The sequence below is a fragment of the Phocoena sinus genome, chromosome 1 (genome assembly GCF_008692025.1).
Source record: "Phocoena sinus isolate mPhoSin1 chromosome 1, mPhoSin1.pri, whole genome shotgun sequence".
In the NCBI taxonomy this organism is placed as follows: Eukaryota; Metazoa; Chordata; class Mammalia; order Artiodactyla; family Phocoenidae; genus Phocoena; species Phocoena sinus.
In genome coordinates this window covers 46,020,932-46,275,635 of record NC_045763.1, presented here as the reverse complement: position 1 = coordinate 46,275,635, position 254,704 = coordinate 46,020,932, and the positions used below count along the sequence as shown (strand labels likewise).

At 49.4% G+C, this 254,704-nt stretch overlaps 5 protein-coding genes and 1 non-coding gene across 10 annotated transcripts; 3 read left to right on the top strand and 3 right to left on the bottom strand.

The window, feature by feature from the left end:
• Positions 1-9,739: 9,739 nt before the first annotated feature.
• Positions 9,740-16,883, top strand: PARS2 (prolyl-tRNA synthetase 2, mitochondrial). Of its 2 annotated transcripts, none has more exons than XM_032613685.1 (2): positions 9,740-9,842; positions 13,214-16,883. In XM_032613685.1, the coding sequence occupies exon 2, from the start codon at positions 13,243-13,245 to the stop codon at positions 14,668-14,670; it is 1,428 nt and encodes a 475-aa protein (XP_032469576.1). In that variant the 5' UTR covers positions 9,740-9,842; positions 13,214-13,242; the 3' UTR covers positions 14,671-16,883. The 2 variants fall into 2 exon arrangements, with proteins under 2 accessions (XP_032469576.1, XP_032469586.1); XM_032613695.1 differs by having other exon boundaries at positions 9,781-9,842; positions 12,966-16,883.
• Positions 16,884-23,016: 6,133 nt separating this feature from the next.
• Positions 23,017-62,626, bottom strand: TTC4 (tetratricopeptide repeat domain 4). Of its 3 annotated transcripts, XM_032603417.1 has the most exons (11): positions 62,453-62,610; positions 61,699-61,816; positions 60,124-60,285; positions 56,510-56,587; positions 54,947-55,071; positions 38,739-38,825; positions 36,789-37,006; positions 36,127-36,208; positions 26,260-26,342; positions 24,106-24,199; positions 23,017-23,331 (listed from the first exon to the last, which is right to left on the bottom strand). In XM_032603417.1, the coding sequence occupies exons 1-11, from the start codon at positions 62,561-62,563 to the stop codon at positions 23,146-23,148; spliced, it is 1,344 nt and encodes a 447-aa protein (XP_032459308.1). In that variant the 5' UTR covers positions 62,564-62,610; the 3' UTR covers positions 23,017-23,145. The 3 variants fall into 3 exon arrangements, with proteins under 3 accessions (XP_032459308.1, XP_032459319.1, XP_032459328.1); XM_032603428.1 differs by having other exon boundaries at positions 23,017-24,199; positions 62,453-62,626; XM_032603437.1 differs by lacking the exons at positions 36,127-36,208; positions 36,789-37,006; positions 38,739-38,825 and having other exon boundaries at positions 62,453-62,603.
• A 4,142-nt stretch (positions 62,627-66,768) lies between these two features.
• MROH7 (maestro heat like repeat family member 7) lies at positions 66,769-116,972 on the bottom strand. Of its 2 annotated transcripts, none has more exons than XM_032649111.1 (22): positions 116,751-116,972; positions 99,972-100,045; positions 98,600-98,670; positions 97,583-97,662; positions 97,136-97,265; positions 94,830-94,925; positions 94,220-94,324; positions 93,872-94,007; positions 91,208-91,320; positions 90,624-90,800; positions 90,084-90,238; positions 87,790-87,928; positions 85,386-85,576; positions 83,223-83,360; positions 80,991-81,105; positions 75,719-75,859; positions 74,772-74,951; positions 74,021-74,176; positions 73,643-73,765; positions 69,782-69,884; positions 67,629-67,691; positions 66,769-67,095 (listed from the first exon to the last, which is right to left on the bottom strand). In XM_032649111.1, exons 2-22 carry the CDS (start codon positions 100,021-100,023, stop codon positions 66,851-66,853), a joined length of 2,709 nt encoding a protein of 902 aa, XP_032505002.1. In that variant the 5' UTR covers positions 100,024-100,045; positions 116,751-116,972; the 3' UTR covers positions 66,769-66,850. The 2 variants fall into 2 exon arrangements, with proteins under 2 accessions (XP_032505002.1, XP_032504994.1); XM_032649103.1 differs by lacking the exon at positions 116,751-116,972 and adding an exon at positions 109,339-110,569 and having other exon boundaries at positions 66,851-67,095; positions 98,584-98,670.
• A 16,059-nt stretch (positions 116,973-133,031) lies between these two features.
• On the top strand, positions 133,032-147,209 carry FAM151A (family with sequence similarity 151 member A). The gene is made up of 9 exons (XM_032603588.1): positions 133,032-133,066; positions 134,051-134,227; positions 135,714-135,860; positions 141,353-141,505; positions 142,494-142,653; positions 144,092-144,316; positions 145,063-145,202; positions 145,961-146,104; positions 146,465-147,209. Exons 2-9 carry the CDS (start codon positions 134,113-134,115, stop codon positions 147,136-147,138), a joined length of 1,758 nt encoding a protein of 585 aa, XP_032459479.1. The 5' UTR covers positions 133,032-133,066; positions 134,051-134,112; the 3' UTR covers positions 147,139-147,209.
• ACOT11 (acyl-CoA thioesterase 11) lies at positions 146,137-254,483 on the bottom strand. The gene is made up of 18 exons (XM_032638745.1): positions 254,404-254,483; positions 254,087-254,174; positions 198,854-198,970; positions 167,978-168,179; positions 166,931-167,000; positions 161,001-161,061; positions 160,135-160,233; positions 159,532-159,667; positions 157,948-158,104; positions 156,637-156,756; positions 155,072-155,216; positions 153,549-153,608; positions 152,662-152,724; positions 152,245-152,328; positions 151,087-151,220; positions 149,034-149,165; positions 148,308-148,434; positions 146,137-147,433 (listed from the first exon to the last, which is right to left on the bottom strand). The coding sequence occupies exons 1-18, from the start codon at positions 254,481-254,483 to the stop codon at positions 147,278-147,280; spliced, it is 2,031 nt and encodes a 676-aa protein (XP_032494636.1). The 3' UTR covers positions 146,137-147,277.
• Positions 182,567-182,673, top strand: LOC116745133. Its single transcript, XR_004347284.1, has one exon. It is a non-coding gene; the product is annotated as a U6 spliceosomal RNA (small nuclear RNA).
• Positions 254,484-254,704: the final 221 nt, after the last annotated feature.

Sequence of the window (254,704 nt, the reverse complement as noted above, 5' to 3'; positions counted from 1 at the left end):
TTATAGGTTTTTAAAATCTCAGTATTGAAAAGAACCTTAATCATCACTTCCAACCTCTCCATCTAAATCAGAACTCCTCTCAACAGTGAGTGTTCTGAAAGGAGTATCTAAACCACTTGCATGCCTCTGGCAGACAGGCAGCTCACTACCTATTGATGGAATCAATCCATTTCTTAACAGTCTAAGTTTTCTGAGTTTGTCCTTTTATTGAGCCGAAACCTTCTTTTATGTAATTTCTATGTCTTGATTCAAGTTCACCTTTGCCACATAGAACACAGACCCTAATAAGCAAGGTGACCTTGATCAAGTCACTTTGCTCTGGCTCCCATTCTCACTTTATGTTGTGGCACCTATTACAGTGTCTGAATTGTTCAGAAGGTGGCTGGCTACTCTGCCCACAGCCTGGCTGAGCTGTGGCCTGGCCTCTAGCTGCCAGTGCCCACCCTGGAGCCTGCACAGAGCGGGTGCCAGCAGCTGAAAGCAGAACAGAACAGGTCTTCTCCCGTCTCTAATCAGGCCCCAAGGGAGCACCCTGTGTAGATGGTGGTGGCTGGATGCCAAATGAAGTGAAATATCTCCTTTTCTCAGGCTGTTAACGTTTTTTCTTGTTTAAGGAAGGGGAGGATAATGACATTTAGCACTTTACAACTCAGCAGTAAAATGAGCAGATGGAAACAGATCCCCAGCATCATGGGCATGGTTCCAGCAAGAAACCCTCCCCGGCTCTGGCTCTGGCGCCGCGGGGCTGAAGCTACTGGCAAGGTTTGCTGAGGGGGTGAGGGACACCACCTGCTTGCTGTTGCCCCGGCTCCTCCCCCAGGCAGCCTCTCCAGGCTGCACACTGGTGGTACCGACCCCCACGTGCTGCTTCCCGCCTCTGCTCACCCTGTTCCACTTACCTGAAGGACCTTTCCTACCCCCGGGTCTGTTTGGACTCTGACCTCTCTAGTTTGGAGATGAGGACGAGAAGCAGAGGGGGTGTTCTTGGAGAGAGTGGTGAGCAGAAACTCCTGTGGAGCTGTGGAAAAGCTCCAGCTGGCCTCTAGACGACCACAGAAGAACAATTTGAGCAGTGAATATTCCCACAGGGAGGTTAAAAAAAAAAATCATCATCATCATCAAAACTATTTACTGAGAACTTGCCATGGACCAGTCCCTGTGGCCCATGTTTCACACGCCTCACCTCACTTAACCTTCACAAGCCCAGGAGCTATGTATCAGCATTGGCTCCATTTTACAGATGAGGAAACTGAGGCTCAGAGAGGTTCAATAACTTTCCTGAGTTCCTCCCACACTGCCTTGATTTTTAAAAAATATTTAATTTATTTTTGGCTGCGTCGGGTCTTAGTTGTGCAGGCTCTTTTTTGTGGCGTGCAGGTTTCTCTCTAATTGTGGCGCGCGGGCTCTCTAGTTGTGGCACGCAGTCTTAGTTGCCCCGAGGCATGTGGGATCTTAGTTCCCTGACCGGGGATCGAACCCACGTCCCCTGCATTGGAAAGTGGATTCTTAACCACTGGACCACCAGGGAAGTCCCCCCCACACACACCCAACACACTGCCTTGAATGGCAGACAAGCTAAAGAGTACTAACGAATGGCTTTTTAACTATTTGGGGTTTAGATTAGTTTCTCTCCTACCCCATATGTTGCTCTATAAACTGCACACTTAAAAAATCTGAATGCACTTTTCATATTTATGTTCCCAAACCAGTCTATAGCTCTATGCTGGGGCTTGTTCTATTTTGGCATGTAAATTTTTTCATTAAATTGCAGCTCCTCTGTGAGTTTTATTTGTCATCCACAAAGTAAAAGAAACAAACCTAAGAACCCCTACTGTGGTGGAGAGCTACTGCTTCCATCTGCCCAGTGCCCCTCCCTGCTGGGAATAGAACCTCTCCTTCCTGGGCTACTAAGCACTCCTTCCCCTCTCTGAGTGGTGGCAGAGGGCTGCCAATCATAATACCCCACCCCCTGACTGCAAATGCAGACATGTGATCCAGGTTGGGCCAATCAGAGTCCTTCACAGAAAGTTTTCCAACTGGGTGCAAGGGACAGAAGATGCTTTCTGGGGACTTCCCTGGTGGCTCAGGTTAAGAATCCGCCTGCCAAAGCAGGGGACATGGGTTCGAGCTCTGGTCCGGGAAGATCCCACATGCCGCGGAGCAACTAAGCCTGTGCACCACAACTACTGAGTCTGAGCTCTAGAGCCTGTGAGCTACAACTACTGAGCCTGAGCGCCACAACTACTGAAGCCCACGCACCTAGAGCCGGTGCTCCGCAACAAGAGAAGCCACCGCAATGAGAAGACTGCGCACCTCAACCAAGAGTAGTCCCCGCTCGCTGCAACTAGAGAAAGCCTGCGTGCAGCAGCAAAGACCCAATGCAGCCAAAGAAAGAAGGAAGGGAAGGAAGAAAGAAGATGCTCTCTGTCTGTCTGTCTACTGGAACAGCTATTAGCGACTGTCCCTGTTAGGATTAGGCTTAGCTGTGGGCATCAAAGACCTGAAAACAGTATCTTAAACAAGATGGTGTGTGTTTATCTTGCAAGGCCAGCTCAAGTATCACCTCAGTGCCCGCCACGCCCCCTCTCTGCTCACCAACCTGGTACCCACTAATGTCATCCTACTGCAAGTTCCTGACACTCTCCACCTGGCTGGAAGCACTGGGTAGCAGACACCCCTGGGAGCAGCCTTCAACCAATGGGGAATGGAAACTGGATAAATACCTGAACCTTATAAACAGGGGTGGGTGGGGGGATAAGATAATTTGGAGGAATGTGGGATTGAGACCCAGTGGTCCATAGCTGCAAGCTGCCCGTTCATTATCACACACTATTCATTTCTGGCCCTTCTTTCTCTCATTTCCCTACTCTCCTACCAGTGTTTCCTGAGATCACCTCCCAGAGAAACTGCCTGCCCTCGAATCCTTGACTCGGGGCCTGCTTCTAGGGGAGCCCAGCTTTAGACACCCTTGCAGTCCTCCCTCATCCCAAGAGAAGGACTCTGCCACCTCCCAGTACTTGCATGGCACCTTGTTTGTACCTCTAATACAGTGCATCATGACCTACCTTGTTGTATTTATTAAGTATAAAACAGGAAGGAATAAGCATTTATTGAGTACCAGTCCCTGTACCAGGTGTCTTGTGCTCATTCATTCACTTATTCACCAATTCATTCATTCACCAAATCTTTATTGAGCATTTATAATGTGCCAGACAATGATTTAGGCCAGGCGTTGGCAAACTGTGGCCCACAAGCCAAATTAGGCCCACTGCCTGTTTTTGTAAATAAAGTTTTCTTAAAACACAGCTGCGCTCATTGTTTACATATTTTTATGGCTGCTTTCATGTTATAACAACAGAGTTGAGTAGTTGTGACAGAGATGACATGGCCTGCAAAGCATAAAATATTTCCTGTCTGGCCCTTTGCAGAAAAAGTTTGGTGCCCCTTGGACTAGGCGCTGGGGCTCCTGCAGTGAACAAAACAAACAAAAATCCTGCCCTCCTGGATGGAGCTTACATTCTAATTGGGGTGGAGTCAGGTGGTAGAGGGGGAATGTAACACAGTAAACCAAAACCTAGATATTTAGTATGTTAAATGATGATAAATGCTACGGAGAAAAAAAGTAGGGAGAGAGAGAGTATCAGGAGTGCTGGGGAGCAGGGATGGGGATTGTGGTGAAAATTAGGGTGTCAGGAAGTCCTGGCTGTGAATGTGACATTGGAGCAAAGACCTGAAGGAGGTGAAGGAGTGAGCCATGTGGACATGGTGGGGAAGAGCCGTCAGGTAGTGGAGCAGCAGACAGGAGGGCCGTACTGGAGTATTAACAATAGTTCATCCAATATTGAGCGCTCTGTACCAGGTGCCCTTCAAGTGCTTTACATACATAATCTCATTTAATTACTTAAAAGTCATCATCTCATTACACACTTAATCTTACAAAAGAATGATCTGAATATATTTCTATTATTAATATTAATACAGAGCTTTCAGTTTACAAAGTTCTGTAATGTTTTTCACTTGCTCTTCATAGTATTTCAAGGAGGTCACTGACCCCATTGTAGTGCAGCCAAAGACCAGAAAGGTCAAGTCCTTTGCCCCAGGTCACACAGCCAGTAAATGCTGGCTCTGGAAAGCAAACCCCTCTCTGTTTGGATCCAGAGGCTGCCTTCTTCTCTCTAAGCCACCAGCCTTGGAGGGCGTCAACTCTACCTGGTCCACTCACACCTAACTCAACTCTGCACCAAAGAGAAAAGGCAAAGGCTTGTTGGAAAGAACTCAATTCCCATCATCCTTCCAGATGAGGGTGACCAGGTAAACTGCTGGAGTAACTGCTGGAGGTAAACTGCTGAGTTACACTCAGAACTCACAGACGTGATTATTCCCTCTGTCCTGGGGCATCTACATTGCGCCCCAGACTTCTTCTGGCTCTGCCAGTGCTCTGCAGCACTAACCCAAAGCAGGGGCTCAAAAGGGAGTTGTTGGTTGACAGATTAACTGTTGCTGAGAGTTTTGTTTCATTGCATTTTTAGCAAGCCTTTCTTATGAATTGAGGGAACTATTTAGAAAGACATTAATTCAGCAAATATGTACTGAGACTTACTATGTACAAAACCTTTCTACATAGTAAACAGATTTACTATGGCAGGGCTAGAGATGAACAGGACATGGGCCCTCCCCTCTGGGAGCTCGCAGTCTATGGGGGTGAGGAGATAACTGTTTTGCATGTGCTACATGCCCAACTCTGTGCCTGGCATTGTGCCAGCCAGGGCACTTTCACCATCAAAAATAATTGTAATAAGGGCTTCCCTAGTGGCACAGTGGTTAAGAATCCTCCTGCCAATGCAGGGGACACGGGTTCGAGCCCTGGTCCAGGAAGATCCCACATGCCGCAGAGGAGCTAAGCCCGTGCGCCACAACTACTGAAGTCCATGCGCCTAGAGCCTGTGCTCCACAACAAGAGAAGCCACCACAATGAGAAGCCCGCGCACAGCAACAAAGACCCAAAACAGCCAAAAATAAAATAAATAAATTTATTTAAAAAAATAATTGTAATAATAGCAAACATTATTGAACCCTGGCTATGTGCCAGGCACTGTGCTAAGCCCTGTACCTGGGCTAACTCCTTGTACCTCACCACAACTCCATGGGGGAGATGTCACTACTGTCTTCAGGATGAGGCATCTGAGCCTCAGGGAGGCTGAGTATCTCACCCACAGGCACACGGTGAGTGGGTGACAAAGTGAGGATTTGCACTCAGGTCTGTTTGCCCCACCGCATGTACACACTCATGTGACACACCTGAGACAGAGAATGGGCCAGAGGAGAGACTCAGACAAAATGTCGAGGGGTCTCAAGAGAGGGGGAGGCCCTGCCAGAGGGGACTTCAAGGGAGGGTTCCTCAAGAGGATGCCATTGTGGTGGTCGCCAAAGAGTGGGCCTCCAGCAGAGGGATCCAGTCAGACAGAAAGAGTCTGTCTGGGTGACTGCTCCCACAACTTTGGATGTATGTTTGATACAAATAACATTGGAGGATCTGAGTGGGGAGATCAGGCTGTGCGTGAAACAGACCTGGAGATGAATCCTTTCTCTCCCTGTTACTAGTTGTCTTGACCATGCACAAGCTAACCAACCTTCCCAAGCCTTGGTTGCCTGATCTGTAAAATGGACACAACAGCGATATTTGTACTGCATGGGGTTTTATTGTAAGGACTTAATCAGACATGGGTGTAAGGTGTTTAATACAGCCCATGGTACATAGCAAGGGCTCTACAAATGTGAACAACGATGATGATGATGACGTTTGGTGCTACACTCTTCAATTCTGAAGAATCTTGATTTAAAAAATGAGGCCCCCTCCCCAGCCCGCTTCTGGCCTCTAATCATCCTAGACTTGGACAGCGAATAAATGAACGAGGGGAATTCTGGGCCCAGAGGGAAGAGGCCCCCTGGAGAGAGAAGGGCATTGGCATCCCGCACTGTAGCCAGAGAGGGGAGTCTGAAGGAAACCGAGGTGGCAGCAGAAGGATGGCTGTCTCCTTATGGTGGCTGAGGGCAGCCATAGGGTCCCGGGAGTTGGAATGGGCTGGAAGAATGAGCCAGTTGCTTTCAGTTACATCTCTCATGAACCCTTCACAACAGCCTTACGTGGTGTTCTGTGTCACTGATGAAGAAACAAGGAAGCAAGAGGCCCAGGGTTGCACAGCTGGGAACTGGCTGGGCAGGATTCCCAGGCAAGGCCACCCTCCCACCTCCAGTCCAGTCTGTCTGGGCCAGGCTGGGCTAACAGGATAGGGGGTGGGCTCAGGAGTCCAACAGGTGGACTGTCCCAGTGGTTCTCTGGAGTCTGTCCCCTCCTCTCCCCCACCGCCCCAGTCTGGGCCATTACGGGAGTCTCCCATCCAGCCTCTCTCCCCATCCTCTTCCTCCAGCCTCAGTTCACACCTCACTCAGGCAAAGAAACACAACTGACCACGCCCTTCCCTGGTGTAAAACCTTTCCATTGCCCACAGAACTCCCTCTCACACTGGCCAGCGCCCTAGGCAGAGGAGGCAACCATCTTCCTGGAGTGACAATTACACTTGTTTCCCAAATATATGTTGTAGAGTGGAATGCAAAATACCCAGGAATTTTTCTCAGAAGAGGAGCTGTTTTGGGTTAAGCCTCAAAACAGATGTGTGTATGTTGGCGGGGGTGGGGCAGGAGAAGTATCATTCTTCATAGAAAAAGTTTCACTGGCCTCAAAGATGAGAAACTGGCAGTCTGGTCCAGCAGGCCCTGGCACAGTGGCGCCCACTGCCTTTCCGGTTGTGCTTCCCTGATGCCTGGGTGTGCTCTGTGCTCCAGCCAGAACTATCTTGAAGCCTTTTTCCTTACTTACTGTCCCTCTGACTAGAATGTCTTCCTATTCTTTTTAGCCTGGAAAGTTCGTAGTTATCATTTAAGGTCCAATTTCACGCCCCCTCCTCCAAGAAGCCCTCCCTGATCCCACCCCCTTTTTGCAACGCTGCTCCCTCAGCATCTTGCTCTCCCCTCTTCATAACGTCTTACCACAGGCTGCCGTGACCACCGCTTTGAGAGACAGCCTCTTCGGGAGGTTATGAGCAAGTTGAGGTCAGGGAGTTCACCGTGAACTCGGCCTTTGTCGTTCATTCAGCACACACTTAGAACCTCTCTGTGCCAGGCCATGGGTTTGGTATGCAGGGACGACCCAACCTGTCCTCGGAGGAGCTCCGATCAGAGAGATACAAACCATCCATTCATTTATTGATTGACATATTAAAACAAGCAAAAAGCAAAACCTTTTGCTGAGCCCTGACCGGGCCAGGCCCTGTGCTCAGGGCTGTGCCTGCCCCCAAGAGACTCCCAGTCTGGCCAGCAGCCGGTGGAAACCACTAAGAGCATGGTGAGGCCCCAGGGCTGTGGGGCACCAAGGCAAGTGTGCGGTCCTTTGCTTTTGCTTTGTCGTAGATGACAACGAGTGAATGAATGAATTTTTCTTTTTCTTTTTTTCTGTTTTAGGGAACTTGTGAGGTTTTAACCATGAATGGACTCTCTAAATCAAGGCACCCAATTAATGACTGATCAATTAATTGATTGAAACGTCACCCAGGAAGTTGCTAGCAGAGAAAGGGCTATATTCTGGTCTCCAGCACCATGGACTTTCTCAATGGGGAGCAAATCTACTCTGACCAGGGCTGGCTGGAGTGGACCCTGCAGCTCCTGGCTGCAGAGCCTCCTATAAACTCCCGGTAAAAGGCAGCAGTTCTGGCCTGCCTCCCAAGAGGGTCATGAGCATTAATTAGTTATCATTGGTAAAGTGCTCTGAAGATGTGGGGATGTTTAAACACGGCGAGTCATTAGGCCTCTCCACACCACTATGCTCTACAGCCGGCAACTGCTAATTGAGAAATAATTAACACCTCAGGGTGCAGAGGATGGATGCCTGGCTTTTTCAGGGTTGGAAAGGATGTAATAAAGTACAGGAGCAGCAGGAAGAAATATAAGGCTACTTTGGATCCTGAAATATACTGGAGATTATTCAACTTCTGCCCCCAGAGAAGCATGGGGACTGTTGCCCCAGTAAAACCTTTGGGACTGCATTCCTTGGGAAAGCCCCGAGCACAGTGCTGGGCTGCAGAGGCTGTGATGCTCTTAGAGAAAAAGAGCTCAGGTCCAGCCCAGGTCTGCCCGGCCTTCTAGCTGGTGAGCAGATGCCAGTTGTGGAACTCACCAAGCTGTATTTTCCTCAGCTGTTAAGACTGGGATGATGCATATGTCTACCATCCCCCCACCTGGCACCGGGTTGTCTGATGCCCTTCCTCTAGGTCAGCAGATCTAGCCCAGGCTTCACGTTAGGATCACTGGGGACTATAAAGTACCAGCATTGTGGGGCTGGGACTGGGGGCACAGGGTGATTCCCAGTTCAGTCAAAGTTGAGAACCACTGGTTTGGTTTGTGTATCAGGCACTGCATTGGGAGCTGTGGGAAATAAAGTTGTAAACCCTACCACACCCCATGTTTCCCTCACACCAGCTCAGTATTTCCTGATTCTGTGCCTGTGAGTTGTCCTGGACATTTCACTCCACTCCCATTGCCATTCTTGTGCTGCTAAACCCCACTCATCCTTCAGGCTCAGCTTGAAGCTCACCTCCTCAGGGAAGCCATCCTTCCCTGTGCTGCCACAGGACTGTTCTCAGTCCCCATTACACCACTGATCGCACAGTGTTTTTCCTGGCAGATCCTGGCAGGCTGAGAGCTTCTTGGGGCCAATAGCAGAATCACCAGTGTCTTGCACTGGGTCTGGTAGATTTTAGGTGCTGAATAAACTATAGGTGTTATCAGTTAGGTAGAGTTGTATGATATGCAGCTCTCACTCAGGACATTTGCACTTCTTCCTTGTGTCTGAAACATACTTCCCCCAGATATCTGCAAGGTTCTCTCAACTCCTTCAGGTCTTTGCTAAAATGTCACCTTCTCCACCAGGCTTTCCCTGATCCTTCTATTTTAAATGGCAACCAGTCGACCTCCAACCCTTTCCCTTCCCTAATTAATTTTTCTCCATAGCATTTAACATCTGACTAACGGATCCTGTCATTATGTAAAATTTTGATAACTTGTTCACGATGTCAGTTTTTGGTTTTTTAAAAAATTTTAATTGCATTAAAATACCACTTATCTTGAGTTCTTTGGCCTTCCCTTAAATTTCATTGTATTGGATTATTGACTAGAATGTAAGCTATACTGAATGCCGGGAACTTTGTCTATTTTGTTCACTATTCCCAGCTCCTACAAGCGGTTGGTACGTGGTAGCTGCTCAAAAAATATTTTGTGAAAGTTTGATTTAGTGTCTTAAAGATTAAATAAAGGTGTCTTATTCCAATTGTTTAAATTTTTAAAAATTTATTTAAATTGATAGCCTGTAAAATCATAGGGTAGATTCGAAACCGCATGGCCTACTGTTGTCATGGTTACACTATAGCCGGCGGTTCTCCTATTCAGAGAGTGGGGCGGGCCCTGGCAGTGGGCGGGAACACCAGGCTCAAAACCTAGACCCGAGGCCTTGATCATAGAGTTACACCTCCCTCAATCCTAGAGAGCACTTCCGGGACGGTGATTTACTTATTGCTGCGTAGGCCAACCTATGAGCCCATTCTCTCTCCTTGCCTAAGTTTCCGGCGAGCAATTCACTGGTGTCTAGAGTGGGGTGGGGCCAGTCCCCGTGAGCGCGGTTTTGTGATTGGCGGGAAGGACAGGAGGCGGGGCTTCGTGCAGGAACGCCCCTGGCGCAGGCGCGGTGGCCCGGCGCGGCGGTCCCTGCGGGGTCGGCGTTCGCTGGGACTACGGTTGGTGATCGTGGGTGACAGTGAGGGCCGGGGGCTGAGGGACGGGCTGAGGGAGGGGCTGCGGAATGAAGAGAGGGCTTGGTTCTGGGCGCGGAGACCGAAGACCGTGGTGTCCGTTTTCCCACGTGCATCTCGTCATTGGATTGGGGCGGGTCACCATCACAAACTCTTGAATAATACTCGTCTCCTAGTCTGTTTCCTCCGTTGTGAAATCGCAGGACTTCCTTGTCTGCCTCGGGTCGTGACTGGGAACTTGTTAGAAATACAGGTTCTCTGCCCACACCCCAGACTTACTGAATCAGAAACTCAGGGGATGAGGCCCCACCATCAGTGTTTTAACAAGCCCTCCAGGTGGTTCTGATGCTTGCTTAAATTTCAGAACCACTGGGCTACCGTAATGTAGCAAGCTGCACTGAGGGCCTTCTCAACCCAAGCTGAGAAAGAAAGGAGGGGGTGGACTTGAGAGAAATCTTGGAGACAGACTCAGTTGCTTGAGGAGGAGTCAGGGGTGAAAGAGTTTCTGGCTTGGGTCACGGGCCTGAGGTGGGACCTTAAGTGATGGCTCCAGGTGTCAGCCACGTGTGCCCTGCCTCCAGGCCTGCACTTTTCCGCGCAGTCACACTAGGGCTCTGTGGCCGTGCCTTCCAGCCGTTTTCAGGTCATAGGCCACATAGGAAATGATAATATTTGTACGGTGCCCAGGGGAAATGGATGAAGCTGCTTGAGGTTGGAGGAGACCGGCTGGAGGATTGAGGCTGCTGGAAGCTGGAGGGAACCACCTGGGGGGATTTGAGCTTCCCAGAGCTGAGGGAAATTAGTAACCTGTTCTCAGCATACTGCAGAAGAGCTTTGTCCCATGGGATTTGCTGAAGCTTAGGGGTGCTCACTAAATTTGGCAACATAAATCAAGAACCTTGAAAGAGTTTATACCCTTTGACTCAATAATTCCGTTCCTGAAGATCTCTCCCAAATATATAACAAAAGAAAAGAAAGCCTTCTGTTGTAGATTACATACAACAGAGGAAATTAACAACTCTCTGGAGAATCATTTTTGATCTAGTCAGTCAATGAAGTGTTGTACTGCCCTTAGGAATGTGTGAATATTTTGTAAAATCATAAAGAAACCTACGTGCTCATTCATTAGACAATCGTCTAGTAAGCCCCTGCTCTGTGCTGAGTGGTGAGCCAGTCAGCTCCACAGAGCTGACTGCCTCGGGGAAGACCCAGCCGAAGGAGCAGTAACTCCAAAGAGTGATTGGTGTTTGATAGGGGATCAGGGGCTGCTGCAGGAGAAGCTGGTCTTTGGGGTATGGGGAGTGGGTCAGGAAAGGCATCCTAGAAGACAAGGTGGCACTCCTAAGGCCTGGAGGATGAGTAGATGTTGGTACGCAAAGGGGAGAGGAACATTCTACGCAAAGGGAACTGTGTTTTAATAATGAGTGTGCTGAAGCTGGAGCACAGAGAGGGCACTGGTGAGAGGAGGCCAGAGGGGACCGGCGGCTAGCTCACATGGGGCCATGTGCACTGTGAAGGTGAGAAGGTTAGACCTGATTCTAAGGGTAACAGGAAGCTGTTGGAGGATTTTAAGCAAGAAAAGCTGTTGCTGTATGTGTCTTGGAAGTATCCCCTGTGGCTACAGCGTGGAGAATGGATTGGAGGAAGGTGGGCCTGGAAGCTGGGAGCCCAAGTGAAGAGGCTGTTGCAATAGCCCAGGTGGCCTGGGCCTGGGTGGAGGCTGTGGAGGTGGAGAGAAGGAACAGAATCAAAAGCAAGTGAAGCAGTAGGAATCACAGGGCCAGAGGGGTTGGTGAAGGTGGGGCACAGAGGGAGCTCAGAGTGGATGAACCTGCGTTTCTGTTTTGGACAAAGGGTGGCTTGCACTACCATTCAGAGTGACAGGCAGCGCTGGACGGGGAGCAGGCTTAGGGGGAAGATGCCAAGCTCCCTGTGGGGTGCTGAGTGTGAAGTACTCATGCAGTGTGTTCTCTAGGAGGCAGTGGGATGGGTAGATGTGAAGCTTAAGAGGCACAATGTACAGGATGGGGATGTTGACTCAGAGCCATGACCATGTGGCCTGACCAGGGACTGTGTGCTGTGAGGGGGGAAGAGACATTAAGGACATTGAAGGCATGGGTGGGGTAGGGGCTCGTGGGCAAAGACGGCTCGCAAAATAGACAAGGGATTGTCAGTAGCGGTTGTCTCTGGGCTGAGAGATTATAGTTGATTTCCTTTCTTTTTTGTTTCTGTTTTTCTTAGCAAACTTAGATTCGGTTCATAGAATATACCAGATACTGTTCTAATAACTTCTTATAACTCTTCTCTAAATTCCCACAATAAACCTATATGGTGGGTCCCTTCATTTTACAGGTGAAGAAACTGAGCACAGAGGAGTTGAGTCACATGTCCCAAGCTACACAGGGTACAGTTATTGGGAAGCTGGACTGGGATCCAAGCTGCCTGATTCCAGAGCCAGTGTAGACACCACGCATTGGTGTCTACACAGTATGCTGTTGTATTTTTATAAACGGGAAAAAATATATATATATATATATTTCTTTTTTTCGGTACACGGGCCTCTCACTGTTGTGGCCTCTCCCGTTGCGGAGCACAGGCTCCGGACGCGCAGGCTCAGCGGCCATGGCTCACGGGCCCAGCCACTCCCTCCGCGGCATGTGGGATCCTCCCGGACCGGGGCATGAACCCGTGTCCCCTGCATCGGCAGGCGGACTCTCAACCACTGCGCCACCAGGGAAGCCCCAATATATATTTTTTAAATTTAATTTATTTTTTTAATTTTTGGCTGCGTTGGGTCTTCGTTGCTGCACGCGGGCTTTCTCTAGTTGCGACGAGCGGGGGCTAGTATTCGTTGTGGTGCACTGGCTTCTCATTGTGGTGGCTTCTCTTGTTGTGGAGCACGGGCTCTAGGCGCACGGGCTTCAGTAGTTGCAACACGTGGGCTCAGTAGTTGCGGCACACAGGCCCTAGAGCGCATGGGCTTCAGTAGTTGTGGCTCATGGGCTCTAGAGCATGGGCTCAGTAGTTGTGGCACATGGGCTTAGTTGCTCTGTGGCATGTGGGGTCTTCCCAGACCTGGGCTCGAACCTGTGTCTCCTGTATTGGCAGGCGGATCCTTAACCACTGCGCCACGAGGGAAGTCCCGTAAACAGGAAAATATTGATTTTTTTTTAAACGGCAGTAAATGGCGAGAGAAGTACAATAGTACTTTGATCTGCAAGGGTATTAGAAAAGAAAGGATTTGCATCCACAAGATCGGTGATGGTTGCAGAAGTCTGTTGGAGAGCAGCCTGCGTTGACTGCTGCAGGGTGTTGGATCACAGTTAACACCTTCTGCTCGGCTCGTTTTTCTTCAGGCGCAGGTGCCCCCTTACGCTGGGCTGTGATGGAAGGGCTGCTGACAAGATGCAGAGCGCTGCCTGCCTTGGCCACCTGCAGTCACCAGCTCTCGGGGTACGTTCCTCACAGGTTTCACCACCGTGCCCCCGGGAGAGGGAAGCGCTTGGTGCTGTCCCGCATGTTCCAGCCCCAGAACCTTCGGGAAGACCAGGTGCTCTCTCTAGAGGGCAGAACTGGCGAGCTGACCTGTAAGAGCCAGCGGCTGATGCTGCAGGTGGGCCTGATTCACCCAGCAAGCTCCGGCTGTTACCACCTCCTGCCTTATACTGTCCGTGCCATGGAGAAGCTTGTGCGGGTGATAGACCAGGAGATGCAGGCCATCGGGGGACAGAAGGTCAACATGCCCAGCCTCAGCCCAGCAGAGCTCTGGCGAGCCACCAGCCGGTGGGACTCTATGGGCAAGGAGCTGCTAAAACTTAGAGACAGACACGGCAAGGAGTACTGCTTAGGACCAACTCACGAGGAAGCCATTACAGCCCTGATTGCCTCCCAGCAGACACTGTCCTACAAGCAGCTCCCGCTCCTGCTCTACCAGGTGACGAGGAAGTTTCGGGATGAGCCCAGGCCCCGCTTTGGTCTTCTCCGAGGCCGAGAGTTCTACATGAAGGACATGTACACCTTCGACTCCTCCCCTGAGGCTGCCCAGCAGACCTACAGCCTGGTGTGTGATGCCTACAGCAGCCTGTTTGACAGGCTGGGGCTGCAGTGCGTCAAGGTCCAGGCAGACGTGGGCAGCATCGGGGGCACGATGTCTCACGAGTTCCAGCTGCCGGTGGACGTCGGAGAGGACCGGCTTGCAGTCTGTTCCAGCTGCGGCTTTTCGGCCAACATGGAGACTCTGGACTTGTCACCAACAAACTGCCCTGCTTGCCAGGGGCCACTGACCAAAACCAAAGGCATCGAGGTCGGGCACACGTTTTACCTGGGCACCAAGTACTCCTCCATTTTCAGTGCCCAGTTCACCAATGTCCACGGCAAGCCATCCCTGGCTGAAATGGGGTGCTATGGCTTGGGTGTGACACGGATCTTGGCCGCTGTCATTGAAGCTCTCGCTACAGAAGACTGCATCCGCTGGCCCGGCCTCCTGGCCCCTTACCAAGTCTGCCTCATTTCCCCCAAGAAGGGCAGTAAGGAGGAGGCGGCCTCAGAGCTCACGGGGCACCTGTATGACCACATCACAGAGGCAGTGCCGCAGCTCCAAGGGGAGGTCCTGCTGGATGACAGGACCCATCTGACCATTGGATACAGACTGAAAGACGCCAACAAGTTCGGCTACCCCTTTGTGATCATCGCGGGCAAGAGGGCCCTGGACGACCCTGCACATTTTGAGGTTTGGTGCCAGAACACCGGAGAGGTGGTCTTCCTCACCAGAGAGGGAGTCCTGGAATTACTGAGCCAAGTGCAGGTTGTCTAAACGCCCCCTGGACCCCTCCCACTGCATCTCACAGTCTCCGTGTTCATTCTAATGCTGCCTTTCTATACTGCTTTCCAGAGCTGGTCTCCCCAGAAAGAGGGCAGCTCATGGAAGGTGAGACCATGTTAGGAAAACCAGTTGTTATCCAGTCATCTGTTCGGACTATTTGTATTTAAAGTCATTATCTTGATCCCTTTGTCTGGCTGGCCCTGCTGCCACATATCATTCCTTTTATATTCTATTCGGAGGTAGTGGCTAGGAGGAGCCAAGTTGTCATCTTGGCCCTCAGGAGAGTCACTTCCCTTCTCTCAGTGGAGTTTCCCATGTGTAGGATGGGGCCTCCCCAGTGGCCGAGGTCCTTCCAGCTCCAGCAGTCCAACCACGGGCCTCTTGCTGCATTCGGTCCAGAGAGGCAGCCCGCCTGTCTTCCTCCATTGAGAAGTTGGCCTGATGGTCTGGGGAGAAGAATCAGGACACCTGACTGCCACTGACTCACTGGAGACTTGGACACGACCCCTCCCCTGCTGGTGCCTCAGTTTCCCCATCTGTGATGTGAGAAAATGGAACTAGATCTGTAAGGTCCTTACAGCTGTGACTGGCTGGTTCCCCGAGAGGCTCATGACAGGCAGATCAGATCTGATCTGTTCCTCTGATCCTCCATCGTCTAAGCTACCCAGAAGGTAAATACAATTAGCTAATTGCCCCCAAACCACCTCCAGAGACCTGGCCCTTCCTCTTGAGGCGGCTTAGCACTGAGGTCGTGTTACATTGATTGAATAAAGTCAAACTATTGGGACGAGCCTTGCATGTTAATTGGAAACAGTGCTAACACCTGCCACGTTAACGGTGCAGCAGCTTCCTGCCTGGAAACGTTCCTTTTTCTACTCTTTCTCCACTCAAAAAAGAAAACTGGGTGGCTGGGAAGATGTGTGTTAAACCATTGCTTCCCACAGGTGTGAGGGGCAGCAGGCTTCGAGTGCCGCGGCGACTTCGTCCTGCGCGCAGAGTTGCATCCTAGTGCCACGCACGACAGCGGTGAATATTAAGGTCTCTGCCTGAGCCCTGGGGAGAACTGGCAGCTGGCTGGAGCTTTCATTGCTCCTGCTTCCAGGAGCAGAATCAGGTTCTCCATCCTCGGCCCCCAGGGTCATGGCTTGTCCAAACCTAACAAGAATCTCTCGGGGCCAAGCTCAAAGCCACCACCTCCTGAAACATGCTCGGCAGCTCCTGGCAGTGGTTCTGTCTTTGGCTCCCCCTATGCTCACCTGCTCAGCACCGACGCCCTTCTTTTTCACTTGGCGGGCACAGCTCATTGTATGGCGGCCAGCCTCTTGTCGATGGTCAGCTCCCTGAGGCTGGAGTCCTAGGCTGATTCCTAGTGCACTGAAGTTCTTGTCTCGGCCTGTTGTTCTTCTTGCCAAACAGCTTCCCTGCAGCTTGTGACCACTGTTCCTGCCAGAGTAACCTCACCCCCAGCACACACCATCAGGTTTCCTAATGACTCCCAGGCCTACCGCTGGGCTCTGCGCCAGCATTCAGGCCAGGAGACAGGGATTCTGAGAGCAAACCCAGAAAGGCTGGATTGTAAGGCAGGAATCTTACCCTTGGCTGCACAGTGGAATCCCCTGTGTCCCACCCCGAGGTTCTGTTCTGGGGTGTGGCCTGGGCATTGGCGGTTTTAAAACTCCCCAGTTGATTCTAATTCGTAAAGTCGGTGGAGTGCCTTCTGAGGCTACGTTGCAAGGTGGAGTATTTGAGTCATTTCGGTTGTGCGTTGTCAGATTGATGTGAGCTCTCTGCTTTCAGTGGTCTGCTCATTCATTTGTCGAGGGCCTGCACGTGCCACTGTGCTGTGAGGCCCTTTTATATGCCGTGTTCACAACTTAAAACTGTGCGAGGTAGGTCCTGTGAAATCCTCATTTTACAGATGAGGAAACCTGAAACTCCATTTAAGCAACTTAATCAAGGATGCACAGCTATTACGTATCAGAGCTAGAATCTGAGTACTGACCAACACCTGTGCCTGTCCCACTATACCGCATGGCCTCTGCCTGGGCAAAATGATTCCAATAAGTAAAAGATTATTTATGTCTGTCTGATCAAGTTAGCCTGAAGTAGAGAAATTAGAATTCGTGCAAATGGGTGCTTTATTGTTCTGAATCTTTTTTTTTTTTTTGCGGTATGCGGGCCTCTCACTGTGGTGGCCTCTCCCATTGCGGAGCACAGGCTCCAGACGCGCAGGCTCAGCGGGCATGGCTCACGGGCCCAGCCGCTCCGTGGCATGTGGGATCTTCCCGGACTGGGGCACGAACCCGTGTCCCCTGCATCAGCAGGCAGACTCTCAACCACTGCGCCACCAGGGAAGCCCAAGAATAAGCACTTTTAAAAATCAGATTCAGACTTCCCTGGTGGTCCAGTGGTTAAGACTCCACCCTTCCACTGCAGGGGGCACGGGTTCAGTCCCTCAGGGAACTAAGATCCCACATGCTGTGGGGTGCAACCAAAAATAAATAAATAAATATGCATTTGCCTCCTTATTAAAAAAAATCAGACTCGGAATAGAGAACCAATTAATTTAAAACGCTCATAAATGTGTATGACACAGAACGATTTGAGGGTGATGTAGAATCATGGACCTTTAGAATGGGAGAACTTGGAGCGTGCCTGTCCAGCCCTCGTTTCACAGATGGGAGACAGGCCTGCAGTGGGAATTAACTTGCCACAACCCATCTTACTGGCAAACCGCCTGATTGCAAGCCAGGTGCTACGTCTCCTAAGTTAGGCTACCTTGGGTCCATCTTGTTGCAGGGAGTGATGTCTGGCTGAGTCAGCCTTTGAGCTACAGAAGTGCTGTAGGTTTGAAACAGGTACCCATGCTCTGTTTTCCAAGGGAGACGCGTACAAGGAGCACAGTGATTTGCTCAAGGTCAAGCTGAACTGAAACCCAGGTCTCCTGATTACTTAGCCAGTGTCCTGTAGCCAGGGGCAGTATAATTTGGTGGAAAGATCAGAACCTTGAACAGACAGTCCTAAATCCACCACTTAGCAGGGATGTTATCTTAGACAAATAACTTGTCCTTTGTGCATCTGTGTATCTTAGATTCTTCATCTGTAAGATGTGCTCATGATAATGGTACCTACCTCCCTGGGTTGTCTAAGGGTTGGCTGAGCTGACATATGAAAAGCTTAACCCTTAGTGTGCTCTCAGGAAATGCTTCCTTTACATGGGATGACTTAGGAAATACCCCCATTGGGAGCTCAGGTTCTGCTGTTAACATTATCTCGAGACCTGGGTTTTGTTTTTTTGATATGTTGCTTCACAACCTTCCTGGGGGGTGCCACGAGCAAGAATTAAGTAACCTTAACCTTAAGATGGAACCTGCAGAATGGTTCCATCTCCTTAGAGGAAAGACAGACATTTTCAAACCGTGTACCTTCTTCTCTCCTTTCTGAACTTGCCAGTGTTACCTCTTGCCATAAATTGATGAAATGGGGTTGCTGGCAAAATAACAGGTACAGGCTGTATTATCATTGCTCATTCCTTGGGGAGATGGAGAAGCAACTGGCTGAGAAATGTTTAGCAGAAATAATACTTGAGGACAAAGGCTGGTGCATAACAAAACCGTCGTGTAAATCAAGTTTAGAATGTAAATCAAGCGCTCCATTAATATTCAGTGTTTTAATGGAAGAAACACCTGCTGGGCTATCAATAAAGGAGCTTTGCAGAAATCTCGAAATTGTCACTTCCTTAACTACTTGAGTGCCAGGCCTCTTCACAGAGTTCCCACTGTCCATTTCTACACCTAGACGCCAGAATGCATTTTAGAATTGTTACGCATCAAGGGCACACACGGCTTTGTTTTAGGGTTAGGAAGAGGATTTTTTTTTAAGTTTTCTATAATGTGGAAAATGGGAAAATAAAGATTTTTATGATGTTACTGTGAACTTTGGGGAAAAGAAGTCAAGGTACTTCACTTAATTTAAAATAATGACTTACATCGTAGTGACCCAGACTAGAGACTCTGGTGTCAGGCTGCCTGGGCCATTTAGTAGCTATGTGGCCTGGTACAAGATACTTATACCCCTGTGCTTCCTCATAGGTAGAACGGGGACAGCAGTGCCTGTTCACAGCAGGTGCTTGGGAAGTGGCAGTTGCCCTTATGGAAGGTCAGTTAGTCCTCTGTGCTCAGTAGGTGGGTGGACAGTGCACATGGCCCACCACAATGGGGTGGCAACTTTAGGCTCCCACGTTCAGGCCCCTCCTCCGTGCAGGGATGGTGTCCACTCCTATTAAGCCAGCAGCTCTCAAGGCTGCTCATAAGCTTGTGGTTAAAACCGTGTAGGGCCGGGAGAGTGAGGTGGAGGCACTTACCGGTGAGGACACCCCATGTACAAGGAGAGAACCTGTTGCCCAGCTCACCCAGAAAGCGCGTGGTCTGACGGAAATGCCATGGGCAGGATGTTGGGTGCTGGCAGGGGTTTCTGCAGGCTGGATTCTTCTACGCAGGTAGACACGTCGGGGACGTTGCAGGTCACAGTGAGCACCAAGACTTTACCATGACCTTGGAGTGAGCAGGCAAGGGCCTCTGGGTTTGTCGCCAACTCCTGGAGGCAGAGGCCCAGTCTTGCTACTGTTAGTATCTCCTGAGGGGCTTAGGGGAGTCCTGAATTCAAGTTCTGGTCCACTCTTCACTAGCTGGCTCTGTAAGCTGCTTCTCCTCTCTGTGCCACTTTTCTTCTCAGCAAAATGTTGCTGAGCTACTGGCCTCCCATAGGTGTTGCAAGGATTGAGCCCATCCACGTGAAGCACTCTAGGACGATGTCTGGCATATCCTAAGTGCCCAATAGATGGCAGCCGTTACCACCAAGCCCAGCCAGCCCACACGCTACCCCTGGAATATGTCCTTTCAAGGCTCCTTGCCTTTGCTTGAAGACCCTCCCACCTCTCCCAACCCCACCAATCCCTTCTTCAACTGAACGGCCCACATCCGTCATGTGTGGTGGCTCCCCACACTCCATCTGTTCAGAAGTCATCACTCCTGCCTGTGTCATCAGTCAGTAATTATTTGTTGTGCACCTGCTGTGTGCTGAGCAGGTGCTGTGCTAGGTCCTGGGAGTACACGCACAGTTCAGGGTCCCTGACTCAGTTTCCAGAGAAGTGGGAGCAACTAACCAGTAATCAGACAATTACTGTGTAGTGTAAGTGTAGGGATGGTGCAGGTATCATGGGACATGTGATAAGCCAGGAGGGCTTCCTGGAAGAGGCACCTGGGCCTAATGGAAGACTAGGTGTTAAATAGTAAAGGGGGGAACAGTGGGAATGGAGGGAGGGGAAGAAGTGGAAGAAAGAGTCTTCCAGACAAAGGAAACAATGTGCAAAGTCCAAAGCTAAGTGCATGGCAAGACTGGAGAATAAAGTTAAGTTCCATAGATTAAACAAATACTTGGTATGCGGCAAGCTGTGTTCCATGTGCTACACACAGATGAATTCATTTAATTCTCACAGCATCTGCATGAGGTAGATGCTGTTACCCTCATCTTGCAGACGAGGAAACTGAGGACCGGTACCCGAGGCCACTCAGCTAGTGGGTCATGGGGCTGGAATTAGAAGGCAGGCAGTGTGGTTCCAGAGCTGATACTCTAGCCAGTGCACCCTCCTGCCCTATAGCTGAACCGAGGCCAGGATGGCTGGGCTAAGGAGGCTGGAGACAGAGGGAGCTGCAGAGGTAAAGGGCCAGACCCTGAAGGGCCTTGAATGCCACACCAGGAGTGTTGATGGGGGAACAGGGAGCAGGGGCATGGACAGACTTGCTTGTAGTGGCTGCATTTCTCTTCACTGGGGCAGTTCTCAGCCCAGGGTTAGGTTTATGACACCCACTCAACAGCATGACCCTGAAGGCAGAGGCTGGCTGATGCCCTGCCCTTGGCTGGTGCCCATTAAATGTCTGTAAAGCAAATGGAATGAAAGGAACATGGCAAAGGAGGCAGGTGGGCTCTGGAGTGAGATGCTGGGGTTCAGATCCTGGCTCTGACACTCACTGGTGAGACTGCGTGCCCCCATCTCCTTATTCATGAAATTGGGATCACAGACCTGAGAGCATGGCTGTTAGGATGAGAGAATTCAGGTACATGGTTTGCAGTGCTTGCACTCCGTATTGATGGCCATCATGTCTCTGCCTGCCCTTGGGCAACTGCCAGCAGTGTGTTTCATCAGGGTTGGCTTAAGAGGGCTTTGTTCCTCCACCCAGTGCTCCAGCTTCCACCCTAATTCCACAGAGGTAACCAGACAGGGTGTGGGGGGTCTCACCTCCATCCCTGACCCCTGGCCCTGGGAAGGGCCACACTCTAGTCTTGTGGGAAGGAGGGGCCCTGGGATGGTGGGAAAGGCTCTGCCTCAAGTCGGGGATGCCAAGGATGCTGGTTCCTTGTCCCTCCTCTGGGCCTAAGTTTCCTCATCTGTAAAATGAGGTGGCGAGGGGTTAAGAACTTGTGGGGAGCTCTGATTAGGCTCTGCTGGAATCCCAGGCATAGGCAGGTGGCCGGGGAGGCAGCAGGTGAAGGCCAGGCCCACAGGTCCCACTGCACGCATCCGCTTCACATGAGGGCCACCTGTCCCCCAACCCCCGCAGGCTCCGCCGCTGAGGAAGGGGCGTGCCTAGGGCCCTTCCCCCACACTCCTGGCTGTGCTCAGCTGGGCTGCGCTGCCCACCATCATAGCCACTGCAGTGGGGCAAGGCTGGGTGAGGCCTTGTGCTCTGGAAGGGGGTGTGGGCACACACGCCAGGCAGGTGGGGCTCAAGGGGCCCCCTGCTCCTCACGCCAGCCAGGTTCTCATCCTAACTTCTGTAGGTCACTCCTAAGTCCGAACTGGGTTCACTCACCTGGCGACCCTTAGAGGATGGCAGAAGTCAGAGGAGGCACAGCCATGGACTGGGAGGCCAGGAGCCTTCCTGGAAGAGGTGTAAGGTGGCCACATTGGGTGTGAGCTTGGGAATGCCTTTACTAGTGCTTGTGTGTATGCAAGTGGGGCCTTGGGACAGGACTCTGGCTAATTTCTTTTCATTCATTAGTTCCTTCATTCTTCCATCCACTCATCGGCACACACTCACTGAGTTCCCACTGTATGTCAGGCCTGGGCAGTCAGACCAGCCCCTCATCTGGCCCCTGCCCACTGAGAGCTTACCTTCTGGAAGGTTTAGTGCAGCATTTCTCTAAGTGCAGCCTCTCTAAGTGCAGCCTTTCTCATTAAGCACTAGTGACAATTTGGGCCAGATATCTTTGCTGAGGGCTGTCCTGTGCACTGCAGGATGTTTAGCAGCGTCCCTGGCCTCCACCCACTAGCATTCCACCAAGTTGTGACAACCAAAAATGTCTCTAGATATTGGCAAATGTCCCCCCAGGATGCAAAGCTGCTCTGGTTGAGAATCACTGGTCTAAGTGCTACAGGTGTGCATGGATGTGCCCCTGCGTATAGTTTCACTGAGTTAAGAGTTGGTTATTAGTAATTATGTGCCAGGCACTGCACTGAGCACTTTGCACATGGTATCTGCACAGCAGGGCCTCAGACATGCCTGTGAGGGGGGAACAGGGACCATTCTCCACGTGGCCGTCCCTCACTCACAGTCACAGCAAGTCAGCAGCACCAGGATCCTACCTCTGGTCTCACAGCTCGCCATCCTAAGTCCCTTTTCTCCCCTTTCTGCCTGTGTCCCACCCCAGCTGGAGCTGCGGCAGGGACTGAAGAGAAGGTGGAGCAGAAACGACTGAGGACTTGACTGCCGGGAGTCTTACGAAAGGGCTGGGTGACGGGGACGATGGTCACATAGGCATCGTTCTCAAGGTGTGTATACTTGTGACCGTACAATTTGCTCTCATCTGGCATCTCACCCCAGCCTCAGTGTCCAGAGGGGGCACGGTAACCAGTCTGTGTCACAGGTGAGTAAGGCGGCACCCTGGAACCTGCTCTGCCCCATGAGAGTGTGGTGGCTCCTGCAGGGAACCCTGCAATGCCTGCTGGGGTTGCTGCTAGCTGAATGTTAGCCTCTTACACAAAGCATGGAGTCCTGCTGGAAAGTGAGAGAGGATGGCCTCAGTGTGGCCTAAGCCAGGCTTAGGATGGAGGCTGGACTTCAGCTCTCTGGCCACAAGCCACAGGCAGGGACCTGCACCTGGAAGAAAGCTGCCTGGTCCTTTGTAAATATTCCACAGCAAAATGAGCTTCAAAGACAAAGGCAGGCACAGCACAAAACCCCAAATTAGTCGATCTTAAGTACAGCAGCTGGTTTCAGTTTAATGATGTATTAGTTAGCTTTGCTATAGTAACAAACAACCCCCAAATCTCAGTGCTTATTACTACAACAAACATTTATTTCTCATTCATGTTACAGTCAATGGCTGCAGGCCAGCTGCTTCAGCTCTGCTCCATGTGTCTTAGCATCTGACACCCAGGCTAAAGGAACAGCCCCTCTCTGGGAACTATGTTCCCACAGCAGAGGGAAAAGAGCAAAAGCCTACCACGTGATGCTCTGTAAGCTCGGTCTGGACATGTCCACTCACATCCCTTTGCATCAGGAGCAGGGAAGTACACTCTTCGCTGGGGGACGGGGTGGGCAACGCAAGGTAAGGGCACATAAAATCCTCTAGGGAGGAGGAAGCGAAAAGCTGCAGACAAAAATACAACGTATGACAGTGACTCAACATACAAAAAGATTTCCCAGTTTAAAAGGCATAAAATTCTGAAATGTAAAAACTGTGACATACTGTCCAAGTATGTCACAGTTCTCCATACTGCCAAGATCAGGAAAAGTGACAAACATTTTAGTGGTTCTGGAGGACCCCAGTTTGTAGGTCTTTATAGATACAGAAACAGGACCTGGCTTTCCTGGCCCCATCTCACCCCAAGGGATCTACAGCGTCTCCACAGAGCAGCCGTCTGTGCTCGTGAAGTCACGGGAGGCCCGAGTCTCTCAGCTCCGATACCTTACAATTACACGCATGGTTTGTGTATGTCTGCAGTGTGAGCCACAGCTTCTCTAAGGCCTGACTCCACAAAGGTTCAGAACCACGTCACTGGATTGTGAGTCAGCGTCCACAGACCAGTGAGTTCCTCAGGTCAGAGATGGAGGCTGGTGGGTAACACAGCTCACAGTGAGTCCAAGGATGTCATGACCAAGGCACGGAGTTTTGTACCAAGAGAGATGAGTGAAGACCAGCTGGAGCTCAGTACTCTGACCAGAGAGGCTGCAGTTCAGGAAGTCGGCAGCTCCTTCCCAACCACAATGCAGGGAATGCCTGTCCCCAGAGTGACAGAAATAAACCGCTGGATTCTAGGAGTAGGTCCTGCTGATTCAAGTGTGCTAGACCCCAGGCTGAGGAGCAGGAGGGAGGAGGAGGTCCAGGGGGCCTGGCTCTCACAGCATGGCCCAGTCACTTTACCTGGCGCACCTTTCTCCCCCGGAGATAATTCCTGCAAAAAGCAGAGGATCCTACACAGACCAAAAATGCTGGTGTCAGGGCTTTTACAAAGTACCTGCAGTGAACACAATAAAAGAGAGGGGTTAATTGAATTGCAATCTTAATCATCCATGGACCTTCCCAACAAGTCAAGGTGAACCTTTAGATATGAGTCAACATTAAAATGCAAGTTCAGCATATTTATTTGTCTGGTTGTTTATAAGTCTGCAAATTAGCATGACCCTCTCTCCCTTAGAACCTAGCGAGAACCTTTGGGCAAGTCCTATAGCATCATGTATGTCTATGGCTAAACGTGAAATAAAACAAGAACACGCTTTCAGTCCTTCATTCAACAGTGAGTGCCCAGGGTAAGCCAGGCCCCTTGCTGAAAACACACATTAAACAAAAAACAAAATTCACCGTCCCTCTCTGGGGGGAGGGAGATAAATAATGACAGCAAGGCACAACTGTAGAAGCATCTGTGAGGTATGGTGTTAGCCCAAGGGACGTGATTCCCTCTATGGGAAAGGGGAATCAGGAAAGGCTTCCGGGAAGCTGCCATGTCTCAGCTTGCGTTAACTGAAAAAGGGGTAGAGACGGGGCATGGGGGAGCAAAAGCCAGGAGGTGCGGGTCACTAGAGCGTTTGCAGCTGTTGGGCATAAAGCAATGGAGTGGGCAGGCTAGGCAAGGCCTTAGCCTCCCGGGTCCAGGGGTGTTAGTAGCACCCCATGGAGTTGGGTATGGGCACAGGAGCCTGTAGCTTGGCCCAGCACCCAGTTCAGGGTCTGAAGTTGCCAGTCACCCGTGCTAAGCCTCCTGCCTATGTTAGTCATTTAAAAAATAATCATTTCCAATGCATTTACACTTTCTGAGAAGCATGAAACTGGTTTTCCTCCACAAATCAGTCTGCTTTCTGTTTAGATTTCTCCCCCATTTTCTGGAAGACGGGGTAGAGTAGACCTTGGGCCTTTAAAGAATTCTGGGTAATCTAACAACTGAGAAAATGAACAGCTAAAAATTTGTCTCTAAACTAGAAGGGAGACTTAGGGCCAGAAAAAAGTGCTTCCAAGAGAAGTCATGGATCATATCTGAAGAAACCCTCACCGCCTGCCTGCCAGGCTGAAGCAGAAGCATCAAGGCCAGCTGGACACCCACACCAAGTCAGTCAGCACATCACCAACTCCCATCCCAACGTGCCTCCTACACTTCTCTCCAATCAACCCTCTATTCAGCCTTCACCACCGAAGAGTACACAAGCTCTGTACATTCCTTGGTAAATTTCACCTGAACACCCCCTGGGGCACCATACACCACCATCAGGACAGAGTTCGTGCTCCTCAGGGCATCCAAGGCTGTTGCACACGGCCCTAACCTGGTCCTCCAGCCTCATTTCCTACCACGCCCAACCACCCTCGTTGCCCTAGCTCTTTTAGCGTAGATGCAAGACATTTGCTTCGCTCACAGCTTAGGGAAAAGTAGCCCAAGAGTCACCTTACAAAGCTACTGAGGGCATTCCCTTATAGTCCAGGAACATCCCAAAGCTGAAGAGACAACTGCCAAATCCAGCTGGCTGCCGCTGCGACTAACAAAGGTGCCCTCGCACAGCAAGACTGCCCCTTAGTCCATCAGAGCTGTGACTCCTACTCTCTCAAATACCTGAGAAACATGTAGGCAACAGCTATTATCCCCATTTTAGAGATGAGGAAACAGCCCCAGGGAGGCAGTACGTGCTCAGAGCCAAAGAGCCACTAAATGACGGTGTCTGACTTCAAGAGCCAATGCTCTTTCCATGTGGCGATGTCAGGGGACACAGGCACAATCAGGAATAGGAGGGCCATTCCAGCTGTTTTTGGTACAAAAGCCAGGCAGCTGCTTCTTTCTCAAGCAGCCCCACTGACCTCTCCCTGAGGACGTCATGGCTGCAGTGCAATGGGTTGAATCATCACACTGCAGCCTGTTTGGCCGATGGTCCAGGACAGTCTCTGTGGTCGCTGTCTCACACAGTTTTGTATCCAGGGCAGAAGGGAGAGGAGCACAAGGCAAACACTCGGTGGTGGAACGAAAACCTGGCTGTATCCCGTGGATGGTACCTGAGCATCCTTCTGGGTCTGCGCAGCCCCGTGACGGTGACTCACCTGGGGTGCTGCAGCACCTGCAGCAGGGTGCTGTTGGGAGGCACCCGGTACAGTTCTGACCTGTCGCCATCCTCAAAGTAGACCTGCAGGATGAACGGGAGCAGGAGTCAGATACAAATAAAGGGCTTCAGCAGCACTAGGCATGCTGAGGCCAAGTCTGGGGAAACGTTAAAGACATGCAACTGTTATTAGCTGAGTGCCTCCCTTAGAGAGTCGTGGAGTATAAAGCACTCAGTCCTCTCCCACGACACTAAGGAAGATATTACTGGCTCCATTTCCCAAAGACAGGACCAAGGCTCACAGAGGGGAAATAACTTACTGACTAAACCCAGCTAGTAAACAGAGGAGCCAAGACTGAAAGTCCAGGCCTATGAGCCTTCCCTTCCCTAACAATTCTGTGCAACAGCCATTAGTTGTGGGAAAAGAAAGCACTAGTGGCCCAGAGCAGGGGAAGAGAGATGTCCACACAGGGGATAGCCCTGTGCAGGTGTCAAAGCCCAAGTAGGTTGAGGAAGACATCTGCATAGGAGGGATGCTGGGGGGTGAGGGGTATCAGAGACCGGCCAGTGGAGATAGGCATCCTCATTGCGGACTGGCCAGCTAAGCAGGGTGAGAAGGGCAGCCACTCATGGCAGGAGGTGGCCTGCTGAGGGGAGTGAGGACCCACGCAGGATGAGGAAGAGATTCATGCAGGCTGGTTAAGCAGCGTGGGGTGACAGAGTGCATGTAGGATGAGGAGGGCACTGTGCTGGGGCAGCAGCCTGATGGGGGGGAGTCAGGAATCCAAGTGAGGTGAGGAAGGTTCCCCAAGGGAGAGGGGAGACTGGTGGTGACAGGAGGGGGATTAAATACAAATAAATAATATATTAAGAATAATAGAAGTTACTGTTAAAAATATAGAAAGAGATATAGAAAGAGATAGTGTTGGATTAGAACTGGAGATACCAGTGAGAGCTCATACACACACATACACAGCATTGAAGCAGTGAGCACCCTCCTTCCCCTCACCCCTGTACTTATGAATACACCTACTACTTGACTTCTAATATCATTTTCCACCAAAAAGAGCCAGGCCCTCCTTGGGAAAAATGGCTGATTCTAGAGCTAAGGCAAGGAAAGCACAATTTGAGCCTTGAACATCTTGTGACAGAAAGCAAGAAGTGCTCTAAAAATGGAGACAAGTCAAAAGGACACAGAAGCAAATTTGAAGGCATTCCCACTGACTAAATCTGAGAAAATTTGAGCATAACATAACCACAGTCATAGATTATAACTCAATGAATAAAGTAAGAAACCATAAATCCACTGATATAAATGATTATGTTGATGGTTTGATGAATAAGATATCTGTATCATTTCAAAGTACCTCCCTATAAAATACTAATTACAAAGGGGAAAAGAGTAACTTTACAGCAGAGAAGATTGGCAAACCCCTACCTCAATCAGGGGACTAAGGTGAACACCATCAGTAATGGGACATTTGAAATTATGTGCACCTGATGGGATGCAACAAGAATACAGCATTGCTTCTGTGATATTCCAGTCAAATATACATAATCCAGGTCATGGTCACAAGGAAACACACTGATGGACTTTCCACAAAATAACTAGTTTGTAATCTTCAAAAGTGGTAAGATCGGGCTTCCCTGGTGGCACAGTGGTTGAGAGTCTGCCTGCCGATGCAGGGGACATGGGTTCGTGCCCCGGTCCAGGAAGATCCCACATGCCGCGGAGCGGCTGGGCCCGTGAGCCATGGCCGCTGAGCCTGCGCGTCCGGAGTCTGTGCTCCGCGACGGGAGTGGCCACAGCAGTGAGAGGCCTGCGTACCGCAAAAAAAAAAAAAAGTGGTAAGATCAAGGAAGCTGACGGAAGACTGAGAAAGTCTTCCATAGGGTGAAGGAGACTAAAGGGACATGAGCACTAGATACAATACAATGTGGGATTCCTTTTGCTATAAAGAACATAGCTGGGGATAGGCAGAGGGGGATCAAGACGGCGCAACAGGAGGACGTGGAGCTCACCTCCCCCCACAAACATCAAAAATACATCTACATGTGGAACAATTCTCACAGAAAACTAACTGGAAACTGGCAGAAGATTTCCTATACAACCAAAGCAGCAAGAAAGATCTCCATGTGATTAGATAGGACAGAGGAAAAAAAAGCATCAGGTTGGGACTGGCACCCCTGGGAGTGCTCTGTAAGGAAGAGAAGGTCCACATGGATGGATCCTCACCCTGGGAAGCCCCCTTGACTGCTGGGAAATCCGCTGACACAGATAGAGGGGCTGGAGAAGCCTAGACTCTACTCGAGAGGAATGCGCGTGTGCTGGCTCGCTAACAATCAGGGTGGAGAGAGACCTGCACTTGAGGCTGCTGCCTCGCTGCACTTCCCAATCCAAAGGGGCCAGTGCCTCAGCCACACTCACTCCACACCACAGCCTGGTGTGAGATCACGGCAAAGATTCGGTCTAGCTGCGCAGAGACAGACCAGGGTGCTTGGGGTGTGATCTGAGCACAACAATGGAGACCACTGTCTGTACGCACCAGGGTGGCGGGCCAAACCAAGCAGACACCGTCAGTGCACACACCAAGCGGCACCACAAGAACACACAGCGGCTAAGCACTGAATCTCAGGCAGGCAGATCCTGGGAGAGGACTCAATCTAGCTACAGAGACAGCCTGGAAGGCCTGAGATGTGATTTGGGGTAGCTGCAAAACCCAATGTCAGCATCCGAACAGCGGCAGCAAGTCTAGCTGCAGCAGACATTGTCAGTGCGCACACCGGGCAGTGCCACAAGAACACACAGTGGCTAGGCGCTGAATCTTGGGCAGTCAGGCAGGCCCTGGGTGGGAGTATGCAGTGATGGTTTCCCGGTGGGAGCACCCTAGTTCTGCCCACTCCACACTGCACCTTAGCATCAGATCTGGAGTGGCCAGGTGCCGGGAGAGCTCTGCCACAGAGGCAACCCCAGGTCCCAGGTGGCAGCACGGCCACCTCAATTCCTGCAACCACAATGCCCTGACCCCCACTCCAGCCTACTCCACACCACAGCCTTGCACTAGATCTGGGACGAACAAAGTGGAGAAAGGGACGTGACCTTGGGCTGCTTCTGAGTGAATCACGGATGCTTACACAGGTAGTGCACAAGTCCTCTGTGAGTACACGGGCCTCACCTGCTTCAGCAACCACCTCCCTTGGGGCAGGGCACACACTCAAGGGCAACAAAGCCTGAACCTGACCGTCATGGCTTCTACTCCAACAACGGAGGAGCAGACCCCGCCCCTGACAGGCCATGGAGCAAAGAGGAGGCCCCACCTCACATCCAACACAGGCTCTGGACACCGCAACACCAATCACACTCCCTATCAAGGGGATAACAGCCAGCACACTCTGATGAAAGACGTGGCCGGCATCCATACCAAAACCAGCCCTCACACCAAAAATATTGGACACACAGCCTACACAGGGACACTCCTACATAAAAACGCCCTTTTAAGACCACAACAGATAACTGTTTTCCTAAATTCATAGAAACAGTGAAAGTTAAGTAAAATGAAAAACCAGAGGAACCACTCCCAATTAAAAGAACAGGAGAAATCCCCTGAAAGAACAAATAATGAAACAGACCTCACCAGTCTATAAGACCCCAAGTTCAAAAAGGAAGTAATAAAAATGCTGAAGGAGGGGCTTCCCTGGTGGCGCAGTGGTTTGAGAGTCCGCCTGCCGATGCAGGGGACACGGGTTCGTGGCCCGGTCCGGGAAGATCCCACATGCCACGGGGCAGCTGGGCCCATGAGCCATGGCTGCTGAGCCTGCGGGTCCGGAGCCTGTGCTCCGCAACGGGAGAGGCCACAACAGTGAGAAGCCTGCATACCGCAAAAAAAAAAAATGCTAAAGGAATTAAGAAAGATTATCGATAGAAATGCAGATCACTGTAAAAAGGAACTAGAAACTATAAAGACGAACCAATCAAAATTAGACAATTCAATTGCCGAGATAAAAACCGATCTAGAAGTAATGGATAACAGACTAAATGACACAGAAGAACAAATAAGTGATCTGGAAGAGAGAATAATGGAAACTACCCAATCAGAACAGCAGATAGAAAGACAAACAAGAAAAAAAAAAATGAAAGCAACATATGAGATCTATGGGCTAATATAAAGCGTGCCAACCTACACATAATAGAAGTTCCAGAAGGAGGAGAGAGAGAAAAGAGGATCAAAAATGTATTTGGGGGCTTCCCTGGTGGCACAGTGGTTGAGAGAGTCTGCCTGCCGATGCAGGGGACGCGGGTTTGTGCCCCGGTCCGGGAGGATCCCACATGCCGCGGAGCGGCTGGGCCGTGAGCCATGGCTGCTGAGCCTGCGCGTCTGCAGCCTGTGCTCCACAATGGGAGAGGCCACAACAGTGAGAGGCCCGCGTACCGTAAAAAAAAAAAAAAAAAAAAAAAAAAAAAACAATAGAAAAGAGCAATAAAAGCAAGAGCTGGCTTTTGAAAAGATAAACAAAATCAGCATACTTCTAGCCAGGCTCAACAAGAAAAGAAAGGACCTAATTAAACAAAATGAGAAATGAAAGAGGAGAAATAACAACTGATACCACAGAACTAGAAAAAATCATAAGAGTTTACTATGAACAGTTATATGCCAACAAATCGGACAACCTAGATGAAATGAACAAGTTCCTAGAAACATACAGCCTGCCAAAACTGAGTCAAGAAGAAACATAATTTGAACAGACCAATCACTAGAAATGAAATAGAATGTTAATTAAAAAATCTCCCTGCAAACACAAGTCTAGGACCAGACAGCTTCATTAGCAAATTCTACCAAACAAACAAAGAACTTACACCTATCCTTCTCAAACTATTTCAAAAACTTGAAGAGGAGGGAAAACTCCCAAATTCATTCTATGAAGCCACCATCACCATGATACCAAAACCAGACAAAGACTGCAAGAAAATTACAGTCCAGTATCTTTGATGAATACAGATGCAAAAATCCTCTACAAAATATTAGCAAACCAAATCCAACAACATAAAAAGGATCATACACCATGATCAAGTTGGATTCATTCCAGGGCCACAAGGATGATTCAACGTATGCAAATCAATGTGATACAGCACACTAACAAAAGGAAGACAAAAACCATGTGATCATCTCAATAGACACCAGAAAAGCATTTAACAAAATTCAACATCCATTCATGATAATGTTCCCTCTATACCTACTCATCAAAGTAGGTACATATCTCAACATGATAAAAGCCATTTATGACAAACTCACAGCCAATGTAATACTCAATGGTGAAAAGCTGAAAGCCTTCCCACTAAATTTTGGAATAAGACAAGGATGCCCACTCTCACCACTTCTATTCAACATAGTATTGGAAGTCTTAGCCACAGCAATCAGATAAGAAAAAGAAAGAAAAGGTATCCAAATTGGAAGGGAAGAGGTAAAACTACTTGCAAATGACATGATACTCTATATAGAGAACCCTAAAGTCTCCACACAAAAACTATTAGAATTAATAAATGAATTCAGCAATGTAGCAGGATACAAGATTAATATACAAAAATCTGTTGCATTTCTTTACACTAACAATGAAATATAAGTTTAAAAAATCCCATTTAAAATCACATCAAAAAATAAAATAGAACACCTAGGAATAAACATAAGCAAGGAGGTGAAAGACCAATATGCTGAAAACTATAAAACACTGATAAAGGAAATTGAAGATTCAAAGAAATGGAAATATATTCCATGCTCTTGGATTGAAAGAATATTGTTAAAATGTCCATGCTACCAAAAGCAATCTACTCATTTAATGCAATCCCTATCAAAATACCCATGACTGGGACTTCCCTGGTGGCTCAGTGGTTAAGACTCTGCGCTCTCAATGCAGGGAACCCAGGTTCAAACCCTGGTCAGGGAACTAGATCCCACATGCTTAGTGCAACTAACAGTTCGCGTGCCACAACTAAGAAGCCCGCAAGCTGCAACTAAGGAGCCAGTGAGCCACAACTAAGGAGCCTGCCTGCTGCAACTAAGACCTGGTGCAACCAAATATATATATATATATATATATATACACGTATATACATATATATATATACACATATATATATATACGTGTATATATATATATATATATATATATGTGTGTGTGTGTATATATATATATATATATGTAAAGTGCTAAAAAAAGGACCCATGACATTTTTCACAGAACCAGAATAATCCTAAAATTTATATGGAATCACAAAAGACTAAGAATTACCAAAGCAATTCTGAGGAAAAAGAAGAAAGCTGGAGGAGTAACCCTTCCAGATTTCAGTCTATGCCACAGAGCCACAGTAATCAAAACAGCATGCTGGACTTCCCTGGTGGTGCAGTGGTTAAGAATCTGCCTGTTTGGGACTTCCCTGGTGGCACAGAGGTTAAGAATCCACCTGCCAATGCAAGGGACACAGGTTCGAGCCCTGGTCCAGGAAGATCCCACATGCCATGGAGCAACTAAGCCCATGTGCCACAACTACTGAAGCCTGCATGCCTAGAGCCTGATCTCTGCAAGAAGAGAAGCCACTGCAATGAGAAGCCCATGTACTGCAACAAAGAATAGCCTCGCTCGCCACAACTAGAGAAACCCCACGTGCAGCAACAAAGACCCAATGCAGCCAAAAATAAATAAATAAATAATTTTAAAAATTTAAAAAAAAAAGGGCTTCCCTGGTGGCGCAGTGGTTGAGAGTCCGCCTGCCGATGCAGGGGACACGGGTTCGTGTCCCGGTCCGGGAAGATCCCACATGCTCAGAGCGGCTCGGCCCGTGAGCCGTGGCCGCTGAGCCTGCGCCTCCGGAGCCTGTGCTCGGCAACGGGAGAGGCCGCAACGGTGAGAGGCCCGCATACCGCAAAAAAAAAAAAAAAAAAATTAAAAAAAAAAAAGAATCCGCCTGCCAATGCAGGGGACAAGGGTTCAAGCCCTGGTCCGGGAAGATCCCACATGCCGCAGAGCAACTAAGCCCGTGCACCACAACTACTGAGCCTGCGCTCTAGAGCCTGTGAGCCACACTACTGAGCCCGTGCCACAACTACTGAAGGCTGTGCACCTAGAGCCCGTGTTCCGCAACAAGAGAAGCCACTGCAATGAGAAGCCCACGCACTGCAAGGAAGAGTAGCCCCCGCTCAACACACCTAGAGAATGCCTGTGCGCAGCAATGAAGACCCAACACAGCCAAAAATAAAACAAAACAACACAAAAAACAGCATTGTGGGCTTCCCTGGTGGCGCAGTGGTTGAGAGTCTCCCTGCCAATGCAGGGGACACGGGTTCGTGCCCCGGTCCGGGAGGATCCCACATGCCGCGGAGCGGCTGGGCCCGTGAGCCATGGCCGCTGAGCCTGCACGTCCGGAGCCTGTGCTCCGCAATGGGAGAGGCCACAACAGTGAGAGGCCCGCGTACCGCAAAATAAATAAATAAATAAAAACAGCATTGTACTGGCACAAAAACAGACATAGAGCTTAATGGAACAGAACAGAGAGTCCAGAAATAAACCCACACACCTACAGTCAATTAATCTACAACAAAGGATGCAAGAATATACAATGGAGAAGACAGTTTCTTCAGCAAATAGTGTCGAGGAAAGCTACATGTAAACCAATGAAATTAGAACATTCCCTCACATCATATACAAAAATAAACCCAAAATGGTTTTCAGATCTAAATATAAAACATGACACCATAAAACTCCTAGAAGAGAACACAGGCAAAACATTATCTGACACAAATCGTAGCAATATTTTCTTGTCTCCCAAGGCCAAAATATAAAACCAAAAATAAACAAATGGGACCTAATCAAACTTAAAAGCTTTTTCACAGCAAAGGAAACCATCAACAAAATGAAAAGACAACCTATAGAATGGGAGAAAATATCTGCAAATGATACAACTGACAAGGGGTTAATATCCAAAATATACAAACAGCTCATACAACTCAGTATCAAACCCAATCAAAAACAGGCAGAAGACCCAAATAGACATTTCTCCAAAGAAGACATACAGATGGTCAACAGGGACATGAAAAGATGCTCAACATCGTTAAGTATTAAAGAAATGCAAATCAAAAACCACAATGAGGTATCACCACACCTCAGTCAGAATGCCCATCATTAAAAAGTCTACAAATAGGGCTTCCCTGGTGGTGCGGTGGTTGAGAGTCTGCCTGCCGATGCAGGGGACGCAGGTTCGTGCCCCGGTCCAGGAAGATCTCACATGCAGCGGAGCGGCTGGGCCCGTGATCCATGGCCGCTGATCCTGCGCGTCCGGAGCCTGTGCTCCGCAGCGGGAGATGCCACAACAGTGGGAGGCCCGTGTACCACCAAAAAAAAAAAAGTCTACAAATAATAAATGCTGGAAAGGGTGTGGAGAAAAGGGAACCCTTCTACACTGTTGGTGGGAATGTAAATTGGTGCAGCCACTATGGAAAACAGCATGGAGGTTCCTTAAAAAACTAAACATAGAGTTACCATATGGTCCAACAATCCCACTCCTGGGCGTATGTTCAGAGAAAACTCTAACTCGAAAAGATACATGCACACCAATGTTCACAGCAGCACTATTTATAATAGCCAAGACTGGAAACAACCCAAGTGCCCATTAACAGATGACTGGCTTAAGAAGATGTGGTATAGTTACACAATGGAGTATTACTCAGCCATTAAAAAGAATAAAATATTGCCTTTTGCAGTAACATGGATGGACCTAGAGAATACTATACTTAATGAAGTAAGTCAGACAAAGGCAAATAGTATATGATATCATTATGTGTATCTAAAATTAATACAAATAAATCTACATACAAAATAGAAAGAGACTCACAGACACAGAAAACAGTCTTATGGTTACCAAAGTGGGGGGTGGGGAGGATAAATTCGGAGTATGGGATTAACAGATACAAACTACTATACATAAAATAGATAAGCAACAAAGATTTACTGTACAGCACATGGAACTATATTCAATATCTTAAAATAACCTATAATGGAAAATAATCTGAAGAAATATAACTGAATCACTGCTGTACACCTGAAGCTAACACAATACTGTAAATCAACTATACTTCAATTAAAAGAGTTTTTTTTTTAATTAGTAGTGTGTGCCAAAAAAAAAACATTACTGGGGGAAAATTTGTGAAAACTGATGGAGTCTGAGGATTAGCTGGTAAGAGTGTGTTAAAGATAATTTCCTGATTTTGATGATTGACTGGAATCATGAAAGAAAATGTACTTTATGCAGGAAATAGACACTTAAGTATTCAGGAGTGATGGGGCATCAGTTGGCATCTTACTCTCAAATAGTTAGAAGATAAATTCTTTGTTCTGTAAAGTTGTGATTATTTTTTTTTAAGTTGCAACAACGGAATGTTATTCAGCCTTGAAAAAGAATAAGATCCTGACCCATGCTCAACATGATGAATCCTAAAGACATTACACCAAGTGAAATAAGCCAGATACAAAAGGATAAATACTGTCTGATTCCACTTATATGAGAGAGAAATTCAGAGACAGAAAGTAGCAGGGTAGATGCTATGGGCTGAGGGGAAGGGAAAATAGGGAGTTATTGATTAAGGGGCACGGAGTTTCAGTTTAAGATGATGAAAACGGAGACAGATGGTGGTGATGGTTGTACAACAATGTGAATGTACTTAGCGCTATTGAACTGTGCACTTAAAATGGTTAAAATGGTAAATTTTATGTTTTTTATATTTTACCACGATTTTTTTTAAAAAGGCAGTGAAACCTCACTGCACTCCCTGTTCCTCCCCACCCCAATTCCCATAGAGGAACAAAATAAAACTTCTCTTACCTCTAAATTATCAGGGCAGTATTTTTGCTCTAAATCCCAAGAGGGCGTTTCACCAAACATCACCATTAGATGATCAATAAATCTAAGGAGATATAACATGTATTTCTGGGTATCAATAACTCATAATATGTTTTCCTACATCCCATGCCCTGGACACCAATTCACAGAGATATCAAAAATGTATATAAATCATGAAATGCAGGCCTAATCCATTTTGACAGCAGTGCCCAAAATGTGTGTATCACTTGTCCTATTATGACATAGTAATTCTCTTTAAACTGACTCAGGATTAACAACATTCTTATATTCAGCCACATTCTAAGCATCAACCCTATGAAATCACATGTTAAAATCGCCAGACATACGTTTTCTAATAAATATACCCTTCAGTTCTATGCAGGTACTACCTCCAATGATTTCATCTCTCACGAGACAAGTACCAGCGCTTGACAAACACTGTACACAGTGCAGTCTGTCACTGCAAAGCTACTTAGTAAAAGGAGAAATCAGCTATGGAATAGAGAGGTTATACCAACCAGACTGTGTAAAACCCTCTAAAACTATTCTCTTTCCTCCACAACTAAAAATCCACCTGTCCATCCTGCGGAGACAGCAGGGAAGAGCGTGCAAGCATAGCAAAGGGCTCCTGGGGAAGGAAGTACCTGGAGTCCTCGTGAAAAGCAGAGATGAAGTCTGACTGGGCATACTCTGGGTACAGAAAGAGCACAGGCCAGCTCAGTCTTCCCCCATCATCTACACTCAGCCTGGCTCCGTAGAGGTTCTCAGAAGTGAGCCCGTTCAGGATGAGCTCACCGAGACCTTCTGAGGCTGAATCTTCATCCTCTCCAGCAGCTTCAGACACTAGCCTGATGTTCCTAGCCTGGGTTAAAAAAAGAAAACACACACCTTATGTGTGGAAGGATGCAAACTCATTTCACTAAAACAAGGAAACCATAACACTGCGAGCTCCCTGAGAGCCAGCTCTACACATGATTCGTCTTTATTATTCCTGAGACTTGTTTAACTCACCTTTACTGGGCATCTACCACATGCTAGCCTCTGTCTAGCACGCTAGACATGAGCTAGACATGGTAATAAGTACAACATAAGGTAAGAAGTAAAACTGTGGAACTGCAGACCATGAATAATTAATTCAGCCTGGGGTCTGGAGGGGACTGGGGGATGCTAGGCCTTGAACAATGACTTTGAAAAGCAGAAAAGTCGGGGGGCAGGGGAGTGGGAAGGGCATTCTACCCCAAGTAACAGCCAAGGAACAGCATGTGCAAAGGTACAGAAAAGATGCAGAGAGGCATGTACGAACATGGCAAACGTTTCCATTTAGCTAGGACATGGGATAATAAAAATAATGCACACATTGACTTAATCTTGATTGTCTCATAGAAACAAGGATAAATCAAAGGTCTGAATAGTAGAGTCACCTCCTATGTACGTTGTGTGGAGTCTCCTAAGGCTAGCACACAAGAGGAAAATGATATGTAATCAAAATTACCTTGATGGTATCTCCTAAATCAGGGGTTGGCAAACTTTCCCTTAAAGGGGCGGATAAGAAATATTTTAGGTTTTGCGGGCCAAATGGTCTCTGTTGATATTACTCAACCCTGCCACTGTAGTGTGAAAACAGCCATTGGTAAGACATACACAAACAGGCAGGGCTGTAAGCCACTGGCTGCAGCTTGCTGACCTCTGCTTTAAACCACTAAAATGTAGTATATACGGCTTTGTTTATATTACTCTTGAGATTAATTCTTAAGTACACTGAAGTCTGAGATGCACAGTTAGAGGAGAGAACCAAAATAGGTCTGTATGCAAATGTCTGGGCATTGCAATATTCTACATTTTAGAAAATGACCAAATCCCTCTGGAGTATTCCCTTCTGTTTAATCTGTTAATGTGTTAACAGATTCTTTGTTGTGCGGAGGAACTAGTGGAGTGCATCTTAGAACTGTGATGTTCTCAAAGTCAACAAGTAATTTAAATAGGCACATAATTTAACTCGGCAAAGAATGAAACCAAGAACCTAACCAAGAACCTACCCTGCAATCTCATAGCCAGTATTACCTCCCCTGAGCAGCCAAGGCTCAAAGTGACTTGTGAAAGCAAGATTTGGATCAGACGACATTCATTTAAAATGCAGTAAAGAGAGGGAAGGGGAGATAGAATTTTGTGTTGTTGTTATAGTTAGAAGAGCTACATCCTAAAAATTCACTTTCTCAGGATGCAGTATAACACGGGCTGAGAGCAAGGACCTGGCTCTGATACATATCAGCTGTGTGAGGTTTCTTCCTATCCCTGAGACTATGTGCTCATCTAGCAAAAACAGGAGCAAGAAGACCTACCCCAGAAGGCTACTGTGAAGATTAGAAAATGCTTAACCAAAAGCTACTAAATTCAGTATATGTTACCTGAAACCAATACATGCATGCAAGTGAGAGAGCTGACTGAACTCAGGTCTGACTTGTCACACTGCTTCACCAAAAGCAGAAAGAAAATGTACAATTAATTCAGGTAAAGCATTCCCAGACACGTTCCCAACAGGCTTCAGGATTAGTGGATTTCACAAGACCAGAAGGGCCTAGAGTTTGAGAACTCACCATGATGGCCTGGAGTAAAGCCTCATTCTGATTCTGCTCCTTCTTTTCTTTCAACTTTGCTTTCCTTATATCCCTCTGTTCAGTTCGCTGAAAATGAAATTCAGATACATCAGCTCTAGAGAACTTGCCTCCACTTGTTACCCCAGCCTGATCCTAAATAGCTATCTCTGGTCTCTATTCAACTCAGGCTCCTGTATATCAAGGGATACCAGTGGCTGGATTCAGTTCAATAAACATTTAAGGAGCACATATCTGGATGCCAGGACCAGTGGCAGCAAAAATGTTAAAATCTACCCAAGGATCTCATAGTCCAGAGGGGGACAGACATGTAAAAAGGTCTACGTGTTAGCCTGGTGGTATGAACTGAGTGCTATGATACACAGAGAAGGGAGTGACTGATTCTGCCCCATCGAGGAGGTGGGTTTAGACAGAAACCAGATGAAAGAGAGAGGGCATTCTTGGTAGAGGGACTGACATCAGGGCCAATGGGGCATTTAAACTTCTCTGTTATGGCTGGGGTTTAGGAAAACACAATGGAAAAACCCAGGCCAACAACTTATCAGAGGCTCTGCCTTTTGCACAATTACAGTCCATGAGAGAAAAATACCACCAGTCTACTTCATCTGGCAGAAATATAATTTAGATTTCCTTTTCCTGCTAATCTACCCAAAGCCAGGTGATCGTACTCCTACCTACCCTCAGGATTGTGATTAGTAGGGGCCAACTTTTTCTGTAAACGGCAGTAAATATTTTAGGCTTTGCAGACCATGTATGGTCTCTGTCGAACATTATCTAGCGTTGTTTGTTGCTTTGTTTGTTGTTCATAACCCTCTAAAAGTATGAAAAACATTCTTGGTTCATAGAATGTACAAAAACAGAACAAAGGCTGGATTTGGCCTGTGGGTCAGTTTGCTGAGCCCTGCTCTAAAATATAGCACCAACCATCCCTTATCCTCCCCACAAGGGCTAACACAGATCTTTTTCTTATGAACAAAGTCTACCCTTCCAGGAGACAACGGCTGATAATTCTTGGCCATCCTTCTCCAATCCAGTCTGCCAAGAGCTACAAAAATCCTTTCTGCTGTTAGGAAGTTTGATTGTACTACCAAGAGTAATCAAACCCATGGATACCACTACAACTATGTCCAATTCTGCCTTCACAGTTGAGCTACACTGGACCACAGTGTCTGGTCCACATTAGAGAATGATTAAGATGGATGATTAAGGATGACTTGTATTCTGTCCCATGTTGTTTTTCCTCTTGACTTACAAATGCAAGTGCGAGGATGTGGTTTCCCTGCTGTCTCACCTGAAGTTTGGGGTCTTGCAGCCCGCATAAAGCCCACATAACCCCTAGGTCAGAGGAGTCCTGAACTATGAAGTTTGCTGCCCCTTTATATACGTAAAAAAAGTCAACTCTGTTGAGAATTTAAGTGTATAGTTAGATGAGTTTTGACAAATGTATACCCTGAGTACCCAACACTCCAATCAAGATAGAGAACATTCTAGAAAGTTCCCTCATACCTCTTTGCAGTCCATCACCCTCCCATCCCATCACTGATAGGTCTGTTTCTTTTCATTACCAAGTCATATTCCATTGTTTGAATATACCACACTTTGCTTATCTATTCTCCTGTTGATGGACACAAGGGCTGTTTCTGGATTATTATGAATAAAATTGGCCACCAACATTCTTATACAAGTCTTGTTATGAACATGTTTTCATTTCTCTTAGCTAAATACCTAGGAGTAAAATTGCTGAGTCATAGGATAGGAATATAAAACTGACAAACTGATTTCCAAAGTGGTTTATATCCCACTGACAATTTATGAGAGTTCCAGCTCCCTCACATCTCTGCCAATATTGGGTATTGTCAGTCTTGTGAACTGGGATCCCACTGATGTTTAAGTTGCATTCTCCCCCCACATGACTAATGATACTATGTATATTTTTATGTGCTACTGTAAATCTTTTGAGAAGTGTCTGTTTCTTTGCAAAATTAAAAAATTTTTTCATATTGAATAGATTTCTTTATGTATTCTGGATACAAATCCTTTGTTAGATATACAGTTGACCCTTGAACAACACCAGGGTTAATCCATGTATAACTCATAGTCGGCCCTCTGTATCCTCTATTTCTCCACATCCTCAGGTTCAACCAACCATGAACCACCCACATAGTTCTGTGGTATTTACTATTGAAAAATATCCGCATATAAGTGGACGTGTGCAACTCAAACCCCTGTGGTTCAAGGATCTCCCATTCCATGGCTTGCCTTTTAATCTTCTTATTGATGTCTTTTATAGAATAGAAAATTTTCAGTTTTGACCAAGTCCAATTTATCAATAATTTTTTATTTCATGGTTAGTATATATTTAAAAAAATTTTTTTAATTGAGGTGAAATTCACATGACATAAAATTAACCATTTTGAAGTATAGAATCCAGTGGCATTTAGTACATTCACTTTATTGTGCAACCATCACCTCTATCTAGTTCCAAGACTTTTCAACACCCTAAAAAGAAATCTCAAGCCCATTAAGCAGTCACTCAACATTTCCCCCTTCCCCCGAACCCTGGCAACCACTAATGTGCTTTCTCTATCTACAGATTTATGTATTTTGGATGTTTCATATACATGGAATCATACAATATGTGTTCTTTTGTATCTGCCTTCTTTCCCTCAGCATGGTATTTTTGAGGTTCGTCTACACTGTAGCATGTATTGGTACTTCATTCCTTTTTACAGTACTTTATTCCTTTTTTTCTACCATCTCTCTACCATGATGGACATTTAGATTGTTTCCATGTTTTGGCCATTATGAATATTGTTGCTATGTTCATTCACGTACAAGTATTTGTTTGAATATTTGGTTTCAATCCTTTTGGGTATATACCTAGGAGTGGAAGTGCTGGGTCATATGGTAATTTTATGGTTAATTTTTTTAGGAACTGTCAAACTGTTTTCCATAGTGGCTGTACCATTTTACATACCCACCAGCAACTTATGAGGGTTTCAATTTCTCCACATCTTCATCATTTGTTATCTTCCTTTAAAAACAAATTAGGGCCATCCTAGTGGGTATGAAATAGTATCTCACTGTGGTTTTGACTTACATTTCCTTAATGACTAATGATGTTGAGCATCTTTCATGTGTTTGTCGGCCATTTTTGTATTATATTTAGTGACATCTAGTCAGATCCTTTGCCCACTTAAATAATTGGGTTGTCTTTTTAATTATTGACATGTTAAGAGTCCGTCTCTTACAGATATATGATACAAATATTATCTCCCATTCTGTGGGTTGTCTTTTCACTTTCTCAATGGTGTCTTTTGAAGAACAAAAGTTTTTAACCTTTGATGAAGTCCAATTTACCTATTTTTCCTTTTGTTGCTTACGCGTTTTGTGTCATATCTAAAACAACTGCCTAACCCAAGGTCATGAAGATTTACGCTGATGTTTTCCTCTGAGAGTTTTACAGTTTTAGTTCTTTGAACCATTTCGAGGTAATGTGTGTGTGTGTGTGTGTGTGTGTGTGTGTGTGTGAGGTAGGGTCCAAGTTCATCCTTTTGCACGTGGATATCCATTTGTCCCAGAATCATTTGTTGAAAAGACTATTCCTTCCCCATTAAATGGTCTAGGTACCCTTGTCACAAATCATCTATATATAAATGTGAATTTCTGAGCTCTCAATTCTATTATATTGACCTATATGTCTATCTTTACACCAGTACCACAATGTCTTTATTACTATAGCTTTATAGTAAGATTTGAAATTGGGAATTTTGAGTTCTCTAACTTTATTTTTGTTTTTCAGGATTGTTTTGGCTATTCTGGGTCCCTTGAATTTCCACGTGAATATTACAATCAGCTTGTCAATATTCTTCAAATAAACTAAATGAAATTTTGAGGAAGATTACATTGAATTTGTACACCAATTTAGGGAGTACTGTCATCTTAACAATATTAAGATCTGATCCATGAGGGACTTCCCTGGTGGTCCAGTGGTTAAGAATCCACCTTCCAATGCAGGGGATGTGGGTTTGATCCCTGGTCAGAGAACTAAGTTCCCACATGCTGTGGGGCAACTAAGCCCGCGTGCTGCAACTACTGAGCACAAGGGCCACCACTAGAGACCCCACACGCCACAACTAGAGAGAAGCCCACATGCCACAAGGAGCCCATGCACCGCAGCAGAGGATCCCGCATGCTGCAGTGACGATCCCAACAAAGATCCTGCATGCTGCAACTAAGACCTAACGCAGCCAAAAATAAAATAATAAATGTGTTTTTAAAAAGATCTGATCCAAGAATATGGGATGTCTTCCCATTTATTTAGGTTTAATTTCTTTCAACAATGTTTTGTATTTTCAAAGTATAAATTTTATGCTACTTTTGTTAAATTTATTCCTGAATATTTTATTCTTTTTGATGCTATTGTAAATGGAATTTTCTTAATTCCACATTTGGAATGTTCATTAAAAGTGTATAGAATACAGCTGATGGGTGTATTCTGACATATCCTACCAGCTTGGTGAACTAATTTACTAGTTCCAATAGTTTAGTGGATTCTTTAGGATTTTCTATATATAAGCTCATATCATTTACAAATAGAGTTTTACTTCTTCCTCTCCATCATTTCTGAAGGATAAGTTTGCTGGATATAGAATTCTTGGTTGACAGTCTTTTTCTTTCAGCACTTTTCATGTCATCCCACTGCCCTTTGGCTAACATGGTTTCTGATGAGCAATCAGCTATTAATTTTATTGAGGATCTCTTATATATGAAGAGTCACTTCTCTCTTGATGCTTTTAAGATTCTCTTGTCTTTGACTTTTAACAGTTTGATTATGATGTGTCTGGATACAGATTTCTTTAAGTATATCCTACTTGGTGTTTGTTAAGCTTCTTGGGAGAGTAGCTTACTATTTTCCATCAATCTGGGAAGTTTTCAGCTGTTACTTCTTCAAATATTCTTTTGCCCCTTTCTCTCTCTATCCTGGGACTCTCATTATGCCTAGGATATGCTTGATGGCATCCCATAAGTCTCTCATCATCTTTCTTTGTTCTTTTTTCTTTCTATTCCTCAGACTGAGTAATCACAATTGACCTATCTTCAAAGTTCTATTCTTGAACCCCTTAGTGAATTTCTCATTTCAGTTGTTAATTTTTCTTTAATGATATTCCCTATTTGGTGAGTGTTGCCATGTATTTTTTAAAGTTCTTTAAACATTGTTTCCTTTCATTTTGTGGACAAAGAATGTCAACTGCCATTTCAGTAAACAAAAGATGTTGTAGTCATAAAGCCATCAGCCACTGTAGCCACCCCTGAGAGCACACCCTGAGGGAATTCAGGATGGAAAAAAGAGAATACTGGCCCTAGATATTTATGGTGCATAGCAAAGGAATAATTTCAATGAGCCCAGACTTTTACATCTTCCCATACATAGAAAAGTGCTAAATTCTTTAACTTGAAATGTGTGTTTCTTTAATTAGCAGTAATCTTTTCATGTTCCACTACATGTGGAACAGTCCCTCAGAGCTATATGAGAGTCTGTATCCCAGGCTTAAGTCCTCAGTAACTCTGCTGAATAAAACATAATTCTCAACTTCTACATTGTGCTTTTTTCTTTTCAGTTGACAGTTTTGGTGACCACAAAGGGACTCAGGGCAGACTTCTCTGCTTCACCTGATCTCTACAAGGAGCTGCAGTCTTGGTACCAGCAGAGGCCTCTTGTGCCCATCTGCCTCAGAGTCCAAACAAATTTGGGTGAGTCTCTCTTGGTTCTCAGATCTCCCAATTATTGGCTGTGAGTTTTATTCGGTTGTATATAACCAGTATCTGGCTCCCCAGCTGAAAGATACTGGGGGAGCCCAGTTGAAAGATAACAGGAAAAAGTACATCTTGGTTCGAAGACACTGCAAGTTGCTCAGTCAAGAGATACTGAGTGATCTGGACTGTGTGATTGGGTGAGAGGCTGGCCTAATATCTTTTCTAAATGAGGGGCATCAGAAAGCCAGCCTCCAACTTACACCCCAGCCAGGTTTTTGTACATACAAAACTTGTACTTACTTAATTGGTAATTAAAGGAAATCTCACCCTGAAAATGGCCAAGATGAGGTTCTTTTATTGTGTTTGCAGTTAAGTTAGAGAAAGACAGCTTGATAAAACATCTTTGCAGAATTCTGACCTTAAAGAAACAAAAGCCCTTCTAGAGGGAACTTGCATTTCTCTCCCTGTGCCTTTGAGATGAAAACGTTCTACCTGATCTTCTTCAATGTGGTGTGTGTGTGTGTGTGTGTGCGTGTGTGTGTGTGTTTTAATAGCCTGTTCTCTGACATCTGGAAGGTACACATATGGTGTACATTTCACAACCAATCGAACAGACTGGGATTCTGAGCAGTCTTTTGTCTGACTGTGCCAATTCTCAGGGGCTTTTGTCATCTGAACCTTATTTGCGTCAGCCTGTACAACAAAGGCCTTTACTTTCTTATGCTTTTTTGGGAGTACACTTTCTAGATCTTGTATAGGCAGCATCCTTCGCACTCTCCTGTGGGGACGCCTCTTGCATCTTATTGGCTTGAGTCACTATTAGGATATATCTAGTTAATGGCCAGACAATGGATCTTTTAAATTGGAGAAAATTCTAAATTGGTATATTTTTTAGAGAGCTCTCATTATAAACAGCTATTTTATTGGTACCTATGATAAAGCCAAATTAGAAGGTGGAAAATATATATATGTAAAATGGTTAACCTAAGAACTCCTTAGTTTGTTTATTTAATTTATTTAATTTTGGCCACATGGCTTGCAGGATCTTACTTCGCACCCGCGCCCTAGGCAGTGAAAGCGTGGAGTCCTAACCATTGGATCTCCAGGGAATTCCCAGAACTCCTTAGTTTAAAACAAACAAACAAAAAAAACAGTTTGGGAAGCCTTATTTGTGGTCTCTGCTTCCCCTCAGTGGGTCTTACAGATGCCAATAAAAACATTAGGATAATTAATGTTAATTAGGTTGATTAACAGGGAAGTAAGAAAAAAACTGAAAGAAAGTCTAGAGACTTCTTCCCAACAAGGTGGAAATTTTAAAGGGTCTCATCCCAAATGTATAAAGAAATCTTTAGACGGTTATTAAGAAATGGGATAAATAAAATGAACATTAATAGGATTAAAAAGGTTCTGATACAACACTACCTAAGGCTGGATGGGCCAAAGGGACCCTCTATTGGTCCCCAACATTAAAGGGCCCCAAACAAGTCTGTTCTATTTACCCCAGTTTAAAAACTATGTGTCATGTGTGTGTGTATGTGTATGTATATATATATATATATATATATATATATATATTTATTTATTTATTTATTTAAAAGGCTAGAAAAAAAACTACACTGAGATACCTGACCAACTATTACTTGGGGCAACAATTAGGCCAATTAATCAAGCTAAAAGATTGACAAAAAGGCCTGAGTGCCTTGGCTCAATCTCTCACTGGGGACCCCAGAGCCTTTTATACAAAAATAGATTAAATGATTGAGGGATAAAAAGAAAAGAAAGCTTCTGGGACTGTTGTTAAGACCAAGGCTTGTTGATCAGATCCTGATGGAAACTAGTTAAAGGTATAAAAGATGACAGAATAGGGCTTCCCTGGTGGCGTAGTGCTTAAGAATCTGCCTGCCAATGCAGGGGACAAAGGCTCGAGCCCTGGTCCAGGAAGATCCCACATGCCGTGGAGCAACTAAGCCCGTGCGCCACAACTACTGAGCCTGTGCCCGAGAGCCTCAACTACTGAAGCCCGCATGCCTAGAGCCCGTGCTCTGCAACAGGAGAAGACACAGCAATGAGAAGCCAGCGCACCACAACGAAGAGTAGTCCCTGCTCGCTGCAACTAGAGAAAACCCACACGCAGCAACGAAGACCCAACGCAGCCAAAAATAATTAATTTTTTTTAAAAAGTTGACAGAATGGAGATGAAAGTTTATATAAATTGGTATATATTTAAATGGGTTTTATGTAAGATGGTTATATCCCTTTTGCCTAATTATATTGTAGGATAGACATTATGTCTCACTGGGGAATGCTTCCCCTGCCTATTTTAAGACAGTGTATATAAATCTGCCCCTCAGACAATATTAATTAAACATACTAAAAGAAACCAACAACGTTACCTGAGCCCACACTATATGAAATAAAACCTGGGAGTTAATATTCAGGGGCCAATAAAAATAATAATGGAGATTTTTGCTCTGCGTTTACCCTATACACTCAGAAAGAGAGCCTTGGTTGAATGCCTTGTGCAAACTTTTGAAGGCATGATAAATTGAACCCTAAAGTTCTAGAACACAGAACTCTTCATTTTCAGATAGTTGGAAATTTTCTCACTGATATAAAAATGCAAATTAAAGAAAACATAGTTGGGCCAATCAATCTTTTAATATCATTTAGGCAGCAGACTAGTTCTTTAGAGAATTTAAAGCAACTGTCTTTGTGTTGCAAACCTCTACAAATCAGAAATGTAAATACAGCCCACAAACACCTGAGACTGAGCCTAGTTAGCTCAATCAGGTAAAACCTGAAACCAAATGAGACAAAAAGGCTCTTTTAAACTCAATCTGCTGGAAAGGCTCCCTCACTCAAAATCTAACTTATAGCCTCCTTAAGGGATTTATCAAGGACAAATCCACATTTCCACACATAGTATAAGCCTTAATTAACTGAGCAAATAAATTTAACTTATTCCAACTGCTATTTATAAACTAGTAAGTTTATAATACCTGATTCATAACTACAAGTTAAAGCTATGAGATCTCTAGTTTTGTCTGTTCATATGTCTGTGTGTACATTATATATACAGGATGTCTCTACCTCTGGAAAATATTATCAAAATTAAGTTTATAAAAGAGCTCATTTAATTGACTTAAAAGTAAGCACTTACAAATTAAATTTTTCTAAATATAATGGAAACTGGCCAGAATGAGTTTCAGGTTCACATGACCTAGGAAATATTCAATATTAAATTGTATCTGGTAATAGAGCTAGCTTAAGCTTGTTGGTTTAATCAATATAGACATAGACGTACCTTAATTTTATTGTACCTAGGTTAACTAAGTTCATGTTATTTCTGTTGCAGAGTTTATCAGCAAGAAAAAATAACTTGGTATCGTTGACTGAAAAAAATGCACAACCTAAAAGTTGAGAATTATGTTTTATTTGGAGGACTTGCTGAGGACTTAAGCCTGGGAGGCAGCCTCTTAAGTCCCGGCTGAGGACTTAAGCCTGGGAGGCAGACAGCTCTAGGAACTGCTCTGAAGAGGTAAGGGAGGAGCCAGGATATATAGTTTCTACATAAAACCAGGTAGTCGGAACATCGAAAGATTACTGTTAAATAAAAACAGACATCTCAAGTTAACGAATTTAACACTTTTCTATGTATGGGAAGAGGCAAGAGTCTGGGCTCACTGAAATCATTCCTTTGATATATATGCTATATCTTAACTATCTAGGGCCAGTATCCTGTTTTTTCCTCCATCCTGAATCCCCTCAGGGTACACAGTCAGGGGCAGCTGCAGTGGCTGATGGCTTGATGGCTGCAACTTCCTCTGTTTACTGATAATGGCAGGTGACATTCTTCACCCGCAGTATGATGATATCTTCATAAGTTATAAAGTAAAGGTAAATGAGACAAGAGTTTACAGGTGAACTCTTAAGAATAATTATGTTTTGGGTATGTCTATCTATAGTTTCTCCTGATTTTTGGTAACTTGAGTTTTGCTAAGTTAAATTAAATGATGAGAATTCACTGACTATCCAAGTCATTTCAAATAAAATACTGGAACATTAATTGCTAAACAGGTCTAAACTTACCTACTTTTGTCTCCTTACAAGAGGGAAACTAAAGATGTCTGGGTTTATTAGACACGTCTTGTACCACATTGAGGAAAGAAATTATGCTATAAGATATATGTTTCTAGAGGTTCTAGAATATTCCCAAATTTGCCAATCAGGAAATGCTAGTATAACAAACAGTTCACAATTACTTGCTGCTTGTCAGTTTTGCTAGAGATTAAGATTTTTAAAGGTTAAAACTGTAATATGTAATTAAAGGCACTAAAAACAACAAGGGAAATGTTTCAGTATGCAAGTAAAGTACGATGTGCGTTTTCAGCAAAAGAAGGTATGAGGAATGGAAATACATTTTAAGGGGAACAAGTGATTTTTTCCTAGAGCTGGTTGTTTCTAGATGGAAAAATAAGGAACAAACTAATATGGATACAGAAAGTTGTGGAAGGTTTGTAGAAAGGAAGCCCTGAAAAAGAAGTTTTGCACATGGTCAGGCTGGGATTAAATTAATGAGGTAAATGGATTTTGTTATTAAAAGTAGGTTGGGGGGCTTCCCTGGTGGCGCAGTGGTTGAGAGTCCGCCTGCCGATGCAGGGGACACGTGTTCGTGCCCCAGTCGGGAAGATCCCACATGCCACAGAGCGGCTGGACCTGTGAGCCATGGCCGCTGAGCCTGTGCATCCAGAGCGTGTGCTCCGCAACAGGAGAGGCCACCAACGGTGAGACGCTCGCGTACCGCAAAAAAAAAAAAAAGTAGGTTGGTGCAGGACTAGATTTGGTTCCTTTCTTTATTAAGAGAAAAAAATTTTCTTGGAATACTGTTTTTAATAACAGATTATACGGGTTTCTTTGCCTTTAGGTGATGTGTATTTCCTTTTGAAATCTTTTTTTTTTTGTCTGCACTGGGTCTTCGTTGCTGCACGCAGGCTTTCTCTAGTTGCGGCGAGCGGGGCTACTCTTGGTTGCGGTGTGCGGGCTTCTCACTGTGGTGGCTTCTCTTGTTGTGGAGCATGGGCTCTAGGTGCACGGGCTTCATTAGTTGCAACACATGGGCTCAGCGGTTGTGGCAAGTGGGCCCTAGAGCACGCGGGCTTCAGTAGTTGTGGCATGTGGGCTCTAGAGCACGCAGGCTTCAGTAGTTGTGGCACTCAGCCTCAGTAGTTGTGTCTTGCAGGCTCAGTAGTTGTGGCGCATGGGCTTAGTTGCTCCACAGTATGTGGGATCTTCCTGGACCAGGGATCGAACCCATGTCCCGTACACTGGCAGGCGGATTCTTAACCACTGCACCACCAGGGAAGTCCCTGTTTTTGAAATCTTTTGTCACTTTGGTTAAGTGAATAAGTATTATTTCACAATGACCTATGATCTTATTTGACCAAGTCAGACCTTTTAAAATCTTTTTGATATTCTTGACACACTTCCCAAATATCTAATTCTAACTGAAGTTCTTTTGACCTCCAGCTAACTCTGGGAAGCTTCAAAGGAACCCTGAGGCATCTCAGAGGAATATTAAACTAATTAGGTTTATTTGGTATGTTAAATTACTTGAAAAATATTGTCAAGTGATTGGAAATAAACCTTAGATTATGCTGTGTGGGTAAATGTTAATATAGATATTCCAAATTTTATATGGAATTCCTAAAAATCTTATTGTCCTGGTATGTTATCAGTCATAATTCTAATTATTATCTTAGAATGTTGTATGTCACAGAAATAACCAAGTTTCTTGTCAATTACATTGTAATCAGATCTTTAACCATGCCATTTTAAGTCTTTTGTCATTTACAGACAATCACTATTTTACTTTGATGCTTTTATAAAATGAAAATCTTCAAGAAGATTCACAAGGACTTTGAAAAATATTAATTTCTGATAACTTTTAGATCATACCACTGAAATGGGTAAGAAATTACAAAAGGGGCTTCCCTAGTGGCGCAGTGGTTTAGAATCTGCCTGCCAACGCAGGGGACACGGGTTCGAGCCCTGGTCTGGGAAGATCCCACATGCTGTGGAGCAACTAAGCCCATGCTCCACAGGTACTGAGCCTGCGCTCTAGAGCCCGTGAGCCACAACTACTGAAGCCCACGCACCTAAAGCCCGTGCTCTACAACAAGAGAAGCCAACACAATGAGAAGCCCTCTCACCACAGCGAAGAGTAGCCCGCGCACCACAGCAAAGAGCAGCCCCTGCTCACCGCAGCTAGAGAAAGCCTGTGCACAGCAACGAAGACCCAATGCAGCCAAAAATAAATAAAATAAAATAAATACATTTATTTTAAAAAAAAAAGAAATTACAAAACTCTAATGGAAAACCCAATGCCTCCACCTAGATCAACAGGACATATTACATGGGACTGAATGAACTGATAAATATGATTTATAATTTTATGACTTTTTCTGAAATATACCAGCTTTTAATCTTGGCTTTCCAGAAAAGCTTTCCTCTTATGGCAACCATGACCTACAACAAATTGAGAAAGTATACCTTTGTAAACAAAGATGAAACATTAATTTTTTTCTCTCTACCTGATCCCTCCTGCATTTGGCTTCTCCAGCTGGCTCCCCTGTGGACCTGATGGCTTACTGTGACAACATTACAACTAGCTATACTAACCATTATTTTAACTTGCTCTCTTGTTGTTTTCAAATTATTTACACCTTGTGCCTCTCTTTGCTGCACTACAACTTTATTAATTTACTAGCTATATTACTTATATCCTGTCTGTTTTATAAGATTGTTGTCTCTTGCATTACCCAATGTGTAACCAGGCCTCCAACAAAATTAATGATGGTTAAACATCTTGAGGCAGTTGATCATATATACAACTCCACACAGAATAATTGTAATAGTGCAACTCTAGATATGGGAAGAAGCAACAAGGGAAAACATTTCCTGAATAACAGACTAGTAAGACAGGCGATCCAAAGAATTTAAGATTATCAGTAGGACCTGATCCAAAATTAGCACATTGAGTAGCCTACCAACAGGCTCTTTGCCTGATCTAGGAATGAGCCTTCCCAGCTCAGTGGGAAAAAATTGGTCATGAAATGCCTCCCAAACATTGGTCGAATTTATGATCAAGAGGAGGCACTGTGGACAAAGAATGTAACCTGCCATTTCAGTAAACAAAGAATTTTGTGGCCATCAAGCCATCAGCCACTGCAGCCACCCTGATGGTGCATCCTAAGGGATGCTCAGCTCAGCACGGAAAAAAACAGAATACTGGTCCTATAGTTAACGTGCATATCAAAGGAATAATTTCAATAAGCCCATCTCCCCACAGAGAAAAGCACTAAATTCATTAACTTGAAATGTCTGTTTCTTTAACTAGCAGTAGTCTTTTGATGTTCGACCACATGTTGTTGTTTTTTTTCCTGTATCTTTGCTTCTCCCCTACCTGCTCAGAACAGTCCTTCAAAGCTGTCTGAGAGGCTGTATCCCAGGCTTAAGTCCTCAGCAAGTCTGCTGAATAAAACTTAATTCTCAACTTCTAGATGGTGCATTGTTTTTCAGGCAGCAGTTCTTAGAACATATTTTAAATAGCTGGTTGAAAGTTTTTTACCTTTTAAGTCTCATGTCTGGGCTTCCTCAGGGACCGTTTCTGTTGATTTCTCTTCCTGGATGTGGACCACACTTTGATCCTTTGCATGTCTTGTAATTTTTTGTTGAAAACTGGACATTTAAAATAATATAATGTGGCAACTCTGGAAAGCATATGCTCTCTCTCCCCTCCCCAGTGTTTGTTGTTGCTGTCGCTATTGTTTGTTTAGTGACTTTTCTGAACTAATTCTGTAAAGCCTGTATTCTCTGTTATATGTGACTACCGAAGTCTCCAGTTAGCTTAATGGTGAGATAATGACTGGACAGATTTCCCTAAACGCCTGGAGCCAAAAAGTCTCCCAGTCTTTGCCAAGGGGCTCTGCAGGCATGTTTGGACAAGGCTTCAACAATCACCCCAGTAGTTAACAATTCAGCCTTAGCCTTCATTTCCTGCTGGCACAAAGGTTCCAAATCAGCCAGAGGTTAGAGCTTAGGACATTCTTAGATCTTTCCTGAGCACATGCATAGCAAGAGCACATATGTGACCTTCTAGATTTCCAGGAATATGTTGGAGCTTTTCAAAGCCCCTACAGAATCTCATTCCCCAGCTTCCCCTTTTAAGTTTTCTGGTAAGCCTATTATTTGCCTCAGGGGTTTTCCACTGCCTCAGGCAGGTGCAATCTTAAATAACTGCCTTAAATTGTTTTTAACAAATGCCTCCTACATCAACACTGTGAAAAAGCTTTTCCTACTGGGATAGCTTCAAGATGTGTCAAATAAAAACAACTTGTAAGTGGGATCTTCTAGATGGTCAAATAATGACAATCCTCTGGGAATGGGGCTTTGAAGGAGCTCTAATCCTGTTCTGCTTCTGGTGGCCGCCAGGCTGCTCATTTTCACCATGATTGTGGGCTGTTTGCTTTCAAGGCTACTATGCAACTAGCGAGGGAGGAGATGGGGATAGGGCAAGTTAAAAATGCCACAAAGCTTGCTGTTCTTATGGAGGTTCAGCCATTTTTCTTGAACCAACACTACCCAGATTGCTGCAAGCCTTCCATTCATTTCAGAGTTATGAAAAAGTTGATTGAGCATTTTTGTCCATTTTCCATGGACTTTATGGAGAAAATTTTTCCGGGTCTTTAGCTGGCTATTTTTGCTGACATCACTTCTCTTTACTGATTTCTTTATCTACTTAAGTCTATCAGTTACTCTGAGAGAGGGATGTTGACATTTCTACCTATTTATACATTTGTCTCTTCCTTCTGTGAGTTGTCAATTTTTGCTTCATACATTTTGAAGTTCTATTATTAGGTACATACACATTTAGAATTGTTAAATATGCTTGATAAGCTGACCCTTTCATCATTAAAAAAAAAAATGCCTTGCTTTATCTCTGGTAACAGTCATTGCCTTGAAGTCTATTTTGTCTGATCTTAACATAACCATATGGGTCTATTGCTCACATATACCAAGCACATGGGAATCCAAAATCAATTTATACTCAGATAAAAGGGTATACTCCTGATACTCTGCAAGCAATGTCACCTATACCTAATGTCAGGCTTTTGGGCCCTGAAATCTCCCTTTAATTATGCTGCAGGACCTAAAAGCTTTCATTTAGGTCGAACAAGGGTTTTTCTGCAGATAAGCTCGGCGATGGCCTTCCACAGTAGCCCTCTAGATCTTCTCTCCTGTATATACCACTTCTAGAAATTCTGGCCCTCCCCTAGTTGCCTAGGCTCAGAATTCTGTTATTGAGCCACGTGGGTCCACACATATCTACTTTTGTAGATACGACCAAAATGACCTCTGACTAAAAACTTATCCCTGTTCAGGGCCAGCTCTAGGCTCCCTTGGCACTGAAAATTCCCATTCCATAGTATAAGCAGTGAACCTATACCAGGAATCAAGAGAACTCAAGTCTGGATTTGTACTGAACAGACTTGTGAGGCAATAATGCACAGGACTAAGAATGTGGACTCTGGAGCCAAACAGCCTGACTTTGAAGCCCAGCTTCACCAGTTGTGTGACTTGGGCAACTTTCTCTGCTTTAGCTACCTCACTAGTGGAAGGTAAATTACAATAGCGCCTCTCTTATAGGACTGTGTGTGGTTCAGATGGATTCATATAAGTAAAAATTTTTAAATAGCACTTGGAACATACATACAGTAAGTGCTATCTAAATGTTGGATTTTTTTTTTGGTAGTGTTGGCAGTCTGTTATTACAGACTACAGAGTTAATTTTATCATCACTGTTGCTGTTATGTGCCAGAAATGTAGCATTTCATGAGCAAGTTATAGGTGTCTTAATGCTGGGAGTTACACAGTATTATAGAAGCTTAAGATTTTGCTTAAATGTTTAACTGTCCTTTCCCCTCCTCTCTTTCAATAGCTATACTCAGTGTGCAGACTAGACTATGGCACTAATCTATTTATTCAAATCGTAATAGTTATAAATTTATCAAGTACTATGTATTCTTCCTTGCCTCTATCATATTATAATATTTATGCACTTGCTTGTTTACTTATCTGTATCCTCCAGAGTGCCAAGGGTAGGGACTCATTTTGGGTTTTGTTTGTTGTTGTTGTTTGGCTGGCTGTTGTTGTTTTGGCTGATCCCACACATGGCCTGTGGGATCTTAGCTCCTGACCAGGGATTGAACCGTGGCCCTCGGCGCCGAGTCCTAACCGCTGGATCGCCAGGGAATTCCCTGGGTTTTGTTTTAAAGAAGAAAAAGTTTACAATGACCCAAGATACAATCTGGGAAATGCTAATTAATTAATTAATGCTAATTAGCAAATGCCAATTGGCTGATTTTGCCACCAACCTTCAACTTGTCTGCTTTAGCCCTCATTTCCAGAAGCTTCTTCTCTGTGGCATCTATCTGCAGCCCCTCATCGCACCAGTTCACAGCCTCGACATAGTTTTTCAGTTCCAGATGGCATAAGGCACCTGTAGAACCCAGCACCCTTAGTATCTGTGGACAACAGGCATGGGAAGAGCCATCCTTGAAAGGGACCCCCAACCTTAACCAGCTACCAGCCAGTACCCTGAAGGGAAAATGGATGATAAAGACCCTTGTAGTACATTCCCCAGACAAGGAAGACTATTTCTTGTATCTTAGATCAGAAAGATTTCTAGGGCCCATTCAGCTCAAAACTCCTGTAAGCCTTTCTGGTATCAAGGACTCTTAAAGTAGGGAAGGCTACAGCTTAGTGGCAAAGAACACAGTCTTTGGAATCAGACAGATCTGGACTGGAAATCTGGCTGTCATTTACCAACTAAACATTAGACAAAGGACTGAGCATCCCTGAGCTTCAGGTTCCTCATCTATAAATGAGAAAAATAAAGTTCATCTGAGATGATTTTCTTTAAATGCAGAGAGAAGCAGAATTTGTCTCAGTCATTCACAAAAGCAATGGCAAGACCAAAGACATTAGGTCTCTCCTAAAATTGTTCTTGATGGCTACCAGTTTAAGCTGCCTCTCCTTTAATCATGTTTTGTCTCCAGTTAGCCTCTTTGGGCTTTCCACAGAATTTAAAAATATCGGAACTGTAAGGGCTTAAATGTCAATAGAATCCAACCTGATCTTCCAGAGATGGGCATACTGATACTCAGAGTGGGTGTCTCGCCATGGTCACATGGTAAGGTAAAAGTGACAATTCAATCAAAGTACAGACTTCCAGCCTGTGGCAAATTCCACAGGACTATACTCAATTTACTTGCCCATCTTTGTTTAGTACCTCCTTTCCCTACAGCTGAAAGACCTAGATCTACTTAAACCCCCTAACCATGATTAATTAAGCAATAACTTTGATAAAGCATTTTAAGTTGGTCATGAGGATACAGAGATTAATATGTAATGAATAAATTAAAGTTTACAAATCACCTTTGAGCTTCTCAAAGAAAAGGTGAAGTATAAAAGTAATAAAAGCACTATTATTACACACAAAGGTCAGACTACAAGAGAAAAAATAATCTGGGAACATCTCAGCATTAGAGTTAGCAGCCAAAGTCCCATAACTTATCTTTTAATTAACATTAACATGGCATTTGAAGATCTTGCCTTTCAATCAGCTAGTTTGGAAAAAAAATTAGAATGTGGCTTTTAAAACTGCTTTATTTTAATTCATTTTATCTTTATTAATTTAAAATGAGAAGTTTCAATTTCTCTACAAATTCTTAAAACACAGAGGGTTGGATTATTCTCTGGAGAATTCTTTTAAAAATGGCATGTTGCTGTTGACAAGGACTTAATATCAAGATGGCAAAAATAAGATGACTTCATTAGTATCTTAGCACCTTCATATCAAAGCTTAAAATACTTCTGGTGCAGTGCATGCCAGCTTTTCCGCGATGACAATCATACTACAGCTCTACAAGACTTACCTCTTACTATGGCTTTCAGGTGGCAGGGTTTTAGCTTTCTGGCAGCTGTCACATCATTGAGAGCAGAACGAAAATTGCCTAACAAAACACCATTCAGTAAAAGAGAAAACACGTTTTGAGATCAGATTACTTCCAAAATTTTGTGTGTAGAAACAAAAACACTCTTGGACAATCTTGGAGAGATAAAAATCAGAGCAACTGTTTATATTGGGTTGGCCAAAAGGTTCGTTCGGGTTTTTCATAACATCTTACAGAAAAAGCCGAACGAACTTTTTGGCCAACCCAATAGAAAAAAATATAGTTGTGCTCATCAAGCACCTTAGAAATGTTTACAGCATCAGGCAACCCACCGAACAACTATAAATGGCTAGTAAGCATATGGAGAGATACTCAACATCACTAATGATCAGAGAAATTAAAATTAACATGAAATTGGTAAAAACTAAAAACAGATAATATCCAATATTGGTGAAGATATGGAAAAAGGACACTCTAAGAGTAAATTAGAAAGCAAATTGGCATGCACTTTGTACACACACTTTGACCCAACAATACTCTTCTAAGAACTGATCCTTAAAAATGCTTGCAAAACAATAAAGATGTTAAAAAAAAAAAAATGCTCGCAAAAAAACAAAACAAAAAAAATGCTTGCAAAAATGTAAAAGGATAAATCTAAAAGCATGTTAACTGCTGCATTACTTTTAATTATGAAAAGCTGGAGATAACCTAAATACCCTCCATTTAGTAATGATGAAATAAATTATGGTAAATCCATACTACTAAATACTATACAGCTATTTAAAAGAGTGAGACAGTTCTGCATGTAGAAGCATGATAGGATGTCTGTGCTATATTATTTTAAGTGGTGGGTCAATGTGTATAGAAGCCCATCTTTATAAAACACACCAATCTAAATATACAGACACAGGTACACACACATACATATTTGTAAGTGCATTTAAAAAAGGTGTGCAATCATACACACTGGTTATCCAAACTAGGAGGCATGAGATAGACTTTCACTTTCTAGTTTATACTGTAAGTATTACTTAACACCTTGGTATTTACCTATTAATTTCACTTCTAAAACTCTAGCCTGGGGGTCTGCAAAATTTTTCTCTAAAGGGCCATATAGTAAATATTTCAGACTTTCCAGGCTACATATGGTCTGTTATACATTCTTCTTTGTTTTACAATCCTTTAAAAATGTAAAAAACACGTTTAGCTCACAAGAGGTCAGGGATCCAGATGTGGCCTGTGAGTCATAGCTTTTTGCCAAATCCTAAAGAAAAACCAGAATTACTGGAAAAACTTTATCGCTAACTTTGTTCATTTTTGCATTACTTAAAAAAACCTAGGGCTTCCCTGGTGGCGCAGTGGTTGAGAATCTGCCTGCCGATGCAGGGGACAAGGGTTCGTGCCCTGGTCCGGGAAGATCCCACATGCCGCGGAGCGGCTGGGCCCGTGAACCATGGCCGCTGAGCCTGCGCATCCGGAGCCTGTGCTCCGCAACAGGAGAGGCCACAACAGTGAGAGGCCCGCGTACCGCAAAAAACAAAACAAAACAAAACAAACCTAAAAGCAGCTATATACTCAACAACAGCAGAATAGTAAAGCAAATAGTGTAAACCCTGGTATGTCCATATGATGCAACTTTATGTAGCTATTAAAATAGTATTCACAAATAATTTAATGACAGGTGAAACTGTTTATGTTATAAAATTAAGTGAAAAGAACTGAATACAAAATTGGAAGAACAGCATGATCCTAACTATGGAAAAAATACATATAAGAGAAATCCAAAAACTTCTGGTAAAAGGCAGTAGACTGAACACATGCAGTTCAACCCCTACCACTTCCCCTCTGCCACAAAAAAGCCATAAATCCACAGAGACAACAAGAATGAGAACAACAGAGAACACATTTTAAAGCTGGAGAACAAAGAGACACAGGCTAAATGCCTAATTCGGCTTGAGAAAACTGACTTCTAAGCCAGCAGGGGGAAAACTCAAAGCTACCAAGCTATACTGTAGAACCTACAAAGTACTCAGGACTGAAGAATCAACAGCACCAGGTACCTCCGGAAGCGTGGGTAAAGGGGTCTTCCATTTAGTGTATTCTGAATCAAACTCAATTCCACATCCTAACGCTAGCACTGTGTACCCTTCAACAATTCATTTTACTACATTTATTACTACAGTTTCTTACTCTGCTAACTAGGGATAAAGCTGTTAACCTCATTTATCTTACATAGCTGCTATGAGGTCAAGAGGGATAAAAAAAAATGTGAAAGTGCTCTGTAAGCCATACCAGTGACATCGTTTAAGGAGTGTCTCTGAATATTACACATTTGCTCCTCTGGTTATCACATTACATGCGGTTTTTTTCTTTCAAGGTGTTTTTGGTCTTATTAGCCCTATACATGACATTCTTTAGTTCCCCAAGGAAAGGAACTATGTAGCTCTTATTCACAGTGCAGTGCCTACACACAGTAAATGCTTTCTATTTACTGACTGAATAGGTAAATGAATTAAGCTCCTTTAGGGAAAGGTCAGGTCTTAACTCACTTCTATGATGCCAGTGCCTAGCACAGTTCCTAGCACGGAACAAGAACTCAGTTTGCTCAATGAAGAAAATGTATTCCTCCAGAAGTTAGAAGAGTGGGTTTCTAGTCAAGGTTCTGGCACTAACCAAAGGGGTCGCTCTCTGGGCCTATGTAAAATGACGGGGCTGGTTGGCTCAAATAATCTCTAAAGTTCTAAAAGAGAAGACAGCTGGAGTGGCCTATGATTAGAAAGAAACTCTGCTCCAATGGTGACGAGTCCCAACAGACTTATCCCAGCTAGACTGCAAGGCTTATTGTCTACCAGCCCCTCAGAAAAGGCTGAGGTCGTTCCCAGGTCCTCTCTAAAACTCTGTGATAAGTAACATGGGTCTAATACGACCAAGACTATAGTCACCAACAATAATGCCACCCAAACAATTAATCAGTGTTTCCCAAAGTCATGTCTGCAGAACAGTCCTGCATGTTAATAAATGTTACTTGAAAAGGAGGCTTATAAAACCTGAGAATCACAGGGTAAGGTTCTTTGCTGTAGGTTTTCTCAGCTTTAACATACTAATGTGCACTGTGGATCTCCCGTGAAGCAGGAGCACTGTCCAAATTTACTTGTTCAAAGAATGTTTTACTTCAAAGGTCCCAAAGAATACTCTGAGAAATTCTCCCTTGTATTAATACAGTTTCTCTCACACAAAGAACTCTATTGCCTTAACCCTTCTAGCATCCTTGAGAAGAGGCCAGAAAAAAACTTTCTTTTGTGAGAGAGAGAGTAGAAGCATTTGGGCTCAAAAATTCCAGATCATACCAACTCATGTATTAAGGTATTTGATGTTACTCATTTGGTTCAGACAGTAAGAATTATACAACGTACCTGGTTTCCCTTTTCACCAAGTCTATCTAGAAAAGCAGAGCTCAGTTAGAGTAAGCTATCCTAGGCTTCTGGGATGAGCAGCTCCTCTTCCGCCGACATTCTCAAACCCTCCACTAGCCATCACACAGTTGTCTTTATCATAAGTTAATTTTTTAGAAAGTACTAAATAATGGAATAAATTACCCAGATAGTACTGTGCTGCTGCCCGGTTGGAGTAAAGAACAGCATTCAAATCAGGGTCTGCACATTTCTTCTTTAATCCTTCAGTGTACGAAATCACAGCTTTCTTATAGTCTTTTTCTTTAAAGTAATCATTGCCCTCGTCTTTAAAGGTCCTGGCCTGTTCTGCAAAAAAGAGAAAAAATGATCACCATTTCCTATTTTTTAAAGGGCTCATTAAAAATAATTCTAAATCATGCAATAATGTAACATATGACAAACAAAAACAAGAAACCAATAGGGAAAGAAAACTCAAAAACGAATGCTGTAAAACTGGGTATCACCACAGAGAAATAAAGTCACACATACTTAACTACAATCAATTCCAAATATTTTACAAGGTAGATTATTAAGTGTTTACCAAAAAAAAAAAAAAAAAAAGCATAAAGGAAAAAAGTATACTTATCCTGGGCTTCCCTGGTGGCGCAGTGGTTGAGAGTCCGCCTGCTGATGCAGGGGACACGGATTCGTGCCCCTGTCCGGGAAGATCCCACATGCCGCAGAGCTGCTGGGCCCGTGAGCCATGGCCACTGAGCCTGCGCGTCCGGAGCCTGTGCTCCGCAACGGGAGAGGCCACAACAGTGAGAGGCCCGCGTACAGCAAAAAAAAAAAAAAAAAAAAAAAAAAAAAATATATATATATATATATATATATATATATACTTATCCTAGCTCTTGAAGAGAGGACTCTTTTTTTCAAATATTATTTTGCTTTCTTCTTATTTATTTATTTATTTATTTATTTTTGGCTGAGTTGGGTGTTCGTTGCTGCACGCAGGCTTTCTCTAGTTGCAGTTAGCGGAGGCTACTCTTCATTACGGTGCGCGGGCTTCTCATTGCGGTGGCTTCTCTTGTTGAGGAGCACGGGCTCTAGGAGCGCAGGCTTCAGTACTTGTGGCACATGGGCTCAGTAGTTGTGGCTCACGGGCTCTAGAGCGCAGGCTCAGTAGTTGTGGCACATGGGCTTAGCTGTTCCGTGGCATGTGGGATCTTCCCCAATCAGGGCTCAAACCCATGTCCCCTGCATTGGCAGGCAGATTCTTAACCGCTATACCACCAGGGAAGTCTGAGAGGACTTTTTTTTAAGTACAGAAGAAACGGGGGGAAATTACACTTGTTTTTGCGCCTGTTGTTTGAGTACCTGGAATGCAAATTACCCTCCTCAACTTGGCAAAAGCCTACAAAATTGTTATAATTCAGTTCAAATTTCCCACCCAGTGAAAGCCCACTCCTACCTCCCCCACCTTTAGTATTCCAACAGCACCTATAGTTACACGTTGGCACTTATCACACAGGTTTGTCCTGATTCTTTAGGGCAGTTTGGCTATCCACTGGAATGTAACTTTTGAGGGCAGTCTCATTCATTCCTGTATCCCCAATGCCTAGCATTTAGTAGGTATCCAAAGAAGTATATTTGGAATAAATAGTGACAAGTTAGCTTGGGCTAACTACTTCTTGTTATCCATCAGAAGCTTTCTGACTCACACTTTATCTCAATTCAATGGAGAAGCAAAACAAATGTTAGAGTCATTGAAGATACCTTCTGGAGATCGCTCTTCATCAAAAATAATTGACTGGAGGCAAGCCAAGTCAGGATTCTCCTGGGGATCAATTTCTGATGGCGCTTTCTTCATAAATAAGGGGATCTTTTCAAATTCCTGGAGATTGTTAAGAGAAGAATGAACTACATAAATAGGATTTTCCACTGAGTACATCCAATTCCATGTCTCTACATCAAAGTTTTCTTACTCATCATAATTTGCAAATCTTCATGATTGCCTTTCTCTCTCCCTATCCAGGCCCCAGTTTCCCATCTGTAAAACAGAGTGTAGAATAATCCCTAAAGATCTTTCAGTTCTCACATTCTTATAAGAGTGGTAGTAATCACCATCAATTGAGCGCTCGTATGTTCCTGGCACTTTACCCACCCTCTCACTTCAGCTTTGCCACAATCCCACGAGATTGGTGTTACAGTTCGAGGAATCTTACAAATGAGGGGACGGGCTCAGATAGATGAAATAACTGACCCAGTATTACAGCCAGTATGTGGTGGAGTCACAGGTTTCTGACTCCAAAACCTGTACACCTAAACGTACTGGCAGCTTAAGAGGACCCTCAAAACTTCGGGGCCGATTTTTAACACTCAAGTAGAAACCACGTTTCCGCTGGCAGCGGCAGGGCTCGGAGGTGAGGGAGGCGCCTCGGCGCCCTGGAGGCCCCAGGAGTTCGGACGACGCGCGCGCACACACACACACACACACACACACACTTGCGGAGACCCCGGGCCCGCTCACCTCCTCCCACTGGTCCTCGTGGAACCCGCCGCGATAAGGCTGGCTCTGGAACTTTTCCAGGAACGAGTCCATGGCGTCGTCAGAGCCCGCGTCCTGCTCCTGCCGCTCCATGTCAGCTCCCTAGCTCTCCTGCCACGGTCCAGATGCTGAGAATCACTCGACAACTTCCGGCGGCGTGGGTGCCCTTCCTTCAATCTTCCGGGCTGCGCCGGCCCTTGTGCCTCTGGTTCCGCCTTTCTGGGGGCGTGGCCGACCCGACTCCACCCCTACCCCGGGAAGCACCGGCCCCGCCGCCCCCTCCCGAGTACTTTTGGGGTCGTGGGTTCAGTCAACCCATAGTTCCTAAGCTCCTTCCGTGTTCCAGGCCTGTTCTAATCGCTGGGTATACAGCGCTAGGCAAAGCAGGTAAAATCCCTGCCCTCTAGGAGTTGATTAGGTAGAGGAGAGAGACAGACAAACAAATAAGATGTGAGAGCTTGTCAGGTGGTAGCAAGGACTATGGAAGAAAAGTTTTAAACAGGGTGGGCAGGCATTCAAGCAAAGGAAGAGGCTGGGGGTTGTCTGCGCAAGAGGATTACCCATGGAGGGAACAGGGAGGGCCGGGCTCGGGCGGTGCAGCAAGGAGTGTGAGTAGAAGGTAGGTGGGAGGGATAATGGGCTGTGAGTCTGAGCGTTTGGGTTTTCCTCAGCGTGCAGTGGGACCTTCTGGAGAGTTCTGAGGAAAGGAGTGATGTACTCACACTCTGTTTCTGAGGTTAACCATCTCTACCCTCAGTCCCCACAGCTCAGATGGGAACAAGGCCTCCGGGCCAGGTAAGCCTTCCTGCAACCCCGGGGTTACCCAGCAACTGGCTGCTGGGCCCTGCATCGGGTGCTACAGTCTTGGCAGCTCACAGCCTAGTCTAGAAGGAAAGACAGGCAGGTGGCAGACCAATCTAAACCCCAGCTGGTCACAAGCCTGTGCGGTGGAGGCGCAGAGGAGTGGGTGTTCCCTCAGGGGTTCAGGGAGGTTTCACAGAGGAGGTGACACAGACCTGGGAGCAGAGATGAGGACTATCTCTGCAGATGGATGGGGGCTGAAGGGAAGTTGGGCATTTTAGGCAGTGGGAGCCCATGTGCAGAGACACGCGTGTGGGCAACAGCCTGCATGCTGGCTACCGCAAGAGTTAAGAGGAAGGCCAGCAAGGTGGGTGGGGGCCAGAGGGCCTGACTGCCCTGTAGCCCTTTATCCTGCAGAGGACAGTGAGCCACTGACAGACCTATGGGCAAATTTGTCTTAGGAAGGCCTGGGTTGCCAGGTGAAGGATTGATGGGGGAGTCTGGATTAAGAGATTGACAAGGAGAATGCTGGTGAGAGGCCAAGGGAGAAAAGAGATCTGAAGCCCAGAAGCAGAGCTGGCAGGCTTGCTCATTATTTGACACGAGGATGAGACAGACAGCAGGGCTAAGGATGACACGTGGAGCTTTCCAGGGCCAGGACTGTGTGTCTTTTCCTTTCTATCTCACCCACACCCAGCAGAACACCTGGTCCAAATGCTCCCTTTCCTCTAAATCCAAACCTCCTTTTCCACACTTCCTCCTCTAGCCGGCTCCCTAAGGATTCCCTTTTATTCTCTTTATTTATTTTCCCTTCCTGAATACAGAGCCTACAAAGTCTTTTTCTTCCTTTTTTAAATGTGATTCCTATAAAATCCTGTAAGATTTTAGGTGATGGTAGGGAAGGTTCAGAGAAGGGATGTGCTCTTTGACCCTTCCAACTCGAGACTACTTGGGGGCCTTGGCCAATAATTGAGCCTATCAGACTCCTTTGTGCTTCAAGACCACCCAGACCCAGAATAGGTGGCTGTTATTTGTCAAGGCCACCAAGACCAGGATGCGGGCCAATGAAAACGGCAGTGTCTCTAGGTGGAAAGGGCTCAAGCATGGGAGTTGGGAGGCCTTTGGGATCCACACTTCTGTTGCTTCCTGGCATGACGTTGGACAACACCCACCGTCTTTGAGCCCTGTCCTCATTTGGAGAATGTGGGCAATGAAGCCAACCTGCCTTCCCCTTAATTCCATATGGCTACTGTGAGATTCAAATGAGGCAATGCTCGTGAACATTCTTGGCAATGGACAAGGTTATGCAAAATGACCACCCCATTTCCTACTCTCTCAGGCCCAGAATCCTGATGGCCTTGGCCTACATTTATTGGAAGATGACTGTGTGGTCAACTTCGTGGGTTCCTCATCCCCAGCAGGAGCTTAAATGTAGGTGCCCCTCAGGCTTACGTCTCTTCCTGCTCTGCACACTCACCCAGGGAATCTCAGCTCACACCTGTGCACAGATGAATCCCAAATCTGTTTCCATCTCAGATCCCTCCCGCATGCAGCCAGCACCTGGGGGCGGTCTCCACTAGCATGGCAGACAAGCCCCTCAAGTTCACCATGTCCAGACTGAACTCACCCCTCCCCCAACCTGCTCCTGGTCCTGAGGGACGCTCAGTGGGGGACACCATTGGCCTAGTCATCCACCCAGAAACCTGGGCACCATCCTGACGTCTTGCTCTCCCTCCTGTCATCCACCAGATTCTGAAAATTGTCCTTCCTCAATCTCCCACAGGTCCAGTCACCCTCTCGATCCTGCACTGCAGCTCAGGCCCCTGCCAGGCCCCGAAAGCCTCTAGCCGGGTCTCCCTGTCTGTGCTCTTGTCCACTCCCCCGACCCAGCACTTTCCCTCCATTCCTGCATGAGCTTTCTTCCTCTCTGTTTTCTGATTTATTCCCTTTTATGCTCCAGAGCCCTCCTCCTTTCCCACTCCTATCACTCTAATGTGTTTTAATGGACATTTTCAGTTTGTAAGTGTCCTTGCAAGATGCAACTTCTTTTGTGCATATGTTTTATATAGTTTTTTCCCTCGGCACTAGGTTTTAGGTCCCATCCATGGTGCTACATGTACCCCTACTGCCCCTAACTGCTGCGTGGGACTCCAGAGTGCCCATTCACTTCCCGAAGATGGGTCCTCAGGCTGCCTCCTCTGCCTTGAACCACAGATAACACTAAGACTTCCTCATACGTCTCCCCTTATGGACCTATGGGAATATTTCCCTGACACGTGTGCCCACGAGTGGAATTGCTGAGTTACGGGCATGCATAAACCTAATATGACTGAAGAGTGACAGATTCCTGTCCAGAATGGTTACCATCTGCCCTCCTATCAGCAGTGCCTGTATGCACACGAGGAGGGAGCTTTCCAAAGCAGACACCTGCCCACATCTCCTCACTGCTTGCCTCTCCCCTTCCCACCATGCCTTCCCAGACTCTGAAGTCTTCCTCCTTACCACAGCCTCCAAGGCCATACTGACCCAGCTCTTGTCCTCCTCTTCCTTCCCGCTCTGGGCTCCAGGGCACCTGTGTATCTGTAGTTGGTTGGTTCTTGGTCCCATGTGCCCTGCTCTTCTCCATACACGCCTGTCGTATGGTCATCTTTCCGACCCCCCTGGAGGGGACGTCTCTTCTCTGGGAAGCCTTCCCTGACACTCTGACCCCCAGCTGGCTGATGTACGTCCTCTGGACTTCACAGCCCCTATGCTGCCGCTCAGCACAGCATTGACCTGCTGGGCTGTTCGTGTCTTTATATGTCTCTGATACTTCCACTAGGCCAAAGTTTCTCAACCTGAGCACTTCTGACAATTTGAGATGGACGAGTCTTTGCTGTAGGGCTGCCCTGTTCACTGTAGGATGTTTCGCAGCATCCCTGGCCTCTACCCGCTAATGACAATAATATTCCCACCCCAAGTTGTAACAACCAAAAATGTCGTCAGACCTGGCCAAAATCACCCCCAGTTGAGAACCACTGCATCAGACTATGAACTGCCCAGGGCCTGGGGCTGGGACTCATTCACATCTGTATCTCTGGCACCCAGAGCAGGCCTGGCCCAGGTTAGGTGCTCAGTAAATATTGCCCGAATTGCAATATTTACTGAGTGGTGGCTAATTGCTGGGCAAAGACTTTGCTGGGCAAAGACTGGAGGGTGAGACTCAGAGATCAGGATTCTGGGATATGCATGATATCATGGGGTGGAGGGGGTTCTCTTTTCCTCCTCCAAAGGCTACCCAAATCATCATCTCCTTTTGTTCTTATTCTCTCCCTGCGAGGGAGGGGAACCTGAGACATCTAGCAGACTTACTGTGTGGCCTTGAGCAAGCCATACCACCTCTCTGAGCCTCAGCCTCCCCACTTATAATATGTGGACAGGACAGACTATGTCCATCTGTAAATGTTGACTGACTCAATGATTAAGGCCATGCTCATCTCATAGGAAACATTCCGTGAGGAGAGGCAAAACACGTGGCATTTATAGTGAGCATGGCTGGGGCCATGGCCACCTCCGAGGAGGGCTGGGGGCTCAGGGACATCACTGCTTCAAGGACATCTTCAAGGAACCCAGCGCCTGCGTGATCCAGGAGCGCCGCTGGTGGGAAGTGGGCAGGTTCTCACAGCTAGGGCTCCAGCGGTGCATGGTAGCCAGGTCACACGCCCGAGAGTCCCCATGTAGCAGTGGCCAAGAGTCCCGCCAGCAGCTGGCCAGGATGCTGTCCTGGGCCTGAGCCGCGTAGATGCACACTGATGCTTCTGGGTCGTGTCTCAAGTTTTCCAGAGCTGAGTTATGGGGAGGAGAGAAGTCGCTTGTTAAGACCAGGTCCATCCATGAGACTCACACCTCAGCCTTCTCCCTTCATGCCTTGGCTTTAGCACTCTGCTCAGCATACCCTCATCTCCCAGCTCTGCAAATTGTTCATGCCTTTTGAAGCCTGAATCAAAACGTGCGTTCTCCGGGAAGCCTTCTTGGACGACCCCAGCCTACCTTCATGCTCCCATCAGCTTCCCCAGTTACAAAATTTACGTGCTCCCTTAAGAGTCTGAACTACTTGCTCTACACTAAATGGTTTTTGGTCTTACTTTCTGAGCCTCGTTTCCTGGACCATAGGCTCCCCTAGGGTGGGGTTGTGTGTCTGTGTCTTGGTGACTCCACAGTACTTAACATGTACTTGCCTGGGTCAATACCAGCACAGTTGGACTGAGCTAAAACCCCTGGCCTTGGGACACAACCCTTCCCTTTCCCATTACCCACTGTGAGCCTACTCGTTCCCTCACTGGCCCCTGAAATCTCACCAACGCAGGGCAGGACTTACCGGCTTTAACTTCATTCAGATGATCTTCCGTCATGATGCTTTCCATGCAGGGGACCAGGGACCCTTGAGCATAATCTGAGAGGTGAGTGCCTCCACCTCCTGACTCCGACCCCCACCTTTGGACCAGACCCCCTCAGAAAAGCTCTCCCTACCCTCTTCCAGCCCCACAAGTAAGGACACAAAAAGAGAACTTTGTCTTGACCTGGGACAGATTCCCTACGACACAGGTTCCTAGGAGAGGTGGCAGGTCCAGCAGGCAGGGGTGGCACCAGGACAGGAGCAGGAGCTGGGCGGCAGCTGACTCTGAGAGGTGGCCCTAGGTGGTCTCTTCCCCAGGCTGGTCCTTAGTGTCCTTAGACTCAGGGAGGTGCTGCCTCAGCACCCCGTCCTCCAGGGAGTTTGAGCCACAGTAACAGGAAGAGTACCAAGTGCCTCGCATACCTTCCGGGCAGGTGGTTGGTGGGGCCCCGGGAGGGGCTGAGACTCAGCTCCTCGGCCACACTGCTCAGCCCTACCCTGCTCCCAGCCTGCATGCCCAGCTCCTAAAGTACCTGTGGATCCGTGAATGAGCCGGACCTCTCAAGAGGCCCTTCCCACATTTCTGTGCCTGGCTAATTCCTATTTGTCCTTGAATATTCAGTTTAACACAGTCGCTCCTCCAGGAAATTTTTCCTGACCCTGCCCCCAAGCTAGTTAAACGCCTCTCTGGGTTCCCAGACTCTCTGAGTTTCTCTCTACTTGTATATACTGTGTTGTATTTTACTTGTGATTCGTGAACATCTCCCACCACACCAGGGGTTTCTTCAGCTTAGATCCACTGGGGACGGGGGAGTAGAAAGGATGGTCTCTGAGTGTATGCTTATATGCATTTTTCTAGGGAAAGTGCTCATAACTTTCTTCAGGGTCTCACAAAAGATCCATAACCCGCAAGAGGTTAGGAATCAAAACACCACGCTAGGAGCTGTTTGCGGGCAGATGCAGGTGCTACCCAGCTTTCTTTTCCCAGCACAGGCCCTGACACAGAGAAGACTCCCAGGGTGTTAAACACCAACATTTTTAGAAGTGATTAATTTGGAGTGAGATTTTAGAGAAGTCAAAATTTAAGAAATAATGTCACTCTGTGTGAGAAGATGTCCCTGAGCCGGTCCCCACAGCCTGAGGGATTGCCCGCCCTGCCCCCTGTCCTGGGCATCACTCATATGTCCCGGAGCTGATCACGTTAAGAGCCACCCCTACACCTCCCCACCCCCAAACATCAGCATCACCTCCTGAAAAGTTCTGTGTTTCTCTAGGCTAAGCGCAGTGCCTGAGACAGAGAAGAGGATCAATCAATGTTTGCGGCATAAGTCAATGAATGCATGCATGGACGACAGGATGGATGAAAAACTGCAAGTGAATTGGGCGAAGGTACTAAAAGAAACATCGCTTTACAAGGTGGAGGGCTGGGAACATCATCCTCTCCAAGCCTCTCTGCAGTAGGGTCTCCTGATCCTTGAAGGGTGTGTGGATATTTCAGGGAGCGGAGGGGAGGGGGGTAGCTGAGAGAAGAAAGCATGCCATCAGAAGGGTCTTATGGGGGGACCCTGAGTGAGGGGAATCTATGGTTTTTCCCCCAGAAAGGCAGAGGTCGGGACTGTGGAAAGAAGACTGTGGATGAAGGTGACTAACACTGAGGGAGCACCTTTATCTGCCAGTGTTCACACACGCAAAAAATATTCTCATCCGGTCCGTGAAGTAGGAGTTGATCCCCATCTTACCGATGATCTTACAGATCTTACAGAGGAGCCTCAGTGGGAGTAAATGACTCAGTTGGGGTCACACAGAAAGGGGATCATGGAGATGAGATCCTAGCTCACTTTTCCACTGTGCAGCTTGGCGCCTCCTGCCGAGGTCAACAGCAAGCTCCTGCTGGGCCTGGACCCCACCGTACTCAGGGGGGACGCAGCACTTCTGCGTACAGATGCCAAGGTTGTGACCTTGGCTCACTTCCCAAGCAGTGATCTCAGAGGAGGGGACACCTTTCTAATTTATACCAAGGCCGTCTGCTGGCCAAGGCTTGCACCCAAGGGGAGGCATCCACCCAGTGCCAGAAGGGCCGCAGCTTCCTTCCAAGGGGAGGAAGCAGTAGGACTAGTTCTGCTAGGGCAGGTTACCTATGAACATGACCGAGGACTTCCGGAGGGAGGCCCTGGAACTCTTGGTGTACTCCAGGCTCTGGCTGAGGAACGTGAAGGCACTGTCTCGATGAGTGTCCACCTGGGACAAAGAGAGACCTGAGAGTGCTGGGCCCTCAGAGGGACTACCCATCCACCCCTCCCAAAGCTAGGAACGGGGACCATGTCAGGCAGTCGGGTCCTGGCTCCTTGCCTCCTAAACATCTCTGCTACCCATTCTGGACTCTCCCAGAGGCCAGGCCTCATGTTCTCTTAGCTGATTGCAACAGTCATATCACTGGTCCTCCTGCCTTGGTTGTCTCTTCTTCCAATCCACCCACCTGCTACAGCCGGAAGGTAAGTTCTAAAATGCAAGTCCAGGGACTTCCCTGGTGGCACAGTGGTTAAGAATCTGCCTGCCAATGCAGGGGACATGGGTTCAAGCCCTGGTCTGGGAAGATCCCACATGCTGCAGAGCAACTAAGCCCATGCACCACAACTACTGAGCCTGTGGTCTAGAGCCCTCGAGCCACAACTACTGAGCCCACGTGCCACAACTACTAAAGCCCGTGTGCCTAGAGCCCATGCTCCGCAGCAAGAGAAGCCACCACAAAGAGAAGCCCGCACACCGCAATGAAGAGTAGCCCCCGCTCGCCGCAACTAGAGAAAGCCCGCACACAGCAATGAAGACCCAACACAGCCAAAAATAAATTAAAAATAAATAAATATATATATTTTAAAAAATAAAATAAATGCAAGTCCAGCCAGAGCTGAGAATGGACATGGCATGCGAGGGACATGACTAAGGAGACAGGTTTGACCAAGGTAAAGGATTCAAGTTACAGAGCAGTGGGGAATAAACTAGAGACTTAGGAGGGTCTTAAAAGTCCTTAAAATCCAGATAGGAATAGGGCTTCCTTATGCATTAGAAAATACGAAGCCAGCACTCATTCTTAATAGGGCAGTGACAAAACAATGTTTTGGGCAAAATAGTCTGACAGTGATGTTCAGGTTGGGTGTGATCAAGTAGAAACTAGGGGGCAGGCAATCTGCTAAGAGACTGTTGAGGGAGATGAAGAGAAATCTTATCTGATCACCCTCCTGTTGACAATCTGCATGTCAGGGAGTAAACTCCTGGGCCTGGTGGGCAAATCAGTGTCGACTTCCATCACCACCTCCATGCACACCATGCTCCGGTCCCAGTCATGGCCCAGCTCTCCCCAGATCTGTACCTGGTACAAGCCATTGCTCCTGACTGGAGTGCCTTTCCCTCTTTCCTTCCTGATGAGTTCCCTCTCATTCTTTGGTGCTCAGCTCAGAAACCAGCTCCTCCCCAAAGCTTTCCACAAGCCTCAGGCAAAGCTGATCCCACCACTCTTGACATTTCCATAGCATGTTGCACAGCCTTTGTCATGGCATCTATGACATTGGCCTATAATTATTTATACCTATCTCCCCCACTGAATCTGGTGTTCCCCCAAAAGAAGGGGCCAGCTCACTCAGCTCAGAGTCCTCAGTACCCTGGACAGAGCTTGGCATGGCACAGGTGCCCAGAAAGTGTTGGATGAATGAATGACTAGGTTACGGACCCCTTCTTAAAGCTAAGGCTAGATAGAGGTTGACCTTCATATGAGCAGAGCTGCTGATGCCTGGAGAGCAAAGAAGAGACTGAGAATCCGGAAGGGTTTAATGCAGAGGTCACAAGCTGGCAGCCCACAGGCCACAAGTGCCTGGCAGGGCAGCGGCCAGCACAGTGTTTTAAATAAGCTAAATTGATTGTTAATTAATATCTTATAAAAATCTAGATTTTCTTGTGAAACTGAAGGCCCTGGTGAGAGTGGGCTGCATGGTGAGCTGGAGCTCTCCACTTGTGCTTTCAACAGAGCCTGGGGGGACTTCCCTGGTGGTCCAGTGGGTAAGACTCTGCACTCCCAATGCAGGGGGCCCTGGTTCAATCCCTGGTTGGGGAACTAGATTCCGCATGCATGCCACAACTAAGAGTTTGCATGCCGCAACTAAGAAGCCCGCATAACACAACTATGAGCCCGCATGCCGCAACTAAAAGATCCTGCATACCACAACGAAGATTTCGCATGCTGCAACTAACACTTTGCGTGCCGCAACTAAGACCTGGCACAGCCTAAATAAATAAATATTTTTTTAAAAAAGGAAAAAAAATAAAACCAATGCTTAAAAAAAAACCAAAAAACAGAGCCTGGGCGCTCCAGGTTGTCACAGCCCTACCACCTCCACATCACTTATAATCATAATCTGCGCAGTCACAGATCATGGTAAGTATTTGAATTAGCGACCCTGGTCAAACACTTCCTCCAGGCCTTTTTCCCGCTGTAAAATGAGGTAAAATATTAGGCACTGGATTGCAGAGGTTTTGAGCATTGTTGATAACGGTTATGGTTGCAAAGTAACAATCTGTTACTTTGTATATTTTTGTTAGGTTGGTGGGAGAATGGGGATGCTGTAGGCCCCAGCCAGATGTCCCTTAGGGTGTAAAGGATTTATTCCCCCAGGTACAGATTGCTTTGGCGGAAGAGAACTGCTGGCCCAAAGTCATGTCTCTTCCCAAGTGGGCTGGCATCCAATGACAAGGCAATCCACAACCTCAAGACCTTCTTCAAGGGACAGAACCGGAAACTGACAGACGGCTCAGTCTATGTGGAAACCTGACCCCTAGTTCCAGTGTGAGGAATCTCAGCATAGTGTTGGCTGAGACTTCCCCTGAAACTACACTGCAGCTTGACTCTTCCCTCTGCCACTCCTGCTCTCTGCCCTTCCTTCCACAGGGACTGATCCCAAGGGCACTCCCTAATAAACCTCCTGCATGCCAATCTCTGCCTCAGAGTCTGCATCCTGGGGGACGCGGCCCATAACAACAGGGAAGGTAGATGGGACTAGATGGCAAAGCTTCCCAAATTGTATGTGGAGGAACCAGGCTGCATCCTGCAGTGCAGGAGTTCACTGTATATATGGCTCTCTCCTACTGCAGGATGTTCTCAGGTGTTATCTCGAAAGGGAGTTCTGTGGTTAAATAACTTTGGGAAACCATGAATTAACCATGAAACATTTCCTCAGCACAGAACATCTCAGAGCTTTAATGTACCGATGGCACTGCAAATCCCCAAGAGGAAGATGACGATGCAGTATTTCCCAAACTTATTTGTCTTGGAACTTCTTTTCTCCCCTGTGGGGCATATCTTGTAGGACTGGTGTTGCAAAGAATACACACTGGGAATTACTGTTGTAGAAAAGGGAGCCAATGGAGCCCTTCAAGCAGGGATATAATATAGACAGACTGTGTTTTAACCACACCATTTTGGTGGCCTGAATGGGGAGTGGACTGGAGGGAATGAGATTCAAGGCTTGGGGACCCACTGGATGGCTGGACCAATGGCCCTGCTGAGAGACATCCATGACCTGAGCTAAGGGTAATGATAGTGGGGAGGGGGGAGGGAAAGACAGACTCAGAGGTATTAAGGATATTTAAGATTGATCAAAGGTGAAGGTGAGGGAGAGGAATAAGCTTCAGTTAGTTTTAGGTTTCAGCTTTTGGGGATCTAGAGGAACAGAGCAGAACTGACATGGGATAGGCATAAGTTCAGAAGAGATGCTGAGCTTAAGGTGTGTGCGGTTCATTGGGGGAGATGTCGGTAAGCCATGGAGAGGGAACACCAGAAGTGGAGAGAGGAGTGAGAGACAAAGATGAACTTCCAGGAGCCAACGACTTGTAGGTGGTCATGGAATTGTCAGTAAGGATGCTCAGGTAAAAAGAAAAAAGAGGCAAGGAAAGAACCTGCCACCTCCAACACACTCATAGGGACCCACTGTAGTCTTGGAAGCACTCACAAGGTACTTGCAAATTTTGGCCACCATCTGCTGCTGGTTGTCCCAGGGCTTCCGACTGTAAGCTCTTTTTGGCAATTCCCAAGCCATGAAGCAAGAACAGTGGAACAGGGTCTTCACACATTTCTGGGGGCCAACAGGAAGAGAACACCAGAGCTGTGGAATTCCAGGACAGCCGGAACGTGTTCCCCCCAAAAAACTGTATGAAACTGGATTTTGGAAAAGCAATTCCTATTTGAAACATGCAAGTGAAGTTGGCTGTTTTGAAGAGAAATACTGACATGGGTACCTTTGGTAAACAGATTCGGCCAGACATAAATAAACTGTCCGGTGATGGACCACCTGTGATTCTAGGTTGGGTTCAGGGCCATGCACACTCACCTGGCTCACCCTGGCATTGCTCTCTTGCATGGTCAGCAGCAGGGGCACCAAGGTGCTGATCATCTGCTCCTCCATGGCTGGGGTGCGGGGCGACCGCAGCTTCTGGACCACCTTGCCGTACAGGTTGATGCAGGAGGAGCGCACGTCCTCTCGTGACTGGGGCAGATCCAGAGGCTCAGGCATGCTCCGTCTTCCAGGAGGCTGCCTGGGCCTCTGTGCCCCACATGGAGGCACATGGCCTTCCTTCCACTCATTCTGAGGGCCCCTCCAGGCGCCCTCCTCCCCCACAGAGACGGAAAACAGTGAAGGCCACCTGGTGGGCTGATCTGGGGCTGGCGTCTCCCTCAGCAAAGCCTAGGTCTGGAGCTCTGCCCACTCTTCCCAGCCAGGGCCCCCACTAGCCTAAAATGTGCCTTCGTGCCAAGTGGGAAAACGCCCCCCTCTGCTGCGACCAATCATAAAACACTGACCCCTCTAGGTGGACCAATCACACTGAGGCAAGTCTCTGGGGAAACTTGATGACGCAAAAAGACCTCCCTCTGTGAGAACTAATTAGAAAAGGAACGTTCTCTGTGCAAACCAGTTACAAAGAGACCAGGACCAGTCGGGACTAGTGCCCCTTCCCCTGGGCTGACTCGGCCTCGCACAGGTCCCAACAGGCTGTGGGAGCTACTGCAACTCCCAGAGCAGTAAAGAACTGCCCTCCGGGTGCCACCCCACCCCATCCTCCCACCCCCATGGGATTCCTTACGTCACTGAAGTGTGGCAGCAGGATCTGCAGCATCTCCACATAGACCGAGCTGTCCATCAGCTTCCGGTCCTGCCCCTTGAATATGATCTTGATGTTGTGGACCGCCTCCACCACCAGCAGCCCATCCACACTCTTCAGACCCTTCACCATGGAGGGCAGGAGGGCCTGCACCTTGGTGGTCTGTGGAGAAGGAGCATTTGGGATGGGGGCTCCTATCTGTGCTAACAGGTGGGAGACCCAGCCTCTGATTCACTGAGATGAACTTGGTCAAGCAAGTCCCACCTCCAGGCCTTTGCTTACATTGTCCCACCTGCCTGGCATGCCCTCACTCAAGCTCCTGCTGTCCCCAAAGCCTTCTTTGGCCTCACTGACTCCTTCCTCGCCTGGATACCTGAGGCCCTTTGTTGTCTCCCCGCTTCTTGGCACTATATAGATGATACCATGCATTGTTAGCTAGCTTTCTGAGTCTATATCCTGTCCCTTTGTCCCTCTAAATCCTAAGATGCAAGAACAGTGCCTGGTAGAGAAAAACACAGCACTTTTAATAACACTAATGGGGCTTCCCTGGTGGCGCAGTGGTTGACAGTCCGCCTGCCGATGCAGGGGACACGGGTTCGTGCCCCGGTCCGGGAGGGTCCCACATGCCACGGAGTGGCTGGGCCCGTGAGCCATGGCCACTGAGCCTGCACGTCCGGAGCCTTTGCTCCACAACAGGAGAGGCTACAACGGTGAGAAGCCCGTGTACCACAAAAAAAAAAAAAAAAAAAAGAATAAAGTATATAGGGAATTATTAAGTGATATCCATTTTACAGATGGGATAACTGAGGCAGAGACAGAAATGAGCTCTGATTCCAGCCACCGGTATTGGAGAGTCAAGGATGGCCAAGCTCCATCCTTCCTCCTGTCAGGGGTCTAACTGGGTGGGCTCTCCCCTACCCTCCATTTACCTTTTCAGTCCTTCGGGCCAGGATGACCAGGCCTCGGATGGACAGCACCTTCATGATTGGGTCCTGGTGGCTCAGGCCTTCTGCCATCCGCCCCAGAGAGTATTCCTCAGGGATCCGTCGCACCTCCTCCATCTGGAGGAGCTGAGGAAGTAAGGGTAATTACTCCCTGGCTCAAGGGGTACCTCAGGCCCTGTTTGCCTCTGGGGCCTCATTCACACCTGCCTACCCTCTAGCCCACATTCTTACCACCAGCCAGCTTCTAACCAAGCTGCCCATCATTCACCGAATGACTCAGGCTGTTTTGTCCCCTCTGTGCGGGCAGAATTCCCTTCTGCCGGGGCTCTCACCTCCACTCTAGCCCCAGCTCACCACGCACAGCTCCATCCAAAACTCAGCCCCCCCTGAAGGCATGTTTGACAGTGTCCCCAGGCCTCGTCTAGGCTGACTGCCCCCTTCTCTGGGGCCCTGGGAGCCCTGAACATGGAAACCTTAGTGCCCCCATGTGCTTATGCATCTGCCTCCCGTATCCTATCCCACTGGCAGCTTCCTTAAGGACACAAACTGAGCCTTTCTCCTTGGGCGCCTGTTACCTGATACAAGCTCTGGGGTGAAGTGTGTACTCAGGTAACACTTGTTGCCTGAGTTCACATCCAAAAAGAAATGGTTCCTTTCCTCCTTAGAATTGCCCTCCAGGACTTCCCTGGTGGTCCAGTGGTAAAGAATCCGCCTTACAATGCAGGGGACGTGGGTTCGATCCCTGGTCAGGGAACTAAGATCCCACATGCCACGGGGCAACTAAGCCCGTGCGCCACAAATACTGAGCTTGCACACCTCAACTAGAGAGCCCGTGTGCCACAAACTACAGAGCCCACGCGCCCTGGAGCCTGCGCACCACAAAAGAACGGCCCTCCTCCAGTGCCCCCAATTGCGGGATTAGCACAACCAGCTCCCCATTGTCCCAGCCCCAAACCAGGCATCACTCTCATCTCCTTCCTCTCCCTTGCCCCCCACCTCCAGCACCCAACCCGTCTTCAGTTCCTGCCTAGTCATCCTCATAAGCACTTCTCCCATCTGTTCCCTTGTCCTCCATCCACTGTGACTATTGAGACCCTGCGTCTTTGAAGAGAAGAGAGAGCTGGAGAGAGCGGGCAGGACAGTTGATGGGGTGGGGAGTGGGGGAGGCAGGAAAAGTGGGGCTCCACCTACCACCCACCCTCCACCCATCATACAGCACTGCTGCTCTGCACCAGTGTGCTGGCACTGTTCTAAGTGCTTTATGTGAACTCACCTAATCCCCATCAAAACCCTATGAGAGGTCAGAATGGGCATCATCAGAAAATCTGCAAACAATAAATGCTGGAGAGGGTATGGAGGAAAGGGAACCCTCCTGCACTGTTGGTGGGAATGTAAATTGATACAGCCACTATGGAGAAGCTGGGACGAAGTGAGAGAGTGGCATGGACATATATACACTACCAAATGTAAAATAGATAGCTAGTGGGAAGCAGCCACATGGCACAGGGAGATCAGCTCGGTGCTTTGTGACCACCTAGAGGGGTGGGATAGGGAGGGTGGGAGGGAGGCTCAAGAGGGAGGGGATATGGGGATATATGTATACGTATAGCTGATTCACTTTGTTATGAAGCAGAAACTAACACACCATTGTAAAGCAATTATACTCCAATACAGATGTTAAAAATAAATAAATAAAGGGTTTCCCTGGTGGCGCAGTGGTTGAGAGTCCGCCTGCCGATGCAGGGGACACGGGTTCGTGCCCCAGTCCGGGAAGATCCCACATGCCTCGGAGTGGCTGGGCCCGTGGGCCATGGCCGCTGGGCCTGTGCGCCCGGAGCCCGTGCTCCGCAACGGGAGAGGCCACGGCGGTGAGAGGCCCGCGTAGCGCAAAAAAAAAAAAAAAAAAAAAAAAAAGGATAGTATTGGATTATAACCCAAAGAATCAAGTAAATATCCACAAGTCTTGTATTGCTATAAAAAAAATGACCAAATGAATACGTGAAAGTAGAAGGAACAACTCGTACAGAAGAATTCCAACTAATAATTGTAGGCTGAATGAAGGAAGTAGAAAAATCACCATTAGAAAACCACAGGAATAATGGCTCAAGGCAGGATCCATTGATGAATGCTAAAATTAGGGGGTAAAAGTTTAAGTTGCCTAGTTTCAAATATATTTCACATATATTTCTTACTTACAAAAGGATAGTGTTACCCTCACAGTCCCAACCGCCTTCACCAACTGATGAAAGTTAACATCATCAATAATAAGAAGTTAAAATAGAGGTCATGGGGCCCCTGACATGATGCCCTGAGAGGTCACATCACCTATACACGTTCTTCTCCTAAATGCGTAACCTCAGTCTAATCATGGGAACACATGAGACAAAGCCAAATGGAAGGACATTCTACAAAATACCTAGAGTTAGTCTTTCAGTGTGCCGAGGCCATGACAGACAAGATTAGAGGAGATGAAGGAGGCCCCATTAAGTCAACTAATGTGCAAGGTGGGATCTGGAATGGATCCTGGAACAGAGAAAGGACATCAGTGGAAAACTGTGAAATCTGAGCAGTCTGTAGTTTATAGTATTGTACCCATGTCTTAGTTTTGATTATTGTACTATTTTTATGTAAGTTGTTATCGTCGGGGGTAGCTGGCTGTGGGATATATAGGAACTTTCTCATTATTTTTACAGCTCCTCTGTTACATCTAAAATTATTTCAAAATAAGAGTGAAACAATAAAAGATTTAAAATTTTTGCTTAAAAAAAAAAACACCTATGAGATGGGCAATTCATTATCCCTGTATTATAAGAAAGCAAGGCACAGACAGGTTCAGCAACTTGCCGAAGGTCACAGCTCCCTTGAGGACTTCACCCGCCATTGGAAGAAGCAAGCACACACACAGTCACAGCATGGGGGGCTGGGGGAGTCGGGGAGGGACATCTGAGCGCCATCAAAGCACCACTGTGAACATGGTGGGCCTGGCTCTGGCCAGGAGTGGGCCACCTCTTCTGGGGACCAGGAGAAGGACTGAAGCTGGGTGAGGACCCCTGCCACAGGGAGGGAGGGCCACTGCTCAGGGCTCCAGGGGAATGCTGGGAAAGGTTAAGCCTACTGTCCCTGACCTTGTGGACACGGGAGGTCCAACCTCCACCCCCCTCCCCAAGAGCCCCTGTGGCAGCCACTAACAGACAGAGAGAGGACCGCCTCTCCCACGAGGCTGACCAGGATAGAGGAGCCAGGCGGGCAGACCTGGTCTGAATCTCTCTGGACAACTTGAGCTGTGTGACCTTGAAAACTGCCTCTTACCTCGCCGACACATGAGCTTCACAATTCCTGGTTTTCAGGGCTGCTGTGCTGATGAGTGGGGTAGCAGATAAAAGAGGTCAGCGTGGTGTTTGGCATGTGGCAGCCCCTCAAGAAATGGCACTTTCCCTTTCCTCACCAGGGTCATGGGGGAAATTAGAAGTAGACCCAGCAGAGCTAAGGCTGTAACCCCGACTCCTGGCTCCAAGACACATTCTTGTCCTCCTGGAGGTGACATATTCTGCTGGTGCCTGCAGAGCCAGGCAAAGTGTTCACTTGGGTGCTCACTCATCCATCCTATCCCCACTTCTTGGGGGCCCTCTTGGGGCTGGGTTTAGGGATGCAACATAAACACAATGTAGTCCCTACTCCCTAAACTCACAGTCCACTGGAGAGGCAGAAAGGTGCAAGAAGTGCCGGGATTGCCATGCTGCCTTGTGTCCACCTGGCAATCTTTACTCAAGGCCCAGCTCAAATGGCACCTCTTCCAGGAAGCCTTCCTTAACCTTCCACTGTCTGAGCAGACAGTGAGCCTCTGAGCCCCACTGTACAGACCCTGGTGATAGCCCAGACCCACTGTGTGGCAGCCAGCAGGTCACAAGAGGAAGATGGGATGGCGGTTAAGAGAATGGGTTTTCCAAATGTCCATCGACCAATGAATGGAGAAACAACATGTGGTATGTACATACAATGGAATATTATTCAGACTTAAAAAAGAATGAAATTCTGACCTGCTTTACAACATGGATGAGCCTTGAAGACATTATATTAAGTGAAATAAGCAAAACAGACAAATATTGATGAATCCACTTATATGAAACCTAGAATAGGCAAATTCATAGAGACAGAAAGTAGAATGGTGGTTACAGGGGCTGAGGAAACGAGGGAGGGAGAGTTAGTGCTTAATGGGTACAGAGTTTCAGTTCGGGAAGGAAAATGAAAATCTTCTGAAGATGGATGGTGGTGATGGTTGCACAAAAGTGTGAATGCACTTAATGCCACTGAGCTGTACTCTTAAAAATGGTTAAAATGGTAACTTTCATGAAATATATATTTTTTTACCACATACACAACCACAAGCACACACACAAAATGAAAGAGAGAGTGTACTTTAGAGCCCAGGTGTCTGGCTTTGAATCTTGGATCAGCCACTTGACGAGCTGTGTGGCCTTGGGAAAGTTACTTAAATCTGTGCCTTGGTTCCCTCCTCTAAACTAGGGGATGGAATAGTATATGCATCATGGGATTATTGTGAGGATTAAATGGATCGATATGTGTAAAGCTCTTAGAATGTGCCTAGAAGGTAGTAAGTGCTCAATAAACATTGGCTATTGTTATGGGCAAGTCTTCCCTTCTGGGGTCAACCCTACCAACCTTCTCCTGACTCATCTCTCCCCAGTACCCACTCTAGTACCCCCATACACTCACTCAGCTTAGTTGTCACTTCCTCCAGGAAGGCCTCCCTGATGTTCCCCCACCCAACACATCCAAGACTTTTGTTCTCCCACCACAGCCTGAATTGCCCCCATCAGCACAGTACTACAGCACAAGTCACTCTGTAGTACCCTGTGTTATAATTGGGATGTACTCTGTCTCCACTCCCATACCAAGAACTCCTTGAGAGCAAGGCAGAGTCAAATTCATATTTGTGTCTCCAATCTGGTACCTGGCACACAGAGGTGCCCAGCAAATGTTGGTGGTTGCCTGGGGCAAGGGGGAGTCTGGGAAGAATGGAATGGGGTGGAGGGGGTAGAAAGAAGAGGAGAGATGGGAGGGAAAAGGGAGAGAGAGCTACAAAGCCTTTGTACTCAAAAGAAATCATGTTCAGGAAAGACTCTAAAGTGTTAAGTACTTATTGCACAGAAGAAATGACCAGCAATGGGAACTGAGGCCTATGCTTAGGGGAAGGCCCGGGGGGACCCCTGCCCCACGCCCAGTGCCCAGTCTCTACCTCCACGAAGAAGGCAGTGGCGGTGATCTTGTGCTTCTCGTCGCCTCGCTCCAGGAGCGGGATGAGCAGATAGAGGATGCGGCACAGCTCCTGGCAGGAGTACTGCACCATGGCCCTGGGGGTGGGGGAACAGTGCCCTTAGGCTCTCCAGCCCCAGGGGCATGTGCTGGGTGGGGGCCTAGTCCCAACACTCAAAACTCTGGGAAAGCCCAAGTCACCTGTGTTCCTGCATCCCCAAGGTTTCCCGCCTGGACAGGATCTCAGAGACCATTTGATCTAACTGCTTCATTTTACAGATGGGAAAACTGAAGCCCAGAGTGGGAAAGTGACTTGCCTGAGAGCACAGAGCAAATCAGTAAGAAAGACAGGCTTAAGACCCCTGAGTGCACAGGACCACTCCAGCAGGAAGAGACAGGAAGGAAAGGGTGTGAGGACCCACTCACTAAGCACCAGGCAGCAGCCAGACACTTTCAAGTAGTTATTGCATTTGATCCTCACCATTACCCTTTGAGGTAGGTTACTGTTGTTAACCTGCTTCATAGATGAGGAAACAGAGGCTTTGAGTGTGAAATGCCCAAGGTCATAGAGCTGGAAAATGGCAGAGCTGGAGCCCCAACCCAGGGCTCCCCAGTCCAGCTGCCTCGTTCATTCTACTAAGCCAGTGGTTTTCAAAGTGCAGCCCCTGGGCTGCCCTGGTGGCGCGGTGGTTGAGAGTCCACCTGCCAATGCAGGGGACGTGGGTTCGTGCCCTGGTCCGGGAAGATCCCACATGCTGTGGAGCGGCTGGGCCCGTGAGCCATGGCCACTGAGCCTGCGCGTCTGGAGCCTCTGCTCTGCAACGGGAGAGGCCGCAACAGTGAGAGACCCACGTACCGCAAAAAAAAAAAAAAAACAAAACAAACAAACAAAAAAAACCCGCAAAGTGTGGCCCCTGGACTAGCAGTATCAGCATCACCTGGGAACTTGTTAGAAATGCACATCCTCAGGCTCCCATCCCAGGCTAACTGAATCAGAAACTTTAGAGGTGGGGCCCAGCAATCAGTGTTCTAACGAGTCCCATAGATGATTCTGATGCACCCTCAAGTCTGCACTATGCTTCATTAATCAATGAGTCCAGGAAAGTGTGTCAGCCTAGAGTAGAGTCTGGAGTAAGACAGCCTGGGTTCAAATTCTGGCCCTACCACTAGCTGTGTGACTTTGGGCAAGTCACTTAACTTCTCTGGGTCTCAGCTTCCTCATGGGTAACACTGGGAAAATAATAGTGCTATTTCAACGGTCATGGTGAGGGTTAAATCGAAGTCCATGAATGTATGGCTGTTTGCATGGTGCCTAGAGCATAGTAAGTGCTCAATAAATGCGGTTGTATCCTGAGACCCCTGGGGAGAGCACCATCCTGGACACTCAGCGTGCAGTGCTAAGAAGCAGACTCTTCCTGCAGGAGCCACATTAGTGAAATCAAGGTGCCGCCCCACCCTTCTCCTGACCCCAAGGGAGGCTGTGTGTGGTTGGGGGGAAAAGCCCTGATCTGGGTCAGCAGGTCAATTCCAAGCCTTGCCACTTCCTGGTTGTGTGACCTTTGGTATATAACTGTCCCTCTCTGAACCTTGGCACCCTCCCCTGCAAAATGTGCATTAATAATCCCTGCCACCACCACCCCCAAAAAAATCCCTGCCCCACCAGTCAGCATGACGATAATAAAAGCTAACCTGTGTTGGACTCTTACTATAGTCAGGGGCTGTTCAAAGTACTTTAATCCTCACCCTAAATCTTGGAGGTGGGCCCTGTTATTATTTCCATACTACTGATGGGAAAACTGAGACACAGAGAAGGAAACGAACTTGCCCTGGGTCACACAGCTGGGAAGTGGTAAGCTGGGATTCAGACGCAGGTAGACCTGCTCCAAGGCCACACTATAAACTGCTCGGCTAGACCATAATTTCTGTATTAGCGTGGGAACTAAATTCATAATGTGGTGAGAAATGTGCTTTATAAATAACCTAAGTGCTCTGCAATGCCAGGTACTGCTATAACGACAGTTTGTAGAGTGTGTGCTATCTTTCACATCTGAATTGTCTACCCACTGAAGTAGATGATACTCTGCCAGTCTCAGAGGAGAGACGATGGAGTGAGGGAAGGGTCTTGTCCAGAGAGAAATGCAAACCCAGGCCTTTCCAAAGACCCTGAGGTCTCTCCCCTCCCTCCAACCCCTACCCTGGGGGTCGCCGGCCTCACCTGGCCAGCAGGGACACTCCACGGTGGTGGTTCTCCGCCTGCCCCATGAGCTCCCAGCCGCCCTGGTCCTCCAGAAAGGTAGCCTCATATGAGCAGCCCATCTTCAGCAGAAGGATTTTCACCACTTTGACCACCCAGCTGCCAAAACAAGGGGGCTGAGACCTCATATCACCCTGCCCTCAACAGGCCAGACCTCCCTCCACCCAAGTCTCTCCCACCGTCAGTTCCATCTGCCAGACAAATTTCCCTCCACAGCCTCAGCACATGGTATCGTCCTGTGACGAGATCCTATCTTGTCCTTACAACACACCTGTCAGGGTAGGAACTGCTTACCTCATTTCATTGGCAAGGAACCAAGTTGCCAGGAGGTTAAATTGGTTTAACCCAAAGTGCAAAGCACTGTTACAGGCCAGGACTCAAACCCAAAGTGTCCTGACTTCAAGCCCAGCTACACAACTGCTTGCCCTCTATCCCTCAAAGCACACTTTTCTGAGCATAACACGCAATAGAAACCAAAAAGGAAAAGACTGAGGAACTGGACTGCATAAAAATTTTAAAGTTCTGAATAGCAAACGACCATCAAATTGTTGCAGGTTAAGTGATAAACTGGAATACAAATGACAAAGAGTTAATGTCCTTAATATATAAAGAGCTCTTACAAACCAATAAGAAAAATTCCCAACAGTTCTATATAAAATTAGGCAAAGAACAAGAACAGGTTGCTGACAGAAAAGGAAACAGAAATGGCATTTAAACCTCAACCACATTCATAATAAGAGAAATACAAACTAAAATTACAGCAAAATACCATTTTTTTCAACTTTCAGATTGGCAAAGATGAGAATGTGCTGGCAAGCCTGTGGAGAAATAAATAGTGTCATATACTACTGGCGGTGGTGTCCTCTGTGGGAGGCAATTTGGCAAACTGGGTGCTTTAGGAGGTCCTTCATTTTCCCTTCACTCACTGGTCAAGAACTTTTTCCACCACATATTCCTATTCCACCATAATATTTAAATACAGAAACCTTCTGATGCACCCATTCTACTTTCAGGAACTCATCCTACATATACAATCACATGTAAGTATTAAGACATAAACAGCCTCACTTACTGCAGCATTGTTTCTAATTGCAAAATGCTGTGAAGCACCTAAATCGAGAGGATCCTTGTTAAGTAAATGATGGTATATTGGAATCTACACAGAGGGATATTATGCGGCTGTTAAAAATAATGAGGCAGCTCTATATGTAATGATCTCCGAGATATGGTATACAATAAAAGCAAAAATATATAACTGTGTAAGGTCCACTACCATTGGTATAAAAGTAGAGAATGAAAACACGTGGGCTTAGCCCTACATCAACCCCCTCTGAAGGGCAAGAAAGAACCTGGGGTTCTTAGTCATCTTAGGGCAGATGACTGGGGTAAAGAGAGGAACAGAGACTCCCTTTTAATGCCTTTTGAGATTTTTACCTGTGTGCCTATATTACCTGTTCCAATTAGTAAATAAAAATCAAAATGGTTCGGCCTCGGGTACAAATCTAATACAAATAATATCTCTAGGGAGGGAGGAGGAAAACCGAAATGGCGAGCTCCTTGGGGGAAGCTGATTCTTCCCTGCCATTCAGCACTAAGCAGAGGACATGCCCTGCAGGTGCTCACAAACAGTTGTTGAACACATGCTTGGCTCTCTCATAAAAATGTGCACCTGAGGACTTCCCTGGTGGTGCAGCGGTTAAGAATCCGCCTGCCAATGCAGGGGACATGGGATCAAGCCCTGATCCAGGAAGATCCCACATGCCACGGAGCAACTAAGCCCGGAGGCCACAACTACTGAGCCCGCGCTCTAGAGCCCGCAAGCCAGGACTACTGAAGCCCATGCACCTACAGCCCGTGCACCACAAGAGAAGCCAATGCAATGAGAAGCCCGTGCACCACAACAAAGAGTAGCCCCCGGTCACCACAACTAGAGAAAGCCCACACACAGCAACAAAGACCCATCGCAGCCAAAAATAAATAATAAATTAAAAAAGAAAAAAAAGTGCACGTCTGTTTTCTCTTCTAGTCCCAAAGCTAATTTCTACTGATCAATTGCCCTAAAGACTTTCGGAAAGGCCCTTGCTGGTGGCCCTCCCCCTACTGCCGGGGACAGTAGGCACATACCATACAGGCATGAAACCAGAGGGCTGTCCGTCTTTCTTGGCGTCCTTGCAGGAAACCACGTGGCCAGGCAGGTTGAGGCCGATGTGGTAATGGACTTGAATGAGCAGGGCCAGGAGCAGCTGGGGGTAGATGCGCCTCACGTGGCCCATGCAGCTGTTGACGGACAGGAGCTCACAGAGGCCGCTGGCTGCCTGGTGGGGCAGGGGGCGGGGTCTGTTAGATGTCCCAGCACTCCTGGCAGGGCCTGGACTGCTTCTCTAGGAGGCTGGCTCTGGATCTTTGCTCTTCTCTGGCCCAACTTGGGCAAGCCCAGATTCCCCCCCAACTACCACACCCCGACTCCTAGCTCTCTGGGTGAGCCCTGCCCCAGGAAAATCACAGTGACCCTTTGCCTTTGACACACCCCTGGAAGAATCATGGTGGGAGGATCTCTTCCCACATTTGTGAGGTAGAGTCTTCATCCCACTGTGCAGGGGAGGAGACAAGCTCAGAGGGGTGAAGAGACTTGCCCAAGGTCACCCAGCCTCCCGGGGGCAGAGCTGGGACTTGAAGCCAGGTTTTCAGATTATGCGCTGTAGCGAGCCCCGCCTCTTTCTGGTTCATAACACAGGCACACAGACGGTGAGGGGGACACCAGTTGCCTCTTGGTTGAGGGCCGTTAAACTAGGCTGCCCTCACTGCCTCCTCTGAATGACATGAGAATACACCAACACACAGTGTTCAGAGGAGGAGTGCATGAATGCCCAAACCAGGGAAGGAATGGGTGCTGGTGCCCTAGTCATGGAACTCAGTGCTGGGAGAGAGAGGCAGAGAGATCCAGTGGTAAGGCACGGGATTCCGGGGCAGGAGATCTGAGTCCTGGCACCACCACTCACTAGCTGTGTGACCTTACATGAGACGTGGAATGTCTCTGAGCATCAGTGTCTTCCTCCGTAAAGGGATAACACCACTCGCTCCTCTTTATTTGTTTCCCTCCACCAGCTTGTCTTGCTCTCTGCTGAATCCCCAGAACTTATGAGTATGCCTGGCACATAGTAGGTGCTCAAAACCTGTTAAATAAATTGATCAATCCAACAAAAAATTTTTGAGTCTATTGTGTGCCAGGTGTGTGTTGGACTTGGAGGATATCAGGCTCAGGCACTGAGTTCATGCATCTCACTGATTACCCAAATGACACCCCCCCCACACACACACAGTATTGTTAAATCACAGCTGGGGTAAACTCTCCCAAGATAAAGTATGTGAAGCAAAGTATAATATGCACCAATTTGATCTGGTCAGAGAAATCAGGGAGGGCTTCCCTGAGGAGGTGGTAAGAGCTAAGGGTTGAGCAGAAGTTAACTTGGTGGATAGCAGTCTAGGCAGAGGAAACAGCATGTGCAAAGGCCCTGTGACAGAAGATAGCAGTGTTTAAGAAGATCTGACAGGGAACTTCCCTGGTGGCACAGTGAATAAGACTCCACGCTCCCAATGCAGGGGGTCCAGCTTCCATCCCTGGTCAGGGAACTAGATCCCACATGTATGCCACACTAAGATGCCCGCCTGCTGCAACTAAGACCCGGCGCAACCAAATAAATAAATATTTAAAAAAAGAAGAAGACGAAGATCTGACAAAGAACAACGAGGTTGGACCCATGCAAGCAAGAGGATCACGGTGAGGGGTGAGGGCACGAGGCCGGTGAGGGGTGCAGGGCCTTGTAGCACACAGGTAGGAGCGCTGTGTTACTCTCAAGGGCAATGGGAAGCCATTGAGAGGGTTGAGAAGAGCAGATGTGCATTTCTCAAAGATTTTTTTAGCTGTAGTACAGATTGGAGGGGCTGGAGTGGAAGCAAGGAGATGAGTGGGGGTATTATCCAGCTGGCTAGGACCAGGGGGTTGGTGACAGAAGCAGAGAGAAATCTGTCTCTCCACTCAGCCCTGTTCCTGCAGTCAGAGCCCTTTCCCTCCGTGTTCCCAGGGCCGACCTCTGAGACTGGCAGCAGAAGCACTTAAACATTTTATGTTGCTAAATGAGTGAACGAGTTACCTCGTTTAATTTTCCCAACTGCCATACGAGGTGGATACTATTATTTCCATTTACAGAGGCAGAGAGTGAGCCTCAGGGAGGTGAAGTGACTTGCTCAGGTTACAAAACCTGAGCAAAGCCAGGCCTCAGACTAAGGTCTGCGAGTCCCAGGTCATTCTGTGTCCACTATTCCAGGCTGCTGCCGTCACTGTAAGTAACAGTACTATTGTCGTCCAGTGGATCACAAACAAGAGCCCAGAGACAGACTTGCTGTTAGTTCCTGGAAGGCCACACAGTTAGTTCCTGGAAGAGCAGGGAACTAGAAGATGGGTGTGCAGAACTCAGGGGGAGGGGAGGAGGGGATGGGGCAGTGATGGAGCGGGGTGGGGTGCCCTCACCGCTAGGGGCACGATGGAGGCCCGGCCCTTCTTGGTAACAGGCTTTTCCTTCAGGCTGGTCAGGAGCAGATCCAGGAGATCTCGGATGTCACAGCTGGGCTTGCGGAGTATCAGCTGCCTCCACATCTCTGCTCCATTGCTGGGGGGTCAAGGGTGGGGATGGTTAGTGGGGACCAGGGCAGTGGGGCACACCCTGCCACCCAATTGTTTGGGGAGGGTGAAGGGAAGGTGCCTTTAAAATGGCATCCATGGATGTACCAGAAAATTTCTGGAATGGACAAGAAAACGCTCCCTAAGAGGCGGGGGGCTAACAATTATCGAAAACCCTATGACTCAGGTACTTACTTTACCAGGTGCTTTGCATACAATTTATTACTTCAGCAAATCTTGAGCATCTGCTGTCTGCCAGCAGACGTGAGCAAGATAGTCAAGGTACTCAAGGTCACTGGATTCTTACACTGACCCTCAAGGTGGGCTATTATTCTAATTTTACAGATGTGGAGTTAAGGCTCAGAGAGGTGAAATCACCGGTCCAAGACTACACAGCTAATGAGCTACGGAGACCAGAAGTGACCAGGCCTGATAACTCCAAAGCCTGTGTCTGTTCTTCTATGCCAAGGAGCCCTTTGGGGCCTAGATCTTGCATTTGTCACATAATGTCAAGGAGGGCCCACTCCTGTCCCTTAGAAGGCAGTATACCAAGCAGGGGATAGCATCTGGGCCAGCAGGCACCAGCCTGTAGGCACTCCTATCATGGGGAGGTGAAAATGCTGACAGGGCCAGTGCACTAAAGGGTTAACAAAACCCTTTCCCCCTTCTGCTTAAGATTTGAACCTTCCATTAACTTTCCAGCTCCGTTCCCCTGGAAACCTGATAAAGATAGTATGTCAACTATGTTGCTAGGCAACATTGCTTACGGTAAAAATGACCCAATTGGTAAATTGCGTCTGGGCTGGAGGAAATATAAATTAACTAGAAGGACCATTGGGGACGCTGTGGCATTGGGCTTCTCAGGGTGCAGTGACTCTTGTGACTGGGCTTGTCCCTGTGGGGATCCTGGAAGCAAAGTCTAGACAGTTATTGTAAGAGACACTAGTTCTTTTGAAGCCTGAGCCACTTAAGCCAGGGCAGCACCTACACCTTTCACCTGGGAGGACCAGGGCCAATACTAGATTGAGGAAAGTGAGGCATCCAGGGCACAACATTTAAGGAGGTCCTCCAATCAGGCAAGCACAGGAGTGGCAATTGAGAGCGAGGCCTCCTTAAATTTTGTCTCAGCTCTGTCTGGCCTGCTACACAGGCTGCTGTAAGGACTCTGCCCTGTCCTATGTCCTGAGTAACTGAGGTCAGGTATGGCCCTGGCAGTCTCGAGTCTGAATGTTTAGTGGCTCCAAGAAGAAAACTCCCTGGTTTCCAGTGAAGCCAGAAAGGGTTAAATTCTTCCAGGTGGGAGATGGGAGTGTGTCACCCCTGCACTGATCTTGGTTTCTATGAATGACACCAGCTCTCCTGGTTAGAAGCGCACCTCACTTGCACAGTTCTGCATCATTCTTTTCCATTCACTCTCAACCAACTCCCTTAAGATGTGGATCACACGCTTCTGCCTTGTTTTCATTCAAAGGTGTGGGAGCGTTTCCTGAGCTGGGAGACCGGAGCAGCCAGATTTGTCTCCCCTGCTCACGAGCTCGTCACCATCTGGCCACTGGCCCCTCTGCCCATCAGACCAGAGGTCCCTGAAGGCTGACAGCATGGAGCACAGGGCAGGCACTCAGCACGACCAGCTGCATTACTTGTCACGACCACCCATTTGGGGTGAGAATGGGGGGATTATTTCTTCCTTTTGCATTTGGGGGAAAACTCAAGCCCAGAGAGGGCAAGCAGCCTACTCAAGACCACAGAGCAACTGGAGGCAGAATCAGGACCAACACTCAGTCCTACTTTCATGGCATCATTGAAGCGCTCTGGGCTTGGAGTTGGTCAGATACGAGTTTAGGTCCTCATTCTGTTGCCTGTTCAGTAGGTGCCTAGGGCTAGAAAGCTTCCCATGAGCCTCAGTTTCCTTATCTATAGAATTGGGTTGTTACACTTGTGAGAAAACATACAAGTGTGCAGCACAGACACCTGGCAGTGCTCAGGAAGGACTTAACGGTTGTCACGAGCATCATAGATCATAGAAGAGGGACCACCTGGGAGGGCGAAGGGCTCCTCTGGTAGAAGAAGGGATTCCTAGCCCAGGAACAGGGCTATATCAACCCTCTGAAGTGTAGTGGCTGGAAGCCCCCCTCACTTGGTACCTGTCCAGTGGGAGGGGACACATGAGCAGGGCCACGACGACCTCGGTCATGAAGGAGCTGGCCAGGAGAGGGACGGGCAGCAGGGCCACCTCTCGGGCCCGTGGCTTCTGAATGTGGCTCAGGTGCACATAGATACCCTGCATGATTTCTGGAATCTGGGGTACAGCCAGGGTGGCCAGGAGCAGGCAGAGGGCCAAGTGGAGAAGCCAAGGGGGTGATGGGGGAGCAGGGAGACAGGAGGAGGAAGGAAGGGGGTGACAGGGTGTGGGGAGAGAGAGGGGAGAGGAGGGCGCAGAGGGAAGAAAAGGGGAGACGGGCAGACAGAGCAGCTGCCCCTTCCCTGGGAGACAGCTTGTCTTTGCTGCCCTCCCCCACCCCACACTTGATAGTTGAGCTGTCTTGGGGGCTGATAAGCGAGTTCTTTCTCACCTGCAAGTTGGGAGCATCTGGAACTCAGCCACCACCAGCCCTGCCCTGCCTGAGGGATGAGTGGGCCCTGTGGGGTTTCCCAGCCCAGCCCCTACCCCCAGAGGGCCTTACCACCTCCAGTGCCCTGTGTCGGTACCGCTCCAGCACCGAGCTGAGTGTGACCTCCGAGGCCAGCTGCATCATTTCCCCCGAGTCCTTGCCCCAAGCCTCTGAGCCACATTTCAGCCCTTCCAGGGCCGCTAGCAGCAGGTCCTTTACCTGTTGGGGCCCCAGGAAGTCTCCAAATTCCTGAAACAAAGGCATGGAGATGCTGACACACATGGGCAGACCCAGAGCGAGCCGTACATGGACGCCCTAACACCACCAGACATATGTAGAGGACAGCAGGGGGCCATATACTCAGTGAATCCGTGAGTGTCAAACACTTTGAGGAGGAGCTCCAAAAGAAGGGGTGACATGGCCCCTGCCCCCAGAGCTGGTGACACAGCCCACGCACTGTGGCGCAGACCAGAGGGGTTGGGAGCCCACAGGATGGGCCTGTGTGGTCAAGGAAAGCATGTAAAGGAACGTAAAGGGAATTGAGCCTGGAAGGATAGAAAGGGAGGAGGAAGCACTGGGGCAGGCTGGTACTGCCCCTCCTCCCTTGTCCCCATCGCCCCAGGAAGGCCCAGGGCTGTTGGGGAGTAGGTGGTCACCGTGATAACATGCAGAATGTTCTGGCACGGGCTGACAGGGTTGTAGGGGCCCAGGAAATGCTTGTTGTTCTCATACAGCTCCTTCTTATCGGTCTCTTCCTTATCTCTGGCTCCTGCAAGCAAAGAACCTTTTCAGTGAGGCCTGACCACCTATTTTGTCTTTTAACTTTTTGTTAAACGTAGATGTAGCATGTGCCTAAATCATAGGTGACCAGCGGGGTCATTTTTCACGGTGAGCATGTCCTTGTAGTGGGCACCCAGGTCAAGAAACAGAACACGGTCAGCACCCCAGAAGACCCTCCGGTGCCCCCATTTCAGTCCACTATCCTCCTCCCCTACTCAGGGTAACCACTATTCTGACTCCTAAACCCGCAGATTCAATCTCCTTGCTTTTGGACTTTATATAAATGGACTCATACTGTATGTTATCCTTCATGTCTGGCTTTCACTCAACCTTATGTGGGTGAGATTCATCCACACTGCTGCAAGTTGCATGGGTTCACTCACTCCCAGTGCTGCATAATTTTCCATGGTATGAATATACTACAGGTTATTGATCTGTCCTACTTCTGATGGACATTTGGGTTGTTTCCAGCTATTATGCATAGCGCTGATCTGAATGTTCTAACACGTCTAGTCCATGCCTTTCGGTGACTATAGGTACACATTTGTAGGCACATAGCTGGGATTGGAATTGTGTCCTAAGGTGGGTACGTGTTCAGCTTCAGGGGATATTGCCAAACAGTTTTCCACAGTGGGGACCAATTATGCCCCCACCAGCAGTGTGTGAGAGTTCCGTGGCTTCACATCTCACCAGTGAATTTTTCTGTTCCATTTTTGCCTTCCTGGTGTGTGTGTGGCAACACCTCTATTAAATTGCAATTCCCTTACCCCCGGTGTTCCCAATCCCCCTTTTCTGTTTTCTTCTTTTTTCTGTGATACTAATCATCGCTTGACTTACTATAGGTGTTACTCGTTTTTTTGTTCATTGTCTCCTGACAACAAGATAAGCTCAACTGGAGGATTATTGAATTCATCTTTTTTCTTCCGTGTCCCGAGTGCCTAGAATAGTACCTACATGTGTGGGCTCCTTATTTTCTGCTGAAGGAAACACGTTTCAGGAACATTTCCTGAGCCTAACTGTGGTCTGGAGTGGGTCCTACCTGGATGCCCCAGGGTGTGCGAGACACAGGCATAAGAAAGAGCCATTGAGGCAGAATAACATATGGACTAAGTATGCAGGTTGTTTGTAAAAGGAAGGAGATTGAGACCTGGAATCAGGCAGACCCAGATTCAAATCCTAGCTTTGCCGCTTCCTACAGTCAGGGGCCCTGGATAAACCATTCCACTCCTTGAGAATCTAACAGGGTGGGTTTGTCTTAGGGTCACCAGACAAAATACAAGATACCCAGTAAATGTGAATTTCAGATAAACAATTTTTAGTGAAAGTATGTTTTAAATATACCAAAAGGTATTTACCTTTTATCTGAAATTCAGATTTAACTGGGTTTCCTATATTTTTATTTGCTAAATCTGGCAATACTAATTTGGTGTATACTATTCCTGTCCTTAAGACTGATCATTAACGTGGCTTATATCACCTTCATCTATCACTCAGGAGGTCTGAGTGGTTCCTGGGCAGCAGGGGAAATCTCCTAGGGGCTAAATCTTTGCCCCAAATGCTAAAGAACAAGAAGAGCAGGGACACCAGCCATATCCCCAAAGGTTGAAACTAATAAGATGATCCTTGTAGGGATGGGGAGAAAGGAAACTCTATTTGGCAAGTCCCTATAATATGTGGAATGAGCTGGTCTTTTTACATATATGATCTCATTTAATCTTCCAAAAAGCTTGTGAGTTATATCCTATTGTGTCCTTTTTTACAAATGAGGAAATCTAGGCCTTGACAAGAAAAATACTTGCCTAAGGGCACACAGCTAGGAAGGGCCAGAGCTAGGTCTTGTACCCAGGTCACTCTGCCTGCAGAGCCAGGGAAGTTTGAACAATGTGCCAAGGTTCCTTGGTTTGGAGCAGAGTTGGGACTCTGGAGAAAGGAAGGAGGCAAGTAACAGTTGATACTGCACACCTCTAGGTGCAGTCCCAGCTGGGTTTCTGTGGCAGCCCATACCATATCGCGAGCTCCCTGCAGCTGAATCCAGAGATGTACTCCCACCTACAGGTTTTAGCCACTCCAGATTCCAAGATAGGATCTGCTCTTTGTTCATTCATCCAATAAATATTCACTGAGCACCCACCATGTGCCAGGCCCAGGGCTAGATCTTGGGAATACAGTGGTGAACAAGACACAGACTCAAATGAACTTATAGTCTAGTGGGGGAAGACAGAGCAAAACCCAGGACACTGGGGCTATTATGCGTGGGTGTACATGGTGGCATGGGAATGTGAAAACGAGTCACAAATTAAACTTGGAAGAATAAGGAGAAGCATACATAGAAGCATTGCTTAAGTCAAAACGGCTTTGTTTGTCACCTCTGTCTCCTAATTCTGTGGGGACTAAGTCTTCACACTGATTTCCAAACCCCATTGGACTCTGTGTGGGTCTCTTCCATATCCCCCCAGTGCCTTGTTGCCATGGCTCCATTCAATTCCTAGGCTGAGTACCTGCTCAAAAGCCTTGTATTAGAGGCACTCCAAAGGGCTTACGTTTTTGAAGCTCCAAGATGGTGTAGAGGATGGTGATGCCGTCCAGAGCCTCCCGGCCAATCTCCTCATCAGGATCCCCAACGCGAATGATGAGCCTCCCCAGCAGAAGCCCCAGTGCCGGGAACCCCGAGGACATCTGTTTGTGTCATAATCTTAGGGATTGAGACTTATAGGTTTAATAAGGCTATACCGTAAATGGTGAACTGAGCTAGATGATCTGGCCCTGAGAGCTGAGGCCTCTGAGGATAGTGGGGACCACCTGGGAATCTCTGGATGGATGCACAGGCTCCCTCAGAGCTGGGAAGATTCTCCCTAGGAGTGCCCCTCCCCCCTCCCAGGGCCACTCACAAAGAAAGGCAGGGTCAGAAGCGTGTGGTTCAACACAGAGACATTGCTTTTCACAGCCCGTGCTCTCTCATGGGCCTTCCCAGAGTTCATCCAGGGCCCCAGAGGCTGTGGGGAAAAGGGCAAGACTCAGAGCTACAAGCTGGATGCCAGCGTCTACTGCCTGGACGGGCAGGCCAGCCTTCACCAATCATCAGGAAGCTTCTAGGGAGACAGCATAAAGACAACCCACTGTAGCCCTCCTCCTTTTCTTAGAGCATGGGGAGACATGGGGTCCAGAAGCTGAGGACAGGACTGGGAGACCAGAGGGAGGACAAAGGTCAGTGAGGAGAGAGATGAAAGGTGGAGAGTCTCGAGAATAGGAGAGAGACAGGAACAAGAATTTGGAAAGCAAGGATATGGGGACAGCTGTAGCAGGAGTATGGGGGATAGGGAGAGAGTGAAGGGGCAGGAGTTTGGGACGTAGCCTGTGAGAGGGGCAGGGAAGCAGAGACCTGGTACAAGATGACGTCCTGAAGTAAAATCACTCTTTCTGGGCCCAGCCCCCACCCCCAGATCTCCCGAGTCAATTCTCTATTGTCCTCCGCCTTTGCTCTCCTCCCGGCCTCTGTACCTCCAAGATGCTCTTCAGCCCAGCAGGAGTGGGGTCCTCAACAAAGAGGGCATTGAGAAGTGTCTGCAGGGCATCCAAGGTCTGACGGTAAAGTGTCTGTGGACAGGAGGAGGACCAAGCCACTAGGGAACCTCTGGAGCAGACCCCAGCCCTAGGCGACCCCTGGTGTGGGTCAGGGGAAGAAGGGGTACTCGGACCCAGGAGAGCTGCTTTCTTGTCCCGCCTCTGAGACTAACCTTGGTGTGTGATATTGGACAGATTACTTTCCCTCCATGGGTTACAGTTTCCTTATCGACAAATTGGTAATTATTATCTCTGCCCTTCTTGGCTTACAAGGGGAGGAATCAGACGCCCCGCATTCACTGAAAATCTACCACGGGCCAGGTGCGTGCCTCGTGATTTGCACAACCATATCATTTTGTCCTCAAAGTGTTTTTCTCATTCTACCAATAAGGAGACACCTGTCCAAGGTCACAGAACAAGGAAGTTTCGGTTTGTGAGGGGCATGAGAAGATGGGTAGGAAAAAGCTCTGGAACCGTGAGAGCTAGGTCAACGGACGACCAGCGTGACTTATATTACTGTCTCTGGGGAAGTGTTCTGATTCTTTTTTCAATTACTACTCCTAGATCCAAATAGATTTTCTAAGTTGCCCCTTCCAGGAGCCATCTCTCTTCTGCCCGGTTGTTTCTTCCTTCCTCAGCCACACCACAGTCCTGAAATTATCTCAGGAGTGTGCCAGCATTACACACACACAAGGCTGAGCAGTGCTCTGAGACCCGCCCTCCCCTGCCTCCCCTCTTCCCACTGCTCTCCACATCTACCTTCCAGGTTGTCTCTGTCCAGGCTTCCTGAGTCTGTGCACACCAGGCTTACACCACCACCACCAAGCAAGCCTCGTTCACCGACCACCTCCTCCTTCCCTCCCGTCTGGGGCCCATCACTGTGAAGCACTGCTCGCTTCACACCCAGCAGGGGGTCCCCCCTCTCCTTTGGGTCTTCTCTCAAGTGCACCACCTCCGGGACTCAGAACCTTCATGCTGGGGCTGGTCCGGCCCCCAGGGCTCTCTCACCTCACCCTCTGGGCTCCAGCCACACTGCCTCCTTATTGTCCTTGGTCACCATGTTCTCTCCGTCCTCGGGCTGCTCCCTCTGCCTGGCACACCCTTCCTTCTGCCATCCCCTTCAACTAGTTAGCTCTTCTGTAACCTCTCACCTCCAGCACCACGAGCCCTGACCCCCAACACACTCAGGCTCCGCCAATTCCAGGCTCTTCATAGTTTTCATAGCATCAAGTACTTCTCGCTTGCAACACGTACCACTGTTGTAATTTTGCATTTATTTGTGTGATACTTTGATAATCTGCCCTCAGCCCTACTGTATCCTTCCCTTGTACTTCTGGATTAGGCATCAGTTAATATTTGCTGAATGAAAGGATGCGTACAAGTGCCTCACCCAGAGCTGAAATCCCTCTCCCTAACCTCCCCCACTGACCCCATCCTACATGAAGGGTCGCCTCTGATCACTCCTCCTGGGACTATCTTGCAGGGGTTTGAAGATGCTCACGGGAGCCCCTTGAGGTTCCACTTCCAGGCCTCAGCCCCAACTCGCCCTGTCCTCAGGCCTTTTCCTCTCACTTCTGGCCATCTCCTGAGGCCATGCCAACGTCTCCCACATCCTCCTCATGGGGCAGAGCCCAAAGTGGACAGTGCTTCAGATGAGGGATTCTTTATTCTGCAGATTCATACATTCACCAAATGTTTATCGAGTGCCTACTCAGGCCAGGAGAGGGGAGGTGAACTGCCCAAGCTACTTGAGGAGCAGTGTGAACATCAAATCTACCTCCCAGGGGACTTCCCTGGTGGCACAGTGGTTAAGAATCCGCCTGCCAAAGCAGGGGACACGGGTTCGAGCACTGGTCCGGGAAGATCCCACATGCCGCGGATCAGCTCAGTCGGTGCACCACAACTACCGAGCCTGAGCTCTAGAGCCTGTGAGCCACAACTACTGAGCCCACGTGCCACAACTACGGAAGCCCGCACACCTACAGCCCGTGCTCCGCAACAAGAGAAGCCACTGCAATGAGAAGCCCATGCACTGCTACGAAGAGTAGCCCCTGCTCGCTGCCTCTAGAGAAAGCCCGCGCGCAGCAACGAAGACCCAATGCAACCCAAAATAAATAAATAAAAAAAATTTTAAAATCTACCTCCCAGAACACCTTCCTTTCCCTGCTGGGAGTCCAGGAACGTGCCTCGTTCTGAGGACACCAGGCAGCCCCGAGACCCCACTGGGGAGGGCCCTGCCTCACCTGTATGGCCTCAGCCCTGTCTTCGTCTCTCTCCTGCATGGCCTGCACGGAGGGCAGGGAGAACACACTCTTCATGCACGTGTTCACCAGCTCCGACCGTTCCTGCACGCCCAGGACAAGCTGGGAATGACTGAGGAAGAGACAGAAAGCAAGGGCATGGAGCAAGGCGGGGTGCGGGGGGGTGGGCCTGGGGCTGGAGGCAGGAAGCGAAGGATTCAGGGCTGGCGTGAGGGCTGAGATTCAGATCCACAAAAGCGCGAGATTAGGAGGGTAGGAGGAGGGAAGTGGGGTGCAGGGCAGACAGCCCCAGCAGGCGCTGGGCAAAGAGAAGAGAAAAGGCTCGGGATTGGGCTGGGGCCCCACACAGCAGAGTGGCCCCAGAAGATACAGGTGGAGCCTGTGGGTAGAGGGAATGGGGAGGGGGTTCGGGGAAGGGGCCGTGGTCACCTCAGCTGGGTCAGGGTCTCCATGACTTGCTGGCGGACAGAGCTCAAGAGAGAATCCAGCGGCTCCTCCTGGATCTGCTTCTGGACAGGGGACCACGGAGGTGTCAATGAGGGCACAGGCCACCACAGACCACCAGGGCTGAGGCCATTCCTCCTCACGGAGCAGGCCGTGGCAGCCCCTCGGCGTGGGCAGCCTCCACAGCCTGCCTGGCCTCTAGTGGGGGGAGCCAGCTGACTGCTCAAGCCCTGTCCAGAGCCCTCAGGTCAAGGCCACCAAAAACGTGACAAGCCCTACCCTGCTGCACGCCCCCCATGTAGGGCTCCGGAAGAACTGTTTCAACAGCCCCACGGTGGGGAAGTATACCTAAACCGTGGACCGACCCAATGCAGAAAACACCACGCATGGCCCTCGAAAGTGGTCCGGTTGAATTCCTTTAAAATGTCCTTCTAATTCCTCACTTTTGATCTAGCACCAACGACGTGTAGGTGCCCAATTAACATTAATTAAATGGAAGTATCAAAGGCAAGGATTTTTTCTCTCTTTATAGCTAAATATAATTCTGGAAACTTCAGTGGTTATCCCAGCACAAACATTCTGGTGGTTAACTGAGAAGTGACTGTATTTAGCAAAGAGAAAAGGAACGTTCCTTCAGAGGTTCCCCATCAGAAGGAATTTTGGGGGAAATAATGTATAAAATAATAACGACTGCTCCCAGGTGCCTAAGGCTTTACAGTGAACTAACCTTTGGGTTCTGTCCTCCCAACAAACCAAGGACACAGGTTTTATCACAGTCATTTGTGAGGTATTAAGAGCGAGGCTCCGAGAGGGGAAGTGACTTGGCTGAGCTCCTCCAGGGTAGGTGGGGGGCAATTAGAGGTGGAGCCGAGACTCAAGCCCAAGTGTCTGTGCCTCGACTGTGCTCTGCCCATCGCACCCCACTCCAGCCTCATCAGTGGGTGGACTCAGGACGTCCGCCCCCTCCCCACCCGGATGTCACAGACCTCAAGTTGCTCACACACCGTCATCTTCTTCTCTTCTTCCACGTCCAGCACATCCTGGCTCTTCTGGAGGCTGAGGGCATTCTCGACCTCGGGGGCAGCAGAGGGCAAAGCCGCAGGGTGAGAGCCACACTGAACCCAGCCCTCAGGGGCTGTCCCTACACCCCCCCTTAGCCACCTGCCACCTGCAGGCAAGCCGGCCTGCTACTCCCCAGCTGCCAGCCCCCAGTGTCAGCTCAACACAAGTGAGAAACCACAGGGGAACTTGAGGGGGCTGAAGACTTGAGAAGATCGTGGTGGCAGCGGGGAGGTTGGGGATAATCCCTGTAGGCTAGCATTTGGGGGAGGACCAGATAACAGGGACTGCAAAGCATTCTCTCCTCTCCAAGCAAGGGAGAAGAGGCAGGAGCCAATGGGACAGAAAGGGTCCCAGCACCTCAAGCTGAAATGCCATCGTAAGTGATAAGAGCCTTCTAATATCTACCCTTCTTAAGGGCACACACTAGACGGATTAAGGTATTCTGCAACCTGAGAGAGGGAAAACATTAACCAACATCTAATTAACCTATTAGTTCTCATTATCGTAAGGCAGAAGAAGAAAGAAACATGAAACAGATAAAATATATAGTAAAGGAAGCAAAACAAGAAAATCTAATGGACAGTGTGGTGGGTCAAAGATGCCACAAGCTCTTTCCCACCCCTCCCATCAAGAGAACAGGTTGCACGGCCTGGCCTGGGTGGGCCCCCTGCCTCCAGACTCTGTCCACCAACCAGGCTCACCCACACTCCGTGTGTCACACTCACAACCACCAGCCTGTCCAGTCTGCCCCCACTGGCCCTCACCAAGATCTGTAGATGCTGGCTTTCTCTGGCCTCCCGAGGCCTGCTGCATGGCTAAGACCTGGGTTGGGCTTGTGTCCTGAAAAAGGTCATATCTAGCTTTTCTCCCCACCCCACCCCCTTTTTTTTAATTTGGCCATGCCACACAGCTTGCAGGATCTTACTCCTCCGACCAGGGATCGAACCCTAGTCCTAACCACTGGACCACCAGGGAATTCCCTTTTCTTCCGCTTTTAGAAACCCTCTCACAATTCATTCCATGGTTTAAAAAACTGTTATCGAGCACCTAGGATATGCCAGGCACTGCTCTAGGTGCTAGGAATGCAGCTGGGAATAAGACAAACAAAAATCCCTGATTTATGGAGGATGCATCCCAGTGCGAGAGAATAACAAGAAACAAGATAAACTTATAAAGCCTGTTGTGTTCCAGATGATGAGTACCAAGGAGGAGAGAAGAGCCAGGCAGAGAAACAAGGAATGCTGGGGGTGGGGTGGGCGCGGGGGGAGAGGGCATCCCAGAAAAGTCAGGTGGGTGTTAGCAGGAAGCATACCAGAGCCACTTTGTTGCCATCCTCTCTCTGCCCTGGCACCTTCACCAGACATGAGGCTACTTCATCGAAGGCTCCTGCGGGTCATAGTTCCATTGAGGAGAGGAGAGGGAGGGTAAAGATATGGTGTAGCAGAGTCCCTTCCCACCTCCCCCACTGGGCCCCTCCAATCCTTACTCCGCCAGCAGCCAGACTGAGCTCCCATCCCTAAAAGCCTTCAGGGGCCCCATTTCACCCAGCATAAAGCAAGCATCCTCGTTAGTGCCTTCAAGGCCCTGCCAGGTCAGTCTCCCCTGCCCACCTCCCCAGCCTCACCTCCCCCTGCTCTCCCCTCGCTCACCATGCGCCCACCACACTGGCCTCCTTCCAGGCCCAGCAAGCTTCCCCCTCAGGGCCTTTGCACAGGTAGTTTCTTCTACCTGGGCCGCTCCACTGCCACACCCCCTTGCCCAGGTAGAGCCCCATCCTTCAGGTCTTTGCTTGCCTGCCACTCCTCAAAGAGGCCTCCCCTGACCTTCAGGCTAATGAAAGGCCCACTGTGACCCTCTTGTGCATCATCCTATTCTCTTCTTTCAGTTGTTATCACAATTTCTAGTTAAACTCTTATTTGTTATAGTAGATACATGTTATTTTGTCAGCCCCAAAGTTCCTCATCTTTCTTCTGGTGAAAAAGCCTCTGTCTTCTATGTAGGCTACTCATTCCATACAGCTAGGTGAAGCTGCAAATCACACCCATCATCCCTCTTCAAATAAGGGTGGGCTTTACACCTGAAACCAATATAATATTGTCAATAAACAAACAAATGAATAAAGGTGGACCTGGAACCCACGCTTGGCCAGTAAGAGAGTCCTGTGCCCCCAGACACAGTGATTGGTCCAGCTATGGGCTCTATTGGCTGAGCAGGGTCAATAGAGCCCTTGACTTAAGGGGGGCTGAGGGGAAGCCCAAGGAGAGAGACCCTGGAACTTCAGGGGTAACTTGGCCACCAGAGGCTACCAGAGGATGGAGTCAATAGTGAGAAGCAGAGACACCTCAGTAGTAGTGAATAGAGCTAGCACCAAATCTTGGCTTCTAAGTACTAAAGGAACAAGTCTCCTTGGAGAAATGGCTGATTCTAGGACTTGGGCAGAGAAAGTGCAGGATGAGCCTGAGACATCTTGTATCAGAAAACAAGGAAGAGAGCCCAAGGAAGTATGGAAACACGTCAAAGAGATACAAAGCTTGCTCAAAACGGATTCCTTGGTTAAACTCGGGAAAGTTTGAGTATCACAATAAATGATGGTAGCAACAGATTATGGTCCATCGAGTAAACTAGGAAAACGTAAGTCCATACTAATATAAATAAGTAAATAACTAAATTGAAAGTTTGATGAGGAATGGTATATTTACATAGTTTCAAAGTACCTCCTTAACATTTTTACATAATATTTATACATAATATTTACTAAAAAGGGGTAAATAATGACTTTACAGTGGAAAACCTTGGCAGCAACCGTTGTACTCAAGTGATCAAAGTGAACATCGCCAGTAATGGAGCAAATCAGAATCATACACCACCAGATAGGATGCAGTGAGGAAAACCAAGCATCACGTCTGTGCTATTCCTGCCAAAGATGTATGACATGAATCTGATCATGAAGACACATCAGATAAACCCAAAATGAGGCACGTCTTATAAAATAGCGGGCCTGTAATCTTCCAGTGTATCAGGCACATGACAGCCAAGAAAAGTCTGAGGGCTGGGGGAAACAAAACAGATGAGACAAAAAAGAGCAATGAATGATTCTGACCTGTATCGTTTTTTAATAAAGAACATTACTGGGACAATTGGTGACATTTGAATGGGGCGTGATGATTAGATGGTAGCAGTGTATCAGTATTAATTTCCTGATTCTGATGGTTAACTTTTATCTTTTATTGTAAGAAACACATATTAAAATTCAAGATGGGTAGGATATCATTTGGCAACTTATTATCAAATTATTCAGAAAAAATTTTTATACTGTAAGTTCAACTTTTCTGCAAGTTTTTATTGTTTTAATTTTTTTTAAAGAATGAGGGATAAATAGAGGCATTTTCAGACAAAAATGGAAAGAGTCGGCCATCAGCAGAATTCACTAAAGCAAATTCTAAAGGATGCATTTTAGGCAAAAGGGAATTAATCCCAGATGGAAGGTCTGAGATGCAACAAGCAAGTAAGAAAAAGAGGTTAATATTTTGGTAAATATAAGAACATTAACTACATAAAATAATAATAATGTTTACAGGGTTAAGAAAAAGACAGAATTAATATACATTACCAGGAGAGCATATAAATTGATGGTGAGGGGGAGATTAAGTGGGGTTAACATGTTTCTAAGTCTTAAACTGTCTGGGAGGAAGATAAATGCATTGATTAGTTGGACTTTGTCATAAATTAAATACGCACATTGTAACTTCTAGAGAATCACTAAAAGACTTAAAACAGTAACTTCCCCACAAGTAACAGAGAAAAGAGGGAGGAAGAAACACCCCCAAAACCAAAAAAGGAGTAAAAAAGAAATATAGAGCAAGCAGAACAAAGAATACAAACATAAGATGATAGCTATCAAGCTACCCATAATTGTAAATCAACTACACTTCAGTTTAAAATTAAAAAAAAAATTTTTAACTCTCCATAATTACATTAAATATAAATGGACTATGGGTTGGAAAACACAGTTTATAAAGAAGACAATGCTACATAAATTGATTTACAAATTCAATGAAATTCCAATGAAAATCTAACAGATTTTTATTATATTTTATGGAAATAGACAAGCTGTTTTTAGAATCTGTATGGAAAAGTAAATCACCTAGAATAGACAATCTTGAGAAAGGACAAAGTCGGAGGACTTACAGTAATAAATATCAAGACTTACTCTAAAACACAGTAACTACAGCAATGGTTAAGGATAGACAAACAAAGGGACAGAAAGAGTCCAGAAATAAACCTACGCATATACAGTCACTTGACTTACCTCAAAGGTGACACTGCAGTTCAGTGGAGAAAGTAGGTCTTTTCAATAAATGGTCTGGAGCAATTAGATATCCACATGGGGGGAAAATGAGCCTTAAGTCCCTCTCTCACACTGTTTTCCAAAATTAATACATGATGCATTATAAATTTCATGTGAACAAAAAAACAATAAGACTTCTTGCGGAAAATATGAGACTATTTTCACAACCTTTGGGTACACATATCTGGATTAGATCAATATAAAGAACTTCCACAAATCTATAAGAAAAAGACAACCCAAATTTTTTAAATGAGCAAAAGACTTGAACAGGCACTTCATAAAAAAGGATATACAGAGACTTCCCTGGTGGTCCAGGGGTTAAGAATCTGCCTTCCAATGCAACAGACGCAGGTTCGATCCCTGGTCAGGGAACAAAGATCCCACATGCTGCAGGGCAACTAAGCCTGAACACCATAACTACTGAGGCTGCAGGCCATAGCTAGAGAGCCTGTGCACCACAACTAGAGAGCCCGTATGCCACAACTAGAGAGCCTGCACACTCAGGAGCCCACGTGCTACAGCTAGAGAGAAGCCTGCACGCTGCAACAAACAGCCTGTGCGCAGCAACTAAGACCCAACACAGCCAAAAATAAATAAATATATTCTTAAAAAGGATATACAAATTGACAATAATCATATTAAAAGATGCTTAACATCAGTAGTCATCAAAAAATGCAAATTAAAATCACACCAAAATATAATTAGACACCAAACAGAATGGCTAAAATTTTGAAAACTAACAATACCAAACGTTTGTGAGGATATGGAGTAGTTGGAACTCTCACAGGTGAGACGGTAAATTAATTCAACCACTTTTGAAAAATTGGCAATATCTACTAAAGCTAAACATATGCTTATGCTATGACCCAGAAATTCCTCTTCTAGATAAATAAATGTATCTGTGTACCAAAAGACATGCACGAAAATGTTCAAAGTAACTTTATTTATAATATCCAAAATGTAGAAAAAATCCTAATCTCCATCAGCAAAGAATGGATAAACAAATTGTGGTATGTTCATAAGATGGAATACTGCAAAACAATCAAAAGAATCGACTATGATACACGCAACAATGTGGATGAATCTAAATGACCTCATGGTGGGCTAAAGAAGCCAGAGTCAAAACAGTATATACTGTAGTATCCTATTGATAAGAAGTTCAGAAACAGGCAAAACTAGTCTATGGTGATACAAATCAGAATTGTTCCCTCTATGGCTGTTGTTAGCTGAGGGCAACTTGTGAGGGGGGATGTTACTAATAGCATCTACTGGGCAGAGACCAGGGGTGCATCTTACAATGCATAGAACAGCTCCCCACGCACCCACACTCACACAACAAAGATCTATCTAACACAAAATGTCAATAGTGCCAAGACTGAGAAACCCTGCCCCAGAAGAAGGGGTATTGATTGGAAAGGATCACAAGGGAAGGTTCTGGGATGCTGGAAAAGATCTGTGTCTTGATCTGGGTGGTAGTTACCAGTGTGTATAGGTATGTAAATATTCATCAAGCTGTACACTTAAGGTTAGTAGTGCACTTTACGTATTTTACTGATATATGTTATATACCTTGAAAAAGTTTTTAAAAGACAAATACAGTTTGAAAATACATTGTTTTTAAAAATCCAAATGGACAAAATGCTCCTATTAAAAAAGAAAAATTGACCCTAAATAGCCAAAACAATCTTGAAAAAGAACAAAGTTGGTAGACTCATATTTTCTGATTCCAAACTTACTACAAATCTATAGAAATCAAAACAGTGTGGTACTGGCATAGGACAGACATAAAGACCAATGGAATAAAATAGACATAAAGCCTCATATATATGGTCAATTGATTTTTGACAAAGGTCTCAAGACCATTCAGTGGAAAAAGGATGCTCTTTTCAACACATGATGCTAGAAAAACTGGATATCCACATGCAAAAGAATGAAGTTGGACCCCTACCTCATACTACATACAAAAATTAACTTAAAGACTAAACTTAAAAGCTAAAACTATGAAACTCTTAGAAGAGAACATAGGGGGAAATCTTCATGACATTGGATATGGCAACAATTCCTTGAACATAACACCAAAATAACAGATAATAAACAAGTAGACAAATTGGTTCTCATCAAAATTAAACACTTTTATGCATCAAAGGACAATGTCAAAAGAATGAAAAGACAACTCACAGAATGGGTGCCAATATTTACAAATTGTACATCTGATAAGGAATTAATATCCAGAATGTGTAAAGAGCTCCTAAAACTCAACAACAAAAAACAACCAAATTTGAAAATGGGTAAAGGATTGAATAATTATTTCTCCATAAAAAGATATACAAATGGCAAATAAGCATGTTAAAATGCTCAACATCATCAGTCATTAGGGAAATGCAAATTAAAATCACAATAAAATACTACTTCACACTCTTTAAGATGGCTATTATAAAAATGTTCTCTAAAAAATGGAAAATAACAAGTGTTGGCAAGGAGAGATTAGTAGTGCAGAAATTGGAACCCTTGTACTTTAGAATCCTTGTACATTTCTGGAGGGAATGCAAAATTGTACAGCTGATATGGGAAATAATTTGGCTGTTCCTCAAAAAGCTAAACATAGAATTACCATATGATCCAGCAATTCCACTCCTAGGTATATACCTAAAGGAATTGAAAGCAAGCGTTCAAACAGATACTTGTGTGCTGATGTGTATAGCGGCATTATTCATAAGAGCCAAAAAGTGGAAACAACCCAAATATTTGTCCATGGACAAATAAAATGTGGTACATACATTGGAATATTATCCAACCATAAAAAGGAATGAAGTACTGATGCATGTTACAACATGGATGAACATTATGCTAAGTGAAATAAACCAGGTACAAAAGGACAAATGTATGATTCCATTTCATGAGTTACCTAGAGTAGGCAAATTCATAGAGACAGAAAGTAGATTAGAGCTTACGAGGGACTGGGGAGAGAGGAATGGGGAGTTATTGCCTATGGTGAGACCTTCTATTTGGGATGATGAAAAAGTTTTGGAAATAGATAGTGGTAATGGTTACACAATATTGTGAGTGCGACTAATGCCACTGAATGTTTAAGGGCTTCCCTGGTGGCACGGTGGTTAAGAATCTGCCTGCCAATGCAGGGGACACAGGTTCAAGCCCTGGTCCGGGAAGATCTCACATGCCACGGAGCAAAAAAGCCCATGCGCCACAACTACTGAGCCTGTGCTCTAGAGCCCACATGCCACAACTACTGAAGCCCACGCTCCTAGAGCCCGTGCTCCACAACAAGAGAAGCCACCGCAATGAGACGCCCACACACCGCAACGAAGAGTAGCTCCCGCTCGCCACGACTAGAGAAAAGCCCACGCTCGGCAACAAACACCCAGCACAGTCAAAAATAAAATAAACAAATTTATTTTAAAAAATGTTTAAAATGGCATATGTATGTTATATATATTTTACTACAATTTTTAAAAGATTAATAATATACCAAAAGCCATTGAATTGTTCACTTTAAATGGGTAAATTGTATAATATGTGAATTGTATCACAATAGTAACTGGACTCCACATGCAAAGGAATGAAGTTGGACCCTAATTTCACACCATATACAAAAGTTAACTCAAAATGGATCAAAGACCTGAATTTCAGAACTAAAATTATAAAACTCTTAGAAGAAAACATAGGCATAAATTTTCATGATCTTGGATTAGGTAATAATTTCTTACATATGACACCAAAAGCACAAACAATGAAAGAAAAAATAAACTGGACATGATTGAAATTTAAAACTTTTGTGTTTCAAAGGACACCACGAAAAAAACAAAAAGACAACCCATAGTTTAAAAAATATTGGCAAATTATATATCTGATAAGGTATGTATCTTATCTGGGGATAAGGGATATAACTTATATTTAGAATATATAAAGATCACTTACAACTCAATAATAAAAAGACATGCCCAATTTTTTAAGTGGGCAAAGGATTTGAATTGACATTTATCCAAATAAGATATAGAAGTGGCTGAGAGCATATGAAAAGTCGTTCAATATTACTACCCTTCAGGGAAATGCAAATCAAAACCACAATGAGATACTTCACACCCACTAAGATGGTTATAATCAAAAAGACAGACAAGTGGGAGGTATAAACTATTGGGTGTAAAATAGGCTACAAGGATGTATTGTGCAACATGGGGAATATAGCCAATAGTTTGTAATAACTGTAAATGGAGTGTAACATTTAAAATTGTATAAAAATAAAAGATAAAAATGATTTTAAGAAATTCAAAAGGATTCCTAGCTTTTTGTTAAAAAAAAAAAGACAGACAAGCAATAACAAGTGTCATATACTGCTGGTGGGAATGTAAAATAGTTCAGCCACTTTGGAAAATGTTCTAAAATTGATTGTGGTGGTGATGGTTGCATAATTCTATGTATATTTTAAAACCATTAAATTGTACACTTTGAGTGACTTTTATGATATGTAAGTTTTATCTCAATAAAGCTGTTTAAACAAAAAGACCAACTTGTGTAAACAAAGTTCCTCTACATCATCAGCATCATCAGTACAAAATAAGAATTGTATTAGAAAATAAGGCATGATTCATGGTAGCAATAAGAACTGTAAAGTACCTAAGAATTAACCTATCCAAAAATGCACTAGTCTTTTATGGAGAATTTTTTAAATTCTAGTAAAGGATATATCCCATATAAAGTAAAACTTGGGACTTCCCTGGTAGCACAGTGGTTAAGAATCCACCTGCCAATGCAGGGGACACGGGTTCGAGCCCTGGTCCGGGAAGATCCCACATGCCGCAGAGCAACTAAGCCCATGCGCCACAACTACTGAGCCTGTGCTCTAGAGCCCGCGAGCCACAACTACTGAGCCTGTGCACCTAGAGCCCGTGCTCCGCAACAAGAGAAGCCACCGCAATGAGAAGCCCACAGACCGCAATGAAGAGTAGCCCCCACTCGCCACAACTAGAGAAAGCCCACGTGCAGCAACAGAGACCCAGCGCCGTCAAAAATTAATTTAAAAAATTTTTGCTTAAAAAATAAAAAAGTAAAGTAAAACTCCAATAGATGGATAGATTAATAACATTCCAATAAAAATGCCAGAAAGATTTTTTGAGGACCTAGACAAATGCATTTTAAAATGTATATAGAAGAATGGGGGTGTTCAAATAGCCTCCAGGGCATGGTGTGGATGCTGTTGTCCTCAGAATAGTTTTGAGAACTTTAAAGAGGGGTTTTCACCCTATCAGATATGAATGCATACTTGCAAAGCCATGGTAAATTTTTTTTTTTTTTTTGCAGTACACGGGCCTCTCACTGCTGTGGCCTCTCCCGTTGCGGAGCACAGGCTCCAGACACACAGACTCAGCGGCCATGGCTCACGGGCCCAGCCACTCCGCGGCACGTGGGATCTTCCCAGACCGGGGCACAAACCTGTGTCCCCTGCATCAGCAGGCAGACTCTCAACCACTGCGCCACCAGGGAAACCCATGGTAAATTTTTTTTAATTGCAATACGGTATTGGTGCATGAACAAACAAAAATATTTGGAGGGCTTCCCTGGTGGCGCAGTGGTTGAGAGTCCGCCTGCCGATGCAGGGGGCGCGGGTTCGTGCCCCGGTCTGGGAGGATCCCGCGTGCCGCGGAGCGGCTGGGCCCGTGAGCCGTGGCCGCTGGGCCTGCGCGTCCGGAGCCTGTCCTCCGCAGCGGGAGAGGCCACAGCAGTGAGAGGCCCGCGTAACGCATAAAAAAAAAAAAAATATATTTGGAGATATAAATAATAGGGAGAAGATCTTCACAACATCAAAAACTGGTGGGGGATTCCTTTACAGAACGCTTGCACATCAGAAGTGAGCCACAGGTTCCAGATTGGACCCCAAGGCTTCACTTAGGTGGGGACCTCAAAAACTCAAGCCTGCCTGCTCCACTGTTCAAACTGTGACTTGAGAAGACAGACCTGAAATTTCTCAATAAGGAAAGGAAGGTATAGTTAGTTAGTTGACTTGTAATTTGGACAGAATGAAAGTATGATTATATGGAGATATTATATTACAGTTAAGAAAATTGAAACTCAGAGAGATTAAGTAACTTGTCCCAAATCACACAGCAAGCACTAGATCTCTCATGTATAATTAATATATTGCATGTCATTCATTGCATGCTGTCCCCTTCTCACATATAGTTAATATATTACATGTTATCCGTTGCATACTCTTCCCTTCCTTTCCCCTCTCCTCTCCCCTCCCTGCCCTACAAGTCTGAATAGGGTTCTTCCAGGTCAGTGTCCTCTCTGGGGCTGGCGCTCTGGCCTTACTCACCCTGAGGGATGCTCTGGAAGGCTGTGGAGTCCTTGTTCATGGCGTCACTGGTGGGGAACCCCAGTGGGAACTGGCCCACCTCGACACTAGTCATCTTGCTCCAGCTCCCCGGATTCCCCTCTATGGGCGCTGTGTGGATGCCCTTGTCCTCGGAACAGTCCTGCTGGCTGCTCAGTGTCAGGCTGGAGGTGTCACTGGAGATGAGGCTGGAGACCAGGCTCAGAGTCTCATTGGAGTCCAGGATCGGGGTCATGCATGAGGGTGGAGAAGGGGTGGAGTTGGGTCCCCGGGTGCTGGAGTGCAGGCTGATAGCCCCGCTGGGACCAGGAAACCGGGTCAAGCATGAGGCCCGAGTGATGGTCATGTTCAAATCAGACTTGGGATTGTCATTTGAAGCCATGTTGATGGTTCCCTTGGAACTCGTGTTCCAGGCTGCACCAAAGGTTCTTTTTGAAACAGATCCAGAGATGTTATGTGAAACCAAAGTGATGGTCTCGTTCATGTCTGGCATTAGGGACCCAGGAGAACTTGGAGCTGCATTCAGGTCCAGCTTGGAGATGTTTCCTGAGCCCACACTGAGCAGCTTATTGGAATCAGGATCCAGAGAAGAGTTTGGGGCTGGAATAAGGAGAGTTTTTGAGCCTGGCCTGGAGGTGCTTTGGCCCAGAACAAGGGTTTCTTTTGAATAAGACCTTTTAAATGGGTTTGATTCAGGCCTGGAAGGATTGGAGTTACTCTGACCCAAAACAAAACTCTTGCTTGGGAGGGAGCTGAAGGCCTCCTCAGAATCTGGCCCAGAGTGGTTCCCCAAACTCAGACCCTGGGCTTCCGTAGAGCCAGGGCTCAGAACGAGGTTTGAGGCTGGACTTAGGGCCCTCTGTGAGTCAGCTGTCGAGATGTGATTGGAATCCAAACCCAAAGCTTCACCAGAGTGGGCAGTGGTGATCTGGAGGGAGGCTGGAGCTGCGGCCCTGCTGTCATCAGGTCTGGGGGTGTTATCAGATGCCAGGCCAGGGGCCTCCTCTGAGACAGGACTCAGAGTTGGATTAAGGTCTGGAACAAGAACCAAGCCAGGACCCAGGGGTGGATTCAAGACAGGAACAAGGTCTGTATCTAGGTTGGGCCCAGAGATGGTGTCAGAGCCTAAACCAGGGGCCTCAGTGGAGTTGAGAGTGGGTATCATCTTTGTGTCTTCACGGAGGACCAGACTAGCCCCTGGATTCATGGCCATGCCTGGTCTGGAGTTCTCTCAATGCCACTGCTCCCTTCTGTCCAATAGCCTACTGTTGAGCTCCTGAGAGAGAGAAAGGCAAATTGAGCCTCACCTGTTGAAACCCTTCCATGGCTCCCCACCATCCTTAGCATGAAGTCCCTGGGGTGACTTACGAGGTTCTTCATGACCACGTCCAGCCCACCTGTCCAGTCCTGTCCTGCACGGCTCTCCCCTGGCTCTCTCAGCTCCAGCCCCATCCCCTGTGTTCCCTTCTTTGACCACACCCTGCTCCCTTGCAGCTCACGGCCCTTACATGCAATTGCCTTGTCCTGGAACCTCCTCCTACTATCCTTGCCGATCCCACTCTTCTGAGCAAATGATTCATGGCACTTTATTCCAATGACTTGTTTAGTGGTCCAGCCCCTGCTAGAGATGAGCTCCCCACTGGAGAGAACTATGCACATCTTAGTGCCAGGGGCATCCCCAGCACCTAACACAATGCCAGGTCCACAGTAAGAAGTCCACAAATACTAGACCAATGAGGATCCCCCTTAAGGCAGAAAAAGGGAAGGGGGAGCCTCCTTACTTACCCTACTTCCAGCCAACCCCTAAGTTTCTAGAACTATTCTGTGAATGACTGTGGTTCTAGATTCCCAAAGCAGCCTTGACAGAGCTGCCCACGGCCCTTAGCAGTTTGCTCTGGGTGTGGCAGGCACCTGAGCAATCAACCAAAACAGAGCCTGTCTCAGCCCAGCAATCTGACTGCTGGGTGAACTCCCCAATCCTCCCACTCTATCCTACCCCCATACCTGGGCCACCCTTCCTACGGGAATTGTAGGGACAGCTCACCTGCGTGCATGGTGTTCTTAAGCAGGAGTTGGTCCCTGGGAGGAGATGCAGAAGGAGAGCAAGTCAGGCAAGAGTGGCTTTTCCAACATGTACTGAGCAAAGTCTAAAGGCCAGGCATGCACATCTGCTAACAAAATCTCCCTGCACACACACACAGTCCCAGAAGTTAGGTATGACTACTGCATTATATACTTAAGGAAGTGGAGGTCAAAGGGAGGAAGATGACCCACCCCACTGGCCCTCAGGGCAGCCAAGACCACCTCTTTATGCCACCTGACTTCCTACCCTCAGTGGCTTCCCGTTGTCTTCAGGACAGCATCCCCAATCCTTAGCAGGACCTCAAAGGCCCTTCTGTGTCTGGCCCCAACTCCCTTTTCTCCTTTCTTGCCCCTCCATACTCCCTCTATACCCCACCCCTTCATTCCAACATCCCTCAACTCCTTTGAGTTTCTCCAAAGAGCCAAGCTCCCAGGTTAATTCTGGCCCTCCATAGGTTGGGCACCCCCTTCTCCAGCTGCATTCCCTGACTAACACCCACAGTTTCACCCCTTCAGATTTCAGCTTATATGTTATGAGCCTTCCAGGTCCCCCAGACAGGTGAGGTCCACTTATAAGTTCCCAGGGCATCTTATCCACTTCCCCTTTCTTGGCACACAATATCTGGTTTCCTCACTAGACAAGAAGATCCCTAAGAATCTAGCACAGCACCTGGCACACAGTAAATTTTCAATAAGTGAGCTTGTTATTTCATCTTTTTATCTCTTCATTCATCCATTCTGTCACTAGTTCATTTCAACACGTATTCATTTATTATTCATTTATGCACTAACTCATTCACTAAGTCATTTACTCATCCCATAAATTTTGCTGTGCATGTTTATGGCTTGGCTTTGGAAACACATAGATCTGGAGTCATGTAGTCCTGGGTTCAAATCTCAGCTCATCCTCTCAGTAGTGTTAGTAAATCTGGGAAAGAGACACTCCTGCTCTGGCTCTCACCCTGCTCATCTCTAATATGGGGAGCATAAAACCTGCCACCCAAGAGTAGTTGAAGTCTCAGTGTCTGGCACGCAGCCCACGTGGCCCACTGAAGGTCTTCTCTAAATGTAAGTACTTGTTCTGCTACTCTCTGCGAGGCACTGTGGGCAGAGAACAGTAAGGTGCTCAGAGCCCAGCAGGACCTGCCGTCACCCCCAAGCACGCAGTTCAAGCAGAGCCTTGCAATCTGCCTCAGAGGAAGGAAGCGTTCACCTACCATCAGCACCAGAGGTGATTTTAACCTGAAGCTAATGAAATTGAAAATATCAAGCCTCCTTTCTCGTATAGTTCTTTTCCAAAGGGACTGTCCTTAAGTTTGTGTTCACATTTTGTCTTCTTCTACTTAAAGAGGAGCCTCCAAATTATAAAAAGCCTCAGGCTCCAAAAGACCCTGGATCACCCCACCCGAATTCTCCTCTTGTGAAACACACACACACACACACACACACACACACACACACACACAGGCTATAGTTAACAAAGGGAGGCATTTTCAACCTGGAAAAAAATATGAGTCAGGTACAGCCTATGAGGCAGTCAGCAGGGTTTTGTAAGGCCTCACCGGTTTAGCCTGTGAAAGAGAATAATTTCTACCCCTCTGACCCAGCAGATGCATGATACTGGTCACTGGGCAGAAAGGCACATGTCCCAGCTCTGGCTGACCCTCCTTCATCCATGAGAAAAGAGCGATCTCCCCCACTTTCTCCTGTTCCCTCAGTCTTCCTCCTCCACCCTGCAGCAGACAGGCAAGGCTTCAGAGCTGCCTGACAGTGGGGGGTAGCCCACATCTTACCCTCCACCAAAGGGAAGTTGTACACTGGGAAGAGTGATGGTTGCTGAGGGGCTTGGGTGGGACCCAAGAGAGCTAAAGGAGGTCACTGCACAGCTACCTATTGGCCTTTGCCCCCAGGCTCTGGGGCCCCAAATAAGGAGAGTAGAGGGAGGCCATAAAACACCTAGTCCAGTCAGAGACCGACAGAACCATGGACCGATTCCCATCCTCTCTCCTCCACTTCTGTGAACCTTTCCAGGCCTTTAACAGGGGTTTCTGGAGCTCTCCGGAGGAGGAACTATCAGTGGGTCTTCCAGTTCCTCTTTGAGAACATGTTTATCAGTCGTATAGGCCGGGAATGTGTTAGGCGCTCATGTGAGTATGTGTGCACACACACATGACACTGAGGTCCCTCAGACCTAGAGAATCCGAAACAGAACATGCCAGCTTTCCTCCATATCAGACCCTCTTATTCTCCTACGTTGCAAGAAACTGGCACCATTACCCAAACCAGAAAAAATATTATCCTTGACTACTCTCTTCTTCACTTGCTGAATCCAAATTGGGCCAAGTTCTGCTAATTCTGGCTCCAGAAAATCTCCCAAATATCTCCCCATATCTCCATCACAACCGCTAAACCCAAGTACAGCTCCCATTGCTTTGGGGCTCTGTCTTCGAATTGCCCTCTCAACAAGGGTCTCTGTGTGTAAGGGCAGCTCCCAATAAACCATTTTCCAAATTAAGCCACAAAGATCTTCCTTTAAAATTACATTCAATAGTGTGGTACTGGCAAAAGGATAGACATATAGGCCAATGGAATAGAACTGAGAGTCCAGAAATAAATCCATGCATCTATGGTCAATTGATTTTTGACAAGGATGCCAACTCCCTTCAGTGGGGAAAGAATAGTCTCTTCAACAAATGGTGGTGGGACAACTGGAAATCAATATCTAAAAGAATAAATTGGACCCTTTTCACACTAGATACAAAAGTTAACTCAAAATGGATTAAAGACCTAAATATAAGAGGCATAAATACATAGGCAAAAACATAGGCATAAATCTTCATGACCTTGAATTTGGCAATGATTTCTTAGATATGACACCAATAGCATAAGAAACAGAAGAAAAAATAGGTAAACAGAACATCAGCAAAATTAAAAACTTGTGCATCAAAAGATATATTAGGAAGTGAAAACACAACTTACAGGATGTGAGAAAATATTTGTAAATCATGTATCTGATTAGAGTCAAATATCTAGAACATATAAAGAACTCTTACAAATTAACAACAAAAAGACAAACAACCCAATTTAAAAACGGGCAAACAGGCCTTCACTGGTGGTGCAGCGGTTAAGAATCCACCTGCCAATGCAGGGGACACGGGTTCGAGCCCTGTTCCAGGAAGATCCCACATGCCACGGAGCAACTAAGGCCGCGAGCCACAACTACTGAGCCCGTGTGCCACAACTACTGAAGCCCACACACCTAGAGCCCATGCTCTGCAACAAAAGAAGCCACGACAATGAGAAGCCCACGCACCACAACGAAGCATAGCCCGCACTCACCACAACTAAAGAAAGACCGTGTGTAGCAACGAAGACCCAACACAGCCATAAATAAAATTAATTAATTAATTTAATTAAAAGAAAAAAAAGAAATCCATACCAAAATACATCATGAGTAAACTTCTGAAAACTAAAGGCAATGAAAAAAAAAATCTTAAAAGCAACCAGAGAGAATTACCTATGGAGAACACCAATTCAAATCACAGCAATTTTCTCATCTGAAGCCATGGAGGCCAGAAAGAAGTGGTACACATTTTTTAAGTGCCAAAAAAAAAGAACTGTCAACCACAAATTCTATAACTGGCAAAGTTATTCTTCAGGGGTGAAGGAAAAATAAAGAAACTCTTAGAAGGGACTTCCCTGGTGGTCCAGTGTTTAGGACTCCATGCTTCCACTGCAGGGGGCATGGGTTCAATCCCTGGTCAGGGAACTAAGATCCCACATATGCCGCACAGTGTGGTGCCCCCTACCAAAAAAAAGATACTCTTAGATGAAGGAAAAATGCATGCAAATTCAACCATGCCAATCCCCTCTTAGAACCTCTCTGTGACTTCTTATGGCTTTTTAGACTGTGGCGTGTGGGTTATATTATATGTCCTAAAAGACAGATTTCCAGGCCTCACTCTTAGAAATTCCACTTTGCAGCCCTGAGGAGGCTCTGAGGGGGCCTTTTATCAAGCTCTCCCCCTCCAACCCTCCCCAAAGTGATCATCACATAGCTGGTGGACAGGCCACAAGGGGAGACCCTCTAATCTTCAGTCTGATGTCTGTTTCTTTTGCCAGGACCCTCAGCCCACAGGCCTTGCCCCTGCATCTCTCCAGCTACATCCATCCCCTTCCCCAGCCCTATGCTTGAGCCACTTCCAACTTCTCCTAGTGCTTCAAATGGGGCCTTTGCAAATACTCTTTCCTCTTCTTGTAAACTTCCCCAAGACTACTCACCTAAACCTCCATCACTTTCCCTGGTTAACATCTAGTCACTTTCCAGACGCCAGCTTAGGTGTTTTTCCTCCTGGAAGTCTTCCTGGGACCCTCAAATGTGGGTAAGGTGCCCACGTCATGTGATCACTCTGTACCAGAGGATTGCTCTGTTTACTTGTATGTCTCCACTTTAGAAAATGAGCTTGGTGAGTGTCTATTACCCCTGTTTCCCCAGGACATGGCATAGTGCCTAGCACACAGAGAAGGTTCAGAACACTTTAACGGAATAAGGGGATAAATGGATGATTGACAACTCTTCAAGACAGGTATCATTAACCTCATTTACTGGCGTGTTAATTCAGACTGATCAGGGACATAAATAGATTTTTGCAAAGTCTCCAGAAAGTGGCAGAGGAAGGATTCCAACCCAGGTATTCTTAGCTCACAGTTTTCCCTACAAGATCCCAGAGATTCCCAAGGTACGAATCACTCAGCGAAGCCGCGTCTTCCCGTTTCCCCCATTCCCTCTGCCACTCTTAGGCCTCTACCCTAGAGGAAAAGTCCAGTGAAAACAACGCGCCTCTCCTGATGCCCAGTTATAATGCACAAATCCAGGGCTTTGGAGTCAGCTGGACTTGAATTTGAAACCTGCTCTGTCTCTCACCAACGGTATGAACCTGGGAAGGTTAGCCTCACCACACTGCATGTCTATATTAATACTCAATCCACAAGGTAAGGTAGGGAATAAAATGCGATAATGCACATAGGGATGATCGTAGCGTCTGGCCCCCAGCAGTTCCCCACATAAACGTCCATCCTCACCGTCCCTTCCTCCCCCTGGGTGATGGCTGGGTGGGGGCCGTGAGAAAAGGCTCAAGTCTGGCTTTTAGCTTCTCAGCCTCCTCTTCCCCCCAGGCTGTGGTAGTCCCTCCTGAGTCTTCTGACTCTCCCTCTCCTCCCCCAGACTCCCATCCACCGCATTCTCAGAACTTGATAGCCTAAACTCTTTGTCCACGAGACTTAAGTGCTGATGTAAAAGTTCAATGTGTTACCTCCACCTGGGGCATCCACATGGTAACAGAAATTCAGCCGTTAGTCAAAGATATGAAGTTCTAACTGTGGAATTACAGCCAGAGCGGGAAGACTTTTACCCAGGGAGGGGGTGTCAAGGTGGTAACTGCCTTGTGGAGGCTGCCTCCACCCCTGGGACTTTCCCAGGGCCACACTGAAGCTTACCTAGGCTCCCCCCAACTCCAGGCAGTGTCGTGGTCTTTGTGAGGTCACCATGACTCAGAGTTTCCAGCCAATGAGGCCCCTTCTCATGCCTACACAGTGAGAAGAAGCAGGAAGATGTCCTTTCAGAGAAGGAGCTATCGGGCTTCCCTGGTGGCGCAGTGGTTGAGAGTCTGCCTGCTGATGCGGGGGGTGCGGGTTCGTGCCCCGGTCCGGGAAGATCCCACATGCCGTGGAGTGGCTGGGCTGGTGAGCCATGGCCGCTGAGCCTGCATGTCTGGAGCCTGTGCCCCACAACGGGAGAGGCCACAACAGTGAGAGGCCCGCTTACCACAAAAAAAAAAAAAAAAAAGGAGCTATCTTCTGACCCTCTACCACTGCCTGGAAATAACCTACCTCAGGGACTTCCCTGGTGGCACAGTGGTTAAGAATCTGCTTGCCAATGCAGGGGGCACGGGTTCTAGCCCTGGTCTGGGAAGATCTCACATGCCGTGGAGCAACTAAAGCCCGTGTGCCACAACTACTGAGCCCACGTGCCACAACTACTGAAGCCCACACGCCTAGAGCCCGTGCCCTGCAACAAGAGAAGCCACTGCAATGAGAAGCCCGCGCACTGCAACGATGAGTAGCCCCCGCTCGCTGCAACTAGTAAAAGCCCGCGCACAGCAAAGAAGACCCAACGCAGCCAAAAATAAATAAAATAAAATAAATGAATTTTTTTAAAAAATGAAATGAGCTAGCTCAAACGAAGTCTGACTTCCTTGCCTGGCGTTCAAGCCTCCCCATAAAAGCCCCTCACACTGTGACCTTATGCCTCCATTTATTTTCGGTGACAGACTGGTTCCAAGGAACAGGGCAGGTTTGGGGCACAGCAGACCTGAGATGGAATCTCATGGGTAGTGCTGTGTGTGCAAAGCGCTTGTAATCAGACAACCTGTAACGAGGAAACCGAGACCCACAGAGGGAAAAGATTAGCCCAAGGTCATGAGCTAGGACGCTGCATGTGTCCTTTGTCTCTCTCGGGCTCCACCCTGTTTCCGCAGGCACAGATAACAGTGTGGAGCTGGGGCAGGCCAGGAGACCCAGAATGTGAAACCTGGATCCTGTGATAAAGAAATGAAGGCAATGCTATTATCTTCCTAAAGACAAGCTGCTTAATGATGAGCAATAACTAAGCTAACTAAGACAACTAGTGACTGCAAACTTCAAAACAGTAGTGGTTCCCACTTACCCAGATCATTAGACCCTAGGAGCGTCTGTGTATGTCATGTGATGTTCTGAGTTCTACGGCCCGGAAACCTGCCTCCTCACACGTAGTCCCCACCCCCAGGTGTGGCAGCTCTGGAGAGTGGGTTCCCTTCTGTCTACCTAGGATCTCGCCTTTGCGGCCCCCTCCCCCACCCTCTGCTTCCCCACTCCTGGCCCTGCACCTCCCACCCCCCGCCCCTGCTTAGCTGCTCCTCCACCTGTTTGTTTCCGTGGCCTCCCAACATGGCCTCTCAGAAAAAATCCTCCAGCAAACTTGCTTCTTTCCCCGCAGCCCCTCACTCACTCTTTACCTGCAGTGACAAGAACCCTTTCTGACTCCTCCGTCTCCTCCCCTGGCCTCAAGCACCCAATTAATCACCAAGTCCTTCTGCTTCCAAATCTGTCCTGTCCCTCCAACTCCATACCCTCCGTCCTGGCTGAGGTCCTCATCATCATCGGAAACCCAGATTCTGGCCAGTCTTCTCAATAAAATCCAGCTCCATCCTGCAGCTAGGGAGCATCCCTGACACCTCATTTCCCCTTAAGCCCTCCCACTTCCCACAAGGTCACATCCACACTCCTTGGTCTGGAATTGAGGCCCCTTCACAGTCTGCCTTTGCCTACCTACTTGCCTTGTTTCTGCTCCCTTTTCAATTTTTTAAGTGTGTACTGAAGCACCATATACATACAGAAAATTGCACATACCATGTCAATTTTGATGAATCTTCACTGAGTGGGCGCACCCACGTAACCGGCACCCAGATCTAGAAATGGAACCCACCAGGGTCCCAGAAACCCTCCAGTCACTATCCCCGCCCCGCGGAGGCTAAGTGCTATCCTGACTTCTAACAGTACTGTTTAGATTTGCCTGTTTCTGTACTTTATACAAATGGAATTCTCCAGCATAGACTCTTGCTTCTGGCTTCTTTGGTTCAATATTAAATTTGTGAGATTTTACATATTTTTGCATGTGTTGGCTGTTCCTTCTTCTAAATGTTGGCTCCCCTCTAGTCTCTTCCTGATCTTGATCTCTTTCCAGAGCCTTCAGGAAGTTAGTTGTTCTTCATATTTTGTCCAGAGTTCATAATTGCTATCTCTAGGAGGGTTGGTCTGATAGGAGCTATCTTGCCATTACCAGAAGTAGAATCTCTCCTTTTTAATTTTTATCTTATTTTTCTTCCTTTTTCCTTTCTTTAGGATTACTGAATTTGCCTTTCTTCTCTCACTCCTTTTTTCCCCTTTTCTATCCGTATGGAATTTACATATTCTGTATCTATTCCTTAGGGTTACTCTAGCCATTTTAATGTGCATGCTTTACATAGAAAAATCTAAAATTAAGTAATACTGTTATCCTCCTCCAGAAAAATCAAAAAACAAAAGACATAAGGACCTGAGAAGAGTTTAACCCTAATCAGCCAACTTATATACCATTGTTTTCCTTTATTTTAGTCCTGTTCTGATTTTTAAATCCTACCAATTAGACATCATTGTTTTATGCAATCAATGTTTGTTTAGATTTAACCAATATCTCACCAATATTTCGTCTGATCATGTAACCGAGCAGGACTCTATGGGGCCCTCCTAGACAGAACACCCCTCCTTTTCCTCCACCTGTCTCTTGTTTGTAGAAAAACTTTAGCCTCCTAGGCCTTCCCCAAGTTCTAAAGAATAAATTTAATCAGAGGAGTGAGAAAATGCAGAAGCAAAGGAAAAGAGTCAGAGTTAAGCAAGACAAAATAATAAGTGTAACCATTAAACAAAGTCAAGAACCTTTAGCTCCTCCTCAAGGGCCGTAGATAATATCCTGAGTCACGTCCTTTGAGCTATTTTTCAGATACCGAAAGCCCCACCAGGTGGAAGATGTTAACGGTATACCACCCACAGCACTTAGACCTCAGACCTCTTGGAACCAGAAGGTTGATGATGTTGACTCCCTATTACCTCACCACCAACCAATCAGAAGAATGTCCACCAGCTGATCACACACCCCACAACCTCCCTCCCTCACACTGTCCTTAAAAACCTTTCCTTAAAGCCATCAGGGAGTTCAGATCTTTTAAGCATTAGCTGTGTAAACTCCTTGCTTGGCACCCAGCAATAAACGCTGCATTTTCCTTTATCACAGCCCGGTGTCGGTAGATTGGCTTTACTTCACACGGGCGAGCAGGTGGACCGATGTTTGGTTCGGTAGCAATCATTTTTTAAATTCACTCTCAGACCTTCCATCTGGGATCCATTTCCTTCTGCCTAAAGAATAGCCTTAAAAAAAAAAAAAAAGAATAGCCTTGATAAATTCCTTAATAAGAGTTTACTAGTGATAAGCTCTTTTAGTTTTTGTTTACAAAAAAAATTTTGTCCTCATTCTTGAAAATATTGTCACTGCATGTAGAATTCTAGGGTGTCTGTTATTCTATTTTAGCACATCAAAGTGAATATCCCACTGCTTTCTGGCCCCCATTGACGTTTCTAGTTCATTATTCCACTGGAATCATTCCCCAGTCTCATCTCCTACCATTTCCTCCTACACAATTTCTGCTTTAGCAACACAGTGGTTTCCCAGAACTCACAGTGATGTTTCTTGCCTCTGTGCCTTTTCTCATGCTGTTCCTTCCATGCAGAATGCTGTTTCCCTCCCATTCCTCCCCATTTCATCTGCATAACTCCTACTCATCTGTCAAAACCCAGTGGTATCTTCTCTAGGAAGTCTGTCATCCCACAGCTGTTTTAGGACTTTCTCCTCTGCTCTTGCAGCATTATTACACCTTATTACAGTGTGCTATAAATTTCTTGTAACTTGATTATTTCCCCCATTAATCTGAGAATGCTTTAAGAACAGAGATGTTGTCTTATTCATCTTTGCATGCCTGGTACCCAAGGCCTGATCCACACCTGGTACCAAGTATACTTGGGTCAGAATTTCAATACTTCAGTAAGTATTTCCTGAAGAAATGTCTTATTCTCACTTTGGCCTCCTCCACCTCACTCCCTGCCCTGTTCTTAAACATTTAATCTCTGCCACCTCCTCTCCACTGAGGTTCTGCCTCTGAGGCCACGGCTGACTTGAAAGGTTTGTCCTTCAACTTCATTCTCTGCCTTCTCTGGAACATGTACTTTACGATGATCCAAACTTAAGACTTTCTCCTTCCTTGGCCCCTGGGGCACTTCACTCTGCTGGTTCTCTCCCTGCCCCAGATTCTTTTTCTCCTGTGTCCTTTTCAGAGTCCCCCCCCCCCACTCCCTACATCTGTGTCCCCCAGGATTCTGGCTTTGGGTCTCCTCTCTCTCACTTGGGACCTCTTCCACACTCCTTGCTTTCATTATGGCATCCACGCAGTTGGCTCCTAGATCAGTCAGGGTCCAACCAGGAAAGCAAGAAACCATACTGAGTATTTAAAACAGAGGGAATTTATTCCAGGGACATGGCTCCACAGTGAAAGCTGAGAAGTCAAATGGGCAGTAGGAAGGGATACAGGACCCCAGGTTCCTGGGTCACCTGGCCGAAGTGGGTGCCATAGTGAGACAGAGCAATTCATTGCTGGACACGTTCTCTGAAGCAGAGGGAGAGAGATGACAAAATACACTGCCTCTCCCCTTCCACCCGCCATGCTCCTGCCAGTGCCTCCCATTGGCTGAAGCAGCTGGAAGGCAGTGAGAAGGGAGGCAGGGGTTAACGCAGTGCAGGGCAAGGGAAGAGCCAGGAGTGGATCTGAGATTAACACAGCCCCCTACCTATACTTCCTACCCCAGCTTGGTCACAATCTGCATGCCCCACCACTTACGGGACACCTGTAACTCAGCATGTCTCAGCTGAATCTCCTTCCCACAAAACATGTTCCTCCACCCAGCGTCCTTCTATCAGTTGTCCCTGATTCTCCTAGAGGCAGGCTGAAAGCTTTCAGCAGGGACTCTGACTCCTCCCTCCGTCTCCCCCCTCCTCCATGTGATGTCAGTTTCCAGGTGCAAAAGGTTCTTTGAAGAAAATGCCCATACCCTCCCCCCTTTCCATCTTACCACCCCCATTTAATTCAGATCTCCTCTTCTCTTGCTTGGCTTCTAACAAGAGCCTCTTCATTGGGTTCCCCGCTTCCATTAACATTTCCCTGAATCATCCTACACCACGACCTGCCCATCACTGGTGAATCAAACATGACTCTTTCCGCCCTGCAGCCTTATGCCCTACCACTGCTCACTCAGACCTCATGACCAGTCAGTCTTTTTTCCGGTTCCCCTAGGGCGTCCTGTGCTCTCTCACTCTGAGCCTTGGGTCGTCCTGCCCGTTATCTGGAATGGCACTTTCTCTTTGCATCTCCTCCAGTGGAAACCCCACCCAGCCCTGCAGCTCCACATTGACGTAAATCTTTTGGAATGAAATTTTCTTTTTTTTTTTGGCCGCACCATTCGGTGTGTGGGATCTTAGTTCCCTGACCAGGGATCGAACCTGCGCCCCATGCAGTGGAAGAGTGGAGTCTTGACCACTGGACCACCAGGGAAGTCCCTGGAATGAAATTTTAACAGCAGATTCCAAAAGCCTTCAAAATGTGCTTACTCTCTGACCAAGCAATTCCACTTCTGAGGATCTGGCCTAAGAACATAATCAGGAATGTGGCCAGAGATCCTCACTGGAGCATTTGCCTGTTAGTAAAAGATTGTAAACAATCCAGGTATCCAACATGGAAGGCAATAGCTCCATAAACTATGGAAACAGCCACTGAATGAGATTTTATGCATCTATTAAAAATGAAAGTGACAGGGACTTTCCTGGCAGTCCAGCAGTTAAGACTCTGCACTTCCAGTGCATGGGTTGCTGGTTCGACCCCTGGTCGGGGAAATAAGACCCCGCATGCCGCATAGCCCAGCCTAAATAAATAAAATAAAATTTAAAAATAAAATAAAATAAAAATGGAGAAGGCTGACTGACACTCAGGTTCAGCTCCTGAGCCCAAAATACAACACTGGATTGCATATTAGACAACACTAGTAATTAAAAAAAAAAAAAAGTCTGGCCAATAGACCAAAGGGGGGACAAAATGAAAATGAAAATTACAATCATATAGGGAAAGGCTCATATTATATATGAGAAAAAAAGCAGAATACAAACTCATATTTTTTAAATTGTATATACACGTGCAACAGCACATCATCTTTATCAAGCATTTGGTTTGTACTGGGTACTGTCCCGAGTAATTTACGTGGATTTACTCATTTAAGCTTCACAACAGTCCTACAAGCTAATAAATGGAGAAACTGAGGCACAGAAAGCCCTAGATCACACGGCTGGTGGGTGTCAGTGCTGGAAGGGAGTGCAGGCAGCCCAGGGCCTGTGCACTTAGCCATGCTGCCCCCCACAAGGAGTGGAACCCCAAAGACTGAAAGGGCAGTAACAGCCAAACCTTGCCATGGTAGGTAGAATAATGGCCTCCCAAAGACGGTCACATCCTAAGCTCCGGACCTGTGACCGTGTTACTTTATATGCAAAAGGAATTACGATTGCAGATGGAATTAACGTTAATAACTAGCCGACCTTAAAATGGGGAGATTATTCTGGATTATCTGGGTAGGTCCAATGTAATCATAGGGTTCCTTACAAGTGGAAGAGGGAGGCAAAAGAAATTGAGACCGAGAGATGATAATATGCCCAACCTCGCTGGCTATGGAGATGGAGGAATGAGGCCAGGAGCCACGGGATGCAGGCCAACTCTAGAAGCTGGAAAAGGCCGGGAAACAGATTCTCCCCTAGAGCCTCCAGCCTCCAGCCATACCAACATGTTGATTTTGGCCCAGAGAAACGTATCTCAGACTTCTGACCTCCAGAACTGTAAGATTAAAGATATGTTGTTTAAGCCACTAAATTTGCGGTAATTTGTTACAGCAGCAATAGAAAACACGCCCACCAAAAAAGCAAAAGTTCCAGTAATAAATGTGCATTGAAAAAGATTGGACAGGTCTTCAATAGAATAAAAACAATCAGTTATATCGGGTTGGTGAATCTCTTTGTTTATTTTTAAAGAATAATAATTTCTTTTTCCATATTTCCAAATTTTCCAATATCTTTTTTGTACCATTTTTATAAGGGGAAAACTCTCCCTAAGCAATCATACCCATACTTCAAGGTCCAGGTCAAATGCCGCCTCCCCCGGAAGCCTCCCAGACACTTTACCCGTGGTTAGGGGTGGCATCTCTTCTCCCATGGCCTTAACACTACATCTGGATTCTAAATGCCTCAGGTGGGATTCTCCCCCGAGCTCAGGGGCCCTGGATAGTGCTAGGGGGGCCCTGGATTCAGGAACAATCAATCATTTTTCCTGACTGAGGTACTCAAGGCTGTATTTCCCGACACTCTGATGGGATTCTGGGTGGGGAGGGTGGGGTTGTGTGGGGCGACACGACCCCACAGAAGCTCTTAGGGCGCAGTGGGCAGAACTTCCTGCAGCACCAGCTGTAAAGATTCTAAAGACCGCTGCTCCATATCTGAAATGTGGGTGCTTCCTAATAACCTCTATTTTTTCTCCCTATCATATAGGTGGAGGATATAAGCAGATAGGTGAGGGCAGCCCCAGAGAAACAGAACCAGGCATGGCTTTCTTTTTCTTTTTCTTTTTTTTCTGTACGCGGGCCTCTCATGGTTGTGCCCTCTCCCACTGCGGAGCAGAGGCTCCGGACGCGCAGGCTCAGCGGCCATGGCTCACGGGCCCAGCCGCTCCGCGGCATGTGGGATCCTCCCGGACCGGGGCACGAACCTGCGTCCCCTGCATCGGCAGGCGGACTCTCAGCCACTGCGCCACCAGGGAAGCCCAGGCACGGCTTTCTTGACATAAGAGAAGCCATTTTGGCCTAAGTCATTTTGTGATCTAAGCCTGGCCACAATGCTTGCCCTTGAACAGGTCTCAGTAATCAACAATCTTAAGGGAAGTAAGGGAATGCAGGAACAAAGGAAAAGCAGTCAGGAAACAGGCTGGGTCGCTTTGCTGCGTACCTGAAACTATCACAGCGTTGTTAATCGGCTATACTCCAATGTAAAATAAAAAGTTAAAAAAAAAAAAAGAAACTAGTTCAGATAAAACAGAGTCCTAGTTCCTCCTCAAGGGATACAGTAACAATCTTTGAGTTTTGCAGGAACTAAGGCCCCCACCCAGGTGGAGGATGGGATGATGTTGACCTTTCCTGACCTTCATGACTTCAAACAGTTTAAGCTTGGACTCTTTTGACCTTTGCCCCAGTTCAATGCTGAATTCTCCTCTGCTCAAGCCCCTCATGAATATGCATGTACCCTTGGCTTAACACTCCTCTGGGAAAGCAAGTGTTCTCCTTGCTGCAAGTAATAAATCCTTCCTTCTCCAGATGTTTGGCTTGGTTGTGTCTTTTGACTTAACACCGACAAGAGGTGAACCCAGTTTTCAGGTAAGGGCAGGGGGATTGAAGTAATCAGATAACAGAGGCTGGGCCTCTGTGGGCCTGTGGCTGTTCTGAGGAGAATGGCATGGGAAGTCTTGTGGCTCCATGGAGGGAATGGAGGGATGGGGAAGTATAGGGGGTGCTAAAACTGGATGTCCCCGGTGCTAGGGACAGTCAGGCCTTCTTCAGCCATATCTCAATACCAACTTCCAGAATCATTCTCCAAAATCAAAGCTGAGCGTGTCTCTCTCATGCTTGTCCCACAGGTGCCCTCCAGGTGCCAAGCTCTTTATCAGTGACCCAGCCCTGCTCGCCTCCCCAGCCTCCCCTCCCGAGCACCCCTGTCTCCCACCTGGCGGGATCCAGTCCCACTGCACTACTGCCCTCCCAAGCAAGCCCCTCTCCCACATGGCTTGCTCGCTCCGCACACGCTACCCCCTTGTCTAGAACATCCTTCCCTAGCCCCAGTCCCGCATGGCTCTCCAAGTTCTCCACGCCTCCCCTGAAAACCACCTGGCCCACCCAGGAGGTCGGGGCTCCTCTGCTGTGCTCCCAATCCCCTTGTGTCTCCTGATCCATCATGCCCCACCTTGGAGGCCCTGCTATTAATAGCACATCTTTATAGACTGTGAGCACGCTCCTGCAGCGCCAGCTGTAGAACAGCGGCTCCACCTCTCAGATGCTGGAGTCCCTGACAACCCCCGGGTTCTCCTCTCTTACTATATGTCATGGGGGGCCAGGGGGGTCCCCAGAGCTAGCACAGTGCCGGGCACAGAGTGGGGCATCCTTTATCTGTCTTATGAGAAGTGTCATGGGCAGTAAAGTCCTTTGCAGCCTGGAGTCCATCCCAGAGCTCTTCCTCCTGCCAAAAGCCAGAGCTGGATAAAGTTCCTCTTCTTCCAACGCAGCCTGCAGAGGCCTCAGAGCCGAGAGAGGCAGCAAAGCTCAATGCCTCAGAACTCACCAGCATCCTTCCCAGGGGCAGGCAACACACAGCCTGCTGGACGGAAAGACCCAGGCTCATATCCCCCAGCTCTGCTGCTGACCCACTCCCGCTCCCTTATCTGAGAAGTGGGGGTGATGCTTCCCCCATAAGAGTGTCACAAAGACTAAATAAGCACACAATTCTAAAACGAGGGCTGTTTGTATGTGGAGAGCCCTGGTCAATTGTAAGAGCTAAGTTCTGGATTTTTCTTTCAAAAAAGAGATTTGTCCAGCATTGGCATTAGTTACTATAATCAAAAAGAGTGACGATCCCGTTGTAAATGGAGTCCGTGGACACTGCCCTCTCCAATATCACCGTTACTCTTCTTATTGTTGAATCTGGCAGCACCTTGCTGTCCTTATGGACCTCCATCTCCAGGCACAGATGACCACCCCTTTCTTCTCAAAGTGACCTTTCCATTGGCTCCTGGGACCCCTCCCCAACCTCTCGCTGGTTCTGTCCCACTATGCTTGACTGATTTCTCTTCCCCCATCATCCCTAAAGTCAGTGGTCTCCAAGGGTCTACCTCCACCCCGTTCTCTCTTTGCCTTGGGCAGGAAATGGTGCTCACACCTTCATGTTTTGTCCAGAGCCCCAGACCTCTCTATATCTAGTTCCTTCCTGGACAGCTCTTCAGGGATGACACAGAGCCCCCAGGACTCCAGGAGGCCTGAACCAAACTCCCTCCTGAGCTGCTGCTTGCTTCCCAGATTCCCTCCATCTGCCCATCTGGGCATCCTTCCAGTCACTCCTACACACATACACTCGAGTCAGTCACCAGGGACCCTGCTGGATTTCTCTGTGCACCTCTCTAAGCCCAAGTCCCTGTGTACATTACAGGTGATTCTTGGACTCATTTAAACTCCAGGGTCCCTGAAATAGGGACAGTCTCTAACTGCCTTCCCACACTGGGGCCCACAGGACACCCTCTGTGCCAGGTGGTGACTCAGTCCCTTCCCTGTGGACTCAGGAGTGGCCTGCGGCAACCCAGGCCAGCATGCCAGGCCTATCCCTTTCTTTTCATTTTATTCCTACCAACTTCCCCTGCCTTTTTTCTTTTTTCTTTTTTTTTGAATTTTTGAATTTTATTTAATTTATTTTTTTATACAGCAGGTTCTTATTAGTTGTCTATTTTATACATATTAGTGTATACATGTCAATACCAATCTCCCAATTCATCACACCACCCCCCTTACCACCACTTTCCCCCCTTGGTGTCCATACGTTTGTTCTCTACATCTGTGTCTCAACTTCTGCCCTGCAAACCAGTTCATCTGTACCATTTTTCTAGGTTCCACATACATGCGTTAATATACAATATTTGTTTTTCTCTTTCTGACTTACTTCACTCTGTATGGCAGACTCTAGCTCCATCCACATCTCTACAAATGACCCAATTTCGTTCCTTTTTATGGCTGAGTAATACCCCATTGTATATATGTACCACATTTTCTTTATCCATTCGTCTGTCAATGCACATTCAAGTTGCTTCTATGACCTGGCTATTTATTGTAAACAGTGCTGCAGTGAACATTGGGATGCATGCGTCTTTTTGAATTATGGTTTTCTCTGGGTATATGCCCAGAAGTGGGGTTGCTGTGTCATATGGTAATTCTATTTTTAGCTTTTTAAGGAACCTCCATACTGTTCTCCATAGTGGCTGTATCAATTTGCATTCCCACCACCAGTGCAAGAGGGTACCTTTTTCTCCACACCCTCTCCAGCATTTGTTGTTTGTAGATTTTCTGATGATGGCCATTCTAACTGGTGTGAGGTGATACCTCATTGTAGTTTTGATTTGCATTTCTCTAATGATTAGTGATGTTGAGCAGCTTTTCATGTGCTTCTTGGCCATGTGTATGTCTTCTTTGCAGAAATGTCTATTTAGGTCTTCTGCCCATTTTGGGCTTGGGTTGTTTGTTTTTTTCATATTGAGCTGCATGAGCTGTTTATATATTTTGGAGATTAATCCTTTGTCCGTTGATTCGTTTTCAAATATTTTCCCCCATTCTGAGGGCTGTCTTTTCGTCTTCTTTGTAGCTTCCTTTGCTGTGCAAAAGCTTTGAAGTTTCATTAGGTCCCATTTGTTTATTTTTGTTTCTATTTCCATTACTCTAGGAGGTGGATCAAAAAAGATCTTGCTGTGATTTATGTCAGAGTGTTCTTGCTATATTTTCCTTTAACAGTTTTATAGTGTCTGGTCTTACATTTAGGTCTCAAATCCATTTTGAGTTTATTTTTGTGTATGGTGTTAGGGAGTGTTCTAATTTCATTCTTTTACATGTAGCTGTCCAGTTTTCCCAGCACCATTTATTGAAAAGACTGTCTTTTCTCCATTGTATATCCTTGCCTCCTTTGTCATAGATTAGTTGACCATAGGTGCATGGGTTTATCTCTGGGCTTTCTATCCTGTTCCATTGATCTGTATTTCTGTTTTTGTGCCAGTACCATATTATCTTGATTACTGTAGCTTTGTAGTATAGTCTGAAGTCAGGGAGCCTGATTCCTCCAGCTCTGTTTTTTTCCCTCAAGACTGCTTTGGCTATTCGGGGTCTTTTGTGTCTCCATACAAATTTTAAGACTTTTTGTTCTAGTTCTGTAAAAAATGCCATTGGTAATTTGATAGGGAGTGCATTGATTCTGTAGATTGCTTTGGGTAGTATAGTCATTTTCACAATGTTGACTCTTCCAATCCAAGAACATGGTATATCTCTCCATCTGTTTGGATCATCTTTAATTTCTTTCATCAGTGTCTTATACTTTTCTGCATACAGGTCTCTTGTCTCCCTAGGTAGGTTTATTCCTAGGTATTTTAGTCTTTTTGTTGCAATGGTAAATGGGAGTGTTTCCTTAATTTCTCTTTCAGATTTTTCATCATTAGTGTATTGAAATGCAAGAGATCTCTGTGCATTAATTTTGTATCCTGCAACTTTGCCAAATTCATTGATTAGCTGTAGTAGTTTACTGGTGGCATCTTTAAGATTCTCTATGTATAGTATCATGTCATCTACAAACAGTGACAGTTTTACTTCTTCTTTTCCAATTTGTATTCCTTTTATTTCTTTTTCTTCTCTGATTGCCGTGGCTAGGACTTCCAACACTATGTTGAATAATAGTGGTGAGAGTGGACATCCTTGTCTTGTTCCTGATCTTAGAGGAAATGCTTTCTTTTTTTCATCATTGAGAATGATGTTTGCTGTGGGTTTGTCATATATGGCCTTTATTATGTTGAGGTAGGTTCCCTCTATGCCCAATTTCTGGAGAGTTTTTATCATAAATGTATGTTGAATTCTGTCAAAAGCTTTTTCTGCATCTACTGAGATGATCATATGGTTTTTATTCTTCAAGTTGTTAATATGGTGTATCACATTGATTGATTTGTGTATATTGAAGAATCCTTGCATCCTATGGATAAATCCACCTTGATCATGGTGTATGATCCATTTAATGTGTTGCTGGATTCTGTTTGCTAGTATTTTGTTGAGGATTTTTGCATCTATGTTCATCAGTGATACTGCTCTGTAATTTTCTTTTTTTGTAGTATCTTTGTCTGGTTTTGGAATCAGGGTAATGGTGGCCTCAAAGAATGAGTTTCAGAGTGTTCCTTCCTCTGCAATTTTTTGGAAGAGTTTGAGAAGGACAGGTGTTAGCTCTTCTCTAAATGTTTGATAGAATTCACCTGCGAAGCCATCTGGTCCTGGACTTTTGTTTGTTGAAAGATTTTTAATCACAGTTTCAATTTCATTACTTGTGAGTGGTCTGTCCATATTTTCTATTTCTTCCTGGTTCAGTCTTGGAAGGTTATACCTTTCTAAGAATTTGTCCATTTCTTCCAGGTTGTCTATTTTATTGGCATAGAGTTGCTTGTAGTAGTCTCTTAGGACGCTTTGTAGTTCTGTGGTGTCTGTCATAACTTCTTCTTTTACATTTCTAATTTTATTGATTTGAGTCCTCTCCCTCTTTTTCTTGATGAGTCTGGATAATGGTTTATCAATTTTGTTTATCTTCTCGAAGTATCAGCTTTTAGTTTTATTGATCTTTGCTATTGTTTTCTTTGTTTCTATTTCATTTATTTCTGCTCTGATCTTTATGATTTCTTTCCTTCTACTAACTTTGGGTTTTGTTTGTTCTTCTTTCTCTAGTTCCTTTAGGTGTAAAGTTAGATTGTTTATTTGAGATTTTTCTTGTTTCTTGAGGTAGGCTTGTATTGCTATAAACTACCCTCTTAGAGCTGCTTTTGCTGCATCCCATAGGTTTTGGATTGTTGTGTTTTCGTTGTAATTTGCCTCTAGGTATTTTGTGATTTCCTCTTTGTTTTCTTCAGTGATCTTCTGGTTATTTAGTAACATACTGTTTAGCCTCCATGTGTTTGTGATTTTACGTTTTTTTCCCTGTAATTGATTTCTAATCTCATACCATTGTGGTCAGAAAAGATGCTTGATATGATTTCAATTTTCTTAAATTTACTGAGGCTTGACTTTGTGACCCAAGATGTGATCTATCCCAGAGAATGTTCCATGTGCACTTGAGAAGAAAGTGTAATCTGCTGGTTTTGGATGGCATGTCCTATAGATATCTATTAAATCTATCTGGTCTATTGTGTCATTTAAAGCTTGTGTTTCCTTAGTAATTTTCTGTTTGGATGATCTGTCCATTGGTGTAAGTGAGGTGTTAAAATTCCCCCACTATTACTGTGTTGCTGTCGATTTCCTCTTTTATAGCTGTTAGCAGTTGCCTTATGTATTGAGGTGCTCCTATGTTGGGTGCATATATATTTGTAATTGTTATATCTTCTTCTTGGATTGATCCCTTGATCATTACGTAGTATCCTTCCTTGTCTCTTGTAACATTCTTTATTTTAAAGTCTATTTTATCTGATATGAGTATTGCTACTCCAGCTTTCTTTTGATTTCCATTTGCATGGAATATCTTTTTCTGTCCCATCACTTTCAGTCTGTATGTGTCCCTAGGTCTGAAGTGGGTCTCTTGTAGACAGCATATAGATGGATCTTGTTTTTATATCCATTCAGCGAGCCTGGGTCTTTTGGTTGAAACATTTAATCCATTCACATTTAAGGTAATTATCTACATGTATGTTCCTATTACCATTTTCTTAATTGTTATGGCTTTGTTTTTGCAGGTCCTTTTCTTCTCTTGTGTTTCCCACTTAGAGAAGTTCCTTTAGCATTTGTTGTAGAGCAGGTTTGGTGGTGTTGAATTCCCTTAGCTTTTGCTTCTCTGTAAAGCTTTTGATTTCTCCATCTTATCTGAATGAGAGATCCTTGCCAGGTAGAGTAATCTTGGTTGTAATTTCTTCCCCTTCATCACTTTAAATATATCATGCCACTCCCTTCTGGCTTGTAGAGTTTCTGCTGAGAAATCAGCGGTTAACCTTATGGGAGTTCCCTTGTATGTTATTTGTCATTTTTCCCTTGCTGCTTTTAATAATTTTTCTTTGTCTTTAATTTTTGTCAATTTGATTACTATGTGTCTCAGTTTGTTTCTCCTTGGGTTTATCCTGCCTGGGACTCTCTGCACTTCCTGGACTTGGGTGGCTATTTCCTTTCCCATGTTAGGGAAGTTTTCAACTATAATCTCTTCAAATATTTTCTCAGGTCCTTTCTCTCTCTCTTCTCCTTCTGGGACCTCTATAATGCGAATGTTGGTGCATTTAATGTTGTCCCAGAGGCCTCTTAGGATGTCTTCATTTTTTTTCATTCTTTTTTCTTTATTTTGTTCCATGACAGTGAATTCCACCATTCTGTCTTCCAGGTCACTTATCCGTTCTACTGCCTCAGTTATTCTGCTATTGATTCCTTCCAGTGTATTTTTCATTTCAGTTATTGTATTGTTCACCACTGTTTGTTTGTTCTTTAATTCTTCTAGGTGTTTATTCTTTAATTCTTCTAGGTCTTTGTTAAACATTTCTTGCATCTTCTCAATCTATGCCTCCATTCTTTTTCCAAGGTCCTGGATCATCTTCACTAACATTATTCTGAATTCTCTTTCTGGAAGGTTGCCTATCTACACTTCATTTAGTTGTTTTTCTGGGGCTTTATCTTGTTCTTTCATCTGGTACAAAGTCCTCTGCCTTTTCATTTTGTCTATCTTTCTGTGAATGTGGTTTTTGTTCCATAGGCTGCAGGATTGTAGTTCTTGCTTCTGCTTTCTGCCCTCTGGTGGATGAGGCTACCTAAGAGGCTTGTGCAAATTTCCTAATGGGAGGGGCTGGTGGTGGGTAGAGCTGGGTGTTGCTCTGGTGGGCAGAGCTCAGTAAAACTTTAATCCACTTTTCTGCTGATGGGTGGGGCTAGGTTCCCTCCCTGTTGGTTGTTTGGCCTGAGGCAACCCAACACTGGAGCCTACCTGGCTCTTTGGTGGGGCTAATGGTGGACTCCAGGAGGGCTCACGCCAAGGAGTACTTCCCAGAACTTCTGCTGCCAGTGTCCTTGTCCCCACTGTGAGCCACAGCCACACCTGCCTCAGCAGGAGACCCTCCAACAGTAGCAGGTAGGTCTGGTTCAGTCTCCTATGGAGTCACTGCTCCTTCCCCTGGGTCCCAGTGTGCACACTACTTTGTGTGTGCCCTCCAAGAGTGGAGTCTCTGTTTCCCCCCGTCCTGTTGATTTGCAATCAAATCCTGCTAGCCTTCATAGTCTGATTCTCTAGGAATTCCTCCTCCCGTTGCTGGACCCCCAGGTTGGGAAGCCTGATGTGGGGCTCAGAACCTTCACTCCAGTGGGTGGACTTCTGTGGTATCAGTGTTCTCCAGTTTGTGAGTCAGACACACAGCGGTTATGGGATTTGATTTTATTGTGATTGTGCCCCTCCTACCATCTCATTGTGGCTTCTCCTTTGTCTTTGGATGTGGGGTATCTTTTTTGGTGAGTTCCAGGGTCTTCCTGTTGATGATTGTTCAGCAGTTAGTTGTGATTCCGGTGCTCTCATAAGAGGGAGTGAGCGCTTGTCCTTCTACTCTGTCACCTTCCCCCCTGCCCTCCAGGCCTACCACTCTCAATCTCAGGTAGATAATCTACTGGGATAGAAGGAAAATTCATATTCCTCAGGCAGATCTAATCTGTCCTTGTCTCCCACCCTTTCCTGACCTTTGTGACTCCCTGGGGCAGGGCAGAAAGAGGGAAGAACCATCTAGGTGTCTCCTTTTATGCAGGGGCAGAAAACCTCCAGGTCTTCAGGAAAGCAAAGTCAAGCTGGATCTAGATACCTGGTCCCCCAACTCCCAGGCAGGGGCAGACAGGCAGCAGGTGGGGCTCAGTCTAACATCTTCTGCTGACTCTTAATGTGCTCAAAGGTCATTTTGAAGGTGGCAGGATTTTCTGCTTGACCCGTTAAGATCCTGGGAGAGAGAGAGGAGGAGGAGGAGGAGGGCGGGAAGGTAGGAGGGACTTTGGGAACTGTCTTCTAGGACATTTTCCTGGCCCGCCAGGGGACAACTAGGTGCTACTAAGGCTCCTGCCTCCCATCCGATCCTAGCTCTGAGAGCCTCAGGAGACTGCACCGCGAGGAGTGTGGGGCATTTCCCAGAGAGGGTCATCATGGCCTACAAGAAGGGGTGCTCGAAGTGGGCCCTTGTCAGCAGTGCCAGTGTGGCTCTGGTGTTCACCATCGGGATGATCCTGTGCTTCTTGCTGCAGCAGGGCATCCTGCCAGGTAGGAGCTTCCCAGTCATGCCATCTGGTCGGCTTCCCCCATCCCTCACTCCTTGCCCCCAGAAGGTTCTGTCCCCATTGACAGCCCTGATGGCCTCTTCTCCCCTCCCTACCAAGACTCTCCTCCATCCACAGCTCTACCTGCCCCTCCCATCACCAACCCCACCAAGACTTGATTCCCAACAGACAGTCCCATTAACTTTCCCTTCCTTCTTTACCAGGCTTCAGTTACCTGAGGACCAATGAACCTTGGTCTTCAGTCCAGACCTCCTTCTGTGCCCCCAGATGAACATTCCTTCTTGGAGGGTCACGCAGGCATCTCATATTCAGCTGACTGAGCTAAACTTTCCCTCTCCCTTCTGTGCCATCTCCTGGTGAAGGGTCCTCCATCCACATGGGGACCTGGGAGCAGCCTCCTCTCTTCCTCCTGCCTCATGCCTGTATCTTCAGTTCTGTGCCTCGAGGCTCTTCCTTCCCATCCTCTACCCTCCATCCCTGCCCACCATGACCTCTCAAGCCTCTGTCTCCTGCTGGACCCCTGCAGCAGCCCTCCCCCTCCCACACAGTCTCCACTGCCAGCCTGCTCACACCAGCCCATGCTCGGTCTGCCACCAAGGAGATCTTTCCTTTTCTTTTTTTAATTTTTATTTATTTATTTATTTTTGACTGTGTTGGGTCTAAATTGCTACGCATGGGCTGTCTCTAGTGGCGAACAGGGGTTACTCTTCATTGCAGTGTATGGGCTTTTCATTGCAGTGTATGGGCTTCTCATTGCAGTGGCTTCTCTTGCTGCGGAGCACAGGCTCTAGGCACACAGGCTTCAGTAGTTGCAGCACGTGGGCTCAGCAGTTGCGGCACGTGGCTCAGCAGTTGTGGCACGCGGGCTTTGTTGCTCCATGGCATGTTGGATCTTCCTGGATCAGGGCTCGAACCCGTGTCCCCTGCATTGGCAGGCAGATTCTTAACCACTGTGTAAGGAGATCTTTCTAAACATAAACCTAGTTTGCTGTCTCCAGCACACACCCAACTCCTTTGCTGGCGCCCAAAGCCATTTACAACTGGATCACAGCCCTCTTCCAATCTTGCCCTATTCCATTTCTCTGCATTCTGTACCAGGCCAATGGCCATTCCTTTAGGCAACCATATATATCCTACGGTCAAACCTTTGCTTATACTGTTCTCTCTGTCTGAAATAACCTAGTCCCCTATTTTGGTCAAAGTTACACACCCATCCTTCTAGGTCTCCCTTAAATGTTCCCTTATCAGTGAACTTCCCAACATCTGCAGGCTGGTTCAGAGCATCATTGTGCCCAGGACCCCATGTATTTCTCCCTCTCCCAGCTCTGATGAATCTGGGGTCCACTGTCTCTGCTAGATGGTGTGCTAGATACTCCCTGGGGCCCAAGGAGGGTTAGTAGGATGTACGGATGAGAGTCTTGGTCTGAGGCAAGAACTGATGTTGACAGTTCCCTTCGCCTTGATTGCAGGCTGTGAGCAGGATGCGGTCTGCCGCTCCGACGCGGACATGCTGGACTACCTGCTGAGCCTGGGTCAGATCAGCCAACACGACGGCCTTCTGGTCACCTGGTACCATGCTGCCAACAGCCAGAAGGAGATGAGGGCTGCCCTCAGCAGTAAGTCCAGTTGCCAGAACTGGGGCAGGCCGGGGCAGAGGTGGAGGCAATGGAGGGAGAGCAGAGGTGGGGCTAAGACAGCACTACCTATGAGGTGGCATTAGGATGGGTATCGCCACATTCTTGCCATCCTCCACTTGAGAAAGTGGGGGCTCAGGGGTTAAGTGACTGGCTCAGGTTGTGCAGAGATGTCTGGTTCCAAGGTCACATCCTGCCCTTCCTCCCAGGCCTTGTCAGGAGACAGCTTCCCTGCTAAGGAGGCCTTTGTCCTCAAAGTCTAAAGAGCCAGAAGATGTTTGAGTGCCAGCGCTACCAAAAACGAGCTGTGGAAGCCTGAGCAAGTTGTATAACTCCTGAGCCTCTGATTCAGAATGATTACGGCAGCCAGTGGGCAACCACTCCCTGTGGGGACACACACTCACATTCCACGTGGGTCTCCTGGGACTACCAGCAGCCTGTTTTGTGGGTGCCATTCGACAGGAGAAAAATGGAGGCTCAGAAAAGTTAGGTAACTTACCTAACTTCACTAAGGTCACACTGTTTGAAAGTGGCTAAGCCAGCATTGGAGCACCCAGTGGTCAGCTCCCACGCTCTAAACCACTGCATTACGCCTGGCCCTCTTCAAAAGGGAAGATCTCACTCTTCCAGGGCTATGGGGAAGCTCGTTAGATCGTGTTCATGTATGTGCTTGTAAACTCTAAGGCAGTGACTATTCCAGATGAAAGGAAGGGTCCCCAGATTCGAGCGTGCTTCAGAAAACACATTGCTAGCCCCACCCCTGGAATTTCAGATTCAGTGGTTCTGGGGTGGGGCCTGAGAATTTGCATTTCTGTTAAGTTCCCAGGTGACATTGATGTTGCTGGCCCCAGGATCACACTTTGAGAACCACTGCTCAACCAAAATCCCTCAAGTTTAGGAAAGTGAGATCCAGAGGGTCTTGTCCAAGGTCACACAGTAGGTCTGAAGCAGAGCAAGACCTAGGCGCCAGGCCTCTGGCTCTTACTCCAGCAGAGTCACCAGCAGAGAGCCTGGGAATGAGCATCTGGGAAAGGTTTGCTGAATGAATGAATGAGTCCTTAGGGAGACTTCCTGGAGGAGGCAGGCTTGGTGGTCAGCAGAGGAGAGGCCACCACAGGCTGGGTGGAGCCAGTTTGCTGCTGCTTCAGGATCGGGAGGCTAATGGCCAGACTTGGGTGATAAGAGGCCAGAGAACTCCCTGGCAAGAGGGAGGGCTCTTATCTGGCAGATAAGGCCTGAGGGAAAGCAAAGAGGATCTGCCAGCCCCAGGCTCATCCCAGGTCAGCCCTGGGGCAGCAGGTAAGGGATCAGGCCCCACCAAGTTGGGACCTTGGCCAAGAAGAAAGCTAAGGGCCCCAACCAGGCAGTGCCCAACAGCATGGAGCGTGCAGAGGCACCCCTTAGCATAGCTGCAGGGGTGCAGAGGACCCCAGGCCCAGTCTTCTCCCTGAGGGTCCTGCTAGGTCCCTGGGGTAGGTCTCTGGGAGGAGGGTGGCTCCACAACTGAGGTGGGGACCCTCGGGGGGAGCCAATGGTAGGCCAGGGTTAGGCCGGTGAAGTCACCTTGAACGTGACTGGACACCCATGTGGAGGGGAGGGGCCACAGCAAAGGCCTAGAAGGCAGACAGACTGGGTTCAAATTCTACCTTTTATCATTTACCAGAGGAGTGATTTGGGGCAGGTGACTTCACCCATCTGCAGCTCAGTTTTTCCCTCTGCAAAACGTGGGCTGGTAGGGTGACCATATCATTTATCATCCAAACCAGGGCACTTTTGATAGTGAAAGAGGTCATTATTAATAATTATGCTGAAACAACAGGAATACACCAGACTATCCCTGGCAAATGGGGACATGTGCTCACCCTAGTTAAGTGAGCTACTCCACGTAAATGATAATTAATACTTAGTGAATGCCTAACAAAGGATATTTTATTATTTACTTCTAGTAAACAAGGGGACAGGGAGCACAGAGAGGTCCATCAACCTGCCCAAGATCACACAGCTTGCAGGTGTTAGAGCTGGGACTGGAAGCTAGCAGCCTTGGGTTCAGGATCTGTACGCTCAGCCACAGCGCTCTCCTGCCGGACGTGATGCATAGAGCTCCTGGCATGTGGGGGAGGGGAAGGAGGGTCTGGTAAGTTCCTGTGGGTTCCCTCTGGAGAGCATCACTCCTTCCCACCTGACTGCACCCCTGAGGACCAGGACTCTTACTGTGGCTGCAGAAACCTGATCCTTTCCTCATCTCCTGTTACTTCACACCCCCAACCAAGCGAGTTGGCCCCCCAGATTCAGCATCTGGAAGGCACACAACAGGTGTAAATGACAAGGGAGAAGACTTCGGGAGGAAGCTGGATCCAGGTGGCGATCGCAAGGAGGCAAGTTAGGTCCATCAGTCTTTAGTCCACTTCACTGAGCGTTTGCTGGGCGCCTACTCTGCACCCAGCTCAGGAGGAGGTTTAGAAATGAGTGAGATGTGGCCCTGTGTTCAAGGGGCTCACAGTGTCTCAAGGAAGGCAGCTGGTGAAAGTCAAGCAAGGCAGCAGCATCGGAGGTTCACCGGGCCTCAGAGACCTGGGTTCCAGCCCTGGATCCCGCCCAGCGTGCCCCCACCCTCCCCAGACCGGAACTGGCTCCCGTTAGATGGGGAAGAAGACCCCTCAGTATCCATTCTCTTTTTTTTAAGCAGTTTTTTTTTTCTTTTTTTTTTTTTGCGGTACGCTGGCCTCTCACTGTTGTGGCCTCTCCCGTTGCGGAGCACAGGCTCCAGACGCGCAGGCTCAGCGGCCATGGCTCACGGGCCCAGCCGCTCCGCGGCATGTGGGATCTTCCCGGACCGGGGCACGAACCCGTGTCCCCTGCATCGGCAGGCGGACTCTCAACCACTGCGCCACCAGGGAAGGCCAGTATTTTTTTCTTGAACTACCCTCTTATCTGCCCAGCTGCCCCCTCGGGCCTGGCTTCTCTGGGCCTTGATGGGCCCCAAACTCTTTGGACCCCTCTCTCTGCATTCCCAGGTAACCGAAAGTTAAGAAAAGAAAGTGCTTTGTGTTCAAGCCATAAAAATAAAGGCTACCTTCATATAGCCCTTCACAGTTTACAACATGCCTTTATGTCCATGTCCTGTAGTCACGGTCCAGGGAGGCTCATCCCCATCTTGCCAGTGAGGACTCCAGGAAGTCCAGAGCTCTGGGCAGGAGGTATAATATGAGGATGAAGTGGGACAATGCAAAGTGCCTGGCTCAGTGCTGGGGACAGCCTGGCACTCAGCTTCCTCCCCCTCCTGGAAATCCAAACACCTAGATTTTAAAGAAATCTGCAAAAATTCTCTGCAACTTTGGGCAAGCGCTATCACCTTTCTGAGCCTGTGCTGGTTGACCTTAACTTTTCTATCACCCATTCATTCAGTCTTTTATCATCCAACAAACATTTTTGAAGCTCCTTTTTTAGGCCTATTATTGTCTTGGCACTGGAAATCCAAGTGATGGGCAACACAGACCCGGACCCTGCTCCCTGACACTTAACACTCAGGAAAGCTTGTGCTAAATGAGTGATTACATGGGGGCTGAGCACTCAGAGGAGAAGCTGGCAACCTAACTTAGACTGGATGTGTGGTTTAGGGATGGCCTCCTTGATATTTTAAGCCAACACCCACGGATGAGCTGGAGGTGGCCTAGTAAAGCTGCGGAGGGAAGTGTTGCCAAGACAACAGCCATGTGTAAGAGCCCAGAGAAGGGAAGACAAGATATTTGAGCATCGATACTCAAAGTGTGGGCCACGGACCGGCAGCATGGGCATCACGGGGGAGATTGTTAGACATCTTGGGCCCCACCCCAGACCTACTGAGCAGAACTTGCATTTTAACAGTTCCTGGGTGATTTGTGTACACATTAATGTTGGAGAAACAGGAGTGGCTGGAAGCTAGAGATTGAGGGAGAGAGGGACTCGAGATGAGATGGGAAAGGCCTGGTCATGCAGGACCTCACAGACTATGGTAAGGCATTTAGCTTGGACTCTTAGGACAACGGGCAGGGACGTTTTGATTTTTTAACAGGAGTGACACGATCAGGTACGTGTTTGGAATACTCACTCTAGTGGCCGTGTGCAGAATGGACTTGGAGGGGAGCAGAGCTCAAGTCACGAGGCTGCGAGTGTCAAACACAAGAGGCCCTCTGATGCCAACTGTCTGTGATGGGGCAGGAGCTGAGAGCGACCCGCCTGCCCTCCACTCCATTCCTTAGACAGAGACCCTGGCCGGCTATTCTGGCCTACTTCTCACTGAAAGGCCTCAGCTCCCTCCTGGACTGAACTCTCGGAGCAGGCGTCACACAGCCGCCTGATGGAGTTAACTGTGTGCATTTAAAAGATAAAAATAACGATGCTGGGCTTCCCTGGTGGCGCAGTGGTTGAGAGTCTGCCTGCCGATGCAGGGGACACGGGTTCGAGCCCTGGTCTGGGAGGATCCCACATGCCGCGGAGCAACTAAGCCCCGTGAGCCATAATTACTGAGCTTGCGCGTCTGGAGCCTGTGCTCTGCAACAAGAGAGCCCACGATAGTAAGAGGCCCACGCACCGCGATGAAGAGTGGCCCCCGCTTGCCACAACTAGAGAAAGCCCTCGCACAGAAATGAAGACCCAACACAGCCATAAATAAATAAAATTAAAAAAAAAAAATAAAAAAAAATAAACGATGCTCAGTGCTGTAAGTGTGCCGGAGATGGGCCAGCTTACGTATTTCTGGCAGGAACATGAGTCAGAAGAATTCTTCTAGACAGTAATTTGTTAGTATGGGCCTTAAAAACACCCTGCATGGCCCTGACTCAAATTCCTTGTCAGGATAAAAAATAATCAGAAAATCAGAATAAAACATGCATCATTATTTGTTAGTAGCAAAAATTTAGAAACTACTAGGATGTCTCAGGAATGGGAGAGTGGCTAACTAAAGCAGGGTGAGTGCCCTCAATCGGGTTTTTGCAGCTTTTTTTTTTTTAATGAAACATAGAAAAGATTGTAAAAAATGTGTCACTATTGAAAGAAAAAGATTAAAATTATAAATGCAGAGTATTCCCAACTGTGTAAAAACTATAAATAGATAAAAGTGGAAGAAAATACATCAAAAAATGAACTATGATGGAAATGCTTTCCTCAAGTCAGGATAAAAAATAATCAGAAAATCAGAATAAAATATGCATCATTATTTGTTAGTAGCAAAAATTTAGAAATGTCGGCGAATATTTCTTTCTGCTTTTCTGTACTTTCCAAATGTTCTATAATAAATGTGTAATACTTTGATGATGAGAAAAATTGCTTTAAAAAAGGAAATGATCTGGGAATTCCCTGGCGGTCCAGTGGTTAGGACACGGCCTTCTCACTGCCGGGGCCCAGGTTCTATCCCTGGTCGGGGAACTAGGATCCCACAAGTTGTGCAGCAAAAAAAAAAAGGAACCAATCAAGATGGAGTTTGTCCTCTTGCACAGGTGACGCTGTGGCCCTGGAGGCAGATGTCACGGTAGAAGGGCTCGGCACAGTCAATGAGACAGGGGTCCCCATCATGGCGCACCCCCCAGCCATCTACAGTGACAACACCCTACAGCAGTGGCTGGAGGCCGTGCTGGCTTCTTCCCAGAAGGGTAAGGACCTCTCTCAGCCCCTCCCCAGCTGCCCAGCCCTCTGGTCCTCAGGCCGCATGTGCAGAGGTCCTTCCACTAGGAAGCTAGTCCAGTGCTCGTCAGGAGTTGCTCGTTGCCTTGGCTTTCCAGCCCACCGCTCTAGAGGCCTGGGCTCGGGGAAGATCAGTGAGACGAGGGATAAAAAAGTGCAGGGTAAGCTGCAAAGGACCAAACATGTTTGGGCCCTGAATCCATGGAACTGGATATAACATGCTCAAAAGCCAAATTCCACCTTCCCCTCCCATGTCTCTTTGCCAGTTATAGTCAGAATCCAGCATCACCCTAATGTCTCTCCCTCATCCTCCACGTCCGCTCAGCTGCTGCACCTGCCAATTCTAACCCTGAAGCCCACCCCCTGATCTAGTCCCAGTCACATCGTCTTTCTCCTGGACCTCCTTCCTCACTGGCTTCCTGCTTCCAAACTCAGCCCCTACCTGAGTGAGCTTTCCAAAATGCCAGTTGTCGCGTCACTCCCCTGCTTTAACCCTCCATGGCTCCCCATTGTCCTCAGGACAAAGTGTGATCTCCTTGGCCTGTCTTGCAACATCCTGCTCTAACTTCTCAGCCTCATCTCCTGCTGTTCAGGCTCAGGTGGCTTAGGACCCTCTGAGCCTGCCTGTCCAAGAATCACAGTCCCTTTTCATCCGACGCTTGACAACCCCTGAACCTGCCCCAAGTCCCAAGCCCTTACCCGTCATCTGCTTCCTCCCCTTGGTGATGGGGGACGGGAGCTCATTCCTACAGAGGCAAGTCCTTTCTCTCCAGGTTAGCTCTGCCTGTTTGAAAACCCTTCTTCACACCCAGCGAGAATCTGGTCCCTGTCTTCCCTCCCTGCCCCCAACACACATACCATACCTGCTCTCTCTGTCCCAGGAAGTCATGTCTTCTGTTTCCTTCTTCCTTGAGCACGAGGGACCAGTTCCCCAAGCCCTTGGCCCTCTCCCCACAGGCATCAAACTAGACTTCAAGAGCATCAAGGCCGTGGGCCCCTCCCTGGACCTCCTGCGGCGGCTGACCGAGGAGGGGAGAGTTCGGAGGCCTGTGTGGATCAATGCCGACATCCTGAGGGGCCCCAACATGGCCATCCCGATAGAAGTCAATGCTACACAGTGAGTGTTCGCTTCTCTGCCCCAGCTGTGTCCAATCCTCTTCCGTCAACATCTGGCACAGTAGGTGCTCAGGGGACCTTTGCTGAGTTTGCTTCCAGCCACACCATGCAGTCTGACCTCTGAGCCTTCACACGTGCTATTCCCTCTGCCTTGAATGCCTTTCCCCCATTTCCTGATGAACCTTTGCCCAGTCATTACCTGTCCCAGAAACTTCCCTGACATCCAAGGCCACTGAGGGCCTTCACTCACACTTTCTCCTAACAGTCCTGATTTCGTTGGACTATCACCGTTGGATTACAGGTTTGTCACCCTTACTACAGTGATTATTCCTGGAGGGCAAACAGGGCCTGGTCCAGTGACAAGGGCAACACTTGGCCTGCTAGAAAAGTCTAAAGCACTGACTCCTTCCTTAGCCCCCCATGAAATCCCAGCACTGCCACCAACCGCCCTCATGTAACACCAGCTTCGTGGTGTGCTCCAGTTTACAAAGGGCCACTTAAAAGGAGAGCATACATCTGAGTTGATCTTCACGTAGCAATGCCAGGTGAGGAGCCTTTTTTCTCACCATTTTGCAGATGAGAAAGCTGACAATAATTGAGGCACAATCTGTTGCATGTTTATTATGTGTCACAGGCACTGTTTTAAGTACTCTAGTTGTAGAATACCACTTAACTCTTACTTGAGAATGAGGTAGGTAATATTATTTTCATTTTATTAATAAAGGAAATATCTCACTGAAGTTAAATGACTTGCCTAAATCTAGTAATTGGCAGAGGAAAGATTCAAAACCAGGCCTATCTGACTCTAACCTCCATGCTCTTTACCGTTCATCCATCCATCCATCCATCTTTCCAGGCAGTCAGCCAACAATCCATCCGTCCAATATTTATCACGATTCTCAAACTGAGGTGCATTTGGAAAGCAGCAGTTTGAAAATGTAGTCAGTGGCCCAAGATAAATAATGGTTCACCTTCTTGGAGTGAAGAAAATTACTCAATAATTTGGGGAGAGGGAGAGGGTAACATTATTTGCCTATTAAAATTTGCATCAAGGCAAAATCTGAATGAAATTTTTAAATAAAATATGAAAGTTCAGAGACTCTCACAGCTGGGAGAACTCACATCCCACACCTGGGGCTTTAGATCCCCCCGTCCATGTGGGTATGTTTACGAAGGCCTGTCCTGCCTGAAAGGATGCCATCTTTGAGAATCAAAGGGGCTGGGTGAGCTGCCCAAGATCACAGAATCAGGACCCAAACCCAGACCTCCCCAACACCAAAGTCCATGCCCTACTGTGGGACTTTGAGCAAGCCATTTCTGTTCTTTAGGACTGTGCCCTTATATCATAGATGCAAGATATCCTGCCTCTTAGCACTGTGATGGGAACCTGGGAGATGAGGAAGGGGCTCTAAAAGACCAGCATCTCTGATTCTCTGCAGGTTCCTGGCCTTGGTCCAGGAGAAGTATTCTAAGGCAACCCTGTCTCCAGGCTGGACCACCCTCTACCTGCCCCTGTTCCCAAACGGGACATATACCCGAGCCATGGTAGAGAAGATGCAGGGGCTGGTGGAAGGACTGCCACAGAAGGTCACCTTCCCTGTGCGGGCTGTCATGGTACGGGCTGCCTGGCCCCACTTCAGCTGGCTGCTGGGCCAATCTGAGAGGTGAGGACTCCCAGGCCCCTGCCACAGCTCCCACTCCCTCCAAACCCGCTCCCAGGCACTGATGCCCCTAGAAGATCCCAGAGGCTCATGGCTAGAAGGGTCTTATTGATCACCTGGTCCAACCTCTGCGGGTGCTCACATGCTCTACAATGTCCCTGCTTTCTGCTTGTATGCCTCCAGTAATGGGGAGCTCACTATCATCTGAGGCAGCCCGTCCATTGACAGACAACTCTCTGCCCGTTGGAAAGTGTCTACACTGAGACACAATTTGCCTCCCACAGCTTCCTCCCATGGAAGCCAGCTGTTCCCTGGGGCTACACAGATTGCACCTACAGCCTCTGCCCCAAGATAGCTCTGTAGGGATTGAGGAAGCCCCATCCCCACCCCTGCACTCTGTCCCCAGCTGCCCCACCTTCCTCAGCCTTTCCCCACTGGAGGCCGCCCCCTTCCCCTCTTCATACCTGACCTCTAGCCCCACCCCCTGAGCCCGTCTCTTCTGTCCTTGTCTCCTTCCTAAGACAGGACCCAGAAATAGACACTCCAAGTGAGGAGGCAGGGCAGTCCATCACCCCGCTTCTCAGCCTCTACTCTCAGTCATCGTTCCCGAGGCCTCTGTGGCTTCTTCTGCCCCCAGGAAGCAGGGTAGTGTTCCCCCCCTGCCCAGCTCGGGTCCAACTCTGAGCACAGGAGTGGGGCTGAGGGCTGCTGGGCCCAGGCAGGCACTGAGCTGGCTCTCTGGACCCCAGGTACAGCCTGACGCTGTGGCAGGCCACCTCAGACCCCGTGTCAGTGGACGATCTCCTCTACGTCCGGGACAACACCGCCACCCACCAAGTCTACTATGACCTCTTCGAGCCTCTCCTGTCCCAGTTCAAGCAGCTCGCCAGTAGGGAGGGGTCTGGGCAGTGTGGGAAAGGGCAGTGGGGCTGGATTCTGCACAGGGCAGCACTTGGTAGACACGGCAGCAGAGTTAGGTGGGATGGGGCACTGGAAGGGGAAAATCCTAGGAGGGATGGGGGAAGGGATCGTTTTAAGCGTCAGTTGTATGCCAGACCCCAGCACAGTATGCTAAGCTTTATAGATCTGTGAAGCAGGGATTCCATTTTACAGATAGGGAAACTGAGATCCAGAACAGTTAGGTAATTTATACAAAGTCATTCAGCTTGAACGTGGCACAGCTCCTACTGGAACCAGCACATTCCAAACCCCATATGCTTCCCCTTGTAATACAGTTCCTCTAAGGTTTCCTCTAGCATTTCAGAGAATGGCCCCTCCACTGTACCTGCTGATCAGTGATGCAGACACTACCTTGTCCAAACATCCACGCCCCTGACTCCAAACCTAGGACAGCCTGCAGTTAGGCCATCTCAAAGGGGACCCATCAGACCCAACACTCCTGCCTTGGGAGCCATCTTGGTGAGGGGGAGGAATACCAGCTTTGGGGCCAGATGGACCTGGCTCCATCAGGTTCCAATCCCAGCAACCCTGCCTACTGGCTGTAGGACCTTGGGCAAATCACCTGTAATCTAGAAAACAGGGAATTACAGCTCCCAGGAAGCTTGCTGTGAGGCTTAGAGAGGATGCGCGGTGCACAGAAGGGCTCTGTGACCAGCGGCCTCTTCATCCTGGCAATTTGCCCCACAGTGAACGCCTCACGGAAGCAAAGCTATTACACGGGAGGCAGCCTGATCCCCTTTCTCCAACTCCCTGGGGATGAGGGGCTGAGCGTGGAGTGGCTGGTTCCTGACATCCAGGGCAACAGGAGCACAGCGACAATGCGACTCCCAGGTAAGGTCCACCTGCAGCCCCTGTGCTCCTAGTTCAACCACAAGTTTCCTACACTTGGGGAAGCTGCCTCAGATCTCCGTTACCATAGCAACACAGCTGCAAGGTAGGGAGTACAGCGCTGTCAAAAGTGCAGGGCTCCGGGCCTTCAGCACCTGTGAGCCCTCAGTCACATCACGCTGCAAGAGAGGCGGGCATGGGCCCCAGGGCTGAGCCACAGGCAAGGGCCCAGAGCCGAGCTAGCAACTCATTGTATCATTCTGATGAGCCCCGGGCACATTCATAAGGCAGCCCTTCCACCTGGAACCCAGCTCTGATCGACAGATCCCATTGCCCCGCTGCTGCCTCCATTGCCTCTTCCAGACAGAGAAGGCATGATCCTGCTGGAAGCTGGCCTCCTGGAGCCTGCAGCTGGGGACCCCGTGCCCATCGTACGTGCCCCAGATGGCCGTGTCCTGACACTGGAGTTCTGCCTGCTGCAGCTGGCCACGCGCACCGGACGCTGGGGCATCCATGTGCACATAGCAGAGCCCACGGCCCTCCGGCCATCCCTGGCCACACTGGCCACCCTCTCCACCCTTGGCCACCTGCCTAGGCCTGTGTGGGTCGGGGCCACAATCTCCCACGGGAGTTTTGTGGTCCCTGGCTACGTGACTGGCAGGGAGTTGCTTACAGCTGTGGCCGAGGTTTTCCCCCATGTGACAGTGGCACCAGGCTGGCCCGAGGAAGTGCTGAGCAGTGGCTACAGGGAACAGCTGCTCACAGATATGCTGGAGCTGTGCTGGGGCCTCTGGCAACCCGTGTCCTTCCAGCTTCAGGCTGGGCCGCTGGGCCAGAGCACGGCTGGAGTCGTGGCCCGGCTGTTGGCAGCCTCCCCCCGGGCCACTGTCACAGTGGAACACAGCCCTGGCTGGGGCAGCTATGCATCTGTGCGGGCAGTGCTGCTGGCAGCCAGGGCCGTGGAGAGGACCCGAGTCTACTACAGGCTACCCCAGAGTTCCTACCAAGACTTGCTGGCGGATGTTGGCAGAAAGTGACCACCCAGGGGTGCTGGGCTGGTGGAGCCACGGGGGTGGCAGGAAGGAATAAATGTCTCTGCCTCCCTCGGTGCCCTGCGTGTGTGTCCTCAGGGCAGCATGGAGCGGGAGCTGGGCGTGAGGTGGCCACTGAAGATGCCTAGAGGGTCTGGAGGCTGGGGGCCAGATCGTGCCGGTTGTCCAAGAGGAACTGCTCACAAGCCTTGAAGGTGGTGTAGAACTCAGACGAGAGGCCAGTCACATTGGTGGTCACGTACTTGAGAAAGCCTGGGGTGGCCTGGTTATAGTAGGACACCTGCAGGATGGGAAGCCACACTCAGGGAGGCTGGGCAGTGGGAGGGGTGGGAGCTGAGTGGACATGAGGCGGGCGGGAGGCAGCCTTGTCGCCTGCTAGGAAGGCAGCAAATACCAGTCAGCACTTGCGGCCTTAGAAGACTGCGTGACTGGCGGGTGTGACCTCCTCCACCCCTCACCCCCACCCCGGGTGCTGACAACCCTGGCTTCCCTCTGTCACCACACACTACTGTCATCACATGTCTCCCCTGTCAGCTGGGGGGCCCTGGAGGACGAGGGCTGGGTCTCCAGAGCCCAGCTCGGAATCCCTTTTAAATGAAGGTGCTCTAGGGCCATCCGCAAGTTAGAATAAGCCCAAGGATTGCCCTGAGGAGCTTGTCAGTTTAGATGTGTTAAGTTAGCTAGCACTGTCCAAGTCCCTACCTGGTGGGGAGCCTCAGAGCCACTGTGAGCTGAGGAAGGGGCAGTGGGCATCCCCAGCCCAGCCACTCTCAGCCTTCTCCCCTACGCTTTAGTTCACACCGACTGCCCTGCTGAGTTTTATGGGCGCTGAGAGCCATATAAAGCCTTCTTAGACAATAAGTAAATGAGGAGATAGGATTTTAGATCGGAACCCAGGGCCTCTGCCCTCTGTGTCCAGTGCTTTTTCCAAGACCCTGCAGTGGCCTCGGGCTTAGCACAGATTAGGTCTTAATGAAGGCTCATTTTCAGCCCCTGACACTCCTAGGCTCCCCTGAGCTGGAAGAGAGAGACTGCTGCCAGGCAGGGGAGCCTGAGTCGGGAACTGTCTGAGCTGGACAGTGCTGAGTTCTGGACACAAGGGTGGCTTTGGGGTGAATCTGGGTGGGAGGGGGAAAGGAGACACCCAGCCTCACCTTGGTCAACTGGTCCCCCTCGTTCCAGAAGCAGAAGCCTGAGCAGATGGTCTCCCCACGCCTGTACTCCGAGGTCTCGAGGTGCGTGGGCAGGGTAACTGACCTCATCGCAATGACATAGGGGTCCCTGGAATGGAGGAAGGGTGTGGAGGGGACACAGGAGAGGGTGAGGGCCTGGTTCCAGAGTCTGAGGCACACAGAGCCTGGCTCTGGGCCAAGCTGCAAAGAGGAGATGCCTGTGGGATAGCAGGTCTGAGCTCACCAGGAGCCAGCGTCACTGCACTGTGGACTTTCTGGAAAAGCCCCTCCACTGCAGACACTCAGGAAGCAGTGTCGCTCTTTGGGATTTTTGTGCTTCATCTTTTTGCCTGTCTCTAGCAGAAGTGATGCCGTCTCTCTGGCATCCCCACCATGGCACAGCTGACAGCCTCACCACCCTTCAGCCAACACAGGGCCTTCAGAGGCTGGAGGCCAAGGAGTCAGCCATGTGAGAACTGGCCTGTCTGTGGCCTGGGACAAGGCGCCCTCACTACCCCAGGGACAGAGACCACCCCGCTTTAGAGCATGAGTGACTAGAGGGGCCAGGCATCCCCGTGTCCTCCATTCTACCCACAGTAAGACCACTGCGGCCAGTAGGAAGCAGAGGACTGACTCTAGGCTGATGTCCCCTCCCTGGGGAGGAAGATGAGCCCTGCCCACCTCCCACCCCAGAAGGCAGGCACGCACCTGTTGTCACAAGGCTTCCGCCGAGAGGCCAGGATCACAAAATCCTGGGGCTTGGGGTCACCACCGAGGGCGGGGCTGATGATGTGGTAGATGGCATCATCCTCGTCCACCTGCTGCACTAGCTCCACGCTCCTGTACAAAACGCACGGGCGTCACACCAGCTCCTCGTGTGAGAGCAGATCTGACCCAGGCCCTCCCGTGCTTCGGCTGCCCTGAGCAGATGCTAGGGGGGTATTTCACCCCTAACACTGCTCAGCAGGGACCACAGGAGGGCAGAAAAGGCTGTCAAGATAAACACACACACGGGCACACAGACACATACACAAGCAAATGAACACACACACCCGTGGGCACACACGTGCACAGACGCATAGATAGACACCCACCAATGCACACGCAAAACTATGGGTGTCTGTCTATGTGCGGGTGCACATACCCTACACAGATGTGTGATGAGTTAGGAGTCGTACTGAATATTTAGTGAGCGCCCACTGTGTGCCAGACACTGCTCTAAGAGCGTTATGGGTACTATCTCAACCCCACATCAGCCCATGCAGTTGGTACTCTTAGTATCCCCATTTTATAGATGAGGGGGCCGAGACTCAGAGAAATAACTCACCTCCGGCCACAGAGCTAATAAGGAAGCAGGTGTGGGACGTGCTTGGGCTGTTGGGCGCCAGAGCTATGCCCCTCAGGCCCAGGCACACTGCACGCATGTGCCCAGGTAGACACACGTAGGCTTACACCAACACGCGCACACACACAAGGACATCCACGCAGAGACACACACAACCACATCCAGACCCGCCACCTTTTCCTTGCTCTCCCGCCCACCCTGGAAGCTGCCTCAGGAATGGGGCAGCTGTGGGCAGGGTGGAGGAAAGCTGCTAGGGCCTCCCTTCCCCTCAGGACACACCCCCCCAATCCCATCAAGCCTCAAGCTCTGATCGGGCCTTCAAGGCCCACACCAGCCCGCCTCCTCCAAGAAGCCTTCCTACCACATGCCCAACCCCTTCTCCCCAACATCCACCACCAAATCGCCTCTCAGGCTTCCAGGATGGCATGGCCAGCAGGCCTGAGGCAAACCTAGACCAGGGCTTTTTAAAGCAACTCAGCCCTTCTTGCAAAGAAACCTTATGCAGAAAGCCTGTGTGTGAACAGCTACAAGCAGGCCTGCTTTGGTGAAGAGAGATGGGGAAAGGTAGGGGAAGGCCAATTTGTCAAATATCAACTCACCAAATGACCTGCTTACTGAATTTCCAAATGCACAGATCCTTCTTATGGATACCCTGAGGAATATAGGCTCCTCTTAATAAGCCATTGGAGAAATGATCAAAGAACCCCCAAAGGAGGGTGTTGGCATAACAGAAAGTGACTTGAAAGGGATTTGAAAAAATACCAGTTTCAACTTTAACATTCCCATATTAAACACTGAAATTTTGGCTATTTTCCTAAGCAAAAACTTACATGGAGAGTCAATAAATTTGGGGAACAAGTGCATTTATAGGAACAACATTTATATTCAGGAACTCACTACATTGAAAAACAACATTCCTGTACACTCATCTACATATCCACATGAAGAACTGGCAAACTTGGTAAATTCAGCAAATTGGCCGTTCTCTGAGTTACCATGAGTCTGGGAGGGGTTCCCACCCACCCCTTCCACTTCCAGCTACCTCCCCAAGCAGTCCCTGAGCCCCCTCTGGGAAGGCAGAACTCCACAGAACACGCTTTGAAAATCACTGATCTATCCCTGGGTGCAAATCTACAACCCACACCTCAAGTACCCATTTCAAGAGGAGGGAAACTGAGGCCCAGAAAAGACATGACTTGCCAAGACTTAAACCCAGGCCCCCGACTCCAATTCCAGGCTCACGCTCTTCCCTGAGGGCTCAGACTACCCTTGACTCTGATGCTCACCTAACACATAACCAAGTGCCCCACCCCCATCCTCCCTGCTAAAGGCCGGCAGGCGCTGAGCACAGTGGGGGGACGGCTCAGGAGGAGACACCTGAGGGCCCACCTCCGCACCCCACCCCGCTGCCCTCACCGGTAGTGCTTGTCCCATTCGGGCCTCCGACGGAGGTCTGAGAGCAGCAGGAAGGCCTGGGCGGCATCCACGTGCACCAGCATCTCCATGTGGAAGGAGAGGAACTTGTCCTCCTCTAGAGTGTACAGGCGGACCTGCGTGGGCCAGAGGGCAGCCTCGTTCCCGTGCCTCCGCCTCAGCCTATGCTGGGGACCGGGGCTGGAAGCTCAGGGTTGCCACTGATTGCTGTGTGACTGTGAACAAGTGACTCAACCTCTCTGAGCCTTGGTCGCATTCCCATGAAAATGGGGAGATTGAGCACAAGTGGATAGGAAGGTGTCTGAAGGAGCAGTGACTGCATGCATAAGCACAGGATGGAATGGTACTCACTACGAGATGGAACAAACTCAAACAGGCACTCAACACGAGTGAACGACTTGTGCCAAGAGAAAGAAGTCAGATTGAAAGCTTGTATATTGTATGACTCTCCGTATTGGACATTCCCAAAATAGACAAAACTAAAGGGACAGAAAACTGATCCGTGGTTTCCTGGGGCTGGGGGTGGGAAGAGGCTTGACCACAATGGGGAATGAGAGAGACTGAGGGGATTATGGAAATGTTCTGTATCTTGATTATGGTAGTGATTCTGTAACTTTATGTGTTTTCCAAACTAGTAGAATTATACAGTAAAAATTTACTACATGTAAATTATACCTCAATTTTTTTAATGTGGAAAAATTTTGTTAAAAGGAGATAAAGAAGCAGGGGCCAACACAACAACAGAATGAATCCTCAGAGCCAGGTGCCATCCAGCCCCCTAAAGTCACAGGCAAAAGTGGCAGAGCTCAAGTCCTCCCTCAGCCCGTGCTTGCCCCAGGCCCCCATCCCAGCAGCGTGTCACTGTAGAAGGAGCAGAGAGAGGGAGGACGCAGTGAGGGAGGACGAAATGGGAGGCAAGAAGGTGGGTGGGCAGGAGAGGATCCGGAGGGGGGACCCCCACTCCAGGCCCTGGCGGGGCAGGTTTGCTTCTATAACTGGGCTGGTTTCATGACCTCATCCAGCTCCTTTTAAGGAATCTCCCTTTGACTGGAGTGCTTTGAGAAGGTTTTTGTGTCTCACAGTCAGCCACCTCTGGTGGCTCCGAGGAGGAAGGAAAGCTGGGAGGGTGGGGTAAGCTACCTGGCTGATCTCTGAGGACAGCACCCAGTTGTCCCTGGCCACGAGCATCTTCAGGGAGGAGACGTTGTTGTAGCTCAGGTACACCTGGACAGAGCACACAGAGAAGCCTCAACTTCCGCCTTTCTCGGGGGCTCCGTGCCGGGCTGCGCTGGGGTGGGGAGAGGAAACTGGACGTGAAGGAAGGAGCCCTTGGCTTTGGGAAAGGAGGCCGGGGCTTGGCAGACTCCTCCTCCTCTTGGGGCCCCAGCTCCCTCCTGCCAAGCAAAGGGACACAGGAAAGCCCTGGGCTACCTGTGCCAGTCTTGCGGCAGCAGTATCCTGTCCCCTCCGGGCCTACCTCCAAACCCGCTCACAAGAGGGGAGGATCAGGGATCCCAACAGGCCTGAGAACGGGCCGCTCAGAGCAGAAGGCCTTACCTGGTTGCTAGGGTCCCAGGGGACAGAGAGGGGCATCTCCGCCTGCTTACAGGACACGATGTACTTCCTGGGAGAGAGGGAAAACAACAACCTTGTTCCCTTGGGAGCCCATCTCTTTCCACAGACTTTACTGCTGGCTTACTGTGTGCCAGGCCCTGTGCTCAGCCCAGCGGCGTGGGAGAGACTCCTGTCTGGCCAGGGAGACTGGATGGGCACACAGAAAACAGCAGCTGAGGACATACACACTCAGAGGCGGGGGCGGGCTCGGGAAAGGTGCGGACCCCCAACACCCGTGCTGAGCGACTTCACTCTGGCTAAAGCGACTTCACCCTATGCCTCAGTGTCCTCAGCTGTAAAATGGGATCAGTGGTCACACCTGCCTCCTCATGGGGTCGTCACAGGGAGAACAGTGCTTGGCACATGGTAAACCCTCCATATATGCACACTTTTCTTATTAACATCGGATGGTGAATCCTGGTGCGTTGACAGCCCTTTCAAGTTTGTGAAGTGCTTTCACAGCAGTCATTCACACCTGGATTTGCTTCTTAAGCAATTGCATCTCCTCTCAGAGCCTTTCTTTCTTCATCTGCCAAACGGGCATCAGAGTCAATGGGAGGAACACAAGAAGTAAATTTGGTCACACCTGGCCAGGTTCAAATTCTCATTCTGCCCATCATTCCTATCTGAGTGCCCGTGGCCACCTAATCCCTCTGTCCTCGCCTGTACAAGGGGCCAGTAAGACCACTGGGTCATGAGGCCAAGACCAGAGGCTGCCTGGATGTAAAGGCGCAGCCCAGGGGAAGCACCGAAGAAACACAAGTTCCCAGGGCCAGGGAGCAGACAGGGAAGCCCTAGAGTCGTGTCCACTCGCACCGCCCGGCCCCCACTTTCCTGTCCAGGCGAATCTTCTTCCTGGCACTGGCCTCTCGGTACCGCCGCTCACCATCCTGGGGAGAGGAGCAGAGACAGACTGTGGTGCAGGAGGGACAAACAGCTTGCCCCCGCCCCCATTACTGCCTGCCCCCTTCCCCAAAGGGCCCAAGGAGACCCTCCCTGCAGCCCTAAAGTGAAGTTCAGATCTCACCGGGGCAGCCTGCCCAGGACAGTGCCCCGTCGCTGAGCTCCAGCCCCAGCTTCCCCTGAGGCTCCCTGAGTGACTTTGGGAACACCACCTGCCCTCATCGTACCTGCTTCCTCCTCCGTAAAAGGGGATCCCCAAAGGGCACTTACAATGCTAAGAACCCACATTTACTGAGTACTTGCTATGGGCAGACATGCTTCTGAAGTGTTTTCCATGCAAAACTGCATCTAAGCATTATGATAACCCTCTGAGGTTGGCACTAGTACTATCCCCAATTATTTTATTTCATTTCATTTCATTTTATTATTTTAATTGCCTGCACTGTGCGGCTTGCGGGATCTCAGTTCCCCCACCAGGGACTGAACCCGGGCCACGGCAGTGAAAGCCCAGAATCCTAACCACTAGGCCACCAGGGAACTCCCAGTTCTATCCCCATTTTACAGAGGCGGAAACTGAGTCACAGAAAGGCTAAGTGGCTCAGCCAAGGTCACAGGGCTAAGGAGTGGGGACAGGAACAGCACCCAGATGGCCTGAACCCAGAGCCCACCCTCTGAACCACTACTTCTAACGTCTCCTGATTCGTGAACATTAAGTGGCAAAAGCCTGAAAGGGCCTCGTGGACTGTCTAGAGTCCCACCGCCTGCCAGGCTCCCTGCTCCTCCGGCCACCACCCATCCTGACTGCCCAACGCCCAGCTCTGGAGCGGGGGTCTTCACAGCCCATGCTCAGTCTTGTAAGGTGGGTGGGCTGGGTGGGTGACCTTCCTGGAGAGAAGGGAAAACCTCTCCAAGGTCACTCCCTGGCCCCCCCAGAAGCAAGCCCGAGCTGGGCCCAAAGGAGGCACAAGGGAACATCGTTTGGAGCCAGCCTTGAACCCAGGTCCCTGACTCTCATTTCTACGCTTTTTGCTCCCCTGTCACCATGGTCAGAGCAGTCGCCCCATACTCAGCCCGGAGCAAGGTCAGTATCTCCCCAACAGCCCTGCGAGGCAGGAGCTGCAGATACACCCTCTTTACAGATGGGGAGTGAAAGCTCGCAGAGGGCACCTGCTAGAACGTGGCCAAGGTGGGGTTCCAACCCACCTCTGACCCCAAAGCCAGTGCTCTTACAGCTCTGCAGGCTCATGAGTGCCTGTTAACACCCAGCACGTGGTCTGAGTTCTTCCAGGAAGCACAGGGTGCCTTCCTTGCTCGAGGAGCATCCCCGGGGGCGGGTTATACCGGGGCACTCAGGGCTGGCTGTGCCCCAGCAGAAGGGCAGAGCTGGGTCCACTCCCCAGTCCTATCACCCTGGGCAGAGAGGGAGGGGGGCTGGTAGTGGGGCACTCACCCCAGGCTGGGGTCGAATCCAGGGCAGCATCTGAGGCTGGTTATCTGCATCGAGGACCACAAAGGTCATGAAGGCGCTGTTGATGTGCCGCCGCTGGGTCTCGGCCTCCTGGCGGTAGGCCTCCACACACACGCCCACCTCCATGCTGAGGGGAAAGGAGGGCTGGTCTCAGCTGGAAAGACCTCCCCGAGGCCACCCCCTCCCCAACACGCACGCACACATGCAGAGGCACACACGTACTCCTGCAGTTCCTCCCACAGCCCAGATCAGAGTCCGATGGGCAGGAAACCCACAACTGTTCCCTTTCAACAATGTTTACAGAGTGCCCACTGCACCCCTGGCCCCATGCTTGCCACTGGGGTCACAGAAATGAATAGACCAGTCCAGTCCAGGTCCTCACGGGCTAACAGATAGGGGATGGGGCAACAAACGTCTATATAAAATACGTCACGTAAGCTGCAAAGGGTGATGGAAAGACATAAGAAAGGAGGTGGAGGGGCAGAGGCTAATCTGAGAAAATGTTCATATGCCTATTCTAATAGCCGTAGCCATGCCCCTGACAGCTCGGTCGCTGCTGTTTCTGTATCTCCGACTGTCTTTATGAATAATAAAAGAGCAGCCACCTCCATTCCCCCTCACTTAGGAAGGTCTGTGATCCCAGAATGTAGACATTATGCAGATGGGGAAATCAAGACCTAGAACAGGGCGCTAACTTGCCCAAGGTCACACAACAGTCAGGAAGGAAGAGAACCTGCACTAGGAACCAGGCCTCACAGCTCCTACCTAGTTCAGGGATTTCCCCCTGCATGACAGTAGAATGTGTGATAGTCAGACTGTGAATAGTAAAATAATAATAATTATTTTAATAATAAGCAGCAGGAATGGCTGACCTTCACTGAACGTTTTCTCTGGCATTCTACCAGTAACCCCTCATTGAATCCTCACAGCTACGAGGTTGTTGTGGTGAGCCCCATTTTCCAAGTGAAAGAAATGAGACTCAGAGGGGTTAAGGAACTTGCCCAAAGTCACACAGCTGATAAGCCATGAACCAAATTTGAACCCAGGCAACCTGGCTCCAGATCCCTCACTTTTAACAACTACGCTATCATTGAAAATGACCAAATCTTTGAAATCACCAAGAAGCTTTCATGGGGGTATCAGAATTCATTCCAAAGGTAAGTGCTCTGGGAACTAACTGCTGTTTTAGGAAAAGGGTAGGAAAGGGTTTGATAAACAAGGGAACACTGGCAAGAGGTGGCCCTGTGACCTGAGCATCCACAGTGTGGCAGGACCAGAGACAGGAGCCAGGGAGAGAGACAGAGACACACCAAGCACATGGTGTGACCTGTGACAGCGGCAGGCACAGGGCTCGGGAGACCAGAGAAGGAACATCAGAGCTGAATCTTGGTGATGGTAAAGGGACCCAGCAGCCAGGCAGAGTTCAGATCTCATAGACCTCATCTACAGGGGAAACAGTTCCTGCAGTTTTGCAGTAAGGTTCCTTCTTATGTCAGGAAGAGCCCTCAACCCCAAGAGGCCCCATCTCACCCATCCCAGCCGCATACCTGTTCTTAAAAGCGTTGTTCACGATGGCCTTCAGCACCAGACGGTCCCCAACCTGGGACGGGCCCCGGAAGTGGAACATCTCAATGGCCTTCAGCGTAGGGTGGGCATGGCACAGCCGGCTGGAAGAGGCGGGGGTCAGGGGGACAGGACAAATGCCTCCAGTGCTTCAGCCACTGGCTTCAGCCAGCCTTCTCCTGCTGCCCCCATCCCCAGACCCAGCCCAGAACCACACGTACCACCCTCTGGCCCACCCAACCCAGTGACAGCTCTGCCCAGAGGAAGAGAACTAAAGTCCAATATCACAGCTTAGAATACTGAGGTCTACGTGCGTAACTGGAAAAAAGCTGAATTTGAGGTGACATAGGAAAGGTAACCTCAGGTAACATAGGCTCGCGGTAAACCTTTTCCTTCTAACTTTTACACCCTAGCACCTGCTTTTCCTACTATCTGGAAGCCCTCCCCTTACCCAAAGCTACTCGTCATTCAAGGCCCAGATGAAGTACTCCTCCTCCAGAAAGCCTTCCCTGACTATCCACACTCTGACCCTCCTCTGAGATCTTATTACTCTCATAGCCTGGTCTGCCCAAAATAGCATTGCTTATGTACTGTGTCCACAGGTTAAACACAGAGGAGGGGCCACTGGAGCTGGTCTCTAAAGGGTGAGGAAGAATTTGCCTGGCTGAGGAGAACGTGGGTTGGGGAGGGCACTCATGGCAGAGCGAACAGCAAGTACAAAGTCATGGAGGTATGAGAGTGTCAGTTAGTGAATGTCAGTTATCATAACTATAAAAACAAGCCCCGATACTTGGAGCAGAACCAGACCTGGACTGGCACAGAGGTTATAGGAAAAGGAAGTAATTATTTCCACCTCTAGGGAGAAGGAAACAGGGAAAGAAGCTTCATGGAGGAGATGGATTTTAGCAGACAAAGAATACTGGAGTTGGCATGATGGGAAGCCAGCCAGGAGTGACGGCGGGGGATGGGAGCATGGAGGATTGGAAGGAGAAAGGCAAATGGCTTGATTTGCAAGAAGTGTTAAGATCCAGGAAGCAAGCGAGAAGGGCCAGGGCAAGGGGAGGCCCTGGTGCCAGCCGGGGGGCTTGGCATTTCCCATGCCATGATGGGAACCACGGAAGGAATGGTGAGCTCACAGAAAATCATTCCTCTCTGGTTCTCTGGGTCTGAAAGAAGAGCCAAGCTTCTGAAGCCTTGAATGCCAGTACCAAGCTGGGGTTTCTCCCGCAGAGACAGCTGGCCAAGGGAAGGAGGAAGAGAAAGGAGGGGAGGCACAGGCAGGGCACTTCCCTCACCTGGCTGCAATGGTGGCCACGTTCTCCATCCAGGCCATGATCTGGCCCCCGAAAGTATTGCCCTGGTGATTGGCGTGTGGGGGCAGGACCAGCTCCACACTCTCCACTCGGGTCTTCTCGGCTGGCACCATGCGACTACAGTCTCTGCTCTCCAGATCTGACCAGAGAGGCGCAGAGGGAGGGAGGCGGGGAGGTGAGAAAATTCCCAAGGGCAGACCCTCCCCGTGCGCAGCCCAGGACCCCCATGCCCACCAGTCCACCCCACACAGATTCTTTTATTTATTCAGCACCAAGGAGGTGCCGTGCATCTCCCATCTCCTGGGGTGGGGAGAGCTCATCAGGGAAGGCCTGTGAAAGAGGTAGCCTTTCACCTGGCTTGCAGGCTGCTCAGAGATGCCACAGGCAGGGAGGAGGGGAGGTTGAAGGCCTGAGCCAAGTTCTGGAGACCAGACAGGCAGGACAGTCACAGGGAGCAACGAGGCCTTGGCTTAGCTGGAGCTGAGGGCAAGTAAAGGGACAGCACCAGATGAGACTGAGTGGTCAGCCAAGGGCCTGGATGCCAGGCTCAGGCATTTGGACTGACGCTTGGGGAGAAGGGCTGTCAAGACAGGAGGGATCTACAGGGGCTGCAGTGGGATGGATGGTTCCCATGGGCCTTGACAACTGTAGAAAGAGCTGGGCCTGCCCAGCCATGGCCTCCGGGCCCAGCATAAATAACAGCACACGGAATTCAGAGCACAGCTCACTGCCTTCACTGGTGTTTGCTACTTCCGCCTGCTCTCTCTCCACTCTGGGCAGCTGAACTACCCTTGGCTGGTCCTAAAATTGCCTCCTTTAGGTTTCAAGGATGACTTTGCATTCTAGTGTTCTGGACATCAGTGAACAAATCCGAGGTCACCCCTCTAGGCTTTTGCCCAGCCTGTGCCCTCTGTCAGAAAACCCTGCCTCACCTCTCCACCTGTCAAAATCCTCCCAGTCCAAAGTGGACCTTTGTGTGCTGGTACAGGATCCTCTCCAAGATATGCTTTAAGGGGAGAGAAGCAAGATACAGAACAGTATGTACTGTATGTTTACTTTTGGGTAAAAAGAGAGGGCAAACTGGTAGGTAGTGTGCTTAAATATGCAGAGAATACTTCCGGAAAGATGCCCCCAAATGACGAACAGTAGCTGCCTCTGGAGGGAGCCTTGGTTCTGGGGTAGAAGAGAGTCTTGCTTTTTACTCTATCTCTATCTACCTACCTACCTAGCTACCTATCTGTTTTTTGAAAAGTCCTAGGGTTTCAAGGCCAAGCTCAAAACTACCTTCCCAAATACCTTGACTCCTAGAGACCCAAATGCATTTAGCGGATTAAAAGGGTTTTCTGTATGTCCCGGCTCCATCTTCATGGCTCCTGGGAGCTGGGTGAGATGTCCAAACGCTCCCTTTTCCCCAAAGGAACCTTGAGGCAGGAGGGCCATCCAGGCCTGAGGCCACCCATGGGTGGACATCCCAAGGAGATTCCCTTCCTCCCTCTGCTCAGTAAGGGCCCAGGACAGAGGGGCCCATGCAGGACATGGGCTACCTTCCCTACGCACGGTGCTCACCATCCTGAATGACGCAGTTGGCCAGGAGGTCCTTGATGGTGTCTGTATAGACCAGCCGCATGCGCCGGCGCTCGGCTGCCACGCTGTGCTCTGTCTTCTCCTCCTCGGTCCGCAGTGTGATCTGCTTCAGCTTCACCTGTGGCAGGGGGTGAGGTGGGGGGTGCTCAGGACAAGTTTCCTGGAATAGCATGAGAGTCTGTCCCCCAAACGGCCATCTCACGCCTGGGGCTGCTGGATGGTTACAAGTCTTGCCCCCTCTTTGTCCCCATCTTCCATCTCCCTGTTGACTGATACATCACTTTCATCCTCCAGTGTCCCTGTCCCCATTCTTGGGCAAAGGCACTGTGGATGGGGGGTGTTGATGCAGGACATGGGAGGCAATGTAGAGAACTGGAGGATCCTGGGGTGCGAGGTGCACAGGGAGAGGTAGGGAAAAGCAGAGCGGGGAGGCGCCTGGGGTTCAACCACAGCACGGGGTGGGCCTTCTTCTGGGGATTCCCTGCTGTGCCTCCACCTCTACCCCTCCACCAACCCCCAGAATCACCACGTAGACAGGCACCCAGGTGGTCCGGCACCATCGGGTGGTCAGGTGTAGCCACCTACCTTGGAGACCTCCCGGTGGGCCACAAAGGTGGCCAAGGCCTTGCACACGCTCCACTGCTTGTCAGAGCACAGGTCCTCGGAGGCCACCTGGATGCCCACCTGGAGAGGAAGAGCAAGGTGGACGACTGAGGAGGGAGGAAACAGAGCTCACCAACCCGAGGGCCCGCAGGTAGAGACAGCAAGTCCCATCCCAGGCCTGGCCTCTGATGCTTCTGTGTCACCTACCAAGTCCAGGGGGCTAGAGACCTGGGGGGGGGGGGTCTGATTCTGCCCCTGGCTCCCTGGGACACCTTGAGCAAGTCACTTCCTTTCTCTGGGCCTCAGTTTCCTCATCTGTAAAATGGGAATGATGGGGCCCTCTTCCAGAGCTCACAGAGCCCCGTGCATCCCCAGAGAGTCCTCCCATTAAACCTTCAACAGCCCTGCTGCATAGGGATCACGTTCCCGTTCTACAATGTGCAGACAGGCTGTGGGAGGTGAGCTAATGGGCAGAAGTCCAGCGCCCTCCTCCAGACCACTGCCTTCAGGGTCAGGCACAGCGGCTATCTTCCCTGTATTCCTGAGACCACCTGGCTGCTGAAGAGAGGGTCTGAGACTAGGTGTGAAGACTCAGAAGGCTGGAAGTCAAGGCTCACATTGGAATCTACATGGCTTGGTGACCTGGGGCAAATCCCTTCACCTCCCTAGCCTCAGTTTTCCCTTCTGTATTATGGATATTGGACATTGCCCTAGGATCCCCCCAACCCTGTCAGCTGTTTCAGAACTCTGCTGCCTCAATCGGGGCACTGTGAGCGTGAATGTGAGTGTGCCCGAGCTGGCGGCTGAGAATGAAGAGGAGGTAGAAACCCACCCACCCACCTGCTCACCTCCATACTGGAGTTGAAGGCCCGGTTCACCCTGGCCTTGATATTCACCACTTGTCCAACACTGAGGAGAGAAAAGCAGGAGGTAAGCTTTCCAAGAGGGGACAGAGGGAGAGAACAGGTGTCTCTGCTGAGAGGCACTGGCAGGAGAACATCATGGCATATGGAGCATATTCACATCTACCATGTCACTGAGTCCTCAAAGCAAACCGGCAAGACAGTGTTAGCACCTTATTCTACAGGCGGGGAAGCTGGGGCAAGAGAAGTGGCATGATGTCATTCATCTCCCCCTTTCTCCCGCTTCCCCTTGTCCAATGAATGCTCAAGCTTCTCTTTGCTCTCAGCTTAACAGTCCTTCCTAAGGAAAGCTCTCCCTACCCTCCCGGAGCCCCATAAGGTTCACCCGCCTAACACTTCTTCCAACAGATTGACCTCTGTCTGCCCCACAGTCCTTAAGCTCTGATGGGGAAAGGATCATGTCTGTTTTGCTCACCACTGAATCTTCAAGTCCTTGCACATGGCACAAGGTAAGCCATGAATAGTGGCCTACTGAATTAATGAATTCCACAATTATTGAATGCCTACTAAGCACAAGATAACTATAAACACAGGGTAGGAAGGGAAAGAATACCTACTATGTGCCAGGTACTTTGCACGACCTCATTTGAACCTCAGAACAAGTTTGGCAGGTAGGTTTAGGGGGGACTGAGTATCAGAGAGGGTAAGCCATTTGCCTAAGGTCACCCAGCTAAAGATGGACAGAGCCAGGGTTCTAGACTGATTCTACCGAGCACCCTAGCCCTGCTCTTCCCAGCTGCAGCTGTCCCTCTGGAATGACTCCCAGGTCCAGATGAACATCAGAATCCCTGAGCGAGCCACTTTGCTGCCCTGTGCTGACTTTTTTTTTTTTAACTATTTATTTATTTATTTTTGGCTGCGTTGGGTCTTCATTGCAGCGCGCAGGCTTCCTCTAGTTGCGTCCAGCGGGGCTACTACTCTTCGTTGCGGTACACGGGCTTCTCCTTGTGGTGGCTTCTCTTTGTTGTGGAGCATGGGCTCTAGGCACGTGGGCTTCAGTAGTTGTGGTGCACGGGCTTAGTTGCTCCGTGGCATGTGGGATCTTCCTGGACCAGGGCTCAAACCCGTGTCCCCTGCATTGGCAGGCGGATTCTTAACCACTGCACCACCAGGGAAGTCCTGACTTGTTCATTTCTGTTATTATTATTATTTTTTTAGTAGTTCTAATAGTCAGGTAGGGGACTATCATTTTTAGGAGATGCATGCTGACATATGGAGGGATGAAGTGTCATGATGTCTGCAACTTACTTTCAAATAGTTCACACAACAGTGATACTGTAGATTCCATTCCAGACCATGGCAGTAAAGCAAATATCGCAATAAAGCGAGTCACACAATTTTTTTGGTTTCCTGGTGTATATAAAAGATATGTTTGCACTATACTGTAGTGTATTAAGTATGCAATTGAAATATGTCTAAAAAGCAATATACATACCTTAATTTAAAAGTACCTTCTTGGGACTTCTCTGGTAGCGCAGTGGTTAAGAATCTGCCTGCCAACTGAGGGGACACAGGTTCGAGCCCTGTTCTGGGAAGATCCCACATGCCACGTAGCAACTAAGCCTGTGCGTCACAACTATTGAGCCTGTGCCCTAGAGCCCGTGAGCCACAACTACTGAGCCCGCGTGCCACAACTACTGAAGCCCGTGTGCCTAGAGCCCGTGCTCCGCAACAAGAGAAGCCACCGCAATGAGAAGCCCATGCACCGCAACAAAGAGTAGCCCCCGCTCGTGCAACTAGAGAAAGCCCGCGTGCAGCAATGAAGCCCCAATGCAGCCAAAAATAAATAATAAATAAATAAACTTAGTTAAAAAAAAAAAAACTTTCTTGCTAAAAAATGCTAACCATCATCTGAGCCTTCAGCGAGTTGTAATCTTTTTGCAACAGTAACATCAAAGATCACTGATCACAGATCACCATAAAAAATATAATAATAATGAAAAAGTCTGAAATATTGCAAAAATTACCAAAATGTGACACAGAGACACTAAATGAGCCAATGTCGTTGGAAAAATGAGGTCAATAGATTTGCTTGATGCAAGGTTGCCACAAACCTTCAATTTGTAAAAAAATGCGATATCTGCAAAGGGCAATAAAATGAGGTCTGCTTGTGTTTATCCACATACAGATAAAGCAAATTCAGCAAAGTGTTCATTATTAACTCTCAGTAGGGATGATCACAGCACTATTCAACTTTCTATAATTTTGAAAGTTTTCATAATAAAAAAGTAGAAAAAAAAAACTTCCCTCATCCCCCAAGTAAAAGTAAGTCTATTTTTTGCAGTGCTAAAAAAAGAGAAAGAAGTTTATGACCCTTCCCCTTCCTCCTCCTCCCCTCTCCCTCTCTAGCCCTTCCGCAAAGCCAAGCAGTAACCCATTTGGATTCCCAAGCTTCTCTTCCTTCCTGACTGTCCTCCATCTCACAGCTCAGGCCAAAACTGGCTCCATCCCCAGGGTCATTGCCCAGCCTCCTTGGGCCCCCTTCAAGCTGCTAATTTCCCAACACCCCTCCAGAGGCAGCTCCAACAAACAAACATGACCCCTGTTCAAGCCCTTCCCCAAGACCAATTTACTAGCAGGGGACAGAGGAACATGTTAAATGACACCACAGTGATGCTAACAGCAAAACCCAGATGATGAAGAACTCTAGATAATCAGGTTTCTTCAACAAATAAACTTTGGGTTTCCCTGGTGGCGCAGTGGTTAAGAATCCGCCTGCCAGTGCAGGGGACACGGATTTGAGCCCTGGTCCGGGAAGATCCCACATGCCACGGAGCAACTAAGCCCGTGGGCCACAACTACTGAGCCTGTGCTCTAGAGCCCATAAACTACAACTACTGAAGCCCACACACCTGGAGCCCGTGCTCAGCAACAAAGGGAAGCCACCACAATGAGAAGCCCGTGCACCGCAGCAAAGAGTAGCCTCCACTTGCCGCAACTAGAGAAAGCCCGCGCACAGCAACGAAGAGCTAACGCAGCCAAAAATAAATCTATTTATTTAAACAAACAACAAACAAACTTCAAGAGAAGACAGATAGAGAAGGAGAGGGAGCGGGGAGGAGAGGGTAGTTGGAGAGGGTGTTGTGGGGAGATGTAGGACCTAAGGGTTAAAAAAAGACTTAAGAGGGGGCTTCCCTGGTGGTGCAGTGGCTGAGGGTCCGCCTGCTGATGCAGGGGACACGGGTTCCTGCCCCGGTCCGGGAAGATCCCATATGCCGCGGGGCGGCTAGGCCTCTGAGCCTGCGCGTCGGGAGCCTGTGCTCCACAGCGGGAGCGGCCACAACAGTGAGAGGCCCGCGTACTGCAAAAAAAAAAAAAAAAAAGACAAGAGGGAAGTCCCTGGTGGTCCAGTGGTTAGGACTCGGCACTTTCATTGCCAGGGCCTGGGTTCAATCCCTGGGCGGGGAACTAAGATCCTGCAAGGCATGGCCAAAAAAAAAAAACATTTAAGAGACCTAGCAACCAATTGCAACCTGATTTGCATCCTGACTTGAGCAACAAAAATAACTGTAAAGCAAAACAAAATTAAAAAACAAATTCATGAGACATTGTGGGCAACTGAATGCTGACTGGATATTTGATGTTAGTGAGAAACTGTTCATTTTCTTTAGGTGTGGTAGTGGTATTGATATTATGTTTTAAAAAGTTCTTATCCATTAGAGATACATTTTGTGATATTTTAAATTTTTTTTAGAATTTTAATTAAATTAAATTAATTTATTTGTTATGTTTTGGCTACGTTGGGTCTTCGTTGTGGCGTGTGGGCTTTCTCTAGTTGCGGTGAACAGGGGTTACTCTTGGTTGTGGCACACAGGCTTCTCACTGCAGTGGTTCCTCTTGTTGCGGAGCGCAGGCTCTAGGTGTGCAGGCTTCAATAGTTGTGGCACGCAGGCTCAGTAGTTGTGGCACACAGGTTCTAGAGCGCAGGCTCAGTAGTTGTGGTGCACGGGCTTAGTTGCTCCGTGGCATGTGGGATTTTCTCAGACCAGGGCTCAAACGCGTGTCCCCTGCATTGGCAGGAGGATTCTTAACCACTGCGCCACAAGGGAAGTCCTTTGAGATATTTTTAAATGGCAAAAGCAAAAACAAACAAAAAAACCTTCCCCAGCTTTCCTCAGGTATGGCCAGGCCTTTCCTGGCCACCAATCATGCTCCAGGCCTCTCCCCAGCTTACCCTCCTTCCCAGGATCCTCTACAGCTTTTCCCCCCACCCACACCCTTCTCTTCCCAGACTCACCTCCACTCCACTGGGTCCCGCAGCGTGTCCATCCATCATGTACACACCCCACCCCAGCCTTCTCTATCCCTTGCTCCTCCAAGTGCCAGATCTCGTGTTGGCAACGGAGACCCAGAGCTGGTCCGGACACGGCTCCACTGGCCTACAAATTGTCACTACACACAGTACTGGAGCCAGCTCAAACACCTCCTCCAGGAAGCCACCCTTGACTACCCTCTGTGCCACTCACTATACCCACCCCCAGACATATAGGCAATGAGGCCTGTTTGTTAAGAACAAGGGCTCTGGGGCCAGACTGCCTGGCTCGTAGTATGTCCTGGGTTCTCCACCAGCTGTATGACTTGAAGCAAGTTACTTCACTTCTCTGTGCCTCTGTTTTCTCACCTGTAAAATGAGGGTACTAATAGCCACGACCTCATAGGGTTGTTCTGAGGACTTAAGTTAATTAAAAAGACATTACAAATAACGCATCAATATTGGCTTATTGTGACAGAGGTACCATAGGAATGTAAGATGTTAATAACAGGGAATCTCGGTGTGGGGTATATGGGAACTCTGTACTATCTATAGTGTTTTTGCAAATCAAAAACTATTCTAAAATAAAAGACATTCAGAAAAAGTATTACAAAGCACCCCTATGCAGAGATCATTATTACCCTGGAATTCACTGCTTTGAATTGAAATTATGTTTCTCTATCTGCCTCCCTGCATTCTGGGAGCTCCTGGGGCACAGGGACTATGTTCCAGTTGACTTTGTGGACCCCAAACCCAGCATGGGCCCTGGTCCACAAGCAGTGATGAATGACTAAATAAGAGGATACGGGGACTAGCTAAACTTTTTCCTTAACCACAACTCGTGGGGCACCAGGAAGTCCTGAATAAGTCCTTGGCACCTCATGTCCTAGGCACTGAGATGGTTTAAGAGCAGACCTGGAGGCCGAAGCACCGTATGCAGCCCTGCAGCCTGTCCTGGGCAGAGGGCTCAGCATATGCTCCCTGGGTCCCAGCAAAGCTGTGCAGAGACAAAGCTCAGCACCATGTAATGAAGAGTCTTCTAACCAGTACAGACAGTTAAAAAAAAAAAAACCCGAAAGCCCAAAAAACCAGGAGGTAATGAGTTCCTCATCCCTGGGGGTACATGAGCAGAGGCTGAATGGTCCAAACTTCTGGGTCAGGCTCTGCCAAGGCACCTTATCTAGGGACCTCCCTACAGTCTGATGACCAATGACCCACAGAGAATGTCCAAGCTCAAAAAGGCATTCACTGATTAAGTCTAACCCCTTCCATTTTGAAGATAAGAAAACTGAGGACCAGAGAAAGAGACTGCCTTCCCCAAAGTCACACAGCACCCCATGACACTGCCTCAGCAGCACCCAGCTCCAGGCCTGGCTGAGGGAGCTGCCAGCCACAGGGCAGCTGCCAGCCCACCGCCGCCCAGAGACCTTGCAGACGAGACGGGTCACTGCTCACCAAAGGCTGCCCCCTCTCCATCTGCAGAGGCCCTCAGTCAGCTGAGGCAGGTTCCAGGCAGCACACAGGCTGAGCAGGCAGTAGATGGGGGAAGGGCTCTGGGCTCGTGATGGGGAGGCCAGAAGGAAGGGCAGGAGGGGCCACTTACCTAATGGTGTGCTCAAAATAGATATCGTCCATGGAGGCTGTGACGCAGGGGCAGCCAGCATGCCTCTCCGCTGGCGTCAGGAGAAGAAAGCACGCGTTAGCAGCCTCCCCATGACCCAGGCCTCTGATCAAACGTCAGACCGCCTAGCTAAGGCCTGCCTCCTCGCCCGTGCTTCCACCCTTCTTTACTTTCCTCACCGTGATTACGACACCCTGACCCTGTCTTACATGTCTGGGTTTCGTCTGTCTTAGTGCCTCTCCCTCCTGCTAGACTGCATGTCACTTGAGGGCAAGGGTTTTTGCCTGTCTTGTTCACTGCTGTGCCCCAGTCCTGGAGCAGCGCCAGGCACGCAGGAGATACTCAATGAGCAGCTGTCGAATGAATGAATGATGACGCCATGCTATTCCACTTCCTGACCTCCTAGAGTGCCCGTACCCCTGTCCAGTCAACCTCACCCACCTTTGTCTCCTTGCCTGAGTCATTCTTCCTCTGAGGACTGTGCTCCCAGGCCTTAGTCCTTCTAGAATCCCTTCTCTGCCCCCAGGGCTGGGGCAGAGCCTCTGGTCTGTTCTCCCAGAGCCCTGCTTCCACCTCCCTTTCCCAGCTCCCATCAGACAGTGCTGGGGGGCAGTCAGTCTCCTGTCTGGCCCCCCCATCAGACTGTGAACTCCCTGTGGGCTGGAGAATACTGGGGCACCAAAGGCAACGAAATGAGCTCAATCCAGCTCCACTCAACTCTACTCAATGCCACAGGCTTTGCTCACAGCCAGTCTCGGAGCAGCCACATTGAAGGCCGCGCTGTGTCAGAGCAGGGACCTTAGGTTATGTACTCAGACCTCTGGGCGCCTCCGGGCAAGAGGCTGGGCCCGAGCCGAGCACGGAGAACTTGCAGAGGGCATCGCAGGCAGGTGGAGCAGCCTGAGCAAAGGCTGGGATGAGGGAGGAGGGGGGCACTCGGGGACGGCAACCATCTCTGAAAACTGGGGCCTCTCCTCTGGGTGTGTGGTGCCGGGGCTGGGAGGGCAGCTGTGCCGGGCGCGGCCTCACCGGACAGGCAGGCGGTGGTGTCAATCCACTTGAGCAGCTGCCCGACGCTCAGCTCGCCACGCTGGTTGGTGTGACAGGGCAGCACCAGCTGGCTCATCTGCACCTCCGTGGGGTTCCGGTAGCCCTCGTCCTCTGCCATGTTGTTCTCAGTGCGTGAGGCCGACTTCCGGGATGCACGGTTGGAGAACACGGAGGCCAGGCCCTGGGGAACAGATGAGGTGGTCAGCTCACAGCAGGGTCTCCCAGATCTGCCAGTCCCTGAGACCCCAGGGCCACCCGCCATAAGACCCCAACTCCAAGAGTGGCCACCACCTTCCAGCCCAGGGTCTCAGACCCCCAGGGGCTCTCTGGATGCCCTTATGCCCAGCTTCCTTTTGGCCAACAGTTCTGTGTTAACATAACCTTGGACCCGAAGGAGGGGGCTGGGAGAGAGGGATGCAGCCGAGGATTAATTCAGCTGGTGGGCCAGCTTATTCAAATTTTGCCTCAGATTCTCCTTCATTCTGGAAAGATTCCCCCTCACTCTTCAGGGAGGCCCAGTGAGCCCTACAGCAGTCAAGCCTGGGGATTTGCTCCTATTTCATCCTATAAGAGCCCCTTCCTTGGGCCCCTCATTCTTCAGATGACATCCGTAGCAGCATCTCTGCTGGGTGCGCATCCGTCATCAGCTCTACTCACTGGGAGGGCTCTGGGCGGTCACTGACCAGCTGGCTGATCCCGACCAGGGCTGGAAGAGCCGTCAGCTGGAGAACCAGCAGAGAAAGTCCTTAAACTCATGAGTTAGAGGAGGAGTTTCTGCCCAGGGCCCAGCTTGTCTCACTCGCCAGGCAGCAGAGGTGGGAAGTGCCTAGCAGTCCCCTGGAGGGGGCAGGATGAGGAAGGGCAGCCAAACTGCCGTCCTATCTCTCTCATGACACTGTGAACAGAGGTGGGGACGCCTGCCTGCGTGAGTAGAATGACAGGAGGGACGGGCATAGGGGTTCCAATTTTCATGGCCAATGCCAATTGTGGTGACGATAAGTCACCGCTAACATTTATAAAGTGCTTATTAAGTATCAGATACTCGTCTAAGCACTTTACGAGTACTAATTCAAATGTTATCCATACAACAAACCTCTGAAAGAGGTACATTATTATCTTCATTTCAAAGATGAGGAAACTGGGACTTCCCTGGCGGTCCAGTGGTTAAGACTTCACCTTCCAATGCAGGGGGTGTGGGTTCAATCCCTGGTCGGAGGGGGTGGGGGGGTGGGGCTCGTGGCCAAAAAACCAAAACATAAAACAGAAGCAATATTGTAACAAATTCAATTTAAAAAAAAATAGATGAGGAAACTGAAGCCCAAGTAAGTGCCAAGCCCAGCTGTGACCCACAGAGTCTGAAGTCCTACCCGTCACAGTACACTGCCTGCAAGACCTCCTGGGGTCCGAGGTGAGGAATCTAGGGCCCTGGATGCGGATTCAGCAGCAAAGAGCGCTGTGACCCGATGTTGACCCTGCCACTGCTGCAGGATGGGGGCAGTGACGGCTCGGGGCAAGGATGGGTCTCAACCTGGGAGTCTATACCCTTTGGATAACTCCCTTCACAAGGATCCCATAGCTAATTCAGTCAATTCAAAACACACCGAGTTAACTTGTTTAGGTCACTGACCTCCTAAGAGGTAGAACTGGGATTTGAACCAAGCCAGTCTGACCCAGAACAGCTTGTGGGTTCCCAGACAGGCAGCTCATTCCCAAGAGTCCCTGGGTACCAGGCTCAGTGCTAGGGACCAAAAGGAGAGAGAGGAGGACAGCTGCGCCAGGAGCTCGCAGCCTGGGTGGGGGCCTGCGGGTGCCAGGCTGCCAGGCTGTTGCAGGCAGCTCCCAGGCCGCTGCAGTCCAAGCATCAGGACCCGTCACCATGGTAACCACTGCCAAGGCATTTCCGGCCGGCTGTGCACTGGGGGCCTGCTTGGATGTGGATGCGGGTGGCTGGCTTTCTGGGTGTGGGAGACGGTAGAGGAAGGAGGCAGGCAGACTCCGTTCACCCACACTCTTCCCAACCCCTCCCATGGCTAGAGGTTCTGGGCAGAACGTTCCAGAAAGAAGCCCTAGAGAAAGCTAGGGCAATGGGGGAGGCAAAATGCAGAGGGTAAGGGAGCAGAAGAAAAGCAGAGCATGTGGAGTTTCTGGGTGGTTCTGTATGTGCACACAGGGAAGCCCCCCCAGCACAGTGTCTCTGCTTTAAAAGCCTATTCTCATCTACTGCCTCACTGGATCCTCACGAGGCAGGCAGAGGGTGAAAACCGTTTACCCCATTTTACAGATGAGGAAAGTGAGGCTGGAAAAAGCCCTAGACCAGCAGTCAGGACATCTGAATTCCAATCCTCTCTGCTTCCCACCTAGCCCATACCCACTCCCACCAGCCTCCTATTTCCTGTTGTGCAAAGCCAAAGTCCCATCCATTGGAGTCTACATGCCTGGAGGCAGGATCTTTGCCTTACCCATTTGTTCATTCGTTCATTCACTCATTCATTCACCGAGCACCTCCTCTGTATTGGACCCTCCCCCAAACACTGAGCATATAAGAGAAATTGGGCCAATCCTTTGCGAAGCTCCTACTCTAGTGCTCATGCTTAGAAGTACCTGGCACACGGACTTCCCTGGTGGTGCAGTGGCTAAGAATCCGCCTGCCAATGCAGGGGACACGGGTTCGTGCCCCGGTCCGGGAAGATCCCATATGCCACAGAGCAACTAAGCCCATGCGCCACAAATACTGAGCCCACGCTCTAGAGCCCGTGAGCCACAACTACTGAGCCCACGTGCTGCAACTACTGAAGCCCGCGTGCCTAGAGCCTGTGCTCTGCAACAAGAGAAGCCACAGCAATAAGAACCCATGCACCGCAACAAAGTGTAGCCCCCGCTCGCCGCAACTAGAGAAAGCCCGTGCGCAGCAGCGAAGACACAACGCAGCCAAAAATCAATCAATAAATAAATTAAATTATTAGGGCTTCCCTGGTGGCGCAGTGGTTGAGAGTCCACCTGCCGATGCAGGGGACACGGGTTCGTGCCCTGGTCCGGGAAGATCCCACATGCCGCGGAGCGGCTGGGCCCATGAGCCATGGCCGCTAGGCCTGCGCGTCCGGAGCCTGTGCTCCGCAACGGAAGAGGTCACGTCAGTGAGAGGCCCACATACCACAAAAAAGAAGAAAATAAATGAATTAATTAATTAATTAATTTTTTAAAAAAAGAAGTACCTGGCACACAGTAGGACCTCATCAAAGGTTTGTAAAGGAATGTCTAGAGGCAGACTTGAGTTCAAATCCTAGCCCTGCCCCTCATGTGCTATGTGATCCTGAGCAAGCCCCTCCCCTCCTGAACCTCATCTGTCACTCACCAGGCAGGGGCAGGGGGAGACTGCCAGTCCTCAAGATATCCCACCCTTGATGCCAGGGTTCTGGGATCTAGTCCTGCAGGGCTCTGGCATGGCCAGCTGAGCTTTCCAATGAGGAAGCTAAGGAGCCCGGTTACCTGTCAGGCAGGAAATACTGTACGCTGAGCAGGGCTGAGCTCCCACCCCACTCCCCCCGGCAAGCTAAGGAGCAAGCCCCACTGTGCTGTGCTCCCACTTCCCTCAAAGAGAGGAGTGCAGAGCCCCCGGGCTGGAGCACGCGCAGGGAGGCAAAGCACAGCCTCTCAGACTCCAACTCCTTCCTTGGGCTCCAAGGCAGTCTGCCACGTCAGGGCAGGCAAGGCCAGGCCTCCTTCTAATCCCATGGTGGGCAGGCATCCAGCCCGGGAGGCAGGGGCGTGTGTGGCCCAGGCAGGGTTTTGCCAATAGGGTCCCAGAGCCGAGCCATTCCTCTCGCCAGTCACGGGGAGAGCAGAGGCCCTGGTCAGAGTTAGGGCCTGGGGCGGCCAGGCAGGCTGCGCCAAGACAGCTGACAGGGAGGACAGAGCCTGCACGAAGGTGGAGAGGGCCTCTAAGGGCCAGGGACATGCGCTCTCAGACGGTAGCCATGCCAGGGGCTGGCTTCCAGCCGCAACAGACCCGGCCAGATTTGATAATCCCAGACTAGGCCCCAGCTGGCTACACTGTGGTCTCTGTGTCCCTGCTCCTCAGCCAGAGGCATGGGACAGAACTGCTGGGTCAGAGCAAGAAAGGCCACTTTGCTCAATCCCTTCACACCTGGGGAAACTGAGGCACACAGAGGGAAAGGCTGGTCCTGGTAAAGCCCCCTAGGCCAGGGCTTCTTCTGGGCAATTTAACAACAGGTCACACTACAGACTTAATCTGGATTTCCTCCCTCCCCCAAGTAGCCAAGTCTCAGTGACCCAACCTCCTTAAACTCTCAGTCTAGCCCCCCCGCCCTGATGTGTTCAGGTCCCCGCACTGCTCACTCACTGGGTTATTTCCACAGCCAGTCCACAGGCCTCCAGTAGCTCTCCACCTCCTTCCAGGCCTCTGTGCAACACCGGAAGGATCTTTCCAAAACCCAAAGCCACCGACTAGACAACCACAACCTACAGCGTCCTGCCTTGCAGGGAGGCTGGACCCAGTCCTTGCAACTGGGTCTTTCGTTCTGTGCCTTAGGACCACACAGACTTTTCCGAAGAGCAAGCCTGAGCAGGCATCTCCCCTGCTCAAGACTCCTCGATGGCTTCCTGCTGCTCTCAGGATCGAGGCCCTACTCTGTAGCTGCTGCCACTGTCCCCGCAGCTGCTCTCCCAGCTCCAGACCACGCTCGGTTCCTCAGAGCACGCTCTCACCCCACCTCCGTTCCTCTGCCACATGGGCACTGCCTCTGCCTGGGATCCCTTCACCTGCGCTACCTGCCGAGTGACTGCTTCCTCCTCCTCCCTCTTCAGCACCTCCCCCTGCCTTTTCCCCAGGGAGAGCTAGGGCCCCCCTGGCCCCCACAGCCTTACTGTCTCCACACTGCACTGACCGAGCTGTGCAGTCACTGATTCAGAGCCGCCTGCCCCAGCAGACAGGCATTCCCACAGGACAGGGATGGAGTCAGGCCTGGCACAGAGGAGGTGCCAAATAAACGCCTATGGGAGAGGAAAAGGGTGATGACAAGGGCGGCCTAGGAGCTGAGACTTGATGACGAGGACCATCTGAGGTACAGGGAGGACTGCAGAAGAGCAGAAAGGAGACGCAGGAACAGCTGGGACTCCAGTGACGGGAGTGGCCGGGGCAAAGGGAAGCAGGTGGGGAAAGTACTAGGTACCTGTTTGGGTGCAGACAGAGGGAGGGGCCAAGGAGTCCCCAGAAACCACGGAAGACCCCTGGAGAAGGGCGCGGCCTACAATGATTAGCAGGAAAACGTAGAGACCAGCCAGCAGAGACATCTTAGTGCCTTCAAGAACCATCTTGAAGGACTTCCCTGGTGGCGCAGTGGTTAAGAATCCACCTGCCAGTGCAGGGGACACAGGTTCGAGCCCTGGTCCGGGAAGATCCCACATGCCGCGGAGCAACTAAGCCCGTGCGTCACAACTACCGAGCCTGCGCTCTAGAGCCCGTGGGCCACAACTATTGAGCCCACACACTGCAACTACAGAAGCCCGCACACCTAGAGCCTGTGCTCCACAACAAGAGAAGCCACTGCAATGCGAAGCCAACGCACCACAACAAAGAGTAGGCCCCGCTCACTACAACTAGAGAAGGGCCACACACAGCGACAAAGACCCAAAGCAACCAAAAAAAAAAAAAAGAATCATCTCAAAGAGCAGGCCTAGAGCAGAGGAGGCCCACCTACCCTGGAGGGGAGGAGCTGGCCTGGGCGACCGCTCAGCTCACCCACCATGACACGGGGCTGCCCTTGGGCATCAGCCTGGCCTGGACCCAAGTCCGGTTCCACAACTAACGTGTGTGACTTCAGGCAGGCTGCTCAGCCTACCTCTGTGGACTACCTACAGTTCCCTCAACTGTAAAAATGGGATTATAATACCTACATCCAGGGCCATCATGGGGATGAAATTAAACTAGATCAAGTGTTCAAATCTAGCACACGCCTGCCACGTGACTAACATTTATTGAGCACTTAGGTTAGCATTATAAACTGAGTTTGGGCTTCCTACAGAAATATAGCTGGGAGACACCTAAACAGAGCTCAAACCAGACTGTCTACATAGTACTTTCTCATGTATGAGTTCACCAGAGGCTCACAGCAACCCCATGAGGAGGCAAGACCAGTAGCTGGTTTGAGAGGTTCTGTGAGAACTCAGAAAGCCAGCAATAGTGGAGCAGGGATTCAAGTGCAGGGTGCAAGACCCCGCACGGCCTTGCTCCCCCCACCCCACTCTCCCGCCTGGCCTCTCCCCAGTGGGTGGGGACTGGAAGGCAGGCAGGCAGCAGGGAGAAGTGCCTTGGCCCACCGCCAGCCAGGCCTCATGAAAACCAGGCACTCCTGCAGTGTGAGGGAGCTGCCTCAGCTGGTGCCCTGTCCCCACAAAGGTGGCTCCAGGCTCTCAGAGCGACCAGCCGCTTCCCAGTGGTTTTCTCACCAGCAAGGCAGGAGCATCTGTCAACCTCCTAAACACGCCTTCAAGTCTATTCCGTCTTCTTCCCAGAAAAGGCTCTGAGGTAGCCTGCGCATGCACACAGACTGCACACACACAGGGCTCCACAATGCAAACAGAGCTAAGGAACAAAATAAGGGAGGAGCAATTATGTTAGGAATCCAGGTGCACAAAGATGCTGCCTTAGAGAACTGCATTTGGCCTTGAGATTCCCAGTAGACAAGGCTATAAAGGACAGTAGTGGATGCACTCGTCCGTGACACCAGCTAGAGGACTGGGAGGATGTCGGTCGCCTGTTCCATAGGCTTTTTTTTTTTTTTTTTTTTTCGGTACGCTGGCCTCTCACTGCTGTGGCCTCTCCCGTTGCGGAGCACAGGCTCCGGACGCGCAGGCCCAGCGGCCATGGCTCACGGGCCCAGCCACTCCGCGGCATGTGGGATCTTCCCTGATCGGGGCACAAACCCGCATCCCCTGCATTGGCAGGTGGACTCCCAACCACTGTGCCACCAGGGAAGCCCTCCATAGGCTTTTTGATAGTCATATATATCAGATCATACCTTCATTCTAGAAGATAAATAATGGTCTCCAGCGCCCTATGCACACATCCTCATTTTACTTCTAGCTACAGGGTGTGTTGGCACTTGACATTTTTCAAGATTTGGGGGTGAGGAAGGTAGAGAATTAAACCATTATTTTTTACTAAGCACCTCTTATATGCCATTCATTTGGTTAGCACTTATTGAATACCTACTATGTACCAAGTTCTATGCTAGGAGCTTCCATATGTATTATTTCAGTAATTCTCATATCTATCCTACAACACACTGTTATTCTACCCATTTTACTGATGAGGAAACCAAGGCTGAGAGCCAGTACATTGCTTCTGAACACCTGAGAAGTGACAGAGTTTAAGACAATCCCGGGGCAGTTCCCTGGTGGCCTAGTGGTTAGGATTCTGGGCTTTCACTGCCATCACCCGGGGTTCAATCTCTGGTCGGGGAACTGAGATTCTGCAAGCCACGCAGCACGACACAAAAAAAACCACAAACAAACAATCCCAGACCTACCAGCCAAAGCCCATATTTATATCTCTATAGCACTTCCATAGGCCTCGGAGATGGAGAAGGTGGAAGAAATTCTTCAATCCGAAACTCAGAGAGGGGACGCAAACTACCCCACATCATACAGCCGGCCAGTGACGGAGGAGAGAACAGAGGCCAGTGCCCTGAGTCCCCACCCAGAGCCCACAGCCTGGGGTAGGCTGCTCAGGCGGTGGGCACTCCCCTTCTGACAGCCAGCTCTTGTGCTCTCCCAGTATGGACAGAGGGGGATGGGAGGGTCTCCAACCTTCTCATCTTGCCCCTGACCCTAAATCTGTTAAAGAAGGGAAGTGGGGTTGGGGGCATAATTGAAATTCTGAGCTAAGCCTGCCTCCTTTGGAGGTAGAGCTTCATGAGGCATTTCCAGTTCAGTGCCTTCCTATAAAACTGAATATAAGTGGGATTTGTATCAGCTCATCATCCCCAGGAGACATTGGATGAGTTATTTTACCTGCCGGTGCCTCAGTTTCCTCATCTGTCAAATGGAGCATTTAACTAGAGAGTCTCCAAGACTCTTTTCAACCATGAAAGTGTTTGGCTTATGGGAGGACTTTCTTGACAAGACCCACGAGGCCCCCGGCAGATCGCCGGCCACGCCTCCAGTCTTGATCACACCCGTACCGCCAGCCACACTGGCCGTCTCTCAGTTCCTCATCAGGCCACTGCCCACTTCTGGACTCTTCTCACGGCATCCCCTCTGCCTGGAGCAGTCTTCCCTCTCCTCTCCACCTCTGTAAGGCCTTCTCATCCCTCAGCTCCATTCTCTCTCCCGCCATCCTCATGCTCCTGGCCCCATGAACCTCTGGTCTGAATGCTCTCCATCGTGAAAACATTCATTTAATTGTGGGAGTATTTGGTGGACATCGATGGGAAGATCCACCAGGTAGGAGCCCTCTCTCTCTACACCTGGTGTCCACCGGGCCCAGCACGGAGTCTGGCTCACCGTGGACCAAATGAATGAGTTTGTTCAGAGGGTCTCCAATTCCCACTGATGTCACCCTATGTAGGCAGGGAGAATACAGGCCATGAGGTCAGGAGAAGTTCTCCACTAGAGGCCCTGCCCCTTCACCCCATTCTATTTTTTTTTTTCTTTTTTTGGCCACGCCGCAAGGCATGTGGGACCTTAGTTCCCCGACCAGGGATCGAACCTGTGCCCCCTGCAGTGGATACACGGAGTCAACCACTGGACCACCAAAGAAGTCCTTTTTCTCCCTCTCTTTTTTCCCCCCTTCACCCCATTCTAGAACAGAGTCTGAACGTCACCTGCCTCCATCCACTCCCCGAGGGTAAAAATAGCTTGTCTGAAATCTGATACCTACCCTCAGCTGGGTCATCTGGAGAATTCCTCCCGCCCCACTGAAGAGCCAGCCAGGGGCCAGAGAGGGCAGGGAGGGCATTTCCTGAATGCTTAACCATTCCTATCTCATCTGATACACAGGAAACATTTGAGGTGTTATCATTGGCAAGGTACACAGGGGACCCAGAGAAGTCCCAAGTCCAAGGTCCCGCAGCTCTAAACCACAGAGCCAGGGCTTAAGTGCAGGCCTCCTGCTTCTATCTACAAGGTAGCTCTTGCCTCCTCACCACAAGACTGAAAAGGGCTTAGAGATTGAATACAACTGCCTGCTGGTATGAACGGGGAAACTGAGGCAGTGGGTGCCATCTGTCCAAGGTCTTAAGTGAAAGGGCCTGAAGTGGGGCAGACCTTGAGTAAGTAATTGAGAAGGTGAGGACAATCCCCATCCCATCTCCATCCAAGACTTCTGAGGGTTAAAGGAGATCCCGAAACTGAGGGCACCCGACTAACTGTGAAGCGCTGCCAGATGTGACGGAGGCTGGAGATGACGAAGCAGTTGGGCAGGACCAGACTTGTCTTTCCCCCAGCAGCCTTCTCACTCCTGGAAACCAGAATGTGGAGATGGGAGGAAATGTATGGAAAGTGCCTTGTAAACCACAGTGGCTCAGCCCTCCTTTTATTCCAGCACTTCTTTTTTTTTTTTTTTTGCTGTACGCGGGCCTCTCCCGTTGCGGAGCACAGGCTCTGGACGCGCAGGCTCCGGACGCGCAGGCTCAGCGGCCGTGGCCCACGGGCCCAGCCGCTCCGCGGCATGTGGGATCTTCCCAGACCGGGGCACGAACCCGTGTCCCCTGCATCGGCAGGCGGACTCTCAACCACTGCGCCACCAGGGAAGCCCCTCCAGCACTTCTTGAGTCTGCGAAGGGCCTGCCCACAGGGACAGGACAGCCCGAGTGGATCCCCACACAGAGCAAGACAGGGGTTACCTGGGAGACACTGCTATGCAGAGCGGGCGCAGCAGGGGGCCTGAAAATGAGTTGGAACCTGCAGGGACTGGCTGTGTGGGACTGGGATTCAAAGTAGCCTCAACCTCAGCTCTGCTTCTCTGCATTGTTTGGGCACTGTCCCCACAGAGTGTTGCAGAACTATGACCGATGGGACGTGAGCAAGTTTTTAAATGTCTCTGGCCCCAGCTTCCTCCTTTATAAAACTGAAAGGGTAGGTATGCAAGTGAGAATGAAAACAATCGTGCTCCCTTGTTTAATTATTTAATATGTGCCAGGTGTGGTGCTAAGCATTTTCTGTGCCTTTTCTCTTTCAATCCTCACACAGCCCTAATAGTCAAATGTTGTTATTCCCATTTTACAGATGGGAAAACAGAGGCTCAGAAAGGGTATGGTGCACGCGCGTGTGCGTGCACACACATACCCACACCCATGCACACACACACACACACACACACAGCCAGTAAAGGGCAGAGTTGGGACTTGAACCCAAGTGTGTTTAACTCAAGGGCTGAGTCTGCTTGGGTACTTTGCTGTAACTGCCTCTCTCTTGTCTGACAGGCAGGATAGTTATTGCTGCATCCCAGGCATCAGTGCCAGGCACAGGCCCTTCCTTACCCACACATGCCAGGCAGGGCCCTCAGGAAAGCTCTCCTCCCCATCGACCCCCACATCCTCTGCAGGAAACAGTGATGGTATCAGGAGCTCCTCCCAGCACAGTCCAGGGTCCGGGCACTTGTCCTACTGGATGCTCAAGGCCAGCAGCCTGTGAGGGAGTGAGGTGCCACCACCAGTGCAGAGACTGCAAGCTGTCTGTCAGCAGAAAACTATACTTTCTAAATCCTTAACTTTGGGGAGTGGGAGGAAACCTCATGGACAGCTAGATAGGTCCCTCTCAGACGCAGGCATGTCCAGCTACCCCTGCCCCTCCACCACTGACAGCTGCCTCCCTGCAGCTTCCTTCCTTGGAGCTGTTTGCCACCTCTCACCCCCTACGTCCAGCAGACCCCAGAAAGTGGCAGGAGGGGTCTGCACAGAGGCAGTCTGACCCCAAGTGTGACTGGCCCCTCGGGCAAGCCCCTCTGATAGTATCCAGCATGGAACTCACATTCACGGGGAACCCCCCGCCATGCGAGCCCCTGGCAGTGGGGTGAGCCCTTCAGGATCTGTGAAGAATAGGGCCAGCCTCTCTCTTCATCAGAGCCCTTCATGCCCTGTCTGCCAGATAGCCAAGGCTGCTGCCTGACACCGCATCTGAGTCACCATGGCAACGGGTGGCCAGGCGATGGGCCAGGTCTGGCCATCCTGCAAGCAAGTCCATTTACCTTGGAGCTGGAAACAGTTACAGGGACCACAGGAGAGCACGGGGGAGAGGGAGAGAGAAAGAGAAGAGGGGAGGGGGAGGAGAGAGGGGTTACAGAGAGAGAAAGAGGGAAAGAAGGGAAAGAGAGAAAGGGAATAGAAAAACCATGAGGTCAAAGAATAGACGCTGGTAGGGAACAGAGCAAGTGGAAGAGAGGACACACACACACACACACACACACACCCAAGAGAGAAGTGAGGGAGGCAGGAAAGGGCCCCCTCGCAAACTCCCCCACTGCTCACATTCCTCAGGCTAGAGCCGCTCTCAGTCCTTTGGGATTCTGGCCACAGCTGGGACTTCCTGCCCCAGGAAGCTGGCAGCCCCGTGGCCCCTTGGAGGCCCCAGCTGCTGCTCCAGTCCCTGCAGTCCCCTCCACTGAGGGATGGTGTCTGCCCTCCCCAGCAGGTGGGGCCCCTGCCCCAACCCCTCAGGCAGCACCTACAGGTTCAGTCCCCTGCTTGGTCCCCACACTCCCCCAAGGCCCCAGCTGGTCACCGGTCACCAGTTCTCCCGTCCTCTCGCCCAGTTCCCCTCCCCTCATACAACACACCAACTTCTTTCCTCCAAAGTGTTCAAGAAATCATTCCTAAGCAGAGCAGAGTGGCGAGAGTGGGTGTGACTTCACCCACAGAACGCATTTCCTTACTCCGCAGGAAGAGTGGGCCTCAGGAGGCCCAGCAAGGGGACACCAACCCTCGAGGGGCTGCTTCTAAGGCCCCGAGTCGCCAGGTGGAAGACTGGGACCCAGAGCTGGGCCTGGCTGCTCCCTGGCAGGGGCTGCTGAGCTGAGCAGGTGTGCCCGTGGTTCTCTGCTGGGCACTCACCATGTTCCAGGGCCTTCCTCGGCCTCAAGCTCTCTGGCTGCGAGGTGGCCTTATCATTCCTGTCCTAGTCCCACTCCCACCCCCATGTGCCCTAAACTGTCTCAGAGGAATCTGAGCCCACAAGAAAGGCTTGTTGAAGAGGTGATGAGCAGGGCAGAGAGAGAAGAAAGAAAAACAGGAAGGCATAGGGGGCTGGCAAGGGGGACACAGCCTGCATTGGAATCCTGGTACCGCCTCTGTCTCCCTGGATAAACTTAGTCACTTACTTAAGCCACTCTGAACCTCACTTTCCACATCTGTAACATGGGAATAATAATATCATAGTGAGTATTCAATGAGATTATATACAAAGTGCTTAGACCAGGATCTGACCTATAGAAAATGCTTGAAAAGTGTCAGCTCTCCATGTTGTTAAAAAGCCAAGGCATGGGGACTTCCCTGGTGGTCCAGTGGGTAAGTCTCCACGCTCCCAATGGAGGGGGTCCGGGTTCAATCCCTGGTTGGGGAACTAGATCCCGCATGCATGCCACAACTAAGAGTTGCACGCGGCAACTAAGAAGCCCGCGTGCCACAACTAAGAAGCCCACGTGCTGCAACTAAAAGTTCTACATGCTGCAACAAAGATCCCGCGTGCTGCAGCTAAGACCCGGCACAGCCTAAATAAATAAAAATAAATCTTTAAAAAAAGAAAAAAAAGCTGAGACATTTATATCATTCTTTCAGATTCCATACAATACATAAATAGACTCATAGACATAGAAAACAAACTTATGGTTACCAAAGGGGAAAGGGTGGGAGAGGGAGGGACAACTTAGGAATTTGGGATGAACAGATACACACTACTATATATAAAATAGATAAACAACAAGGACCTACTATATAGCACAGGGAACTATATTCAATATCTTGTGATAACCCATAATGGAAAAGAATCTAAAAGAATACATATATATATATATATATATACACACACACACAAGAATACATATATATATATATATATATATATATATATACACATCACTGAGTCACTTTGCTGTACACCTGAAACTAACACAACAATGTAAATCAACTATACTTCAATTAAAAAAAAATGCCAAGGCATTGTTGAAGGACACAGGGAATCATCCTAACTGGAAGGGCCTGCACTGGTCCCTGGGGTAAGAGATCCCCGCCATGACTGGCCAGGCGGCCCTGGCAGAGCCCATGCCAAGCTTGAGGACGAGGACCCAGGCTTTGGGTGGACAAGAGAGCTGCGGGAAGCTCCCAGTGGTGGCAGACAGGCCTTTCTACCCAATTCCAGGACAGACACTTCCAGGTAAACACGCCAAATGTCTACCACCAGGGCTTCATTTCATCCATGGATCAAGATGTTGAACAGGCCGGAGTCTGTGGTACTCCAAGGAGGCCTCCCACGGATGATCACTCACAGTCTAGCCAGACTCAGCAACTTCTCATCTCCCTGGCCCCTGAAAGGCTCAAGACGCCTCACTAAGGAAATGGCTTCTTGGAATAGAAGGCAGTGATCGCAAGAAGCCAGCTCGGGTTCACAGGGAACAAGGCATCCGGGCACAAGGGAAGAGCTCACTGGGGCAGGAATAGACACAGTTTGCGTTTGCACAGATCCAGAACATTGTGGGTGCGCAGTAGACATGAGTTAAATTGAACCTGGGAGCTGTCTCCCACATTTGTCTGCTCTGTTCAACTTTTGGTCAAAGGGCTTGAATGAAGACACACCTGGTCATGGATGGCCACCTGAAAGGTTGTAACTTTTAAACATAAAACCAAGCAGATGAAAATGAACACGACTCACACTGTCAGGCTGCATTTAAGTTTTTCTGTTGCCATCACTTTGTTCTATGTGTGCTGGCGTGGCTCTAGCTTAATGGTTGTTTATGCAAAAATGGCCTCATGGTTTCCCGTAACCACAAGCACAACAGTGGCAACTCCTGCTGCATCCAAAGGGGGCCCTGTGGTTGCTGAAGGCCTCTGAGGAGGTGAGCAGTGGGGACGTGTTTAGGGCAGGAGTGATTGGGTGGCAGGGAAGAGACAGCCTCTAGCTGAGGCACGGCAGGCAGTGTGAGGCCCAGCTCTGTAAGGGGGAGACAGAGCGGACAGGGAGTGGCACAGGACGGACAGCCAGGGAGTAGGGGCGACAGCGAGGGGGCCAGGCTACTTGTGGCTTGGGTGACAGCCCTCTGGCTGCAAATGTGAGGGCTGGCGGGGTCAGAGGACAGGAGGGTCCTGGTAAGGAATAAAACCAAGACCAAACAGGAGTGGGCAAGGTTAGAAAGAGGCTAATTCTGGCCGGGGATCAGCATCAACATTTTTAAAGACCCAGACTCTCCACTCATGAATAGACAGTAAACAAAGGAACGAGATTGTTTTAGAGTGAAAAGTACTGTAAGAAGGAAAACAGTGGCACTATTCACAATAGCCAAGACATGGAAGCAACCTAAATGTCCATCGACAGAGGAATGGATAAAGAAGATGTGGTACTGTGCTCGCTTCAGCAGCACATATACTAAAATTGGAATGATACAGAGAAGATTAGCGTGGCCCCTGCGCGAGGATGACATGCAAATTCGTGAAGTGTTCCGTATTTTTCCAACAAAACATTGTGAAGCAACTATACTCCAATAAAAATTAAGTACTTTACATAATTATTTTTTAAAAGAAAATGCAAAGTATTTCCTAAAAGAAAGTCATGAATCAAAGTATATTTCAAGTTACTGGCATCACCGCATGGAAAAATAAGGACTTTAAAACTCATGATTTTGACTGTATATCCTTAGTGGGACTTATCCTAAGAACAGAAAGGGGGCTTCCCTGGTGGCGCAGTGGTTGAGAGTCCACCTGCCGATGCAGGGGACACGGGTTCGTGCCCCGGTCCGGGAAGATCCCACATGCCGCGGAGCGGCTGGGCCCGTGAGCCGTGGCCGCTGAGCCTACGCATCTGGAGTCTGTGCTCCGCTACGGGAGAGGCCACAACAATGAGAGGCCCGTGTACCGTAAAAAAAAAAAGAAGATATGGTACATATATACAATGGAATGTTAGCCATAAAAAGGAAAAAAAGAATGCCATTTGCAGCAACATGGATGGACCTAGAGATTATCGTACTAAGTGAAGTAAGTCAGACAGAGAAGGACAAATATCATAGGATGTCACTTATATGTAGAATCTAAAGGAAAAAAATGATACAAATGAACTTATTTACAAAACAGAAATAGACTCACAGACATGGAAAACAAACCTATGGTTACCAACAGGGATGGGGGAGGGGTGGGGATAAACTAGGAGTTTGGGATTAACATATACACACTACTATATATAAAATAAACAATAAGGTCCTACTGTATAGCACAGGGAACTAAATTCAATATCTTGTAATAATTTATAATGGAAAATAATCTGAAAACGAATATATATATATATGTATAACAATCCCGTTGCTGTACACTTGAAAGTAACACAACATCGTAAATTAACTATACTTCAATTTAAAAGAATTTTTTAGAAAGAAGAAAAACAGCATATGTGATAGAGAGAGAAGGTGGTGGACCTGAAGGAACTAATTTAGGTCGAGTAATCAAGGAGACTCGTGGCCAAGATCTGAATGAATGACAAGCAGGAGAGATTGGGCAAGGTTCTGGGGGCACAGGGTCCCAGGCAGGGGAGCAGAGGGTGCAAAGAGCACAAGGAGGAATGGGAACAAGCTTGGCTGCCAGAGGAAGAGCAGGGTGGCCAGAGTAGCCAGGGCAGTGTCAGGGAGAAGGGAAGAGACCGGGAAGAGTCCTATGTCACCCAAGGCCTAAGATCTCAGTGGAGTTTGGATTTTACTCGAGGTGTGATGGGAAAAACTGAAGTCTATGAGTGGGGAGAGAGTGATCTGGCCTGCATTTTAAGATCACTCTGCTGGGGACTTCCCTGGTGGCACAGGGGTTAAGAATCCACCTGCCAATTCAGGGTACACGGGTTCGAGCCCTGGTCCAGGAAGATCCCACATGCCTTGGAACAACTAAGCCCATGCGCCACAACTACTGATCCTGCGCTCTAGAGCCCTGCAAGCCACAACTACTGAGCCTGCGCCCCTGGAGCCCACGCTCCGCGACAACAGAAGCCACAGTAATGCGAAGCCCGTGCACCACAACGAAGAGTAACCCCCGCTCGCTGCAACTAGAGAAAGCCTGCGCGCAGCAACGATGACCCAATGCAGCCAAAAAATAAATAAATTAGTAGTATAAATAAATAAATAAAATATCTTTAAAAAATAAAAAAGATCACTCTGCTGTTGTGTGGGGGCAGATTGCAGGGTGAGAGAGAAGAAGCAGTGAGACTTCTCCGTGGGCCCCTGCAGTCTGAAGAGAGATGATGGACCCAGCAGTATGGGAGGTGGAGCCAGTGCAACATGCTGAAGGCTTCCATGTGTGAGAGTGAGAGAACAGGAGGTCGTGGGGAGGATCCAGACTTTGGACAAATGGCTGGTAGGTGGTGGTGATGGTTACTGAGTTGGGAGAGACCAGGGGAGAAATAAGTAGGGGTGGAATCAAAAATTTTTGAGATCCTATGAAACACTTAAAGAGAGATGTCAAGGAGGATGAATGTTCAAGTTTGGAGTCCGCTGGAGAAGAGGCTGCACCTGGGGACATGAGAATACTTGGGCTTTTAAGATCCACAGGACTCTGCAACCTTGTGGTCGGTCAAAGGTGGCTGCCAATTCTTTCCTACTCCTCCTTAGACCCCAGGTTGGGTCTAATCCCCTCCTCTTGAATCTGGATCCCCCTTAGTGACATTTCAACTGGTGACTTCTTTTTTTTATATGTGTTGGGTCTTTGTTGCTACACGTGGGCTTTCTTCTAGTTGCGGCAAGCAGGAGCTACTCTTCATTGCGGTGCGCGGGCTTATTGCGGTGTCTTCTCTTGTTGTGGAGCATGGGCTCTAGACACGCGGGCTTCAGTAGTTGCAGCACCCAGGGCTTAGAGCACACGGGCTTCAGTAGTTGTGGCACACGGGCTTAGTTGCTCCATGGCATGTGGGATCTTCCCGGACCAGGGCTGGAACTCGTGTCCCCTGCATTGGCAGGCGGATTCTTAACCACTGTGCCACCAGGGAAGTCCTCAACTGGTGACTTCTGAGGCCAGATCATGAGAAGCCTGGCAGCTTCCACCCAGGGCTCTTGGAACTCTTGCTCTGGTGGAGCCCACTGCCAGGTGGGAAGTCTGACTTCCCACTGAGACCTTCATATGGAAAAGGCCCAATGTGGCTGCTCAGAATGACAGTCCCAGCTAGAACCAACCTTCCGGCCATTCCCACCAAGGGGCCAAATACCAGTGAAGCCATGGTGGACTCCATAGTCCAGCCCATCCACTGGCTGAACACCACCAAGTAACCTCCATCAACACCACATAGAGCAGAAGAGTCACCCAGCCAAGCCCTGCCCAAATCCCTGACCCACAAAAATCTCAAGATAAAATAAAACAGTTCTTGTTTTAGGCCACTAAGTTTGGGGATAGTTTGTCACACAGTCATAGTAATAGAACAGACATCATCCAAGGAGAGAGCAAAAGAGGCCTGCAAGGGAGCCAGAGAAGGAGCCCTGAGGTGGGAGGATCTCCAGGAGGAGGGGCGCCTGTGGGTCCAAGGTCAGAGAAGCTCTAAGGGGGCGGGAGGAAGGGCGAGAGAAGAGCCCATTAGAGTGTATTAGGAAAAGGATGAGAGGAAAGAAGTGGAAGCAGGGACCACAGAAAACTCTTTCAGATTCTTGTGGGAATGGGGAGCAAAGAAACAAGGGAGTATCTGGGAGGGGGCATGGGGACAAGGGAGGGGTTCTGTTTGCCTAGAGGCAGGAGAACAAAGAGCTCGTTTGTCTGCTAATGGGACAGAGCCAGTTGTGTGCCTGAGAACCGCCTACAGCACAGGGACTGCCCAAGAACTGCTCTCCCAGAAGCTCAGAAAATCCCTTTTTAGAAATCTATGGCTGTCATTTACTGTGTACCTACTATGTGCCAGCCCTAGTTCTTGGGGGTCCTTTAATTCCCAAGTCCACCCTGAAGCAGGAGACCTCATTTTACGGTTGAGAAAAAGGAAACTCAGGGAACAGGGAAAGATCCACTCAAAGACACATGACCAGTAAAAGGTAGATCAGAGACTGGACGTGGGCTCTTCTGACCCCAGAGTCTGGCAGGGGTGCTGCAGGGGGACCAGTCCTGGAGGGAGATCAGATCCCCCAGCCTACGGGACTTATGAGACAGAACCTGGCACTTGGGAGACCCTCCATCGGCTTCCTCCCTGCTCTCCTGCCTTCCAGGTGATACAGAGAAAGAGCTGGATGGGAGTGGTCCCTGGCCAGTCCATCCCCCACTGGGCTGTGGGGATCTCACCACCACCCACCATCACCATCCCCCCATGCCTCTGCAGAGGGCCTAGCAGGCTCAGAAGTCCCTCCCAGTCTCCTGTTTGCCTCCCTGAGAACCAGTCTGAGCAGGGGTGAGACACACCTTCTCTCAGTCTTGCAGCCTGAAAGCTCTACTTTTATCTTCCAAAGTAAGGGCAGGCAGGTGGGGACCAGGTAATCTCAGTCCCAAGAGGCCCTCAGGGTAGGGGTGGAGGAAGCAATGCTGTACTTGGCCCTTCCCTTGCCCCAAAGTCATTCAGTCCTTGGGCCCCTTCCTCTCCCCAGGCCCATGTGTCCCACGTACCCCACTGCTCTCAAAGCCTGTAGGCAGGCCGTCCAATCTCTATGTAAATGCATCATGACACTAACCTCCTTGGCACAAAGCAGGCTCAAATGACAGGGACCATTATTACCCCCGTGTCCACATGTTTCGGATGAGGAAACTGAGGCTGGGAAAAGGTAGCCACTAGCCCAGAATGAGCCGGATCCTTCTGACTCCAGACCACCATCCCTCCCACAGCTCTTGGGGCAGTATCCCCAGAGAAGGAGAGGAGCTGGGTCTCTCCATACCCTCCTTAAGGGATCAAATGGAAATTGAGACTCACCTGGTTTGGCCCAGCCCTGGAGTGTGCTGGAAATCTGAGGTTGCTTTAGGAAGACTTGAAGGCCACTCCCCTTCCAGGCCTCTGAACGGATTTCAGGCCTAGGAGCAGGGCCACACCTGGCTGGGCCGCACCCCCAGGGCGGATCACAGCCTGTTCTAGAGGTGGAGTTCAGCACTGACACCAGCAGTGAGCATCCCATTCCAAATGATGGGCCTCTGTGTGGCACCGCAGAGGCGCTGCCAGCCAGCCTGCTGACTCCCTGGACTTTTGAACAACCAGACAAGGTAAAGCACATACAACCACTTTCTAGACTGTAAAGTGGGTGTACATATTAAGGAGATAAACTCCTTGAAAACAGGAGCCAGGCCCATGTCTCTCTAGAGTCCCAGGGCCTCACTATTTTTTTTTTCCAGCTCTATTGAGATATGGTTGACAAATAAAAGTTGTACACATTCAGGTTGCAAAACACAATGTTTTGATATACGTATATATCGTGAAATGATTACCACAATCAAGCTAATCAACACATCCATCATCTCATTTTTTTTTTTTTTTTTGCGGTACGCGGGCCTCTCACTGCTGTGGCCTCTCCCGTTGCGGCTCCGGACGCGCAGGCTCAGCGGCCATGGCCCACGGGCCCAGCCGCTCCGTGGCATGCAGGATCTTCCCGGACCGGGGCACGAACCCATGTCCTCTGCATTGGCAGGCGGACTCTCAACCACTGCGCCACCAGGGAAGCTCACAGTTACCCTTTTTTGGGGAGAGTGGTGAGGATGCTTGAGATCCACATTCTTAGCAAATTTCCAGTACATAAGGCATTATTGTTAACTACAGTCACCATGCTGTATTTTAGGTCTCCAGAACTTATTCATCTTATAACTGAAAGTTTGTACCCTTTGACCAACATCTCCCTTTTCCCACCCCCTATCACCCCACTATACTTTTTTGAGCACCTACTATGTTCCAGGCATTTATATACATTATATAATGGCTTCGTATCCATAATACCATTTAATCCTCACCAAACCCTGTGAGGGACAACTATCCCTCTTGCACAGAAAAGGGAACTGAAACCGGGCTATCTGAGGGCCACGTTGCTCTGGGTGGTCGAGCTGGGATTTTTGCTTTTCTCACTACCACAGTTCTTTCTACTCATTCACTAGGCTTCCTCTCCAAAAGAGGTGCTTAATACTTAATGTCAACTGCCATTAATTAATTAATGTCTGATTTGCTGAGAGAAGGTTATTACTATTGAAGAAGGCCCAGGCAGGATACATGTGTTACATGGGCAAGGGGGCCAGGGAGAGACACCTCAAGGGGTTACTGCCAAATGTTCTCCCTCTTCCTTGCGGAAAGAGCTTTTCCCACATCTCACACACAGGTGCCTCTGCCGGGACCATGCTTCCTAACCTGGAAAAGTTTTCAAGGCTGAGCTACTCCATCAGCTCTTCCAGGGAGACTGCCCTGTCCCCTAGGCTATGAGGGGTCACCTCCGGGCTTGCCTCTGTCACAGCCTGGCCACACTGTACTCTCATCATTGGTTTTTACCACTCTCTGTCTCCCCATCAGCTTGAGGGAACCTGAGGACAGGTCCAGTCTGACTCATCCCTGTGTTCCCAAAATGCCAGACTCTGGTCCTTTCCATCACTGCCCTTGTGCCACCTCCTACCCACAAGGAGGCTGCTTCTGGGAGTGGCAGGAACACACAGGTCTGCAGCCAGGGAGCTGGCAGAGGACCCAGCCGGCAGCACCATCTGTCCCTGGAGGCACAGGACAGAGCAGGCACAAGGCAGAGGTGTCAGTTCCTCGGCTCAGCCAGGTCAGCCCAGGACAAGGCCCAGCTGTAGCTCAGGGTCAGCCGAGACTTCGAATTCTCTAACTAGCTCAAAGTGACTCAGTGCCAGAGCCTTGGTTTTCTTAGCTGTAAAGCTAGCTGGATACCAGCAGCCTTGCAGAGCTGTTGGGAAGTTTAAACACACCTGACACTCCGTAGGTGCTCAACAAAAAGCTAGCATTTACCATCTCATCTGACCCACTGACCCTGTCATTAACCCACTGAGGAAACTGAAGTCCGGATGAGACGAAAATAAAAGAACCAATATTTACTGTGGCCAGTTATGTGCCAGGATCTACACTCCTCCACTGTCTTTAACAAGATCTGCAGGAACAGACCTGGTTCACAGATGAGGAAACAGGTCTACAGGGAGTGAAGTGTGTGAGCGTCTCTAAGGTAGTTATCTGGACTCTTACCACTGTCTAGCTCGGACCCACCTGGACCAGGCACAGGTGAAGGGCAGGGGTGCAGCCTCCCCTAGGCCCTAGGAGGTAGAGGCAGGAGGTCAGCCCTGAATCTGCATTGTCAGTGTGTGAAGGTGGGCAGAGGAGGCTGGCATGGGGTGAGTCTGGGTGTGAGATCGAGGCCACTTTCTCAGTGGCCAAGACAAGGGCTGGAGAAGGGGTCCCAACCTAGCAGGTAGGGGTTCCGAGTCTCTCGCCAGTGGTACAAGCCCAGGCACATCCTCTCACTTCTCTGTGCCTTGTCTGCACCAGGGCGCTGATCCTATGGCCCACCTCCCTATTGTGAGGGGTCAGAGGTGGATGGGAAAGCAGTGGGGACCTTCATAGCGCTGGAGGAGAGGAACTCTGATGATGTGTTCTCCCGGGTTGCTGAGCAAAGTGTGCAGGGACTGCACACCTTGGCACCGAGACTGAGGACCAGAGATTCCCCAAAGAGTACACAGTCTGGTGGGCAGAACAATAGGGCCCACAGCACTCCAAACCCCAAACCCTGCCTCCGGGGTCCAGGCCCCCAGCCTGCAGCACGTCGTAGCCATGTCTCAGCCCCTTCCAGCTGCTCTGCCCTCACTCACTCCACTCCAAGCCATGCCAGCCTTCGTTCGGCAGCTCAGATGCACCAAGCTCCCCCCACACTGGAGCCCATAAATGAATACTATTCCCTCTGCCTGGAACGCTCTTCCCCCATCTCCTCCCATGGCTGCCTCCTTCTCAGCCGCTGGGTCTCCGCTCAGTTGTCACCTGGTCACAGAGCTCTCTTGTGACCTCTCTCATTATTCTCTAACAGTTCTCTGTTCTCCAGACAGCCTGAGTTTAATCTCAGCAGTGCCACTTACTAGCTGTGTGACCTTGGGCAAGTTACTTAACCTCTCTGTCTCAGTTTGATCTTTAATATGGGCATGGTACCACTATCTACTTCACAGAGTTGTTTTAAGGAATATATGAATTAATGCATGCTTGGCACATAGCTAGCATTTATATGACATTTATTATTACTATTCACAGCTCTTATCACAGATTTTCATTGTATGTTTCTTTGACTACCTTTTCACTGTGTCTCCCTCATTAGCTGTCAGCTCCACACAATAGCCTGGGCTCATCACTGAGCACTCAGCGCTGACACAGGCTAATCGCTGTAGAGGGAACAACTGAGGCCAGTATAACATCCCGAGGAAGCACCATTAATTCTGGGAGCAGCAGGATGGGGGTTTGAAGGGGAATGATGGCTGAGCCAGGTTTTGAAGGATGAAGATGAGTCCTCCAGACTAAGAACACCAAGGCTATCTGCCCATGGCTGAGACTGGGGTTCAAATGTGGCTCCCAAACAGGCTGAAGCTAAGTGTCTGAATCTCATCTCCTCCTCCAGGAAGCCTGCTGGGACCCCTTCAGCCCACTCTGAGCTCCCATGCCGCTCATTTGTTCACAAGTTTTTGTGTTCCTGCTACATGAGAGGCACATTATTTTACATCTAAGGGTCTCCCTTCCTCCACCACACAGCAGGGTCCTTGAGGGAGCTGGGCCCCTACTTTTCACTGTCAGGACCAACCTCAAGGCGGTGCACAAACCCTTCACAAACATCCAGACCCCCAGGATGTCGAGGCTGATGGGGACCTCAGAGAACAACCAGGGAGGGGGAGCGCATGGCCCAAGGTTACATGTCAATGATGGGGTGAAGAAGAGATTCTAATCCAGAGGTGGCCAAATGGTATACCCTAAGCCTCCCCACACTCTGAACTAGACCCTGACTGAGGCTGGCGCCGGGGGCCTGGGTAGCAGCATCTCCAGCTGTCCTCGGGTTCAAGATGAAGCAGGGGGATCGCCACAGAGGGTCAGGAACAACGTGGAAGTCTGTGGGTGCGTGAACACATGCACAGATGCTCACGTCTGTTTCTGACCTTCAGCCACCTTGTTGGCAGCACTACCGGGGTGCAGAGCTTCACAGGGGGAACTGGGACAAGCAGCTCCATCCTCATTCCCAGAGTAAATGAAGTTCCTGAGCCCCCTTGGGAGCTGCCTGGACCAGGCTAGAACTCAAGCAGAGGTTCCCAGCCTCCCACAGGGTACCAGCCCAGGAGTGCAGGACTCTGACAGCTTGTGTGGGGAAGAAGAAGGGTCTCCACTGAGAGAAACAGGACAGGTGACCCTTCCAGCACCACCACACAGGCACTCAATGCTCCTCCAACCTCCCCCAACCCCACCCCAGCCTGGCAGGAGGCTCACCACCTCATTCATTCACTCACACGTGCCGAGTGCTTGCTGGTTACCCAGTGATGGGTGAAAGCAAAAACCATCCGACTCCAAAATGCTCACTCTCTACAGTGCCATGGGATACTGACAAGGGCCCCCAAACCCTGTAAAGCAGGGCATGTGGGTTATCTGAGGCCCTCCTTTAACCCGGTTTTCTTTGTCCCCAGTGAAGAGTTTGGTGGGTGGGTTTGCTTGCTTTTCATTAATAGCAGCTTTGGTAACAACCCCGAAAATGGTCTCCTCCTGTATTCCAGGGGAATTTGGAGAATTCAGAAGGAAACAAGGGGAGTCCAAGGAGATCTGTCATGCAGGCAATGATCCAAAGGTGGTGATCAAGGCCAGTTATACAGATAGAGGGAGGGGGTGGAGAAGAGATGTCTTTATTTGCCCCTGCCCCTTTTAAAAGGCTTTTCCCAAAAATGTCTTCAGAGGATGGTAGCTCTACACCCAGCATAGCACGTCTGCCAGTCTGTCCTGAACGCTTCTCCATTCCCCAGATCAAAGGCTCCCGACAGGGACCGCTGAACACTTGGGTCTGTCTGGTGCCTCAGCATCTAATCTCAGCTGCAAAGTCCCTGTTAGGAGGTTCCAGGGAAACGTTCTCTGCGAGGTCACCTTGCAGAACACCTTTCCAACAGCCCTCATTTGGTCCTGCACGTGCTCTCCCAAAGAGGTCATTGTCCCCAAGAACCCTGGCTTCAGCCTGTCACACTCACTCACACGCACACCCCTAGCCTGTATCTTCTAGCAGCTCCGTGGCCCTCAAGCCCTGAACTCTAAGAGTTAAACACTACAGAGCCACAGAGCTCAGCCGTCAGGCAGAAACCGGCACACAACTCCATGGGGAGAGACACACACCCCCAGAATAGAATTCCAGACGCAGAGAACTTGCCGAAGACGATTCCACTCAACATAGCCAGCCCTCCTAACGGCCCCTGGGGCTTGTTTGGGGATTGTTGCTTATAATAAACCAGCCCAGGAGTTCTGTGATTTCTCCTTGCAAAGACAGCTAGAAAATGGCCCATGGAAAATGAGAGAGAAGATGTAGGACTTCTGACTTAAAATGGAAACTTCAGTTCTCTTTCGGGATCCCCAGCCTCCAGTCCCCTCCCCTCTGCCCCCAACCCGCCCCCAGCCCACCCTCCATACCCTTCGCAGGTGATTTCCGACATTCTGGATCATTGCTGCCGACACCCCGCTAGCTGTTCGTACCCTCCTCGGAGAGACACTGGTCACCTGAGCGACAGCAGGGCTCCAGCTCCAAATGAAGCCGGTCCGCCTCTCCTCGCACTCCTCCCCGGCTCCCGCCCCTCCTGAGCCAGCCGTTATCAGTTATCACCGTGTCCCGGCCTTTCCTCAGACTGCCCTCAGGCTGCCCTTCCCCTAGCGCCCCACACGGAGGCTCCGCGCCAGCCCGCCTGCCTGCCCAGTGCAGAGCACGGAGGGAGGCTGCCAGCTGGGCCACAGCCATGTCAGGGGGCCCTATGCCCACCCACTGCGCACCCAGCTGGACACTCACTGCACCTCCAGCCACAGCCAAACTTCATCACCCCCACTTCCAGCTCCTGACATCCCCCCCACAGGGACTCTGGCTCTGGGATGGCTCCCGGCCCCAGCCAGTGACACTGGCAAAACAGGCACTGGCTTTCCATCCGTCCACAAGGGGTCAGGCTGGAAGGTGACAGGAGTCTGGGGAGCTGCCAGCAGCCTCCCAGAGAGACATCAGACCCACCTGCTAGGACTCTTCACCCTTGAGGTGCCACCCAACGCTCCAGCCCACCGGCATCCAGCAGCTGCTGGCCAGCGATGGGGCACACGCCCCTCACTTCCTTAAAATAGGTGCCATGACTTTTCTAAAAGTGACACCTGCCAAATTCCACCCATCTGCACCACAGAGTTCATCCCCCTGGGCTCCCACCCCAGCCCCTAAAAGACTAAAAGACCATCAGGACTTTCCCTTCTCCCTCTCACTTCTGCAAGGCACATGGCGAGGCAGCTTTGACACTCACATTGGATTTCTCACGACAGGGCAATAAAATCAAGCGCTTGGTGTTTAAGAAAAGAAGGAGGGGAGTGGAATGCAGGCAGGGGAGCTGGGACGGACAAGTGGATGGCAAATAATAATGAGCACCTCACAATAACCCAGCACCCACTGTGTGCCAGGCCTCACCATGTCCTCATTCCAACCCCACCTGAAGGTCGCTGGGGGAGGGTAGGTTAGGTGCCCCAGGTGGCCCAGCTATTGAGTTCAGAGCTGTGCTGGAACAGAGGTCAGTCCAATTCTGAGGTCTCTGCCCTTCCCTCTGCCCCTCTAGTTCACTCACCACATCCCTAATAATGTCTCCTCTTGGGCCTAAGACAACTGGTTTCTGGGCCTGTTTCTTTCACTAATGAATGTGCTATGTGACTTTGGGCAAGTTTTCTCCTCTCTCTGGGCCGCCCTGTTCTAGAAGTCAAGGACTCTAATGTCCATCACTGTGAGCTCAGGCCTTGCCTTCAAAGAGTTTATGGTCTGTCAGTACTTCAGTGTCTACAAATGCAAAATTAAAGTCACGCCTTAAAAATGGCAAGATGATCCAAGGATGGCACTGAGGACTAGGGCAAGCTGGGAGGCTCTGTGGAGGAGGTAGTGCTAGAGCCGGACGGAAGACTGAATAGGCTGACAAGAGGCGTGAGGTGGGAGGCCTAATGGGAACAGAACAGGGTGCAGTCATAGGCAGTGAGGGCCCTCATCTTGCAGGAAAAAGCTGGGAGTCTATCGTGGAGGACCTTGAATGCCAGGCAACAAGGTTTAGGCATCAAGGAGCCTCTGAGGTTGAAGAACACGCTCAGTATGATAAAAGCCATGTGAGGTGAAGAGGACAGGTGTCATGAGACCTTTCTGGACAGGTAAGAAAACTGGCCTAGAAAGGGGATAGCTCAACTCACTGGATCCCCAATCTCACTGGGTAAGGCATGCAGTCAGGACCATTTCAGGGTCCTCACTATGCAGATGAGCGGATAGAAACCCAGAGAGCTTCTGGTCCCCAACCCTACCCTCTCTCCAGAGCTGTCTGGACTCAGACTCACTGGACTCAATCCAGTGTCCCCGTCTTACAGATGAACACATCGAGACACAGGGATGAAAAGTGAGCCAACCAAAGTCATAGAGCAAGGAAGTTGTCTAGAATCACCACTCCTGGCCTCAAGTCTAGAGTCCTGTCCACGCCACACCACAACAAGGCATAAAATATGAAAGACATCATTCAGTTAGACTTATGAGAAGACTTCCAGCAAGGCTGAATCAAGATACTATCAGGAACCAGATCTTTCTGCAGAGGCTCCTCCAGCCCACAAAGGTCTCCCTCCCCATTGCTGTTTATTACAGAATTGACTCTGTGTCTCTTTAGCAGCTCTGTTTGGTCTGTTACTCCAATGAATATTTCCAAGGGTATCTGTCTCCCCTTTCCAACTCACTTGGGAGCCCCCTGACGGCTGATATCACATCTTACTCATCTCTGTGCCTATACCACGAGCTACCAGACCAGGGCCCTAAATGCAGAAGGTATGAAACACACCTGATGGATCATAGTCCTGGAAAGGCGAATCCAGAAGAGGTCTTAAGTGATAGCTAGTCAATGGTTCTCCAACTTCAGCCTGCATCAGAATCACCCAGAGGGCTTTTTTTTTTTTTTTGGCCGCTCCAAGAGGCATGTGGGATCTTACTTCCCTGACCAGGGATCAAACCAGCACCCCCTGCAGTGGAAGCGCAGAGTCTTAATCACTGGACTGACAGGGAAGTCCCCAGGGGGCTTATTAAAATACAGATTTCTAGGGCTTCCCTGGTGGCGCAGTGGTTGAGAGTCCGCCTGCCGATGCAGGGGACGCGGGTTCGTGCCCCGGTCCGGGAAGATCCTGCATGCCGCGGAGCGGCTGGGCCCATGAGTCATGGCCGCTGAGCCTGCGCGTCCGGAGCCTGTGCTCCGCAACGGGAGAGGCCACAACAGTGAGAGGCCCGCGTACCGCAAAAAATAAATAAATAAAAGACAGATTTCTAGGACCTACCTCCAGCAGAGCTGCAGTAGAGCCCAAGAATTTGCAACAAGATCCCAAGTGATACTGATGCTGCTGGTCCGGGGACCACGCTTTGAGAACCAGTGAGCTAGGTCAGTCCTCCCATTTTAAGCTGGGGAAGATGAGGCCCAGAGGTTTTAAAGGCAGCAGTTGACAGTATATCACTATCATCGTCATCGTCATCACTGCCATTTTAGCCCTGTCATTTTAGCCCTTCTCACCTGCCCAGCACTGTACAAGCACTTCAGTTTGTTACCATCTCTGGGCCTCACTCTAAGAGGACAGTATTATGACTAATATTCTCCCGCAAAGGAAAGAACAGAGGCAGAGTCATCTGTCCAAAGTCACACAATTGATAATACTTAGCACCACAGCTTGCACTCTGATCTAGGTCCAGAGCCCAGAAGCTTAACCACCACTCTACATAACCTGCTTACAGCTTATGCTGACCAAGGAATTATCTAGAGGTTCTCAAATCCAGCAGGCTCATTTCCGGTGAGGGATGAGGTTGTGGTGCCCTCAGTCCAAAGGCCTGGTTCTCGAGTGGTCCATGACTGGAGGAAGATTGCCTCTTAAGCCCCACGAGCCCAGAGTATTTTCTCCCTCAAACACTTCTTTTCCCACATTACATCCTTCATCTGGCCCCACTGATGGGGCCTTCCTGGCTGGAGGACAAACATCTGCATTAATTCTTCAGGTCCATGTCCCAGCTCCACCTCCCACTCAGTGACAAAACACAATAAAACAATCTCCGCTCCTACGATGATGCTGGGTTGTCACTGTCCCATCAGACTGGGAGCTCACAGGGGCAGAGACCTCATCTGAGTCCTCAACACAGGATCTGCCCAGACCAAGGGTTTAGTGACCAAGTGATGAATGAATGAATGAATGGATGATTGGGTATAGGGGCAAATGAGGGAATAAGTGAGTGAATAAGTGACCGAACTCCCAGGAATTCCCTCTGCTGGACCTTCTAGCCTTCCCAGATAGGACCACAGACTCTCTAGGTGGGAGGGGACTTCTGATATCATCCACTCGAACTCCCACTTTCAGCACTGCCCTAGCCGAACCCCTCCAGGGGCCAGAACCTGCAGCCGTCCCATCTCCACACACAGGCCTAGTGTCCCAGCCTCCATTTACACACCTCTAAGACTGAAGAACTCACTCCATCTAAGGTTGCCTTGACGATTAAAGAGCTCTAATATCCACAAGGATGTTACCATTATCCTTAGCCATGAGGATAAGGCCATTACCTCATGACCAAGGCTCTGTGTCACCCAGAACAAGGCTGCTCCCCTAGCCTGTGACAGCTGGCAGAGACATGGGAGCACATGGCCTGTCCTCTACTGGCCCTAGTCTCCCTGTTCATATTTCTTTTTTTTTGTTTGTTTGGTTTTTTTTTTTTGTTTGCGGTACGCGGGCCTCTCACTGCTGTGGCCTCTCCCGTTGCAGAGCACAGGCTCTGGATGCGCAGGCTCAGCGGCCATGGCTCACGGGCCCAGCCGCTCCGCGGCATGTGGGATCTTCCCGGACCGGGGCACGAACTCGTGTCCCCTGCATTGACAGGCGGACTCTCAACCACTGCGCCACCAGGGAAGCCCCTCTTCTTTTTTTTTTTTAATCTTTAAAATTTTTTTAAAAATTTTGGCTGCACCACACAGCATGTGGGATCTCAGCTCCGTGACCAGGGATCGAACTCGAGTCCCCTGCAGTGGAAGCATGGAGTCTGAACCACCGAATCGCCAGGAAGTCCCAGACTTATTTCTTCTAATCCTCTCAAGTCATGAACAAAGCTTCCCACTGTTCCCTCACACATCTGGATTTTCCCTTGTTCCTGCTATTCCATCTACTCTGATGCCCTCTAATAACTCAACATCCAAACCCTCCCCCCAGTCAAGGCCTGGCTCAAATGGCATCACCTCCAGGAAGTCTTCTGGGCTCCTCCTAAGTGGAAATTACATCCTCCTCCTCTGTATCTTCACTCCCCACACATAAACACACAGCCGCAGTTCACAGCTCTTTATTTCTCTCTCACATTGCTTTTTCTCTTAAATTGGACTGACTTGTGCTCATTTCTCCTTCTTGACCTTGAACAAGCAGGTAGAAGGGATGGTGTTGGTTCCTCAGAGCATCCTGCCTCTCTCCCACCAAACACTCAGTTACTGGAACACAGTAGATGCTCAGTAAGCGTCTACAGAATGAGGGAGTGAGTAATGGAATGGGAAAGAACAAGGGAATGTGTGAGTGAATGGAAGTAAATCCATGTGTAAATGAATGATCAAATGAGTGAATGAAAGAATGCCATGCTCTCCTGTTCTCCAAGCTAAGACTCTCAGTTCCTTCTGGAGGCCCCTTGGGCTTGGCATGGCAGAATAAAGGAAGCTGTGGGATAAATGGGGAGGGGGCAGAAGGGAGGAACAAAGGAAGTAGGTAGTGATACCAGCAAGAGAGGAAGTAGAGATGACTTCATCGTTGCTTCAAGGCCAGGCACCCCCTTAGAACCACAGCCATTTATGGAGAAGCTGGGCAAGGAGAGCAGTGAGAAGCCCAGTGAATGGTCCAGAGGGGAGAAGATACAGCATGGTGGGGATGGAGAGGAGGGAATGCCTACAAGGCGTGGAGGCCAGATTCAGGATGTGTAAGCGGAGTACTGGACTTGCCCAGCCAGCCCTGAACTCTCTCCTGCCTAGCGGCTCGAGTGTGCTCTCCCTCTCTCTCTCTCTCACCACCTCCTCCTGCAGGAGCTGAACCCCCTCCTTGGCCCAGCTGCTGCGGGTCTGAAACCAGTCCGACTTCCAGGATTGGACCCTTGCCAGGGAGTGGCTCACCCACGGGCTGGTGCTCCCCCCACCCCACGCCTGGCCTGAGTGAGTCAGCATTGGCTGCACCCTCTGGACTGTGAGTCTTGTGGCCCTAGGCACTGTCAAGGGCCAGCCTCCTCATCCTCGTGAGAGGCCTGCCCATCCCAGCTCAAATCCCAGGATGCCTCATGCCCCAGCCTGCCCACGCAAGAGCGCTGACAGGCACCACTTGGCTTATCCGGATCCTGCCCCTGGGGTAGAGGCAGATCTGCCTGGAGAGGGCGCTGGAGTCGAGGAAGAGCCAGCAGCAGGAGGATCTCAAGGAATTGGGCCCTTCCGAGATGGGGAGGTGGGGCGGGGGGGGGGGGCCTGCGGGCGGCACGGGTCTTACCCAAGTGGTGGGGCGCTCAGGACCTAACAGCTCGCAGAGCCGCGGCCGGGGAGCCTGCTGGGGACGTCGGAGAAGCAGGTCCGTGGGGCGAGGCTCAGCGACTGTGCATCCGAGGTCCTAGAGCAGACCCTGATGGGGGAGGCTGCGGGAAGCTGGAGGGAGGCGCAGGAAGCGGGCAGAGGCCCAGGCAGGAGCGGCCCAGGCCAGTTCCCAGACGAGTCTGGTCCCCTCCCCTCCTCTCGCCAGTGCGGATGAGGCGGCCCCGGGCTGCCGAGCAGAGCGCCAGGGCTGCAGGACGGGCGCCAGACACTCCGCGCCGCGAGGCGTTAGAGGCGGAAACGCCGGTGGCCGGACCTGACAGGCTAGAGGTGGAGCCAGGCAGGCGGCGGGGTGCAAAACCCGTCTCCCTGTCACTGCTAAACCAGCCCCTCACAGTTTTGAAAAGTAATACCTGCTAGTCGTTCACACCTTATTGAGCACCTGCTGTGTGCCAAACACAGAGCTGGGTGCTGGGATGAGGTTTTGAGCAGGACACACTGGCCCTGGCCTATGGACAGTGGTAGAAAAAAATGAGAATGGGCAGTTCAGAAGAGAGCAAGGAAAATGAATACCACTGATGATCTCTTCGCTCAGAGAGAATCACTGTTAGTATCTTCCGGGTATGTGCTTCCAGCTACCCTAGAGCTGAAAGAGGAAAATATGCTGACAGGGAGAGATGGGGACTCCCCTCCCCCTCCCCCATGTGTAAGTACATATGTTATGTTATATAATACGATGTGATCACAGGCATGAAGGAGCCGCCTAGAAGAATCTCCGTCAGTAATCACATTTGGGATACAGGCTCATTGGCAGACTTGGAAGAAACCTGACAGAGGATGCTGGTGGTCCCTGAAAGACAACTGTCACAGGAAGAGGAACTTGGTCCACACCAGGACCAGAAAGTGGGAGGGATCAGTCATTCCAGACACCTCACAGGGGCTGGTGGTTGAACTCACCCTGCCCCAGACTCTCTCAACAAAGAGAGTTGCCATGCTGAGCTCACCACACCTGGGGCCCAAGCAGACCTCTGGTGGGGACCCCTGGCTGGGTAACAAGATGAGGGACTTCCCTCATCATTCTGCTCTTGGAGCACCCTAAGGTGTGAGTGTCAGGACAGGAATGGTGGGCACCCCATGCTTGGGGCTTTGGCAGCAGCCTGGGCAATAACACAGGCCAACCTCTGGCTCTGCTAGCGGCATTAATGCAGGAGCCTCAACTCAGCAGGGGCCCCAGGTGCCAACAACAGCAAATGACTTCGAGACTGCTTTCCAAGTGCAGTGAGACACATTAGGGAACACCCAGAAACATATGGGACAGGTGGACTTTGCAGGGAAAGGGAATTCCCACACAGGCAGGATGGCTCTGGGCTGACATAAACCGTGGTTTAATTTTTTTTTTTTTTTGTCTGTGTTGGGTCTTCATTGCTGTGCACAAGCTTTCTTTAGTTGCAGTGAGTGGGGGCTACTCTTTGTTGCAGTGCACGGGCCTCTCATTATCGTGGCTTACTCTTGTTGCGGAGCACGGGCTCTAGGCACGCAGGCTTCAGTAGTTGTGGCACATGGGCTCAGTAGTTGTGACTTGCGGGCTCTAGAGCTCAGGCTCAGTAGTTGTAGCACACGGGCTTAGTTGCTCTGCGGCATGTGGGATCTTCCCAGGCCAGGGCTCGAACCCATGTCCCTTGCATTGGCAGGCAGATTCTTTTTTTTTTTTTTTTTTTTTTTTTTTTTTTCAGGCAGATTCTTAACCACTGCGCCACCAGGGAAGCCCGCGTGGTTTAATTTTAATGAGACATTATTCGTAACCAAATGATGAATCCTGTAGATATTCAGGTTATCTAAAAAAAAAAAGTGACCATACTGGATATACTGTTTTGTAATCTGCTTTTTTTTCTTTCAACAATTATCATAAACATCTTTCCATAATTTTTATTGCTACATAGTATTTCTTTCCTTATGGGGCTACTCAAATTTATTGCTTTTAATTACTTTTAATTTTTTTTTTTTTTTTTTGGCTGCGTTGGGTCTTCACTGCTGCGCGCGGGCTTTCTCTAGTTGCGTCGAGTGGGGGCTACTCTTCGTTACGGCGCACGGGCTTCTCATTGCGGTGGCTTCTCTTGTTGCGGAGCACAGGCTCTAGGTGCAGGAGCTCCAGTAGTCGTGGCTCTTGGGCTCTAGAACGCAGGCTCGGTAGTTGTGGCTCAGGGGCTTAGTTGCTCTGCGGCACGTGGGATCTTCCCAGACCAGGGCTTGAACCTGCGTCCCCTGCATTGGCAGGCAGATTCTTAATCACTGCGCCACCAGGGAAGTCCCTACTCGAATTTATTTAACTAATCTCTTCCTGCTTGCTTCTGTAAGATTTATTGAAATATTACATACAATAAACTGCGCATATTTAAAGTATACAACTTGATGAGTTTTGTCATATATGTAATATATATATATTTATGACAACATCACTACAATCAAGGTAATGAACATATTCATCACCCCCGAAGTTTCCTGATGGCCCTTTATAATCTCTCCCTTCTGCCCCGCACTGCCCCTCCCCCACACCCCCCAGGCACCAAATAATCTGCCTCTGTCACTCTAGATTAGTTTGCATTTTCCAGAATTCTGTATAAATGGAATCATATACTATGTGTTCTTTTTTGTCTGGTTTCATTCACTTGGCATAATTATTTTGCAGTGAATATATACTATTGCACACATCAGTAATTTGTTCCTTTTTATCGCTGAGTAGAATGTTATCTTATGGATGTACCACAATTTGGTTATTCATTTACTTATTGATGGACTTTGAGTTTTCTCTAGGTACTGACTATTATACAGATAAAGCTGGTATGGACATTCATGTTCAAATCTAGGTGTGCACGTATACTTTCATTTCTCTTAGGTATTTACCTAGGAGTGGAATAGTCAGGTCACATGATAGATGTAGGTTTAACATTTTTTTAAACTGCCAAGATTTTTCCAAAACAGTGGTATCATTTCACATTCCCACCAGTAGTGTATGAGAATTCCAGTTCCTCTATATCTTCACCAGCATTGATTTGGTCAGTCAGTTTAATCTTAGTCATTTCAGTGGATTCATAGCAGTATCACCGTGGGTTTAAGTTCAGTTTTCCTGCTCATTGATGTTGTTAAGGATCTTTCTGTATTTGTATTTGCCATGATCTTTGTAGCTTCTTTGGTAAAATGTCTATTCAAATCTTTCCCCCTTTTAAAAAGTTGGATTGCTTGTCTTATTATTGAGTCATAGGAGTTCTTTGTATATCCAAAAGAATTGAAAGTAGGCTCTCCAAAAGATATTTGTACACCCGTGTTCACAGCAGCATTATTCACAACAAGCAAAATGTAGAAGCAACCAAATATCCATCAACTGATGAATGGATAAGCAAGAAGTGGTATATACATACAATGAAATATTAATCAGCCTTACAAAGGAAGGAAATTCTGGCACATGCTACAACATGGATGAACCTTGAAGACATTATGATTAGTGAAATAAGCCAGACACAAAAAGACAAATACTGTATGATTCCACTCCCTAGAGTAGTCAAATCCATAGAAGCAAAGTAGAATGGTGGTTGCCAAGGGCTGGGGAAGGGGGAAATGAGTTGTTTTACTGAGTGTAGTGTTTCAGGTTTGCAAGAAGAAAAATTCTGAAGATTGGTTGCACAACAATGTGAATATAATTAACACTACTGAACTGAACACTTAAAAACTGTGAGGGCTTCCCTGCTGGCGCAGTGGTTGAGTCCACCTGCCGATGCAGGGGACGCGGGTTCGTGCCCCGGTCCGGGAAGATCCCACATGCCGCGGAGCGGCTGGGCCCGTGAGCCATGGCCGCTGAGCCTGCGCGTCTGGAGCCTGTGCTCCGCAATGGGAGAGGCCACAGCAGTGAGAGGCCGGCGTACCACAAAAAAAAAAAAAAAATTGTGACGCTGGGGAATTCCCTGGCCATCCAGTGGTTAGGACTCTACACTTTCACTGCCAAGGTTGGGGTCTCAATCCCTGGTCAGGGAACTAAGATCACGCAAACAGCGTGGTGTGGCCAAAAAAACACAAAAACTCATGAAGTTCGTAAATTATGTTACGTATATTTTACCACAGTTAAAAAATGTTTTAAATAAGAGTTCTTCACATATCTAATAAATACAGTCAGCTGCTCCATATCTGTGAATTCTGCACCCGAAGACTCAACCAACTGCAGATCAAAAACATTCAAAAAAAAATTCCAGAAAGTTCCAAAAAGCAAAACTTGAATTTGCTGCCTGCTGACAACTATTTACGTAGCATTTATATTGTATTAGGTATTATAAGTAATCTAAAGATGATTTAAAGTATATGGGGGTGGGGGGGGCTTCCCTGGTGGCGCAGTGGTTGAGAGTCCGCCTGCCGATGCAGAGGACGCGGGTTCGTGCCCCGGTCCGGAAGATCCCACATGCCGCGGAGCGGCTGGGCCCGTGAGCCACAACTACTGAGCCTGCGCGTCTGGAGCCTGTGCTCCGCAGCAAGAGAGGCCACGACAGTGAGAGGCCCGCGCACCGCTATGAAGAGGGGCCCCCGCTTGCCACAACTAGAGAAAGCCCTTGCACAGAAACGAAGACTCAACACAGCCAAAAATAAATAAATAAATTTATAAAGTACATGGGGGGATGTGCCGAAATGTAAAATCCTACGCCATTTTATATAAGGGACTTGAGCATCCACAAATCTTGTTATCCACAGGAGTCCTGGAACCAGTCCTCTGAGGATACTGAGGAGGACCATATTGTCAATTGTCTTTCATATCGGTCTATTGCTAAGATTTCACATGTACTGATGCTCCTTCTTTCCAGCCTTTTCATTATGGTGGGTTTGTACCTTTTACTTCCTTTACTGGCCTTTTAATGGACTCTTGTTAATGAGGAGACATTTTAAAAATAAATTAAAATGGTCAGTCCACCATCTCAAACCCTGAGTTAGTAATAATATTAGTAAAATATCCTAAGATTATGTTTTTGTTGTCTTAAAAAAAAACATGGCATTACATTGTTGTTTCCATTTGAGCTGACAGCCAACAGAAACTCCTAGCCCTATCTGAATTCCTATTAATCTCTGCATTCTGTTTATAAGGTTGATAGCTGGGCACAGACCATAGGACTTTACTTTTATTTCATCATGTTGGATTTGTCTGGGTTCTAGTCCAGGACCTATTTGTCTTTGATTAACTTGTTTGTTTTTTAATAACTCTCAGATGTGCAGAACTGGATTAATGATAATACTTGGCTCAAGACACCATGGCTATCTTTTATACGTATTTATTATTCATTTGTTCATCCATTTATTTATTTTTTAATGAATAGACTATTTTTTGAGCAGTTTCAGATTTACAAAAATATTGAGCGAAAAGTACAAAAAATTCCCACCTGCCCCCTCCCTCCCTCAGTTTTTTCCCCCATTATTAACATCCTGCATTGGCAGAACAAGTTGATGAGCTAATACTGATAAATTATTATTGACTAAATTCCACAGTTTACATTAGGGGTCACTCTTTGTGTTGTACATTCTGTGGGTTTTGACAAACATCCATTTGTCTGTTTGTTTACTTATTTATTTACTTTAAGACTTCTTGGGAACTTCCCTGGTGGCGCAGTGGATAAGGCTCTGCACTCCCAATGCAGGGGGCCTGGGTTCGATCCCTGGTCAGGGAACTAGATCCCACATGCATGCCACAACTAAGGAGCTGGCAAGCCGCAACTAAGGAGCCCACCTGCCGCAACTAAGACCCAGCTCAACCAAATAAATAAATAAAAAGACTTCTTAAGAGCAGTTTTAGGTTTACAACAAAATTGAGAGGGAGGTACAGAGATTTCCCATATACCCCTATCCCCACACATGCATAGCCCCCTCCATTATCAACATCACTCACCAGAATGTACCATTCTAGTAATGTACCATTTTTACCAAGGATGAACCTACAATGACATATCATAATCACCCAAAGTCCATTGCTTACCTTAGGGTTCACTCTTGGTGTTGTACATTCTATGGGTTTGGACAAAAGTATGATGACATATATCCATCATTAAAATATCATACAGAATATTTTCACTATACTAAACATCCTCTGTACTCTGCCTATTCATCTCCCTACTCCCCAGCCCTGGCAGCCACTGTATTTTATTGCCTCCATAGTTTTGCCTTTCCTAGAATGTCATATAGTTGGAACCATACAGTACGTAGCCTTTTCAGATTGGCTTCTTTCGGTTAGTAATGTGCATTTAAGATTCTTCATGTCTTTCATGACTTGATAGCTCATTTCTTTTCAGTGCTAAATAATATTCCATTGTCTTGATGTACCAGTTTATTTATCCACTCACCTACTGAGGGACATCTCTGCTGCTTCCAAGTTTTGGCTACTATGAATAAAGCTGCTATAAACATCAGTGTGAAGGTTTTTGTGTGAACATAAGTTTTCAGCTCCTTTGAGCAAATATCAAGGAGTATGATTGCTGAATTATGCAGTAAGAGTATGTTTAGTATTGTAAGAAACCAAACTGTCTTCCACAGTGGCTGTACCATTTTGCATTCCCACCAGCAATTGATGAGAGTTCCTGTTGCTCCACATCCTCCCCAATATTTGATGTTGTCAGTGTTATGGATTTTGCCAAATCCAAAAAAGTCTTTGGATTTGCCATTCTAATAGATGTGCAGTAGTATCTTGTTGTTTTAATTTGCATTTCCCTGATGACATATGATGTGGAGATTCTTTTCACATGCTTATATGCCATCTGTATTTCTTCTTTGGTGAGATGTCTGTTAAGGTCTTTGTCCCATTTTTTAATGAGATTGTTTTCTTATTGCTGAATTTTAAGAACTCTTTGTATATTTTGGATAAGTCCTTTATCAGATGTGTCTTTGGCAAATATTTTCTCCCAGTCTGTGGCTTGTCTTCTAATTCTCACCAATTTATTTTTAATAATATAATCAAGACCTGTGAACCCACCACCCAAATTTTAGGACATTAGTGATAACTTTCATCTATCTATATTGTCTTCCTCATCCCATGTCCCTCCCCAGCTCAGGGAATCACTATCCTGAATTTTTTTTATTAATTAATTAATTTATCTTTTAGCTGCACTGGTGCTGCACGCGGGCTTTCTCTAGTTGGGCCGAGTGGGGGCTACTCTTCATGGCAGTGTGTGGGCTTCTCATTGCAATGGCTTCTCTTGTTGTGGAGCATGGGCTCTAGACACGGGGGCTTCAGTAGTTGTGTCACGTGGGGTCAGTAGTTGTGGCTCATGGGCTTAGTTGCTCTGTGGCATGGGGGATCTTCCCGGACCCAGGGATCAAACCTGTGTCCCCAGCATTGGCAGGCGGATTCTTAACCACTGCACCACCAGGGAAGTCCCTACCCTGAATTTTGTATTTATCATTCCCTTGCTTGGAGGAGGAGGTTTGTTGCTGTTTTTCTATTACAGATTGCTGTTATGAATATTCTCCTACATGACTCCTGGTGCAATACAAGGAGTATATACCTAGGAGTGGGTATATACCTGCTAGAATTGCTGGGGTATAGGGTATGAAAATGTCCAAAGTTACAAAATAATAATAACTTGTTTTTCAAAGTGGTTGTATCAGTTTGTGTACTCACAAGTGACACGTAAGCAATCCCATGATCCACACTCACTGCAATCGTCAGGCTTCTGATTTTGGCCAATCAAATGTTGTAAAATGACATTTTGTTGTTGTCTTGACTTTTGTTTCCATGATTACTAGTAAGTTGAGCATCTCTTCAGTTGTTTATTGGCCATACATGTTTCCTTCTCTAAGAAATACCTAGCCATATATTTCTTTCACATTTTTTTTTCTTTTTTTGTGGTACGCAGGGCTCTCATTGTTGCGGCTTTCGGCCTCTCCCGTTGCAGAGCACAGGCTCCGGACACACAGGCTCAGCAGCCATGGCTCACGGGCCCAGCTGCTCTGCGGCATGTGTTTCTTTCCCATATTTTGATTAGGCTTGCTTCTCTTTCTTACCAATTTTGCATGTTCTTAATACTTATCTTTTAGCTACTATATGTATTGAAAATATGTTCTTGTGTTTGTAGTACTTTACTTCCTTTAAGATTTCTTTTGAGAAAAAGGAGTTCTGGGTTTTAATATAGTCAAATACATCAGTGTTTTATGGTTAGTGTTTTTTAAAAAAATTTTTTTAATTTATTATTTTTTTAATTTATTTAATTAATTTATTTTTAAAATTTTATTTATTTATTTATTTTACTGCATTGGGTCTTTGTTGCTGCGTGCAGGCTTTCTCTAGTTGCGGCGAGCGGGGGCTACTCTTCGTTGCAGTGCACAGGCTTCTCATTGCGGTGGCTTCTCTTGTTGCGGAGCACAGGCTCTAGGTGTGCGGGCTTTAGTAGTTGTAGCACGCAGGCTCAGTAGTTGTGGCTCGCGGGCTCTAGAGCACAGGCTCAGTAGTTGTGGCCCACGGGCTTAGTTGTACCACGGCATGTGGGATCTTCCCAGACCAGGGCTCGAACCCATGTCCCCTGCTTTGGCAGGTGGATTCTTACCACTGCACCACCAGGGAAGTCCCATGGTTAGTGCTTTTGAGGTCTCTTTAAAAAACTACCCCAAAGTCAGAATGATGTTCACTTACATTTTCTTCTCAATGTTTCAATGTGTTGCTTTGGACCTTTAAGTACTTAACTCATTTGAAATTGACATTTTGGTAAGAAGTTGGGTATGAATTGTTTCATTTTTCCATATCTACAACTAAGTTGTCCACTTCCACTTATTGAATAGCCCCTCTTTCCCCCCTGGGGAAACTGAGGCAAGAGAGATTCAGCAATTTTCCCAAGATCACACAGCTAGTAAGTGTCAAAGCCAGGATTCAAAGCCAGGCAGCCTGGCTCTGGAATCTGCCATAGTCTGAACCATGCTGGTAACTGCCTTTTGCTTCCGTCACGCACATTAAATGCAGAGGAGTTCTATGTCAGGCTCTCAATTCTATTTCACTGGTCAATTTGTCCATTCCTGAGCCTACCCACACTGTTTTAACTATTACAGCTTTATAACAAATACTGGTACCTGGTAGGGCAAGTCTACCCACCTTATTTTTCTTCAGAAAGGGCTTGGCTGTTTTTTGGATCTTTATCTATATCTATATCTATCTATCTATAGATATAGATAGATATAGATAGATATAATTCCATAGAAATCCCTGTTTGAACATTAGAGTTGCATTAAATATATTTATATATTAATATATTGATTTGGGGACAACTGATACCCTTATCAATGTTAAGTCTTTGCATTTAAGTAGTCTTATATGTCCCTTGGTTAAGTGTTAAAAATCTTTTCCATGTTAGTCTTACATATCTTTTTTTCCTTAGACACTTTATTCCTTAGATATCTCTCTTGCTACTAGGGTCTTTCTTATTACATTTTCTTAACCTGGGGTCCATGGTCACCAAGGCATGCATGGCTGAGCTCCAAGAGCTCTGTGAAACTTCTGAAACTGTATAGGCATTTTGTGGATGTACATAACTTCCATCAGATTCCCAAACAACAATTGCAAAGAGTTCTAAATGCTTCTTACGTGCCAGGCACTCCCCTGAGCACTTTACAAGTCCCACAACCACCCAGGGAAATAGATGCAGTTATTCCCCCATTTCACGGATAAGGACACTAATTCTCAGAGAGGTTAAGTACTTTGCCTGAAGTCACACAGCTAAGAAATTAATGGCCAGCATTCAAACCCAGGCTGTCTGACCCAAAAGCTATACACTGAACCTCCGTAATCTGTAACTTCCAAAGAGGTTGAGGACTTCTGCTCCAGGCTAAGGTACCTGGTCCCCCTGGGCTCCTGTCTGTCCATCTATAAAATGGGTAGATGAGGGTTACTGCTCCACCTGCTTCTCAGGGCTGTTTGGAGAGACAGCTGAGGCCATGGATGGGAAAGAGGCTCTGTAAACCGCAAAATGCAGCACATGAGGCAGCAGGGGTAGTAGAGAAGGCAGGGGCTCAGGCATCTCTCCCACCACCAGTCACCTTCCCAGGTGGCCTCTTCCCAGGAGATGGAGGACACCCCGGCTGAGCTGGGGAGGGGCTGTCCTGCCTGAGCACCCACTCTGCACCAGGCCCTCTGTTGAGGTGGGGATGCAGAATCAGATGTGATCCCATGGTGGGGAGGTCCGACCATAACAGGTGATGACAAGTGGTGAAAGTGCCACGGCAGAGTTAGGCCTGGGGGTGACATAATCACAGAGAGGCGCCTGGTCTAGCCTGGGGGAGCCAGGGAAAGTTTCCTGGTGGAAGTGCCTATGAGCTGTCCTTGTACCACCCTGGCCAGGTGCCCTCCTCTAGATGACCATCCGCTGGCTTCCCTTAGGGCCCCCTCCACTGGCCCCTTTGGAGCAGCCACGTCAGCTTCTGAAGATGCTCATTCGTGGTGCCACGTCTCTGCCTAGGTCCCCTCAGGGACCTCCGCCACTGTTACCACAAAATCCATAGCCCTCCTGTGGCCTCTCCATCAGGCACCTGCCCCCACTTCCTGGCCTCACCCTGATACTCTTCACACCCCAACCCCACTGATTTTTTGCAGACTCACCAGCTCTTCCTGCCTCCTGACCTCAGTGCCTACAGCGTCCCTCTTCCACTCTCTCCCTGAAGGGCTCATTCTCATCCCTCGGGTCCCAGCTTAAATGACACCTCCTCCGAAACACGTTTTCTGACCACCCCATCTAAAGAAGGTCTTCCCTGGGCTTTCTAGTCTCTGTCTCAACCCCTAGTTGATTTCTTTCATAGCTCTTACTATAATTTCCAATTATTTTGTCCATTTGTTTTTCTCTCTTCTCTCCCTCCTATTCCTTCCCATTACAAATGCGTCATGAGGGCAGGGGTCGTGACTGCCTATTCTTGGTAGTCTCCTCCGTGCCTAGGTACAGCAGGCACTCAATAAATATTTGTTGGATGAATGAATGACTTAGTAAACAAATAAATGAATCAACTAGATCTTAAAAGACCTAGAGCTGTGCTGTCCAATACAATAGCCACGAACCACTTGTGGCTATTTAAATGTAAATAAATTAAAAGTGAATAAATTTAAAATCCTATTCCTCAGTTGCACTAGTCACATTTCAAGTGCTCAATCTCTACATGTGGCTCGTGGCTACTGTATGGGGGTATTTCCATCATTTCAGAAAGTTCTATTGGACCGCGCTGCTCTGGACGACCTTAAAGGCAGAGAAGGTGGACAAGGGCATTTGGAGCAGAGGGCACAGCATGTACCCAAACCTACAGGTGAGAGAGAGCATGGTGACGCCGTGCTCTGGAATGAAGAAGGGGGCACATGGCTCCATCTTTGCACAACCCTGTTTGCTGTTAGAAAGTTTGGCTTAAAGTAGAGAAGAATGTCAGAACTGGGAGAGTCCTAAGAGACAGCTGGTCCCATCCATTTCTCTTGTAAGTGGAGACTGTGGCCCAGAGAGAAGAGACTTACCCAAGGTCACAGAGAAAGTCACATGGATGGGGCGGGAACCCGGGCCTCCTGACTCCCAGTGCCTTAGGAGTCAGTTTCCCCTGACCAAGTTCATGGACCCCTCTCCCCTCCTTCCTGGCCCCTCTCCCCAACCACAGCCAGGCCACTGAGCCTGGAGAGCACCCCAGGCCCGTCCTGGTCCTTGGCACTCACACTGGCTGCTTTTATTCCTCCTTAAACATCACAAACCCTTCCCCTCCCCACCCCCAGCATCTGACCCCTAGAAATTTTAGACATCCCAAGGAGAATAGCTGCTTATAACCATTTGCTAATTACGTGTATGGATGTCAATTAATTCATTTAGCTAATTACCCACTCGATGGGCACCACGCACCAAAGAACTGTAAAAGACAGGCATATGGTGAGAGAGGGGGGCGACGGCGCTCACTCAGCATGCCGGGGTGGGGGAGGGAGGGCACCAAGGCTGCAGCAGCTCCCCACCCCAAGATGAGAGGAGGGAGGCAGCTTAATGGCTGGGGGGACGGAGCTGCTGCTGCCGCTGCCATAAAGCATACTTACGGCTTTCCACTAATAGTTCTGGGAAAACACACGCACACACCCACACACACTCATGCGCACAGAGAAGCACACGTTCGTATATGCACATTTCTGTTTACACACACATTTACGTGCTCACAAACACAGCATGCACATACCCATAAGCACAGTACACATGCACACACGTGGACACACGGACACGCGGGTTCATGTGGAATCAATGCACATTTTCTTCAAGTCCTACCTTCATTGGAGGCTGGAGGGTGGGAATTCTCTCTTACTGCACCCAACTTTAATGGAAAGCACTGTGCTCAGCCTTTCCACATAAGTTATTTCATTTAATCTTCACATAACTCCACAAAGAATGAGTTATCTTCACTTCACAGATGAGGAAACTGAGGCTCAGAGAAGCCAAGACACTTGACCAAGGCCACACAGCTGGTAGTAGCAAAGGTGAGGCTAATCCCTACACCTCCATGACCACAAGCAGCAGGGGTCAGGGGAAGGGAAAGGGGGGTTTTCTTCTTTTCAACATATATTTTAAACATTTATTTATTTTTTAAATTTTTTAAATTTATTTATTTTGGCTGCTTCGTGTCTTAGTTGCGGCATGTGGGATCTTTAGTTGTGGCACGTGGGATCTTTCAGCTGTGGCATGCGAACTTCTTAGTTGTGGCATGCATGCTGGATCTAGTTTCCTGACCAGGGACTGAACCCTGGCTCCCTGCATTGGGAGCGCCGAGTCTTACTGGACCACCAGGGAAGTCCCAGGCAAGGGGGCTTTTCATCTGTTTGCAATTGGTGGAAACAACCAATTGTTTCTTGGGAAAACAACCTCTTTTAGGGGGACCAACTGCTTAAGGAGTGCCACAAAGATGAGAAGTGCCACAAAGTGCCACAAAGATGAGAAGAAAAGTTGAACACTGATGAGAAAGAGCATTGATGGGAGGAGAGGGAGGCACACACTTGAGACTCTACCACAAATGTCATTCTCACTGGGAAAGGGATCTCCTGTCATCCTCGGCTTCGTCCCGTGAGTCTGCTCTGAGGCCACCTCTGTGCCAAGCCTGGCATTTGGGACACAAGGTAAAGATCTGAGCTCACAGCTCGGTGAGGCAGACAGAGGGACATAGGCTCTCACCAGAAGAGCAAGCATTCAACCTGGCTCTCTAGATCGAGAGCCCAAACTTTCCCCATGTTCCACGCTCCCTCTTTCTTCCTGCATTCCAGGGGCTGGGCCCCAAAGCGTAAGATGAACCCCTTGACTCCCTGCAAAGGGCTGTCGCCTCCTCTCTCAGGCCTTCTCCCTGAGGTCCTGCCCTGGTCCTTCACACCCTTCGTCATCCTCATAATGATGGCAGGGTTTGGCCACCCCACAAAACAAGAATGAAAGTTTCTCCAATTTTAGGGAAAAACAAGAAAATTCTCCAACACCCCTCTTCCAGGGTCTCCGTTTACCAATTCTCATGTCCATTGACCAAAGTAATAATAGGAGACCACAGTTAGGTGATTCATTTATCCACCTATTCGATAAACACTTCAGAGAATTCCTCTGGGCTAAGACTGTATGGTTTCAAACACTCTTTTAAGCCAACAAACAAACAAAACTTGCAGCTTCTGCAATTTCTATCAGTTAAAAGTCTTTCTGTTAGGGCTTCCCTGGTGGCACAGTGGTTAAGAATCTGCCTGCCAAGGCAGGGGACATGGGTTCGAGCCCTGGTCTGGGAAGATCCTGCATGCCACGGAGCAACTAAGCCCGTGCACCACAACTACTGAGCCTGTGCGCCACAACTACTGAAGCCCAAGCACCTAGAGCCCGTGCTTTGCAACAAGAGAAGCCACTGCAATGAGAAGCCTGCACACCGCAACAAAGAGTATCCCCCGGTCACCGCAACTAGAGAAAACCCACGCGCAGCAACAAAGACTCAACGCAGCCAAAATTAAATAAATAAAATAAAATAATTTTTTTTAATGGTTAAAAAAAAGTCTTTCTGTTGCAAGTGACAGAAAATCCAACACAAACAAATTTCAGCAGAGGGAATATATTGTCTCGGATACAGAGAAGGCAAGGGGTACCGCAGCTTCAGGCACAGCTTGACTCAGGGGTTCAAGCAACATCATTAGGACCTGCCTCTCTTCGTCTCTTGTTCTTAGTCTCTCCCGTGTGTGTGTTGGCTTTGTTCTAAAGCTGCACTTGGTGGTAAGCTTCTCTTCCTCTCAGATTCTAGTCCACCACGAAAGAGAAGCTTTTCCAAGAGCTCCCACAGAAGCACTAGGATTGGCTGTGCTTGGATGGGCTCAAGCACATGCCCAGCTCTGAACCAGTCTCCACAGCCAGGGGGATGCCACGCTCAGATTGGCTGGATCCAGGGGTGGAGCTCCAGCCAAACCTCTTGAACAGAGTAGGGACAGGTAGAGCCCCAAATGTTGTCAGAAGAAGGGGGAATGGACAGAGGACTAGATGGCAAGCTACCAATACCCACTACAATGTTCTTCTAAGCCAAGGGTCCCCAGCCCCTGGGCCACAGACCGGTACCAGTCCATGGCCTGTTAGGAAACGGGGCCACACAGCAGGAGGTAAGCGGTGGGCGAGCAAGCAAAACTTCACCTGTATTTACAGCCGCTCCCCATCGCTCGCATTACTGCCTGAGCTCCACCTCAACTCAACATTATGGTGAGCTGTATAATTATTTCATTATATATTACAATGTAATAATAGTAGAAATAAAGCGCACAAAAAATGTAATGCGCTTGAATCATCCCGAAACCATCCCCCGCCCCCCCTCAGTGGAAAAATGGTCTTCCACGAAACCCGTCCCCGGTGCCAAAAAGGCTGGGGACCGTCATTCTAAGCATTCAAGGTTGGAAGGGTAGGAAGTATCAGCCTCGTTTTGGAGCTAAGGAAACTGAGGCTGAGAAAGGAGATAAGCCTAGTAAACATTATCCAGTGAGTAAGGGATTGAGCCAGGATTTGAACCAATTCCTCTAACTTCCTCCTTGAGCCCTTCCCCCACAAACAAGCCCCGGGCAGCACTCTCCAGGCATCCAATCTACAATGAATCACCTTCCTCTGTTCTGCTGTCCGCCAATCAGGAGTCTGGGCCGCCAGGGCCTCCCGACTGCCTGGGAAAGGCCTCCCGGGCTGGGGACTCCGTGAGAGGCGCCTGCTCCATCCATGGGGGCACCCCCATGCCCCTTTGCACTCACTCCAGGACAGGCAGAAAGCCTCAGCGCAGCTCTCCCCAGGCTTCTCTCCACCCAGGTGTGGTAGGGGACAGTCCAGGAGGGCACGACAAAGTGGGACCTGTTCTGGCCATAACACGCCCTTTCCTGGCTGCCTTCCCCGCCCTGTCTCACTCCCCTGCTCCCCTCCCTGCTTCCTGGGGTCACCTCTCAAACAGGCTTGCCTTCGAACCCTGGTCTCAGGCTCTGCTTACAGGAAAATACAACTTAAGTTACCCCCATTCTTCTATAAAATTAGGGTACAGGACGCCTGAGGGGGTTTGCCTAAATCAATGATTGTCAAATATGTTTTTAGTAGATTGGCTTCTTGTCGAAAACCCTCGCTGTGTCTACATATTCTTTCTGATAACATAACTCTGGCCTAAGTATGCTACAACAACTCTTGTGCCACTCACTGTGGAAACCTGTACAAAACCCTCTTACATTACCCCAGGGAGTGCCATGCTGAAGGGTCCAGGCTGGTTTCTCCCCCATCTTCCTGAAGGGATGGGAGAGCTCTATCTTTCTGTCTCGTTTAATCGGCCTCCCCACCCTCTCCCTCTCAAGGATCATCTTCCCATCTTCCTAGGGAGTATTTGGAGATAGAAGTTATCCGTTATCATATGCTGTGTAGCAAATCACACCAAACTTAGTGACCCAACACAATACTTTATTATGCTCCCAAACTCTCTGGGTTAAGATTTCGGGACTCTGGGCCATTCTCACTTGGGTCTCCCACGTGGCTGCAGTCATCTGAAGGCTTGACCAGGCCCAAGGATCCACTTTGGAGTTGAGCTGCTCCTGCGGCTGGCCGGGAGTGCTGGCTGTTGGCCCACGGCCTCAGCTCTGCCCCATGTGGGCTTCTCCACAGGTTGCTCGAGTGTTCTCACGGCCCGGCAGCTGGCTTCCCCAGAGCAGAAGAGCCAAGAAGCCAAGGCAGAAGTTGCAATGCCTGCTGTGATCCAGTCTCGGGAGCCACATGGTCACTTTCATCTTATTCTGTTGGCCACATGGGGCCAGCCCGGATTCAGTGTGGAAAGAACCGCACAGGAGGTATGGGTCAGCAGGCCATCTTGGAGGCTGGCCATCACAGGACGCTTCACTGGAGGCCTGTCCACCCCCAGGCGGTCTACACTGCCTGCTCCCTGAGTTCTGGTCCCGCCCCGATGCACCCCTCCCTCCACAACCAGCACCCTGAGTCCCCGGACCACGAGACTGGTGTCTAGTAATGTGTACTCAGACAGCAGAGGCACACGGGCCAGAGCTTCGCTGTCATGACACTCATCGGCCACTCCCCTCGGCGTTCCTCCCTCAGGCCGTGCTCCTCTTACAAGCCCACTGGGCTCCTGGGGGCAGGGAGGGGAGCCCCGTCATCACCTGCTGCCCTGTGGGGACCAGAAGCCCCAGGAGGGCTAGAAGCAAGACTCAGTTTACTGCTGGGGAGGCAAGATTGGGGAACGGGGTCGGGGGGGGGGCCTTCTACCTTCCCCTACTTGTGGGCAAGATGATCCCCCTCCCATCCCCCTAACAACCACCGGAAAAAAGGAGAGAATCTGCCCCAGAGGCTGCCTGCATTCCACCTGAGGAGATCCTGAACAAGAACTTCCCAGAATGTGATGCAGAGAACCTGTGAGCAGAATACAGGGTTGCTTTATGCCACTTAGTTATGGGATAATTTGATATGCAGCGTCAAACAGCCCACTCCCCCTGTCTCCAAAGACACTGCATTTTAAAGCGGTGATTCTGCCCTAGGCTAACCAGGTCTGATCTTCTGGCTTGTCAGGCTCCCCACAATCGTATCATTCAGATGGAGCACCCCTCCTCCCACACAATGTGGAACAAGCAAGAGGAGTGGAGAGGGAGGCCAAGAGTATTCGTTCCAACACACCTTCAACCTCAGCTGCAAGGGGAAGTGCAGACAGGAGGAGACACTCCTGCAGCCCACGCCCACACACCTGGGCCTTGTTTTTCTCCACCCTTGTGCCCAGCTGCCCATGCACAACCCCAATTCCTGTTGCTTTTTCAAGCAATTGAGCCCTTCCTCCTCTCCCCTCCACCCTCGCCCCAGGCCTCGAGACAGCATCTGCAAATACGCAGGGCCTGGCTAAACGAGAGCCTTCCATGCAGCTTCTGCTCTTGGCAACACAACGAACCAGCAGAAGCTGGGACATTACAGCTTGTTCCTGAGCTTACTGAATGAAAGTGTCAGACCACCCTAGGAACCAGGCCTGGCAGTGGGGTGAGGGGGATAGGCTGGGGGGACCGCAGGTTGGTGGGGAGGGGGTAGGAATTTTCTATTCCTTGAGTTTGACCACACCTGGAAGGAATAGCATCAAACTATTTTTAAGCCCAAAAGGGGATTTCTTGGGAGGTCACCGGGATAGCCCACGGAGCAGGTAGAATCTTGGCAGGGGCCTTGGGAACCAGAACATAAGCCAAACTTTTAAGAATGAGGATGTCTGGGGAACAGGATCGTGGAAGACATACTTCCTCCTTATTGTTTGGATTTCTTTCTCAGTACTCATGTATAATCAACAAAAATAACGCTTCCATTTAGAGAGAGAAAAGCTTTGAAGCAAAAGGAGTGGGACGCCCAGAGCCCCACAACCTGTGCCCCGACTCAGCCCCCATCACGGGGCCTTGGGGCACCTCCACTGCCTGATGGCTCAAGATCCCCCAGCTCACACCTACCGTCAAACGCTAGAATCTGGACCTGCTCGGGGCCTGGGCCCAGCCTCACCTGCCCCGACCTGGCCCAGGATGGCAGCCAGAACCTCGGGGCCCCACCAGCACCTCACGTGCACAGACCTGGGCCCCACTGCTGATCTTCTGCCGACGGACAAATGATCCTGCCCTTCCCACGAGCTGTGACTCCTGAGCCCATCCATCAGCTGCCCAGCCGGTGCAATCGGAGTTTAATGATGTCATGACAGGAGTGATTACAATTGTTAATTACCTTCCAGCCATCAGCAGCTTCTGCAGGCCCTCGGCCATGTGGCGGCTACCACGGCCACCCCGTGCCTGCAGAAACCTCTCCTGGCCTCGTCGACTACCCTGCTGTGTTCCCAAAGGCCCTGGGATATGCGGATGGGCATTTCAGAGGAGGATTTCAAGGCACCAAGGTGTCCCCCAGACCCTGGCACTCCGAAGGCCTGAGTGCCTTCCTCGCCAGTTTAATTTATCAGAGTCCTGAAGGGAAACACTGACCACATCACTATCTGCTCATGGTCAAGGGCTCCTCACTGCCACAGCATAAAGTCTAAACCCCTTAGCTTGGCATTTAAAATGTTCCACGAGGGAAGGTTCCTGCCTTCCTCCCATTACTCAGCTCCACACACCCCACTCATAGAAGTGCCAGCCACGCCGCATACTTTGCCAACCCCAGGCCTTTGCCCACGCTGTCCCTTCCACCCAGAAAGTCCTTCACCCATGGCTCCATGCATTCAATTCCTACCTGTTCTTCCGGGCCTGCCTCATGCTAACTCTGCAGGATATGGTCCAGATCCTCCCTCCCGCCCCAGGCCCCAACCCCGAGTAATTTTGGCCTCCTGGGATATTCAGAAGCACTTCGCCTGACCCTCCTTTCCCACACATCAACTCCCCAGTGTAAGTGAGGTATGTGTCCATGTCCTGTCTCTCCCACAGCAGTGAGCACCTCAGGGCAGGGCCTCAGCACCCAGCACAGGGCCTGGTGTGGAGTAAGGGCTCAGAATCAATGGATGGGTCTTAGAGCTGGCCCAGGAGGAAGGAAATAAAAATGGCCCAGAGAAGGAGGCAGCATGTGCCGTGGCTTCCTCTTCAGGGGCGCTGTGCCCACGTCCAGGCCCTCACCACTTAACACAGGAGTAATGCGCCCCTCCCTGGTCTCCCCGTAGCCCACCTCCGCCTCCAGCAACCAAAGCAAGCCTTCAGCTGTGAATCAGGGTCTGCTACTCCTTGGCTTAAACAACCCCTGGAGGACAAGTCCCTTAGTTTAGCCTTCAAGGATCTTCACGGCCATAGCAGGTACTTTTAGCGCTGTCTGAACAGCTCACTGCCACCCCTCTCCTCTGACGACTACACCTCCACACACAGGCCAAGGCCATGACCACCATGTGTGTCCCTCACACCCTCTCCCCCAGTCACAGGTGACAGGGCCCCACTGGACCTACCTGGTCCAAACTCAGCCAATTAGATTCTCTCTCTTCCCCTGGGAACTGAAAGGTATATAAGTGCTTCAGAGCCATGGGGAGGTTATCGTCCACTTGGAGCCCAGAGAGGACAAATGAAAGGGAGGACCATGAGGAAGGGGCAGATGAGGGGTTCAGAGAGACAAAAAGATTCCAGGAGGCTTTGTAGACCGCGCCCATCCCTCCCCCAGACCCAGTTCCATTGGGTTCCAGCAGAGGCTCCCATCTCCTTAAGCACTGTCCTTTTTTCTCACGCTGGTTTCTGTTAAATGTGTAAAAGATGGAGGAAAGTTTGCTCATCCAGACATGTACAGTGTGGAACAAACATCAGAAATACTCTGAAAAGCCATCTAGGGAGCAGTAGGGATAGGGGTGGTGGGGATGCTGCCCCCTGAGCAGCAGGTGAGAGTATCTTGCTGCTTCTAGATGCAGTCTGCAGTAGGGGTTCCAGAGAACCAACCATCTCCATTTCAACCCCAGCCCTGCCATTCACTCACGGTGTAGGACTGGACCAGCTCTCTCTAGCTTCAGTTTCCTCATCTGTAAAACGGGCATGCTGATAATAACAGTGCCTACCTCAAGGGGGTTTTGTGAGAATTAAGTTAATATGTGGAAAGCACATGGTAGTGTCTGTTTAGGGCAAACACCAAGTGTTAGCAAAAGTGGGAGAAGGTGTGGCTATAAAGTGCCTGGAGTCCTGAGGTAAACTCAGGTGTGCAAATTTAAGCCAGGATCTGGGGCACAGGTGAGTTTGAGAAAAAAAGAGCTTAAAGTGGATTATTCACCACTGCGTTCCTGGGGGTGTCCTGGGCACAGAGCAGCCCAAGTCCCTGCTCTCACAGAGCTTCCATTCTAGAAGGGGACAGGCAATCAACAAAGGCCCTGCAGATGAAAACTACAAAGACAACAGAAGCCAGGAAGGCTGGGGGGCGGGCGGGGGGGCAGGGCTGGAGCAGGGTGGCTGGAGGGCTTCCCTGGATCAGGCCGGGACTGAAAAAGGACTAACCACTCCAGGCACCGGCCATGCAGAGGGAAGCCGGCAAGGAGGAAACAGCAGTACCAAGGCTGGTGAAGGTGAGCAGGCCATCTGTGAGAGGGCAAGACGGGGCAGAGCCCCCGGGGAAGGCGGCCGGGCAGGGGCATGGGGAGCAGAACATCTAGTATGGATTCTGTTAGGCTCTTTGCTATAAAGCAGGAACAGAAACAGCCTCGTCCATCTCTGCCTTAAACTTCAGTCCATCCCACTTGCTTATGAACAGTTTTGGGCAGTTCAGTTCTCTTTCAGGAAATAGGGGAGGTTCTGAATTGAGCGAGGGACAGAAACCAAGGCAACAGGGGCAAGGTACCCAGTAGTGGGGCAGGGCCCTCCAAGACTCTCTTCTTCCAAACTCAGCCCTTCCTAGAAACGCTCCACAAAATCCCATATTCACCCAGAGCCCAAGTCTGGTTAACTTGCTGCAAGAAAGAAGCTGAGGGCTTCCCTGGTGGCGCAGTGGTTGAGAGTCCGCCTGCCGATGCAGGGGACATGGATTCGTGCCCCGGTCCCAGAAGATCCCACATGCCGCGGGGCGGCTGGGCCCATGAGCCATGGCCACTGAGCCTGCGCATCCGGAGCCTGTGCTCCGCAATGGGAGAGGCCACAACAGTGAGAGGCCCGCGTACACCAAAAAAAAAAAAAAAAAAGAAAGAAAGAAGCTGAGAGAATTCACCTTTGTCCTGTTTTCAGCAGGTCTGCTCCCTCAGTGACCTCTAGTGAGGAGAGGCAGGGGCACTTGTTTGGGAGTCCAGAAGACTGGGTGTCAGTCTTTGCTTGGCCACTTGTGTGCCAGATGCCTAGGCAAGTCTTTCAACTGCCCTGCTGTGGAAAATTGGGGTGACAGTTCCTGGGGAAGAAGAGCGGGCCTTGCACACCATGCCAGAAGGTATCCACCTCAAAAGACCCATGCTAGTCGTCCTATTTTCCCTCCTAGGGGACAGAGTCAGTGGGACAGCATCTTCTCCAAAGTGAAGAGCAGTGATAGCTACCCCTTGATGAGTGCCTTCTGGATACCAGGCACATGCTAAAGAAAAAAATAGCAATAAACATGTTAAAGAAAAAAAAAAGATGAATGAGTGCCAAGTGGAAGTTTTACCACTGAGCGGGTCACCCAATCTGGCACAGAGTCCAGGCTCTGAGGGATTGCGACTTTGGTAAAGGAGAAACCAATCAGGTATTTTTTGGGTTTTTTAAAAAATATATTTATTTTATTTCTTTTTGGCTGTGTTGGGTCTTCGTTGCTGCGCACAGGCTTTCTCCAGTTGTGGTGAGCGGGGGCTACTCTTCATTGCAGTGCACGGGCTTCTCATTGTGGTGGCTTCTCTTGTTGTGGAGCACGGGCTGTAGGTGAACAGGCTTCAGTAGTTGTGGCACGTGGGCTCAGCAGTTGTGGCTTGCGGGCTCTAGAGCACAGGCTCAGTAGTTGTGGCACACGGGCTTTGTTGCTCTGTGGCATGTGGGATCTTCCCGGACCGGGGCTCGAACCCGTGTCGCCTGCATTAGGCAGGCAGATTCTTAACCACTGCGCCACCAGGGAAGTCCAGGAATGAGGTTTTTTAAAGCCAAATACCAAGCACTGCTTGCCCTGCGTGAGGAAAGCAAAGCCCCTGAGCTGCCTGCAGCCTGGGCTTGTCAGCAGGCATCTGCTGCGTGTGAGGGGCCCATCTCAGGATCATGGCATCTGCTGTGCACGGGGCATACCGGGTCCGGGTTATGTGGCCCAGTAGGTCTGCCCCACTGTCAGCAGGCCAGGTGGCCAAGGCAGGGTTTATCACCCTGTACACAGCTCTTCGTGCATTATCACTGATCCTCAGTGATAACCCCACAAAACACAGCTTCTTATTCCCATATTAAAATGGGAAATTCAGGCTCAGAGAGGTCAGGGATTCCCCCGCAAGGTCACAGGGGGGCTTAGATTTGAACCTAGATCTGTCTGGCTGCAAAGTACATAACTGTCACATCAAGCCACAGAAATGCCAGCTCTGTAGGGATGACAAGCAGACAGTAGGCAGGCTAAGCTCAGAATCCTCAGAAATTTGAGGAAGAGGGGCAGGCAGGGAGGAACCAGGCCAGAATGCTGGGGCCAGGGTTCCCTCCCAGGCCCCTGGGTCGCTGGGAGGTGCACCAGGCTGGCCCAGGGAGAAATGTTGGATTGCTCCCGGATTGCACCAGCCTCCCGCCTCCCCTCAGCACGCCCCACACCCTGGGGTGAGTTTTCAACCCAGACTTTCCAATCTCACCCCTCCCCGGGCGGCCAGACGCCCAGACCCGCACAGCCCACCCCACAGCCACCCCTGCCTCCCTCCTGGAGCGGCTGGAATCCTGCAGTCGCTCTGCAGACACCCCCTGGTGGAAACAGCTCATTACGGGATGGGGTAAATGCGCTAGAACATTAGCTTAATAAATCAAGCGCTTCCGGAGCCTGGCAGCCGCCGCCGGGCAAGGCGGGCCCCCGCCCTCCCCCCATCCCCCTCCACCCCACCCCACCGCCCGCCTCCCACCCCCGCAGGGTTGGAGGACGAGGAGCTGAGAATCCTGGGTGAACAGAGGGCTTGGGAGCTCAGCGGTCTTGGGTTTGAATTCCAGGGCTGCCACTTGGTAACCTGCAACACAGAGCCAGGGAGGGCCTCCTGGAGCCTCAGTGTCATCATCTGGACAATGAGGCAGTAACAGGCCCTATTGACGGAGGGCTTCTATGAGCAGTGCCCTCCATAACGCACTGCAGCTGCGTGAGATCCAAGAGGCCGTTTCATTTTTCAGAATGGTGAGATTTAGAGCACGTAGCCGGGTTATTTCCAGTCCTGCCAACCCTCTGCCCAAGGTCACTACCAACCCCCTGGCACCCACCTCTGCCCATAGAGGGTACTCTACAATGAAGAGAGACCTGCAAGGTAGCCAGGTCCTGCAGGGTGGCTGGACCTACAGGGCAACAGGCATCACCTCCTGGGTGCCCAGCAGCCTGGCCACCCTACTAACTCCACACCCTCCCAGACAAGGAAACCCCAACCAATGGTATAGGGACTGCCAGGGACCAGGAGCCCCAGGTTTCCTGTAGCCTGCTGCCCCTGTGTCCCTGCTACACACCAAGGCCTTTGCAGTCTCTGCTCCCCGCCACGATCCTGGGGCAGTTCAAGGGCTGGCCCCAGTTGCCTTCCCTTCTAGTCCTAGCTCAGATGTTAACCCACTTAGGGCCTTCAGAGAATCCCTCCCCTCCCTGGACCTCAGTTTCCTTCTCCGTGCAAGGCTTAGCCTAGAGGACCCTAAGAAGTCTCCTGCTTGCCACTCCCCTCTCCTCCCCGCTGGTCTAGGCAGAGAAGGCAACACCAGAGCTCCTCAGCAAGGAAAAACCACTGTCTAGAGAGCTAATTCCTCCTGCTCTCTGTGGGGTGGACAAAGGGCTAGAGCTGGGAAAAAAAAAAAAATTCAATTACTAGACCATCTATATGTCAACTCCTCCCTCCCCGTTGACTTAATTTTCTCCAGCCAGACCCAGAGTCAGAGGAGGCAGAAGGAGTGAGCCCACAGGCCCAACAAGGGAGGGAGAAAAGAGAACTGCAACTGCAACAGGGAGAGGGAAGAGGAAGCCTACAAATGGACACAGGGATCAGCCTAGTTGATGCACATCAAGCCAGGAAGCCTCATTTGGGCCAAGAGCAAACAAGCAGCACCAGAGATGAGGAATAATATTCCTGTGTGTCAAGCCCTGCCCAGGGACTCAGAGCAGTATCGCTTCCTCCAGGGAGCCTTCCCAGATCTCCCAGTCCGGGTTAGGAGCCCCCCTGGGCTCCCACACCCCTTTGGTTCCCCCAACACCATGCTGATATGGTCTGTTAACTTTCATTTATACAACAAATATCTGTGGAGCGTAGTACGTTACGGGCTAACTGCTGGGGATAGAGCAGAAAACAGAAACTACAGTCTACCAGGAAAAACTGATAATAAAATAAGTATAAACCCATTTGGATTATCTATTGCTGTGTAACCAATCATATCAAACCTTCCTGGCTTAAAATAACAGCAGTCGTTGGCTTCCCTCTTGTGACTTCTGTGGGCAAGGAATTTGGAAAGGGTACAGCTGGGCTCTTCTGGCTCAGGGTCCCCCATGTGGTGTAGTTAGACAGCAGCTGAAGACGGAACAGCAGAGGGCTGAGCAGCTGGGGGATAGCCAAGCCCTTCTCCGGACTTCTCCACATGATCCCTCCACGTAAAGAGTTTGGGCTTCCTCACAACGTGGCAGTTTTAGGGCAGTCATGGTAGCTGACTTGCACCACAATGAATTCTCCAAGAGAACAAAGCAGACATGCTTGGCATTTTTATGACCTAGACTTAGTCATAAAAATAGTGTCACTTCTTTGTTTTTTTAAGATTTAAAATCTATTTATTTATTTATTTTTGGCTTCGTTGGGTTTTCATTGCCACGCACGGGCTTTCTCTAGTTGTGGCGAGCGAGGGCTGCTCTTTGTTGCAGTGCGCGGTCTTCTCCTTGCGGTGGCTTTTCTTGTTGCGGAGCATGGGCTCTACGCACGTGGGCTTCAGTAGTGGGCTCAGTGGTTGCAGCATGCAAGCTCTAGAGCACAGGCTCAGTAGTTGTAGCGCACAGGCTTAGTTGCTCCGTGGCATATGGGATCTTCCAGGACCAGGGATCGAACCCATGTCCCCTGCATTGGCAGGCAGATTCTTATCCACTGTGCCACCAGGGAAGTCCCCAATAGTGTCACTTCTGCCACACTCTGTTGGTCAAGGCAGTCATCAAGGTCCACGCAGGTTCAAAGAAAGGACATACGGACCCCATCTCTTGATTTGATATTAGGAGGGTCAAAGTCATATTAAAAGAGGAGCATATGGGAGGGGATTATATTATTGGAATCATTTCTGAAAAATACAATCTGCTACAAAACCCTCTTCGAATTAAATAAGATCGCCTCCCACCCTCCATTCACCCTTGGAACTCCTCCACATTTCACATTTCTGCACGTACCCAGGGACTGACTTGTATTTCCATGATCACCCGATTCCAAATTCTTGCTTTGGCTGTATTTGCTCAATTTTTGGACTATCTCACTGGCCTGTGGGTGCAGACTTTTGTCATAAGCCATGAAACTTGGCCAGAAACTCACCTGCTGCCTCCGTTTCCACAAAACACTCAGCCACAGCAAATGAGGACATGGTGGGCTTTGCTAAGGGTTAAGGAAACCGAGGAGTAGTTCCAGTGACTTGAAATTGAACATTAGACATCCCTGCGCAGGAGGGGATGAGATTTATGCTTGGGCCTCTTCACTCTACAGACCTCACCCTATCTCTTATCTCCTCTCCCCTCTTTTTCTTTTTTCTGCCACACCGCACAGCTTGCAGGATCTTAGTTCCCGGACCAGGGACTGAACCTGGGTCACAGCAGTGAAAGCCCAGAATCCTAACCACTAGGCCACCAGGGACTTCCCTTCTCCTCTCCCCTCTTCTCTCTTCCTCAGTCCTTCCTCACAACTCCATCCCTCTCCCAAGTTTTCCCCAAGTAAGCTAAGCAGTTCTCCAAGACCCCTTGCCCTAAACTTGGCCCCAGGCATCCTTTTGGAGGCCCAAAGGGCCTTCCATTTTCAGAGCTGCCTTCCCTAGAAGGTAGCTGTGGATTCCATGATGCAGTGATGAATTTTTCTTCCATTACCCAAGCCAGGACCGTCAAGCGGGACAGGGGCTCTAACAGGGAAGGACTTTATATGCAGCACCTCATTTAATCTTTGGAGTAAGTCTCTTCTGCCTAGTCTGCTTCCCTCACTGCACCGAGTCCTTAGAAGCAACAGCAGCACAAGTTGCTTGGGTCCTTGGAGCCCAAACAGGGTAAGCACTCAAGGAAGACTTATGAAATGACAGCAACTGGATGGCAATGCCACCTGGGACCAAGGGCAATGGTTTGCCAGAGCTCAGGCCCTTCATGCCAACCTGACCTCCCCATCCCCAGAGGACAGACCTGCTCTGAGGCAAGTGCCGTAGGCTGTCCTCAATGCTGGTTGTGGAGCCCCTGACAGGAAGACAGACCAGGAAACCCAGCAGAAACATGTGCGAAGGACACAAGTAATTTCCAGAAGGAGAAGCCCAAATGGCCGACAAGTGCGTGAAGAGCTGCTTATACTCGCTAACAACGCAAGAAACACAAATTAAAGTGTGGGCACCTTACATTCATCATAGAGGCAAAAATTAGAATGGTGGGCAATACCAAGTGCTGACAGGCATGCAGGAGGTAGATGCTCTCACATGCTGCTGCTGGGTCATCCTAGAAAGCAGCCTGACAATAGTTAGTAAAGTCAAGTAGGTGTGTGTCCCATAAGGTAGCAACTGCACCCCTGGTGCACCCCCGGGTATGCCAGGGAAATGCTCACACAGGTCCACAAGGGACTCATCCATGATGTATACAAGGGTGTTTGTCAAGGAATTATTTATAAGAGGGAGAAGTTCAAGGCAATATAAGTGTCCATCACCAGGGGGTAAGGAATGAGTAAAATGGGGTGCATTTATGCTCAGAAAGCTATAGAGTAACAGGAGGCAACAAAGAGCTCTTCAAACATGTAGTGTTGAGTATGTGCCGGGGGGGGGGGGGTGAGGAAAGACACAGAATGAGACCTCTGGCACCCAAAACAACTCTACAAATTTTACAAAGATACATATATATTTAGGGTCATATATGGAATTCACTGGAGTGGGTGCTCATGGAAAGAAGAGTCTGGGGGAGGGGACTGAGAATAGAGGGTGATAAGAAGGGAAAAACCCAACACATGTTCTGTATTTACTGTGAGCCAGGCCCAGTATTCAGAGCTGTGTATGTATCATCTCATTTTATCTTTGGAATGTTCTATGAGATAGGTACTATTAATAGCACCATTTTTTTTCAGATGGGAAAACTGAGGCTTAGAGAGATCGTTATATTGTCCAAGGTCACACCGCTGTGGAAGCGAGTAGAAGGGCCAGGTTTGGACCCCAGGCCTTGGCCAGAGTGTTCACCTCCTCCCTGCCCTGCCTGCCTTCACCCCAGTCCATGCTCTGCTGAACTCTGAGTTCAGCTCCGTGAGCCCGGCCCTGCTCCTCCACCTGGTGCTGTGGCCTTGGGGTGTGCACTAGGTTGCTGTCATTCAAACCCCAGCTTCCTTCAGACCCTGCCTTTCTTCTGTGCGTCTCCATACCTGGGACTCCCCCTCCCTCCAGCTCTGGCCCCTCCAAATCCAGCCTCACATGAGCTCGCAAACAACACCCCTCGCCCCCCTCCCCCAAGAATGGATTCATTCCTCCAAGAAAAGCTCAGGTCAGCACTCTCTAGAAGCCAATGGCTCCTACTGCCTGTACACTGAGTCCAGCTCTATCCGGGTGTTCAAAGCCCTCCACAGTCAGACCCCGCTCACATGGGAGCCTCATCCCCCATTATTCCCCTACATGCTTCTGACGCTGGCTCCACATCGGACCAAGCTTCTGACCTCGACGTGCCATGGCCTTTCATACCCACGTTCAATGTCTTCGCTCAGCCCTTCTCTGCCAGGGGGACCCTGCAATATTTAGGAACCACCTTCTCCTGGTAAGCCTTCCTGGGGCCTCCTGATGGCTTAGTGGACTAGAGTGATGGCAGACCAACAGGGCTTAGAGAGAGACCACATGGCCCTGCCTCTCACCAACTGTGTCCTCCCTCTACCTCTTTGGTAATAACAACAACAATACATTTCTCAGAGTCTTTTCAGACATGACAAATGTGTGCTCTGGCTGCTTTCTTTTTTATTTTTAAAAATTGATGTGTAACTTACATGTACATATTTTAACTTCAAAAAATTCAATGAGTTTTGACAAATACCTTCATCAGTTTGATAGTTTCCCTCCCTGAGTCACAGTTTCCCCATCTACAAAATGGGGTAATGTCAACCTTATAGGGTTGTAATAAGAGGGAACAGTAATATGACAAGTGACCAGCACAGTGCCTGGCACACAGCAGGCAGTCAGTAAATGTCTGTTACTACTATTCTTCACAAGCAGCTTGTACCCAGTCTTCAACCACAAAAACTTAAATGAGCATCTACTCTGTGCCCTGGGAATGTATGACCTAGAGACCCAGCGGAAATCAGAAATGGAGGCTACCAGCCTCCTATGGATTATTAAACTATCCTGAGGTGGGCGCTGTGATTAAAAAAATAAAAAACAAAAAAGCACAAGGGACAATGGGGTTTGAAAGGAGGAACCCAGTTCAGTTTTGAGGATCAAATAGGGCTTCCCAGATGGAGTAATACCTGAGTGGCATCTTGAAAAAGTTAACAGTTGGACTTCCCTGGCGGTCCAGTGGTTAAGACTCCACGCTTCCACTGCAGGGGGCACGGGTTTGATCCCTGGTCAGGGAACTAGGATCCTGCATGCCGCATGGCCCAAAAAAGAAAAAGTTAACAGTTGAACGAAGATAGGATTCCAGGCAGAGCCAATGGTATGGGCACTGCTCTGATGGTTGGACGGAACACAGTGTACTGGGGGGACTGCAAATAACTCCATGGGCTGGAGTAATGGGAGTGTGAGGGTTGGGCTGAGATGAGTTGGAGAGGCCAGGAAAGGCCTTGAAAGCCACGCAAAGGAGAGAGCTTGCCCCTCAGGACACCCAGGAGCCAACAAAGAGGTTAAGAGCAGGGCCACTAAGTGTGTATTTTAGGAAGTCCTCACTGCGCCGTCTTCATTCTGCCTTGACCCGGTTTATTCTTTTTTTTTTTTTTTTTGCGGTACATGGGCCTCTCACTGTTGTGGCCTCTCCCGTTGCAGAGCAACAGGCTCCAGACGCGCAGGCTCAGCAGCCATGGCTCACAGGCCCAGCTGCTCCGCAGCATGTGGGATCTTCCCGGACCGGGGCACGAACCCGTGTCCCCTGCATCGGCAGGCGGACTCTCAACCACTGCGCCACCAGGGAAGCCCCGGTTTATTCTTTATCTACCTCAGTCTACAAACTCCTTGAAGGCAAGAACCATATCTGATTTTTCTTTAGATCCTTTCTAGAATGAGGTAGGTAAATAAAAGTAGTCATTTCTGCATTCCCAGGGCCTGGTTTCAAGAGGGAGGGTGTTCGCAACGTGCAGTCCAGCCCAGGGCTCAGAAGCCTCTTGGGGCTCCCCAGAGACTGCACGTGGAAATCACGGCTCCTTAAGCCAGCACACAAGGACCACCTGGATCTGGCTTCCTCTCCAGCCACATCTCTCCCCACTGCCCTCTCCCCTTACATTTCAGCTACACCGTCTTCAGTTGCATTAAGGGTCATGCTCTCTCAAGACTTATGCTTGCCTGGGACTTCCCTGGTGGTCCAGTGGGTAAGACTCCACGCTACCAATGCAGGGGGCCTGGGTTCAATCCCTGGTCAGGGAACTACATCCCACATGCATGGCGCAACTGAGAGTCCACATGCCGCAACTAAGACCCGGCACAGCCAAAATAAATAAGTAAATTAATTAATTAATTAAAAAAAAAAAGACTTGTGCTTGCCCATGCTGTTGCCTGTTCATGCCTCTCCCTGGACTGTCTTCTCCCTTTGCCTCTGTGTATCTGACCAATTCCTACTTCTCCCTTGGGACTTAGCACAAGCATCACCTCCTTCAGGGAGCTTTCCCTGATTTCCCTCCAGGTTGGGTGAGGGTTCTCTTAAGACCCCAACAGTCATTATACCACTGTGCTTCTGTGTGCTCTCTGCAGGGAAGGGTGGTCTTGTTCACCTCAATATCCCCAACGTCTGGCAGGACCTGACAGTGACAGCCTGTGCAAGTCCAAGGAACAGGGCAGGCTCCGGAAGTCACATGCAGTATTGCTAGGACACAAAAGATGCTCAAAATGAGACTGTCAAGGTGGGAAGGCCCAGATCACAGAGGGTCTCACTAGCCTAGGGTTCATCCCCAGGGCAACGGAAGGCAGGGCATGGACTAAAGCAGGGGAGGATGTGCTTTGTGGCTCAGAAGGCTTCGTGCAGGGGACAATGTGCTGGAAGGCTCAGAGGGGCCAGTTTAGAGCTCCCTGCAGACCAGCAGGCCGGTAGATTAAGGTGGTGGCTGAGGGACAGGGAGAGAGAACAACTGGGAGAAAGGACCAGACTTGGTGCCTGATTGTTTGTGGGCGACAAGGGAGAGGAGTGGAAATGACTCCTGGTGCAGCTCCCCTCATCTCTAGGGAGAGAGGAAGGAGGCTAGCAGCCAGCTCTGACACCAGTCACCTTGGACACAAATAACCCCCAGGGACCCTGCCCCTGCTGCGCCGAGCTGCAGCCTCTGACAGTGCCCCCCCTCACCCTATTTTCCCAAGGGGTTGACTGGACGCTCTGCTGGCTCCTTGCCCACCGTTCCCTCCCCCAGTCTGCTCTGTGCCTGCCTGGAGGGGAGGGGCGGCTGCAGAGGCCCTGCTGGGAGGGAGGACGGGCGAGCTGAGGAAACCAGCCCAGCAGACCCCCAACTGAGGAGCAAGGAATAGCCAAGAAGAGAGGGCGTGACAGACAAAAGAGGAGGAGCAGTACAGTGGCACCAAACACCAGAGACACTAGATGCCTTCCTGATCCTCTTGCCCACCCCCCATTTTAGAGATGGGGAAACTGAGGCCCAGAGACAGCAACAGTTTAGGAGCCTAGAACTCAAGTTTCAGCAGACCCACACTCTTCTGTTGGAATCCCTCGGCCTGGAGCAGCCACCTCCACCCTAGTCTGGGTATAGAGCACCACAGCCAACCCCTCAAGTGGAGGGCTGGCCAGCTAGCTGAGCCTATGATTCAGTCCCCCTGAAGTCCCCATGGTATAGAGGGCTGGACTGAAAGACAGGGGTCTTGAGTTCTCACTCTGCTGCAGGACTGATTTCTCATCTGTAAAACGCCCTATACTGCTTCTGATAAACCTCTCTACAAGGAGCCACTGAGGGATGAAGGAAGACTTTGTGAATCCAAAGAAGCCACAGAACCCCAGGAGGACTGGGCAAAAAGCCATGTCCCTTAGCAAGTCGCTCCCCTCTCCTGGACTCACTTTCCCCAACTGCTCAAAAGGGTGCTAGATTCATTGATCTTAAAGGTCCAATCCATCACTGGAAGCCGGTAGGACGCACCCACTGTCTGCCAAAGTTTTAAATTCTAGAGCCAACATAAAACCTCACGACCGCAGACTGGCGCTTGGAAGCCCACTTCAGGCCTGTCACGGGTCACCGGGGGAATCACTGCCACCCCTGCCCAGGTACTACTGGTTCCGTCCTCAAGGCCCCTCGTCACCCCGGCTGCAAGCCTACTGCGGTGGCCCCTAGGGGGCAGTGTTGCCCCGAACTTGGGCCGCCGCGGCTGCTGCCCCCGCCCCAACGAGCGCCGGGAGAATACTTGAGTTCTGGGAATGTTTGACACCCCCCAGCACACACACCGCCCCCCGCTGCCAGCCCCAGCCCCAGGGGCTCCCGCGCCGCTTGCAGCCCCGGTGCGGACTAGCTGCTGGCTCTCCCACCTCTCCCAGCAGAATACACTTCGCAAGGACAGGGCTTTTATTTTTGTTTTCTCGCAGGAATGGGGGCGGGGGACAGGTATCGGTCTCAGGCTGCTCGCACGGACTAGGATGTCTCAGTGCTCAGAGACCCGAAGGAGAAATTTGTGGGACGAGGGGGCTTGTTCTCCTAAGAACCTGTCAGCTTCTTCCCCCATCAACCACGTATCCCTTTGATAAGGGGTTGGCGGGCATCCACCTCCTCCCCCAGATTCTTCTGCAAGGATCCCCCAACCCCGCCAGGAAACTGCCCGAGGCGGAGGGTCGGGGCTGCAGGGTCCGATGTACCCTACCCCACCACTAGCTTCGCCTTCCCCAGCTCAAGCCCAGGGCCAGGGGCCGGAACACAGCCCGCGTCGGAGGGGCTTGGTTTGGGGGGGTGACTTCTGCTGCTAAGTACCCCCACCCCCCCAGCCCCAGCTGTGAGCAACCAAGTCAGGGTCTGGAGTGAAGACGGTAAAGGGGAAACGCAGGGAAAACGCCATTCAAGTTTGGTCCAACGGTTTAATGGAGGTGGGGGGGGGGAGTAGGAAGAATTTAAAAGCCCCGAACCCACGAAACAGACTTTTTAAAAAATTATAATTGAAAACATCTCGAAGTAAGGGCCGCCAGGAGCGGGCCAGCTCCCCCCCCCGCCCCATCCCCCTCTCCTGCTCCCCGGAGTCCGATGAAGTCATGATAAGTAGGCTGCAAAAAAAAAAGTGGGGGGATGGCTTGGAGGGGCTGGGGGCACCGGGGTCCCAGGCTGGGGCCCCGCACGGACACAGTTTGGATACTATGGTTACGCGACCCGACCCAAACAGCGAAGGCGGACAACAATAGCGGCCGCCAGAGGAGGAAATTCCTTCCGGGGTGGACGGCGCGGGGGGAGGGGCGCCTGGCTGGAACGCCGAGGCGGCGGCTCGGCCAATCAGCGCGCGGCCGCCGGCGGTTTCAAGGTGCCCCGCGCCGCGCGCCCCCACCCCCTCCCACCCCCTCCCACCCCACCCCCCCGCGCGCTCCGCTCGGGCGCTGGAATTGCTGAGACGTTTCCCTGCACGCGCCCGGGTAACCCTGCGGGGGCTGCTGCCCAGGCCGACCCCTCCCCAGCCCTTCTCCCCGGCCCCCTCCCGGAGCCCACCGCCCCAGGAAGACTGAGCGTTCCGCTGCTTGAGTTGCTTGCCGCTGAAGGAGGTGGGGGAAAAAAATCCCTCCAAACTACCCCTTTCTGTGGGGTTGGTTCCTGCACAAGCCTGTTTTCTATTTTAAAGCATAGAAAAGAAAAAATGAGAGAGGGAGAAAGGAGAGAGAGAGAACGGGGAGAGCGAAGATCCACCCCAACTCAAGAAGCCTGGGAGGCTCTGACCCCTGCCTGCCTGGCCGCAGGGGCTGTTACATAAGTTGGGTTATTGATATTGGCTGCCCTGGCCGGGCATCTGGCATGCAGACGTCCAAGGGCAAGGCTGGCATTTAGAAAAGCCCCCCTCCAATTACTGTTACCTGCTTTATACTGGACCAGAGGAACCAGGGGCTCCTCTCGGCCGGCGTCTGGGTTATTTATGTGGTGCCCATGAGGTGACCGTGCCCGCTTCTCCCCCCATCTACCAGAGGGATTCTGTGCCCAAGTCCCCCTCCTTTAGAAGCCCCGGGCTGGCTCCCGAGCCTCTTTCCCCGCCGCCAGGCCCTCCGCGGTGCCTCCTGCTCTCCTGCCAGCTATCCAAAGCCGGTATCCTGGGCACTACGAGCACCGAGCTGGTCCCGTTCCTTTTTTAAACTGAACCAGGTTTCTGCTTTCTGGTGCTTCCTGAGCTCGGAGCAGCACTCGGATGAGAAGATGCCTTCTTATTCATTGCCTACTGAGAGATTCACTTCTCTGGAAGGCTCTAACGCTTAAAAAGTATTTGCCTCTCTCCCCCACTGACTGTCTCCCTCTCTTCATATATAATGGGGATAGCCCTAATTCTCCAGTTCCTCGCGTGTCTCTTTATAAATAAATAATGAGATTTTATTAATTATGCACGTATAGTATCTGCAAGCAGATTGCTCTGTCTCTTGATGCTTAATAATATTTTTTTTAAAAAAGGAAAAACCCTCCACACTGAAGCTGGGTATTTTGGTGTGTTTTTTTTTTTTTTTTTTTTTTCTCCCTGCAAGCAAAAACTTCAAGGGGCCATATGTCCTCCAAGGAGGGGAGAGGAAGGCAAAAGTTGGGGAGTGCATGGGGTAAGAAAGGGAGGGATTAAAGGGGTTCCCTTTGCAGATTTTCAAGGCAGCTAAAGGCGAATTTCAAGTAGCCTGCTCATGTTTGTGATTGAGCTGCTGGTCTGAAAACATACCAGGGTTCGCCTGGGCGTTTGTGTGCTAGGCTGGATGGGCAGCTGTTAATAGTAAACAGGAAACCAGCAAGAAGAGAGCTGGCTGCAGCCCAGTCCCTCTCCCAAATTCGTGCCCCACCTCAGAGCCCCCAAACGCCCGAGCTCTCAAAACACATTGGGTTTCTGCGCACTTGTGCATCAGTTTTTTCCTGGGTGCCCGACGCAATTCCTGGCACATAGTAAAGGCTCAACAAATATTTGCATGTTGAACAAATGGAGCTTGGAGAACATACCCGGGTGGGGAATGGTTGCACAGTGGCCAGGGGCTAGGTCTTGGGGCAGTATGCCTTGAAGGCATAAAAGTTGGGGCTTTAGTCCTCAGACAATGGGGGAGGGGCTTGCCCCTCCAGATTTCTGGTCCAGGAAATGACAGAGCAGAGCTGAGCATTAAAAAACTAATCTGAGCGAGGGAGACCAGAGAGAGGTGCAACGATACAGGCGTCATTAGGCGGAGTCAGTATGGCTAGAGAGAAAAGGATATGGGGGTAGCTTCCTACCTTTAGCACATGGAGATGAGGGACTGGGAGGGGTCAGAGGTGCGCTTTGATTCAAAACATTCTGGTTCCAGTTCTAAACAGCAAGTCTGTATAGAAAGAGAGATTTGAAGGGTGCAGAGATGAAATGCAAAGACTGCTATAGAAGAGTCACCTTAGACTGAAATTTTAAAAACAGAAAAAAATAGAGACCCCAGAGGAGGCACATATAATTAATTGCCCATCAGGTTGTTTGTCCAGGGAATTACCATTTGGGACGCAGTGACCCCAAGAGGATCAGGGGCTAGTCGGGGGTCCCACAGCAAGACCGTAGCCCAGCTATCATATCACTCCACATTTTTTGTCTCCTTCTCAAGTAATTTGCACTACCCGTACCTCATAAGAGAGAAACAGTTTTCTCACCCAGCCCAGGGCAGACCAAGCTTCGCGACAAAAGGGTTAATTAAACTGGGTGTGTGTTGCGCAAGTTCAAAAATATTTTATTTTCAGGGGAGAAGTTCTGGATGCCATTTCTCCTGCCTGTGAGAGGTCTATATATCACCAAGGAGTTAAAACATAAAAATAAAATTGTGCTGGCTGAGGTTACCACAAAGCTATCAAGCTGGGTCTTGTTCCCGGAGTCCTGGCATCTGCTGTGTAATTTGGGGAGCACTGACTCTCCCAACCGTGGGTGGGGGCTGTCTGACTTCTCTCTTTGAATCCTCCTAATTAAAAGGGACCAGGATCCCTTACCACATGTGTGAAAGGAAGTCTCTTGTGCCAAGGAAAGGCGAGGAGATACAGATGCTATGGGCACTTGAGATTTGGGGAGGGGGTACCCGGATCCAGCATGAACCCACCCCACCACTTCCCACCCATACCCCTGGACCGGATGTGTCATGACCTGCTGTGTGACCTGGAGCAAGGCTCTCAGTTTTCCCACAAATTAAGTTGAGGAAGGGAAAGGAGGTTGGTTGAAGATTAAGGATCCTTCTCGCTCTCTGCTTCCAAGATATGGGTCCAACAGGACCTCAGGGCTATCTTCCCTCGTGGTCTGTTGGGATGGAACCTCTGCCCCCATGCAGTCAACATGCCTGTATCCTGCCCTCAGTTCCAGTTGTGGGCCAAGGCCCAAAAACACAAACCACCTTGAGACCACAAAGGTTCCCAAATTGTAGACATGCCCAAGCTCCAATAGACAGTGTCTCCCACACGCAATTGCAGCAAAACCCTAGGTTCAGACACCATCTAGGCTGATAGGTCACCAAGCCCAGCTCACCTGGGATGCACATAAGCCCTCTACAACATCCCAGGCTAGTTGTGTTTGTCCAGCCCCTGCTTGAATGCCTTGCGTGACAAGGAACGCACTATCGCTTATGAACCCCAGCACAGGGTACCACTTACTGCTCCTGTCCACCACGAGGTCCTGCTAGTATTTCACAGCCAGCAGGTACCAGGATTGAACTCTTGATGTTGTCCTCGATAGACCTGGTCCTCTTCCACTTCCTCCCACGTATCCTGGCACAGGCAACTGGCACCACGAACTAAAAACTTAGGACTTCTTCCTGATTTCTCATTCCCCCTCCTATTAGTCCCCAAGTCCTGACATTCAGCCTTCTTACTGTCTCTCCAGTCAGCCCCACCTCCTCATCCCCACTGCCTCCTTATCACTCACCTGTATGGTAGCAGCTGCTTCCTAGCTGGTCTCCCTGTCTCCTGTTTAGTCCCATCCAAATTACCCTCCATGCTGCCTACCAGCAGGCTCTTTCTAAACCCTTAACCTGAACGTGACACTCCTCTGCTTATAAATAAATGATGACTTGAGTTGCCCACAGGACCAAACTCCAAAATTCCTTAGCACAGTATTCAAGGCCTTTCTCGATGTGGTACAGACACAATGAGATCCCATCGCCCACTCCTCCCGGCAAATTTACCTCACAACGCAGCCACACAGGATGGCGCGCTGTTCTTTCATGCCAATGTCTCTGTCCATGCAGTGCCCTCCACCTAGGACACCGCTCTCGGCATTGAAGAAAGCGATGAAAAGTACAGGGTCCCTGCCCTAGAGGAACCCACATTCTAGCGCTGCACTAACCGCTATGATACCCACTCACCATGCGGACCGATTGAGCCTATGAGATGTGGCTAATTCAAACGGAGGGGAGCAGTAAGTGCAAAATACACACCAGATTTCAAAGACGTATTACAAAAATAGTAATGTAAATATTTTTTGTTAATAATTTATGTTGATTCCATGTTTATCATATTTTTGATATTTGGGGCTTAATAAAATATATTAGTAAAAGTAATTCCATCTGTTTCTTTTTACTTTTTACAACGTGGCTACTGAAGAATTTAAAAGTACCGGTGCGCCTCCCATCTGTGACTTAAGGGGTGTGTCTGCGAGACAGTGCAGCCAGGAGTACAGACGTGGAAACCAGTGGTTCGAATGATGATGTTGGGGAGTGACAATGGGGGGAAACACAGAGTGCTAGAGACCAAGGTGAAGGCAGCGCCCCCCATCTGATGGTGGTGAGTTTAGGCTTGCCAGCACGGCCGTGTCCTCAGACAGCACCTGGTCCAGCTGGCACACAAGGACAAGTGCTGGCAGAAGCAAGTGCAGAAAGGGAGGTAAGGAGTACATTCAGAGCTCGCTCAGCTCCCACCCAGGCACTTTCGCTGGAAGCCATCCCTGACCCCCCTGTCCCGTGCCCCAGCCTGGGTGAGTGCTGCTGAGGGCTCCCACAGCCCCTCTGCTGCCTTCCCGGTCACAGCACTGAGCAGTCTGCGCTGTCATCACCTTTGATGCATGTGACCATCTGCCCACCCTCCCCGCTCAGGCCTGAGGGCGGGCGGCCCTTCACGTCCTCACAGTGGTGTCCCAGGGCTTGGCACAGGGGTGGGGGTGGGGGACCTCAGTGAATGTTTGTTGAAAGTTGAATGAATTCCTTCGTTCAACAAACATCCATTGACCCTGAGCGACCTTTCCAACTACATCCTTCCACAACCCCACACATCCTGAAACGTGCCTTCCACCAACCAACCGTATGAACCCACGTTGCTGCCCAGAACAGTGACGGTGCTGGGTTTCACTGAGCACCAACCATGGTTACAGTACTTATGTAGGTTATCCTGTTTCATTTTCTCTATAATCCTGTGAGATAGATTCCCTATATCCCCATTTTTGTACAGGTGAGGAACTTGAAGCTTAGAGAAGTGAGGTGACTTGCCTAAGACCAAGGTCACTCGGTAGGTCTGGACGGAGCTGACTTTCACAAATCCACCCTCCAATCCCCAGGCCTACGGCCTAAGACAGGGCTCATGCAGGGTTTTCCTGGTACTATCCCGGTAGACTGCTCTTCACCCTCTCCCTTTACTTGCTTTCTCCTCCTTTTCCCTCTGTGTCTCCAGCCTGTGAGAAGGCTGTGTTTAATGCAGACACCAGCCTACCCCACACCCTGTGCAGGGGAAGTGCCTCCCCCCAGAGGCCGCCCAGGGCTGAGCACCCCACCCCCAGCTGAGGAAGGGAGGAGGGAGAGAAAGAGAAACCCACCGGGGCCTCTGGGGCACAGCCCTGAGGAGCCCCGGTGTTTGGTTTCAATTAGGAGGACAAATTCCAGGAAGCCAGGCCAGTGCTGGGGGCGGGGGGTGCTCAGAGCAGGGCTCAGAATGAGGAGGCCCCTGGAATCTGGCCGCAGGAAGAGGCTCCCTTAGGGTGAGGGGCCTGCTGGGAAGAAGCCTGGCCCCCAGGGCCCGGTTGAGGTCCCAGTTCATGGCTACCAACTTGCAGTGTGCTGTCAGGGGTGTGGAGAACATGGGTCAGGTGCCTAGCACCCAGTAGGCTCTTGTGGGCCCAGGAAGTGGGGGCCAGCAGAGCTTCTGTTCATGCTCACACTGTTCTCCACGTTCCACCTCTGGGCGTGGGGAAGGGTGCCCGGTGGTTGACGATGCAATCTGCTGCGTGGCAAGCTGAGGGATGGGCCCTGGGGCCCCCAGATGACTGAAGCTGAGAGCTCGTGCACAGTCCAGGAGCGACAGGTACACATAACTGCCGTGCCACGTGGCCAACATCAGAACAGCACCAAAAGCAAGGCTCTGGAGGCTCAGAGGAGAATGGAAGATCCAAGAGGGAAAGAGCCTCGTCTGTCCTGTTTATGCTGGTGTCCCCGGCCCCTAGCATCATGTCTGGCACAGAGAAGCACCCAACAGATAGTCATTGAATTCATGGATGAACTCTTCTGGGAAATTTCAGGGAAAGCTTCTTAGAAGAGGAGTGTATCTAAGCAGGGTTTTAAGAAATGAATCAAAGCTTGGAGTCCAAGAAAGGGGAAAAGGGCATTCCAAGCAAAGGGAATAGTTGATGCAGAGATGAGGCAGCAGGGAGCGCGTGGCAAAGTGTTCATTGATTCACTCATTCAACAAATATTGGGGCTTCCCTGGTGGCACAGTGGTTACGAATCCGCCTGCCAATGCAAGGGACACGGCTTTGAGCCCTAGTCCAGGAAGATCCCACATGCCACGGAGCAGCTAAGCCCGTGCGCCACAACTACCGAGCCTACACTCTAGAGCCCGTAAGCCACAACTACTGAGCCCGTGTGACACAACTACTGAAGCCCACGCACCTAGAGGCCATGCTCCACAACAAAGGGAAGCCACTGCAATGAGAAGCCCGCGCACCACAACGAAGAGGGGCCCCTGCTCGCTGCAACTAGAGAAAGCCCGCGTGCAACAAAAAAGACCCAACGCAGCCATAAATAAATAAATAAATATGTGACTCTTTAAAAAAAAAAATATATATATATATAGATGTGGATGGACCTAGAGTCTGTCATACAGAGTGAAGTAAGTCAGAAAGAGAATAACAAATACCGTATGCTAACACACATATATGGAATCTAAAATAAACAAACAAACAAATAAATAATGGCTCTGAAGAACCTAGGGACAGGACAGGAATAAAGACGCAGACGTAGAGAATGGACTTGAGGACATGGGGAGGGGGAAGGGTAAGCTGGGACGAAGTAAGAGAGTGGCATGGACATATATACACTACCAAATGTAAAATAGATAGCCAGTGGGAAGCAGTCGCATAGCAGAGGGAGATCAGCTCTGTGCCTTGTGTCCACCTAGAGGGGTGGGATAGGGAGGGTGGGAGGGAGACGCAAGAGGGAGGAGATATGGGGATATACATGTATGTATAGCTGATTCACTTTGTTATAACACCATATATATAAATGGTGTTATACACACCATTGTAAAGCAATTATACTCCAATAAAGATGTTAAAAAAAACCAAAACAAATATTGATGGTGCGCCTGTGACGATCCAGACATTGTGCTCTACAGATGGCTGTGGCCAGACTGGAAGGGGATGGGCTGTAGGAGGAGGCAGGGGCCAGACCACAGTGGTAGGAGTGGGGGTGGGCTTGTGTGTTTTGTAAGGGAGTCAGGACGCTGCCCTGTAAGGAATGAGCGGGGCGGGGGCGGGGCGCTGAGGAGGTTGATATCTTCTGGAAGAAATCATGGTAATGTAGGACTAGAGCATGGGAGGAGTCCTACCACGCAGATGAGGAGGCTGAGGCTCTGAGCTATGTTAGCACTTGCTCATGGACAGCTAGGTAGGCAGGAGCAGAGCCGGGCCTCTGGAGTCCCACAACCCAAGGCTCAGCCTCCTGTACCAGGTCTCTCAGCTCTCCCCCAGTCCAGCCCCACCCTCAGTCAAAATCCTGGGTCTCTGGCTCCAGTTGGCTAACTCCCTTTCTGGGTACCTCTCCTCCTCTCTCTGGACCAAAGGGCTTGGACTAACGTAGAGTCTTCCAAAGTGTGGGTCAGGTCCACCCACTGGGATGGGGGATGAGGTCAGGGAGGACGCAGACCTGGCCACAGACCATGGAACCTCAGCTTGTTTCAGGAAAGCTACTCCTTTTTGATTCTTGCTCCTGACTAAGTCAAGGAGAAGGAGAAAAGCCCATTTTTGAGGCTGGAATGTCTTTAACGCCTCTCTGGTGCTTGCTAATCTCCCTTCATAGCAAAGAGAGAGGCTACCTAGCAAGCAAAAGTTATCTAAGCTAGAACTGCTTTGTTCTCATGGAATTAATTCTTGTATTTACCTTCTGTTTTTGGAAAGCCAAAACAGAGTACAAATAGTTTCTTTTGTTAAAGTTTGGTAAAAGTGAGTTAATTTAAGCAGATGAGGTAAGAAGATACAGCAAAAGTCATGGAGGCGGTACTAATGACCAGGCTTTAGGGATATCCTGTCTGGGGCACCTCTGACTCTTCAGTTCTGACATCAGCCATTTTTCTAGGAAACTTAGAGTTTAGGTACATGCAGTATGTGGGATCATGGACCAGGGATCGAAACCGCGCCCCCTGCAGTGGAAGAGCGCAGTCTTAACCACTGGACCACCAGGGAAGTCCCCTGTTCATCTTTTTTACTTTTTGTTTTATTTATTTATTTATGTATCTATTTATTTGGCTGCGTCGGGTCTTGGTTGCAGCACGCGGGATCTTTCGTTGCAGTGTGCAGGCTCTTCATTGCGGTGCGCAGGTTTCTCTCTAGTTGTGGTTCACGGGCTCCAGATCGCAGGCTCAGTAGTTGTGGCGGACGGCATGTGGGATCTTAGTTCCCTGACCAGGGATTGAACCCGCGTTCCCCTCACTGGAAGGCGGATTCTCAACCACTGGACCACCAGGGAAGTCCCCATCTTTCTTAAAAAGGGGGAGAATGGGACTTTCCTGCAGGTCCAGTGGTTAAAACTCCATACCCCCAATGCAGGGGGCACAGGTTCAATTCCTGGTCAGGGAATTAAGATCCCGCATGACGTGTGTGCGGCCAAAAAAAATTTAAAAATATAAAAAGGAGAAGGTAGGAATTTCACTGGGCATTTCACAATGGAATTAACTCTATTTACCGAGGAATTTCCCTCAGCACACTTCAATGCCAGCTGCAACACTCTGACCATGCCCTCCGTGAAGGTGGGGATGAGGAAGGTAGCCAATCCTGAGCCATTGTCAATGTCCTTCTCATGATTCTGGGGGTGGTCTAAGGAGGAAACTGTCTTTCTGTGTGTCCCATCTACCTGGCTGATTCCTACTCCCCTGCTGGGGAGCCCTTTCTCAATCCCCCCAGTAACCCCCAACCTGAGTCAGGGCCTCCTGTGGGATTCCAGGTTCCTTAGCATCCCAGGCACCCTAAGTCATCATTGCCTCTGTGTGTGCCTACTGTCCCATAGACGGGGAGACAGCGCCTATGTTGTCTCTACATCCCAGCGCCCAGCACAAGGTCTGTAAAAGCAGATGCTCAATAAAGCTTTGCTGAATTGAAGAGGGCACTTTTTAGTGTGCATGGTGCTGACATTAGTTCCAATCTCTCTGGGACCTTTCATGGGATTACTTTTCCTCTCTTGAGTCTCCTGAAGGGAAAGCTGCCTGTGAAGAGTAGTGAGAGGCAGGGGAAAGGTCAAGATCTAACATCAGATAGATGTGCGTTGAAATCCTGCTTTGCTGTTCAACTGATTTAGCTGAACCAGCGTATTGTTAAAGAGGATCCTAATCCCTACCACAGAGGAAGATCGGGCATGATGAATACAGGAAACAATGTGAGAAGAGCAACATCCACGGGTCAGGGACACACTTGCTTATTAAAACATGGAAGTGTTAGAACTGTAGAAAGTGCAGAAAGCCCGGACATCTGGGGGAACTCATTCTGCCCAAGGGACTGAAGAAGGGAAAGCTCTCTACTTGAGGGGACTTTTGAGTTGGGCTTTGAAGGATGAATACGAGTCCCCCATAAACAGAGGAAATTGAGATGAAAAGGCAAAGTGTCACATAGGGAGAGCACTCCCAGCCTCTACATGGAACTACAGCAAGAAGAATTTTATTAAGAAGAAAGGACTTCTCACTCCAGAGCTTGGGGACAATTCTAGTCCAGATTTGACTAAAGGTGTAAAGTGGCCCAAGAAGGGTCAAGGGCCCCTTCATCATAAGTCAGAGGCCAACTTGTCCATCCCCCTATGGCTAAGCCACCCAATTACTTTGTCCCTAAACCTGCTTCCTTTGTGCTAGAAGGGAGTCCCTCCTTAAGTGAGGAGGGGAAGAAGAAGGAGGCTCCCCTCTGATTCCTGGGTTTATAGCCAACAGTCTGGGCCCAGGGCCAAGCAGCCCCCTTCCCTCCCTCTCCAAGAGCCTGATCCCCACACTGCCTAGCTCCTTCATTTCTCCCTGCAGCCTTGATCCAGGGCAGTGATACCAAATTGGAAAATAAGCCCCCTCTCCTGGGCCAGGGAGGGACAGAAGGAGGCAGGGCCCATTTTCTAGGTCAGAACGCCTTGTCCTTGCCCTTCCTCCCCCAGCCCATGTTTTTCAAAACTAGACCTTGGGGAGAGAGGGAGAGGGGAGAGTGTGGATGCTTTTGTGTGTGTGACTGAGTGTGTATGTCTGTGTGGAGAGAGAGAGAGGGAGGGAGAGAGAACAGAGCCTGGGAGTGTGTGTGTGGCTGTGTGACTGCGTGACTACGTGCAAGAGAGACAGGGGTGTGTGTGTGTGTGTGTGTGTGTGTGTGTGTCACTCCAGCAGCAAGCTGTACCTTAAAGGCACAGACCCTGCCTCTGCCCTGCTCCACTCCACCTCCACCCCAGCCAGAAACACCTCCCACCACCATCAGCTGGGAACCAGAGCCGGCCAGTCCCTAGTGACTCCTGCCCGAGAGAAGAGAAGCAAGCCCCACTCCTCGGCTGAGGCTTTGAGAGCTCAAAAACGGGTCCTACAGGAGGAAGAAGAGAGGGGCTTTATCCCTAAGGAAAGGAGGGCCTCCCAGAGGACGGGGCGCTGGTGTGGGCAGGAGGCCCAGCTCTGGGCCAAGACTGCCTGGTTAAGGGTCCCAGCTCTTCACTTACTAAGGGCGGGGTGGGTGGAAGGAGGCCACAACCTCCACACTCTCTCACAGGGCGGGGACTCGGAACAGAACTGTGCAGCAGTCCCGGATGGAGACCACGGCGTATGGGTGGTGGCAGGACACCCTCGAGGGCAGGCGAGAAGGCCCCCTCTCAGGTCAGGCAGCCTTCCTGCCATCTTGGCAGCTGGAGCGTGCAGAACCAAGAGCAGGGGTGTTTGTTTTCTTCCCACAGCAACCTGCCCCTCCCCCCATGCTCACACAGGGTTTTGGCTCCAAGGCAGGAGGTGATGGGTGGAGCATTGAGAGGCTAAGACCCGGTTTCTGCCTTGGCCTCCGACTCCCTGCCTGACCCTGGACAGGTCCCCTACCCTCTCTGGGCAGCTGCTGCTTGCTCTGTGTAATGCAGACATTGGGTTCAGAGAATCTACCAACTCTTCTGGCTCTGACATTCCCTGGTTCTGGGTCCTATGACGCATCATGCGATGAGAATATGTCTCCATTGGAAGAGGATCAGAAATTACCCAGCCCTGAATCCTCCTGGCCCTATCCCAGAACCACAAAAAAGCAGGGTGCGCTTAAGTGCCCATGAAAGTTTCCTGGTCCACCTCCTCCATTTCACAGGGGAGGAAACTGAGGCTGGGAGGTGGAGGATGAAGGTAATGATTTGCCCGAGATGTACAGGGACTGGGAGCCCAAGCCAGGACTGGAGCCCTGGTCCCCTGGTCAAAGGGGGTTCCTCCAGCTACTCCGCTGAGCCCGAGTCGCCAAAGAGGCAGCAGGAGCCGGGAGGTCGGGAGGTCCGGAGGAGGAGGAACAGCTGGGGGTGCCGCTCAGCCGCCCCACCGCCCCGCCGCCCCGGCCCCGCGGGCCCCTTCCGGCCCCTCCCCCAGCCTGCGCACCGTCCTGCCACCTGCTCCCCCGCCCGCCGGGAGGGGCTGCCGCCCCCCCCCCCCGTCCCCATGGCAACGCGCGCCCCGGGGCCGGCCGCCCTGGCCTCCTTGCCGCGGCGCAGCCCATCTGGCCCCAAGCCTTCCCCAGCTGGGTCGCCTGAGGCCTCGGCCGCCCGGGGACCCTCACAACACCCCAGGGGCCGGAGACCAGGGCTGGAGCGACAGCACTCATACTACCCATGCCAGCACCTGGGCTGGCTGCTGGGTTCATCCTGATGGGTCAGAAGCCACCCTGCCCTGCAGGACCTCACGTTCCAGAGAGAACCCTCCCCAAAATATCCACCCAGTGTGGCAGGAGAGACAGCCACGGGATTAGAGGACAGCTTTCTGGAGCCAGCCACCCTGGGCTCAGATCCCCCAGTAGTGTGACCCTAAACAATTTACTGAACCTTTTCTCCATCTGAAAAATGGAGGTGATCACAGAACCTGCCTCAGAGGGTAGTGTTGAGGGTTAAATGGTTCAATAAAGAAAAATACATGGAGTTAGCACTCAATAACTATCAGCTGCTGTTATCACTGCAGGTGCAAGCACAGCAAGAGATCTGGAGCCCAGGGTAAGGGACCTAACCCGGCCTGGGGGGGGCGGGGGTTGGCTTTTAGTCTTAAGGGCACTAAGACAGGAGCCGCTGAGGAGTCTGAACAGAGGCATGACATGTCCCTTGTTTTCTTAGACATCACTCTGGCTGCCATACATTCAGTGGCTTGGAGGGGCCAGTGGTCCTTTTGAGAGATGGTGAGGCCTGAACAAGGGGAGATGCAAGGTCAGTGGAAGGTGGGGACGGATTCATGGCTGTTAAGGAAGTAGACATGGCAGGATGGTGACCTGTGGACAGATGTGGCTAGACAGGGCAGAGTTAAGGATGGCCATGGACACTCAGGCAGTTGCTTTGGGCACTGGGAGGGCAGCAGGGCCAGAAGAGGGGCAGGTCTGGGGTTGGGGAGGAAGATGATGGGCTGTGAGTGTGGAACAAGGGCGCAGGAGGTACTGCCCAGCTTGAGAACATTTGACTTGGGAGCCAAGACACCTGGGCTGGAGAGACCAGCGTAGGAGACACCAGTGCCTGGATGGTAACAAAGAGGCAGCAGCGGGTAAGGACCCTCACCAGGCCACATCCTCTTGCACAAAGAGGACTTTTGCTTCATGATTGAATTCTAAGCTTTGTTTCCCTGGGACCAAGTAGAATCTGACCAAAAGAAATTCAGAATTTTGACCCAAATTCTATGTGTGCCATTATCTCTTTCTGAGGTTGTGGGGTATGGGAGGGGCAAGAGAGTCCAAGGAGATAGCAGGTTGTGCTGAGCTGTCCCAGCTCTGTCATATAGCAGCTGTGAGATCTTAGGCAAGTCTCCTTGCCAGCTGGGTCTCCTCCTAGCTACCTCCTTTGCAGGGTTATTGTGAGAATTAAACAGGTTTCTGGACATAAAGCTCCCGGCGTGGCCTCTGGCCATTGTTGTTAAACATGCAAATTCCAGGAACTTCTCTAAGACCCAGGAATATGAATTTCCATGGGGGAGGGGGGGTTGGGTCTGGGAATCGGCAGGCAAAACTGGCCCATCATTGGATCAAAGCTTCTAACTACCACCCCGGGACTTCCTTGGCAATGGTCCCTCTATAGGGCAGTCCACCCCTAACACTTGCGGCCTGGCACAAGAGCTCAAATGGCAGGCCACCTGCCAGGTTCCTCCTTCTCTCCCCACCTGCTTCCTCCCTTCTGCAAGAGTCCTTGTGTTCAGACCTGGGGACTCAGCCCCATGTCCAAGCTCGCAGGGGCACCTCCCCTCCACCCCCGCAAACAGGTTCCTTGTCCACCCCTCAGGCCTAGGGTTGCATACACCTGGAGCACGGTCCACTGGGAGGACAGACCCAGGTCCTGGGAGTGGGCTCAGGATGTTTCGGGCAGGGAATTCCAGATCCCAAGTGGGCATGTCCCCTTGGCCCCAAGTACACCTCACCTTGCAGGGAGGAGTGGGGCTGGAGGAAGGCAGAGGGGAGCCCTATATAACAGAATTCAGAGCAGAGGCCCAGCTGCCCAGGTCTGTGGGCTCCCCTGACTCAGTTTCTATCAGCCTTTCCCACCAAGGCCCTCTGGCCAGCCCAGTGGTTCGCAACAGCCAGATCATGGAGGCTACAGTCATTTGTCCATCTGCCTGCTCCCTGCCCAGCTGAGGTCACCTCAGACTTTGCTTCCAGCCTCTGCTGACCCTGAGAAGTATGGGGTTCTGAGGCCTCCCACATAGCTACCTTGTGGGCCATCACAGCCTGTACATGACCAGTCCCTGGCTTGTCATGGGAGGTTCTATTATTGTTCTCCTTTATTAAAATAAAAATTTTTTAAATTTTTATTTATTTGGCTGCGTCGGGCTTTAGTTGTGGCGCAAGGGATCTTCGTTGTGGCCTGTGGGATCTTTTCAAGTTGTGGTGCATGGGCTCTTCGTTGCGGTGTGCACACTTCTCTAGTTGTGGCACGGGCTCAGTAGTTATGGTGCGCGGGCTTAGTTGCCCCGCAGCATGTGGGATCTTAGTTCCCCAACCAGGGATTAAACCCTCATCCCTTGCATTGGAAGGTGGATGCTTAACCACTGGACCACCAGGGAAGTCCCTGTTCTCCTTTAAAAATGAGGAAACAGGATCAGAGAAGGCAAAGGAACAACTAGTATTATAGAGCACCTACTGAATGCCAAGCGTGAGGTAGGTGTTTTAAAGACATGACCACCCAATGCCCCTGTCAGAATTATACCCAATTTACAGGAGAGGACACTGTGGCTCGGGAAAGAGAGGTAACCAGCCCAGGGTCACCCAGTTGGTAGGAGGCAGAGTGAGAATTCAGACTCAAACTGGTCAGACCCCCGAGCCCAGACCCCAGGGATACATAGTAGGCCTTCAGTAAGTCTTGCCAAGAGGAGCTAAGGTTGATTGGAAACCTGGGCCTGCAGTCTCCTGTGAGGGCCACGGAATGTGAGGAATGTCCACCCCCAGGTCCAGGCCCTGGGCAAAGTGACCTTTGGGGAGATAAAGTCGAATTCCAGTACTCAGGAGACCAGCAGAGGCAGAGCTGGGAGAGCTGGGGTGGTACTGCCAGGGACCAGGGCCAGCTGCAGCTGGGCACCGGCCCCCTGAGCCAGTAGTTACAACTGGGGCATGTGATGGGGGACACTGCCATACCCCTGCCCCTGCTGTTACCTCAGTTGGAATCTCCTTTCTCCTACTTTGCCAATGACACCTCAGTCACTATGCCTCTAACTGTGTCCCCAACTGTCACCTAAGCATTTCTACTTGGAGGGCCCTGGGGAATCTCAGCCATAACTGTCCATAACGAAACTCACTGTGCTCCTTGACTTCTTCCCACCAAACTCCCCGGGAACGCCACCTCCCTGCCCCAACTTGGTTGCTCAGATGTCAGGGTGCTAGCGTTGCCTCTCCCTTCTCCTCCTCACTCCATCCAAACTCAATCTCCTAACGTCTCTACCCTCTCCTTACTGACTCTGGCCTCCAGTCTCAGACCCTCCAACCCATCTCCCTGTGGCAGTCAGTGCAGAGTTGCCAGATACAGAAAATAAAAATATAGGACTCTCAGTGAACTTAGAATTTCAGATAAACAATGAATAATCTTTTTAGTATAAGTATGTCGCAAATATGGCATGGGACCTATTTATACTAGAAACAAACTGTTGCTTATCTGAAATTCTGAAATTTACCAGGCATCTTGTATTTTACCTGCCAACCCTAAGCCAGCGTGTACTTCACCACGTAAAACTCTCCAGTTGTGTCCTGGGGGCAGAGAATGGAGAAAACTCCCATGTTTGGAGCATTTTTTCTGCACTGGTCCTTCTCTGCCAACCTTCAGCTACCTTACAATTTTCAGAAGTCACCTCCTCCAGGAAGCCTTCCAAAGAGTTGTAGGCTGGGTTAGGGGCTGCTCTGTACAATTAGAGGCCCCCATACTTCCCTTATCAGAGCCCTAAGTGCACTGCTGTCTCCCATCAGTAAGAGGTCCATGAGACCACCACCTTGTCCTTTTGTTCACGGTGTTCCCCAGCCTCTAGCACCATGTGTGGCCCCAAGAATAACTGCTGTGGAACCCTGGCTAAGCCCACTGCCTTCTCTGGGCCTCAGTCTCTCTAGCCAGATGAGACAAGTTCCTCTAAAACAGCCTGTGAGGCTCCTCCCAGCTCTGATGCCTGCCCATTTCGGCCACCCTGCACTTTGACCCTGGAGATCATGGGCAGGGGTGGCGTAGGGGACATCTCTGGACTCAGCTGGGAAGACCTGAAGACCAGCCCCATCTCTGCCTGTTTGCTGCCTCAGGCAAGTTCCCCACCCTCTCTCAGCCTGACTTTTCTCCTCTGCCAGGCTCTATGGAGGAGGGGGGGGTGGGTGGAGAACACGGCCGCCTGCCTGTAGGGTTGTTAGGAGGTTGAAGTCAGAGAGGTCAGAGAGGTAAGGCCTGCAGCACAGAGCCAAAGCCGGCACTTTGGAGGCCCTCAAAGAACACCAGGTTCCTGCCTGCTCTTCCCATTCAACTGGAAGGCCTAAATGCCCAGGAGGGACTCAGGCAGTGGGGGCCACAGGAGCTCCAGGGGGAGGTGGGAGGGAGAAGCTGGGCTGGGAGCATTCAGGCAAGACTTTAAATCTGGTCTTCAATTTATTTATTTATTTATTTTTAAAGGGCCTGAGCATCTTCCCTGAAAGACTCAGAAATCAATCCAGCCCAGCAGAGGGGGCCAAGTTGAAGTCAATCAATCTCCCACTCCTTTGTGGGAAGGGGGTAATTTTTCAGCCTAAGTGGAAGGCAGGGAATATGTGGGTGTAGGGGGAGCAGACTTGGGAGACCTGGGTCCAGGCAGACACCAAGGTGGGGGGCTTTCGCAGCCTTAGAGCTCCAACAATCTCCTCTGGACTCCCCAGGCCACCCCAAATAAACATGCAGCTTGAGTGAGAACAGGGTGCTCACTGGCTTCAAGACAAGCTCATCCCCCACCGCCATTCCAGTCCCCTTTTGAGCGGTGGACCCAAGAGGTGGGGAATTCCTGGCAGGTCCCGGGGCCACCCAACTCTAGGACCCGCTCTTCTAGTGCTTGGACAGGGCCTTCCCAAGGACACTTTGGGGCAAGGAGAGGGACGCTCCCTTCCAGGACAGTCTGGGGTTCTTGGGGGTGAGACAGCAGTGAGTAACTCAAGAGCTATGAGCCGCCATGAAATGAATTCTTGCCTCTGAAGAGGAATCTGAAGACAAGGCTCTCTCATGCCACCTCCTTCTCCTCCAGTTCCTGCTCCCCGGCCCATCTCTCCCAGCCTCTGCTGAACTAGCTTCCTGTGGCCCATCAGTCAGGCCTGATCTGATCTCAAGACCAAAGAGGCAAGAGGAGGCAGGGAGGGAGGGAGGAAGAAATGAAGGGAAGGAGGGAGTTGGCCTCCAGGGAACCCCAGTCAACGCAGCTCACCATTGCCGCCACGGTCTCCTAGGGCTCCAACCACCCAACATGGCAGAACCTATTGTACAGGGGAGCAAACTCAGCCTCCAAGAGCCTCGACATCGTGACAGACACACAGCTGATAAGGAGCCAGCCTTCAGCCTAGGTTTCCAAGGTGAAACCCAGGTGCTTCAACCGACCCCAAGGAAGAAGAGAGGCTCCCACATCCTGAGGCTGTGAGGCTTAGGTCTTTCGGGTCTGAAGCCAGTCTGAGCAGGCAGGAGGGCTGGACTGGCCGGTCCCTGTCCCAAACAGGCTCGGTGGCCTGAGGCAAGTTACTTCACATTTCGGAAGATCCCTTTGTCCAGTTAAAATCTGTCCTGGAGTGACCTTTGCCCTCAAGGGAAAGGGGATAGGTTCCTGGGCTTTGGAACTGGACTTGATTTCAAATTCTGGTTCTGCTCTTTCCTAGTTGAGTGGCCAGGGACAAGTCACTGCCCTCCGTGACCATCACTGCCCACCCCTGTGAGATGGAGTGATGAGACCATTACGTGGGGTTTTTGGAACATTGGGAGAGCACAGTGCTCAGCACCTTTGAGGGCTCCACAGCTGGTGGGCGAGGGGTGGAGAGAACCCAGTGAGAAAGCCTAGTGACTGTGATGTGTGGGACCCAGGCCTACCAAGTTCCCACCTCCTTGCTATGGGACCAGACAAGTGGCTTTCCCCCCACAAGAGGCCAAAGCGCTCTTGGACCTGGGAGGGCAGACTAGAGACTCATTCGTCTGACCTTTCATGCTCTTGGACCCTCAGAGAACTTACGCAGTCCTGGCCTGTGCACATCCATCCTGCTCTGTCCTTCCCCATGCTGGCCCAGGCTCTAGTCCCACCCTACTCCCAGAACAAAAGGGACATTTGACATTCTTTGTCCTGTGCAGTCTCATTCTCTGAGTGTAGGACCTACCAGGCCTTGCAGCTGGGACCTGCCGCCTCCCCACTTCCCCCAAGTACCCCCCTCCCCCCCAGTCCTGGCCCAGCTCTCCCAGGAGTCTAGAGGAGAGGGAGGGAGGGAGGGAGGGTCCTTAAAGGAGCAGTCTGCTCTCAGAAAGTACCCACCCCCACCATCAGAACTGGCAGGAAGGAAACCAAGTGGGGGAGGGGGACAGGAGAGGTGTCCAAGGAGATTACCGGCATGTGACTTGTTTGGGATTGGAGAGGGGCCTAAACTGGGGCTAAAACCTACTCTTCTCCTGGCTCCCACCCAAGGGCTCTTTCCATTAAACAGTTTTTTTTAGTATCTTTTAAAGGAAATGGTCCCAACCCTGCCTTGATTTGCTGTGTGACCTTGGGTTAGTTCCTTTCCCTCTCTGGGCCTTGGTCTCCCTTGTATAAAAGAAGAGAAGGAACTGGAGGATTTCTCACATGAGAGATTTCCTTAGCCAGACCCTGGCCAGGTGCTGGAATACCAAAGACAAGTCATGCCCCCAGAATCTAGTCCTAGGATTCCACCAGCAAGAGTCACAAAATGACTTTTAAGGTAAAAGCAATATGTTTCCATGAAAATAGGACCACCACCACCCCCCATCCCCACTGCCAAATGGTAGAACAGAACTAGCCTCCCTTCCCTCAGACTGATACAGTCCTGTAAAGACCTCCAAAGCTGCCCCCGCCCCTTCATCTATCAATAGGCTTGAGAGACAAACCGAATAGTGTTCTCCTTTTACAGAAAATAAGGCACACAGAGGACAGGCCCCGACCCGCCCTGGGAGCTGGTGTCTGGAAGTGATGCCTGAGCACGGAGCCCAGTGGAGAGAGATGGGCGATGGATATTCTGGTCGAGGGACCCAATGAGCAAGGGAGAGGCACTGACACAAGTTGCTGCGGTTCCTTTGGCTGGAGCTTGGGGTTTGCCGGAGGAGAGCAGAAAGAGGAGGCTGGAGAGGGGCTTGGCCGCCCGGCTTAGGAGTTTGTCCTCTGGGTGCTGAGTAGCTAAGGTGGGATTTTATACCCGGCGGTATTTGCTCACCACTGCTGTAGTAAAGGGAATGAATGGTGGGGGCCCAGACAGAGACCAAGGGACAGCTGCACACACAGGTACCTTCTGACAAAGGGGCCCGAGGAGCCTCAACACGCCAGGGGGGAGGGGGAATGGAGCAATTCCTCCCGGGAAAGAGGGGAAGTGAGTGGGGAGATGAAGCAGGGGAGAGAAAATGAAAGATTAAGCGCATAAAGGCCATAAGGCTCAGAAACGTCCAGGCTGGATGGATTCCCGGTTTATAGATACATTTATGTTCTAGGATGCCCAGCCAGGCCTGATACCCCTGCAAGAGAAGCCACCCAGGGAGGCAAGGGGACACGGGGCTGGAGGAGAGCCCTCATGCTGCCGTGCTCCTCTCTTGCCCCCTCCCCTTCACCTACCTCCAGCTCCTCCAGGCTGGCTGACAGCCCAGCTGGAAGCAATTGTGGGAGCCTCCAGCCTGGAGAGCTGCATCCCACAAAGGGCCCTGGGAAATAGCAGCCCGCACCCCAGACAGCCTGCAGCCCCCTCCCCCCCTACAGACCCCTGCCCGGAAATTTAAAACAACTGCTCTACACAGTCTTAAATCCTCCAGGAAGGAGCTGGAGTTGGCAGGAGGGAAGCATGAGGCTGGCCAGGGCCCTGCCTGGAACTCCCTCTCTCTCTGCTCCCACCCTGAATTCCCCCGAAAGACTACCTCCCACCTGCCCCGCCCCCAAAGTCTTGCCATGGGCTTCCCGGGTCCCGGGCTTCCTATGCTGGTGTTCATTGCGGGGTACCGCAGCTGCAGCCTGTCGGAATCACCAAGTGGGCTGTGAGCACCCAGAGAACAGAATGGTCCTGAGCCTGCTTGTCCCCAGCATCGGGTCCACCACAGAGCGGACTGCACAGTGTATACATGCAGAATGAACAGATGAAGCCACCATGTGACCGTGAGCCATTGCTTGGCTCTCTGGGACTCAATTTCCTCATCTATCAGATGGGCACGATAACTTTTTAACCCAGTCTACTTTCCAGAGTTGTGAGAGTTAAGTGAGACTCTTTATGCAAGATTTTATGAACCGCGAAGCTGCTGAGTCACAATGATTCAGTTCTCGCCTCCCTGGCCTCAATTTGCTCATCTGTAAAATGCGGGCCTGAGTTAAGTGCTAGCTAGGGTCTCTCCCAGCTTTGATATGATATTCTGAGACTTTCGCCAGTGATGAGGATGCCCAAACTTTCTTAGGTTCCTTAAATATCGGCTGGGTGGTAGGGGAAGGGAAGAGGGTGAGGTGACAGGGTTTAGAAGGGCACTATGTTAGTTCCGGCTTGGGCCCTGACTTGCCGCATGGTCTTCTCTGGGCCTTAGTTTACTTCTCTGTAAAATGGGTGTGCGTGGACACAGGATGCCTGAAGTGACCTCTAGCACTCAAGTTCTATGATGACAGGACATTATCCAGAGGACAGTGGAGACCTACTGATGGGCTTTGAGCAGGACAGTGGCATATACTAAGAGTCGTATTTCAGAGCACTCACTCTGGCAGTGGTATGGTTTATGCGTAGAACGGTGAGGAGTCTGGGGTCTGAAGACCTGGAAGGGGGCCACTGCCTTTGCACAGGCAGCAGGAGATAGCAGCCTCCATGCCTTTCCTCAGCCCCAGGCCTGGGCTGCCCTGCCTCTTCGCAATATCTCCTGCTTTTTAAAACTCACCCATCTTTACGACACAGTTCAAGGACCACCTTGTCTATGAGGGCTTCTCAGATTATCTCCGATGCAGTTAATGAACTCCTCCTCTGCCATCCAGTTTCCTAGCTTTGCGTACCTTCATCATGGGATGTTTGAATTATTGGTGTGTGTGTGTTTGTGTACATGCATGTGTGTGCACTCTTGCCTGGGCTGTGAGCTCCTGAGGTCAGGGTGGGTTGCCCCGTCCCTTCCCATATCATTTCCAGCACCCATCACCTGGCTTGGCCCAGAGGAGGTGCTCAATACATGCAGAGGACTGAGGATGTCAGAACATCCTACTCCCTGAGTCCACCTACAGGGTAGGAGACTGGGCTTCAGCCCCAGCTTAACTGCTAACAGCCCTGTGACCATGGGCCAGTCACTTCTCCTCTCTGGATAAAGGTCCCTTTTGGCCACATGGGAATTATCTCCATTGTTCATTCTCAAGTCAGGACTCTGAAGGGAGGGACCATCCTTGGGCTTCTTCCCTGGCACCTCCCCTCACTCAGCATTTCCTTTTCTGTGCCCTGGATTACAGTGAGCTGTTACAAGTATGACTCCCACTGGAACGTGAGCTCACTGAGAACCTCACCCCTGGGTCCTGCACAGCGCTCTCTGCTCGCTCAGGGGGTGCTCAACAAGTCTGTATAAATGTCCACTCCTTGGTCCCAAGAGAGGGTGCATAGTAGGGTCTCCATAAACAATGATGTGAGATCAAATGTGCACCTTTGCAGGAGGCCAGGAGCCTTCATTGCCCAAGCCCCACCGCAGCCCTGCCTCTGTCCACCCACTCTCCTGCCCAGCCGTCCACCTGAGAGGTGTGGGGAAAGGGTGCTGTCAGGAAATGGATCTTCAGCCAGCACTGCTCTGCCCCAGGCAAGCCCTGCTCGGAACTCAGCCAGAAACCCCCTCCCACTCCCCCGCCCCCATGGGCTGGGACAGACCTCAGCCAGCAGGCCTCCCAGCTTTGATCAATACAGGGCAAGCAGCCAAGACGGCTGCAGGCTCCATCCTCCCAGGAGGCCCCGAGCTCAGCCGGGGTCACATGGGGGAGGGGGCTGCAGCCTGGCTCAGGGACTCCGGGGGGGTGGGGCGGGGCAGGGCAGGGAAGAGCAAGAAAGGCAGGCATCACTCACAGAATCATTCAGTACTTCACCCACTCACTCACTCCTCTGCCCACATATGTTCAGTCCACAAATATTTAGTGAGCATCAACTATGCACCAGACACTGTCATCGGCACATGGGGACACTGTGAGGACAAGACAGCAGCTTTTGTGGAAATGAATGTTCTAGTGGGGAAGAGAGACAACAGATGAATGAACAAAAATAAGAGGTAGTTTCAAAAGGTGATAAAAATAAAATAGGGTAGGGTGACAGATCGGGGCAGCATTGCCCATGTTGGCCAGGGAGGATGCTTAGCTGAAACTGGAATGCTGATGAGATGCCCACCAGGTGGCTCAGATCAGACTCCCGAAAGCAGATGCTGAGATGGAGATTTGCATTCAGGCAGCTTGCTGGGTTGCTCAAGGCTGGACATCTATGGGCCAGGGAGGGAGGCAGTACAGATTTAAGGGAGAAGCTGGGCTACGTACGCTGCAGTCACAGCAAAGGCCTCCGCTCACCCCATGGATCAAGGAGCGAGGATGTCCCAGCTCCAGGCAACCAGGACGGGCCTTTGTACCCTCACACCGACCAGTCATTGGGTAGCTGCCCCCAGGAAGGGGCAAGACTTTCAGCAAGCCAGCTGTCTTCAGCAGAGTCATTACCGGAGTTTCAACTGCCAGCTGCTGCCAGCAACAGTCTCAGCAGCTGGGGGAATGAGGACCTCAGCCCCGAAGCGAGACATGGGGGGCACACCTCAGGATCCACTAGGCGGGCCAAGATCTGCAGGAAGAACATTCCAGACAGACGGCACGAGTGCAAACTCCCTGAGGCGGAAGCGAGCTTAGCCTGACTGAGGCACAGAAGGAAGTCCAGCGTGCCTGAGTGAAGGGGGCGTCACAGGACAGCAGTCAGAGAGGCAGGCAAAGGCCAGTCCAGAAGGGCCTTGTGAACCGTGGGACTTTA

What these genes read in the sequence shown, in the direction of transcription:
- ACOT11 (XM_032638745.1), bottom strand. Translation starts at nt 254,483, where the DNA reads ATGTCTCGCTTCGGGGCTGAGGTCCTCATTCCCCCAGCTGCTGAGACT. An exon ending in CAACTGCGTCATTCAGGATG is followed by an intron (nt 158,105 to 159,531) that starts GTGAGCACCGTG and finishes CTCTCTGGTCAG; the next exon opens with ATCTGGAGAGCAGAGACTGT. An exon ending in AGATTCGCCTGGACAGGAAA is followed by an intron (nt 152,725 to 153,548) that starts GTGGGGGCCGGG and finishes TCTCCCAGGAAG; the next exon opens with TACATCGTGTCCTGTAAGCA.
- MROH7 (XM_032649103.1), bottom strand. Translation starts at nt 110,569, where the DNA reads ATGGCCATGAATCCAGGGGCTAGTCTGGTCCTCCGTGAAGACACAAAG. An exon ending in TGGCCCGAAGGACTGAAAAG is followed by an intron (nt 74,952 to 75,718) that starts GTAAATGGAGGG and finishes CCTTCTCCACAG; the next exon opens with ACCACCAAGGTGCAGGCCCT. An exon ending in GTCCTCGGTCATGTTCATAG is followed by an intron (nt 67,692 to 69,781) that starts GTAACCTGCCCT and finishes ATTATGCTCAAG; the next exon opens with GGTCCCTGGTCCCCTGCATG.
- PARS2 (XM_032613685.1), top strand. Translation starts at nt 13,243, where the DNA reads ATGGAAGGGCTGCTGACAAGATGCAGAGCGCTGCCTGCCTTGGCCACC.
- FAM151A (XM_032603588.1), top strand. Translation starts at nt 134,113, where the DNA reads ATGGCCTACAAGAAGGGGTGCTCGAAGTGGGCCCTTGTCAGCAGTGCC. An exon ending in GATGAGGGCTGCCCTCAGCA is followed by an intron (nt 135,861 to 141,352) that starts GTAAGTCCAGTT and finishes CCTCTTGCACAG; the next exon opens with GTGACGCTGTGGCCCTGGAG. An exon ending in CTGCTGGGCCAATCTGAGAG is followed by an intron (nt 144,317 to 145,062) that starts GTGAGGACTCCC and finishes TCTGGACCCCAG; the next exon opens with GTACAGCCTGACGCTGTGGC.
- TTC4 (XM_032603417.1), bottom strand. Translation starts at nt 62,563, where the DNA reads ATGGAGCGGCAGGAGCAGGACGCGGGCTCTGACGACGCCATGGACTCG. An exon ending in TGAAGAGCGATCTCCAGAAG is followed by an intron (nt 60,286 to 61,698) that starts GTATCTTCAATG and finishes TCTTTTTTGCAG; the next exon opens with AACAGGCCAGGACCTTTAAA. An exon ending in CTAAAGCAGACAAGTTGAAG is followed by an intron (nt 38,826 to 54,946) that starts GTTGGTGGCAAA and finishes TTTCATTTTCAG; the next exon opens with CGAACTGAACAGAGGGATAT.